This window comes from Oncorhynchus mykiss, chromosome 13 (genome assembly GCF_013265735.2).
Source record: "Oncorhynchus mykiss isolate Arlee chromosome 13, USDA_OmykA_1.1, whole genome shotgun sequence".
NCBI classification, from domain to species: Eukaryota; Metazoa; Chordata; class Actinopteri; order Salmoniformes; family Salmonidae; genus Oncorhynchus; species Oncorhynchus mykiss.
The window spans coordinates 39,124,282-39,412,639 of record NC_048577.1 but is presented as its reverse complement, the minus strand read 5'-3'; the positions used below and the strand labels follow the sequence as shown (position 1 = coordinate 39,412,639).

The following is a 288,358-nucleotide window of genomic DNA, read 5'->3' as shown; positions in this document are numbered from 1 at the left end:
AGTCTTAGTCTTGTCCTTCATTGCTATAAAGGTTTTATAAATAAGGTCCGATATGTGTATTTTCATGAAGTGGGCAAAACAAATTAATTAGAAATCTGACAGTTTAAAGAATAGCAGTAGGCAGTGACCTTAAAATAGCTAATGTTCAGCTCTTCTATTGATTCCAGGTTATCTGCACGGAATGTTTAATTGGCTTAACACATTCTATACACAGTCTTTGTTGTATCAAGTACTGAGAAATATACTTTTTACTAGTACCACTATACAGCTACAACTTTAGTAGATTTGCATATTTTGTATCTGTGGAGGAAGCATCATGTTGACAGCTGTTTGACAGTTTAATATGTTTGTCATTGTGTGCTGCTTTCTACTGTAACGGACACTATTTGTTTTCCCAGAGGAAGACTTCTAGTTCCAATATTCAAATCGTAGGTAGTGCAAACAACAAAGTTTAAATTCATATATTTATTATACTGTAGGTATAACTATGTATGAATTTTGACTATCAAGTGATTATCCATCTGGCGATTCTATTCAGTGTACAGGCAACCATCTTGACGACATTCAAAAGCTGATATTGCTTAGATTTTCTGGACTTGAAGCAGACAGAACTTGTAGGCTAATGTTTTTAGGCTAATTTGAGTTAACTACACAATCAAGTGTTTATTTAGGGAATAATTCAAAACAAGCAACTCTGGGGAGCTAGAGTTAAGAAGATTTTGGAGAGAGATTAAGATTATTTTGCTCATGGCAATGACACACACTTTATAACGGCAGCCAAAGGATCTGGACTTTGCAGAAGGGTCATACCAGCCAAAATACAAGTTAACATTGTCCCGCCTGCTCCCGCTCCCCCTCCCTGGCGCTCAAAGGTGCCAGGCTCCCCAGCATTACGCACTCCTGCCACCATCAGTACGCACACCTGCCTTCCCCCGTCACGTGCATCAGCGATTATTGGGACTCACCTGGACTCAATCACCTGTGTCATTACCTCCCCTATATCTGTTTGTTTTCAAGCTGTGTTCCCTGCTTCAGGATTAATGTTTGTTTGTCTTTGCATACCCGGTTCTGACGCTGTCTCTGTCCTGTTTGATGTCTGTTCCATGTTGAATGTTCTACTCCCAGTACAAGCTTCTCTTCTCCAGCGTCGGTCCTTACAAACATATGGAATTGTTTTAAGATGGTCATGCCATGGATCCTTTAGCTATTTGATTTAGAATTTTGAAATATTACCTTTGGTCATTACTGCTATTGCCCATAGAAAATAATGTTGTAGTGTCTGTCCTATATCTAGGAGATATAAGAAAGCTTAAGGTTTTTCTTAATTTTTTCCTTTTTTGTAGAATAATAGTGAAGACATCAAAACTCTGAAATAACACATGAATCATGTAGTAATCAAAGTGTTAAAAAAATCAAAATATATTTCATAATTGAGATTCTTCCGTATAGCCACCCTTTGCCTTGATGACTGCTTTGCACACTCAAAGCATTCTCTCAACCAGCTTCATGAGATAGTCATCTGGAATGCATTTCAATTAACAGGTGTGCCTTGTTAAAAGTTAATTGTGGAATTGTTTTCGTTCTTAATGCGTTTGAGCCAATCAGTTGTGTTGTGACAAGGCATGGGTGGTATACAGAATATATCTCTATTTGATAAAAGTCCATATTATGGCAAGAACAGCTATAATAAGCAAAGAGAAATGGCAGTTCATCATTACTTAAAACATGAAGGTCAGTCAATCGGGAACATTTCAAGAACCTGAACGTTTCTTAAAGTGCAGTCGCAAAAACCACCAAGCGCTATGATGGAACTGGCTCTCATGAGGACCGCTACAGAACTGTTTTGCAAGCACAGCCTAGAATATGTTCCAGGATTCATACAATGGCCTTGAGGAGTATATCACCTCAGTCATCAGCTTCATCAATAAGTGCATCGACAATGTTGTCCCCACAGTGACCGTACATACATATCCTAACCAGAAGCCATGAATTACAGTCAACATCCGCATCGAGCTAAGGGCAAGAGCTGCCGCTTTCAAGGAGAGGGACACTAATCAGGACGCCTACAAGAAATCCCGCTATGCCCTCAGACGAACCATCAAACAACCAAAGCATAAATTAAGGACTAAGATTGAATCCTACTACACCGGCTCTGATGCTCGTCGGATGTGGCAGGGCTTGAAAACCATTACGGACCACGAAGGGAAACCCAGACGCGAGCTGCCCAGTGATGCGAGCCTACCAGACGAGCTATGCCATTTATGCTCGCTTCGAGGTAAGCAACACTGAAGCATGCACCAGCTGTTCTGGATGACTGTGTGATAATGCTCTCGGTAGCCAATGTGATCAATACCTTTAAACAGGTCAACATTCACAAAGCCGCAGGGTCTGATGAATTACCAGGATATGTACTCAAAGCATGCGCAGACCAACTGGCAAGTGTCTTCACTGACATTTTCTCCCTGACTGAGTCTGTAATACCTACATGTTTCAAGCAGAACACCATATTCCCTGTGCCCAAGGAAGCGACGGTAACCTGCCTAAATGTTTACCGCCCCATAGCACTCACATTGGTAGCCATGAAGTGCTTTGAAAGGCTGGTCATGGCTCACATCAACAGCATCCTCCCGGATACCCTAGACTCACTCCAATTCGCATACCGCCCCAACAGATCCATAGATGACGCAATCTCAATCACACTCCACACTGCCTTTTACACACCTGGACAAAAGGAACACCTATGTGAGAATGCTGTTCATTGACTACAGCTCAGCATTCAACACCATAGTGCCCATGAAGCTCATCAATAAGCTAAGGACCCTGGGACTAAACGTCTCCCTCTGTAACTAGATCCTGGACTTTCTGACGGGCCGCCCCCAGGTGGTAAGGGTAGCTAACAACACTTCTGCCACGCTGATCCTCAACACTGGGGCCCCTCAGGGGCTTATTTTCCACCATAATTTGCAAATAAATTCATAAAAAATCCTACAATGTGATTATCTGGAGAAAAAAAATTCTCATTTTGTCTGTCATAATTGAAGTGTACCAATGATGACAATTACAGGCCTCTCATCTTTTTAAGTGGGAGAACTTGCCCAATTGGTGGCTGACTAAATACTTGTTTGCCCCACTGTACATAATAAGTGGTGTCAGAGGAAAGCCCATAAAATTGTCAGAGACTCCAGTCACCCAAGTCATGTTTTCTCTGCTACCGCATGGCAAGTGGTACCGGAGTGCCAAGTCTAGGACCAAAAGGCTCCTTAACAGCTTCTACCCCCAAACCATAAGTCTGTTGAACAATTAATCAAACATCCACCGGACTAGTACATTGACCCCCCCCCCCCCCCCCATTTGTTACGTACATTGCTGCTACTGGCTGTTTATTATCTATGCATTGTCAATTCACCCCTACCTACATGTTCAAATGACTGCTAACCTGTACCCCGACACTAGTACCCCCTGTATGTAGCCTTGTTACTGTAATTTTATTGTGTTACTTTTTATACTTTATTTTATTTGGTAAATATTTCCTTAACTCTTCTTGAACTGCACTGTTGGTTAAGGGCTTGTAAGTAAGCATTTCAATGTAAGGTCTACATTTGTTCTATTCGGCGCGTGTGACTAATAAAGTTTGATTTGATTTGACTGCCACAGGAAAGAAAGATCTAGAGTTACATCTGCTGCAGAGGATAAGTTCATTAGAGTTACCAGCCTCAGAAATTGCAGCCCAAATAAATTGCAGCCCAAATAAATGCTTATCAGAGTTCAAGTAACAGATACATCTCAACATCAACTGTTCAGAGGAGACTGCGTGAATCAGGCCTTCACGGTTGAATTGCTGCAAAGAAACCACTACTAAAGGACACCAATAATAATAAGAGACTTGCTTGGGCCAAGCAACACGACCAATGGACATTAGACCGGTAGAAACCTGTCCAAATTAGAGATTTTTGGTTCCAACCACTGTGTCTTTGTGAGTGAACATATGATCTCTGCGTGAGTGGTTCCCACTGTGAAACATGGAAGAGGAGGTGTGATGGTGCTTTGCTGGTGACACTGTCAGTGATTTACTTCAAATTCAAGGCACACTTAACCAGCAAGGCTACCACAGCATGCTGCAGCGATACACCATCCCATCTGGTTTGCGCTTAGTGGGACTATATTTGGTTTTTAAACAAGACAATGACCCAACACAACTCCAGGCTGTGTAAGGGCTATTTGACCAAGAAGGAGAGTAATGGAGTGCTGCATCAGATGACCTGGCCTCCACGATCACCCGACCTCAACCAAATTGAAATGGTTTGGGATTAGTTGGACCGCAGAATCAAGGAAAAGCAGCCAACAAGTGCTCAGCATATGTGGGATCTCCTTCACTGTTGGAAAAGCATTCCAGGTGAAGCTGGTTGAGAGAATGCCAAGAGTGTGCAAAGTTGTCATCAAGGCAAAGGGTGGCTAATTTGACTAATCAAAAATGTCAAATATATTTTGATTGTTTAACACTTTTTTGGTTACTACATAATTCCATGTGTTATTTCATAGTTTTGATGTCTTCACTAAGTATAAAATAATAAATAAAAAAATAAAAACCTGGAATGAGTAGGAATGAGTGTGTCCAAACTTTTGACTGCTACTGTTTTTTGATTTGTTTAACACTTTTTTGGTTGCTACATGATTCCAAACCCTTGAATGAGTAGGTGTGTCCAACCTTTTGACTGATACTGTATATATACACTACCATTCAAAAGTTTGGGGTCACTTAGAAATGTCATTGTTTTTTTAAGAAAAGCTCATTTTTTGTCCATTAAAATAACATCAAATTGATCCGAAATACAGTGTAAACATTGTTATTGTTGTAAATGACTATTGTACCTGCAAACTGCTTATTTTTTATGGAATATCTACATAGGCAAACAGGGGCCCATTATCAGCAACCATCACTCCTGTGTTCCAATGGCACGTTGTGTTAGCTAATTCAAGTTTATCATTTTAAAAGGGTAATTGATTATTAGAAAACCATTTTGTAATTATGTTAGCACAGCTGAAAACTGTTGATCTGATTAAAGAAGCAATACAATTGGCCTTCTTTAGACTAGTTGAGTATCTGGAGCATCAGCATTTGTGGGTTTGATTACAGGCTCAAAATGGCCAGAAACAAAGAACTTTGTTCTGAAACTCGTCAGTCTATTCTTGTTCAGAGAAATGAAAGCTATTCCATGCGAGAAATTGCCAAAACCTGAAATCTTGTACAACTCCGCAACTTCCTTCACAGAACAGCGCAAACTGTCTTTAACTAGAATAGAATGAGGAGTGGGAGGCCCCGGTGCACAACTGAGCAAGAAGACAAGTACATTAGAGTGTCTAGTTTGAGAAACAGACCCTTAAACAAGTCCTCAACTGGCAGCTTCATTAAATAGTACCCACAAAACACCAGTCTCAACATCAACAGTGAAGAGGCGACTCCGGGATGCTGGCCTTCTAGGCCAGAGTTCCTCTGTCGAATATCTGTGTTCTTTTGCCCATCTGAATCTTTTATTGGCCAGTCTGAGATATGGCTTTTTGTTTGCAACTCTGCCTAGAAGGCCATTATCCCGGAGTTAATGAGTTAATGTATACCTGTCAGAACTCATCTTCTTTCTAGCCTATCTACTCTGCTATTTTCCCACTACTGCTGCCAAGATTTGGCCAAACTATGGACTCAAACACGAAGCGCAGCAAATGTCTCATGGGGGGGATATTGTGTGTGCATACTGTTTAATTTACATATAGCTAGCTTAGCAAGAGCGATAAGGAGCCTGGTTGACTTGTGTTTGAGTCACACCCATATCTATCAGGCTTTTGATTGATGGGCCCTGGAGGAGAGAGAGACAAGAGAGGAGGGAGGAACAGGTTATTGGGAACATTGCTCTAGTACTGTTCTAATAATGGCTATTACATCCATACAGTTTGTCAAGCCCTTTCTCTTCAAGGTTATTGAAAATATATTGATTAGTCATAGATATTTTATTTATTTAACTAGGCAAGTCAGTTAAGAATAAATTCTTATTTTCAATGACGGCCTAGGAGTTAACTGCCTGTTCAGGGGCAGAATGACAGATTTGTACCTTGTCAGCTCTGGGGTTTGAACTTGCAACCTTCCAGGTTATTAGTCCAATGTTCTAACCACTAGGCTACCCTGCTGCAATGTTGTAGAACAATATACTGTTAAAGATGTACGTATGCCAGATTTCAGATGTCATCTACTGCATGTTTAAGTCTGTCTTGTTTTTCCTGTGAATTTCACTAGGAGGGAATTAGGATTCATAGCAATTTTCCATGGGATCACTGAGAAGGGGTGCCATACGTGAGGAAATGAGGAGGCTATAATTGTAGCTGATGCCAAGTGCTCTCCCGTGTACTCTTCAGGAGTATACTGTGAAAGCTTTTTAATAGGATACTTTACAGGAATCATTACATGTATTAATTGGTTAGTTAAAAGAACCAATTAGAAAGATAAGATAATTAAAACTAGCTGTGCTAATTTCCCCATAGATAATATAACTTTACATTTACACAATCTTGTTCAATTTCTATTTCTAATTACTTGAAAATAAGATCAGTATGCTTTTACTGCTATCATTTGTCAAACCATTCAGTCAAACCTGTTCAGTATGACTAGTCACTTGAAAAAGCCAAACTGAAGAATTTAGCAGAGATACAGGTACAATAGCACATTCCAGTATATATATCAAACCAACATACACTATTTTTTATGCATCCATGAGTGCATTTTAACCCAAGGAGAATATAAGATAGCAGGGCCCGGTTTCCCAAAAGCATCTTAAGGCTAAGTTCATAGGATACTATTGTGAACGATGAACTTAGCCTTAAGATGTTTTTGGGAAACCGGGCCCAGGATTCCATTTCTCAGCTAAGCTATATTCTTTACAGGTACATCTGTTTGGGTTTCAAACAAGTAGAAAAGCCCTAACGAACACAACAGAGATCCAATGCATAACCTCTTGTTTCTCTACTCTCATTGATGGTGGAGCGGACCGCTTGGGATAACGTAGCACTGAATTATTGACCACATATTTCAGGAAACAACTTCATATGAAATAATCTTCAGCATTATTCCGTAGACATCCATAAATAATAAACAGTATTGATTTGATACGTGCCAGAACCAAGAGGGGGACAAAGAGACTGTAGGCTACAATGCACATTTTCTAATCAAATTATGATACCGGGAATGTTATGAAATGCACAAGAATGAGGGGTTTGGAATAAGCACAAGAGAAAAGCTGAAACAAGTTGAGTACTTCAACCCCTCTGCTGCCCCTAGGTTGTATGTGCCGTAGCCTTAGCAGACGTCTTTGGAAAGGACCGATTAAAAGCTACGCAGACGTGATCTGCACCCGGACTAGACTAAGCAGTGCTCACCATACCACAATCTTGATGATTTGCATTTGTGGCCCAGCAACAAATGTCACACTTAGCATCGCTAATGTGTTTATGGTTACATACTGATGTTCTTTCTTACTGGCTCCTTGGTCATTTCTTTACAAGATTGAGGGCCACTGTTTCGGCGGTGGTGTTATCAAAAAAATATTTTTTTAGACATATCATACCTAACGTGCAGTGGACCTCTTTTTACACTACACATCCATAATACCACATTTAACGTTCATGAACCTCGCTCTGTGAATTTGTCTTCTTAATGCTAGAGTAGTATCCTCTACGGGATCAGTGTCCCCCCCAGGGGACGGTTGAGCTAATGTGCGCTAATGTGATTAGCATGAAATTGTAAGTAACAAGAACATTTCCCAGGACATAGACATGTATAACCTCTCTCAAGAACCATGAAACCAAAATGGGTAATAATTTGACAAATAGCACCCATTGTTTTCTCTACACTGTTGTACAATGGAATTCAATAAAGAGGTTCCCACACATACATGTTACCTTGACAGTAGGTGGTAAAAAAGATTGCCAGGTTGGTTTGCAAAGGAAAGGAAATGTGATAGGAAAATGAGGAGGTGTGCCTTCTGATTGATGACTACATGTTGACTGATTGGGGAAGGATGATTGCCACCTGTGAGGAGGGGAGAAGGAGAGAAAAGAAACACACACACAGAATACCTGTATCCGTAACAGTCACACTTGTATACATACTGCACATATGGTGCAGTATGTGGTGGAGAGAGGCTTCAGACAGTATGATAAAGGCCTACAATGACATTTCAGTAGATACAAGACCAGTGGAGACAATGTTAAACCCTGAGTCAAGTAGGTGTTTGTCATTGTGAAACCTTTGTTTTCAGTACATACCATGTCAATCATACGATATTAACGACAGGAATCTGTTTTAGAATGTCACTGTTTAATCATAGAACAAAAAAGTATTATGCTTCTCACACCCACACCTTTGGTATTAAAACCGTATTTTCAAATGTCATTCTCAGACACTTTACCGCTGGGGGTAACGGAGGTATGAGACCATTTGGAAGCGGATGCTGTTTTTGTTTGCCACTGTTGGAATCTGAACACTGAAATCTTTACAAACAGCACAGGAATTCAGTGCTTGGAGCAAAGTGAATGCCATCCAAGCAATGAGTGCACAATTTTCAACATACACTAGATTACAGGACATGTATTAATCTTGAGTGCCTCTATTTCGACAAACCACACCTGTCAAACTCAACACAAAACAGCAGTGGAAGCGTGTTACTGTATTGGCGAGTTTAGAATCTAATTTCATGTGCATTGTTGCAATACATGACTGTGGGAGTATTGTACAATAAATAAACAAAGAAACATTGTATTGTACGTTGTGGAAGGATACATTTACATTACCAGCCAACCAGCACATTTGGTTCCTTGGAAGTTGTGGTAAGGTTTCCCTTTGGTTCTGGGAATGAAGCCATACCTTGCCTGACTGGTAAAACATTTTTTTTTTAATTGTACTTTCTGAGAAACGGACGTGAAAATGTAGCCTGCTCTGGGAAAGTATATTTTTATTGATGTTCTGAGAACATTTATTCATTTATGCAGTAGGCTATTTGGAGGTTTTTGAATGACTTCCTCAATAAGAGTTTTAACACTACTTGCGTATTTTACGTTTATTATACTTTTGTGAACTCCAAGCACATATAGGACACATGGAAATTGGTTTCCTTAGGCATTAATCATGCAAACACATTTATTTTTTTTATTGTAACACAGAGATTTGAACCTGTAATCTTCAGTTCTCTGTCCATGGAATTAGTCCACTGCATCACCTGGATGGAGCTACAGAAACATGTCATGTTTTTTTACTCATACAATGCAGATGATTTTAGTCTATTCAAACAGACCCAATTTCAAAGGAAATACGCACTCATTAACATCAGCTGATGCCAATTAGTGGGCGCGGCCAACACACCTGAACACACTTACAAAGATAGAGTTTGTATATGTTGTAAATGTACAGTTGAAGTCAGACGTTTACATACACCTTAGCCAAATACATTTAAACTCAGTTCTTCACAATTCCTGACATTTAATCCTAGTAAAAATTCCCTGTCTTAGGTCAATTAGGATCACCACTTTATTTGAAGAATGTGAAATGTCAGAATAATAGTAGAGATAATGATTTATTTCAGCTTTTATTTCTTTCATCTCATTCCCAGTGGGTCAGAAGTTTACATACACTCAATTAGTATTTGGTAGCATTGCCTTTTAAATGTTTAACTTGGGTCAAATGTTTTGGGTAGCCTTCCACAAGTTTCCCACAATAAGTTGGGTGAATTTTGACCCATTCCTCCTGACAGAGCTGGTGTAACTGAGTCAGGTTTATAGGCCTCCTTGCTCACACATGCTTTTTCAGTTCTGCCCACAAATGTTCTATAGGATTGAGGTCAGGGCTTTGTGATGGCCACTCCAATACCTTGACTTTTTTGTCCTTAAGTCCTTTTGCCACAACTTTGGAAGTATGCTTGGGGTCATTGTCCATTTGGAAGACCCTGTGACCAAGCTTTAACTTCCGGAATGATTTCTTGAGATGTTGCTTCAATATATCCACAAAATGTTCCTACCTCATGATGCCATCTATTTTGTGAAGTGCACCAGTCCCTCCTGCAGCAAAGCACCCCCGCAACATGATGCTGCCACCCCGTGCTTCAAGGTTGGGATGGTGTTCTTCAGCTTGCAAGCATTCCCCTTTCTCCTCCAAACATAACGTTGGTCATTATGGCCAAACAGTTCTATTTTTGTTTCATCAGACTAGAGGACATTTCTCCAAAAGGTACGATCTTTGTCCCCATGTGCAGTATCCCCAAACCGTAGTCTGGCTTTTTCATGGCGGGTTTGGAGCAGTGGCTTATTCCTTGCTGAGCGGCCTTTCAGGTTATGTCGATATAGGACTCGTTTTACTGTGAATTGAAATACTTTTGTACCCGTTTCCTCCAGCATCTTCACAAGGTCATTTGCTGTTGTTCTGGGATTGATTTGCACCTTTCACACCAAAGTACGTTCATCTCTAGGAGACAGCTCCTTCCTGAGCGGTATGACGGCTGCGTGGTCCCATGGTGTTTATTCTTGCGTACTATTGTTTGTAAAGATGAACGTGGTACCTTCATGCGTTTGGGAATTGCTCCCGAGGATGAACCAGACTTGTGGAGGTCTCCAATTTTTGTCTGAGGTCTTGGCTGATTTATTTTGATTTTCTCATGATGTCAAGCAAAGAGGCACTGAGTTTGAAGGTAGGCCTTGAAATACATCCACAGGTACACCTCCAATTGACTCAAATTATGTCAATTAGCCTATCAGAAGCTTCTAAAGCCATGACATAATTTTCTGGAATTTTCCAAGCTGTTAAAGGCACAGTCATCTTAGTGTATGCAAACTTCTGACCCACTGGAATTGTGATACGGTGAATTATAAGTGAAATAATCTGTCTGTAAACAACTGTATGAAAAATGATTTGTGTCATGCACAAAGTAGATGTGCCAACTTGCCAAAACTTTAGTTTGTTAACAATACATTTGTGGTGTGGTTGAAAAACGAGTTTTAATGACTCCAACCTAAGTGTATGTAAACTTCTGACTTCAACTGTATATTTTAAGAATGTTTTTAAATAACATTCTTAAAACGTTCAATGAACACTACTGAAGTTTTCTTAACGTTATCGGAAAAATTTGAGAACCTGACTTTAAGTAGAACCATGAGGAAGCCTGTGTGAAAGTTATGCTGAAGTACTGAAATTCTCACAGAAGAACATTGTTTCTTAATGTTCTTGGAACAATTTGAGAACATGGCTTTAAAAAGAACCATGAGGAGACATGTAGGAAACTTTATGCTAAAGTACTAAAATATAAAAAAGAAATTGGGGGGTCAAGTTCCTTAATTGTGCTGTGAATGTTCCCAGAACGCTGTGGGAAAGTTGTATGCAAAATAACCATAGGACAACCATGCTCTCGCCAAGCTCTAAGAAGCATATGGTTCTCAGAACACTATGTGCTAGCTAGGGAGCCCATATTCCTTTATGTCAATGTGCATCATGGCCTCTATAGAAGAGAATAAAATAAAATGACAAGTGCTGGTAGCTTTAATCAATGGCTTGGGATACAAATACGGTTTAGCTTCCAGTCATTAGAGGTAGAAGAAGGAGGCGATTAATTTGTTTCCCCACAGTAAATGTTTCACCAATGGAATTAGGTGGAGGGTGCCAAACCAATAGCCAGAGCTGTTTGTCAGCGTTGGTGTGTACTCCGTGTGATATGGAGACATTACAGGAAAACAGCAGTCCATCAAAAATGTATCTTGTCAATCCCCTGTGTATTTTCATATCATGCCGAAACGGAGGCCTTCTTTGTATGCAGGTGTTGAATGGGATTAGGCCTGCGCAGGTATTCGTCTCCTCTCCAGCAGGGCTTGGGGAATGGAGAAGTGAAGCACTGAGTTGCCATGGTTTCCAGCTCATCTCTGCCTCTCTAACCAGCACTGCTCTATGGGACTTGTGCATCAGCACATCCTGAGCAAGAGACCTGAGGATATCGGAAAATATTTGTTGATACCATGAGGTGAAATGCTGTCGCAAAACATATTTTTTTAGCAGCGATCATGACAGATGCGGTCTTCAATGACAACATAACACTGATCATTCCTTCGTATAGGCCTTTCTTTTGAACTCTGAATTAGCAAACAGACACCCATCAAGACATCACCTGTTATCTGATGTGTTAAGAAGACAGGGTGAGGAGGTAAAAATAACAACATTCTCTCCTCTCTAGAGAGAGAGAGAGTCAATATATTTCAAATGCAATATTTTGGCTGTAAGTCAGCAAAGATTTGTGCATAATAATAGCATCAAATCAAATGAGAAGCTCTGGGAAATTACTACTCTCGTGATGCATAGTTTTATCCCTGTGCCAGTTCTTGGATTCACAAGAGCATCTTAATGTGAACATTAACATTTGAACCCTCTGGGTCATAAAACGATTCTGTGCAGTATGAAGTCATCAAGACATTCAACACTAGAGAGAACCCTGGCTAGGCTTACATTATTGCAGTTATCTCCAGAATGTTGTCTGAAAGGAGGTCAGAATGTAGGTGGTCAGAATACTGATAGATGGGCAGTTTGTCCATAATGAGAGGATGGTACCACAAAAAAAATGATGGATTTAGGGACCGTTTTAACAATGCAATAACTCCAAGCTTTGCTAAGTCTCACAATTTGCCTGTCATTTCCCTTGTGGTTTTTCGCAAATACACACCAGATGAGCCTTACCGTCTATCAACTCAATGAAGGGAGGAACACAAATGCATAACATTAATATGCTTTATCTTGTCATCCTTTTGAAAAGGAAGATCATTAAGTTTGATCATACACACGTGAACAGCATGCATGTCAGAAGGTGAGTGTAGCTGGTGCATGAAGTCAGACGCAGGAAAGCAGAATGAGTGAGCAACGTACTTTCCTCAACAAGGCACAAGGTAACAATTACACTTGACCAAAACGGTAAAGATAACGCACGGGTGAACACAGCACCCGTCAAAAAAACCAGCCATCAAAATAAACCTAACTGAACATGAAATAATCCCACACAACACCATGTAGGAAACAGAGGGTTTAAATACAGGAACAAATAATTGTGAAATGGAAAACAGGTGTGTGGAAACAAAGACAAAAGCAAAGGAAAAAGAGAAGTGGATTGGCGATGGCTAGTAGACCGGCGACGCCGACCGCCGAGTGCCGCCCAAACAAGGAGGCACCGACTACGGCGGAAGTCGTAACAATGCATCAACTCTTCAGCTTTGAGCAATTAACAGATTATCATATTCAAAATTGCTGTGGTTTTACAAAAAAACGGCCTAGTTTTTGGCTAACATTATCAGAACTCTAATAGAGGCAGCATTGACCTAACAATGTTCCTCTCATTTCCTCTCACAGTTGATTTCTAATTTGCTGAATGTAAATTGATTCAGAGAAAATGACTTACCATTCTACTATGATTTCCTGTGAGAAAATATAGCATTTTACATTTTTTGACCAAATGTTTATTGGTTTTGTTATTTTTGTTGGCGGGGGGGGGGGGGGGGGATACATGCAGAGTTTAAGTAATAATAAATACAATTTAACAGGAAAAGAAAACAAAAAAGAAGTGGGCCTCCACCCCACTCCCACCCTCACTTCCCTTTTCCCAACCCCACCCAGACCTAAATAAAGAGGATCTTGACTTAAGAGGAGCTCTGTTGATAGTCTCCAGAGGAGCTACAGGAAACATGTCTTAAACTGTGAGTAGAATTGCTTTCCCGTGTCCTCAGTAGCCCTTGTGTTCACTGTTGAGTACACAAAGACGGGACAGATTTTGCTCCTAAACAAAAGCAAACCATCTTTAAAAAGAAAGTATATCGCCTTTATGTTTTTCCTTAACATTGGCTGATTTGTCTTGTCATATCTCAGATATGAAGACACTTGGTTTTCCCATGACTCACTTCTGACTTGAGATTAGACAAGGATTGTGCAAATTCCTCCCAAAGATTTTCTCCATATCTAACAATCTTCTGGCAACATTCCCAGAATTAATGCACTTTTATTTTGTTGATGCGTTTATCAATGTCATACCAACCCTGCATTTGCAATAAGATGAGTAACCCATCAGTAAAGATATATTTGAGATTGTCATCTATTCATTGCAGAGTTCATTCATTTCCACCATCATTCATTTCCACCAAGTGTTCTGTTTTGGACTCCTTGAACAGTGCGTGACACCATACAGACCAAAATAGTGCCACATAAAGTAATAAGACACACAGGAGACATGCCTCCGTCCACTTCGGAGCCTCTGTATCACATGGAGGGGAAGGACATGAAACCTCTAGCTGATGGAGAGACCACAGTTGGGTTGAGGAGCCAGGCTAAGTGTTTGTGTCCCTGCCATAGCCGAGACGGCAGGGGGAGGCACAAAAGCTTTCTATTTGTTAGTATGGTCTCAAGATGGTTTACAGGGAAGCACATCCCACCAGTAATGGAATGAATAAAATGATTTATTTAGTACGTGCTTCCAGGATATTTGATATGCTTGGCTACGTTTAGCCCATAGCCTCATCATAATGAAACAGCAAGCAGTCAGACTTGCAGCAGAGGCATTTCACTGGAAGAGGAGAGAAACTCTGCGCCCCAGGCTCTGTGAAATGATGCTCCTCGTCCACAGTCACTCCCTCATTTCTCTTCTTGTCAATACCCTTCTGAACGCTTGGTCGGATCTTTGTCTGTTCTCGTTCCTCTGTACAGACAAGGCAATGGCAATGATAAATTAGATTTAGGTATATATTGGATATTTGGGTATAAATGCATTTGTGTGTCTCCCCTCCACAACGGTATTCATAGTTTTGGGAAATGCGCAGCGTCTGACTGTCATAAGAATATATTGCATTGTTATTGTTGCCCTGGTGACTTGTTGTGGATACACCTGTAAACCATAGAATGGAATTGTCAAAGCTTGACCTTCTGTCGCCTAACATTATTTTGTATTCACTGATGCAGTGCAGATTATTGTTGAGATGTGTAGATGTTTCAACAAGATAAAAGAAGCTCTAGGGCTGTTTTTCAGATATGCCTTGGCAATTCTCCAGGCTTATTCTTCCCTTGTAAAACATGAATAAATTGGGTCTGTTAGCTGAAACTAATCTATAAGGCATAATTATGGCAATGTTTTAATTAACTGTAATTACTAGCACTGTGTCTAGTTATTTCTCCTAGTACTAACAGAACTGGACAAGGTCGCTGTTCAATTAAGGATGGAAATGCTCATCTAAACAATTAAGGATGAAAATAAGGACGCATTCCCCTTGAGCAATAGTGAACTTTCTCTGGGTTCATACTGTTTCTTTCTAACAAGAGTCCCCAAATGCATGTGATGAGGGGGTTTTGTAACATCTAGTAGGAACACATCAATTGCAACGTTTCTACCATTATCAAGCTTTCCTTTATCGGCCTTGATCTCAAGACAGTGGGAGGGGCCATATTTGAAGTGGCTCTCTGTTAGTTGTGTTTTTTCCACGGTAATGTAGGAACAAATAACCATTTTTGTGCCATTTTAATCTTTCAAGTTTAGTTAAATATTTCTCTGCCACTATAAAAAGTTGTAGTGAAGATGAAATGTGCTTTCCCTTGGTTTCAGTTATATATTATACATGAAGAAAAATATCTGTATCTGAGAGCAAACTAAGAAATAATACATGCTTTGATCAAATATTTGTTTTCTGCCCTGATGTTTTTGCAATAATATGTTGTATTCTCTTTAATTTTAATGTTGTGTTCTCTTTGCACATTACCCACTGGGCACAGACGTCAATTCAACGTCTATTCGGTACAACCTAATTTCATTGAAATTACCTGGAAACAACATTGATTCAACCAGTGTGTGTGCCCAGTGGGTGGCTGCAGTGATTAGGTTGATACATACTGTACTTTAGTTTAGATTTTTTTGCTTTAAAACGGCAACATTTTCTCTCCAACCCATGGCAAAATATAGAATTTCAGGAAATAAGCTTTAAACCTGCCAAATGTTCTCTCAGACAACAAGAGGAGTCTGAAGTGTGTGTGTGTGTGTGTGTGTGTGTGTGTGTGTGTGTGAGGGGGGGGGGGGTCACATGGGTCACGAGGTGGGGGTTTGTTACTACGCCAATAAATGAGAATATCCATCCGGACCTTTGCCTCCTAGGACATTTGTGTGACTGGACATTCTCAAATTGTATTTGAGTACCACCTGCTGTAAACAGTAGGCCCACTTGAGTGAATGGACTTACGAACAGCCACTGTTAATTCGTCAATATCAGATTTTCTCCAGTGACAGCTTGGTAGCTGGGTAGTGGGACATAATAGAGCTGTGTGTACCTCACAGACTGCCACTTCCATTTCACAGGGTTCACAGAATACATTTTCAAAGTCGTTGCTTTTATTTACTCCATACAGTGGTTGCAAAGGTGGTCAGTAGGTCAGTTGCCCTGTATATTATTTAGTCAGTTAAGAACAAATTCTTATTTTCAATGACGGCCTAGGAACAGTGGGTTAACTGCCTTGTTCAGGGGCAGAACGACAGATTTTTACCTTGTCAGCCCGGGGATTGCGATCTTGCAACCTTCCGAATACTAGTAAAATGCTCCAACCACTAGGCTACCTGCCGTATACATGTATGCCTTTGTGAATCAAGACCTTTCTTGAGTTGGGCTCTGGGATGGTGCTACTGTTGAGAATGTGAGCCTATGGTTGTGTGGGGGGAAAGGGTTGAGTGCGTATGAGTTTGTGGGTGTATGTGCATATCCCACAACTGTTGCGAAGGAGTAAAAGATGTTAGGGACAATAGAGGATGATTCACAACAACTGTTTGCTAATATAATAATTGCTTGTTATAATGTAATTTTGGTAATGGCGTGACTGGTGAGAGGTAAAATCCTATGCATAAATTGCCTACATTACTACAAATATTAATAGCTAATTATAGAAAATAAGAAAGAGGATTTTTAAAATATATATTTTTTTTGATGGCTATATATAACACAAATCGAGGCAAGGGCAATGGAAATGCATTTGGCAGTTGATCTATTTCTGTTCTGTAAATGGCACTGTGTGCTCTTTTCGAAGGATGGATCCCAGTCTTTTCAGTGCTATGGGATACAGGGGGTCGGGGGTGGTCTGCCGGGCATTTGGGATGACAAACCAACTCGGGAGGAGGAGGGATTTTAGAGGGTGGAATAGTGTGGACCAATTGGAGATTTACTTAGTAGCAATGCAAATATCATGGTACAGCTATATAGACACTCGATCATCATGTTACTTTTTAATGGTACGTTTACAAACAGATATTTTGATAAATAGAATTGAATGTTGTGTCTCATTATAGTAAGTGGTGAAATAAGTATAGCCAGTTAGAATTGTAATGGCCTCTCAGATAATAAGAAAAGATGATCAGTATTTACCTGGCTAAAAGAGAATGAATATAATATATATTGTTTACAGGAAACTCATTCAACAATTTTAGATTAAGTTTTGTGGAAAAAGGACTGGGGGACAAAATATATTTATCCCATGGGCAAAAAAATTTAAAAGGGGTGATGGTTTTAATTAACAGTAATTTTGATCCAAATGTGCAAATTGTCCAAACAGGTCATCAAGGTAGATGGATTATTTAAAAAATGTTATGGACAATAAACTGATATGGCTAATTAACCTATATGGTCCAAATGATGATGATCCAAGCTTCTTTGAAAATATATATAATCATTTATCTACTCTACAAGCAACACTAGACTCTATTTTTATGGTGGAAGATTTTAATACGGTCTTAAATACCTCTATGGACCGGAAAGGAAATCACACTACAAACTATCACCCTCGGGCACTTAAGGAAATCATGAATGTCATGCATATATTGGAATTAGTGGATATATGGAGACTTAGATACCCTGACCTAGTGAGATATACAGTGGGGAGAACAAGTATTTGATACACTGCCGATTTTGCAGGTTTTCATACTTACAAAGCATGTAGAGGTCTGTAATTTGTATCATAGGTACACTTCAACTGTGAGAGACGGAATCTAAAACAAAAATCCAGAAAATCACAGTGTATGATTTTTAAGTAATTAATTTGCATTTTATTGCATGACATAAGTATTTGATACATCAGAAAAGCAGAACTTAATATTTGGTACAGAAACCTTTGTTTGTAATTACAGAGATCATACGTTTCGTGTAGTTCTTGCACACACTGCAGCAGGGATTTTGGCTCACTCCTCCATACAGACCTTCTCCAGATCCTTCAGGTTTCGGGGCTGTCGCTGGGCAATACAGACCTTCAGCTCCCTCCAAAGATTTTCTATTGGGTTCAGGTCTGGAGACTGGCTAGGCCACTCCAGGACCTTGAGATGCTTCTTACGGAGCCACTTCTTAGTTGCCCTGGCTGTGTGTTTCGTGTCGTTGTCATGCTGGAAGACCCAGCCACGACCCATCTTCAATGCTCTTACTGAGGGAAGGAGGTTGTTGGCCAAGATCTCGCAATACATGGCCCCATCCATCCTCCCCTCAATACGGTGCAGTCGTCCTGTCCCCTTTGCAGAAAAGCATCCCCAAAGAATTATGTTTCGACCTCCATGCTTCACGGTTGGGATGGTGTTCTTGGGGTTGTACTCATCCTTCTTCTTCCTCCAAACACGGCGAGTGGAGTTTAGACCAAAAAGCTCTATTTTTGTCTCATCAGACCACATGATATTCTCCCATTCCTCCTCTGGAACATCCAGATGATCATTGGCAAACTTCAGACGGGCCTGTACATGCGCTGGCTTGAGCAGGGGGACCTTGCGTGTGCTGCAGGATTTTAATCCATGACGGTGTAGTGTGTTACTAATGGTTTTCTTTGAGACTGTGGTCCCAGCTCTCTTCAGGTCATTGACCAGGTCCTGCCGTGTAGTTCTGGGCTGATCCCTCACCTTCCTCATGATCATTGATGCCCCACGAGGTGAGATCTTGCATGGAGCCCCAGACCGAGGATGATTGACCGTATTGTCCTGTAGCCCATCCCAGCCTTGTGCAGGTCTACACCTTTATCCCTGATGTCCTTACACAGCTCTCTGGTCTTGGCCATTGTGGAGAGGTTGGAGTCTGTTTGATTGAGTGTGTGGACAGGTGTCTTTTATACAGGTAATGAGTTCAAACAGGTGCCGTTAATACAGGTAATGAGTGGAGAACAGGAGGGCTTCTTAAAGAAAAACTAACAGGTCTGTGAGAGCCGGACTCCAATTGGGGGAAGGGTGGTAGAGTTTTCAGGAAATAATAAAGGTATATTCTTTAAAAAGTATGTGTATATATGTTGTGGCAAAGAAGGGGGTTGAGTGATAAATGCCAGATATGTGAGAGCAGAACTAATAAACGGGCTCTACCCGATCACTAAAATGGCCACGCCGATCAGAACTACAGATCACAAAATGGCCGACCACCAAAACTACAAGTCCCAGAAGCAAGGGGAACCCTCAGAAGGTGGAGCTGACACAAAGATAAAGGGTCAAGAAAAACCAGGAAGAGAGAGAGAGAGGACTGGAATGATCTATGAACAATAGAGAAAGAGACAATAGAGATTGGCTGGATTTACCGTGTATGAGCTGGACTGTTTTGGACTCACCTGTTGGCATTTGGACCTGGACCTACCGAGAACCCGATTCGTGTACCGAACCCTGCTATCGTTGACCTTGCCTACGGCCTGGGTGGACCAGGACGGAGAAACAAACACACATGTACTGACTGTCCTGTTCGAAAGAACTCTCATTCTGGGGTGATTTGGTGACAGTTTCTCACTTAATTTGTGACAAACGCTCCTAACCTTGAAGAGGTTTGCCACAATGTGTATATGTATGCATACGTGGACTGTTCCCTGGACTCCACGTGTAGGGATTTTTACAATGCATAACAAGGCTATTGAACTTGACATTGGTGTCTGTCTTTATTAGTTTATCCAACATATCATACTGAAACATGGTGTCAGAAGTGGCTCGCAAAACACACGTTTGTTATTTTTGTAGCTAAGTACAGTATAGGCGCAGTTACGTTCCATATACGAACACACGCCGTTTCCTACTCACAACGCTGATCAACTTGTTGTTAGCTGGCTAGCTAGCATCCCTACCTACTTCGATGACTGAAGGCAAAGAAATCTCCTATTCCATTGCTATGGCAGCGAACATTCCGCCACCAAATCCCATGGTTCTCACAGGGGACTGGGGGGACAACTTCAGGGATGAATTCGAGGACTATGCGCTGGTGACCGGGCTACATGAGAAACCCAACGAGGTACAAGCGGCAACTCTGAGGAGTTTAATGGGCAGCGAATGCAGGCATATCTACCGGCATTATCTCACCCTCACAGCACGACAACAGTGTGATGCAAAGGCTATATTGGATGCATTGGAGAATTACTTCAGAACCCTCCAGAAGCGTCATTTACGAGCGGTTCGTTTTCGGAAGCTGCAAACAGGAAGAGGGTAAGTCAGTACACAACTTTGTAACCCGTTTGAGAGAAAAATCTGCCGCTTGTGAATACGGGGGATTGAAAGATGAATTGATTTGTGACAAAATAGTACTCGGAATTGCAGATGAGGATACGCGCCGGTGTCTACTGAGAGAGAAAGAGGCGTAACATTAGTAACTGCCATCGAAATGTGCCGCACTGTTGAAGTCACTGACATGAGAATGAGAGCAATGGAAATCGAAACCCCACGCTCCGACGTTGATACTGTTCACGCTGTTGCTAGGCAGACATTCAGACAAAACCAATCAAGGCAGAGTAATTCACCACGAACGGTGAACACAGAGAGCCCCGTAGCATGTAAATACTGTGGGAATACACACACACGTGGCAAAGAGCACTGCCCTGCCTACGGATAACCATGCAGAGCTTGTGGAACTAATAATCACTTTGAAAAAGTGTGTCTCAAAAGCAAAAGAAGGGTGAGTGCAAGATTCACTGTGTTGATGATGTCACTCAATGTTCAGAGCTGAGTGAAAGTGAAATTTACATGCATGAATCCATTGGGCCTGTACACTCAAGAGGGAAGAAATGGTTTGTGACACTACGATTACACAACAAGCAACAACGTCAACTGGATTCTGGTGCTACATGCAACGTAATGAGCTACAAAGACAACAAAAAAATCTGGCACCTGACACACATCTATTGCCCAGCGACACTAGACTAAAGCTGTACTCAGGAGAAATAATGAGCTCCATGGGCACATAGAATGTGTTATTCGGGGACGCAAACACAAGCTGGAGTTTGAGATTGTGAAAACCAGTTAACATCCTCTCCTCTCAGGCTCTACATGCGAACGCCTGTGACTGATGCAGTTCACTGTACCAAATGACCTGCACATTGTGGATCATGTCCAGCATGGACCCCTGTCCAAAGAACAACTACTCAGCAGATATGACGATGTATTCAACATGCCCGTTGAATCCGTGCCTGGGGAGGTACACTTTGAAGTGGATGAGAGCATCACTCCAGTCCAGTGTGCTCCTCGCAATGTGCCCATTGCAATGAAAGTGGCTGTGAAGGCCCAGCTGGACAAGTATGAGGCCGATGGCCAAATGACATCTGTGACTGAACCAACTGACTGGATCAGCAATATGGTCATAGTGAAAAAAACAGAGAAGCTGAGGGTCTGCATCGACCCAAAGCATCTGAACCAAGCACTGAAACGATCCCACTACATCATGCCGACACTAGAGGATGTCCTCTATAAGCGTCCCAAGGCCAGGATTTTCCCCTTGGTGGATGCCCGAGATGCATTCCTTCAATGTATGCTGGACGAAGAAAGCAGCTTCATGACTACCTTCTGGACCCCCTGGGGTCGGAAACGCTGGCTCAAGCTCCCGTTTGGTGTCTCAGTGGTGCCTGAGGTATACCAACGCAAGCAGCACAAGTTACTGGCTGGGCTCAAGGGCATTGAACCCATCGCCGATGATGTCCTGATTGTAGGCTGTGGTGACACAGACGAAGAAGCAGAACGCGATCAGTTACGCCCATCAGTTAAGCTTCGTCTTGGCCTAAAGAAGCTGCAGTTCAAGTTGAAAGACGTCCACTTCCAAGGCCACATTCTCTTGGCAAAAGGCCTGAAGCCGGACCCAGACAAGGTCTGAGCGATCCTCGACATGCCAAACCCGTCTGATGCAGAAGGAGTACAGCGTCTCATCGGTTTTGCAAACTATCTTGCAAAGTTCATGCCACACCTATGAGTAGTCTGTGAGCCTCTGTGCCGGTTGCTGGACAAAGACACACCATGGCACTGGCTACCCAAGCACGAGGCCGCAGTGCAGGAGATGAAATCTCTGGCTTCATCCATGCCATACGTGGTCACAAAGCCTGTCACAATCCAGAGCGACTCTAGCCAAAGTAGACTTGGATGCTGCCTTATGCAGGAAGGCCAGCCCATTGCATTTGCCTTGAGAGCGCTCACCCCCACCGAACAAAACTATGCACAAATTGAGAAAGAGTGCCTCAGCATCGTCTTCTCTTGCCAGCGATTCCATCACTACTTATGGTCGAGAGCTGGTCACCGCTGAAACTGACCAAATCAAATGTATTTATATAGACCTTCGTACATCAGCTGATATCTCAAAGTGCTGTACAGAAACCCAGCCTGAAACCCCAAACAGCAAGCAATGCAGGTGTTGAAGCACATTGGAAAAACTCCCTTGAAAGGTCATTGTTAGGGCATTGGCTAGGACCACAAACCACTCATTGCCATATTCAGTAAACCTCTCCTCAATGCGCCCAAGAGGCTTCAAAGCATGCTCCTGACTCTGCAAAACTACAGCCCGAAGGTCATTTACAAGCCAGGATCAGACATGTACATCAGCGACACACTGAGCAGGGCAACAGCACAATGTACAGGCAGAGGCACTCTCTATCAGCGGCAGGCCATCTGTTCACTACAACAGGAACAACCAGATGTTCAACAAATCAATCAGGCAGACTCCTTAAACGTCACAGATCACCGCCTAGCCCAGATCAGGCATCACACTGACAAGGACGAACACCTACAGTCACTGAAGTCCATGGCTCTCGCAGGTTGGCCATACCTGAAAGAGGAGACACCTTTCACAGTGAGAGAATACTGGACCTTTCGAGATGAAATTGGCGTGCAAAATTATGTCTTGTTCAGAGGTCAGAAGGTCATTATTCCCAAATTACTACGTCCAGAGATGCTTACCCGCATACACTCCAGTCACGTTGGAGGTGACGCATGCTACTGCCAGGCTCGTGAAACATTATACTGGCCAAACATGCAAGCAGAAATTAAAGACTTTGTCAGCATCTGTACCACATGCAATGAGTACGCTCATGAACAGCAAAAGGAAACCATGATGTCACGAACTACCCACAAGGGCCTGGCAAATCATCAGCATGGCTTAGTCCTTTTGTCTGTGGCTGAATATCTTCTCATCGTTGAACACTACTCTGATTTTTGGGAAATTGAACTGCTCCCTGACTTGTCTGCAGAGTCAGTCATAAAGCGCTGCAAGGCGCAGTTTGCAAGGCAAGGTCAGCCTGACAAGGTAATCACAGACAATGGCCCACAATTCACTGCACAGTTCAAGCGTTTCGCCTCAGAATGGGAGTTTGACCACGTGACCTCCTCTCCAAGACATCCAAAAGCAAATGGCAAGGTAGAATCAGCTGTCAAGATTGCAAAAAACCTGTTAAGCCGGGCCTTGCACGACAGCAACGACCCATGGAAAGCAATCTTACAGTGGAGGAACACACCCACCGAAAACATGGACAGCAGCCCAGCACAACACCTTCTGTCCAGACATCTGAAGACTACAATCCCCGTAGCTAACAAGCTACTTGAGCCCTGCGTCATGGTTGGCGTCACAGACAAACTGCGTCACAGAAAGCAGCTCGCTAAGTGCTTCTACAACCAGACTGCTCAAGACCTACCAGAGCTGGAGGTGGGTGAAACGATAAGGATGAAACCGCTGCCGGGAGACCGCACAGGACTTGAGGCTGGGCACATGCCTACAGAGAGTTGCACCACGTTCTTACCTGGTGGATGTTGGTGGCTCCCTCTATCGTCGCAATCGGGTAGATCTGCGCGTAGCAGAGCAGACAAACCAGAACATGCCATACACTCACCTAGATGAGCTGGATCACAGTCCAGACCTAAGGATAAGGGACACAGAATTGAGACATGAGCCAACTGAAGGTGAGGCTTCTACCCCACCAAGCTCTCCAGCCCTTGGCCCTAATCCTACCCCTTTCAGAGCCAATAATTACTCATGGGTGGGTCAGCTGTGCAAGCCACCGGACAGGCTTACTCTGTGAGCAAGAGACTGTTAACTTGTCGTCTGTTAATAAAAAATACAAAAGGGAAGATGACAACTGAAGAAAAAAAGAAAATGTCATGCTTTTTCAATTGTTATGACTTGACTGTTAAGAATTTAATGTTATGTTTGCACTTTCTACTGAAAAGGATGATGTTACGGAGTCTAGTTGATAGGTATTCGCCTACCCGGACTGTTCCCCGGACTCCACGTGTAGGGATTTGTACAATGCATAACAAGGCTATTGAACTTGACATTGGTGTCTGGCTTTATTCCTTTATCCAACATATCATACTGAAACAGGGTAGACCAAGGCGCACCCTGACCTAACCAAAATAAAGAATAAACAGGGGTCTCTAAGGTCAGGGCAGACAATTACATTGATGGAAGCAACAATCTTTCCGCAATATTAAGCTGATCCACCTCTTAAAATAAATAAAATAAATATTTAAAAAATAAAAAGCATTAAAAAATGCTCTTTATTAAAGCGGCAAAATACAAATTGTACATATTTTAAAAATATCATATGCAGTGGTTTTCAATGCAGATATGCTAATCAGGGGTGTGAGTTACAGTACACTAGTATTATTGGCTCAACATGTTAGTATGATCAGTACCTAGGAAACATACTGGAGTAGGTAATAGCTGTTCTTGGTGGGAGTGCAAAGCTTGTGATTCCTCTGTTCATTAGGAAAGAAAAACAGGATATACATCAACTTGACACCAAACAGAAGTCTTGCTTTCTGGCATAATGAATCACACTCTGGCATAGTTTCACATTTAATGAGAAATCTAAAATTGGTAACAGCTGATCATGAACATGTCTTAAATATACATTCTGCATAAGGGTATCATGAATGTCACATTTGTATAAACTTTTTCAACAGCTGATAAATAAAATCTTTACCTTGTTTTGTAAGTATTGTAATTGTAAGTATTGTAAATAATGTGGGAAATATTGGCGTTGCAGTACAAGAGGAGGTGGGGGCACAGGATTGTGAATGAATGGTAAGATTGTCACGGCCGTCTTCCTGGAAGGAATAAGTGGACCAAAGTGCAGCGTGGTAAGCGTACATTTCTCTTTATTTCAAATGTCACCAACAAAACAAGAAACAAAAATCAACCTTGAAGCTTACAGGGCTAAGTGCCACTAACAAAGTTAACTACCCACACTGAAAGGAGGGAAAAAGGGCTACCTAAGAATGATTCCCAATCAGAGACAACGATAGACAGCTGTCCCTGATTGAGAACCATACCCGGCCAAAACATAGAAATAAAGAAACATAGAAAACAAAACATAGAATGCCCACCCTACCTCACACCCTGACCTAACCAAATAGAGAAATAAAACGTCTCTCTAAGATCAGGGCGTGACAAGAATATGAATAGTACAATTGGTCAGATAGAGTGCTACCTCCAGAAGAGGTAGCAGTAGTTACCAGGTGGAACAACTTGTTAAAAAACTTAAATACTATATAGAAAACTATAACTTCAGCAATGACAGACAGTGATTGTCCAGGTTATGAAAAAGGCTATTAACCCTCCTGCTGTGTTCCGGTTGAATTGGACCGATTTACAAGTTTTCTCTCTAAAATGTAGTTCATGTAATCTGATTGTTATAAGGTTCCATGACTTTGTCCACACAGGTCATCTGGACACACAAAATACATTTAGATGATTTTCATGAAATTTTGGGTGTTTTATTTAACTTTTGTGCAGCTGTGGTGTTCCCGGGCAAAAATGACTGGTCATTAGAAATGAATGGGTGAGACTACAATTAATGTAATAAATTGAGTTCAGGCACATACCCATTCATCAGATGGACACACTTCCTCTCCCAGACCCCCACATGCATGTGTGTTTGAGCACACAAACATACATACATACATACATACATACATACACACACACACACACACACACACACACACACACACACACACACACACACACACACACACACACACACACACACACACACACACACACACACACACACACACACACACACACACACACCTACACATGCACCTCACTTCCCTTCTTGGCTTCCATGGTAACCCCCACGGGAACCTTTCCCCAATATAATTTTTACCCCACAAGAACCACACCTGTTGGCATTCTCACAAACAATCGCAACATTGTTTCAATAATATCTATAACTTTTTCTCGTAGCTCTGGTACATAAAGTTGTTTTAAGGCCTTGCTCACAATTAATTCTGTGGCAGCACAATGACCAAACTATATACTGTATGTGAGGCTCTTGATCATATATTTGATCATGACACTGGTGAGGAGGAGAGTCCTTCTTAAACTTTGACACAAAGTAGTCTGTGATAAATAGTACAATGTGTTTCATCTGAGTATTTGTTATTGTCAAAATAATCCATACATTATGCTTGTTTTACTCAAAAATGAGTTGTATGAGCTCAGGTCAATGATGCCTACGTCAATGATGCCTACAGGCCATAAATAGCAAATAGAAGTTCAAAACTTGTAATGTTCACAAGAACTTGAGATTGATAGAAAGATCTGACACAACATTAGGAGATAAAAATATGTATTATTATGGATTTATAATCAGCTATAATGGGGCGGTCATTTTGGACCGGGACCACAGAATTAATTACCATGAAACGAGCACAACAGGATGGTTAAGAGTGGCTGTACTCAGAGGCCGAAATTATTCACAAATTAAGAAATGTAAATATTTATACTGGTTACAATATCAAGTTTCAGTTGATAACTCTATATTAACCTTTCCAACAGGAGACCAGATATACTGTAACTGATACTATATGTCACGTTCTGACATTAGTTCCTTTGTTATGTCTTTGTTTTAGTTTGGTCAGGGTGTGAGTTGGGGTGGGTAGTCTGTTCTTTTTTCTATGTTGTGGTTTTGTGTTTGGCCTGGTATGGTTCTCAATCAGAGGCAGGTGTCGTTCGTTGTCTCTGATTGAGAATCATACTTAGGTAGCCTTTTCCCACCTGTGTTTTGTGGGTGATTATTTCCTGTTTAGTGTTTTTTCCATTCACCTTACGGGACTGTTCGTTTTGTCGTTTATTGTTTTGTTCAGTGTTCAGTTATTTTATAAAAAATATGAACACTTACTACGCTGCGCTTTGGTCCTCACCTTCTTCCACCTCAGATGATCGTTACACTATAATTGTATTTTGTTCAACATATATATATATATATATATATATATATATATATATATATATAAATGTGTGTGTGTGTGTGTGTGTGTGTGTGTGTGTGTGTGTGTGTATATATATATATATAATCATAGCAGGTCTTTGACATAATACGTGTAGGGAAAATGTATCTAAATGACTTACAATTAAGAGCCCTAACAAGACAATATCCTGGGGATTAGCTATTGATTTGTTGCAAAACGTAATTAGTACACACTTGTCAGGCATTTCAGGGATGAGAAAATACAGTATGACAGATCCCACTGAATGTCAGTGAGTTCTGTCTAATTCTTTTGGGCTACTCAAATACCAATATATATATTTTTTTAAATAAAGAATAGCAATGACAAGTTGGTGAAACGAGGGACTCAAACGATGGTCTCAAAGTCATGATGCTTCAGGCGTAAATGGCAAACTCACTCAGACAGTACTATGTATCTCGAGAGGTTTCCCTAGGAGCAACCTGCTGAAATACTGTCTGTTACATTCGGAAAAGGGGGCAGTAGTCATTGCAGTTAAAGGCCTAAGATTGACTGCTGAGTCATACGGCCAAATAAGAAACCTGTTTTGGCAAGTAGCATACACACAATCTTATGGTCTTTGTCTAGCAGCTCTAGGTGTAGTTAGTGCAGGGGCAGGGCACCTACAAAGATTCAACATACACCCCCTTTCAACAAATTGTATAGATGTCTCTCTCTTAGGTCAAATAAACCATTAATATTGTAGTTACAGGACAGGTGTCTTATAAGAAAGGATCCCTATCAAATGAGATGTTAAAGAAAATGTCCTGGTGCATTGTGATCATTAATAATCCCATTCCACATAGGAGGTATCTGAGCCCATGAAGAAAGCCCACTCTTTGTATTATTAGCTGTATAAATCATTGCTGCTGCCAAGCGTGCGAAGCAACCAGCCATGTAAGAGTTTTCTAATGCAAAAGTAGTGGACCTGTTTCTGAATTTACTATGCGTACTATCCAGGCTCTAGGATACTATGCTAAAATGGGTTGAGAGTTAGAATAAAAAGATTGTAATATGAAATAATCCATCTGAACACCAAAACAACGGCTGTCAAACTTCCGCGTTTCTGTCAAATATTTTACTTCACGGTTGAGAGACGCAGTGCTTATGCTTGGCCACATGGATGGAGCAATTTAGCCAGGGAAATTCAAGTTGCTTGTGTGCCAATGGGGGAGCCTCTGGTGCAAATACTGTATATCCCAATATCACTGTACAGAACTAGGAGACACTGCTTTAGCCTTCAAAAGGTGCCGTAGAAATGCAGTCATGATTGTGTTTCAGCGGAGGAAAGGAGGATTTTGTGTTGCATTAAAAAAATCTAAACAGTTCTTTGTGCAAAGCAGAAAACGTTTTAATAAAGACATTTATTAGGCCCCAACATGACAAATCCAACCACTCAAATTTAGCAAAAAAATGACAAGGAAAGAATAGGCACAATCCAAAATTAACAGAGACAAGACAGCAGCATTGAGAACAGACCGCAGAGAAGTGAGGCCATGGGCTGCCCCTCCCTCCAGATATGCCAATGACAGCCTCCACGTCTCCAAGACTCAGTGAGAGGGAACAAAAATATCTTGGATGGCGACTACAATAAGGGGACGGAGGGGGTAGATACTGGGCACAAAAAGAGGTTGAGCCACCCTGGAGCTTTCAGCACTGCACGGAGAGCAACAGACCATGTGCATGAAACTTGGAGAAAACAGAGCATTTGGCAGGAAACGTTACCCTGGGAGCATTGCTGGACTCAAAATACCTTGGAGGAAAATCTGGTGGAAAGAAAACGGTGGGGAATTTTCAGGCATGCTGACGTAAGAGAATCTGAAATCAGCATCATTACTGGTGCATCTACCACATACCAATGTAATGACATCGGTTTCACCATCCAGGCTGTGCACCTTTTAGACCAACAGGTTGAACACAACATCTATTCACAATCTGTTCACAGCTCTCGAAATGAGAGCGTCTCCTCCCCCAACAGTGGGTATCAGTGACCGAGTGGGACAAGCAAATTACGGTATATCACTTATGTCATATATGAATTATTATATTGCTGTATTAGAATTGTTATTTATTAGGAATGAAGCCAGCTAGCTTGCCACATAACTGTCCCTTTAGAACTAGTGGTGGAAAAGGTATCCAATTATCGTACTGAAGCACCTTAATTTGCAAATGACACATATAAAAGTGAAAGTCACCCAGTAAAATACTGCAGCGCCAGCTGTGCCACCAGAGATTCTGGGTTCGCGCCCAGGCTCTGTCGTAACCGGCCGCGACCGGGAGGTCCGTGGGGCGACGCACAATTGGCCTAGCTTCGTCCGGGTTAGGGAGGGTTTGGCCGGTAGGGATATACTTGTCTCATCGCGCACCAGCGACTCCTGTGGCGGGCTGGGCGCAGTGCGCGCTAACCAAGGTTGCCAGGTGCACGGTGTTTCCTCTGACACATTGGTGTGGCTGGCTTCCGGGTTGGATGCGCGCTGTGTTAAGAAGCAGTGTGGCTTGGTTGGGTTGTGTATCGGAGGACGCATGACTGTCAACCATCATCTCTCCCGAGGCTGTACGAGAGTTGTAGCGATGAGACAAGATAGTAGCTACTAAAAAAACAATTGGATACCACGAAATTGGGGAGAAAAAGGGGTATAATTCCCCCCAAAAAAGTACATGTTATTGCTCAAATATACTTATATACTTTTACTTTTGATAGATATCATTTAAAATTCCTCATCCTAAGCAAACCAGACGGCACCATTTTCTTGTTTTTTATTTACGGATAGCCAGAGGCATGCTCAAACACTCAGAAATAATTTATGAATGAAGCATGTGTTTAGTGAGTACGCCAGATTAGAGGCAGTAGGGATGACCAGGGATGTTCTCTTGATAAGTTAGACCATTTTCTCGTGCTAGGCATTCAAAATGTAACAAGTACTTTTGGGTGTCAGGAAAATGTATGGAGTAAAATTTAAATAATTTTCTTTAGGAATCTAGTGAAGTAAAAGTTGTCAATAGTAAAGCAAAGTACAGATACTCCAAAAAGTAGTACCTTCAAGTATTTTTACTTAAGTACTTTACACCACTGTTTAGAACGATATGCCTCCCATAGATTTTCTTCTGGTGCCATGCCTGCCCTCAGTCCTCAAAACAGTTTTGGGATGGCACTGTGGCCGGGACGGCAGGTAGCCTAGCGGTTAAGAGCAATGGGCCAGTAACCGAAAAAATCTTCTGATCTGCCCTTGAGCAAGGCAGTTAAACAACAACTGATCCCCGGGCTCCGATGATGTTGATTAAGGCAGCCCCCCGCACCCCTCTGATTCAGAGGGGTTGGGTTAAATGTGGAAAGACACATTTTGGTTGAATGCATTCAGTTGTGCAACTGACTAGGTATCCACTTTGCACTTGAATTTCACCATAAATGGATAGTTTGGGATTTTGTCAATGAAGCCCTTTACAGTATCTACTTCCCCAGAAGTCAGATAAACTTGTAGATACCATTTGTATGTCTCTGTGTCTAATATGAAGAAAGGTATGCACAAGTCCATCTGCCTCTGGGGAAGTGGATTTAATTGCCAAAACAGAAAACACAGGGAAATATTAATTAGAATGTACCAGATATTATGTATATTAATGAATATGCCTGACTGAAGTAGTTTTTAATGAGTCACCTTCCTAACCTGGTGGAGGAATGCATTCAGAAAGAAAACATTTCTAATGCACAAACACAAACCAAGACGAACAGAGCAAGAGAGAAATTGTAATTGTTCATGCATGACACTTGACTTCTGCTGCTCTATCAAAGCCATCATCTGCTATATGCGTTTAGTTTTGTCATTTTGAAACTGTGGTTGCCTTACTTTCATATTGGTGTTTTGTCAATTGATGTCAGAGAAGACCGCTTGTCTGAAAATAAGTTATGCAAATGAGAGAAGACCACACATTGATACAGGGGCACTACAGTTGAAGCAATAAAGCCTCAGTGACAAATAGATGGATCAATTTCTACCGGCTTGTTGTGCTCGGCTGACATTCAGTAGCAGGAGGCCTTGATGGAAGGGAGAATTAGAGTAAATTATCACGCACTGACTCTTGTTTCTCCCCTAAAGATGGTAATCTACTGTAAATCAATAGGCCCCATACCATCTGCATGCCTGCCCGCTGACACGGCTTAATTACCAGCCAGTCTGTGCCTTAAATCACACCAAGGAGATCAAATAAATAACGACCAGTTGAAGTGCCGCTATCCAAGTGCTTCCATCAAAATCGGCAAGCGCAAATAAACTGCACATTTATGGAAATGCAACAGTCTCAGGAGGAACGTCCTGCGTTTTGGGTGACAAATTGAAAAAGGGGGAATACCCAGGAACCTTCTGCCTCACTGCTAAGTGCGACAGTTAATATCTACAGAGTCCTGGGTCGCTTAACTCTAACTGAAATGCCGGCCACTTTTCTTTTCCCACCTACCTCTGTTTTTTAGTTTCATTTGGAGTACATTGATGGTAGCAATTATGACAGAACTTTATTTGCTATTCCTTTGCAGGCTGGTAGCTTACAGTCCTCAGGCAAGGAAAGGGATCGGTATGAAAGGGGGGAATATATGCTCTGTTACATAGATGCCTGAATATCATAGTCCTGGCTGTGAACAAGTCTAAATGGAGAGACAACAACCTGATGAGTAGATTTCCGCTTCTTCTTCCTCTTCCTCCTCCTCCTCCTACATAGTCTGGTGTGTATTTGTGGTGATTAGACTGCATTTACTGCAAAACTCCAAGATCACATTTGCTGCTCTTGAGAACCAGTTGACAACATGATTTAGCTTAGTTGGTGCAATGGATCTTGAGCTTGAAGTTTGTCAACTGGGCTGCAAACTCAATTTGCAGAACTACATTGATTCCCCCCCCCCCCCCCCCCCCCTCCTTTCACACATTGCAAAATGATTTGTGAGGACTTCCATCCCTTTTAAAAGTGGGTCAGATATTGTTCTTCAAGTTGCTGCAGCAGGTTTCTGCAGCTGACAGGTTTATTGTGTCATTGTGGTATTTTACGCTAAACTCTCCTGTGCTGGTTTGTGCAATATATGTTCTGCCGAGGTAGGTACTGCTCCTGTAATAAAACATTGTTTCGCCTTTCTTTCAGACTGCCAGTTGCAAACATGACACACTGCAGCTGGCTCTGAATTGGCCTCAGCAATCCACATGGTTTACTAAACACTACTAAACCAGTAGGGTCAAGAAATACATACAATGGTGTAAAGTAAAATACTTTAAAGTTCTACTTGAGTAGTTTTGGTGGGTATCTGTACTTGACTTTACACTTTATATTTTTGACAATGTTTACTTTAACTCCACTACATTTTCCCTGACACCAAAAAGCGCACATTTACATTTCAAATGCTTAGGCATGACAGAATTATTGTCCAATTCACGCACCTATTAATATAACACGTTGTCATCCGTACTGCCTCTGATCTGGCAGACTCGCAAACACAAATACTGCATTTGTAAATGATGTCTGAGTGTTGGAGTGTGCCCGTCAGTCAAAAAAAAAGAAGGAAAAAGAAAAAGGAGTGCCCTCTGGTTTGCTTAATATAAGGAATTTGATGTATAACATTTACTTTTTACTTTTACTCAAGTATGACAATCAAGTACTTTTACCAGCACTGTACTTAAGTACATTTAAAACTAGAGACTTTTAGACTTTTACTCAAGTAGTATTTTATTCTGTGACTTTTACTTGAGTAGTTTTCTGTTAAGATATCTTCGCTTTTACTCAAGTATGACAATGTAATACTGTTTGCACTACTGTACTTAAGTACATTTAAAACGAAATACTTTTAGACTTCTACTCAAGTAGTATTTTATTGGGTGACCTCTGCTTTTACATTAGTCATTTTCTATTAATATCTTCAACGTCATTTATCAACCCATTGTGAAGTGAAATCTACATGGAAAACCCATAGTCATTTACCAGTACTGTTTTCATCTCATTTCAACCAATGTTGTAAACATTGAAATTAGGGTAAAACTTAAATTAAATGACAACCTGACTAACAGGTTCTTACATGTATTTAATTTCAACATACAATTAACATCCCATGATGCTTAGGGCCATGCATCAAAATGCCCAGTTGCCCATTCATTTGGTTACCAGGCCTAAGGAAGAGATTGCAGGGACATTGAAAGAGGGGTCTCATAGCAGTGTATGGTGGGTGGGTGGTTGTGTGTGTGTGTGTGTGTGTATGTGAGCTATCATGTCAACACATTTAGTCATTGATCAGCTTCCATCAGTGTTGGGGATTAGTGAACTACATGTAGGCCAACTTGTATTTAACTATATTTTGCAATAGCTTGGTGGGAGTTGAACTCAATTCAAATCTAGGTTGTGTTTTCAGTAGTTAATGACGTTTATGCCATGTAGCAGCTAACTACTGGAACTGCACACTACTTCTTTGCAAATTGAAAAGAATTTGGGTGAAGTAGGCAATCTTTTTTTGTCATCAGACCTGTCTATTTCTTACATGAAACATTGTTTTTGTTTTTAATAGACAAAATTGTACATTCTGTTAACATATGACCCCAACGTTTTTGCCATTTGTAGATTTTACATGTGATAATTTTTCACGAAGTAAAACAATTCGAATTTCTACTTCTAAAAATTCACCTTTCCAGAAACAAGTCTCTCACTCTTGCCGCTTGCTATAGACCTCCTTCTGCCCCCAGCTGTGCTCTCGATACCATATGTGAATTGATTGTCCCCCATCTATCTTCTGAGCTCGTGCTACTAGGTGACCTAAACGGGGACATGCTTAACACCCCGGCCATCCTACAATCCAAGCTTGATGCCCTCAATCTCACACAAATGATCAATGAACCTACCAGGTACAACTCCAAATCCGTAAACACGGGCACCCTCATAGATGTCATCCTAACTAACTCGCCCTCCAAATACACCTCTGCTGTTTTCAATCAAGATCTCAGCGATCACTGCCTCATTGCCTGCATCCATAATGGGTCTGCGACCAAATGACCTCCACTCATCACTGTCAAACGCTCCCTAAAACACTTCTGGGAGCAGGCTTTTCTAATTGACCTGGCTGGGGTATCCTGGAATGACATTGACCTCATCCCGTCAGTAGATGATGCCTGGCTATTATTTAAAAGTGCCTTCCTCACCATCTTAAATAAACATGCCCCATTCAAACATTTTAGAACTAGGAATAGATATAGTCCTTGGTTCACTCCAAACCTGTCTGCCCTTGACCAGCACAAAAACATCCTGTGGCGTTCTGCATTTGCATCGAATAGCCCCCTTGATATGCAACGTTTCAGGGAAGTTAGGAACAAATATACACAGGCAGTTAGGAAAGCTAAGGCTAGCTTTTTCAAACATAAATTTGCATCCTGTAGTACTAACTCAAAAAAGTTCTGGGACACTTTAAAGTCCATGGAGAATAAGAGCACCTCCTCCCAGCTGCCCACTGCTCTGAGGCTGGGAAACACTGTCACCACTGATAAATCCACTCTAATTGAGAATTTCAATAAGCATTTCTCTAAGGCTGGCCATGCTTGCCACCCCTACCCCGGTCAACTGCCCGGCACCCTCCACAGCAACTCGCCAAAGCCCCCACCATTTCTCCTTTATCCAAATCCAGATAGCTGATGTTCTGAAAGAGCTGCAAAATCTGGACTCCTACAAATCAGCCTGGCTAGACAATCCGGACCCTCTCTTTCTAAAATTTACCTGCCGAAATTGTTGCAACCCCTATTACTAGCCTGTTTTACCTCTCTTTCGTATCGTCCGAGATTCCCAAAGATCTCCTGACCCCTCCTGTCTCAGCCTCCAGTATTTATGCTGCAGTAGTTTATGTGTCGGGGGGCTAGGGTCAGTTTGTTATATCTGGAGTACTTCTCCTGTCCTATCCGGTGCCCTGTGTGAATTTATGTATGCCCTCTCTAATTCTCTCTTTCTCTCTTTCTTTCTCCCTCTCGGAGGACCTGAGCCCTAGGACCTGAGCCCTCAGGACTACCTGACATGATGACTCCTTGCTGTCCTCAGTCCACCTGGCCGTGCTGCTGCTCCAGTTTCAACTGTTCTGCCTGTGATTATTATTATTTGACCATGCTGGTCATTTATGAACATTTGAACATATTGGCCATGTTTTGTTATAATCTCCACCCGGCACAGCCAGAAGAGGACTGGCCACCCCACATAGCCTGGTTCCTCTCTAGGTTTCTTCCTAGGTTTTGGCCTTTCTAGGGAGTTTTTCCTATCCACCGTGCTTCTACACCTGCATTGCTTGCTGTTTGGGGTTTTAGGCTGGGTTTCTGTACAGCACTTTGAGATATCAGCTGATGTACGAAGGGCTATATAAATACATTTGATTTGATTTTGATTTGATTGGAAAGCTGCCGCGGTCATCCCCCTCTTCAAAAGTGGTAACAGTCTACCCAAACTGCTACAGACCTATATCTATCCTACTCTGTCTTTCTAAGGTCTTCGAATGCCAAGTTAACAAAAAGATTACCGACCATTTTGAATCCCACCGTACCTTCTCCGCTATGCAATCTGGTTTCAGAGCTGGTCATGGGTGCACCTCAGCCACGCTCAAGGTCCTAAACGACATCATAACCGCCATCGATGAGAGACATTACTGTGCAGCCATATTCATCGACCTGGCTAAGGCTTTCGACTCTGTCAATCACCACATTCTTATTGGCAGACTCGACAGCCTTGGTTTCTCAAATGATTGCCTCACCTAGTTTACCAACTACTTCTCTGATAGAGTTCAGTGTGTCAAATCGGAGGGCCTGTTGTCCGGACCTCTGGCAGTCTCTATGGGGGTTCACTCCTCGGGCCAACTCTCTCCTCTGTATACATCAAGGATGTTGCTTTTGCTGCTGGTGATTCTCTGGTACACCTCTACGCAAACGACACCATTCTTTGTATAGTTCTGGCCCCTCTTTGGACACTGTTAACTTACCTCCAGACGAGCTTCAATGCCATACAACTCTCCTTCCCTGGCCTCCAACTGCTCTTAAATGCAAGTTTAAAAAAATGCATGCTATTCAACCGATCACTGCCCGCACCTGCTCGCCCATCCAGCATCACTACTCTGGACGGTTCTGACTTAGAATACGTGAACAACTACAAATACCTAGGTGTCTGGTTAGACTGTAAACTTTCCTTCCAGACTCACATTAAGCATCTCCAATCCAAAATTAAATCTAGAATTGGCTTCCTATATCACTCATGCTGCCAAACATACCCTCGTAAAACTGACCATCCTTCCGATACTCGACTTCGGTGATGTCATCTATAAAATAGCCTCCAACACTCTACTCAACAAACTGGATGCAGTCTATCACAGTGCCATCCATTTTGTCACCAAAGCCCCATACACTACCCACCATTGCGACCTGTACGCTCTCGTTGGTTGGCCCTCGCTTCATACTCGTCGCCAAACCCACTGGCTACAGGTTATCTACAAGTCTCTGCTAGGTAAATCCCCACCTTATCAAAACTCACTGGTCACCATAGCAGCACCCACTCGTAGCACACGCTCCAGCAGGTACAGTGCCTTGCGAAAGTATTCGGCCCCCTTGAACTTTGCGACCTTTTGCCACATTTCAGGCTTCAAACATAAAGATATAAAACTGTATTTTTTTGTGGAGAATCAACAACAAGTGGGACACAATCATGAAGTGGAACGACATTTATTGGATATTTCAAACTTTTTTAACATATCAAAAACTGAAAAATTGGGCGTGCAAAGTTATTCAGCCCCCTTAAGTTAATACTTTGTAGCGCCACCTTTTGCTGCGATTACAGCTGTAAGTCGCTTGGAGTATGTCTCTATCAGTTTTGCACATCGAGAGACTGACATTTTTTCCCATTCCTCCTTGCAAAACAGCTCAAGCTCAGTGAGGTTGGATGGAGAGCATTTGTGAACAGCAGTTTTCAGTTCTTTCCACAGATTCTAGATTGGATTCAGGTCTGGACTTTGACTTGGCCATTCTAACACCTGGATATGTTTATTTTTGAACCATTCCATTGTAGATTTTGCTTTATGTTTTGGATCATTGTCTTGTTGGAAGACAAATCTCCGTCCCAGTCTCAGGTCTTTTGCAGACTCCATCAGGTTTTCTTCCAGAATGGTCCTGTATTTGGCTCCATCCATCTTCCCATCAATTTTAACCATCTTCCCTGTCCCTGCTGAAGAAAAGCAGGCCCAAACCATGATGCTGCCACCACCATGTTTGACAGTGGGGATGGTGTGTTCAGCTGTGTTGCTTTTACGCCAAACATAACGTTTTGCATTGTTGCCAAAAAGTTCAATTTTGGTTTCATCTGACCAGAGCACCTTCTTCCACATGTTTGGTGTATCTCCCAGGTGGCTTGTGGCAAACTTTAAACGACACTTTTTATGGATATCTTTAAGAAATGGCTTTCTTCTTGCCACTCTTCCATAAAGGCCAGATTTGTGCAATATACGACTGATTGTTGTCCTATGGACAGAGTCTCCCACCTCAGCTGTAGATCTCTGCACTTCATCCAGAGTGATCATGGGCCTCTTGGCTGCATCTCTGATCAGTCTTCTCCTTGTATGAGCTGAAAGTTTTGAGGGACGGCCAGGTCTTGGTAGATTTGCAGTGGTCTGATACTCCTTCCATTTCAATATTATCGCTTGCACAGTGCTCCTTGGGATGTTTAAAGCTTGTGAAATCTTTTTGTATCCAAATCCGGCTTTAAACTTCTTCACAACAGTATCTCGGACCTGCCTGGTGTGTTCCTTGTTCTTCATGATGCTCTCTGCGCTTTTAACGGACCTCTGAGACTATCACAGTGCAGGTGCATTTATACGGAGACTTGATTACACACAGGTGGATTGTATTTATCATCATTAGTCATTTAGGTCAACATTGGATCATTCAGAGATCCTCACTGAACTTCTGGAGAGAGTTTGCTGCACTGAAAGTAAAGGGGCTGAATAATTTTGCACGCCCAATTTTTCAGTTTTTGATTTGTTAAAAAAGTTTGAAATATCCAATAAATGTCGTTCCACTTCATGATTGTGTCCCACTTGTTGTTGATTCTTCACAAAAAAATACAGTTTTATATCTTTATGTTTGAAGCCTGAAATGTGGCAAAAGGTCGCAAAGTTCAAGGGGGCCGAATACTTTCGCAAGGCACTGTATATCTCACTGGTCACCCCCAAAGCCAATTCCTCCTTTGGTCGTCTTTCCTTCCAGTTCTCTGCTGCCCATGACTGGAACAAACTGCAAAAATCTCTGAAGCTGGAGACTCATATCTCCCTGTCAGAGCAGCTCACAGATCACTGCACCTGTACATAGCCCATCTGTAAACAGTCCATCTATCTACCTACCTCATCCCCATACAGTATTTATTTATTTATCTTGCTCCTTTGCACCCCAGTATCTCTATTTGCACATTCATCTTCTGCACATCCTACCATTCCAGTGTTTAATTGCTATATTGTAATTACTTCACCACCATGGCCTATTTATTGTCTTAACTCCCTTATCTTACCTCATTTGCACTCACTGTATATATACTTTTTGTTTTCTTTTGTTCTACTGTATTATTGACTATGTTTTGTTTATTCCATGTGTAACTCTGTGTTGTTGTATGTGTTGAAATGCTATGCTTTAACTTGGACAGGTCGCAGTGGCAAATGAGAACTTGTTCTCAACTAGCCTACCGGGTTAAATAAAGGTGAAATAAATTAAAAATTAAGAAAAATTGCGTAGACTACCTAAACAACAGTGCATTACCCCTCATACCAGTAGGAGTCACTGTTCAGCCAGGAATCGTTGGACTGTGGCTTCACATTTTATTTCAATATACCTCTTTATTTAGGTTGTTGGCATGACGTTGAAACTATGACATTGATTCAAACATTCCATTTTACTGTCAGCATTGAAACGAGGTCAAATAAAATATGTCTATTCAAACATACGAAATTCGTCATTATTCAACCACCAATATACTGTATATTGAATTTAGGATGAAAAGCTTTTAACGTTTGTTAGTATAATTTCTTTATACAATTTCAATGTATACATAGTTCTGGTGATTATGTTGAAATTCAACTGATGTAACAATCTTTTAGTCAGGTTAAGTCAATGTATTTCAGTTGTTAAGTTTTACCCTAATTTCAATGTGAACAATGCTGGTTGATATTAGATGAAAACAGTATTGGTCGATTACTTTTTGAATATCAAAATGGGTTTTCAACATCGATTCCATGTCACAATAGGTTGACAAACGACGTTGAAACAACATTGATTCAACCATTGTGTGCCCAGTGGGATGTTACTCTAAGTATCATTAAGAATAAATTCTCAAAACATCTGGGCTGGGAAAATTATTTCTGGAACCCAAAGTGACAGAATAAACATGTTGAGGTGCTCATCCATCTTCCTCATGAAGACAGAAGACGCGAACAGCTGTTTCCTCTCAGGAAGCCTGAGTAACAAGCCACAGACCTCAGTGTGTTGGGTAGAAAAGAGACACAAAGGTTTTCTGTAGACTCTAAGTCTCTAATCACGTTGCCACAGGGCCCAGCAATCAACTAGTCCGGGACAAATGGCCATGACCGTGGAGAGGTGCAATTACACATGATGTCACGTAATTTTTACATCGTTGACCGTAATTGAATGTTTCTGCAGTGCTTCTGTGACTCCCTATGCTTCCCTATGACTGCTCTCATGAGCCAAGCCACACAATGCACATTAGAGGGCCACACAGTGAAACAGTGCTATGTTGGCTGTTATCCAGTGGTAACAAAATAAAGTGGAGAGCAGAAGCACCCTTTCATCTACCCTGTGGGCCATTAAAAGCGCCCTAGGAAATGCCTCTGCCGTGCCCTCATTTATCCATTAATCCCCTGTAATTAATGATCTTTCATTTACCTTGGTTAGAAGAAATCAATACCACAGGTTTCACTTAATTTGACAAATGTTCTTTCTCTTAACCCCTTGGTGACTTATAGGATTTGTGAGAGTTTGAGTGTGTGCTTTTTTTTAAAGTGTTCCATGCTTAATGACTTAGGCCATCAATGTAACAGGCCACAAATTCCCCAAATCTACCTTTTTTTTTGTTGCCGTGGATCATTTTTTTGCGCAAGACCTAAACTGCTGACACCTCCTATTGTGTACTCCCTCAAAAGAGAGGGCAGTATGGGTAGCATCAGCATACCGCACTATGCCACTGTGTGAGGCACTCTGCCATTTGCTAACACCTGCCGTTTGCCAAGTCCTGGCTGCTGCCTCAAAGTTCCTTATTGCACTGGATGAACACATTTTACCTTCAGAACTTTGAGAGGACTGTCACGGTGAGAGTAACTGAAGTGGAGGCAGTCTTCCTAAAGCTAATTGGTCATCCATATCATGTTTTCCAAATTATGACATTCATGGAAGAGAATATTTAACACATGAAACATTGAATAATTAGTTATGATGTATTATGCCATGTTAAACATACATAACACATAAAGAATTAAACAGCACTAAAGATACTCTTACGTATACCGCTCATTGGTGAATTAAAGACAGAATCCAGCCATATCCAATAAGAAGTGAAAAGTATTGTTTCTGATAGTTGGTATATTCCTGACAGGGGAAGGGGAGAGGTTGTAAAGTATTGTTTCTGATAGTTGGTATATTCCTGACAGTGGAAGGGGAGAGGTTGTAAAGTATCGTTTCTGATAGTTGGTATATTCCTGACAGGGGAAGGGGAGAGGTTGTAAAGTATCGTTTATGATAGTTTGTATATTCCTGACAGGGGAAGGGGAGAGGTTGTCTCTTGGCCTCCTCTGCTACATTGTTTTCAACCAGGAAGATGGACTCTGATCTTTTGAGCTCTTTCCTAGCATTTACATGCTTTTTCTCAAAGCTCAAAAAGTCAGTCCCAAAGGTTTCAATTAGAAACATCTGAAGCATTGTAGTGTATTCACTTTAATAGTAGAGACTGATCTCCTGAGTGTTGTGGAAGGGTATTGCTAGAAGTGTTGTTCTGCCTCTAACTAATTGGTGTCCTTTCAGCTTTAGCCAAAAAGAGCACAGAGGAAAAGGAAGAATCCTCTCATTGTGGGTTGGAATTGTTAGCCAAGTGTGGAATTTAAATTTATATTTTGTCAGTTCAGGATACAAGCCTCTAATATTCCACAAACGATGGAAATAGTGTCACATACTTAACTCTGGGAAGGGAGCAGGGCTTTTGAAGAGCTCTCTGACCTCTTCTGACTTCATTATTTCTCTGTGTATGTAGACAGGAGAGACTGCTAAGCCATGCATAGATCCCTTGGGAGTTTGTTGAAGTTTTGTAACCAAGGAAAGGAAAGCATTTCTAAAAGTTGCCACAATGAGATGAAAAGGGCCGTTTTCCTATGTTTCAAGGAAACTATTGGTGTATAACATAACCTCAGAGGGCCTGGACACATCAATATTTATTTTACCTTTATTTAACCAGGCAAGTCAGTTAAGAACAAATTCTTATTATCAATGACAGCCTAGGAACAGTGGGTTAACTGCCTTGTTCAGGGGCAGAACGATATATTTTTACCTTGTCAGCTCAGGGATTCAATCTTGCAACAATTCCGTTATTAGTCCAACGCTCTAACCACTAGGCTACCTGCCGCCCAATCATCTATCCCACTCCAGAGAACCTCTACTGTCAACAAGACAATACTACAGAGATGTGCTGTAAGTGTATCCCCAACTGATCTACAACTACAGTGACGTTTCTCAGACTGCACAGCACAGGCAGTCCAGGTGAATAGCAATGTGGGGAAAACTTTTCCCATTTCACCTCTCACATTCAAGTTCAGTCAAGCATATGACAATTTTAATTTATCATCATCATAGCTCCAGTGCCAAAAAATGGAATGCTTTAAGAATGGGCCCGACAATCAGGAAATGTTTGGCAAAAATATAAAATGACAGACTATTTCATACAGATTAATACAATATTATATAACAGTATGTCTTCATGTTCAATTTTGTTTAAAGAGTGCCTTCAGAAAGTATTCACACCCCTTTACTTTTTTTGGGATTTTAACTGACATTGTTTGTCAACGATCTACACAAAATACTCTGTATGTCAAAGTGGAAGAAAAATTATAACATTTGTAAAATAAAGTAATGAATAATAAAACACTAATATATCTTGATTAGATAACTATTCAACCCCCTGAGTCAACACATACAGTATTAGAATCCCCTTTGGCAGCGATTACAGCTGTGACCCTTTCCGGGTGAGACTCCAAGAACTTTGCAAACCTGGATTGTGCAATATTTGCCCATTATTATTTTCTAAATTCTTCAAGTTCTGTCAAATTGGTTGTTGATCATTGTTAGACAACCATTTGTAGGTCTTGCCATAGATTTTCAAGCAGATTTAAGCCAAAACTGAAACTCAGCCACTCAAGAACATTCACTGTCTTGGTATGCAACTCCAATGTAGATTTGGCCTTGTGTGTTGTGTATTGTCCTGCTGAAAGGTGGATTCATCTCCCAGTGTCTGGTGGAAAGCAGACAGAACCAGGTTTTCCTCTAGGATTTTGCCTTTGCTTAGCTCTTTTTTGTCCTTGAAAACTCCCCAGTCTTTAACGATTACAAGCATACCCATAACATGATGCTTCTACCACTATGCTTTGCTTGACAATATGGAGAGTGGTACTCAGTAATGTGTTGTACTTGATTTGCTCCAAAAATAACACCTTGAATTCAGGACAAACTGTTAATTGCTTTGCCACATTTTTTGCAGAATTACTTTAGTGCATTGTTGCAAACAGGATGCATGTTTTGGAATATTTTTATTCTGTACAGGCTTCCTTCTTTTCACTCTGTCAATTAAATCAAATCAAATGTTATTTGTCACATACACATGGTTAGCAGATGTTAATGCGAGTGTAGCAAAATGCTTGTGCTTCTAGTTACAACAATGCAGTAATATCCAACGAGTAATCTAACCTAACAATTTCACAACAATTACCTTATACACGAGTGTAAAGGAATGAATAAGAATATGTACATAAAAAAATATATGAATTAATGATGGCATAGAACGGCATAGGCAAGATGCAGTGGATGATATACAGTGGGTACAGTATATACAGTGGGGCAAAAAACTACTTAGTCAGCCACCAATTGTGCAAGTTCTCCCACTTAAAAAGATGAGAGAGGCCTGTAATTAGGTACACTTCAACTATGACAGACAAAATGAGAAACAAAATCCAGAAAATCACATTGTAGGATTTTTTATGAATTTATTTGCAAATGTACATATGAGATGAGTAATGTAGGGTATGTAAACATTATATGAAGTGGCATTGTTTAAAGTGGCTAGTGATACATTACATCAAGATGGCAAGATGCAGTAGATGGTATAGAGTACAGTATATACATATGAGATGAGTAATGTAAGGTATGTAAACATGTAAAAGTGGCATTGTTTAAAGTGGCTAGTGATACATTACATCAAGATGGCAAGATGCAGTAGATGGTATAGAGTACAGTATAAACATATGAGATGAGTAATGTAGGGTACGTAAGCATTATATGAAGTGGCATTGTTTAAAGTGGCTAGTGCTACATTTATTACATACATTTTTCCAGTGACTGGAGTTGAGTCAGTATGTTGGCAGCAGCCATTCAATGTTAGTGATTGCTGTTTAACAGTCAGATGGCCTCGAGATAGAAGCTGTTTTTCAGTCTCTCTGTCCCTGCTTTGATTAGGTTAGTATTGTGGAGAAACTACAATGTTGTTAATCCATCCTCAGTTTTCTCCTATCACAACCATTAAACCTGGTAAGACGAGATGTTCCTCTCAGGGAACGCCCCCCCCCCCCCCCCCGTTCAGCTGGAAGGGTGGCGCATGGAATGCAAAAATATTTTTAGAAATACTTAACCTCCACACATTAACAAGTCCAATAGCTCAAATGAAAGATAAACACCTTGTTCATCTACCCAGCGAGTCAGATTTCTCAAATGTTTTATGGCGAAAGCATAGCACATATTTATGTCAAACCACCACAAAGACACAGATATGCTTTAGAGTGTTTTCTATCCAATAATAATTATTATATGCATATATTAGCAATTTTTTTCAGTTTACAATGGGCACGCAATTCATCCAAAGGGGGCAGTATTATGCCTAGTCTTAACAGGTTTTAAACTCTGTAAATGTCACAATTGGCCACATGGTGAAATCCCTGAGAGGTTTCCTTCCTCTCCAGCAACTGAGTTAGGAAGGACGCCTGTATCTTTGTAGTGATACGGTGTATTGATACACCACCCAAAGTGTAATTAATAACTTCACCATGCTCAAAGGGAAAGTCAATGTCTGCTTTATTATCCCTGGTCTTTGTGGCTGAATCTGTTTTTGAAATTCACTGCTTGACTGAGGGACCTTACAGATAATTGTATGTGTGGGGTACAGGGATGAGGTAGTCATTAAAAAATCATGTTAAACACTATTATTGAACACAGAGTCCATGCAACTTATTATGTGACTTGTTAAGCAAAATATTTACTCCTGAACTTATTTAGGCTTGCCATAACAAAGGGGTTGAATACTTACTGACTCAAGACATTTCAGTTTTTCATTTTTAATTAATTTGTAAAAATTTAGAAAAACATAATTCCGCTTTGACATTATGGGGTGTATTATAGTGTGTAGGCCAGTGAGAAAAAAAATCTAAACGTTGATTACATTTTAAATTCAGGCTGTAAAACAACAAAATGTTGAAAAAGTTAAGGGGTGTGAATACTTTCTGAAGGCACAAATGTTACCGAAAGACAAGTAATTGCTTTTCTTGTGCTGACAGTATTCATTTATCTTAGTAATTAAACGGATGATCATTTAAGTGGATCATACTGAAATTATTTTAGTTATACAGTTGCTTTAATCATTTCACGCGTTGCAATGTAATGACTTCCATGGCCAAAATGTCAATGTAAATATTGAACTGACTACACTATTGAACTTGAAGTTACCCACCAAAATGAGCGTGCTGTTTTGTGAGTCTGGTTCAACCATAAAGGACAGGGTCATGTTGAGGAGCATCCACAGCTGCATGATGTAAGGTATTAACACCCAGTATGGTGGAATAGGAATATGTTTATTTAAAAGAAGTACTTCACAATGGGGAAATCAGTAAACCTCTCACAAGAGATCCTCTGTTAAATAGGGGGATCAGCTTGCTGTGGACTTCAGTTGATGGGGACAGCATTGGTTTGAAATTGCTATATGCAGCACATGATAGAAGCTATTAGACTGGTAAATAGGGCTCACACTAACGTTCAATCAGAAATCCCCCCATGGAAGTCTATTCAACCTCCATCCCCCTCTCAGCATCTGCCTTCAATCAATATATGTGGAGCAATACATATAATGGAACTGGAACTGTTATAGGCGCATCTACACAGCAGAAATGATGGATTCCATTCAAAGGCTTGCTAATTACAGGAATTTACAGCATTCCTCATGAAACATCAGTGGCAAAATAGAGAATGGAGCGACAGTGCCAGAGACTTCCCATGGAGCAATAAAACCACATGGGCAGAACTGAAGACTGACGATAAAAAATGAATCGGTGGGAGGGACTTCACATGTTTTCTGCTATCCTATTGACATATTATTTCATGGATCGCAGCATACAAACTGTGGCTCGCTTACTCAGAGCCTGGAATTACTGGAACTTCCCATTCTTTAATATGTTCTCTTGATTAGTATGAGGCTGAGGCTGTTCAAGGTTTTCGTCAGGAAGTGGGGGTATGGGAATGCTCCAGTCTGACTTACTGCAATTGCCAAAAGTAGGCAGGCAGAGAGGGAGAGGCACATAATCTAAGTCATTATCAGACATAAATGGACAGAATGTGCAACCATCTCAAACGAACAAAGTGATTTCACAGATCGCTGATGCCCTTTTTTGAAGATGGCAAATGAATGGCTACACTATATATGTTTTCCTCCTCGGCTGTGTAAGTTCTCCTGAGTGCAGTTGTAGAGGAGTGCAATTACCTCCAATCATGGTGTTGGAATCGTTGTGTGCCCTGAAAAAAGAGTGATAGTAAGCTGGATGGAGAAATGTATTTGCGTCAGCTGACGTTGAGGGATATTGGTCAGGAAATGAATTAAATCAATAGTAATGTGTCATTAATTAAACTAGTCAATGCAAATGTGGTCATTGGTCTTGAATTGGATGAATGTTCATACTATCTGTGTATTCCAATGAAGAGAGAAATCTTTCACAACAAAATACTGCTCAAACAAATTGGAATATGTTAATTTTGTATTCTCTTCAATTTGACAGTACTTTGTAAGAGAGAAATCTTGCACAACAAAATGCCAGACCCATCATCGCCTGGTCGCTGACCTGCTTGTCTAATTCAGGCCTGGTTTATTCAGCCAACTAAATGAGAATCAACACAAGTCTGCATTATATTGATACATGATATATATGGGACATAGTTTCTCAATCTCCTCTCTCACACTTCCCAATACAATGGCAAGTTCTTATCCATATGATTATGTAATTACATATATGCATGCCAATAACTGCAAATCTAATTTACCTCTATATCACATCGAATCTGATTAACGAGATTAGAATATGAAATTAGCAGAGAGCGGCACCCCAGGGAAATTAAATCGTAACTGAATTTGGTAAAAGTACTGATGTGTCAACTTATTTTTGAAGTAACAAAAAGTTTTCCTGATCATCACTAAACAGGGTCAGTGGATGGCATCTTGACCTTGCATGTTTTAATATGCATACTTCAAATGATGTTTGCTATGGCAACTGATGTTTGACAGTCAGTTACCATAGCTTCATTCAATTGATAAATGTTTATACTTTGTAAAAAAATATATATATATTTGCAGTTGCTCTGTTTATTCTAAGATCTGAACCGATATTTAGAGCCTAATTTGTCTTAGATCTTGAATGCGCCTCACTGCCTTTCTGTCAAACTGTCAGATACGTTGAACTCTTCGCTGGATCAAGTGGACTTCAGCTTCATCTGTTGCCGTAATGATGGATGAAAAGTTGAAACGTCACAATGATGTCATTTTGGGTTTACCGAATAAGAAAATCTAACTTTATATGGCTATTCTATTGTAATTCAACTCAATGAAAATACATAATAACCCATGCCGAGTTCATATCCATGTGGTTAAAAGGTAATGAAGACTTAACAAAGGCAATGGAAAACATTTCAGATTTGAATGAAATGGACAAGGTGATAAGAGTTGGTATTATTAAGGGGAAAATGGTCTCTCCCTTTACAAAGAATCTTCTGTGTATTTTGGCAGAATGCTGATTCATTCTGTAAAATACCTTGTTGTGAAGAGATCAGACTCCAAGGTTGAAAAACAACTCTTTAATCATCTTTCTTCACTTCCTTTGAGAAACAAAACAAAGATGTGATCTTCTTAATCGGCAGAGACCCCAGAGTCCAGTGAATATGGTGACCTTTGTATGACAACTAGATACACCTCTACTCACTAGACAGCGGTAAATAGACTACTTCCTGTTGTTGAATCACAATAAAGACAAAGAATTGTCACATTGCCTCAAATAACTTCTTAGAAGTAAGAAAATGGTCTCTTTGTCTTGTGACAGGTGGTGTCACTCCTATGCCGCACTAGTCCTTAGACTGGTGGGATCATACTATCTGAGTAACACAACGCATACAACACCCTTGGATTGCCTAGTCAACCTCGTGAGAAGACTTTAGAGACTATGCTGTACATGAGACATGAGCATATTTCATCCTCGTTTATCAAATTAACGTTGTCACATCGACTGAGAGGGCAAATTTGATATGCATTTCCAACGGAAGAAGTTAGAAATGTATGCAAATGTTTTTGAGCAAATTATGAAACACTTTTAACTCTTTCATACAAGGGTGACACATTATTAAATTAAAGACATCAAACACTTTCCTTTAGTTGTTTTTCCACAACATGTGAAGTCCTCCTTCTCGGGTTTAGTGTATTTCTCAGATCCCCAATTTCTACACCCTTTACTGGAAATGATTGGATTAGCCTTACACATTTCATGATCAGCATGCTCAAATTCCACCACAATTATTCATGTTGAACAGACAGGGGGGAAACTTAAGCCACCATGTCACAGTCATCGAAGACGCCCATATCACCCCATTCACGGCAGTTACAGCTACAGAGCTGGGGGTCCTTCTAAGCTCCACACGAACGGAAGACAAAAAAGTTTTAGCTGTCATGACAATTAGAAGGAGACTGAGCTGAGTTGGGCTTTAGTTAATAGCTAACGGTAATTACGTTTGCATTATTCTCTTCCGACACCAATATGGCTTCCTCTGTCCTCTGTCATTGCAGATAGGGTGTATAGTACTCTGGCTGCCAGAGATGCACGGGAGCTGACCCTTTTCTTCCTGGGATATGTTGAGGAACAATGTGTCAGAGAGGAGGGTCTGAATGAAATTATGATTTAGAAGCAGGCAATGAAGGACGATGATGAGGAAAAAACGTCTACTTCAAATTCTAAGAAATGTCCAAGTTTAAGGTGGTGAAGAATATGTTCACATCCTCCACTTGTGACATGCCAAACTATGTTGCAACGCAGGGCAGGTTAGAGTGATGTGTGGTGAACAAATTAGTTTCCTATTGTCATGTACCTTCAATCAAATTCCGTATGATGTGTGTATATCATTTTGTGCATGTGTGTGTGTGTTTTGTTTAAACCGTTGTGTACGTAATTCAAACTTTTTAATTTATATTGACGGCCTAACAAAATTCCTTGTGATGTGTGTTTTGTCATATATATATATATATATATATATATATATATATATATATATATATGACAAAACACACATCACAACAAGAGAGACAACACAACACTACATAAAGAGAGACCTAAGACAACAACATAGCAAGGCAGCAACACATGACAACAACATGGTAGCAACACATGTCAGCAGCACAATCTGGTAGCAGCACAAAACATGGTACAAACATTATTGGGCACAGACAACCGCACAAAGGGCAAGAAGGTGGAGACAACAATATATCACGCAAGGCAGCCACAACTGTCAGTAAGAGTGTCCATGATTGAGTCTTTGAATGAAGAGATTGAGATAAAACTGTCCAGTTTGAGTGTTTGTTGCAGTGAACTGAAAAGACAAGCGACCCAGAGACGCGTGTGCTTTGTGGACCTTTAACAGAATGTGACTGGCAGTATGGTACAATAGGGGAAATAAAAGCTTTGATGTGCACCTGTCACGCCCTGGCCTTAGTTATCTTTGTTTTCTTTATTTTTTTGGTTAGGTCAGGGTGTGACATGGGGGATTTATGTGTTTTGTCTTGTCTAGGGGTTTGTATGTTTATGGGGCTGTTTCCTGTCTAGGTAAATTGTATGTCTATGGTTGCCTAGATTGGTTCTCAATTAGAGGCAGCTGTCTATCATTGTCTCTGATTGGGAACCATATTTAGGCAGCCATATTCTTTGGGTATTTTGTGGGTGATTGTTTCCTGTGTCCGTGTTTGTGCCACACAGGACTGTTTCGGTTAGTTCACGGTTATAGTTTTTTGTATTTGTGTTCATGTTGAGTTTTTGGTATTAAAACCATGGACACCTACCACGCTGCGTATTGGTCCGATCCTTGTTTCACCTCTTCAGAGGAAGAGGAGGAAATCTGCCGTGACAGCACTGTTAATGTTCCAACCTACAAATAACATAGAACATATTGGAATATGTGAAACTACAGCAGTTTGGTATTCTGCTTCATATGTTTTCCAAATAAGTATATAAAATTGCAACGAAAACTTGGCGAGGACATGGCAATCACAAACTCACATGGCATTATCAATTGTAATTTGCTATTTTCATCATGTTCCACTCTCTTTGCTTTTCCTGGTAATGTTGCTATGACTGTTCTCTCCCATCCCGAATCACTTAAAACAAAAGCAGTGCATCGTGTTCTCAAGGACAATGGGTTTCTGAGAAGCAGCACTTGTCTGCGGGCTTCATTACATCAGGCATCTCCAAGGTCTCTCCCCCCCCCCCCCCCCCCCCCCCCCCCCCCAAGCAGCTGCTTACAGAGGTTGGAAAGAGTACTCCGTGCTCTTACATTCTGAAGACACACAGGGACTCAGGCTGGAGAGGCTTACCAATCACTGGGAGACGACAGCCTCAGGTAGAGCAGAGCAGAGCTGTGCAGCTGAAGAGCAGTGAGACGCAGTGCCCAGAACATACTAATGCAATGCTCTGCTATGTCTGCCTCTCCATTAGACACAAAGGTAGAATGCCAATATCATTTGACAGCAGTATGTGAGATTTATGATGCATTCATTATGTTTGTAAAAATGACCTTTTCCACTCATGAACATTAATGCGATGGGATTATTGGTAATACCTGTAACATTCATATACGGTATATCTTTCTGGTAATTTATGTACATTCTAGGTGTAGTCAGGGAATATATGCCGTTGTGTTAAAATGATTTACATACTGCTGAGTGAGTGACAGCTTTTTATATTGCACATTTTGAATACATGTGTATCTATTGAATGCACGGACAGTTGTGTACTGTCATTTGGATTTGCTTAGTGACCCTCGTCATAACTCCGGTGTTAATCACAGACTAATGTGAAGCTTTGAAGTCCCCCAGATGGTGTTCTGTGTCATTATTCATGTTGACTGTTAGGGCTCCGTGACCTGTAGCTAATGCGCCAACCTGGGCTGGCCTGAATGTCAATAATAATAAACATGTGGGCATCATTGCTTTTGAAACTTCAAAGGGTGTCACGGTTTCAGAACACAAAGCTGACTGACAACCCCAACCCAAAATAATGAACTTTAATTTATCTGCCTCTCACTTTAATATAATCATGACACCAAAGGTACAAGCATGGTATATGTTTTGCTTTACAACAACATCGATAATATCTGCCTGGAATAAATTCATATTAAAACGTGAAGCATCAATGTTATTGTTCCTTTGTCCTTGTGAAACGAGGGTAGCATAAACAACAGACTGTTCCGGGGAGGTTTAAGTCACGGTGGTTCTGTTACGGGTTTTATACTGCAGTAATTAGAAAGTGCTCTGATGCACTTTGGGGACTCTCCTGAGTCCAACCCTCCTAATGCACTCTGGGTAGGCCCTGCAGCTGTAAAGAGAAGACACCATTGGGTCAAGGACCATACTTGAAGACATAAATCCAGCTGCAGCCTCCCTAGGAAAATTCTTCCAATTTAAAAGGGACATTTTTCATTGCTTCTGACTGTGGTTTATCTGCCGTTCACATGCTGTTGCTATTGTTTTGAATAGTTTCTCAGCTCCAGTCCGAGGCATAATAGCTTTCCCCTAGCAATTGTGACACTGGCAAGCCCTGCTTATAGAGGTCTGACACATAATAAATTCCACTTTCACTGACACACATTGACTAGGGAAAATCAACCCCTCATTGGTGGAAACTCTAAACAGCACACAAATACACACTCAACCACGCACACATACCCACACACACACAGTAAAGTGAAGGTGACAGTGAACCCCAGTCCCTTAATCTCTGCCCAGCTAGCGCATAACGTTCTGAGAACCATATGTTTCTTAGAGCTTGCTGAGAGTCTGGTTGTCCTATGGTTATTTGCATATAACCATCCCACAACTTTCTGGGAATGGTACAGGATAGTTGCTTGGCTTTGGAACTTTCTCAGCACATTTAAGGAAATGTTTTTTCTTCATATTTCATTACTTTAATAAAACATTTCCTAAAAGTTCAAACATGGTTAAATTTCATTTGCATTTTGATGATGTTCTAGGAAGGTTTTATAACTGGTTTGACATTGGGAATGTTCTCAAATAGTTAATAGAGGATAAAAAAAAAAAAACATTATTCTGTGGGAATTTCAGGACTTTAGCGTAACATTTCCAAAAGGTTCCCTCACGGTTCTATTTAAAGTCATGTTCAACAGTGAAGAGGCGACTCCTTGATGTTGGCCTTTTAGGCAGAGTTGCAAAGACAAATAAAATAATACAAATGTAGTTCTTTTTGGGGCATTTAGTGTAACTTGTTTTTTTACTTGTTGTGTATGCAATGTTGCTGCTACCTCATATGACCGAAAATAACTTCTGGACATCAGAACAGCGATGACTCACCGCGGACTGGAAGAAACTTTTCCCTTTAACGAGTCCAACGAGAAGGATTTTCTGCTTTCACTGGAACAGACCCAGATCCACGCTTCGCCTTTTGCAAGTAAACTCCCTCTGCCTTTCATTCTTCTTGCTAACGTGCAATCATTGGACAATAAAATGGAGGACCTATGATTAAGATTATCCTACCAACATTAAAAACTGTAACATCTTATGTTTTACCGAGGCGTGGCTGAACGAAGATAAGGACAATATAGAGCTAGCGGGATTTTCCATGCACCGGCAGAACAGAGACGCTGCCTCAGGTAAGACGAGGGGTGGGGGGTATGTGTCTTTTTTGTCAATTATAGCTGGTGCGCGATGTCTAATATTAAAGAAGTCTCAAGGTATTGCTCACCTGAGGTAGAGTACCTTATAATAAGCTTTAGACCGCATCTACCAAGAGAGTTATCATCTGTATTATTCATTGCAGTCTATTTAGCACCACAAAACGAAGCTGGCACTAAGGCCACTATCAACCAACTCTATAAGGCCATAAGCAAAGAAGAAAATGCTCAGCCAGAAGTGGCGCTCCTAGTGGCCGGGGACTTTAATGTATACATCTCTGTGTGATGTATGCATCTCTGTGTGTGGAGTAAAGGTGGTCTTGTATTTATTTTCCCCTGGCCGGGATTTAAATCAGTTTTACTAAATCTTTACCAGCATGTCACATGTGCAACCAGGGGAAAAGAAATACAAGACCACCTTTACTCCACACACAGAGATGCATACAAAGCTCTCCCCTGACCTCCATTTGGCAAATCTGACCATTATTCCATTCTCCTGATTCCTGCTTACAAGCAAAAACTAAAGCAGGAAGTACCAGTGACTCGCTCAATACGGAAGTGGTCAGATGACGTGGATGCTACACTACAGTACTGTTTTGCTAGCACAGACTGGAATATGTTCCGGAATTCATCCAATGGCATTGAGGAATACACCACCTCAGTCATCGACTTCATCAATAAGTGCATTGATGACGTCATCCCCACAGTGACTGTACGTACAGTTGAAGTCGGAAGTTTACATACCTTAGGCAAATAAAATGTAACTCCATTTTTCACAATTCTAGCCTTCCACAAGCTTCCCACAATAAGTTGGGTGAATTTTGGCCCATTCCTCCTGACAGAGCTGGTGTAACTGAGTTAGGTTTGTGGGCCTCCTTGCTCGCACACGCTTTTTCAGTTCTGCCCACAAATGTTCTATGGGATTGAGGTCGGGGCTTTGTGATGGCAAATCCAATTCTTTGACTTTGTTGTCCTTAAGCCATTTTTCCACAATTTTGGAAGTATGCTTGGGGTCAATGTCCATTTAGAATTTTCCTTCTCGTGATGCCATCTATTTTGTGAAGAGCACCAGACCCTCCTGCAGCAAAGCAGCCCCGCAACATGATGCTGCAACCCCTGTGCTTCACAGTTGGAATGGTGTTCTTCGGCTTGCAACCCTCCCCCCTTTTCCTCCGAACATAACGATGGACATTATGGCCAAACAGTTCTATTTTTGTTTCATTAGACCAGAGGACATTTCTCCAAATAGTACGATATTTGTCCCCATGTGCAGTTGCAAACCGTAGTCTGGCATTTTTTATAGCAGGTTTGGAGCAGTGGCTTCTTCCTTGCTGAGCGGCCTTTTACGTTATGTCGATATAGGACTAATTTTACTGTGGATATAGCTACTTTTGTACCAGTTTCCTCCAGCATCTTCACAAGTTCCTTTGCTGTTGTTCTGGGATTGATTTGCACTTTTCGGACCAAAGTACGTTCATCTCTAGGAGACGGTGTTTATGGTGTTTATACTTGCGTACTATTGTTTGTACAGATGAACGTGGTACCTTCAGGCATTTGGAAATTGTTCCCAAGGATGAACCAGACTTGTGGAGGTCTACATTCCTTTTTTTGAGGTCTTGGCTGATTTCTTTTGATTTTCCCATGATGTCAAGCAAAGAGGCACTGAGTTTGAAGGTAGGCCTTGAAATACATCCACAGGTACACCTCCAATTGACTCAAATTATGTCAATTAGCCTATCATAAGCTTCTAAAGCCATGACATCATTTTCTGGAATGTTCCAAGCTGTTTAAAGGCACAGTCAACTTAGTGTATGTAAACTTCTGATCCCCTGGATTTGTGATGCAGTGAATTATAAGTGAAATAATCTGTCTGTAAACAATTGTTGGAAAAATTACTTGTGTCATGCACAAAGTAGATGTCCTAACCGACTTGCCAAAACTATAGTTGTTAACAAGAAATTTGTGAGGTGGTTGAAAAACAAGTTTTAATGACTCCAACCTAAGTGTACGTAAACTTCCGACTTTAACTGTATATAATAGGTGGTGTCAGAGGAAAGCCCATAAAATTGTCAGAGACTCCAGTCACCCAAGTTATAGACTGTTTTCTCTGCTACCGCACAGCAAGCGGTACCGGAGCACCAAGTCTAGGACCAAAAGGCTCCTCAACAGCTTCTACCCCCAAACCATAAGACTGCTGAGCAATTCATAAAATCCCCACCGGACAATTTACATTGAACCCCCCCATCCCTTTTATACACTCGCAGTTTGTTTGTTACCTATGCATTGTCACTTTGCCCCCACCTTCATGTACAGATTACCTCAACTAGCCTGTACCCCTGCACACTGACTCGGTACCGGTGCCCCCTGAATATAGCCTCGTTATTCTTATTCTTATTGTGTTACTTTTATTAGTACTTTTTATTTTAGTCTACTTGGTAAATATTTTCTTCTTCTTGAACTGCACTGTTGGTTAAGGGCTTGTAAGTAAGCATTTCACAGTAAAGTCTACACTTGTTGTATTCGGCGCATGTGACAAAAACATTTTGATTTGCTTTGATTTGATAGGAGAGCATCCTGGAGTCGCCTCTTTACTGTTGACTTTGAGACTGGTGTTTTGCGAAGCTACCAGTTGAGGACTTATGAGATATCTGTTTCTCAAACTAGACACTCTAATGTTCCTCTTGCTCAGTTATGCTCCGGGGCCTCCCAATGCTATTTCTATTCTGGTTAGGGCCAGTTTGCTGTGTTCTGTGAAGGGAGTAAAACACAGCGTTGTACAAGATCTTCAGTTTCTTGGCAATTTCTCGTATGGAATAGCCTTCATTTCTCAGAACAAGAATAGACTGACGAGTTCCAGAAAAAAGTTATTTCTTTCTGGCCATTTTGAGCCTCAACTAGTCTAAACAATGCCAGTTTTATTGCTTATTTAATCAGAACCACAGTTTTCAGCTGTGCTGACATAATTGCAAAAGGGTTTTCTAATGATCAATTAGCCTTTTAAAATGATAAACCTGGACTAGCAAACACAACGTGCCATTGGAACACAGGAGTGATGGTTGCTGATAACGGGCCTCTGTACGCCTATGTAGATATTGCATTAAAATCGACAGTGTCCAGGTACAATAGTCATTTACAACATTAACAATGTCTACACTGTATTTCTGATCAATTTGATGTTATTTTAATGGGCAAAAAATGTGCTTTTCTTTCAAAAACAAGGACATTTCTAAGTGACCCTAAACTTTTGAACGGTAGTGTATGTGGTCTACAGTATCTGTGTTTGGAGTTTAAAAAAAAGAAAAAGAAATAAATAATCTAGCAGTGTTATTAAAGGCCTTTATGAAACATTCAGTGAAAGTGTTATGGAAGTTATTCAAAAACCTCCAAATAAGCTTTCATTTTTGCTCTCAAAGCATTAATAAAACCTCCCGAGTAAAATGTTCTCAGACCTCCCTTAGAACCTAAAAATAAACGTTTCCAGAACTGTCTAAAGTTGTGCATCTGTTTTTACCGGGCAGGAAACGTATGGCTTCGTTCCCACAAGCCACGTGAAACCAAAAACATGCGTTCCCACAACTTCCAAGGAACCAAATGTGCTCGCTGGGTGCTTACCCTTGACGGTGGGGAACATTTTGTTAACACTAATGAAACGGTGATCTGGAGGGTCACGTTGGGTGAACCAATCACCTCCACTCCGCTGCAATGTGTCACCTTTTATAAGGGAACGTCATAACTTATTGTGCTGCGTCAGCCATTGTCTTATGATGACTGGAAATGGTTATATCTTGGCCAAAGCCGATGAGTAGTACCGTTTCCCTTTTCAGAAGTTATCTGGGGGAAAGGTTAAATATCCAATTTCATTTAGTTGGTTATTCTGGCAGAAGGTGATTTTGCTGAGTGAAATTCATCTGGACATAAAACTGTGTGTGCTGCAGAAAATATGGTTGTTTCAGTTGAACAAAGAATTTAGGGCAGCGATATTCATGTTCTCTAAAACACGGAATGAACTCCGGGACATTTTTGATGATGGGCTAGCTACTGTTAGCCTTTCACTGCTATAAGATAAAGAATGATGCTGATGCACTAGTAAATTGTTTTGAAACATTTACATCATGACACAGTATTCATGACCCTTTTGTTGAATGGGGGTATTGTTGTATTTTAGAGAAAAGATTATGTTTGCACAGCTGGGTGAAACAGGCTCTATGATTTGAAAAGTGATTGATATCAGTGAATGTACACTACATACATACTGATAAATCTGGGCACTGGCAGGGTGGCCTAGTGGTTGGGCGTTGGGCTAGTAACCGAAAGGTTGCAAGTTTGAATCCCCGAGCTGACAAGGTTCAAATTTGTCATTCTGCCCCTGAAAAAGGCCGTTAACCCACTGTTCCTAGGCCGTCATTGAAAATAAGAATTTCCTCTTAACTGACTTGGGTAAAATAAAACTGTTCTCAGATGAGCTAGATTATGAAACACAAACACTCGTCTCTTCATCCTCATCTCTTCACGACTGCCACTTCCTTTGTGTATCATAATTGATGACAGCTCAGCCCACTATGGATCAGGGAATTTCATTAATATCACAAAGGAGTCAATCTGCCGACTCCACTTCTCCACTGTTGTCTCCAGATATCTCTGCCAATAGTCATGGCTTAAGACTACAATGGTCTGCTCCCACTCTCCTCCCCCTCTACAGCTAAGATTCAAATCTGTCTATGTGTCCTTTCTTTTTACAGCCATTGTCATTCATGATACATGTGAGGGATGAATATTTCAGCACATTACATTAATGTGATTGCTCTTTGACTGATCTGAGGATAAATTATAATATTGAACCACACAAAATAAGGAATCGTCGACTCCTGTCAAGGAAGACTGTAACTTCCAATTCCCACATTACTTTGAATAGTTTTGCAAAAAGTAGACAACGAATTAGAGGCCATCTCACATCCTTACTATGTACTGCTCTAATAAAAATGTTATATTTCCTCCATTACTCTCCCGAATTGGTTTAAGAAACAGGCATTACTGCATAATGAATTTCAACAAGAATACAACAATATATCACTCATAACAATCTAGCCAATAGCTTGGCATAAAACCCAAACTCTCACAGCCCTCTAAGGAGACTAAGGTGTTTATCCTAGTCTCAGGCTTGGTAATTCTCCAGGACATTGGGGGAGGGTTTTTCTCTATGGAGTGCACTAGATAAGTAGCCTTGCCATAGGTTCTTGTCATGGGGGTAAGTGTGAGTGATGACCAGTGAAGCACACCTCTTTGGTACATCTCCTTCACCCCTGCCACTGTCCGTAATGCTGCTTAGTGCTGCCTGGCACAGAGAGCTGGTGCCCTACTTGTTTGTTTTTTTTGCACACAGTGCCACATTGTCTTGGTGGCACATAGCCATTCATAGCAGTCTCTACATTTGCTCAGTAGTTGCATGTCTGTAATCAATATTGTCGCGCTGTACCATTGCATCACAGCTCCTCAGTAGCTCTGGAGGTCCTATTACGAGATATGGGAAATATCTAAATAATTACTGGCTATGTCATCTGATCCAATTAAATGGATTTGATGAGGCGCTGTCCTCCCGCTGTCATTGATGGCGGGATATAGGGCATAGATTTCTGTTCATTCATTGCTCATGGTAATTCTGGGTGAATATTATGATGGCCTTGTCTTTGAGGTAGTAAAGTCTGGGTGAATAGCACTTACCCCAAATTGCAGTGAAGTCCCTTCAGAGAGACAAATAACAATCAAAGACCTTAAATACAGATGGATTCTTTTCACAACATGAGCACACCTCTTTTCAGCTGTGCACTTCAAACGAGACCCACAACACTAATCCCTCCCTCTGAGGACGTGACTCCTCCAACAAAGCATGTCTAATTTGGAGAAGATAAAGGAAGTAAAGGGGTTTAAATGAGCCAGAAAATGTCATGCATCTGCCCTAGCCTCTTTGATGGGAGTCCATCCACTTTGATTTTAATGTGAGGATGTATGTGGCTGTTTATGTATGCTGCTTTCTAGTTGAGAGAGCATGGCCCTGCTCTATTACATGGGTTAAGACTCCTGTAGAGATCACCTGAAACCTGTTTCGGACTCCCCCCCTCTCCTCTTTCTCTCTCACACGTCGCCGCTCTACTGATGGCCTGAGTGCCTGTCAAGCATGTGACAGTAAAATCAAATATATAAGACTAATGCAAATCACACAGGCTTAGAAATGGCTGATGTAGGTTATGACTCATTATGCTCTTAGGACATCTCCTGCTTTAAGACTTTACTCTAGATTATAAAGACCAGACCAACAGTTTGGACTATATTTCTCTTAGCTATTAGATTAAATGTGCAATAGAATTTCGGGGGAAATCTTTCAACATAGCGTAATAATGTGACAGCTATTCAAAAGTGAGTTCAGTGAGTTCTATGGTCAGTAAAACCAGGATATTAAATATTATAACATGTCAGCACAATATGGTCGTAATTTAACCTTACTGGGCTTTTCATAAAAAGACTGATGTAATTGTAGCAAAGCAAAAATGCAATTCTACAGTTTACTTGAAATCGTGTCAAGTTAGATGTTTCACACACACTGTCCTCCTGAGTCTAGATGATAGATGGTATTGCCATATACTGTAAATCCTATTTGCGGAATGATTAACACCTTCTCCCCTGCATTTGTTGTCTACGAGAAAAGGCTATCAACACCATCACAAACCATTGACCAATAAGTCCACATTACAAAAGCATATCTGAAAGTCATGTGAGGCAATCAGTACCACTAATACACAGGTACATTTAAATGCTAGGTGCTCACTGTAAATCACAATAAAACTAGGAGGTGAGAGAGCACAGAGATGGTGTCAGCGCAAATATCTCTGAATAAGAGAAGCAGACAATCTTCTGGAAGTGTTGGCAAGTGAAGATGTCAACGTGCGACCAACCAGGTACAGCAGGGAGCATGTGGTGCCGGAGCAGAGGTTGGAGCCTCCTCAGACAACAGGTCTGACGCCACACTGTTCGCTAATGGATCTGGGGGAAAAGGAGGACATCTTGCATGGGGTTATGACTCCAAACACATAAACAGCCCTGGAAGCCCCAGCAGTTCCAGGTTGAGGGAACAGATTGCTCCAATTACAGTAAGCCTCACGCACTACAGTCCCCCCTGACGCATGCGTCGGTGTGCTTGGAGTGGGCTCCGGGAAGCTGCACGCTGCTGCGGAGCACTGGGGCCAAACACGCATCCTTATACCAATCAGTATTCAGCTTGAACGAAGGAGAGACATCTCCATTTCGCCCCCTCCGCTTCCGTTTCAAATTCTGTTCAGAAACCTGGTATCTATAGTCGCCAATTCAGGTGAATGGCACCCACTCTCTGAATTTATAAAAAACAATGTATTCTCCAACAGCATTCCTGAGCACATCAATCTGAGAGAGATGCTTTCCCAACCACCACCTTCACAGGCAATGCAGGTTTCAGATGAATCCCATGACAAAGCAACCCCATATCGGATCCGAGTCCTAGTGTCTGCCTGATCCTTTAATTGGCAGCATCAAGTAATGCACAACATGTTAGGAACTAGCAGCATTGGGAATCGCATGCATTAATTGTGGGCCGCAGTTGAACAATCGATTAATTGATCAAGGCCTTTACAAAGGTAGATAATTCATGGCGGCAACACCAGGAGGGGGGAGCCTTGTCATTGATGATTCATGTGTCTCTTGGAGGAGAGCCGGTCTCCGTCGACTCTTTTGTTCAGCGGGCCTGGTGTGAAGGGTTGTATCATCAGCACCTCCGCCCAACTCCTCACTTCTCCCTCTAAATCAGAATTAAAAAGGTGAGCCCAGTGTTAACAGGTTGCCACAAATGATACAGTGTATATGTCTGTATGCTCCCCTGGATGGAGGTTGGCTGCACTCCCTGTACACCACCACGACACAGGGAAGATGTATGGCTGTGCTTTAATGAAAGGAACCTACACCACAGAGGAAATGTCTCTATCGCACAGGTAGTGCAGTAATCATGCCCTTGTGTACGTGGTAGCGAATGAAAAGTTTGACAACATTGTGAGGCCTGAGGAGGTTGTGGAGGATAGGGAGGAGAGGCTGAGGGAGACTGCTATTGCTGCTGCCTGGTGCTGTGAGCTACAGCAACCAACTCCACCGGTAGCACTGTCGCAATGGGACTACTGAACGGGAACATTTGGCTCCAGGGAACTCTTTATTAGTCGTATTAGAATAAGGTGAGGAAGACTGTGAGTTATGGTTAAGACTGTGTTACGTAAAGGTTGAGCAGTTGAACAGTCCTATTACGTGTCATAAACTGTGTAAGTAACAGCAGTAATGGTAATGATTAGTAGTAGTTTTTACTGGTAGGCTTGGAGATGGAGTCTTTATCTTTCAATTTTGTCCAACATTAATTATTTTAACTCTAGTAGTCTCAGTGCCTACTCCGTCCTTTTCACAGCCATTCGAAGAGTGACTTTGCCTTTGATAAGATGATCTGACATGTTGGAGACAGAATGGAAACTTCTTTCTTGTTGAGGTGTGCTGTCACAGTGGTTTAAAGACAGTGGTCTGTGGCACATACTGAGATGGGCCCTGCAGATTGTTCAGATAGGGAACTGTTCAAGTCATGCACTGTAAATCAAAGTGTTTTTCCCCCCTCTTGCCTGTGTCCGGAAGAAAATACATTGACTGCATTGAAAAATAGCTTGACGGGTACGACTTGAATTGTTTGTGTAATTTCACACAGGCTCCTTTCTGCCAGCGGCGACCCGCCCATTCGGGCATTGGGTGAGGCGCCTGACTTGTGATTGTTTAAAAAAATCAAAATCAAAATATTATATAATTCATGGATTATGTTTTAAATGCTCATAAAAGTGCAGGACATGTGTACATTTTCCTGTTTCAAGAATATATTGTTCCAAACATGCTGATCAGTGACTGCCATGGAAGCATAGGCCATGTGAACAATGCTTGGATTGTTTAACCAGCCATTTTCTATGAGTGGTAAATGCAGCATAAAATGTAACAGTACAAAGTAAATGGACAGTCCTGGGGCACTCACATGTGCGTCTGGTCCAAATGTCTGGGTCTGTTTTAGTTTCCCTCCCCCAATGAGTCTCTCGATCACATCAGACGGCTAACTTCCACGTGAGACTAGATCTGCTCTATCAGGTACAAATGGCGCTAAAGCAAATAGCTAATTGTAATGAACTTGTAAATACACAATCATAACAGTCATGGAAGCCTGGCACCTGATAAACTGGACGGCTATCTCCAACAAGAGTCTAAGGACAGAGGGAGACAGTAGCTAGAACATTCTCGTCACGGATCTGGTAGGACAAAAAGCATGGCCATATTCTTCACACCCATGTTGTTCATCAGGTTCTACTGGTGACAGGGTGACATCAAATCAAATCAAATGTTATTTGTCACATACACGTGTTTAGCAGATATTATTGCTGGTGTACCTAAATGCATGTGTTTCTAGCTACAACAGTGCAGTATTATCTAACACGTAATGTCGAACAATTTCACAACAATACACACAATACACACAAATATAGTAAAGTAAAGTTCAAGTAAAGTAATGGAATTAATAATATAGAAATATTTGGGTGAGCAGTGTCAGAGCAGCATAGACTGATACAGCAGAATATGATAGAATACAGTATATACATATGAGATGAGTAATGCAAAATATGTAAACATTATTAAAGTGACACGCGTTCCATTATTAAAGTGGCCAGTGATTTCATGTCTATGTATATAGGGCAGTAGCCTCTAATGTGCTAGTGATGGCTGTTTAACAGTCTGATGGCCTTGAGATAGAAGCTGTTTTTCAGTCTCTCGGTCCCAGCTTTGATGCACCTGTACTGACCTCTTCTTCTGGATGATAGCGGGGTGAACAGGCAGTGGCTCGGGTGGTTGTTGTCCTTGATTATCTTTTTTGCCTTCCTGTGACATCGGATGCTGTATATGTCCTGGAGGGCAGGTTGTTTGCCCCGGTGATGCGTTGGGCAGACCGCACCACCCTCTGGAGTGCCCTGCAGTTGCGGGCTCTCCAGATGCTTCTATTTGTCTGTGCTGGTGAAGTTGCAGTACCAGGCGGTGATACAGCCCGACAGGATGCCCTCAATTGTGCATCTGTAAAAGTTTGTGAGGGTTTTAGGTGGCAAGACAAATTTATTCAGCCTCCTGAGGTTGAAGAGGCGTTGTAGCTCATTCTTGACCACACTGTCTGTGTGAGTGGACCATTTCAGTTTGACAGTGATGTGTACACCGAGGAACTTGAAGCTTTCCACCTTCTCCACTGCTGTCCCTTCTATGTGGATAGGGGTGTTTCCTTTGCTGTTTCCTAAAGTCCATGATCAGCTCATTTGTTTTGTTGGGTGAGAGCTATTTTACTGGCACCACAATCCCAGGGCCCTCACCTCCTCCCTGTAGGTTGTCTCGTCATTGTTGGTAATCAGGCCTACTACTGTTGTATCGTCTGCTTAATGATGAGATTGGAGGGTACTATGGTGTTGAATGCTGAGCTATAGTCAATGAACAACATTCTTACATAGGTGTTCCTCTTGTCCAGATGGGATAGGGAAGTGTGCAGTGTGATGGCGATTGCATCGTCTGTGGATCTATTTGGGTGGTAAGCAAATTGAAGTGGGTCTAGGGTGTCAGGTAAGGTAGAGGTGATATGATCCTTGACTAGTATTTGATTGTGAGGTATTCTAGGTCAGGTGAACAAAATAACTTGAGGACCTGTATGTTATCACAATCCCACCATGAGTAATTAATCATAAAACATATACCCCCACCCTTCTTCTTCCCGGAGAGATATTTATTCCTGTCTGAGCAATGAACTGAGAACCCAACTGACTGAACGGACTCATATATGTATGACTCATATATATATATCCTATGTACGTATATCCTGAGAGAGCCATGTTTCCGTGAAACAGAGTATGTTACAATCCATGATGTCTCTCTGGAAGGAAATCCTCGCCCTGAGCTCATCAACTTTATTATCCAGAAACTGAACATTGGCGAGTAATGTACTCGGAAGCGGTGGGTGGTGTGGGCGCCTCCTGAGTCGGACTAGAAGTCCATTCCGAGTACCTCTCCTCCTCCAGTTGTGTTTTGGGTCAGGCTCTGGAATCAGTTCACTTGCCCTGGGGGATACGAACAAAGGTAAAAAAAAAATAGATACACTTAGGATACAAGTAAGGTTTAATGAATGACATTAATGCTGTTCTGTAATCAGTACAGTGTTACATAATAACTCCTAATGCTTTATAGAACCATTTGTGTGAGAATGAAGCTGTTTCCATTGGTGAACCAGTTACATCACCAATGTCAAAATACAATCTCAACTAAATGTTTCAATGGACAGACAGCCTTGCCGTGTGACTGCCCGAGGCTACTCTCCACTAAAGTAGACAGAAGAAAATAATTAAATGGTTTGGGCTTTGATTTCAGAGGAAGTGTAAGAAGCTTTTGGGCAACTGCAGTTCTTCAGCCAGTTCAATTATGTGTCTTCACCATCATTTATGACTCTGCCTCTTTTTCCAGAGACGGTCTAAAATGTGCACAATATTTGTTGCATAATTAGCCATGTAGGCTAATATGACAAAGCATGTTCTTTCGTCTCCACTTTTTTAAATAATGGACTGGTTGTTTATATGGACTGGTGAAACATATGGTCTTGCAGATAGATCTAGGAGGGAACATCCAATGTTTTGTCGTTTTTGGTAAAAGGTAGGGGGAAGGAAAGCAAAAGCAGGAAGTTCTTAGTCTGACTGATTCATTATTACTGTCCAAATGCCATTTTTTCATAACAGGAAATGATCATAATCTACAATATGGAAGACGCGATTTAAAACCATTTTCATAACACCTTCAGTTTCCAAGGATACCACAGAGGCAGCTCTATTATTTAGAGTCCTGTGGGGACACCATTTGTGTTACAGAGGAAAATCCACACATGATGTAAGAGAATTTGTGCATTTTTACATTTTGGTCTTTACTTTAAAAACATAATTTGCTTTGTCATTTGTTTGTATCGTGTTAAGATGGAGTCGTCCAGAACGCAATATTCAGAGAACAAGTGAAACCAGGGGATAATCAAAGGATCCTTATGCAAACATCTGACTGTAATGTGAAGATCAAAGGTCTCATGAAGTCAGAGGGCCTGAGCAAAATATTTTATGTTCAATGCCATCTCATGGGCACTCACCGATCAAGGAAGTATGGGGGAGAGAGATTAAAGAAATTTGAAATAAATGACTACTCTGTTTTGTCCAATGCACGTTAAAGCACCTCTCTCTGCCAAAGAAAAATAACGAAAGGGGCTTTTTATGAAAATTAGTTAAATAATGATCTAGTGGCATGACAGGTGTATGGAAATTATTTATTGTAATGGAAATAAAATGGATGCAAATTATGTTCTTAAAGTCAGGAAGCGTCACTGTCCAACAGGCTTAAGTGAGCAGAGTGGCAATGAGGGGGAGGCTCATTGCTAAGCGAGGATAGAGTAGAAATCATCAAGCTACTCCTTAGATCTCCTAAATCAATAGCAAGCGATGGCATACACTTGTCAGGGTTCTGCACAGCCTTGAACGATGAAAGTGCAGCACCTACAGTATCGCACACGGTTCCAACTGAAAGCTAGACTCTCTTCTGCCACTATGTATCCTCCTCTTTCCCCTCTGAAATGACCTGGCAGTTGGTGGTGGCAGAAACAGAGGCAGGTCACAGGTGCCAGAGAAATTATCAATCTCCTACTCCCATAGAAAACAAGTGTGAACGTTTACCCTCCCACGAGTGCAGAGAGGACTGTGCGTATGCATCCACCCAGGGCATTAGATTGTACTGGTACTGGAGCGAAGAATAGACTCCTCTACACAAGCAAAGGTGACTGCTGACCTAGTTTGAGACTAAGTCTCAAGGTCACACTTCCTCCCACACTTCCTGAAGGTTTTGTTTGTTCACAAGCTGCCCAAAGCCATTCTTATACTCAGGTGAACACAAGGAAGTGTGTTTTTCTATACACTCTAGGATCATTCTATATAGATAACAGCAACACCTACAGACTACTTTCGTTTCTGTTGTGGTAGTCATCTTGAGTAGAATGTACTGCAGTCAAAAGAAACTCTCAGAATTGAAAAGGGAGCTTCTATTTGTCTGTGCGGATATCTTATCACCTCAAATAATCAGTTAAATTCTGAATGGACCCCAGGACAATTATCTTCCCGACCTCGTATTCAACATTGAATAAATCCGCTTATCAATGTGAACATTCACTTTGTGTTGCTTTCAAAATAGCTGTTTCCAGCCGCTCAGAGTCCTTAAGGGAACCAACATCAGTATCCTTTTGATGCCAAATACGGTCACAACAATGCGCTGGGAACTTATATAAAGAGCATGTTTTCTCCATATAGCATGTGACATAGTTAATCAACACAAAGAGCGATCTAAACATGATTTTAAAAACTTTCTTTGGTTTTTGCTTACTAGTGCGCTTAGCAGTAATAATACAGTAGAAACACATGGGTTGACAAGCAGTTTGCTGCCACACTACTGCCCTCTACTGGAAAATAAGCGTTTTACAGTGTGAAATACCATTTGGAAATGGTGGGAAATTACTTGAAAGTATTTGTTTTTAAAAAATGCTGGTACTGAGAATTTTGAGATAAAACCTTGAGGTTCCTTTGAAACATACTGACAGAATAACACTCCAGATTTAATGCACAGTGTGCCTTATTCCATCTCGTGTATGGGGTATTCTACATCCACATGATCAACCATATAAATGCTTTATCATCCCAACACACCAGGGAGGGAATCTGAACACGTGTCAACATAATCCATCACACAGGAGGTCTCTACCATTCTGAGGTCTATAAAACAAGAGGCTCCTCATTTGAATGAAAGCGTCTCCACGAACGGGAGTCAATTTGTATCCCTGGTTGAGTGCACATTCCATAATCGAATCATTACCTCATTAATTAAGATGTAATAAAGGATATCTAATTGTAACTGCTACCCACAGTCCATTATTCTGATATATGATGAGAGAGAGACCATCTCATCAATGTCATCAACTTTATTCAAATTTTTACTGTCGGCTGGATCTAGGTCTCGATTTCATTGTCCTTTGGTTTCGGTTTTAGGGTTTTGGTTGTCTCTTTCCAGAGGAACGATGGCTTAAGAGTGCACTGGTGACCCACTTTGCATTTACAAAAACAGAACTAAATACATCTGTGGATTCCACATTACAAAATGTTTTCGTTTGCACACTTATGTCACATTCTCTTTTTTTCTCTCTGTCTAAAAACCAAAGAAAATCAGAATGCTAGATGGTGCCCACTCTTCATATATACTATGCCTATTATATGAGTAACATCAAAGCCAGCTTAAACTTTCCCTACCACTCACCACTAACTGTCCCTTGTGGATATGTCCTGCTGTTAGAATGAGTAGGTGAATCCTGCCACTACTTCCATTTCCGTCCCTTCAGGCCTCGCTTGCCAATTGCCAGGAGGGACATGCCCACTTTTCCCCCACACAGACAGCTGTCTAAAAACATTCATCATATCCAGTAAGACAAGTAGCCACAAAACATCATGTTCTATCTCTCTGTACGACCTTGTTAGAAAGAGAAATACATTTCTCTTTGGCAGAAATATTGAATACACTAAATAATCCTATTGACAAGGACTAACCTGCAATACCGCCCCATTGGCTTTCGTGTCATTGGCTCATTGGCTTTTTGCATCTCTAACAACGTCAGCGACATACAGATGCCACCTATACTTGATCATTCAAACCACTGATTCAGGCTGTAGAGAGACATGGGACTATTGCCCCCTCTGTCTACCCTGAAACAGCTGTTTTAGCTCTAATTAAAGGGAAGTAGCAGGTGTCACCTGAGCCCCTACTGTGGGGCCACACCTGGTTGCATTAATTTGATCCAAAGTGGTTTAGACGGACTGCCTGCACTGTGGCGTCTCACATTAGGCCACGGGAACTGAGCACCTGCCTGGATTGAGCTGAGCAACAGCACTACAGCTCTGCTCTACAGTGTAGAGGCATGCCAAACTGGCGGAAGTGTGTCTTTTCAATGACCTCAGGGACGGTTCAGTCATTTCTGCCACCGCAGCTGAGAAGTGGCAGCATCTGTAAATTAACAAGCTTTTGATGCGGACCTGTGGTCACTTTGAGATAAGGGCTGGCTGTACCCAAGATAATTGCCTTGTGTTCGGAAAGCGCCTGAGGCTGAAATACCTGCTTGTTGTAGGCCTTCTTATGATTTCACAGGACATTTAACTTTATACCTCTCATTTGTTACATCTTCAAGGCATTTACAAATGTCCATTAAGAGTATCCATGAAGCGTAGGAGGAACCCTTAACCTCAAACGGCTTGATGCATGCATAAATTGTCTTTGTGATGCTCAGAGATACTGCAGTGGTCAGTAGTTATATTGACATGGCAGCTAGGGAGTAGAACACAGTCCCCTGGGGAGTTGCTTCACTGAGCCAATTCATGTTTGTACTGCATGTGCAATTACACGAGCCTTAAAGAAATATAAACTACAAACTAGCCCACAGTTTTCAATTTTGCCAGGATCAGACTTATCAATGCTATATTGTATTGTCTCTTTGACAACCCAATCTGCGACGTACAATTTGACATTTACATCATCCATGTATGCTCCCATGTCAGTTTGATTGGCTGCTGCCTGAGGTAACACTGTGCTTTCTGTTGTACCCGTTTATTTTTAGCAAAACAATACATTAATTTCATGAGTCAACAGGCTAAGACTGGCAGCTTGTTTAGAGCTAAACAGTGTTTAATTGGATTCTGATCCACGGCAACACCACCGCAGGGTTATTTCATTCCATTATTTTTTTTCAGAGAACCAGGAGTGTAATGGGGGGGGGGGGGGGGGTGATTTCATCCCTGCGATGGGGCCTTGGTGGTTTAGTGTTGCAGGCCCCTGGGAATGTTCTGTTGACAGTCACGCTCCACGCTGCCCTGATGCCCTGGCTGGCTGGGGTCCTGGCATCCCTCATAATGTCACCAGCAGCGCTTATGCTGCTAATGCTGCTGCTGCTGCAATGGAGAGACAAGCCTAGTGTTGCAGGGATTAACCCACAGTGAGTCCAGCAATTGTCCGTAATACTTTCCGGCTCTATGGTGGCAGCTAACACGCTAAAGGGACTGTTGATTACAAAGTCAATGTATGGGATTTGAAATCGAGTGCTATAGTGCTAGTAGCAAGATCACTTAGTTGACTGTAATCTTGAGGATTATGATGATAATAATCTATGACAAGATTATGTAAATGTAATTACAGTTTAGCTTTTCTGGGGGGTCTTTTTCTACCCCAAGTTGTTTTCCACAGCTGGTAGAGAGACACTAGAGGTAACTAACTATAAATGATGGTTTTAATCTACTACGGAGTGTACTAACTGCCACTAAAAGTTGGAGCAATATTCTGTACCAACCCAAGTTAGTCCAAGAGAGCCAATTGTCAATCCCACCAATAGATTCAAAGGAAAATCATCACAACAAAAGGACACCCTGAAACACATTGCCACTTTCATTTACCATCAGAGTTAGTGATATTGGTCAGGGTTCAAACTAATATTGCATTAGAGATCGGAGGTTGTTTATCAAAATGTGTTGATCCAGAATAGATAAGCAGTGTGTGTTGTTGTGTGACACCAGCTAGTGAGTCCCTGGGCATAACAGACATGTTGAGATCTCTCAGCCCTCTCTCTACTGCATGAACCAGGAGAAGGTCACAGACCCCTGCCGATTAGGGCCTGGCAAAACGGCCAGCGGGTGATGTCAGAGTTGACAGCCCAGGGAGATATAGCATTGCTGGGCCTCTGGCATTCACTGCACCCCCCCCCCCCCCCCCCCCCCCCCCCCACACACACACACACACACACACATACAGTACACACCCCTCACCCCCACAGAGTGATACACATCTGAATAATACATTGTTCTCTCCTGCAGCGACACCCACACCTCGGACAGACCCAGAGATAAACAAACATGGTATCTACATCACAGTGTGAGCCATGTCTCTCCCACAGCACCTCATGCAAGAATACACACACACACTCTCACTGCATGCCCAGCTGAGGCCAAGTGTATGTTTCCTCATCATGTTCTAATGATGTAGTGCTACCCCAGCACATTATCAGCCTGAAAACATCATGGCACATTTTTGCAAAAAAGTCAAATGTCACCGTAGCTGATGTTTTTCTCAATAAATTGCAGTCAATTGGAAAAAATGAGAGTCAGAGGGTTGGCGTTTATCTCAATACATTGGGTTCAATGGGAAAAGATGAGTGTCACCAATTGAATCGTATGTCAATAAATTGCAGTCAATGGGAAAAGATGAGTGTCACAGTGTTGACGCTTATGTCAATAAGAAAAGATGAGTGTCACAAGGTTGATGCTTATGTCAATACATTGCAGTCAATGGGAAAAGATGATTGTCACAGTGTTGATGACTAATTTAATACATTGCATTCAATGGGGAAAGATTAGTATCACAATATGGAGAAATGTATCACAGAGATGACACCCTCCTCTCTCTTTTTCTCCCTCCCTCCCTCCCTCCCTCCCTCCCTCCCTCCCTCCCTCCCTCCCTCCCTCCCCTCCATCCCTTCTTCACAGAAACTAAGAGCCTTGTTATGAATTCTTCAATGAATTCTGAAGAGGATATTGGTCCCCCAAAAATGTATTGACTTGAAACTGTCTGTCTGCCTGTATGCCTGCCTAACTGTCTGCCTGTCTGTGTCTGCCTGTATGTCTGTCTGTTTACAGGACGTGACTTAATTGGGGGTCATAAGGGTGGTTTCGGAGAGTAAAAAAGGTTTAATCTTCCAACATTTTACATATTTGTGACCGGGGGACTGTCATGCTCCGGCATATAACATTTTAAGTCAATCGACCCCAAAGCATTAAAAAAAAAGCAGTTATAGAAACTAAGAGCCTGTCTGTCTGTGTCTGTTTGTCTGTCTGTGTCTGCCTGTCCATCTGTCGCCTTGTCTGTGGGAGAGAGGAGGGAGAGGGAGGGAGAGAGAGAGATGAGAAGAGAAGAGAAGAGAAGGGGGAGGGGCAGGGAAAGAAGGAGGGACAGAAAATGGAGGGGGAGGAGAGAAATAAAAGGGGGAGAGTGAGAAGGGAAGGGAAGGAGAGAGAGAGGTTGTAGGGGGAGGGAAAGAAAGAGGGAGAGAGAATGCGAGAGAAATGGGATTGTAAGGAGAGAGAGGGGACAGACAGAGGGGGAGGGTGAAGGGGGGGAGAGAGAGAGGAGGGAGGGAAGAGAGTCAACAGACAGACAGAGGTGGGAGAGGGGAGGAAGAAGAGAAGAGCGGTAGGGAGGGAAATAAGGAGGGAGAGAGAATGAAGGGGGAGAGGATGAGAGAAAATGGGGAGAATGAGGTAGGGAGAGACAGAGAGACAGAGAGGGTGAGAGAGGGTGGATGGGGATAAAGAGGCGGTAGAGAGAGAGAGAGAGATGAGATAAACAAGAAAAGCGTCAATCCTGTGACACTCATCTTTTCCCATTGACTGCAATGTACTGAGAAAAACGTCTACCCTGTGGCACTCATCTTTTCCATTGACTGCAATGTACTGAGAAAAACGTCCCCTACTGTGACAAATTACCTTTTGAAAAAAAACTTGCCAGTAGGACATTTTCCTATGATATCATGTTGGCTACCCAGCAGCTGATAGCAGCTGATATCTGAGATCAGACTTTCACATCTTTGGAAATAAAAGGTGGGAAATGTGGAAGGGTATGGGAAATATGCTATCCTTGATTTGTTGAGAATAGAATGTAGTCTATAACTCAGAAGAAGTCATTATTTTATGGAATCATTTTCAAACAAACCTGTGGTGCATTGGAATGCCCCCACAAAATCCTGGAGAGTGGGGAAACGCAGAGAGCAAAAAGCATTTATGGGGTACTAAAATCTTGCTTCCACTCCAGTAGGTGAACAATGGAGTGAGCTCCCAGAATTCAGGCTGTTTACATAGCGAGCTAGTGAATAGGAATGCGTGAAACATTTTACAGTCCCTTGTGATTCTTAGAAGAACTGGCTGCCTTGTTTTCCATCTGCTTTACATACGGGAACAGCTCCACGGTTTGCTCTGAGATGATTTGAATTTCATGGGGTGTCTGACAGGTAACAATAGCGCTGTGTCTATAGATTATTTTGAGGTCTGTGACAGGAGATTTCCTCTTGTGTTTGTTCAGGTTTCCCCAAAACCATATTATAATGGGATCTGAGAACTCAAATATCCTCGGATCGGATCAAAGAGACATGCCTATAATTATTTTGTAGCTTTTTTTCATTAGCCAAACGAACACAAACAAAGATACCAATCAAATATCAATCTGACTCATCTACTGTACACTACATGACCAAATGTATGTGGACCTCTGCTTGTCGAACATCTCATTCCAAAATCAGACATTAATAGGGAGTTGGTTACCCCTTTGCTGCTATAACAGCCTCCACTCTTCATGGAAGGAAGGATTTCCACTAGAATTAGTGAGGTCGGACACTGATGTTGGGCGATTAGGCCTGGCTCGCATTTGGCATTCCAATTCATCCCAAAGGTGTTTGATGGGGTTGAGTTCAGGGCGCTGTGCAGGCCAGTCAAGTTCTTCCACACCAATCTCTGTATGGATCTGACTTTGTGCACGGGGTCATTGTCATGCTGAAACAGGAAAGCGCCTTCCCCAAACTGCACAGAATTGCCTAGAATGTCATTGTATGCAATAGCGTTAAGATTTATCTTCACTGGAACTAAGGGGCCTAGCCCGAACCATGAAAAACAGCCCCAGACCATTATTCCTCCTCCACCAAACTTTATAGTTGGCACTATGCATTCGGGCAGGTAGTGTTCTCCTGGCATCTCCGCCAAACCCAGATTCGTCCGTCAGACTGCCAGATGGTGAGGCTTGATTCATCACTCCAGAGAATGCATTTCCACTGCTTCAGAGTCGAGCTTTACACCACTGCAGCCGACGCTTGGCATTGCGCATGGTGATCTTAGGCTTGTGTGCGGCTGCTCGGCCATGGAAACCCATTTCATGAAGGTCCTGACGAACAGTTATTGTTTTGATGTTGCTTCCAGAGGCAGTTTGGAACTCGGTTGTGAGTGTTGCAACCGAGGACAGACGATTTCTACTCGCTACGCGCCTCAGCACTCGGTGGTCCTGTTCTGTGAACTTGTGTGGTCTACCACCTCGCGCTCGAGCCATTGTCGCTCTTAGACGTTTCCACTTCACAATAACAGCACTTACAGTTGACCCGGGGTAGCTCTAGCAGAGCAGAAATTTGACGGCCTGACTTGTTGGAAACGTGGCATCCTATGACGGCACCACATTGAAGGTCACTGAGCTCTTCAGTGAGGCCATTCTACTGCCAATGTTTGTCTATGGAGATTGCATGGCTGTGTGCTCGATTTTATAAACCTGTCAGCAACGGGTGTGGCTGAAATAGCCAAATTCACTCATTTGAAGGGGTGTCCACATACTTTTATATATATAGTGTATATTTACGTTTATGTTGGAGCACCTGCTGGGATGATTCCCCCCATTTGGTATAATACCTTGTGTTGTTCTCTTCCATGAATTATTTTATACATATTATAATAACCAGAGCATGAAAGAAATCATGTCTGAAGAAAATTGATGCAAAAATATGCATTGCCATTGCATCCAAATAGATATTGTTGTATTTATCTTCAGCCTATGTTTAGCAAGCAATTGTAATGAAAGAGTGACAGAGGGAAGCGAAAACAAATTGTTCAGCGTTTCACGTACTAATGACTTCACCGTCAATTCCCATGGGTGAGACTTTCATCCAGCATGTCAAACCAACGAGACGATTCTGTGGATGAAATCACGCTGTGCAACACACACCCTGAAGCACAAGCTTTCCCTTTCAAAGACACACAGCGGCATGGAGAAGGACTTTTAACACACAGGTTGAAGGTGTTCTGTATCTCTACAATTCTGCCTACAGCTACAGGCCCCATAGAGTTGCCAGGATAGAGCTTACAGCTACAGGCCCCATAGAGTTGCCAGGATAGAGCTGTATGTTCTGTTTGTCAGTGTGTCCAAAATCCTTGATGGAGTGTCTTGTCCTTTCAATATTGTTAACATGTTTATCATTATGATTGACTCAATCGCTGTGCTTTTGAAACGACAGGACTTTGGCACATATATAGATCAAGGTCATCTCAGCAGGTGTGTTGAAGTTCAACTTGAGGATACAGGGGGGGTGGGGGATGGGTCTCTCTGACACACATCCTTTCAGCACTGTGCGTCACAACATTAGAGCTTTTACTCTATTAATGATCTATTATCTATTAATATTCGATTGTTTGATTTTCTTGTCATCTGGTGCCCTTTCCACCATAATGAGACCCCCCTCTCATTTAGCATGTTTATTCAATAGAGCTACGAAACTATCCTCCTGGCCTCCTCACACACACACACACAATCCTTCACAGATCATCTAACTGCATTCCCATCGCCAGTCTCAGGCAGCTGGCCCATTTCCATCTAATAGTCAGACTAATCGCCAAGGGAGGAATTACCACTAAATTAAGGACTAAACAAATGTTCTAATTTATAGAAGGCTGTAAATGGATGAGCCAAGCTGAGGCTATCCTCCCTATTGTGTTGTCAATATTTGTTGAATTTTGCGCTGCTCCATACCACTTAAATGAGACTTTATGGGCATTGATCGAGGGAGTCTGATGAAATAGCATATTCTGAGGAAATACACTGTGCTTAAAGTCATCCTCCGTTTTAATTTTCACCTCATTTAATACCTGATTTACTTAACAAAAGGTTGTCCAAGTATGACATAACACAGCTGGGGGGGGTCACTTTTTTTCTCTATTGCTCCTTTATTGTTCCTTAAGGAAGGGGTAAGGCCGATGACATCACATCAGACTTTTAAACCAATTCTTTGAATGCCCTACTCCCAGGCGTTTGCAGTTCTGTCTAAAAAGCATTGTTTTTCTCATTGTTTTTACCCTCTATGTGTGTACTTTACTGTATACTTGGGATATCGCTTTTCAACAGAAAATCGCTGGCGAACATCTTTAAGCATGGGTCTGTTGACTCAGTCTCTGATGTTAATTGGAAAATAATAGCAGTGGGTTAGAGGGGAATTGATCTAATCTGCATCATATTTTTCTGTGTTGTCTTATCATGTACTTTGTACTTGAAGCATTTATGCACATCATTAGATCAAAACAATATTGTGTATTTGTCTCACACTTCCCTTGTGAATAGAGTATGACATCAACATTTATCTAATCTGCAGATCATTAGCCATCACAAACAAATGAAGACATGAACCACACAAAGTTCTATTCATTTTACTTTTGGAAATTGTATAGCAATTTCCAGGTGCAGTAAAGTAAAGCATGTATTAAATAAAGACTGACAATGGTTCTATTTTGGTAGCAGGTCATATAACCTGGGCACAGGAGGTTGGTGGCACCTTAATTGAAGAGGACAGGGTCGTGGTAATGGCTGGAGCGGAAAAGGTGGAATGGTATCAAATACATGGTTTCCTTGTGTTTGATGCCATTTCATTCGCTCCATTCCAGCCATTATTATAAGCCGTCCTCCCTTCAGCAGCCTCCTGTGGACTTGGGCAATGCCATGACTGGCGTTTCCCCTAAACCAGTCATGTTGGGCTCTTCATTTCCTAAACAGTCTGGTAAAGCCAGACAATGTATAATCAATTATCTAACAAAAGTGTTTACGGTGTTAAACTATTTTCAATTTGCTTCAGTCCACTGAGTGTGCTACAGTTTGTGCAGGCTATCCAGCCAAATCAAACCTGGCTGCAACAGTCCAAATAAAATCGATGCGACATTGATAGATTGATCTTGTGAGGCTACAGCTCTGGGAGGTCGTGAGCAGATGTGACTGGGTAAGAGAGCCATGGGTTGGCTGGGTTTACACAGTGTGGGTGTACAGTGACAAGATGTCACCAACAGGACATTTCTTTCATGAAGTTCAGTTTTTGTAAAGGGCAAACCTTCAATTTGTCACTGTCATCCTCACTTTTATTTGCAAACTATGACACATGAAATTAAGGATTATTAATATACAATTATATTACTATTGCATGGAATTAAATGGCATGTAAAATAATGCAAAACGGATTCAATTTAAAATCCCAAATGAAATCCCATTCGCGGATGCTCCTCGTCTTTAGGAATGACTTGGTCAAAAAAGCAACCAAATAACTAGGGCTTTACAATGATAGCAAAATTGAGAGAGAGTTTGGGATTAAGTGTGTTAAAATCTTCCTAGAAGTAATGGGTTGAAGGAGGGACATGTCAGAATGCTTCATTTCGGCACTTTAGCAAGCCTTTATTTATAGAAAAAAAATGTAATATAACACATGCATTGAAAATTATATATTGGTGCACAATTTCTACCTAAAATATCAAAGGGACACAAAAGGCACTCTTTCTGTGAAATGACCGTACTTACTTTTTAAAAACGTCATAATTTTTGTTCCTATGTAGAATATAAGGCTTCCCACAAGAGCCTTGTCTGCCTTTTTTGGGGATGCTATTCCATGACATGCCACAGTCCTTCATCTCCTTCTCCACAGTTCATTGTCAGGTATCCTTTGCTTCCGAATAAAAATATGATTTCAACCTGTGTCAAATCAAATCAAATGTATTTATGAAGCCCTTCTTACATCAGCTGATATATCAAAGTGCTGTACAGAAACCCAGCCTAAAACCCCAAACAGCAAGCAATGCAGGTGTAGAAGCACGGTGGCAAGGAAAAGCTCCCTAGAAAGGCCAAAACCTAGGAAGAAACCTAGAGAGGAACCAGGCTATGAGGGGTGGGCAGTCCTCTTCTGGCTGTGCCGGGTGGAGATTATAACAGAACATGGCCAAGATGTTTAAATGTTCATAAATGACCAGCATGGTCAAATAATAGTAATCACAGTGAACAGGTCAGGGTTCCATAGCCGCAGGCAGAACAGTTGAAACTGGAGCAGCAGCACGGCCAGTTGGACTGGGGACAACAAGGAGTCATCATGCCAGGTAGTCCTGAGGCATGGTCCTAGGGCTCAGGTCCTCCGAGAGAGAGAAAGAAAGAAAGAGAGAAAGAAAGAATTAGAGAGAGCATACTTAAATTTACACAGGACACTGGATAAGACAGGAGAAATACTCCAGATATAACAGACTGACCCTAGCCCCTGACACAAACTACTGCAGCATAAATACTGGAGGCTGAGACAGGAGGGGTCAGGAGACATGTGTCATATATTGCATATAGTCATCAATGAAATTGCCTAAATATTCAGAGTTTTAATACTCATTAAATACTCAGAGATGCTGATGTTGTTGGATGGGGTGACAAGATAAAAATCAAGATGCCTTCTGACCTGTCACTAGTCCTGCTGCTGCCAGACAGTGCTATTATTCCTTACGTCTTTTGGCATTTGCCTATGGCCACTCTCCACTGGGCGTAAACACTAATGTTTCTGGGTTTAAGCGATTAGTCATGTACAGGTCAGCTGTTTGTTCACCCACAAATGCTAATAACCCCCCTGCAACTGCCTGACTATGTGTGATAAAGTTAAAATCTGAAGCCCGCACCAGACCCAAACCCGCAAATATAAAAAATGCTCTGTAGCTTACAGCCAGAGATTTTAGAAAGATTTTTTGACAAGAGGGTGTGTGGGGTAAACAGGGGTGTAAAGTACTTTAAAGTACTACTTACTTCGTTTTTTGCAGTATCTGTACTTTACTTCGCTATTTACTATTTTACTTTACTTTTACTTTACCCTATTCCTAAAGAAAATAATGTACTTTTTACTCCATACTTTTTCCCTGACACCTAAAAGTTCTTGTAACATTTTGATAGGAAAATGGTCCAATTCACACACTTATCAAGAGAACATCCCTGGTCATCCCTACTGCCTCTGATCCGACGGACAACCGAAACACAAATGCTCCATTTGTAAATTAATGTATGAGTGTTGGAGTGTGCCCCTGGCTATTCGTAAAAAAATGTATATATATATATACAAATTGTGCCATCTGGTTTGCATAATATAAGGAATTTTAAATTATTAATACTTTTACTTTTACTTTTGATACTTAAATATATTATTGCAATTCCATTTACTTTTGATACGTAAGTATATTTAAAACCAAACACTTTTAGACTTTTACTCTAGTATTTTATTTTCTGTTAAGGTATCTTTACTTTTACTCAAGTATGACATTTGACTACTTTTTCCACAAAATGTTGGACATTCAAGGATTTTTCTTTATTTTTACTATTTTCTACATTGTAGAATAATAGTGAAGACATCAAACTTATGAAATAACACATATGGAATCATGTAGTAACCAAAAAACACAACACAACTGATTGGCTCAAATGCATTAAAAAGGAAAGAAATTCCACAAATTAATGTTTAATTAATGTTTAACCTGTTAATTGAAATGCATTCCAGGTGACTACCTCATGAGGCTGGTTGAGAGAATGCCAAGAGTGTGCAAAGCAGTCATTAAGGCAAAGGGTGGCTACTTTGAAGAATCTCAAATAAAATATATATTTTGATTTAACACTTTTTTGGTTACTACATATGTGTTATTTCATAGTTTTGATGGCTTCACTATTATTCTTCAATGTAGAAAATAGTACAAAATTAAGAAAAACCCTTGAAGGAGAATCCCTTGAATGTGTCCAAACTTTTGACTGCTACTGTATTTTTATTAACTAATTTACACTGAACAAACATATATGTATACATAGGAGTATGTTTTTTTTTAAAGAAAGTTCTATCCAAAGGCACTATTTGCAATGGCTTATATTTATTCATTTGTGTTGGTGACATGTTTCATGAGCTGAAATAAAAGATCCTAGAAATTGTCCATATGTACAAAAAGCTTTTGTGCACAAATGTGTTTACTTCCCTGTAGTGAGCAATTCTCCTTTGCCAATATAATCCATCCACCTGACAGCTGTGACATATCAAGAAGCTGATGAAACATTACACAGGTGCACTTTGTGCTGGGGACAGTAAAATGCTACTCTAAAATGTGTAGTTTTGTCACACAACACAATGCCACAGATGTCTCAAGTTTTGAGGGAGCATGCAATTGGCATGCTGACCACAGGAATGTCCACCAGAGCTGTTGCCAGAGAATGTAATGTTAATTTCTCTACCATAAAACACTTCCAATGTCATATTAGATACGTTGTTTTAGAAAATTTGGCAGTACATCCAATTGTCCTCTCAACCGCAGACCACAACATTTTGGTAGGCTATTTGTTAATGAACTTGTCTATAATTAGATGCAGCTTCTCTTCTGTCATTACTTGTTGCCCGCCCTAGAAGACTAAATAAACCCTTGCTCATCAGGTACTACGTTAGATACCATGCCTAATCCACATCGATAGAATGAATCGGTGGGCATATAACACGAACATCTAGCAACCCAAAGGTTTCGAGTTCAAATCTCATCAACGCAAACATCTAGCAACCCAATGGTTTCAAATTCCAATCTCATCACAGACAACGTTAGCTAATTAGCAACTTTGCAAGTACTTACTACTTTTTAGCTACTTTGCAAATGTGTAACATATAATACGATTTGTAATTCTTAAGAGGATAACATATCATACGAAATGGATGATGGACATCCACAAATAATACATACAATTCGAAACATAACATGTCATACTAATTGGAGTGTGTCAGATTTACGTACAGAATGGCACAAAATAATCTGAGACAAGGTTGCATCTGACTGTTGAATTTGTATAGTGCCTCACAATCATCACACATATCATTGTTCTGGCACGCCCGTCTCTTTATTTTAAATTCTCCATTTTGTAGTTTTCCTCTTATTGAATTAAACTCCGTAAAGGAGAGAAAAAATTTAAGCCCTAGATATGAATTGCACAAGAACAGTACAGTTATGGATTTTTTTTATGCATTGTTTTCTCTTTATTCAACCCGCACGTGCATCACCACCAGGGATACAGTCAAATATATTTAAGCAATAAGGTTGTATATGGTAAATATACCACGACTAAGGGCTGTTTTTAGGCACGTTCTTAGCCGTGGTATATTGGCCGTATACCACAAAACCCAGAGGTGCCTTATTATATATACTGGTTTCCAACGTAATTAGAGCAGTAAAAATAAATGTTCTGTCATACCCATGGTATGCTGTCTGATATACCACAGTTGTCAGCCAATCAGCATTCAGGGCTCGAACCACTCAGTTTATAATTATAACTAACCATTGTTTTATCGTGATGGGAGAATCTGGGGTAAGTTACAGTACAGTATTTTCAACCTAAATTTCGTTTCTCCTTAAAAACGAATGTGGGGACAGGCGTCTTTTAGGTATTTTTTAAACCTGCTAAATTAGGTTGGCAAATGGCAAATACATAAAGACTAATAGCGCCATTTGCCGGGTGCAGAGCTAATATGTCACTAGTCAGCACAGCTGGAGAATACAAATTGTCCACTCTTCAGACCGGAGCTGGCAGGATTTTGCTTAATAACGTTGTTGTTTTTTACGAAAAATGTGCTACATGTGCAAAATAATGTGATATTACTGTTTGCAGGATCGAACCCTATCATCACGTCGACAAGGAACATAAATAATGTATTCGTTTTCTACACGGAGCTCTTTTATTGCAACACCAACGTCTACACATGTCAACAACGGTAACTAAAAGTGTTTTGTGCAATATCCAAATTACTAGACCGTTTACATTTCTTTGTCCACATTTTACAATCTCATTCTCGGGGTATTAAAGAGGACATGTGCCCAGTGATGATACGTTTGCTTGGGGAAGAGCCAAACAGTATTTCATTAGATATCTGATCCATTGTAACAATATTTGGGGATAGGGCTTTTTTTCTTGCTCTTACCGGACCGGTGCAGGGGTCTCGCTCCGTGAAAATCTCTGTCTCTTCAAATTTAATTCAGTGACATCATGTCATACTTGAGGAAGGATATGGAAAATTGTGGTTTTAATAGAAGTCTTGTGTATTCTTGATTATAGTTAACAGGTAGCAAAGGTTTTGCAGGTAGGCAGCCCCCAGCTAGCTAAGTTGTAACATTAGTGGTTTTCAGACCAGATTGATTGTGCACTGTACCTTTTGATTGGGTCTAACAGTTCTCTCTTCCACAGCACGAGTCTATGGCAGAACTGTGGTCAGCTATCTCTGCTGCTTTGCCTGTGACGGAAGCAGAATTTCCACTTGACTTCAGTGAAAAAGTTGAGCCTTCTGTGGTGGATGTGCTGAAACGTTGCAGGCAGCAGCTGTACACCAGGAGCGGTCGATGGAGGCAAAACGCTCAGATCATCTTGGACTTTTCCTGGGAGAAGCTCAACACAGGAACATGGCGTGATGTGGACAAGGAGTGGAGGTGTTTGTATTCATATGGCTGCCTGTTCAAAGTAGCTGCCCTATGCCGTGATGATGCCTCACCAGCTACAGTGCAGGAGGCCATACGGACATGTGACTTGGGCCTGCTCATGGGGGCAGCCATCATGGACAATATTTTACAAACCATTGTAAGGATCCTGCAAAATGAAATCGGGAAGAGGCACTCCAATGAGGAGGATCCTAGTGAAGGAGTTAGTGCTAAGGTTGATTTCATATCTTATACTGTGTATGTTGTGGCCTCTTGCTTTCTAACCAGTCTGAGCCTGTGTCATATCCCTTTTTGTTTTTTCTCATAATTTTCTTAAAGGCTAGTAGGCTATTTTAGTTTGCTTTGCATATTGCTTATTCTCCAAGTCAAACTGTGTGTTAGTTTATGCTATGTTTAAATTCTTCTCAACAGAAAATGAAGGTTGACTGTGTGTCAGTGCCTGTGGTCAAGCAGGCTCTGGCAGTACCAAGGATACACTGTCCATCATTGGAGAGCTTCAAGAAAGACTACTTGGATCCCCAAAAGTCAGTCATATTAGAGGGTATCATAGATCACTGGCCAGCCTTCAAAAACCACCCTTGGAGGTACCTTTTTCTATATTTTGTCCTTCTCTAGTCCCTTTCCCTTACCTTCTCATAGTCCCCTAGACACCTCTGTTGATTTTGTTTTCTCCCTTTGCAAAGCATAAAATACCTGCAAACTGTTGCTGGTTGTCGGACTGTACCTGTTGAAGTAGGCTCAAGATATACCGATGAGGAATGGTCACAGACACTCCTTACGGTCAATGAATTCATCAATCGCTATATTGTTGTGAAAGTAAGTACTTCCTCGTGAAAAATATTGCCCCAAGAATAAGCCAAGGATAGACTCTTTTCACTCAATGCCTAATCCTGCTCTCTCTCACTCACATTAGGACGCATCAAGTTTGGGATATCTTGCTCAGCACCAGCTATTTGATCAGGTTGGTTATTGCCCTGTCCTGTTTTTTACATAACACATTTGGGTGAGGATGTCAGTGTTGATTATATACTTAACTAAAATATAAACACATGTAAATTGATGGTTTCATGACCTGAAATAAAATATCCCAGAAATGTTTCTCTCAAATGTTGTGCAGCAATTTGTTTACATCCCTCTTAGTGAGCATTCCTCCTTTGCCAAGATAATCCATTGACCTGACAGGTGTGGCATATCAAGAAACTGATTAAACAGCATGATCAATACAGGTGTACCTTGTGCTGGGGACAAAGGATCACTGTAAAATGTGCCGTTTTGTCACACAACACAATGCCACAGGTGTCTCAAGTTCTGGGGGAACGTGCAATTGGCATTGCTCTCCGGTGGGTGGGCCTATGCCCACCCATGGCTGCACCCCTGCCCAGTCATGTGAAATCCATAGATTAGGGCCTAATTAATTAATTTATTTCAATTTACTTATTTCCTATGTGATCTGTAACTTAGTGAAATTGTTGCATGTTGCAGTTATATTTTTGTTCACTATAAAACTAAAATACAACAAATGTACATTTCACTGGAAATGTAGGATACAGGCTTCTGTAATCCTTGCCTCCATTTTTGTATTGTACAAAATACATTTAAAGCATACAAGTTTCAGTTACAAAAACAGTTTTGTTCAATGTACTCTTCTCCAAGGTCCCCGAGCTGAAAGACGACATCCGTATCCCTGACTACTGTTGTCTTGGTGAGGGAGATGAAGATGACATCACAATCAATGCTTGGTTTGGGCCAGGAGGTACAGTGTCCCCCCTTCATCAGGATCCTCAACAGAACTTCCTGGCTCAGGTGAGTCCAACACATCCAGCGAGTAGGATCAGACTCACAGCAATTTGGACCCTGCCAGGGATGTGATCCTGTATTTTTGCCAATCATAATTTGGTGACATGGTTTCCCTATTGTGTAACAGGTGGTTGGGAGAAAGTACATTCGTCTGTATTCCCCTGAGGACACCGAGAAACTCTACCCTCACCAATTGCAGCTCCTACACAACACTAGTCAGGTTAAAATTACATTTAATCTCTTCATGCACCAGATCTATGATCTTAAAAACAATCTAGCATATAAGTGTTCTTTCTAAACTGTTAGTGCTGCATACTTTGAATGGGAGAAATTAGTAAAGTGTTTGCCATTTAAACACAAAGCTTTCTTTAATGCAGGTGGAGGTGGAGAGCCCAGACGTGGTGCGATTCCCAGAGTTTGTGAAGGCTCCCTACCTAGAGTGTGTGTTGCAACCTGGGGAGGTCTTGTTCATCCCAGTCAAGCACTGGCATTACGTGCGTTCTTTGGAGCTCAGCTTTTCTGTGAGCTTCTGGTGGTCATGACCCATGAGGGATCCAGATTCAGGTTGTTTTTAGTCCGAATCTTAGTTATTGCAGTGGTCTTGTAAAATGCAAGTCCTGTGCTCACGCATGTTGTGACTTAAGTCTGAATGTTATTTTCGTAAACAATCATTAACATGTCTGTCCTTTCATTGCTTCAGCACTGAGCCTCGCCCACCAAATGGCTTTAAAAACACCTGATTCTATAAACAAATTCATGGTTAATGGTAATTCAAAAAGGAATAAGGTTTGAAACAAGTCTCAATTTACATAGTTCGCAACTTAAAGGCAATTCATATTGAAGAATTATGGGAAATCTGCTCAACTCAATTAACTTAAGTAGAGGAAACTAGCCTATCACATAATTAAAAGTATCCCACCTCATATCCATGACAAAGGAAAGCCAGTTGTATTCAATCTGTCAACACTTGAATGTGATTATGGCACATATTGAATGCCAAGCTACCTGCATGATCGGCTCTTGCTTCCACTCATTACTACATTACATGAAGGAGCAGTTGATGTATGCTCATTTCCTACTGCATATAAAATATGGAGTTGTTACCCATTTAATTTGATAGGGTATGCGTTTTGAAATTAGCATATTTAATTGTTCCCGCAGATACTCAGATTAGGTAATTTCCATAATTTATTCAAATAAGGCAGTACTATTTTAATTTAACAACCTAATGAACCACAGGCACAAATGATGTAAACACAGATTTCCATTTAAACTGCCTGAAAGAATGATTGTTGTTGCCACACTTTCCAGAATTGCTCCCCTAGAAAGTAACTTAATAAAATTAAGATAATCAAGTTAAGAGGAGTTCACGGGAGACCATTGACAATTCAATGAAAGATGTTCTCCTGAAAGTATCTAACATTTGATATACAATTATAAAAACGTTTTCAACTTTCAAACTTAACTAAATTGATTTGTACATTTGAATGAAGGCAAAACATTGTACTGAAAGTTCTGACAGCTATACATGCATCCGTGAGGTTATGACCTCCTGGTCCTCCGGGTCTGAGCTGTAGACCGAGGAGTGGGGGCCGTATTCTCTTTGGCTGCTGACTGTGTCTCGCTCTGAGAGGACGGAGATCTATACACATCTATAGGGAAGAGAAGGGGAAATTAAATCATATGAATGACTAGATAAGGTAGGTAAATATGTTTATTCTTTGTCTGAGTCGAAACAGATGAAAGTGATATGTATACACAGACCTTTATACAAACTATTATAGACTATCGTGGTACAACTTGTTGCAATTCTTTGATCAGTGTAACATTATTACCTGGGATCTCATGTGGCCAGAAGTCCTCACAGGCAGGGCATCGTGGATCAGTCCTTCCTTTGAAGTATCTGGCGACACAAGGGGTGTGGATTTTGATGCCACATGTAGGATTTTCACACATCTGGCACTGAGAGGTAAAAAAGACCAGATTATTACAAAAATGATGCATGAAACCAAATGCTTTGCCTAGAAAGCCAGGCTATATCAGTGGTGTCAACATATTGAGTAGCAACTACACCATTCATGAGAAGCATATCCAACGCAACATTAAACATTCATATCTACCTTTGAACAGAGAGCAGAGGATTGAGAAAAGTAGGTTTGGGAATCTTTGACAAAAATCAGATGTTCCACCAATTTGGATTTGACACGGGGTCCAATTTAGCTAGCAGGAGGAATACATTAGATGCAACTTATTTACTGTAATTTAAATTTAAGTTGTATCACTTTACCTGCAAGGCCACATTGTGACAGATGTGGCAGACCTTGACCTGGTCTTGATACAACATCCGAATATATTGCTCCATCTCCATTATACATCGAGTGGAGAGAGAGTAGTCACCATTTTTCTGAAGAAAAGATAAAACACAGATTGCAAGTCAATCAGTGGCACAAGAACGTGAGTGCCCACAAGAAGCAATAACTGCATGGGTCTTCAGAGACGGCACCTCATTCAGCCACTTATCCTGAACAAGCCTGTTCAGTACATGTTCCGTTTCTCTTTTCTTTAGCTTCTTTGTCTGGAGGCTGTCGGCACAGTTAAGAATGTCTGTGGAAGAGGCGGTTCCATTGTCAGAGTCCACAATCAGGTCCATCTAAAAAAAATTATAAGAACATGCCAGTTATTACAGAAATGTTATTTAAGTCTTGTCAGTCATTAGCATTTACTAAAAACAGCCTACTCACTGTTTTTCGGAATAATTCCAACTCGTTGTCTGCATAATCAGTTGACATCCTGGTCACATCAGTTTCAGCCATGTTCACCTGGACGGGAGAAGATGTCAACAGGAAAAATAAGAGCAGTTCATGATGGTTGTAGTAGTAAAACTTTGAATTAATTGTATTAGTGTCACTGACCAAAGCATGGTACTGAAGACCATCCTCCTCAGACATCCCTTTTCTGATCTGCATGAACATGGGCTGTAGCTGGGCATTGATAACGTCAATGAATTCATCAAGTTTATCATGAGCATAGTGTGCTGTATAAAAAGGGGTACATGTGAGTGAGTGGCCCTCAACAAAAACAGACCTAGATTAAGCCTATTCCTGGACTTAAAGGCACTTTCAATAGAGAATCTCTATTGTGTCTAGAAAACTGGACCTTTGAGTTTAAGGTTTTACCATGCTGACACAAAATAAACAGTAGAGGACTCGGGGCAAAATAGTATGCAGCTATGCTGTTCTTACCACCGTGTGTCTCACAGCAATGTCGGTGGAGAGCCCTTGCCTTGGCACCATCAATGATCCCATTGACCATCATGGTTTGCAGGAACCTTTTATGGCTTTCTCCCAGTGGTCGAGCCATGGTGCAAGGAAAGCCCTAGAAAACATTCAACAACTATTTTGAATAAGCAGCATTTGAGTGTGTGAGATTCCATTGGACCTCACACGATGTGGTTGACCAAGAATTGCTAGTGCCTGGGCACACACATCGACAAGGTTAGGAGAATTAGCGTAGCAGGTTAGGAGACGGAGGTTGATGTTAGGAAAAGATCTGCTATGAAAATCACTGTATCAACGTGGGCTGAAAAGATATGTATATAAAGACAAAATACTGGTCTGTTTCTTTACCGTTTTTCACACTGTGTATTCATATACTGTATTCTTCACATTGCTCATTCTACTATTTTTATTTAACTAGGCAAGTCGGTTAAGAACAAATTCCTAAATTCCAAAACCCTAACGACGCTTGGCCAATTGCGTGCCACCCTATAGGACTCCCAATCACGGCCGGTTGTGATACAGCCTGAAATCGAACCAAGGTCTGTAGTGACGCCACTAGCACTGAGATGCAGTGCCTTAGACTGCTGTGCCACTCGGGAGCCCCATAATATACTGTATCTACCACTGTACATTGCATTTTGTTAGCAACACTTTATTTAGACACTGGATTCTCGACATAGGTCACTGTAATATGTCTAATGCTGTATATTACACATTATTTGGAAATATATTTTTGGTGTGCCCTCAAAGTATTCAGACCCCTTGACTTTCAAATGTTATTTGTCACATGTGCCGAATACAACAGGTGTAGACCTTACAGTTAAATGCTTACTTACAAGCCATTAACCAACAATGCAGTTTTAAGAAAATAAGTGTTAAGAGTCTTCTTGGGTATGACGCTACAAGCTTGGCACACCTGTATTTCTGGAGTTATTCCCATTCTTCTCTGCAGATCCTTTCAAGCTCCGTCAGGTTGGATGGGGAGTGTTGCTGCACAGCTATTTTCAGGTCTCTCCAGAGATGTTTGATCGGGTTCAAGTCCGGGCTCTGGCTGGGCCACTTAAGGACATTCAGAAACTTGTCCCGAAGCCACTTCTGCATTGTCTTGGCTGTGTGCTTAGGGTTGTTGTCCTGTTGGAAGGTGAACCTTTGCACCAGGCTGAGGTCCTGAGCGCTCTGGAGTAGGTTTTCATTAAGGATCTCTCTGTACTTTGCTCCGTTCATCTTTGCCTCGATCCTGACTAGTCTCCCAGTCCCTGCCGCTGAAAAACATCCCAACAGCATGATGCTGCCACCACGCTTCCTCCAGGTTTCCTCCAGACTTGAAGCCTGGAATTCAGGCCAAAGAGTTCTCTTGGTTTAATCAGCCCAGAGAATCTTGTTTCTCATGGTCTGAGTGTCTTTTGGTGCCTTTTTGCAAACTCCAAGCAGGCTGTCATGTGCCTTTTACTGAGGAGTGGCTTCTGTCTGGCCAATCTACCATAACGGCCGGATCGGTGGAGTGCTGCAGAGATGGTTGTCCTTCTGGAAGGTTCTCCCATCTCCACAGAGAAACTCTAGAGCTCGGGTTCTTGGTCACCCCCCTGAAGTTGTGGAAACATGTCAAGGGTGCTTCACCCACCACCTGCCAACCCCTTTTTTACGCTACTGCTACTCTGTTCATCATATATGCATAGTCATTTTAACCATATCTACATGTACATACTACCTCAATCAGCCTGACTAACCAGTGTCTGTATGTAGCTTCGCTACTGTATATAGTCTGTCTTTTTACTGTTTTATTTATTTACTTACCTATTGTTCACCTAACACCTTTTTTGCACTATTGGTTAGAGCCTGTAAGTAAGCATTTCTGTAAGGTCTACACTTGTTGTATTCGGCGCACTTGACAAATTAACGTTGATTTGATGATCAATGGAAACAGGATGCACAAACTCTAATTTCGAGTCTCACAGCAAAGGGTCTAAATACTTGTGTAAATAAGGTATCTGTTTAATTGTAATACATTTGCAAAACTTTCTAAAAAACTGTTTTTACTTTGTCATTGTGAAGTATTGTGTGTAGATTACTGAGGATTTGTATTTATTTAACCCATTGTATAATAAGCCTGCAACGTAACAAAATGTGGAAAAAGTCAAGGGGTGTGAATACTTTCCCTTGGCACTGTATGCAGATTGCATATTGATTACAATGACCATGTTACATGCACACCTAATCTCCCATATAAACATCATATCCTGTTTACAATAAACCCAAAAAACGTATATTGCAGTTATGGCAAACCGATAACATGCCTGTGATATGCTTATGTTAGACGGGACACTGTGGCATGTAAACATCTTATCCCGTTTACTGTAGATTGTTGAGCAGGCTCAGTTTTACATATAATGGGTGCTGTTATGTGTTGTGTTTTTATCTGATTGTTAAATAAATCACCTCAAAAAGTACGCTACCTGTGCAGTTCGATCCGCCATAATAATTCATTTTAAGCTGATACATTGAAATACTGTCTACCTGCATAAGTGTCGAAGATATCACATTACCCATGCATTGCTATTTTCTCAAGAGATTAAATAAATAATTTGTCCACTCCTGTTCGAGACTAAATGAACATTTGTTGTACCATTAAGAAGTGCATACTTCTGCCTGAGTTATAATATATTAATATATAGTACATGTTAGAGGTTAAAGGCATACAGTCAGTGTCCATATCAGTTACTATTCCATTTCATCCTTAAGAATTTAAAGGAGCAATATATTGAGCGGGATATCAGGTGTAACGTTATGTAAACAACTTATCCTGAATAATACTAGGATATGAGCTACTATCCGGAATAATGATAAACGTGGTTATATAGGGGTTGTTAGCAAACTGTCTGGAGATGTTCTGACAGTATTTCTTGTTTTTTATTATGTGTAGTTGTTTGACATTTTTGCTTCACTGTTAGTAACACAAGCATATCGCTGCATCCACCATAACTGCTACTGTGTACGGCAACGCGACCAATAAACTTTGATTTGGCTAGTCAGTTAACATTATTAACCAACGAAAGCTAACCAGCAGTAACAACAGGTCAGCAAATGTTCCGGACAAAATAGACCAGCACCAGCATATATCAAAAAACAAATAGATAAAAACTTTAAAACAACAGCACCTCCACTCACCAGGCAAGTCAGTCCTTGCTCTATTTTGTTTCTTCTACTTCTGTCAAAAGTTAGCTAGCTAGCTTTGTTTACGCGGGTTGAACGTGAGACTTGAAAGGGCCTACCTCTTCCCTTGCAGTTACGTTAACGGTGTTTCTGGAAAACCACCTTGAAGCCAAGGTGCTACCGCCCCCAAGCGGACTGGTAGACCAAACTTAGTACATTAGCTCTGGTTTAGATTGGAAACTCAGTGGCTCAGTGTTCCATGTCTTTATCTGCAACCGAACTTCCCGGCAATAGATCAAGTTGCAAAAATATTGCAATATTATTAAGATGTCATTGTTGGAATTCGAAAGTTGTAATCAACCATAAAACAAAAACAAAGCGTGGGTGCGTGCGTTATGGTCATAGGAGGAGGGGGGGGACGATCAAAAGATCTTCCCATGAAAGGTGTGTCCTGTTGGAACTGTAATTTCCAGTAAGCAATTCGCAACCGCAGCTATTTCTATTTGTGTAAAGTGACAAATGATTGTTATCACTATATATCGTATGAAGACTATATACTGATTTATAGATTCATTGTTTTTTGTTTGTTCTTTTGAAGGAATGAGTACGTCCTCAAAACTATAATATATCATCATTGTGTGGGTGAGTGACTTTCTATTTGCTATATCTCTGTGTAATCAAGGGAATCCAGTGGGAAAGTTAGGTCTATTAACAAAAGCAACTTTTGACCCACAAAAACCGTATTACTATAAAAAATAACGTATAACGATTTTTTTTTAAACAACGTATTACTGTATTAATAATCACTTCTTCACATTTAGGCTAACATGTAGCCTATTTTAATGTGCAGGAATTTAAACACTAACAGGAAAAAACAATTATTTCTGATTTCAGATTGAATTATACTGTGTGGTTTACTCTCAAGTATTCAGCAACAATGTTTATGTTGCTTATTATAGTCACAACGCTTGGGACTTTGATAGCTGATGATGGTAAGCAGTCTTTTTAACATAGCCTATAAACATGTAAGTAGATTTAACCACGGTATTTTTGCCTGATCATGATTAATATTTGACAAGCTTTTTGTTTGTTAATTACTTGTAGCAATGAGTGACGGAAATCTTCAATGCTTCAACGACTATGACGAAACTATGGTTTGTCATTTTATAACTGACAAGTCTAAGTGTGCTGAATACAGCATGACGTTGAAACAAAATAGGTAACTTTATTATTGTTTAAGTTTTTCTATTGTCGATGTTAATCTCACCAAGAAGTCATATTTCATTTCAAAACTGCATAATTATTCAACTTATTTCCCAGAGGCAAAAATGATTGTACTTTCAAGGAAAAGGAGAGGTCCAATGATGTTTCCAAATGTGGATGCTCTATTGATCCAATGCCCCTTATTTCTGGGGAGGAGTTTAATGCAACACTTTGGAATTCTGGGAAGCGCCTAAATTCCGAAGTCTTCAGTATCAATTACACCAGTGAGTTGCATCTACATATGCAGATTGCTATTTGAAAATTAATTACTGTTATAATGAATATTGCATGAAATTAAACAATGCTTTAATTGATTGATATGTCAAACCATCCCTATCGTTGCCCTGTACAGTAAAACCCAAAACCCCCACCATCCAATATGTGAAACCAACAAAAAATGGGAATTTCCATATCAAATGGAAGACAAACTACCCTGATAAGAAAGAGTTTTCTAAGAACTTGATTGCCGAATTGAGCTACAGAAAGAAAGGAGAAACAGATGAGGTAAAGGAGGGGGATATAATAAATCCCTCATATTACTTCATTCCCCTGTTTGCTATCACATCACCAAGACAACTTTCCCTCTGGCCCTTTCCTTTGTTCCTACAGGTGTCCAAAAATGAATCAACAACTTCCTATGAATTACTTGGCAGAGACTTGGAGCCAAACACCATTTATGCTCTGAAGGTCAGAACCTATACTGACTGGAGCGGCCGTTTCAGTGACTGGAGTGAAGAGTTGGAATTCACTAACCGTAAGTGATTAAATTAGATTTATCATCCATGGGTTTTCAAACCTTAATTCCACTTTCACCTTGTAGCTCATTGTATATTCTTCTCTGCTCCACAGCTGCATCATCTCGGAAAGTGCTCCAGATTGTCATTGTTTTCAGCTGCATTGCTGTTATCATCATCACAAGTGCTTTGTTTTGGTGCAGTGTTAGGCAAGTTGTCCTGACATGTCTGTAGGTGACAGTATGTCTGTTTCCACAAACATATTTTATTTATTTATTTTTATCTCACCTTTATTTAACCAGGTAGGAAAGTTGAGAACAAGTTCTCATTTACAATTGCGACCTGGCCAAGATAAAGCAAAGCAGTTCGACACATACAACAACACAGAGTTACACATTAAGTAAAACAAACATACAGTCAATAATACAGTAGAAAAATAAGTCTATATACAATGTGAGCAAATGAGGTGAGATAAGGGAGGTAAAGACAAAAAAAAAGGCCATGGTGGCAAAGTAAATACAATATAGCAAGTAAAACACTGGAATGTTAGATTTGCGGTGGAAGAATGTACAAAGTAGAAATATAAATAATGGGGTGCAAAGGAGCAAAATAAATAAATACAGTAGGGGAAGAGGTAGTTGTTTGGGCTAAATTATAGATGGGCTATGTACAGGTGCAGAAATCTGTGAGCTGCTCTGACAGCTGGTGCTTAAAGCTAGTGAGGGAGATAAGTGTTTCCAGTTTCAGAGATTTCTGTAGTTCGTTCCAGTCATTGGCAGCAGAGAACTGGAAGGAGAGGCGGCCAAAGGAGGAATTGGTTTTGGGGGTGACCAGAGAGATATACCTCCTGGAGCGTGTGCTACAGGTGGGTGCTGCTATGGTGACCAGCGAGCTGAGATAAGGGGGACTTTACCTAGCAGGGTCTTGTAGATGACCTGGAGCCAGTGGGTTTGGCGACGAGTATGAAGCAAGGGCCAGCCAACGAGAGCGTACAGGTCGCAGTGGTGGGTAGTATATGGGGCTTTGGTGACAAAATGGATGGCACTGTGATAGACTGCATCCAACTTATTGAGTAGGGTATTGGAGGCTATTTTGTAAATGACATTGCCTAAAGTCGAGGATCGGTAGGATGGTCAGATTTACGAGGGTATGTTTGGCAGCATGAGTGAAGGATGCTTTGTTGCGAAATAGGAAGCCAATTCTAGATTTAACTTTGGATTGGAGATGTTTGATGTGAGTCTGGAAGGAGAGTTTACAGTCTAACCAGACACCTAGGTATTTGTAGTTGTCCACATATTCTAAGTCAGAACCGTCCAGAGTAGTGATGCTGGACTGGCGGGCAGGTGCAGGCAGGGATCGGTTGAAAAGCATGCATTTAGTTTTACTTGTATTTAAGAGCAGTTGGAAGCCACGGAAGGAGAGTTGTATGGCATTGAAGCTCGTCTGGAGGGTTGTTAACACAGTGTCCAAAGAAGGGCCAGAAGTATACAGAATGGTGTCGTCTGCGTAGAGGTGGATCAGAGACTCACCAGCAGCAAGAGCGACATCATTGATGTATACAGAGAAGAGAGTCGGCCCAAGAATTGAACCCTGTGGCACCCCCATAGAGACTACCAGAGGCCCGGACAACAGGCCCTCCGATTTGACACACCGAACTCTATCAGAGAAGTAGTTGGTGAACCAGGCGAGGCAATCATTTGAGAAACCAAGGCTATCGAGTCTGCCGATGAGGATGTGGTGATTGACAGAGTCGAAAGCCTTGGCCAGGTCAATGAATACGGCTGCACAGTATTGGTGGTTAAGATATTGTTTAGGACCTTTAGCGTGGCTGAGGTGCACCCATGACCAGCTCTGAAACCAGATTGCATAGCGGAGAAGGTGCGGTGGGATTCGAAATGGTCGGTAATCTGTTTGTTGGCGTGGCTTTCGAAGACCTTAGAAAGGCAGGGTAGGATAAATATAGGTCTGTAGCAGTTTGGGTCAAGAGTGTCCCCCCCCCCCTTTGAAGAAGGGGATGATCGCAGCTGCTTTCCAATCTTTGGGAATCTCAGACGACACGAAAGAGAGGTTGAACAGGCTAGTAATAGGGGTTGCAACAATTTCGGCAGATAGTTTTAGTAAGAAAGGGTCCAGATTGTCTAGCCCGGCTAATTTGTAGGGGTCCAGATTTTGCAGCTCTTTCAGAACAACAGCTGACTGGATTTGGGAGAAGGAGAAATGGGGAAGGCTTGGGCGAGTTGCTGTGGGGGGTGCAGTGCTGTTGACCGGGGTAGGGGTAGCCAGGTGGAAAGCATGGCCAGCCGTAGAAAAATGCTTATTGAAATTCTCAATTATAGTGGATTTATCGGTGGTGACAGAGTTTCCTATCCTCAGTGCAGTGGGCAGCTGGGAGGAGGTGTTCTTATTCTCCATGGACTTTACAGTGTCCCAGAACTTTTTTGAGTTTGTGTTGCAGGAAGCAAATTTCTGCTTGAAAAAGCTAGCCTTGGCTTTTCTAACTGCCTGTGTATATTGGTTTCTAACATATCACTGGGGCTTTTCGATGCAAATGCAGAACGCCATAGGATGTTTTTGTGTTGGTTAAGGGCAGTCAGGTCTGGAGAGAACCAAGGGCGCTATCTGTTCCTGGTTCTAAATTTCTTGAATGGGGCATGCTTATTTAAGATGGTGGGAAGGCATTTAAAAAAAATAACCAGGCATCCTCTACTGACGGGATGAGGTCAATATCCTTCCAGGATACCCGGGCCAGGTCGATTAGAAAGGCCTGCTCACTGAAGTGTTTCAGGGAGCGTTTGACAGTGATGCGTGGAGGTCGTTTGACCGCTGACCCATTATTATTATGATATGTTATCATACAGCTTCATATTGGCCCTATAGGCTTTCAAATCCTCCTATTTTCCCCCTCTGCAGACTCAAAACCAAGTTGTGGGATAATATTCCTCAATGTTCAAACCCAGACCTTTTGTATATGGTTCCAGCAGTACCTAAGGTGAGGCTCTATCTCTAATTATAAACTGGGTGGTTTGAGCTCCGCATTGCGTCGTGCATAAGAACAGCCCTTTGCCATGGTATATTGGCCATTTACCACACATCCTCAGGCCTTATTGCTGCAATATTCCATGTTTAAATAAACTGTAAACCTTCATTACTTTCCTACTGTAATTGCTTCCATTTGTGTATTTGCATTGAGTGATCTTTGTTCTCCACCACAGGTATTGTCTCCTCCCAAAATACTTTTATCCTCCATCTATGTTGATTCTTCAAAAATGGACACCGAAGAAAAAACATGGTGAGCAAATTGATGCAATATAAACATAGAAAAATTAAAAGGTGTCTTCGGTTTCAGTCTTATTCGCATGGACAGTCAAGTCCTTGCAATGAAAATACTCTTTAATTCACTGTAACTTTCCCGCTGGTCTTTTCCCTACAGGACAAACCCCGCGACAGTAGATGGGAGCAGTGGAAGAGGCCGTGGCTCAGAGCTTGACTCATCGTCTTCCCTGGGTCATGCCCACACATGTTCCACGAGCCCGGAGCCTAGTAATGTGCAGATCATTAGCCATCTTCAAGAGGCCCTGAGCAAAGTCTTTCCCAGCCTTGTTCCTTTGGATGGGAATCCTCAGTCATTGCTCTTAGCCCCTCCTATGACAGATGATGGTACAGAAATGAACTGCCCTGAGTCAAATCGAGACATTGGTGTGTGTTCATCTGACTACAATCCTCTTCATTTCATGAGTGAGTCTGGAGGCTCTTGTTACAACAATAATACCTACTCCCCCTCAGTGCCCATCAACTCCCTTCAAGAGTTAACACCAAGCAAGACGTCCTCATTTCCTCTGCTCTTTTGTAACTCCTCCTACTATTTTGGTGAGGCTGAAGGGTTGAGAAATGGCCATCCACAGCTGTTTCTTGGTACTGGTCAACAAGACCTTAACTTGTCCACTAACTGTGAACCCCTCTTGCAAACCGACAATTCATTTCACCCGTGTGATGGCGCCAGTGATGATTCAGAGACTACCACGTCATCAGAGGACACCAGTCTGATCTACGGTTCTAACGTGTCCGATGTTATCAGTGTCGTTGCTGGATATCAGAGCTTCAGTGAGGCGGTTGGTAAGGACAGTGAGAGAGGAACTGATGCCTTCATAGATGTGACACTGCCACTTAAGGGTTTCCAGGATGTGGACAGAGAGCCTCTGATTTACGATGTGGATCCATGTTACCACAGCCTGCCTGACCCTGGATGCAGCCTCCCCCCGAGTGATGGCAATTATCAGGCTTTACAGAGCCTGGGACAAAATTGCCCAGATCAGTGGGTTTCAGACAAACTGCTGAACAAGTGTTTGGAGACTGAGATCCATCAAAGCTCCATGGGGAACATGCCTCTAAATGTCATACCCAACTCACAGGGAGGACAATGTCAGATACCTGGAAGTCCCTTTTTTACTGCTTTCTGTTCAGACCAAGCAATGCAAATAGACAATGACAGCTCTTATCATTGTGTGTGATTGGCCGGTAGATACGGTAGACACTTTTGCAGTTCACAATTTATTTTATTTTGGGGACTTAAGCTCATATATATATATATATATATATATATATATATATATGTTTTTCTATTTTATACAAACTGTTTGAATACCTTTCTGCCATGAAAATGCTGTAGTCTCAAGTTCAGAAATGTTCCACTTTTTGGATGTACTGCTTCTGTAAATAAACATTTGTGTGTGGGAAACTGCAACAGTTAATTGTTGAAGAGATACAACATGACTTGTCTTTGCCTCATCTGTCTGAAACATGTTGTTCATCATCTGGGATGGAAAAAAATAAGGATGTGTACTTCAGTTGAAATACTGAGCAATAACATCTAGATTACACATCAAGGTCGTCAAACTAGTCTCCAGCCTCTAAAAGTTACTTCTCTTCTAATGGCTTCCCAAAATAGTCAAATAGTCAGACAGTTTCATTGCATCTGATGCTTGATAGACAAAATAGTGTTAACAGTACAACCCTCAAGCATGAGGTTGAATTTCTGAAGAAAAAAGTGGTAGGCCTAGTTCCTTATTGCATTGTTTCTTGAAACAAGTACATTGCAGCTTCCATGGAAATACACACCCACAAAGTAGAGCCAGCCCCTGATGTCATAGATGTGTTGCGAATCAGCTTAAACAAAAAATTGGCTTTGTTTAGGGTTATTTTCTGAGGATGAAGTTCATGTTTTGTAGTGTTTATTGTAGAAAACAAACACTTTTTTCCCTTCAAAGCTCTTTGCTTAACTGGCGAAGCTTGAATAAAGACTACCTGACTAGTGACACACATAGCGATGGTTTATCATGCAGAAAATTGTGAGGCGTTTGCCAGTTTAACCATCAATAATATTATACGGTTGCAATGACTGAGGCATTCAGCATAATTTCTTTCACAGTATTGTGGTGGTTTTGTGACAGGATGTTTTTGAACGAAGGCCAACATAGAAGTGTGGAGACACAGGAGGGGATTGTGTAAGGCCATTTTCAGAGCCACAGGTCTGCTATGCCAACTTGTCATATATTGAACAAGTATGCAGGAATGCATGGTGCCATTCACAGCTATGTCATACTTCAAATGCTTTGGACAGGCAATGCAAGTGATGGAATTTACTTTTCACAGGCCTCCTTGCTAAATTGAATTTTGTTGAGGACAAAAATGCAGCTCAAAGGTCGTCTTGAAAACGTGAATTTATTGAGTTATTCTGTCATGGGCACCACTTTCTGTCATGGCCATTTAATAGCTCAAATACCTACAGTTGAAGTCAGAAGTTTACATACACCTTAGCCAAATACACTTAAACACAGTTTTTCACAATTCCTGACATTTAATCAGAGTAAAAATTCCCTGTCGTAGGTCAGTTAGGATCACCGCTTTATTTTAAGAATGTGAAATGTCAGAATAATAGCAGAGAGAATGATTTATTTTAGCTGTTATTTATTTCATCACATTCCCAGTGGGTCAGAAGTTTACATACAATCAATTAGTACTTGGTAGTATTGCCTTTAAATTGTTTAACTTGGGTCAAACGTTCCGGGTAGCCTTCCATAAGCTTCCCACAATAAGTTGGGTGAATTCTGGCCCATTTCTCCTGACAGAGCTGGTCTAACTGAGTCAGATTTTTTGGCCTCCTTGCTCACACACGCTTTTTCAGTTCTGCTCAAAATAATTCTATAGGATTGAGGTCAGGGCCTTGTGATTTCCACTCCAATACCTTGACTTTGTTGTCCTTAAGTAGAGGTCGACCGATTAATCGGAATGTCTGATTAATTAGGGCCGATTTCATGTTTTCATAACAATCGGAAATCGGTATTTTTGGGCGCGGATTTCCGATTAATATTTTTTAGACCTTTTATTTAACTAGGCAAGTCAGTTAAGAACACATTCTTATTTTCAATGACTGCCTAGGAACTGTGGGTTAACTGCCTTGTTCAGGGGCAGAACGACAGATTTTCACCTTGTCAGCTCAGGGGTCCAATCTTGCAACCGCACAGTCCAACGCTCTAACCATTGCACTCCACGAGTAGCCTGCCTGTTACGCGAATGCAGTAGAAGTCAGGGTAAATTGCTAGCTAGCATGAAACTTATCTTATAAAAAAACAATCAATCATAATCACTAGTTATAACTACTAATCCAGTTTAGCAGGCAATATTAACCAGGTGAAATTGTGTAATTTCTCTTGCGTTGATTGCACGCAGAGTCAGGGCTGCCTGGCTCATTTGCCAGAATTTTACGTAATTATGACATACATTGAAGGTTGTGCAATGTAATAAGAATATTTAGACTTAGGGGTGCCACCTGTTAGATAAAATACCGAACGGTTCCGTATTTAACTTAAATAATAAATGTTTTGTTTTTCGAAATGATAGTTTCCGGATTCGATCATATTAATGACCAAAGGCTCGTATTTTTGTGTGTTATTATGTTATAATTAAGTCTGATTTGATAGAGCAGTCTGACTGAGCAGCAGCAGGCCCGTAATAATTAATTCAAACAGCACTTTCATGCGTTTTACCAGCAGCTCTTCGCAAGCACAGCTCTGTTTATGACTTCAAGCCTATCAGCCTAATGGCTGGTGTAACCAATGTGAAATGGCTAGCTAGTTAGCTGGGTGTGCGCTAATACTGTTTCAAACGTCACTCGCTTTTAGATTTGGAGTAGTTATTCCCCTTGTAACAGTATAGCTTCCGTCCCTCTCCTCGCCCCCTACCTGGGCTCGAACCAGGAACACATCGACAACAGCCACCCTCGAAGCATCGTTACCCATGCAGAGCAAGGGGAACAACTACTCCAAGTCTCAGAACGAGTGACGTTTGAAACGCTATTAGCGCTCACCCCGCTATCTAGCTAGCCTCTTCACATCGGTTACACCAGCCTAATCTCGGGAGTTGATAGGCTTGAAGTTTTGCAAAGAGCTGCTGGCAAAACGCGGCAAAAATAATAATACACATAAATACGAGCCTTTGGTCATTAATATGGTCTAATCCGGAAACTATAATTTCAAAAACAAAACGTTTATTCTTTCAGTGAAATACGGAACCGTTCCGTATTTTATCTAACGGGTGGCATCCCTAAGTCTAAATATTGCTGTTATATTGTACAACCTTCAATGTTATGTCATAATTACTTAAAATTCTGGCATATTAGTTCGTAACGAGCCAGGCGGCCCAAACTGCTGCATATACCGACTCTGTTGTGACACAATTTACCTAGTTAAAATAAATTCATGTTAGCAGGCAATATTAACTAAATATGCAGGTTTAAAAATATATACTTGTGTATTGATTTTAAAAGAAAGGCATTGATGTTTATGGTTAGGTACACATTGGAGCAACAACAGTCCTTTTTCGCGAATGCGCACCGCATCGATTATATGCAACGCAGGACACGCGAGATAAACTAGTAATATCATCAACCATGTGTAGTTAACTAGTGATTATGATTTATTGTTTTTTATAAGATAAGTTTAATGCTAGCTAGCAACTTACCTTGGCTGCTTACTGCATTCGCGTAACAGGCAGGCTCCTCATGGAGTGCAATGTAGTTAGAGCGTTAGACTAGTTAACTGTAAGATTGAATCCCCGAGCTGACAAGGTAAAAATCTGTCTTCTGCCCCTGAACAAGCCAGTTAACCCCACCATTCCTAGGCCGTCATTGAAAATAAGAATGTGTTCTTAACTGACTTTCCTAGTTAAATAAAAGGTCTAAAAAATAATAATCGGAAATCCACGCCCAAAAATACTGTGTTTATATTTGCGTGCTATTGTTTGTACAGATGAATATGGTACCTTCAGGCATTTGGAAATTGCTCCCAAGGATGAACCAGACTTGTGGTCTTGGCTGATTTCACTATGATGTCAAGCAAAGAGGCACTGAGTTTGAAGGTAGACCCTTGAAATACATCCACAGGTACACCTCCAATTGACTCAAATTATGTCAATTAGCCTATCAAAAGATTCTAAAGCCATGACATAATTTTCTGGAATTTTCCAAGCTGTTTAAGGGGACAGTCAACTTAGTGTATGTAAACTTATTTGACCCACTGGAATTGTGATACAGTGAATTGAAAGTGAAATAATCTGTTTGTAAACAATTGTTGGAAAAAATACTTGTGTCATGCACAAAGTAGATGTCCTAACTGGCTTGTCAAAACTATAGTTTGTTAATTAACAAGACATTTTTGGAGTGGTTGAAAAATGAGTTTTAATGACTCCAACCTAAGTGTATGTAAACTTCCGACTTCAACTGTATATATTTCTGTGTTGCAGGTATGTTAAGCTTCGGTCCAGTTAGTTTTAGAAATACCAGGTGAACACTTGTAGATTCCAATAGGTAATGTACATTTCAGGACTTATACCACACATTCTTCTTTATGTTTGTATGCAAAGGATCAAGTTGCACAATTGACTAGAAAATAGCACAAAGGAAGAACACTTTAGGATTCTGATTATAATGCAATCAATACTCAATTACCTGTGAAGTACTGTGGGACCTCTGGTGCCCTCACTGGTCCCGCGCTTCTCTAAGGCTCCTCATCCACCTCTTTGATTTATGGGCCCTGCTCTTGAACCTTGCTTGGAAAACAAATGAACTGTAGTGATGTCACATCTTCCTGCCAGTGATCAACATTAAAATGTCCTTTTTAGAGGGAGAAAATATACATCACTTTTATGGAGTACTAACAATTAAATCACTTTTATCCGGTTCTTTTTTAGCTTTCTAGCTAAATTGTTGCAAGTATAATAAAAAGTTTTACAAAGAAGCATTTTAAGGTGAGCATTTGTAATGGAAAATATTTTAGGCTGAAAGTCTGCATCACCTTTAGCAATATGTACCCAGTGGTGTAAAGTACTTAAGTAAAAAATACTTTAAAGTACTACTTAAGTAGTTTGAGGTATTTGTAGTTTACTTTACTATTTATATTTTTGTCAACTTTTACTCCACTACATTCTTAAAGAAAATAATGTACAATATATACTCCATACATTTTCCCTGACGTGGTCTAATTCACTCACTTAGAGAAAATCCCTGGTCATCCCCCCTGGTCATCCCTGGTCATCTGATCTGGCGGACTCAATAAACACAAATGCTTTGTTTGTAAATTATGTCTGAGTGTTGGAGTGTGCCCCTGGCTATCCGTAAATTTAAAAAGCAAGAAAATTGTGCCGTCTGATTTGCTTAATATAAGGAATTTGAAATGGTTTATACTTTTACTTTTATGTTTGATACCTAAATATATTTTAGAAATGACATTTACTTTTGATACTTAAGTATATTTAAAACCAAAAAGCTTTTTTACTTTTACTCGAGTAGGATTTTACTTTCACTTGAGTAAAAGTAAAGATTCCTTCATATAAAATGACTCAAGTATGACAATTAGGTACTTTTTCCACCACTGTATGTACCACACCTTTGCTATGACGTACAGGACCAGAAAGGACTTGCAATAGAAAACAGCACACGCAACCTATTGCCATGGTAGGAAAAAAACGAGAAGTGCATTATCATGAGGATGCAAATGTCTCTGCTTGGACTGAGTTACCATATCCGTTTCCTGCATCTAAGAAAAGTAGAACCGCAACAGTATAGGTGCTACCTGACAGTCTTTAGAAAGGAATAGTTGAAATAGGAGTTGAATTAGAGTACTTTTTATTGTATGATCAACATTACGGTTTCCTTCATTCTAATCTAAATAGGGGCCTACAGTGGTATTTTAGCACCACCTGAGCATAATGTGTATTGCATGTCGTTGTCTCACACAATAACCTCTGATATTGAATGTGCAATCTAGAACTTCAATTCCCAGTAAAACATCTAGTGTTGCACTTGCCCAGTGACGTCTACCAACACTTTGGAAGACACAAACTGAAGAAGAGGTACATTGTCAGCGCACTAGTTGGCTTAAATTAAAATAAATAAATATTAGGTATAAGTAACCTATTTGCAATATGAGTTCCTGTCCTCTGTGGCAACGAGAAGGTACAAACACAATCAGATTATTTTAAATTTACAATAGACATTCGCTTTATTTATAACAGATACAAACCACCAAATCATTAACAGGAACTTAAGTATGCATGACAGACAACATATGGAATTGTAGAGCCAGTGACACATCAAATCATTGATTGGGTTAAGATTAACCGTCACTCCAAAGCTAGCGGACTCATTGTCTACGCCCCCCTCTAAACCCCGCCCTTCACAGAAAAAATATGCCAAAACTCGAATTGAAAAGACTGGCAGTGAAAGCAAAGAAACAGACATCGAAAGCAAAGATACGAGTAACGTAACCACAAGGTAGTAAATGCAGGCAAGAGCGTAGGAAAAATGTATTCAATAGGATTGGTTTCTGGGAAAGTTTAACCGGAAACTATTTTTGCATTCGTATTCAAATATGTTTTTTAATAATTTGTCATAGAGTTGTGCTCTCGCTTTAAAGCATTCTCTACTTTATTTTTCATGTTCATTATTTATTTCCTTTTGAATTCAATACATATGGCGTAAAATTGACCCTATAGTTGTGTGATGTTTTCATCTGATTGTCAAACAAATCACTTCAAAAAGTACACTACCCGCACAGTTCGATCCACCATAATTCCATAATAATTCATTTAGCTGACACATTGAAATACTGTCTGCTTGCATAACAGTGTCAGAGATATCCCATTACAAATGCATTGCTATTTTCTCAAGAGATGCTTCAAGAAAGAAATAATTTGTCCACTCCTGTTCCCGAGACAAAATGAACATTTGTTGTACCATTAAGAAATGCATAATTCTGCCCGAGTTATATTATATTAAGCTATAGTAGATGTTAGAGGTTAAAGGCCTACAATCAGTGTCCATATCAGTTACTATTCCATTTAATCCTTAAGAATTTAAAGTAGGAATATTCATGGTTACATGGATACTCTTAAGCAGGATATCAAAGGTGCATGTAAAGAGCTTATCCAGAATAATACTGGGATATGAGCTACTATCCGGAATACTGATAAACGTGGTTATATAGGGGTTGTTAGTAGGCATGCATGATATATCAGTGAACATATAGGAATCGGACGATATTAGCTAAAAATGGCAACTTCGGTATCGGCCCGATGTCTAGCTCAACGCTGATGTAAAAAAAACGATGTCAAAGCTGACGTGCATACCTATATAAATGTAGGTACATGACGTAATGACGCCATGTAAAATTTTGCGCTACACGTGCAACAAAGCATTCCTAACCTAGCCCACAATGCCTCCTGTGTGGATCGAGCAGTCAACAAGTCGAGCAGTCATTTGAAAGAGTAAGAACATTTCCGCAAGACAACTCAAAGGCGAAATCCATTATCTGACGTGGGTGATGTTGGCTTTCGCCAACTGGTCGAGCACCAGTACACACTACCAAGTGCACTAATTTTGCAGATTTTGCCCTAACGGAGTTACACAGTAATGGCGTCACTGCTATTAGCTTCACAACATACATACTATGGAACGCCCTTTGGGTCTTTGCGTGTCAAAAAAGGCACAGTAGCACTGTCAAAGCTGTGCAAAAACACCAGCCTCATCTCGGGAGTTGATAGACTTGAAGTCATAAACAGCGCAGTGCTTGACGCACAACGAAGAGCTGCTGGCAAAACACACGAAAGTGCTGTTTGAATGAATGTTTACGCGCCCGCTTCTGCCTACCACCGCTCAGTCAGATACTTGTATGCTCAGTCAGATTATATGCAACGCAGGACACGCTAGATAATATCTAGTATCTAGTAATATCATCAACCATATGTAGTTAACTAGTGATTATGATTGATTGTTTTTTATAAGATAAGTTTAATGCTAGCTAGCAACTTACCTTGGCTTACTGCATTCGGGTAACAGGCAGTCTCCTTGTGGAGTGCAACAAGAGAGAGGCAGGTGGTTATTGCGTTGGACTAGTTAACTGTATGGTTGCAAGATTGGATCCCCCGAGCTGACAAGATGAAAATCTGCCGTTCTGCTCCTGAACATGCAGTTAACCCACCGTTCCTAGGCCGTCATTGAAAATAAGAATGTGTTCTTAACTGACTTACCTGGTTAAATAAAAGGTATAAAAAAAAATATATATATATATAATAATAAATATAAAGAATTGGCAAATCGGCGCCCAAAAATACTGATTCCGATTGTTATGAAAACTTGTTCAAAAAAATTAAGGACGTTGCCTTTATAATATTTATGAATATTATCCTGCCAACCACTATATGAAGAAGTTTAAAGAAAACATCAACTCAAATTGTTCCTTTTGTAATGACCACCCAGAAACAGTGTTGCATCTTTTTTGGCATTGTATTCATGTAAGAAAACTGTGGCAAGACATCAGTAGATTTATAATTGAACACGTTTATGAAGATCTTACACTATTGTGGAGAGATGTACTGCTTGGATTCTTAACCTACGATAGAAATAAGCGTAACAATTTTATATAATTAATTTCATTATTATTTTGGCCAAATTTCATTTTCACAAATGTACATTTACAAACGAAACACCACATTGTCTTACCTTACAAAATAAATTGTATTTTAGTGGAGTATTTTAAGACAATTAAATACTCCACTAAAAAAAATCTGCTAGAATAATAAGTGTATGCATGTCCCTTACACAGAACCCAAACCCGCTGCGCGCGTCGACATTGTGCATACATTTATTTTGTCCCCCTACACAAAATGCGATCACGACACGCAGGTTAAAATATCAAAACAAGCTCTGAACCAATGACATTAATTTGAGGACAGGTCAAAAAGCATTTATAGCAATTTAGCTAGTTAGCTTGCTAGTTAATTTGTCCTATTTAGCTAGCTTGCTGTTGCTAGCTAATTTGTCCTGGGACATAAACATTAGGTTGTTATTTTACCTGAAATGCACAAAGTCCTCTACTCCGACAATTAATACACACATAAAATGGTCAACCGAATCATTTCTAGTCATCTCTCCTCCTTCCAGGCATTTTCATCTTTGAACTTATATGGTGAAGGGCATTTAAACTTCCACAGTATTACCACGACAACCTGCAACACAGTTCGTCTTTCAATCACCCACGTGGGTATAACCAATGCAGAGATGGCACGTGGGTATCTGCTTCTATAAACAGGAGATGGGAGAGGCAGGACTTGCAGCTTTGATCTGCCTCTGAAATAGAAAGGAGTTCTATTTTTAGCATTGCAGACCTACACGAGCAGTGTGGGTGCAATAATTGAATAACATAGATTCCTAATTGTATTTTATGACGCGAGCAGTGTAGTCAGGGTATTATGGTCCTTGTGTAGTGTGATATTGTACTTTGTATATTAGTTATATATACTTGTGTTCCCACATGTACTTCCTATATTGATTTGTTGTTAAAAAATAAAATAAAAAATGTTTGCAAACAGAAAAAATATATAAAATATGCTTCTGTGTAAGGCAACGCGACCAATAAACAATTTAAACCATTAAACTAACCTTAGCCAACGAAAGCTAACCAGCAGTGGCAACAGCAAATGTTCCGGACAAAATAGACCAGCGTATAGCAAAAACAAATATAGATATATTTTTAAACTTCAAACAACAGCAACCTCACTCACCTGGCAAATCATTCGTTGCTATGTTTTGTTCATACTGGTTCCTTCTCCTTCTGTCAAAAGTTAGCTAGCTAGCTTTGTTTACGCGGGTTGAACGTGAGACTTGAAAGGGCCTACCTCTTCCCTTGCAGTTACGTTAACGGTGTTTCTGGAAAACCACCTTGAAGCCAAGGTGCTACCGCCCCCAAGCGGACTGGTAGACCAAACTTAGTACATTAGCGCTGGTTTAGATTGGAAACTCAATGGCTCAGTGTTCCATGTCTTTATCTGCAACCGAACTTCCCGGCAATAGATCAAGTTGCAAAAATATTGCAATATTATTAAGATGTCATTGTTGGAATTCGAAAGTTGTAATCAACCATAAAACAAAAACAAAGCTTGCGTGCGTGCGTTATGGTCATAGGAGGAGGGGGGACGACCAAAAGATCTTCCCATGAAAGGTGTGTCCTGTTGGAACTGTAATTTCCAGTAAGCAATTCGCAACCGCAGCTATTTCTATTTGTGTAAAGTGACAAATGATTGTTATCACTATATATCGTATGAAGACTATATACTGATTTATAGATTCATTGTTTTTTGTTTGTTCTTTTAAGGAATGAGTACGTCCTCAAAACTATAATATATGATCATTGTGTGGGTGAGTGACTTTCTATTTGCTATATCTCTGTGTAATCAAGGGAATCCAGTGGGAAAGGTAGGTCTATTAACAAAAGCAACTTTTGACCCACAAAAACCGTATTATTATAAAAAATAACGTATAACGATTTTTTTTTAAACAACGTATTACTGTATTAATAATCACTTCTTCACATTTAGGCTAACATGTAGCTATTTTAATGTGCAGGAATTTAAACACTAACAGGAAAAAACAATTCTTTCTGATTTCAGATTGAATTATACTGTGTGGTTTACTCTCAAGTATTCAGCAACAATGTTTATATTGCTTATTATAGTCACAACGCTTGGGACTTTGATAGCTGATGATGGTAAGCAGTCTTTTTAACATAGCCTATAAACATGTAAGTAGATTTAACCACGGTATTTTTGCCTGATCATGATTAATATTTGACAAGCTTTTTGTTTGTTAATTACTTGTAGCAATGAGTGACGGAAATATTCAATGCTTCAACGACTATGACGAAACTATGGTTTGTCATTTTATAACTGACAAGTCTAAGTGTGCTGAATACAGCATGACGTTGAAACAATTGAACGCACAAAATAGGTAAGTTTATTATTGTTTAAGTTTTTCTATTGTCGATGTTAATCTCACCAAGAAGTCATATTTCATTTCAAAACTGCATAATTATTCAACTTATTTCCCAGAGGCAAAAATGATTGTACTTTCAAGGAAAAGGAGAGGTCCAATGATGTTTCCAAATGTGGATGCTCTATTGATCCAATGCCCCTTATTTCTGGGGAGGAGTTTAATGCAACACTTTGGAATTCTGGGAAGCGCCTAAATTCCGAAGTCTTCAGTATCAATTACACCAGTGAGTTGCATCTACATATGCAGATTGCTATTTGAAAATTAATTACTGTTATAATGAATATTGCATGAAACTAAACCATGCTTTAATTGATTGATATGTCAAACCATCCCTATCGTTGCCCTGTACAGTAAAACCCAAAACCCCCACCATCCAAGATGTGAAACCAACAGAAAATGGGAATTTCCTGGTCAAATGGAAGACAAACTACACTGATAAGGAAGAGTTTTCTAAGAACTTGATTGCCGAATTGAGCTACAGAAAGAAAGGAGAAACAGATGAGGTAAAGGAGGGGGATATAATAAATCCCTCATATTACTTCATTCCCCTGTTTGCTATCACATCACCAAGACAACTTTCCCTCTGGCCCTTTCCTTTGTTCCTACAGGTGTCCAAAAATGAATCAACAACTTCCTATGAATTACTTGGCAGAGACTTGGAGCCAAACACCATTTATGCTCTGAAGGTCAGAACCTATACTGACTGGAGCGGCCGTTTCAGTGACTGGAGTGAAGAGTTGGAATTCACTAACCGTAAGTGATTAAATTAGATTTATCATCCATGGGTTTTCAAACCTTAATTCCACTTTCACCTTGTAGCTCATTGTATATTCTTCTCTGCTCCACAGCTGCATCATCTCGGAAAGTGCTCCAGATTGTCATTGTTTTCAGCTGCATTGCTGTTATCATCATCACAAGTGCTTTGTTTTGGTGCAGTGTTAGGCAAGTTGTCCTGACATGTCTGTAGGTGACAGTATGTCTGTTTCCACAAACATATTTTATTTATTTATTTTTATCTCACCTTTATTTAACCAGGTAGGAAAGTTGAGAACAAGTTCTCATTTACAATTGCGACCTGGCCAAGATAAAGCAAAGCAGTTCGACACATACAACAACACAGAGTTACACATTAAGTAAAACAAACATACAGTCAATAATACAGTAGAAAAATAAGTCTATATACAATGTGAGCAAATGAGGTGAGATAAGGGAGGTAAAGACAAAAAAAAAGGCCATGGTGGCAAAGTAAATACAATATAGCAAGTAAAACACTGGAATGTTAGATTTGCGGTGGAAGAATGTACAAAGTAGAAATATAAATAATGGGGTGCAAAGGAGCAAAATAAATAAATACAGTAGGGGAAGAGGTAGTTGTTTGGGCTAAATTATAGATGGGCTATGTACAGGTGCAGAAATCTGTGAGCTGCTCTGACAGCTGGTGCTTAAAGCTAGTGAGGGAGATAAGTGTTTCCAGTTTCAGAGATTTCTGTAGTTCGTTCCAGTCATTGGCAGCAGAGAACTGGAAGGAGAGGCGGCCAAAGGAGGAATTGGTTTTGGGGGTGACCAGAGAGATATACCTCCTGGAGCGTGTGCTACAGGTGGGTGCTGCTATGGTGACCAGCGAGCTGAGATAAGGGGGACTTTACCTAGCAGGGTCTTGTAGATGACCTGGAGCCAGTGGGTTTGGCGACGAGTATGAAGCAAGGGCCAGCCAACGAGAGCGTACAGGTCGCAGTGGTGGGTAGTATATGGGGCTTTGGTGACAAAATGGATGGCACTGTGATAGACTGCATCCAACTTATTGAGTAGGGTATTGGAGGCTATTTTGTAAATGACATTGCCTAAAGTCGAGGATCGGTAGGATGGTCAGATTTACGAGGGTATGTTTGGCAGCATGAGTGAAGGATGCTTTGTTGCGAAATAGGAAGCCAATTCTAGATTTAACTTTGGATTGGAGATGTTTGATGTGAGTCTGGAAGGAGAGTTTACAGTCTAACCAGACACCTAGGTATTTGTAGTTGTCCACATATTCTAAGTCAGAACCGTCCAGAGTAGTGATGCTGGACTGGCGGGCAGGTGCAGGCAGGGATCGGTTGAAAAGCATGCATTTAGTTTTACTTGTATTTAAGAGCAGTTGGAAGCCACGGAAGGAGAGTTGTATGGCATTGAAGCTCGTCTGGAGGGTTGTTAACACAGTGTCCAAAGAAGGGCCAGAAGTATACAGAATGGTGTCGTCTGCGTAGAGGTGGATCAGAGACTCACCAGCAGCAAGAGCGACATCATTGATGTATACAGAGAAGAGAGTCGGCCCAAGAATTGAACCCTGTGGCACCCCCATAGAGACTACCAGAGGCCCGGACAACAGGCCCTCCGATTTGACACACCGAACTCTATCAGAGAAGTAGTTGGTGAACCAGGCGAGGCAATCATTTGAGAAACCAAGGCTATCGAGTCTGCCGATGAGGATGTGGTGATTGACAGAGTCGAAAGCCTTGGCCAGGTCAATGAATACGGCTGCACAGTATTGGTGGTTAAGATATTGTTTAGGACCTTTAGCGTGGCTGAGGTGCACCCATGACCAGCTCTGAAACCAGATTGCATAGCGGAGAAGGTGCGGTGGGATTCGAAATGGTCGGTAATCTGTTTGTTGGCGTGGCTTTCGAAGACCTTAGAAAGGCAGGGTAGGATAAATATAGGTCTGTAGCAGTTTGGGTCAAGAGTGTCCCCCCCCCCCTTTGAAGAAGGGGATGATCGCAGCTGCTTTCCAATCTTTGGGAATCTCAGACGACACGAAAGAGAGGTTGAACAGGCTAGTAATAGGGGTTGCAACAATTTCGGCAGATAGTTTTAGTAAGAAAGGGTCCAGATTGTCTAGCCCGGCTAATTTGTAGGGGTCCAGATTTTGCAGCTCTTTCAGAACAACAGCTGACTGGATTTGGGAGAAGGAGAAATGGGGAAGGCTTGGGCGAGTTGCTGTGGGGGGTGCAGTGCTGTTGACCGGGGTAGGGGTAGCCAGGTGGAAAGCATGGCCAGCCGTAGAAAAATGCTTATTGAAATTCTCAATTATAGTGGATTTATCAGTGGTGACAGAGTTTCCTATCCTCAGTGCAGTGGGCAGCTGGGAGGAGGTGTTCTTATTCTCCATGGACTTTACAGTGTCCCAGAACTTTTTTGAGTTTGTGTTGCAGGAAGCAAATTTCTGCTTGAAAAAGCTAGCCTTGGCTTTTCTAACTGCCTGTGTATATTGGTTTCTAACATATCACTGGGGCTTTTCGATGCAAATGCAGAACGCCATAGGATGTTTTTGTGTTGGTTAAGGGCAGTCAGGTCTGGAGAGAACCAAGGGCGCTATCTGTTCCTGGTTCTAAATTTCTTGAATGGGGCATGCTTATTTAAGATGGTGGGAAGGCATTTAAAAAAAATAACCAGGCATCCTCTACTGACGGGATGAGGTCAATATCCTTCCAGGATACCCGGGCCAGGTCGATTAGAAAGGCCTGCTCACTGAAGTGTTTCAGGGAGCGTTTGACAGTGATGCGTGGAGGTCGTTTGACCGCTGACCCATTATTATTATGATATGTTATCATACAGCTTCATATTGGCCCTATAGGCTTTCAAATCCTCCTATTTTCCCCCTCTGCAGACTCAAAACCAAGTTGTGGGATAATATTCCTCAATGTTCAAACCCAGACCTTTTGTATATGGTTCCAGCAGTACCTAAGGTGAGGCTCTATCTCTAATTATAAACTGGGTGGTTTGAGCTCCGCATTGCGTCGTGCATAAGAACAGCCCTTTGCCATGGTATATTGGCCATTTACCACACATCCTCAGGCCTTATTGCTGCAATATTCCATGTTTAAATAAACTGTAAACCTTCATTACTTTCCTACTGTAATTGCTTCCATTTGTGTATTTGCATTGAGTGATCTTTGTTCTCCACCACAGGTATTGTCTCCTCCCAAAATACTTTTATCCTCCATCTATGTTGATTCTTCAAAAATGGACACCGAAGAAAAAACATGGTGAGCAAATTGATGCAATATAAACATAGAAAAATTAAAAGGTGTCTTCGGTTTCAGTCTTATTCGCATGGACAGTCAAGTCCTTGCAATGAAAATACTCTTTAATTCACTGTAACTTTCCCGCTGGTCTTTTCCCTACAGGACAAACCCCGCGACAGTAGATGGGAGCAGTGGAAGAGGCCGTGGCTCAGAGCTTGACTCATCGTCTTCCCTGGGTCATGCCCACACATGTTCCATGAGCCCAGAGCCTAGTAATGTGCAGATCATTAGCCATCTTCAAGAGGCCCTGAGCAAAGTCTTTCCCAGCCTTGTTCCTTTGGATGGGAATCCTCAGTCATTGCTCTTAGCCCCTCCTATGATAGATGATGGTACAGAAATGAACTGCCCTGAGTCAAATCGAGACATTGGTGTGTGTTCATCTGACTACAATCCTCTTCATTTCATGAGTGAGTCTGGAGGCTCTTGTTACAACAATAATACCTACTCCCCCTCAGTGCCCATCAACTCCCTTCAAGAGTTAACACCAAGCAAGACGTCCTCATTTCCTACGCGGCCTCTGCTCTTTTGTAACTCCTCCTACTATTCTGGTGAGGCTGAAGGGTTGAGAAATGGCCATCCACAGCTGTTTCTTGGTACTGGTCAACAAGACCTTAATTTGTCCACTAACTGTGAACCCCTCTTGCAAACCGACAATTCATTTCACCCGTGTGATGGCGCCAGTGATGATTCAGAGACTACCACGTCATCAGAGGACACCAGTCTGATCTACGGTTCTAACGTGTCCGATGTTATCAGTGTCGTTGCTGGATATCAGAGCTTCAGTGAGGCGGTTGGTAAGGACAGTGAGAGAGGAACTGATGCCTTCATAGATGTGACACTGCCACTTAAGGGTTTCCAGGATGTGGACAGAGAGCCTCTGATTTACGATGTGGATCCATGTTACCACAGCCTGCCTGACGCTGGATGCAGCCTCCCCCCGAGTGATGGCAATTATCAGGCTTTACAGAGCCTGGGACAAAATTGCCCAGATCAGTGGGTTTCAGACAAACTGCTGAACAAGTGTCTGGAGACTGAGATCCCTCAAAGCTCCATGGGGAACATGCCTCTAAATGTCATACCCAACTCACAGGGAGGACAATGTCGGATACCTGGAAGTCCCTTTCTTACTGTTTCTGTTCAGACCAAGCAATGCAAATAGACAATGACAGCTCTTATCATGGTGTGTAGACGGTAGACACTTTTGCACTTCACAATTTATTTTATTTTGGGGACTTGAGCTCATATATATATATGTTTTTTCTATATTATACAAACAGTTTGAATACCATTCTGCCATGAAAATTCTGTAGTCTCAAGTCCAGAAATGTTCCACATTTTGGATGTACTGCTTCTGTAAATAAACATTTGTGTGTGGGAAACTGCAACAGTTAATTGTTGAAGCGATACAACATGTCTTGTCTTTGCCTCATCTGTCTGAAACATGTTGTTCATCATCTGGGATGGAAAAAAATAAGGATGTGTACTTCAGTTGAAATACTGAGCAATAACATCTAGATTACACATCAAGGTTGTCAAACTAGTCTCCAGCCTCTAAAAGTTACTTCTCTTCTAATGGCTTCCAAAAATAGTCAAATAGTCAGACAGTTTCATTGCATCTGATGCTTGATAGACAAAATAGTGTTAACAGTACAACCCTCAAGCATGAGGTTGAATTTCTGAAGAAAAAAGTGGTAGGCCTAGTTCCTTATTGCGTTGTTTCTTGAAACAAGTACATTGCAGCTTCCATGGAAATACACACCCACAAAGTAGAGCCAGCCTCTGATGTCATAGATGTGTTGCGAATCAGGTTAAACAAAACAAAAAAATTCTGAGGATGAAGTTCATGTTTTGTAGTGTTTATTGTAGGAAACATAAACACTTTTTTCCCTTCAAAGCTCTTTGCTTAACTGGCGAAGCTTGAATAAAAACTACCTGACTAGTGACACACATAGCGATGGTTTATCATGCAGAAAATTGTGAGGCGTTTGCCAGTTTAACCATCAATAATATTATACGGTTGGAATGACTGAGGCATTCAGCATAATTTATTTCACAGTATTGTGGCGGTTTTGTGACAGGATGTTTTTGAACAAAGGCCAAGATAGAAGTGTGGAGACATCGGAGAGGATTGTGTAAGGCCATTTTCACAGAGCCACAGGGCTGCTATGCCAACTTGTCATATATTGAGCAAGCATACAGGAATGCATGGTGGCATTCACAGCTATGTCATACTTCAAATGCTTTGGACAGGCAATGCAAGTGATGGAAATTACTTTTCACAGGCTTCATTGCAAAATTGAATTTTGTTGAGGATAAAAAGGCAGCTCAAAGGTTTTCTTGAAAATGTGTCATGTGCACCACTTTCTGTCAATAGCTCAAATACCTATGTACTTCTCTGTGTTGCAGGTACGTTAAGCTTCGGTCCAGTTAGTTTTAGAAATACCAGGTGAACACTTGTAGATTCCAATAGATAATGTACATTTCAGGACTTATACCACACATTCTTCTTTATGTTTGTATGCAAAGTATCAAGTTGCACAATTGACTAGAAAATAGCACAAAGGAAGAACACTTTAGGATTCTGATTATAATGCAATCAATACTCAATTACCTGTGAAGTACTGTGGGACCTCTGGTGCCCTCACTGGTCCCGCGCTTCTCTAAGGCTCCTCATCCACCTCTTTGATTTATGGGCCCTGCTCTTGAACCTTGCTTGGAAAACAAATGAACTGTAGTGATGTCACATCTTCCTGCCAGTGATCAACATTAAAATGTCCTTTTTAGAGGGAGAAAATATACATCACTTTTATGGAGTACTAACAATTAAATCTATTTTATCTGGTTCTTTTTAGCTTTCTAGCTAAATTGTTGCAAGTGTAATAAAAAGTTTGACAAAGAAGCATTTTAAGGTGAGCATTTGTAATGAAAATATTTTAGGCTGAAAGTCTGCATCACCTTTAGCAATATGTACAGTAAAGTACTTAAGTAAAAATACTTTAAAGTACTACTTAAGTAGTTTTTTGAGGTATCTGTAGATTAATTTACTATTTATATTTTTGTCTTTTACTTTTACTCCACTACAATCCTAAAGAAAATCACGTACTTTCTACTCCATACATTTTCCCTGACACCCAAAAGTACTCAATACATTTTGAATGCTTAGCAGGACAGGAAAATGGTCTAATTCACACACATAAAGAGAAAATCCCTGGTCATCTCTACTGCATCTGACCTGGTGGACTCACTAAACACAAATGCTTTGTTTGTAAATTATGTCTGAGTGTTGGAGTGTGCCCCTGGTTAACTGTAAATTTAAAAAGCAAGAAAATTGTGCCGTCTGGTTTGCTTCATATAAGGAATTTGAAATGGTTTATACTTTTACTTTTGATACCTAAATATATTTTAGCAATTACATTTACTTTGATACATTTACTTCTGGTGACTTTCACTTGAGTTTTTTTATATGAAGGAATCTTTACTTTTACTCAAGTATAACAATTAGGTACTTTTTCCACCACTGTATGTACCACACCTTTACTATGACGTACAGGACCAGAAAGGACTTGCAATAGAAAACAGCACACGCAACCTATTGCCATGGTAGGAAAAAAACGAGAAGTGCATTATCATGAGGATGCAAATGTCTCTGCTTGGACTGAGTTACCATATCCGTTTCCTGCATCTAAGAAAAGGAGAACCGCAACAGTATAGGTGCTACCTGACAGTCTTTAGAAAGGAATAGTTGAAATAGGAGTTGAATTAGAGTACTTTTTATTGTATGATCAACATTACGGTTTCCTTCATTCTAATCTAAATAGGGGCCTACAGTGGTATTTTAGCACCATCTCCTGAGCATAATGTGTATTGCATGTCGTTGTCTCACACAATAACCTCTGATATTGAATGTGCAATCTAGAACTTCAATTCCCAGTAAAACATCTAGTGTTGCACTTGCCCAGTGACGTCTACCAACACTTTGGAAGACACAAACTGAAGAAGAGGTACAAGTAAGCGCACTAGTTGGCTTAAATTGAAAAAATCGAATTGTGTTTGTCCCTTCTCGTTACCACAGAGGACAGGAACTCATTGCAAATAGGTTACTTATACCTAATATACACTGCTCAAAAAAATAAAGGGAACACTTAAACAACACAATGTAACTCCAAGTCAATCACACTTCTGTGAAATCAAACTGTCCACTTAGGAAGCAACACTGATTGACAATAAATTTCACATGCTGTTGTGCAAATGGAATAGACAACAGGTGGAAATTATAGGCAATTAGCAAGACACCCCCAATAAAGGAGTGGTTCTGCAGGTGGGGACCACAGACCACTTCTCAGTTCCTACGCTTCCTGGCAGATGTTTTGGTCACTTTTGAATGCTGGTGGTGCTTTCACTCTAGTGGTAGCATGAGACGGAGTCTAACCACCCACACAAGTGGCTCAGGTAGTGCAGCTCATCCAGGATGGCACATCAATACGAGCTGTGGCAAGAAGGTTTGCTGTGTCTGTCAGCGTAGTGTCCAGAGCATGGAGGCGCTACCAGGAGACAGGCCAGTACATCAGGAGACGTGGAGGAGGCCGTAGGAGGGCAACAACCCAGCAGCAGGACCGCTACCTCCGCCTTTGTGCAAGGAGGAGCAGGAGGCCTCTAGCAAAATGACCTCTAGCAGGCCACAAATGTGCATGTGTCTGCTCAAACGGTCAGAAACAGACTCCATGAGGGTGGTATGAGGGCCCGACGTCCACAGGTGGGGGTTGTGCTTACAGCCCAACACCGTGCAGGACGTTTGGCATTTGCCAGAGAACACCAAGATTGGCAAATTCGCCACTGGCGCCCTGTGCTCTTCACAGATGAAAGCAGGTTCACACTGAGCACATGTGACAGACGTGACAGTCTGGAGACGCCGTGGAGAACGTTCTGCTGCCTGCAACATCCTCCAGCATGACCGGTTTGGCGGTGGGTCAGTCATGGTGTGGGGTGGCATTTCTTTGGGGGGCCGTACAGCCCTCCATGTGCTCGCCAGAGGTAGCCTGACTGCCATTAGGTACCGAGATGAGATCCTCAGACCCTTTGTGAGACCATATGCTGGTGCAGTTGGCCCTGGGTTCCTCCTAATGCAAGACAATGCTAGACCTCATGTGGCTGGAGTGTGTCAGCAGTTCCTGCAAGAGGAAGGCATTGCCTCCCGGGTGGCGCAGTGGTTAAGGGCGCTGTACTGCAGCGCCAGCTGTGCCATCAGAGTCCCTGGGTTTACAATAGACATTTGCTTTATTTATAACAAATACAAATCACCAAAACATGAACAGGCACTTAGTATGCATGACTGACAACATATTGATATGTAAAATATAAAAAATGGAAGTAAAAGGATACCATAAATGTTAATGTATATGGATGTATTTTTTAACTACTCTGCTACATGCTATGGGCACTGAAAATAAGTTGTACAGTAATTGTATTATTATAAGGAAATATTGGGTTTTTTTAAATCACTGGATAGCTCCTGTAAGCTTTGGCATGGTGGATGTGGAGAATTGTCATAGATTAGGTTTGAACAATTGTGTCTGTCTAGACACATTTCCACACAGCATTACATTTGCAGGTATACATCAATATCTTTTCCCCATACATAGCTAGCATTGTCACTAATAACATATTTTCTCAAACTGTAAGATCATTTAATAAGCCTCAATATGAACATTTCTTCTGTTTCGTATGCCCCTTAAATTCTAACAAACATCTAAAAACAATTCCATCAAGTTACAAAATGTATGACGTATTATAACACTACCACAGAATTGAATTTTAAACAATGACACTATCTTAAATAACAACCCTGAGAGCAATGCATAAAGACAGCCAATACATCAGGTGAGTGGTTACGTCTTATATTACACACACACAATCCGATTGGAAAAGTAAAAAAATGACATTTAATCATGATATAATTAGTGTGTTGTGCAAGATAAGTTATAGCTAAGACATTGAAGGTGTAAAGTATCTTTCCTGTTAAAAAACCTAGAAATGTAAGTCTGACATACATGACTGTGTCAGTATTGAAATGACAGATCCTAATACTCTTGTTGTAGGTCTACAGAGAAGTTCTGTATTCTTTCCACCATGAAGAAGCAGAGTGTTCCAGTGAAGCCCAGGGTGACCATAATGAGCAGTTGCCATGTCAACAGCAAGTAGCCACTGTAGAAGAAGGCAACTGCTGCAAAAATGGACTGGCAAAGGAAAGAAGAAAACAAAAACTTGTTGAAAGTAATACAAAGAGTTGACTTTGTGTTACTACTCTGTCACAGTAATGTATGAATTGTATCTTAGATTGTGAGTTCTTACAGAATTCTAATGTAATAAACTAATGCATGTTTGTGTGGCTAAATAGACCGACACAAGAAGGCCTTCAATCGTCCTTCCCTCTAGTTATTCTTACAGTATAACCACACAAGGGATACACTACGGGTCAAAAGTTTTAGAAACCCTACTCATTCAAGGGTTTATCTTTATTTTTACTGTTTTATATATTGTAGAATAATAGTGAAGACATCAAAACTATGAAAGAACACATATGGAATATTGTAGTTACCAAAAAAATGTTAAACAAATCTAAATATATTTTATATATGAGATTGTTCAAATAGCCACCCTTTTCCTTGATGACAGCTTTGCACATTCTTGGCATTCTCTCAACCAGCTCACATGGAATAGTTTTCCAACAGTCTTGAAGGAGTTCCCACATATGCTGAGAGCTTGTTGGCTGCTTTTCCTTCACTCTGCGGGTTGACTCATCCCAAACCATCTCAATTGGATTGAGGTCAGGGGACTGTGGAGGTCAGGTCATCTGATGTAGCACTCCATCACTGTCCTTTTTGGTAGACTAGCACTTACACAGCCTGGAGATGTGTTGGGTCATTGTCCTGTTGAAAAACCAATGACAGTCCCACTAAGCCCAAACCAGATGGGATGGCGTACCGCTGCAGAATGCTGTGGTAGACATGCTGGTTAAGTGTACCTTGAACTCTAAATAAATCACAGACAGTGTCACCAGCAAAGCAGCGCCCACACTATAACACTTCCTCATCCATACTTTACGATGGGAAATACACATGCGGAGATCATCCGTTCACCCACTCCGCGTCTCACAAAAACACGCCTGTTGGAACCAAAAATCTCCAATTTGGACTCCAGACCAAAGGACACATTCCCACTGGTCTAATGTCCATTGCTAATGTTTCTTGGCCCAATCAAGTATCTTCTTCTTATTGGTGTCCATTAGTAGTGGTTTCTTTGCAGCAATTCGACCATGAAGGCCTGATTCACACAGTCTCCTCTGAACTGTTGATGTTGAGGTGTCTGTTACTTGAACTCTGTGAAGAATTGATTTGGGCTGCCATTTCTGAGGCTGGTAACTCTAATGAAATGATCCTCTGCAAAAGAGGTAACTCTGGGTCTTCCGTTCCTGTGGCGGTCCTCATGAGAGCCAGTTTCATCATAGCACTTGATGGTTTTTGCAACTGCAGTTTAAGCAACTTTCAAAGTACTTGAAATGTTCCATATTGACTGAACTTCATGTCTTAAAATAATGATGGACAGTCATTTCTATTTTGAGCTGTTCTTGCCATAATATGGACTTGGTCTTTTTTATATTTTATTTCTTTAATTTTTATTTCACCTTTATTTCACCAGGTTGAGAACAAGTTCTCAGAACAAGTTCTCCTTTACCAAATAGGGCTATCTTCTGTATACCCCCTTACCTTGTCACAACACAATTGATTGGCTCAAACACATTAAGGAAAGAAATTCCACAAATAACTTTTAAGAAGGCAAACCTGTTAATTGAAATGCATTCCAGGTGACTACCTCATGAAGCTGGTTGAGAGAATGCCAAGTGTGTGCAAAACTGTCATTGCAAAGGGTGGCTATTTGAAGAATCTCAAATATGAAATATATATTTTGATTTGTTTCACACTTTTTTGGTTACTACATGATTCCATTTGTGTTATTTCATAGTTTTGATGTCTTCACTATTATTCTACAATGTGGAAAATAGTAAAAATAAAGAAAAACCCTTGAATGAGTAGTTGTTCTAAAACTTTTGACCGGTAGTGTACATCAGCCTACGTATACCTAAACATCCATAAGTTATTAATTAACTATATTGCAACGAACTACACCCAGCTCACCACAGAATCAGTTGCTGGTACATATGTTTTAGTAAACGATCAGCTGTATCAAACTCTCTCGGGGGTTACCTGGATGAATTTGAAGATGGCAAAAGCAGGCGCGCTTTGCTCAGCATAAACACGCCCCAAGATGCTGTACAGTTGAGTATTGAAACAGCTGTCACCGAGTCCAAGCAGGAAACTACACAGCAATGCGATGGAGATACTAGGAAACAGATAGGAGACACTCAACTGTGAGGGGGGGACAACAAGTCGTTTTCAACTGACATGATTTCTGATTAATATTAAAACAATATACAGCCCTGCTTTTATTTTTTTATTTTTTTTAAATATTAAAACAATACCTTGGTGTCAGATATGGCTTGTTCAGTGTGCTAGTTTTTAAAACCACAGGGGCATCATCTGGGATGTTGAGGTAGATCAAGTAGAAAGCGACAAAATGGACAACCATCCCCAGGAAGACCACAGATGTCCGTCTGAAGCTGTTATTCTTACATACTAGTCCAAAGACGCCTCCACCTGACAAATCACATCAGATTACTGTCAAACTAGTTCCTTGTTAGATTGTAACACCAACATAAGAGTGATGGGTAAACGTTACACTGGGCAACACAAACCTACCAACTATCTCTCCAATCCCCACCACGATTCCGGAGATCCCAATCAAGCCTTTAGCTGCCACTCCAAACTCTGTTGTTGCCCCGATACATGTCCCATACACACCACTGTAGAAAGATAGCTCCAGACCTACGATGACACCATACTGGTAAAAACACTATTCCTCTGAGGGAAATGTCTGGACTTTTGGTTGTGCAGTACAATCTACTTACCACTGTATGCCATGCAACAGCTCAGGAGCAATATGGTTTTGGTTTTGAGCAGTTGCAGGATTGTCTCTGAAGAGAAGGAGACACACAAGGAATTACGTTGGATGACTAACAGGATAGTAAACGGTGAAACAACATAAACGAGGTAACAGAGGTGTCCTTTAACCCAAAGAAATTGTTTAGTGATTGATTGTATAATAACAAATGTGCCTGTGAAGCTACATTAACTTACTGAATTCTGACTTTGCATCTTGTACTGCAGAGTTAGCTCTTTGCTTATACCTGCCAAACATTAAGATGGAAAATGATCAAATTAGCAAGACAAATACACTATTTATTTTCAATACTGTGATATTCAAATTCATAGCAGAATGAATAACCACCATTTAAAACAGAGACACCAACGCAGTGCCACGGATTCCCATTTGAATAAGGGTACAGTGAGAGAGTACTGTCAATTAATTAGGAAACTAACATCGTGCGAGATGAGAGCAAAGGCTGGCCTTCCTCCTCATTGAGCATCTCCTCCTCAGTTGGAAAAGTCTTTCTCAGAGCCAGGAAGCTGAGTGTTCCCAGCACTGAGGTAACCAGAAGACCTATAAAGATAGTCTTTCTGCTCCTATCTGAGAGGGACATCAAGAACAAAGGAAACAGTGTCAAACAGAGAACACACACCATTACTAAGTAGGGCAACAATATTGGAAGGACATATGAGTCATATCCTAAATGAAAACAAAAATGCAATTGCAAGTTTTCTTTAATGTTAGCTCTATTTTCTCTATATTTACCCATTGGATGAGCTTCACATGCACATACCTGATATTTCTATCCTTCCATTCCAATCAAAATAAATGTAAAGATTGCCAAATAACATGCTGAAAAATAAAACAATGTGTTACAATTACACATTCTGGCCACCAAATAATGGAAATAACTGCCATTAGTATATAGCCTACCATTAATATATGCCATTAATATACCTGCACTGTAAAAGGGCCCAAAACATCCCTGTGTTCCTATTAATGGTGGAAGCATCAGAGTTCTCCACAAGGAAGTGTCCTTGGGCTGTCCAAAGCACTGATGAATGGGATACAAAGAGTGAGTGAGAGAGGCTGATTAGGAACTGCAGATGTAATGAATAGAGATGGTTGCTATTTGATGACATTTGAATAGATCAAAATGCATTATCGGGGAACAATTCAGGGAAAATGTCTCCATTTTATTTAGAACAAACTAACATTATCAAACAATTTGTTTCATCTGCCCTAAGAATTCTCATTTAGCTCTCCCATTTGTAAAATATTTGCTTTGCTTGCAATCAGAGATAATGAACATAACCCAAGCATTTCCCTTTTATGTAAATCATTAACAAGCTCCATTTCAGACTTTATAACCATGGTAACCTTTGTCCAATGCTCAACAACTGACAAGACAGACTCGATACTCTTTACCATGCATACAGGACATATGCTCCTTCTTGATTTGATCTTCCGTACCCATATTGATAACTGTTTATAATACTGTGTAATTACTATGGCATTTGATCTACTTACAAATCATTATTCCAACAGCAAAAAATGGGTTAACTCAGTTTACAAATTTGTTAGGAATGAATAGCATGCGTAAGAGAATAGCAGACTCCAGAGGCATGTAGAGAATTTTGGATTGGATTAGGCATATGCACAGAGGTGAAACATACACTACGTGACCAAAAGTATGTGGACACCTTCTCGTTGAACATTTCATTACAAAATCATGGGCATTAATACAAAGTTGGTCCTTCCTTTGCTAGTATAACAGCCTCCACTCATCTGGGAAGGCTTTCCACTAGATGTTGAGACATTGCTGCGGGGACTTACTTCCATTCAGCCACAAGAGCATTAGTGAGGTTGGGCACGATTAGGCCTGGCTAACAGTCAGCATTCCAATTCCTTCCAAAGGTGTTTGTTGCGGTTGAGGTCAGGGCTCTGTGCAGGCCAGTCAAGTTCTTCCACACCGATCTCAACAAACCATTTCTGTATGGACCTCGCTTTGTGCACAGGGGCATTGTCATGCTGAATTAGGAAAGTACCTTCCCCAAACTGTTGCCACAAAGTTGGAAGCACAAAATTGTCTAGAATGCCATTGTATGATGTAGCGTTACAATTTCTCTTCAAGTAAATGGTCTAGCCAGAACCATGAAAAACAGCCCCAGACCATTATTACTCCTCCACCAAACTTTGCACTATGCATTCGGGCAGGTAGTTCTCCCGGCATCCGCCAAACCCAGATTCGTCCGAAAGACTGTTATATGGTGATGCGTGATTAATCACTCCAGAGAACTATTTTCCACTGCTCCAGAATCCAATGGCAGCGAGCTTTACAACACTCCAGTCGACACTTGGCATTGCACATGGTGATCTTAGGCTTGTGTGCAGCTGCTTGGCCATGGAAACCCATTTCATGAAGCTCCTGAAAGAACAGTTATTTTGCTGATGTTGCTACCAGAGTTTGGAACTCTGTAGTGAGTGTTGCAAGCAAGGATGATTTTTACGCACTACATGCTTCAGCACTCGGCAGTCCCATTCTGTGAACTTGTGTGCCCTCCCACTTCGCGCCTGAGCCATTGTTTCTCCTAGACGTTTTCACTTCACAATAACAGCAAATACAGGGCAGAAATTTGAAGAACTAACTTGTTGGAAAGGTGGCATCCTTTGACGGTGCCACGTTGAAAGTCACTGAGCTCTTTAGTAATGTGATTCTATTGACAATGTTTGTCTATGGAGACTGCATGGCTGTGTGCTCGATTTTATACACTTTTCAGCAACGGTTGTGGCTGAAATAGACAGCCCCAGATCTACTCATTTGAAGGGGTTTCCACATACAAGTACTTTGTATATATAGTGTCTATGACTGTATACCAAACTGTCATGTAAATCAGGAGAGTTCAATGTAAAAACATATTTGTACCAATATGTAATAATGTGAATGATTCTGGAGTCGGGGAATGTTAACCAGATACCAGAGGGAACAAAGGAGAGATCCCATGAAACCGGACTTACTGGCTGCTCCTATGCCGATTAGTACTGAGGTGAAGTAAAAGGACCATGTTGATGGGGTGATGAATACAGCTACGTAACCACTATGGAAAAGAATGGAACCATAACAAACAACAGCACATGACCTTGTTATAACTACTTCAGACAGAAATATCAATCAACTACTCATCTGCAAATAGAAAATGAATGGGGGGGGAATTCCTTTAGAATTCTTGATACTCACCTGTAAAGAATTCCACTGAAAAACATTGTAAACTGTGGTCCAATTATTGCAACAACAGTTGGAGCTAACAAATTTGAAAACGAAAAAATTCCATAGATGATTCCAAGGCTGTTGTACAAGGACAGAAAGAAAACAGTACAGTAGGAAAAAGTTTAGTGTCTGGTATAAGGGTCAATGATTCTGAAAGACGCACCTTATCTCCCCCACTCTTTTCGCTGGGATAATGTGGTTTTCAAATATTTAGCCTATGGTAACACCATCCAACTCACCTGTGATAACCACTTCCAGTGAAGGTATCATTGTCCAGGCTTTTAACTATGGTTTGCTATAAAAGATAAATATTAATGTGAGCATATGAACATAGAAAATATGTTCTCAAATATTGCTGCCACTACTACCAATGTGCCGTGTGGACATTGACCTTTACATGTATTCATTTGAGTAATTCCTTTGGCATGACAATCTATTGACTGATAAAGAAATTGGAAACACAAGATGCTCCTGACCCAGGACTCCTCCAACAATGCACCACTGACAAGGCTGCTAAGGACATCATGTGAGCTGGAAGATGCACAGGAAAATAAACTGATGCAATTTATCATGGGGTAAAAGTCCTTAAACTTGAGAGTCAAAGGCAATGGACTTGAAAAAAGCAAAGCATAACTGCAAAATGACAACAATTCAAATTAAATTTGATTGGCCGCATTCCCATATTTAGCAGATGTTATTGCGGGTGTAGCGAAATGCTTGCGTTCCTAGCTCCAGCAGTGCAGTAATATCTAACAATTCACAACAATGCACACAGATCTAAAAGTAAAATAATGGAATTAAGAAATATATCAATATTGATGTACCATGAATGATAAACAATTATGACATGTCTAATGTAACCCGTTTTAAGATATCAAACAGCTACCAACTTTAGATAGCAGTTATCAATTATATCAATTATATATCTTAATACATTGTCTCACGTTAAATGGACTATTTAGCAAACAAAACAACTGATCAGTCAATATATTACAAACATGTCAAATGACAACAGATATTATATTTCTGATAAATTAAAAGTATGTGGCCCACATGACATGTAATTTGAAGGGGAGAGCTGTCAATTTCAGATAAATTAGCTAGCTCGGAAGTTGCTAGTATCTGAAATATTATTGAGTAGGCGTGAATTTTCTCCAGTTATATTGACTCTAGCAAACAAAACAAATTACCAGTCAAAATAGTTTGCCTGGGTAACGACTTCAGCTAAGGTCACACAAGTGAAAGTGTGTTCTTTGACTTACTTCAATGTTTCCACAGGTGGTGAAAGCAGTGAAAATTAACAGAAATCCTAGTCCCAGAATGACAACGTTGTAAATCCTGAGGTCTGCCATGATTATATTATTCTTGCACCACCTCTTGGTAGATGTCCCAGGTCGCTACACAGCACTCAGTGCAATGAGATAAGATTATTCCAACAGTTACACTTCTTGCGTCGACCAGACATTTCTAAGATAGCTAAGCAAATACAAAAAGCATAGGATATAGCTAGAGACCCCCACGCCTTTGATGGACAAGCACTTTTCGGCTACTCTTCTTCAAAAGTCCATACGGTAACTTTTCTTCCGCACGCTCTCTCTGTCAATAAGTTATCAGCACGAGCCAATTCAGCATAACCCTACCATTAGCACATTTGGTAGGTTGTTGTAGTTAGTAGGCTATGTATCTAATAGCTAGCTAGCGAAGTTTCTCGTGATCGCATACAATACGACCAAGCTTCATGTCGTTGTTGTGAGGGGGGGACAAATTACTTTCATTAGAAACCAAGCATACAGTTGAGATTTATCAAACGCTTTACAGTCAATGGAAGCCCCGTAGGACCAACACACGTCAGCGCGTCCGTTTCCCAGCAGTCTCACTTCATATTGTACACAATCATCATGGCGACCCAGGATGGTAGGTATTGAAAAAAATATAATGTTATGCTTTCCCACATATCTATGCGGTGCAATTTAGCAATTTTAAATTCATTAATTTAGGCATTTAATTGTATTTCTGGCGTTGGTCAAAATTCAACATGTCAATGTGATTTAAAAGCATATTTTCTTCATAATCCAATGTTCGCCCTGTTATCCTGGTCACTGGCTAGCTGCTAGCCAACCATATTTAGCTAGCTAACGTTAGCTCTTTCGATTTTGTTACATAGCCAAATAACTAGAGCTACTGTTACATAAGTTGTAATTTGATTCCAGAAACCTAGGGGAAATGTAATAATTGTAGCCAACACTATGTTATTTTGTAGCTATCAACATTAGCTATATTAGGCATTTATAAGCTAGCAAGTTATATTAAATAGCTAGCAAACTCTTATCTGACTGCAAATGTAGCTTGGATGTGTCAGCTAACTTAGCTAGCATGACTAGGTAGCTAGCAAGTTAGCGCTATTTGCAAATAAGCTACAGTAGCTCGCTAACAGCCACGTGAGATGTCAGATTTAGCTAACGTGGCTAAACGACCCACAGAATACCAAATAGGTCAACCAGCCAGTTGCTTGCAGCTGCTTTGTCATAACAAACGAACTGCATGAAGCCATACTTGGTAGTTATTATTTGGCTGAGGATACTTAATGTAACAAACTATTCCCAGACATTGAGTTTTGACATACTCTATGGCTTTGACAAAGCTGTGTCTGGCTGAGAATTCTTGTGGAGCTGAGAATTCTCAGCTAAGCTATGCCTTTCATAATCCTTTCATAGGAAGTGAAGAAGTCGTAATGGAAACTGAAGCCACGTTGAAAGAGCCACAACCACTGTGTGAAATTGTTGGCAAAGGGAATGCTGAAGTATTGGAAACTGTGTCTCGGACAGATAATGCCGGGGAAAGCTCTTCAACTCAGGACCCTACTGTCAGCAATGGAGATGACAGTGATGAAGGAAAGGAGATGGTGGATGTAAAGATTATTTGGAACAAGAATAAGTATGATCTCAAAATTCCTTTAGATGGCACTGGAGCCAAACTGAAAGAGCGAATCCATTCACTCACTGGTAAGTAGTTGTTTAGGCTTGCGTACTAACTACTTGGATATGTATAGCAGTCACAGAGTTTTTTTGTGGTTTTTTTTAAAGGGGTGAATCAGCTAAATATTGCGGAAAGAATATTGGTTCCATCAATGTAATTGTCTGCATCATTTCCAATCCCCCATATATTTTTGGGGTAAATATATATATCCATACACACATGCATACATATATACATACACATACCTATATAGACATGCATACTTTTTTAAAGAATATACCTTTATTATTATTCCCCGCAAACCCTACCACCGATCCCCCAATTTGAGTAAACTAATAAACACTTCGGCTTTTACCTTCAATTTATACATCTTAATACACATTTTACATTCACAGTCTATTTTACAATAATTATTTTTTGTTTGTTTTTAGTCCTTCCTCTATTTCTGATGTCCATCCAGTTTGATTTCTATTTGTAACTGTGCTATTTCACAAACGTTCTGAGCATATATACATTTTACAGACCCCGTATGTTCTTCATGTATTATCTTGCTATTAGTCCCACCCTTCAGCTCCATTCAACCTCTCCCATGTATCTCTCAACATCATCCATTTTGGATTTCTATTTACCATATATTTTTCAACTGTGCTGTGATGCTTCACAAACGACTTGAACCTTTCTATTCTCATAGCTTCTACAGATTGTAAATTAAAAATAAACATTTTTGCTAAAATAATTATTATATTATTGATTGATTGACTATGGCTTTTCAAATCACCCAGTATTGCTGTCTGCAGCGTTAGTTCTAGGCAAATGTTGTAATTCTTCAGCCATTCCTGGACATGTGACCAAAAACGAGCTACATATGGACAATACCAAAATAAATGATCTAATGACTCTGCCTCCTCATAGCAGAATCTGCAGAGCTGGGAAGATTGTATCCCCCATATATATATATATAACATTATGTTAGTTGCAAGAAGTCCTTAAATTAAATTGGTGTTTGTTTTTATTTATTTATATATTAACAATTTATGTTCTTTAATACAGGGCTGACATACAAGTTCCTTACTTTTTTCCCCTTCTACTTGCTTCTTCCATTTTTGTGGTAATGCTGCAATTAATTGGTTGTAATTTTGGGTAGACCAGACATTTCCATATGTCTGTGTTAGCTGCATGTGTGAAATAACTCCACCAGTCCTATTTATGATATCATCCACAAAAATTATACTTTTTTTTTTTTTACATTTCTTCGAAAAATACATTTTTTTTAATCAATAAGTATATTTGAATTTAACCACAATATTTGTTGTATTATTTGTTCTATCTTTTCAGGTGGATTAAACTGAAATTGCATCCAACTTTCTAAGGCTTGTTTAAAAAATAAAGATATTTTGGAGATTATTTCCCTTTCAAACAATCGAAAGTGGGCCGGTGTAATCTGAATAAAGGGAAAAAGGCCCTTCTTGAACACAGGATGAGACATTCGTACCAATTTACTAGAGAACCAGTTTGGATTTAAGTATAACTTTTGTATGACAGATGCCTTTAGTGAGAGGTCCAATGCTTTAATATTTAATAATTTCTGCCCTCCGAATTCATATTCGTTATATAAATAGGCCCTTTTAATTTTATCTGGCTTGTCGTTCCAAATAAAATTGAATATTTTATGTTCATATAATTTAAAAAGCAGGTCACTAGGTGTAGGCAAAACCATAAGCAAATAGGTAAACTGTGATATGACTAAAGAGTTAATCAGGGTGATTTTTCCACAAATAGACAGGTATTTTCCTCTCCATGGTAGCAAGATCTTATCTATTTTTGCTAACTTTCTATAAAGATTTATTGGAGTAAGATCAGTTCTTTCTTTTGGGATTTGTATACCGAGTATGTCCACATCTCCATCAGACCATTTTATTGGTAAACTACATGGTAATGTAAAATTTGCAATTTTTTAGTGATCCAATACGTAATACTAGAATTATCATAATTTGGTTTTAATCCAGAGAGAATAGCAAAAGTATCTAGATCCTCTAAGAGGCCGTGGAGAGACTCTAATTGTGGTTTTAAAAGAAAACATGAATCATCAGCGTACAATGACACCTTAGTTTTTAAGCCACAGATTTCTAATCCCTTAATATTATTATTTGGTCTAATCTTAACAGCTAACATTTCGATGGCAATAATAAATAGATATGCCGACAGTGGACAACCTTGTTTTACTCATCTAGACAGTCACAGTGTTGATTAATGTCTCTCAACCACCCTTTCTTTTTCTCTCTCTCTATGTTTAATAGGTCTTCCACCTGCTATGCAGAAAGTGATGTACAAAGGCCTGCTACCAGAAGATAAGACGCTACGTGAAATTAAAGTTACAAATGGTGCAAAAATAATGGTGGTTGGATCTACAATAAACGATGTACTAGCTGTAAATACTCCAAAAGAGGTTATTCAGCAGGAAGTTAAAGCTGAAGAAAACAAAAAGGAACCTTTGTGTCGGCAAAAAGTAGGACTTTTCAACGTCTTTTGAGTTCCATATTTGTAAATTAACAACTTTTTTTGCCCAAGGTATAGTCACAGGTTATGATATTTTGTATTCAACTGTGAACCTAAAATAATAATCTATTGAATTTCAGCAACACAGAAAGGTGTTGGACAAAGGCAAACCAGAGGACATAATGCCATCTGTTAAAGGAACAAAGGTGAGTATTTTCAACAAACCCCAAATGATGGTTGGGAAAGTATGCTTTTAATGGTTGTTTTACACTGAGTATACCAAGCATTAGGAACACCTTCCTAATATTGTTGCAGCCCCTGTCCCTTTGCCCCCAGAACAGCCTCAATTCCTTGGGGAATGGACTCTCAAGGTGTCCACAGGGATGCTGGCCCATGCTGACTCCAATGATTCCCACAGTTGTGTCAAGTTGGCTGGATGTCCTTTGGGTAGTGGAATATTCTTGATACACACGGGAAACTGAGTGTGAAAAAGCCAGCAGCGTAGCAGTTCTTTACACAAACCGGTGCTCCTGGCACCTACTACCATACCCCATTCAAAGGCACTTCAATCTTTTGTCTTGCCTGTTCACCCCCTGAATGGCACACATACACTATCCATTTCTCAATTGTCTCAAGGCATAAAAATCCTTCTTTAACCTGTCCTCCCTTTCATCTACACTGAATTTAAGTGGATTTAACAAGTGACATCATTAAGGGATCTTAGCTTTCACCTGGATTCACCAGGTAATTCTGTCATGGAAAAAGCAGGTGTTCCTAATGTTTTGTATACTCAGTGTATATTGCCCTGTTTATGAATTTTTCTCACAGATATTTCCACTGGAACACTATCACGTTCAGGAGCTTGGAGATGGTTGTGAATTACTTCCTTGTTCTTCCACTAATGACCAGCAAGTGATCTCTCATTTGTTACACAGGAACGCTTACCAACAGTGCCTTTAGCCGGAATGTACAACAAATCTGGTGGAAAAGTTCGTCTCACCTTCAAACTGGAACAAGATCAACTGTGGATTGGAACTAAAGGTGAGATGACCCCCTGGTTTGGTTGGATTGTGTATAAGGAAAAAGTGTTATGGCACTCACCCTTATCTGTGTATATTCTCTCCTACAGAGAGAACAGAGAAAATCCCAATGGGCTCCATCAAACATGTGGTGACTGAACCCATTGAAGGCCATGAGGATTATCACATGATGGTAACACGTTTCCTTACTACAAACTGCACAAGCCAGAATGACAGTTGATGTAATGTATGTTTTTTTTTCCATAAACACATACATTATTTTGTCAAAAGTAGATATCTTACTGTAATTTATTGTGCAATTAATTTTCTGTCATTCACTTTCCTAGGCGTTTCAGTTGGGTCCAACAGAAGCCTCTCAGTATTGGGTCTACTGGGTGCCAATTCAGTTTGTTGATGCAATCAAAGACACAGTCCTTGGAAAGTGGCAGTATTTCTAATGTGCCTCTATTATTGACATTGAAGAACTGTGATCTAGAACAGGAACATATGAAAATGGGGATCTGGAGACAACAAGGAGTCCTAAGGAACTTAACATTGAAGCATATTAGAGAAGCAAACTGAAGGATGCCTAAGGACTAACCATATTATTTGGGGTTTCAAGTGCACTATGAGGCAGCATCATATTCCTCAGCCCAGTTCACCATTCATTTTTATGCGCAAACCCAAGGGAAAACAATAAAACTAAATGTACAGAGATTGCTGATGCATTTCTCAGTTATTCTTAAAGTAATAAAATATATTTAAGAAAAAAACAAAAAAGCTGCACTAGTATGGTAGCCTATGTTTATTTATTCTATGGATCAACACAAGCAAACTTACCAAAGTTGAATACGGTTTATAATGGTCTCAATATATTGGTTTACCTGTAGTCATGATAAATGTTCATGTTAATAGAAATTATTGAAACATCTAATGGAATTTATGAAGATTCTCCCAGAAGAAATATATCACTATAAAACTTAAAGTAGTAAGCAACTTACTCATGTAAGTTTTGCTATTTACAATCATCATTTATAGCTGAGGGGGATTTCTGTTTATTATTTAAGAAGGGTGCTGTGGTGTGGAATAGTCTCACAGATGATTTAGAACATGTTTCTATTCAGCATCAGACCAGACATTGAGCATTACTGCAATCCAGTGTCATGCTATCATGAGACCTCTGTCACATGCAAAGGGAACAAGTGTAATCACATGGTTTAGATCAGGGATGGGCAACTGACGGGGGCCACAAAAAAATCTGAACTCATGAGGGGCCGCAGTTGCTCGTGAGTCCCCCCCATCACCACATTAGCAGCCTCCCTCTTGACAGCGGATATGTGATTTTGCTTTAGAGTTTATTTAGTACAAATCTACACATTTTACAACGGGGTATAGAGAAAGTTTTGCTGTTTTAAAGCAAGTTTGCTGCAATTCTACACATTTTGTCATGTTTCAGAGAGAAGATCTTGCAATTATATAACACATTTGTATATGATTCTACACATTTTGCCCTGGGGTAAAGAGGAAAACTTGCTGTTTTACAGCTAATTTCCTGTAATTTGACATATTTTGCCATAGGGTGGACAGAGGTAAATGTTTTTAAAATTATATCTGAGTAAGACTGACTAACAAAATCAATGGGGGACTTCCGGACGGTAAATCGACCATGATTACCAAGTTTAGATACTGTAGCTGGCCACTAGACTAATTTAACAATCTAAAAATGTTTAACTGAAATGGGCTATGGGAGTGACTATCAGTGACTGACATAACAAGCGAAAAACTGCTAATGCTCAACCAAATTTTTAAATTGCACTTTGTGTATTCTACTATTCTAGCTTGCAACAATAACTGAGACACCCACTGAATAAAAAATACATTTGATCTGAGGGCCCATCCCTGGTTTAGATGCACTATGCTGTTCCTACAGGAGAGGGCCACAATGTCACACTTTTACATTTCTTGTTCATAGCAATATCATCTGCCGTGGGTATAATTTCTCAGAAATGCAAAGGCCTTAATGTATTTATATACAGATATGAACTAGTAACTGCAACGTTCATATACATTGCTTTATTTAATTTAAAGTATGTAATAAGTATTCAAACACTGAAAGGCATACAAAGTCCAAGTTTGCTTTGCATTTGCCAATGTCCATACACATTTCCAAAGCCTAAAAATGTTTAGTTTTTTTTATCTGCAAAAAATGTTCAAACACTTTAAAAGCAAATAACTGAAATAAGTTGTTTGGGACTGGCATTGTAGTGATATTAACTGGTTATACGTTTGCCAGTAATAAGGTTATCAACTGAGCAGATATTGAACTAAATGTCAATTAAACATCCAGCTTATAAAAACATATCAGTGTTGTCTGGCATTAAAAAATATATATATATTGCAACCATCTCTTGGAGTTGTCAGAGAACCGTCAATTTAAACATTGACCTTGACATGCTTACAATTATGATGCTTATAATGATAATATTATAATGGTTACAGTTGTTATAATAATACTTCAATTTCCAGTCTATGAATATAAAGTAATTTTTATCGACATGGCTAGAGAAAGACCTGACCCTTTAACCCAGGTGGCTCCAAGTTTCCAGTAAAGATCATCACCCTTTGGTATACTAATTTTAGCGACATTTTGCTGGCCTCTCAATTGGTTATTATTCATCCTTGGTTGTATCTCCTCAGACCTTATTAATGTAAAAATGCGGTGGTCAACAAATGCAGTCCAGTAGTCTTACACATTTTCATAATAATGGTTAAATCTGATTACGCAAACAGCCCTCTCTTGTCAGTATATTTGTGACATCGTATGCCCAGGTTTAATGGCTCTTTCAAACTACCAAACATTGTAATGTAGAATCTCTGAAACATGGTCAATGATGTTTTGTTATATTAGCTATACAGTAGTGAATAAATTATACTGAAAAAATATATAAACGCAACATGCAACAATTTCAAAGATTTTACTGAGTTACAGGTCATATATTGAAATAAATTCATAGATTTCACATGACTGGAGAATACAGATATGCATCTGTTGGATACCTTAAAGACATGACTATGGGCCTCAGGATCTCGTCACAGTATCTCTGTGCATTCAAATTGCAATCAATAGAATGCAATTTTGTTTGTTGTCTGTAGCTTATGCCTGCCCATACCATAACCCCACAATCACCATGGGGCACTCTGTTCCCAACGTTGACATCCGCAAACCGCTCGCCAACATGACACCATACACGTTTTCTGCGGTTCTGAGGCCGGTTGGATGTATTGCTAAATTCTCTAAAACAATGTCTTATGGTAGAGAAATGAACATACAATTATCTGGCAACAGCTCTGGTGGACATTTCTGCAGTGAGCATGCCAATTGCACCCTCCCTCAAGACGTGTGGCATTGTGCTGTGTGACAAAACTGCACATTTTACAGTGGGTTTTTAATGGCCCCAGCACAAGGTGCACTTATGTAATGATCCTGCTGTTTAAACTGCTTATTGATATGCCACACCTGTCAGGTGGATTGATTATCTTGTCAACAGAGAAATGCTTACTAACAGGGATGTAAACAAATAAGTGCACACAATTTGAGATAAATATTTCTGAGATCTTTTATTTCGCCCATGAAACATGGGACCAACACTTTACATGTTGCGCTTATATTTTTGTTCAGTGTAGTTAAAGAAAATGGCCCCAAACCACTACAGGCAGCAGTGTTAGCAGCACTTATACGACAGTCAATGGTCGCCTAACTAGTGTGTACCATAATCCATTATCAACAGTCTCCCTCATATAAAGTTCCAGAGCTGAAACAAAAGGTAGATATTGTGTTAGATGAGTGTTGGACATCGTTCTTTTTACAGGCCAAAGAGTACCATCCAATATGCCACGTACAAACCTCATATGTTGCCTAAGTGAGAGACTGTACCAGGTTTTTGTAAATGTGTTATGAGGAAAAAGCTAAAACAATTTTGAGCATGTTGATTTTCCTCAGGTAAACCAATATTTATTTTTTTTACAAAGGAAATGTACTTCTGTTCATGTGATTCATTTATGGTTACTACTTAAAGTATGTTGATTGAGCTGATTGAAATGTAAAGGAATAAAAACGATAATTGTTTACATTTATGATGATGTTTTGTAATTCTTAGTATAAAAATGGTCTAAGTGGGATGCCATAGGCTAGGGACATTTCTTATGCCATGTCCTCTAGAGATCGTGCACACTGAAAGGTGATCTAATCAGTAGTTCAAAAAGTTTATTGTGAGACGTTCACCACAAAGATACGCTTGTTCAGGTTCATTTGAGACAGTAGAGCAGTGGACTTTTAACAGGTAACGTCCAGACATAAAATATTAAAAAGTTTAACATTAGATGCAACGTCTTTTATAACAGGTGTTTTTGTTTGTCATTGGTTTCCACCCTAAAGAAGAATGTTGTAACAGGATGAGGTCGGGTCAGGAAGTGACCTCATGAAACCTTTCAATCTTGTTACCTGACAGGACACACCCTTGTTTAATTTTCTTAACCAAAAATCATGAAGATTTGGTTTGATGATATGATCGACTACTGTAGCTCTACATCTGGCTTGACCAGTTTGAAAGGCACTACTGTATCCCAAATGGAATGCTCAAGTGTTTATTTTACATCACTCTTATCAGACCACATACTTCTCACATGATAAATGGAAACCAGCCAGCCCAATGTCTGTTTTGTATATAACTATGTTTTCATTGAAAATGTGTTTGTCTTTTTAAACACGCTTGCATGGTTGTGGTTCATTCAGATTTGTACTTAATCATCACATTCACTAGTCTCATTACAATTAGTAAATGTTTTTTTTGTGTGTTTAATTATCGTTTCTAAGGAGACAGTGATGCGTAACAACAATTTTTTTTTTTGCATAACCTTAACTATCAGTGAGACAGTCTTGCATTTCTCATGAAGATTGTTATGAGATTATCACAATGTCCTAGACCTACACCAAGTAGCATGACCTCTCCTCCTAGATGCACATTTTCTGATAGCTTCATCAGAGACACGTTACCTAACCGACTTTTTGTCTAAGGATGTAATCCTTCTGAACCCACAAACATACTACAGTAGCCTATTGTATTTTGTGAATGTTTGTGAATGTTGTTTTGGAACTGCCACCTTGACAGAATACAATTTTACTAATGTCTAGGTCCCTAAACTGATGTGTTGCGCATAACTTGAAATTCCAACAGTTAAAAACATTGGAAGATGTTTGAAGCACGACATTGTGTAACCAAAGTGGTGACATTAATGACTATCTAGCCTAAATCGTTTTGCGATAAACAGATTACTGTAAAATAGTGTAATCTTTCATCCCAATAAGGGTCTTAGTGCATATGTCCTATTCATGCTCCATGGGTCCTAAATCATGTTCTCTGGTACTGTAACTTGAGTTTTAGTGTCACATTCTTGTGTGACGTTCACAACCTGCATGGTGTTGTTCATAGTTTTATAAAGTACAAGAACTTGGTAATCTGTAATCGCTTACTTAACAACCCTCATACAAATAGCGTCTTGCAATGCATTGTTTTCTCTCACCAAGGAGAATGCATTGTTTGATTGTGTTTCCTGATCCAGTTTGTTCAATTTTATACCTATAATTGTCATTCACAATCACATTGTTTTCATTTCAAGTACCTACTGGAACTTAGTGTACTGTACACATTACCTACACATTACTTTGGATTGACATAGTTTTCTATTTACTTATAAGTTCCCAGTATATTTGTCACAGAATGCCCCTTGAAACCGCCCAAGTTAACCTACTGAACCACCTTTGGCAAAAGAAGGCAAAGAAGATTAGCGGGAAAATGACATGTCAATAATGAGCAGTAAAGCAGTGTCAATTCAAAGTGATGTTGGCTCTGTATTTATTATGTAGAGTAGAAGCTGAAGACGAACACTCAACAAATGTTAATGAGGTAAATATTAACAGATCATCAACTTAGAAAAATGTTAAAAAAGTAACACAATCTATAATATTCCTAGATGTTCTGTCTATTACATAACTGAGCCACTGTTTTGGCACAGAGTGGCTTCGGCAGTGTCATAAAGGTTCAGTCATACAATTAAATAAAAACTAGGCTTCATAGAGTGCACATTTCTTTATTTTTGCCCTTGTGTTTGTTTCATATAAATATACCCTAGCCTAGAGAGAAAAGAGATGCTGTGTTGTTGGATCAATATTTACATAATTGTATTTACATATTACAAATTCATTATCATTTTATTGTAGTATACTGTATTCACAGAGTGTACAAAACATTAGGAACACCTTCCTAATATTAAGTTGCACCCCCGTTTGCCCTCAGAATAGCCTCAATTTGTCGGGGCATGGACTCTACAAGGTGTTGAAAGTATTCCACAGGGATGCTGGCCCATTTTGACTCCAATGCTTCCCACAGTTGTGTCAAGTTTGCTGGATGTCCTTTTGGTGGTGGACCATTCTTGAAACACACCAGAAACTGTTGAGCATGAAAAACCCAGCAGTGTTGCAGTTCTTGACACACTCAAACCGGTGCCTGGCACCTACTACCATACCCCATTCAAAGACACTTAAATATTGTGTCTTGCCCATTCGCCTTCTGAATGGCACACATACACAATCTCAATTGTCTCAAGGCTTAAAAATACTTCCTTAACATGTCTCTTCCCCTTCATCTACACTGATTGAAATGTATTTAACAAGTGACATCAATAAGGGATCATAGGTTTCACCTGGATTCACCTGGTCAGTCTATGTCATGGAAAAAGCAGGTGTTCCTAATGTTTTGTACACTCAGTGTACATGTATGCAAAAACATGTACTGGAAGAATTACTTTTTGAATCCTTTTGTCAGTTTATTTATTCAGATTTTTATAACTTTATGTTGGTATAGCTTGTTTGTCAACTTTGGTTGTCCTTAAATCCAAGTGAAATCTCATCTTAATCTGTATTTTATGTTGGGTTGCTTGTTGTTCACACCCTTCCCCACCCTTTTTGAGAAATGTTCCCTGTGGGTGTCTCATATGTCACCACTTGTCCATTCTCGCTCAGTGGTACCTCACATCGTCAGCCAGTTAGGTCAGGTGAGCCCTTCATTGTCCTTTTACTATTGTGAATATGATCAAATGTTTATTAAAAACTTAAAGGATTCAGTTTTCACTTTGCAAATGATGAATAGATGGATGAACATAGGGATTTATTCTTGAAAGAGATTAGTTTTGCCAAATTATTGTATGTAATTTATTTTGACAGATTTTACATACCTATGATAGTGTTTCATATTAGCTGTAACTGATAGTCAAAGGCTTTTCCCCTCGATATGATTTATTAGAATACATGCCTGGGGATAGATGGAGTTACCCTGTCTTTACAGTGAACTCTTATTACTGTCATCTTTATATAGGAATACTTACAATCATTTTTGGTCTCAGGAAATTGTCTTTGAATTATTAAATAACTTTTAGACAAAGTTTTGGTTACTTTTTGTAACACAAATATATACATATATATATATATACACAAATATATACACACTATACACACTAGATGCCCTTGAAAACAGATGACTGTTTTAGAGGCTGCATGGGTGGCATTGTACCGTTATCACAACAGGTGACCAAACTATCGCTAAAGTGGGTGGAAATGGACAAAAAGACAATGAGAATAGAAATAGCTAACAAGCCATCTTTTCAGTGACTTGCACAAATCAAGAGATTCTCATGTAAAATCTATGTCAATATTCAGCATCGGTACAACAATTTAACACGAATAGGATCTCTGTCAGGTGTCCGTTTTGTTACGGCTTTTTGAGTCTCTCTGCCCCTCTGTCATTGGTTGTGGTATAGTATGGGAAGAAACACGGTGGATTAGGTGTGAATCTGTTGTGATTTCATTGTGACTGTTGTTTGACATAAAGGTAGTTCTTGGATGAACCAATGACTTGTGGTGGCAAAATGAGACACCATGGGTATTGTCTTGCCCTCACCTTAGCTGTCCTGGGATCAGGTGGGTAAACGTCCTTCTCCTCCATTGTTGACGTTGTTCTTAATTGATCTTAAACATGCATAGGAGACCTTTTCTGACACCCTTAACATCCAAATAAATGGCTGGCACTCAACATTACACTTAAAACAGAGCCATGTTGCCTACTGTTTCATGCTTTCACTTGAATGCTCTGTTTATTTCAGGTTTCTTCGCCGTTGGGTCAGCCCAGGTAACATACATTATTTTTCGAGACACAGTAACAGGATCTTCAAGATCTTAAAAATACACTAGCTCTTGTTCCTAAAAAATAAAACCGGTTTTGCTAAGAGCCTCTCAATTGATGAATGGTGGGATCAGCTGTCGAGAACATGCTTATTGTGGTGTACTTAGTCATCGAAAACCAGTTTGATTGTGACATTTTGATTAAATCCATGTGATAATGTCAATGTGTTTCAAGCCATGCTAATGTCACAATGCCTTTCTTTTTTTTTACTCAAGTGCATTACATTGTGCGATGGGGGAAATAGGTAAGTTAAATCAAATTGGGTGTGTTTCTTGTTTCATTGCCACTGTGGTCATGTAACACTGATTAGACAGGGGGCTAAGAGATTGATTTAACTTGCTATCTATGTAATCACTAGCACCCATGGAAACTCCACCGGTGGAATGTGTAACAGGACTGAGGGTTCGTGTGCTCCCGTGAGTTTCCCCCCTAAATGTTACACTTCAATATAAATCCCCAAATTTCAATGAAAATTGCTAAACAAGAGATTCATATTTGCATCTCTGTATCTATATATTTTGTAGTTTTCAAATGCTACATTTGACAGCTTCCTAAGCTGTGCTGGGCTGAGGAGGATTAACGACACCCAGGAGCACATTAACAGGCTCAAAGAAGTTATGGACGTGGCCTTTCAATTCTACTCAGACTCCTTCATGGTACAGTACAACAAGAGAGAGACATTTGATCAACAGTTTCAGGGGGAATTGACAAAATACCTTGAATGTGTTATGAAAGCATGAAGTGAACTTTGTGCTTTATGCTGACATCACTGTTATTTTCCATACAGAGTTTGAGCAGGGATCTGCAGCCCATCCTGGAGCTGATCAAGGGGCTCAGCTTCAATGCCTCAAAGCCCAGGTTCCACGACGTCAACTTCACCAGAGTGTGGTTCCAGCTCAAGCTCAGGCCACGCCTGGCCTCTGTCACCGAAAGCCTCCTCGCCTGTCTCAGCACCAGCGACCTCACCTGCCAGACCTACCAGGCTCTGTGAGTTTCCCATTTTCCCAGTGATTTTTCTGTTGTGTTTCCGATACTAACCACCATTATGGAGGACAGTGATTTGTTGTTGTTTTGATCATTTTTTAGTGTGAATGAATTGGATATGAATATCCTGAGTATGGACCCTCAACGCCAAAGGACAGTCTACACGTCCTTCATGCGCAGGTTTCTAGAGAGAAATGATACAGCAGGTAGGCTATTTATTTCATTATGAATGGATATTGTCACTCAATATATTGGAATTGTTGACATTTTGATGAATGTGGTCATCTGTAGGATGTGATTGAGAGTTCTGTTTGTGTTCTGAAAAAGGATGCCTCGTCCATGGGAACAGCAGTGAGCAGTGGCTGATGCGGAACTTTGGATCCTTCTCTACCTTGGTTGACTATGAAGACTTCCTTGCACTGAACATTCATTTCAGTGGTGTAAGTGTTTAACTCTATGCGGGCTCTTAATAAAGCAGGGACTCTAATGTCGGGAAGAAACAAGATGCCATTAAAATGTTATAGGATGCCACGGGAAGTTCATGACCAATCAAGACCAATGTTCTCTCTCCCACAGCTATCAGTCCTGTCACTGCTGAGCCCGGAACAGAAGGCACAGTTGATTCTTCACCCCGGAAATGGAGACCTGGACACTATCAGCCTGGTCTTCCAGAGTCTGCTTGGGCCTCTAATAAACAATGCTCACCTGAATCAGTCGATGTACAATGCAACACTGAGGTCCAACATGACTGCTGGCAATGCCACAGGACCACATGAACTTGACAGAGTGCGTTATGTGTTTTTTTATTTTATTTTTTTTACTTGGATCCCCATTAGCTTTAGCAGAAGCATCAGCTACCCTCCCTGGGGTCCACAAAAAAAACACAAAACATGACAAGTAACAAAACACTGATAGACAAGGACAGTCACACAAATTTCAAATACAAGGATATAGAAGCAATACTACTAAAAATGTGTATATATTTAATGTGTGTGTTAGTGAGTCTGTGTGCGTGCGTGTGTTTATCGGTCTCTTTTCTGGGGTGGCAGGTAGCCTAGCGGTTAAGTGGGACTAATTAAACAATCTGTCGATGTGCCTTTGAGCAAGGCACTTAACCCTAATTGCTCTGGATAAGAGCGTCTGCTAAATGTTCATGTCAAACAAGGCTATTTCTTTTGCTGTCATCAACTCCATGTACAGTATGAGCCAACTAATGATTACAAATCTGTGGTTGCAGACTCTAAATGACTTCCTGTCATTCCTGAGGCCCTTGGGTAGTTTCATCAAGACTTTGGTGGGCAGCATTCAAGTGGTATGTGTTGTCTTTTACAATCTCACAAGTATGAACAAATTATTTCCTTTTCCTTTTCCAATCTGAAACTATGTACTATGTACTGTCTCCCCACAGAGGAATGTGAGCTCTGAGAGACAGCATGTTCTGGCCCAGGCAGTAGTGAACTGGATCCTGGCAGAGCTGGCTGGACACATCTCCCCCAACTTCACACTGACAAATGAGACCGTCCCCAGCCAGACTCCCTCTCTCAGCAACTTCAACATCACCAGCCTTAAGGACTGGTTCCAGCATGTGGTCCTCCCTGCCCTGAACCGCTTCCAGCTCAACAACCAGACTCAGATCCCACACAACCTTACTGCTGTCTTCAACCAAGTCTTGTGAGTTTAATAAATGTTTTACGTTATTAGCCTTGTGGACTTCGTAGACTTTGTCTAGTTCACATATTCCCAACCTGGGGTACACATACCCCCAGGGGTACTCACAATGCCGTCGGGGGTACGCCAAATAAAAATGTGATTCACCTTTAAAAAATATATACTGTATATATTTTCCAACGGGGCTATACATTTGGGTGAGTTTTTTTCTCTCGCCTGAGTAGCCTCGTTTCACTGCCGAAAATAAAATATTTTTTAAAATTAAATTAGTGTTCAGCAAAATAGCAACACAATGATTAATACAGGTAGCCTAGTCAAATAATTAACATCCAGTCACATTAACCGTTACTCTCTTGCGGGAATTCCATTAACGGTCCATATGTAGCCAAACGTAGCTGATGTTCATGTTGGTATCTGTACTGATAGCGCAAAAGCCATGACAGGGAGACATAGAGGAGTGGTAACGCGCGTGCAAGCAGTTGCTCCCTACATTACTTGGGTACACTGCAGCATCCACCGAGAGGCTCTCGCTGCCAAGGGAACGCCTGACAGCTTGAAAGACGTTTTGGACACTACAGTGAAAATGGTTAACTTTGTTAAAGCAAGGCCCGTGAACTCTCGTGTATTTTCTGCACTATGCAATGATATGGGCAGCGACCATGTAAGACTTTTACAACATACAGAAGTGCGCTGGTTATCAAGGGGCAAAGTTTTGACACTTTTTTTTAAAATTGAGAGACGAGCTTAAAGTTTTCTTTACTGACCACCGTTTTCATTTGTCTGACCGCTTGCATGATGACGAGTTTCTCACGCGACTGGCCTATTTGGGTGATGTTTTTTCTCCTCTGAATGATCTGAATCTAGGATTACAGGGACTCTCTCTCCTCAACTATTTTCAATGTGTGGGACAGAATTGAAGCTATGATTAAGAAGTTGTCTGCATTAACAAGGACAACACACAGGTCTTTCCATCATTGTATGATTTTTATTGTGCAAATGAACTCAAGCTTACGGACAATGTCAAATGTGATATAGTGAAGCACCCGAGTGAGTTGGGTGCGCAATTACGCAGGCACTTTCCCAAAACAGATGACACAAACAACTATATTCGTTATCCCTTTCATGCCCTGCCTTAAGTCCACTTACCGACATCTGAACAAGAGAGCCTCATCGAAATTTCAACAAGTGGTTCTGTGAAAATTTATTTTAATCAGAAGGCAATACCAGATTTCTGGAGTATCCTGCCTTGGCAAATCGCGCTGTTAATACACTGATGCCCTTTGCAACCATGTACCTACGTGAGAGTGGATTCTCGGCCCTCACTAGCATGAAAACTAAATACATATAATTATTTAATACTGAGACTCTCTCCAATACAACCCAACATTTCAGAGTTATGTGCATCTTTTCAAGCACACCCTTCTCATTAACCTGTGGTGAGTTATTCACAATTGTCGATAAACTAATAAGGTTTTATATGTAAGATGGTTAAATAAAGAGCAAAATGATTGATTATAATTATATTATTATTTGTGCCCTGGTCCTATAAGAGCTCTTTGTCACTTCCCATGAGCCGGGTTGTGACAAAACTCAAACTCATTCTTATGTTTAATAAATGTATTGTATAGTTTGTGTGTGGCAGGCTTACAATGACGGCAAAAAACAACATTTGAGAGTGCACTGACCCTGGTGCTAGAGGGGGTACGCAGCTAGAGGTTGAATGTTTGAAGGGGTACGGGACTATGAAATGTTTGGGAACCACTGGTCTAGTTGATTCCGATCATTTGAATGTGATAATTTGTAATATTTTGAACTAAATGTTATGCCTCTATATTATTTTTCAGCTCATTAAATCCTCCAATGGGTTCTAACTCTTCCATGTATTCAATGGTTGGTCCCATGGATGTCTGTCACATTGGCAACAATGATGACATGTGCTCGGTGAGTTTTATTTGCCACTATGTTCACCTTGGTTAAGTCCTCATGATCTCTTATTCAGTATGGGATCACTATCTAGAGAAGGCTTTGTGGTTCATAGCCAAAGTATTTCAAAAATCTAGATTGTTCCGACAAAATAATTTCAACCAAATACACTGACGTCAAGTAGGCCACTCCTAGTTGATAAGCATCAGTTTTCCTAATGCTACGATTATGGGTGTTTGTTCTTTCATTGTTGCTTGTTATCTTAAAGGTAGACTCAGCGATATGACGTAGGTGAACAAATTAAACAGCATAGACTCTTCAAAAAAAGGTGCTATCTAGAACCTAATAGGGTTCTGCTGTGGTCCCCATAGGAGAACCCTTTGAAGAACCATTTTTGGTTCCAGGTAGAAAGCTTTTAGTTCAATGTAGAACCCTTTTGGGTTCAATGTAGAACCCTTTCTACAGAACCCAAAATACTTCTACCTGGAACCAAAAATATCTATCCTATGGGGAGAGCCAAAGAACCCATTTGGAACCCTTTTTTCTAAGAGTGTAATAGGTCCATTTGAAGAGCAAAGCTAAACCCCCCACATGTTTTGGTCCCGTACCTATGGGGCTCTAACAGCGTGACACTGTGTGTGACTGTGTGGGAGCGAAGTCTTGCATCTCTCTCATCATCTGCAGAGCTGCTCGTGGCAACATCATTTTGCTGAGTCTACCTTTAACTTAAAAAATGTTCTTGCACTGGGGACTTCCAATTCCAAAATCCTTTTAAATTGTATTGACTTTATGATGACATGTCTTCTTCTGTCAACAGTTGTCCCATGCAGCAGAAAACCTGGCTGTGGTCCTGAGATGTGTGCCCCATTCTAACCTGAGCCTCACTGGAGAAAATCTGAAACTATTGGTCACAGAGCTATCCAAGATACTGACAGGACCACACACAATGATGGTAAGAATACTTTATGTTCAATCATCAGAGATTCAATTAAAGTCAAGACAAATGTCATGTTACTGTGACATTTGACACATTGTGAAATCCTTCCCTTTTAGAATGACAGTTCGGGTAGGCCCTACCTCACAGACTTGTTTGGCCAACTTCCGACAGATGGCTTCAGTGCTGAGAACCTTGGTGATGAGAACTTCATCCGCTTCTGGTTCCTGATCAGACTGCGGCCCCTCCTACCTTCAGTGTCAGCGGAGTACCTATCCTGCCTCAGCACTAGAGACTTCAGCTGTCAAGCCTACCAAGCCCTGTACGAACAACACAAAGACAACCACAAATACATTTTTCAGTTCATAGACACATTTGTTTCATAAATGTCTTCAATATCAATGTTAAATATCCTATTGAAATACCAAAAGTGTGAATTCTGAGATCCTGATTTTCTCATTACTTACAGTGTCATGGGGCTGAGTGATCACATCGCATCAATGGATGAGATGAGACAGAAACTGGTCTACACACGCTTCATTCACCCATTCCTCTCACAACACCGATATTCAGGTATTTATCTTGATATGGCGATTTGTTTAATGTAGGACTGATTTTGTATGTCTTTTTTTCAAATAGTGCATTGAACTGAGTGAACAAGCTAATACGACACATTGCACACGTTTCTTTCAGATATGATGGGATGCCCTTCAAATGGGAGCTTGGATTCAATTAAGAGACATTTTGGGAGATTTTCCATTTTCGCACCGCTACAGCACTTCTTTGATGTGCAAAGAAACTTTTCTGCAGTAAGCATTTACATGAACATCCTGCCAAATCAGAGCATTTCTAGAACTGGACGTCTTTAAGGGATCAGGAGCATGCTACGTGATCAGGTCTTTGTAGCACAATATTCATCAGTATTACAATGATGTGTGTGTGTCTCCTCTCTCTATCAGCTGGAGGCCCTGCCAGCTCTCTCTCCAAAGCAGTTAGCAGAACTGGTGCTGATGCCCCACACTCCAACTCCACAGAGAGATGACATCATCAACAGAGTCTTTGACCACCTCCACAACGACACCAGACTCCGAGACTTCCTCCATGAGCTGCAGATGCTAATAAGAGGGGTACTGTCGCTACTTTAAGCACACTTTATATGATATATTTGTTTGGGCATATTTACGTTTTACTAAACTCCTTCTGATTTTTTTTTCTTCTCACAGGCTAGCCTTGAGTGTGAGTCTTTCACAAGCATGTAAGTACCAGGAATGTTTGTGGGGGAAAAAATAACACCCCCAATGTCCAAGTTTGTCTGTTAGCAGAGTTAATTACATCTGTTTTTATTGCTCATCCAAAGATTCAACAGGCTGGACAGGGCTGCTACATCGGCCCCATCTGATTTGGGACCAGTCATCAGAGACACACAGGACTCCGTAATGGATGCTGCTCCTCCGGGTGAGTCAGAATTTAGATATGATCATGTGACTATGAGCTGTGACTCAATGGAGTATTTTTCCATGTCCTGACATCTATTGTTGGTGTTGTCTTTACATCAGGTTGCAACGTCGTTCCATTTAAGTTTGGGGTGAGAAATGTCAACAATGTCATTATATTATCATTACGTTTCAATGAAATCATTTGTATTCTTCAACAATATATGTACTATGGTCCAAATGAAATATACATAATTGAATTGTATGAGATTGACATTATTCCTGTTCTTTCCACCAGTGCTCTATGACCCCCCCAGTCAACGGTGAGGCAGTGTTTTGAACACCATATCAGATTTTGTTTGATTAACTTGTAACTCAGAACGTTGATAGTAATTCATATTAATCTCCTATTGCAGAGAGCCACATCTGTGCTGGAGTGAATACGTGAGTGCTCCCACTTACCCTGTAGAATAGCCATAACAAATTTAAAGACACAGTTTATTCATGCAAGTCTTGTTTCCCTTCTCACAGAACTAATCTGGAAAACAGCTTTGCTGGCACGAATATGACCCTTATGCTCTGCAACTTTACCATCCAACATTATGCTTGCCTACCTCAGGTTTGACACTCATCTACGTTGTGTGTATTCATGAAACCCACATTCTACATGCAACATGCTTGATTTGATTGATTACATTTTTGAGGTGGTGATTGAATTGATTTCCAAAAATGAATGTCCTATTGTATGTGTTTCTTTGTGCCCTCTCAGCGTACCCAGCTAAAACCAGAGCAACTCTCTGAGATCCTGCAATGCAAACTGTCAGGCAACCTGACCTATCCCCAAAAAATGTGGAAATTATTCTTCACCAAATATTCTGCAATTCTTGATGAGGCTCTTCACCGGTTTTCAAACATGGTAAAAATGTTTAATGTTTAATGTTTAAGTTAATGTTTTTTTTTTAATGTTTAAATGTTTAAGTTTAATGTTTAAGTTTAAAAACTCTGATGTGTTTCGGCTGCATGGCCTTTGTCAGGGAGTTCAAAGATATGATAATACTTTTGAACAGCTCCTTTTAAAACATATTTTTTAAGAGTTTCTTGAATGTGTACTTTGTAGGTAAATGTCTTTAACCAAGAAAACATCTTCTGATTGTCTTTATGTTCAGTCTTACCAGCCCAGCGGCCCATCCATCTCTCTGGTGCTAGATGTATTTGGGGAGGTAGTTATTGACCAGTTTAGTCAACATGACCTGAGAAGCCCAAACCACACCCGCAAGTGGTTTCTGACGAATCTTCGACCCTTCCTCCCGCAAGCCTCCAGAGAGTTCCTGTCCTGTCTTAGCACCAAGAACTTCACTTGTGGGACCTACCAGATTTTGTATGTGAAAACATACATTTTATTTCAGTGTGGTTGACTATTTGCCCTCTCTTGATCTAGTACTTCAATGTGGTGTCTTTGCCTTCGCAGAGTGGAAGCTCTAGGTCGTCAACCAGCTAACCCTAACCCAGCTAACTCAGCTATGGACAGACAAAGACAGCTTTTGATCTACACTGATTTCATTGAGCCCTTCTTGAGGCGCAATGACACTGAAGGTACATTTAAATAATTCTGTAACATCAATGATCCCTGAAAATGTCATTTTACTAAGCACGGTGAAGACAAAGGAATTGTAATCAGTTAGGATAGAAAGACTGATATTTTTCTCCAACCTTTGAAAATATTTGTTATTGTTTCAGACCCCAACTGTGTCAACAACTCAAAGAACAGCACTGACTGGCTTAAAAAGTACTTTGGGCCGTTTGTTGGTTTTGCGCCCCTAGAAGAACTCAAACGACTGCATGGAAACTTCTCAGTGGTTGGTACTAGTTCATGATCTTGACCTTTTGAACTTACGGATTCATCCAAGAGTCATTTGTAACCAGTTTGAATCCATGTTTTTATTCCACTGTGTAGATGGATGTCCTGCCTATGCTGAGCCCCAGGCAGCTGGGGGAGGTGGCCTCCACCCCTGGTCAGCTCAGAAACCCTGGAGATGTCCACATGATACTGATTCATGTGCTTCCCAGAGATCTGGGCGCGTTCTTTGACATTGTTTCTCCAGCTGTTGAGGTATGGATGAGTGATGGTCAATTCTTATACCACTGTCTTATTCCCTATCTACCTTTGCTTAGTACAATCCCCTCATTTGCTTCTGTCTTCAGGGTCTTCACCTTCCGGTGGATGTGCGTCAGGTGCTCCTCCAGCAGGTGTTTGACAATGCCAACCTATCAGATCCCTCCATCAAAGACCCTGAGGTGCTGGTGTGGTTGGGCCAGAGACTCCGCCCACTTTTACCCAACCTGACAGAGAAGCATGTGGCCCCCCTCTTCAACATCGTCAGACACAGAGGCTGCAACATCAGCCAAGAAACGTAAGATCAGCACAGTGTGTTATAGAAACACAAATAATTTCCAATAATGTGATGCATGTTTGCAACTGACCTTCGTGTACAGTACATTACTGCTCTTAGTTGTGCTTGACAATGCATATCAATGGGTGGTTTCTGTCACCTACAGAGTGGCGTTGCTGAACTCTATCCTACCATCGCTGTCCAACGGCACACAGGCTGCTGTCCAGCATCAAATAATCATGTCTCTCAGAGGTATTCACCTAGTCATCATCTCCAGTGGTGTTAAGTACATTAAGTAAAAATACTTGAAAGTACTACTTAGGTCGTTTTTGGGGGTAACTGTACTTGACTTTTACTTCATTATATTTCTAAATAACTTTTTTTGTTGTACTTTTTTTTATGTCATCATATCATGCAAAACTCATCATGTTTGCCTGCTTGAACGGCAATAGCTCAGATGCACACGGAAACATGAAATGACCCCAGGAATCAATAAACAAAGTTCAAGAGATGCACAAAAATGATCTAACATTTAAAATGGGTGAATCTTTCCAGACAGCTGGGTGATACAACAACATATTACAATCGTAGCAAGTACATCTTTCCTCAACAAAGTGCGAGTTACCAGTAACAGTACTAGTATCTCACTTTACTTCTCATGATCCTTCTCTATAATTCTAAATACATGATCATATAGAAGAATGGGTTTTATATACTATGGTCTGAGGGCTGCAGTTTGGGGCTTAGTGCTGGACCAAATGAGGAACGAGTTAATTTACAGTATCTCATTGTTTGCAGAATCAACTCCACTACGTTGCTATAGGAACAACAGCTTCTTCATGTTCCTGAGACAATCCTTCCTCAACTTTACATTCCCAAAGTTGACCAACTTCCTCTCCCTTATTCCACCACAGCGGGAATCTGAGGTACAGTACATTGAACTTGTTTCAGCTGCACTTCAACTTTTGGAAAGTGTGTACTGGCCTAGAGTCACTGTGTATTCTATGCTATCTGTGTTTCCAGCTGCTCAACACCATACGTCCCTCAGAGCTCGGCACCTTCCTCAGGAAGCCAGAGGTGGTGGACAACAAGACTAAGCTCTGCACAATCTTCCGAAACTACAAAAAAACTCCTGAGTTCTTGGAAACCGTAAGGACACACTGCTGATTGTGGTCACCATTTTCAAGCACTCACTGAGTATCCCTTTCTTAGGATTTACTGAAAGAAAAAAACTCTTAAATGGTGCGTTCTCTCAGTCCTTTGACTTTGATCATTATCTGTCTGTAGGAGAATGTTCCGGATGATGTGAAGCGTCCAGTCCTGCCCTGCGTCTGGCCTTTAGCTCTGGCCACTGATGACAAGGCTGAGGTTGACCGCTGGTTTGACAACAGACTGAGGAACTACCTGAAGTTCCTCAACAGAGCCCTGCTCCAGTCCTCTGACACACTCAACGCCTCCTGCTTACCCTTCAGGAGACTGTAAGCTACCACACTGGAAATACCTTACATTTGCTGATGCTATTACACGGAAATATCGACATCATTGAACGTGAATAAAAGGAAGAAAAGTGTGATGACTGTCTGCTGTGGTTTTCACAGTGTGTCTCTACTGGGATCCAATCTCACTTTCAATGGCTCAGCCATAACTCATGATGATGCGTACAGCACCATAAAGACCTACCTCAACACGGGAAGTGAGTGTTTTAGTACTTACTACTGATTACTCCAGTTTACATTGTGCATATATTTATTATTGCACTTTACACTTTGCATGAATGGACATTTTCAACACTTTGCATGAATGGACATTTTCAACACTTTGCATGAATGGACATTTTCAACACTTTGCATGAATGGACATTTTCAACACATTGCATGAATGGACATTTTCAACATAAGGTCTGTTACCAAAGAATATGCATAAATTCTGCTTCATGGCAGATATTCCTCAAGGATGTATGACTTTTCTTAAAGCAGCATAAATGATTTCTCACATCAAGTACATTAAACACATATTTATTGATTTCTGACTTGTAGGTTCAGCAGCACCCAAGTGTTATAGTCCCACTGACCCAAATCTCAACTCCACCGCCTGGTTCCTTAACTACATTGGTGTGTTCATCACTTTTGTGACCGTTGAAGACTTCGACACGTTTGGCTCAGACTCGATTGTAAGCCCATGCACCTGTCTGTTTTGATGAAGGGGCATCATATGTTACCCAAAATATATAACCAATGGTTTATCTTATTGTTTGTTTTTTACAGCTACAACTATTTGCCGTGAACCCTGTCAACATTAAGTTGTTCAATTTCGCTGGAGCTCCTCAAAATCTGACGAAACGCTTTACTGAGCTTATCTTCCTGCAGAACTCCAACTTCCTCCCACTGCAGTGAGTTTTGAACAGTAGCCACTACAATCATTGGTTTTATGTTACTAACTTACTTTATTTCTTGCATTTATGTCAAGGGTATGTTAACAGACAACAGTCTACATTGAATCTGAATGACGCTATGGGGAAATTGGGCATGACATTCTAATCCAAGATAGTGTTACTCAGTGTTTTATTTCATATTTTTGTTTTATTCCCACATCTTTAGGCTTCCACCACACTTACAATGTTTTGTCCCAGCCTCAGCTTACTCTAAACTCAATGAGTCAGAGAGTGTGGTTGTCCTGGGCAACCTGAACCAATCCTGTACTAACGTGGACTCAGAGGTGAGCGCCATCAGGATCTATCTCCATTTTTGTTACACCTTAACCTTAGACCTGTGTTTTGAACACATGGAAATTAAATGTTACAGAATGAGTCATTATTTCCATGTGATCACAATCCATTGATTGGTTAAATGATACTGTTACCTAATCTTCACTGATGTCATTTCCTTCCAGATTTCTTCCGCACTGGCATCGAATATCCAAATTGTCAATCCGGGATCAATCACGGCCTTGGGCCCGCAGGTCACAAGTCTGACCACTGGACAGATCACTAAAGCCCCGCCCAGTGTGATTTTACAATCGCTGAGTACTCTGAGCAGTGTTTCTGGATGGAACTTGGGACAGTCCTTGTTCATCATACAGATTCTCATCACCCAAAACTTCCAGGTGATTTACTTCTTAATAGGTTTATTGCTGGTGGCCTATTGGTTGTGAGCATCATTCACAACCATGATTCATGCTTTAAACCATTCCATCCTCTCTACTTCCAATGTAGAGGATATTTCATAATTTAATGTTCTCTTTCTTCAGATAAGCAACAGCGACAGTTTAATAAACCTGGGCTCTTTAGTGGGAGGTCTTCCTACCCAAACACTCATCGCAATACCTGCGCAGCAGGTTCTAACAACATCCGCCAACCCCAAATTTGTTACCAACATGCTGACTGCTCCAACAATTGTGCAACAGATCTATGTTAATAAGGTTTGTACAGCAGCTAACAGCAGCTAGACTAACTGATGTGAAGTAGGCGTTATATTTCTACATGCCTCATTTAAATGTGTTGTGAAAAAATCAAGGGTAATCAATCATAATAACAGCAGTAATTTTGAAATGTTGACATGTTTTTGTATTACTTATTCAGATCATCACAGTCGACATGAAACCAACGGAGCTGATAGTCAATGTCCCAGATGAAATGGCAACCGAAATTCCCAGGAATCTACTGAATTTCCCAACAACTGGAAATCAAACACTCACTGCTCTGAACATCAACAAGAAAAAATGGAAACCTCAGCAGGTAACTGAGGGGTTTGTAATATTCAAAAGCTGTGTAGACCTTCAATATTTACACAATTATACAGTGGTGAACATGTGTATTATACGTCTATACATGTTTCTGCACCTCTGTTTCTCTCTGTTTCATTTATAGGCTGTGCTGTTCTTTGATACAGTAGCAAATGGATTGGATGAGCCTGATGAGTAAGTGTAACAGTGTTTAGAGAATGTTGGTCCTGGCCAATAGCTGAGCAGAAATCATACATGTATCATTTTCACATGGGGATACAGTTTTATTATGTACTTGAACAAAAATGGGTTATTATGACATTTATAGTTCATGTACTATCTCTAATGAATGTACTGCATTGATTTCTTTGTAGCCTTTCTGAGTATGTGCTTCAAGGATTCACTTGCTCTCGTGTCCAGACTTTCAACAAAATAAAAACTCAACGTCTCATCAGAGCTTGCAGACGTAGGGCCGGTCGAAGAAAGGTGGTTCTCAAGGAGACACAGGTGAATATTAAAAATACAACTTTTTCTACATAAACTTAAGGGCCCTACTCAATCAAAACCGGTAGCCAGGCCTCCAGATTACATTGTTAATGTGCCTGTATGAATTATGTTTTTATGTTTATGTTTTTATTTATTTTTCATGGCTACATGAATCCAAGCATTTATTCTCTCAGCACAAGAATGACAATAGTTACTGGAAACCTAGTAACATTGAATATGTTTCTCTGTTTTCAAGGAGCTTATTTTACAGACATATGAGGAAGTAACATTTTGTTTTACAGCTAACTTGCATGTGGAACAACATCAAAGGTGAAAGTCCTCAAGATTTTGTCAACTATCCATCAGATATGTTGCTGTATTACAGGTAAGTTGGTCATGTCACTGACATTGTAACATACATTGTAAATGACGGTAACTAATGTTAGATGAACTATTTACTGTTATTTTTTTACGCTGACATAACCAAAGGAAAATGCCATATAAATTAACCATAAATACAATGTAAACTGTGTGTATCTTTCTCCAGCTACACCAACATACAACAGACCAACTGCAGATCCTACTTCATGGAAACAGGACGAGCAGACTTCTCCGTCCTGTCCAGCACGTTGGATGGAAGAAAGGTTGATCTACTGAACAATGCCAAAAAGTGCCTGGTGAGTTATGTATTCAAGACGAAAGACACACGTTTCCGTCTGAGTGTTTAAAAGCAGTGATTATGACGAGTTTTGATTTATTCCAGAACATCAAAGGGACACAGCTCAGTCGAGATAATCTCGAGGTCCTGGGCAACATGGCATGTACTCTGGATGAGAACTACATTCAGAGCTCTGACTCTTACATCCTGGAGAAACTGAAGAACTGCAATGACTTCTCCGATCAGCAGATTAAAGCTATGGAGACGGTTATCTGCAGTGGCAACACCACCTATGGGTATGTCACATTGCTGACATCGGAGCTGTGCTGATTTGTATTCGTGTAGAATACACAAAAAAAATGAAAAGTCAATGCATTTTTGTCTATTGATTTTTTCTTAATCAGTCTGTATGTATTCTTATCTGTTCAGAAACCCAAGCACATGGACTGAAAAAACTCTAGAGCAGCTTGACATTCTTCCACTGTACTTAACAGAGAACTTCTGGAAACACATCAGCATGGTATACTATACATGACAATTGCGTAGCACTTTGACTATACGTTGTATTCAAATCAAATTGTATTTGTCACAAGCGCCAAATACAAAAATCAAATCAATCACATTTATTTATAAAGCCCTTCTTACATCAGTTGATGTCACAAAGTGCTGTACAGAAACCCAGCGTAAAACCCCAAACAGCAAGCAATGCAGGTGTAGAAGCAGGGTGGCTAGGAAAAACTCCTTAGAATACAATAGGTGTAGAAGCATGGTGGCTAGGAAAAACTCCCTAGAATACAATAGGTGTAGACCTTACCGTGAAATGCTTACTTACAAGCCCTTAACCAATAATGCAGTTTTAAGAAAATAGAGTTAAGAAAATGTTTATTAAATAACTAAAGAAAAAAAGAAAAGAAAAGTAACACAAAAGAACAATAATTAATATACATGGGGTACAAGTACCGAGTCAATGTGCGGGGGTACAGATAAGTCGAGGTAATTTGTGCATGTAGATATATGTAGATGTAGGGTAAAGTGACTATGAATAGATAGTAAACAGCGAGTAGCAGCAGTGTAGTCAGGGTGGCCATTTGATTAATTGTTCAGCTTTCTTATGGCTTGGGGGTAGAAGCTGGTAAGGAGCCTTTTGGACCTAGACTTGGCTCTCCGTTACCGCTTGCCGTGCAGTAGCAGAGAGAACAGTCTATAACTTGGGTGACTGGAGTCTTTGACACTTTTTTGGGCCTTCGTCTGACACCACCTAGTATATAGACCCTGGATGGCAGGAAGCTCCCCTATCTTTTAAATGACATAATTTGAGTGACATCATTTGAGATTGTTACCCATCAAAATTTGAAAAGCTCTCATTTACCTTATATGCGTCTCTTATTTCTTAATGTGTTCTCTTTTGACTGAAACAGCGGAATAAAAGCACGTTCCTGAAGAAATTCATGAAAAGACTGCGTGCAAACAAGACAATGAAGAGGAAACTGAAGAAGCTGTTCAAAGAATGCACCATGTCTTCGAGATCCAAACGAAGCACTGGTAGGTTTAAATAATACCAGGTCAATATAGCTGTTCTATGCTTTTAATAGTGGAGGCTCCTTTATGACATGAATGATCACATTTCTTTTCAATACTTGTCTATTTAGTAAATGCATGTCCAGACTCCCTTGGCAACATTACTCAAGTGACCATAAGTAATGACGCATTCCCCTTTGGGTATGACACCACCACGTTCAACCACTGTCTGAGTGCCCAAGTAGTAATGGACAATCTGGCCAGCCTGACTGAGAAGGTAGATGATGATGACATGCAAAAGGTCATTTTGGAGAAGCTACACCAGGTATAAAACTTTACTGACACAAAACAGGAAATCACAACAGATTTCAAACTCACAGGTTGCCTAGAGCTGGTCATTCAGTAACAGCTCTTTATGGTGTGGTCTTGTCCACTAGGCGTACCCCAAAGGTCTCTCAGACCAGCAGGTTCAGGTGCTTGGGTCGGTGTCTCGCGTGGCTTCCATGGAGCAGATTAACAAGTGGAACATCACTACAGTGGACACGCTAGCAGCACTGATGGACAATGGCAATGGAGAATGGGACTCCGCCAAAGTAGGGATGTTTAACTTTACATCAACAATGTCTTTAAATGGTGTTTTTTTTAAAAACATGATAAACATTTTGGTTCTAAAAGGTGTGCATTTAAATGTATCTTTCATCTTCCTTTTTCCATTTCAGGCCAAAGTTATTTTCACCAAGTTCTTAAGTGCTGGCAATTCGCTTGGTGCCTCTGCACTGAATTCAATTGGAGGGCCTAACCTGTGCGCACTGGACCTCAGTGTGTTGCAAGGCATCAGAAATGACAGTCTCCGGTAAGATCATCTACAGATCTTGCTGTGTGAGAGAGTGACCTTGTGGTCGAGTCATGCAAGTCACTCCACTTCACATGCATCTTTGTTGTGCTCTTGCAGTGGTTGACTTCAACACAGTATCCAGGCCTAAACGCTCCGTAATTGATGTTTGAACATTTTCATATGCTTTTTTTGTTCGCGTGTTCATAGTTAGTGTTTTTCTTGTGCCTTCTGAACACAACAGAGATGCAGATGCTCTGGAAATCACTAGCTGTTCCTCAGCGCATAAGAAGGCCTTCTTTGCAGTAGCTGAGACCGCCTTTCCTATCAACTTCGCCCAAACCCGCGCCACTGCAGATCAGCTAACAGCCTACCAGCTCATTCAGACATACCTGGGTAAGGGTTCCATTTTCTGCATACATACAGAAAAACAATGGTTTCTTGGATATCCTGTAATAAATGTGATTTAATAGATTTAGTTCACTCGGGCTGTGACATTAGAGAACACTTGTGCCACCCCAGTCCTCATTCTCACCATGTTTGTTGCCCTTTTTTAGGAGGTGCCAATATCACCTACATACGGAGTCTGTCTAGGGTGAATATTAGCATGGACATCAACACTTTTATTGGTTTGGATTCAGCTGTCGTCCAGGTATGTGCTCATTCCCGTAACCATACCATTCATCAATGACCTGTGATGGCAGTGACTCATATTCATTGTCATCTATCATTTTTTCTGTAATTCTCTGCCTCTAAATAGGCTCTTAGTGTGAGTGAAGTGTCTGGACTCCTCGGCTCCAACCTAAATGACCTGAAAACCTTTGAGAATAACACTGTAGTGCAGAAGTGGGTCTCAAAGCAGTTACAGTCTGAGCTTGACAAGCTGGGTATCAGTCTGACCGGAGGAAGGGTGGATTCAAACACCACCCCCATGACAACAAATACTGCCACCACCATCCCCAATACAACTTCCGGTAAGGTGTCAAATGTTGCAGTAATGGTTAGCATGCTTCGCCAGTGCTAAATCCATTTAAAAATGTGATTCCATTAGAATGTGTACAAATAATTTGGTTGCAAGGAGGGAAATTAGTTATCTGTAATGTACCGTAAACATAATTATATTTATAATGTATAGGAATGTGTTTGGGAACAGACAGTAACAGTAATGGCAGGAGACATGCAGATCTTCACCTTGTTTTTCTGTTCTCTCTCTCCTTATCTTTTAGGCCAGAGCAGAGGCACATATCCAGCTCCTCTGCTTTTCCTGTTTGGCCTCTTGTTCATTGTAGTGCAAATGTAGATTCTAACATTGCAATAGAAGCATTATAATTTAGGCCAGGTTACAAAATCATATCATGTTATAATATCACATCTATTTTTGTCATCTATTTTTAAAGAAGACATTAAAGCTGACATTATATTTGACAGCCAAATGAGTGCAGTATGCAATAAATATGCCATATAATATAGTGTTTTATCAACTACATTGCTCCAATTGTATTTTGTATTGGTTAATCATTAATATTAATATATCTACTGTAGGCTTTTTTATCAACTACTTAATTGTTTTATTTTTATATATATATATATGATTTTTGTTTATTTCATTTTGTATGTTGGGAATGGGAAAGAAATACACATTAATATGAGGGTGTTCTGGTTTTTATTTTTTATTTCACCTTTATTTAACCAGGTAGGCCAGTTGAAAACAAGTTCTCATTTACAACTGCGACCTGGCCAAGATAAAGCAAAGCAGTGCGACACAAACAACAACACAGTGTTACACATGGAATAAACAAACATACAGTCAATAACACCGTAGAAAAAGTCTATATACAGTGTGTGCAAATGGCGTAAGGAGGTAAGGCAATAAATAGGCCACAGTAGCGAAGTGTGTTTTTACTAAGGGCCACTTTAACCTGCCAGAAATGTTCTCAAAGAATGTGACTTTTCAATTAAAATGAAAAGGTGTCCAATTAGATTTTCTAGTTTTATATTTGCTCGTCAATGTCATTATTATTTACAGACCATGGTTTTACAATAGTTCACAATAGTGATAGGCCTAAGAAACTGAATGGGTCAATCAGGATCAAAGAATTCAAATGCATTTGACAAAACGTGTATTCCCTATGCCCATCATCAGCAAGGGAAAATACCAGAGAAAAAGAGACCCAACTCGGCGGAAAAATCTTTCTCCCTGCAGCTGGTGGCGTTTTTTCGTTGTTTCGCCCACCATGCAAGGAGTTTTGGTAGAAAATAAATACATTAAAATAAATAAATGATGAGATGATCGAATTGGTTCATCAACAAAAAATAATGGCTTATTTTCTACGTGAGGTTTATTTGGTCGAATATAACTTTCTAAAATTGTTACAAGTGTACTGATATAAGTAGGACACGTGACATCCCGGCAACTTTGAGAAAAGACACTTTATATAGGAGTTATCTTGAGATGGCTATGCATATTCATTGTATTAGGCTAGTAGCAGTCTCTCCAATGAATACAGGCGGTTTACATCAACAATCCTCATGGAAATGTATCCACCAATCCAAAGAAAGGATAGGCCGGAGCTAGACAGCCCTCGGTGCCGCTTGTGAAAAACGACTCCCATTGTCATGTATTAAGCAATAATGCACGAGGAGGTGTGGCATATGGCCAATATACCAAGGCTAAGGGCTGTTCTCAGTACGATGCAACGCGGAGTGCCTGGACACAGCCCTTAGCCGTGGTATATTGGCCATATATCACAAACCCCTGAGGAGCCTTATTGTTATTATAAACTGGTTACCAACGTAATTAGAGCAGTACAACTACATGTTTTGTCATACCAGTGGTATACAGTCTGATATACCATGGCTTTCAGCCAATCATAATTCAGGGCTCAAACCACCCAGTTTATAATCTTTGATAATACCCACTGTTAGCACGACGTGTGCTTTTATTTTGAAATGTTAAAATATTTTATTGTATTTTTATTACTAACGACAAATCGATATAAAAAGTACATGTCGGAACACAAGTCTATATATAAACAATAAACAAAAGACAAACGTTGAAATCAACATCCGGATATTGGTCACAATTACGTCAAAGGTCACACGAAATAAAAACAATTTATAACGAATTCGTTTGAAAGTGTTCACTCGCAGATGGCATGGACCCCGGACAAATTTCAGTAGAAAGTAAGAAAAGTCCTCCTATCAAAGTTCCTTCCAGCCAACTCCGAGAGGGAAAAGATAAACAATTGAATGGCAAGCTCGAATTTAATATAAAAAGACTGGGACAATGGAAAAACACTGCACTTGTAGTCTCTGTGGTTTGGATGCAAGGCACAATAATGGAAGTTCGGTTGGATCACACGGTGCTTCTTTTGGACGAGACAGGGACATTCGTTGTCAATGGCGTCAACGACATTCCTAAGGGCAACCTATGCCTACTTCAGGGTGATTCACTTTAATTTTCCTTCTAGCTGCAGCTAAAATATGTACATTTAACAAAACCCTTGATTTGTTACCCCGATTTTACACATGTAATGGTGATGATCCAGGCCCTCTCTCCAGAACCTGTCCTGCGCGCGGTAAAGATGGCAGACCTCTCTGAACGCGCTGCGGTTCACAGAAGAATGTGGAAGTTCCGAGGTGGAAGGCCTTCAGCAAACGCTCACGTAGAAAGAAGCATAATTAGTATGTTGCTATCAATGCCTGTTTGTTTTCATTCATTATTTTTAGCTAAATGTAAATACAGCTACTGGTTTTGAGCAGTTTCTGGCCTGCCTGATATTTCATTGCCAAAGGTAATGGATCATAGCATAGAAGTACGTGCCCAACACAGTTTATGATAGAAAGTGCATTATATGCATATATTATAGCCTAAGGTTTATGATAGGCTATAATTAAGCAATACGGCATAAGGGGGTGTGGTATATGGCCAATATACCATGGCTAAGGGCTGTTCTGTCATTCCGGTGGTATACTGTCAGCCAATCAGCATTCAGGGCTCGAACAACCCAGTTTATAATATATGCATATAATACACTAAACATGTCAGAAGTGCTGGAAGAGGGGGTATGATGGGGGGGGGGGGGGGGGGGGAGCTAGTCCAGGCAAGAAAGCACAAACTCAAACAAAATACAAATCATTTACTTTAAAGAATGAACAATGATCACATTTGGTGGTAAAATGATCTAATTTATTTGTGCTTATGTCATGCATACACATTGAAAAAGTGCCATTAAGTGAATTCTACAGACGCACACAATTGTACGTGATGAATGAAAATAAACAAATAGGGCCTACACAATCAATGACAACCTTGTGAATCCATGGACTTGGGAATGCTCAAAGGTGCCTGAATTCCACAGCATAATTTACAGCAAAACCACTCCTTCATTCAAACTAAATGCATTTAGGCCTAAGACAACAAGTGGATCTACTTAGGGCAGTTTGTACGATGAGCTTGCTTACTTACCAGTAATCATCACAATAAGACTGTATTAAAAGGTAGTCTTAACAGGTAGTCATATTGCAGTTTGATTACATATAGATCCTATGAAAATGTACAATCACAATATCGACCAGTCTTACCTCTAACCCCACCAACATTGTGTGCACATTACTATTCAAACTGACATATATACAATTATATAATAAAATCCATTTGAAAGTGCAATATTGACAAGTTATCTAGTGGACAAAGCTCTTAATAAAGGTAATACATTTATATAGATCACTCAACTCTTCTCTTCAAAGACAGTTCCATTGCATTTTCTTGAAATGGTTCCCCTCTAATCAGGGACTGATTTTGCAATTCATTATCAGGTAGAACAGAACCAGCAGGCTCGGACCTCATAGAGTAAAGAGTTGAGTACCCCTGATATAGACTACATGATGACCATCATCAAAATATGCATGTTTAACATGATTGTTTAGCCTCTGACAGTATTTGTAATTAGACAATTCAAGATAGAGACAGGCTGCAAGGTTGCATGCTCAATAGAGACTACTCTTTTCAAAAGACATAATCAAAGCCGTTTGTGTTCTCCAAGGACGTTGTTGCAGTTCGGACATCGATGTGTCACATCCTTCAAACCATCCACACAAAAAGGGAGCAGGCAACAGCCATAGATGCAACTACAAAAAACAAAAGATCAGATAATGCATTATGCAGTCCATACAAAATGGGACTTTTCAGGACTATGAACAACAATACACTGCAAGCACTGCAGGTGGACTCTTGATAAATTAATCTTACCCGAAAATGAACAGGCCAGCACATGTTAACCAGGCCATTGTTCCAGAGGTGTGCTCCAGCCGAGTGATCACCATCTGGGCACATGCAGGGCAATGAGTCTGCACTGGAAGATCCCCAAACACCACACCTGGCTGGACGTAAATGGTCTGAACTGACACTGAAGAACAAAGAATGTTAAAACACCAAACAGGAAATTAAAAGCTAACGTTCATTACGTAGCCTTTTAGGGATTAGCTAGGTCCCTTGCACAGGACACTGTTAATCCATCTTGACCTATCAGATTCCCAAACTATTATGTTAAGAGTGCAAAGCAAACCAATAGTCTAAAATAGGGAATAGGCTACTTGAGATGGTTTGAAACCAAAAGAATGCATTCTGGATGGACCAGTTTGAGCTGTCTCAAGCCAAGTGTGTCAAGAGAGTTCGACCTATGAGGGAACAGCATAGTGAAAAGTGAAAACAATGTGATGAAGATTTTAATTACCTATTGGACTGGTAGTACTGTGAGCCGTTGGTTGATATATTTGATTATACGGCTGTGTTGGGTATGGATACTGTGCAGATTTGGTGTAGGCAGGAGGAAGCGCCGTCCCCTGGTACTGAGGACCCACTGATTCTTCATAGGAAGGTGGCTGAGGGAGCCCCACAAATCCACCTGTCTCCATTGGTGGTGCACTTGCCATGTCTTTCTTATTAATCATCATCAACAACAAAAAAATCATCATTTACATTTATATTGCAATGACTGGAGGTCTATAGATTAATCATTTCTTAGCATATTTTGTAAATAAAATCAGATAGCTAGGTCTACATGGCTTTAGTCACAGCTGTAACAGGCTGTAAGGTTAGCTAATAATACCTTAATCGTATTACATGGCTCTTTTAAAACCAACGTTATACAACAGATATACAAGTCATGGAACATGATAACATCTCTAACCCTTGTGCTCTGCTGAAAAAAAAGTGCATCCATTGTGGTATGGGTCAGATTGCCCCGCACAGTTTAAACACACTCTAGACGGTCAAAGAATCAAGTAAAAACAGCTCAAGGTCTTGTCAGACCTTTCAGAAAGAAGAAAAACAATAACATTTGATTTCAAAACTTCTATATTTAGAGCTATTTTGTTAAACATATTTCCTTTCTCTAAAACAAGCATTTTCTGTTTGGAGCTCATTTTTGAGTGTCTGTGTCAGAGATCTGCTGCACTCGCGCTGAGAATAAGCTTGGGAAAGCTCATTTTCACCCCAAAATAATTATAGAAGTGCCACCAGAACCAGTCAAAACAAAATACACAGAAGACACTTGTTTATTTTGGACCTGTGCAAATATCTATACACATGGAAGCCTCCGGGTCAAAATGACCCACAACATCATGTTTGTATACAAAATCTACTCAAGACATTCCACAACACACCAGTGTCCACATTTTGAAGTTAGGTTCATGACCCTAAATGAGGAAACGTAATTTAATAGAGAAAAAGAGGTTAACTAGTATTTTAGAGAACTCAAAAGTGGAAATGGGTCAAATTGAACTGCAACATAATAGGAGGGTTAATGAAATTAACTACTATGTTAGTCAGGTAACGTTAGTTGGATTAAGGGTACAGTTAAAGTTAGTCATGTAACGTTAACTCAAGACTCCAGTCAGGCTAGTCTAGATTATAGCTAGCTAATCTAGCTAGTACGGTAGGAAACTCATTTAGCTAGCTAATTTAGCTACAATACTAAACAAACTTGTCAGGACAAGACCGAACTTCGAAAGCTAGTCAGTGGCACCTGTGAAACACTATTACGTTAGGCCCACGGGCCCATGTTACTGCAAATAATCAACTAGCTTGCTAGCTAGGCAAATAACAGTAGCTACAACTCGGTTATCTAACTAAATGACCATTAGTCAAGACGGAGACAGAGGCGTCGTCGATGGCTGTCTAAAAACCTAACGGCTTGCAAGCTAACGTTAATCCTGATATTTACAGGAGCTCAAGGCTTCAGTGTACTGTAGTTACATACTTTTTAGAAGACAAACACTTAAACTAACTAGCTTTTCCTTACCTAGCGACAGTAAAGTTGGCTGATTAACCTGCTTCTTTGACGTCCAAACAAAATGCTACTTTACAGTAGCTCGAGCCAATTTCCAGGAACAAGCAGCCTGTATGTATCACGTGATATTTTGGAGTCTGGAGGGGTCTACCAGTATTTGCATGACACCACCACATAACATTGAACTATGACTGATATGAGACCGAGAAGGTAACACATTAGCAAATCTATGAGCTCCTATAACTATTTAACCGTTCAAAATTATGTCCATAGACAAACATGAAGTGATATATATATATATTTTAAATGTACATGTTGTCAGTGAAGATAATCTAGCTACTACTGTTGCTTTAAAATAGAGATTGACAGCACAAATAACATTTGTTTCGATATATTCTGCATCACATGGTCTCATTTCCTGCACTGATACAGGGGCCTTGAAGTTCGGTTTTTGCGTGGGTGGCTACTAGTGTATTTAATGCACTGCATGAGCAAATTTTACGAATGAAATCGGTTCAATTAGGAGCCATGGATCTTATGTATTGATACAGGCAGGGCTGTTGCTGCATAGCACATTGATGAAGATACGCGATCGCGTCGTCTGTTTCAATGGAATGGTAAGGTGTCTCATCTAGTGCGTCTTGATTCTCGTTAGGACCCGATGTATCATGCATGTACATACATAAATGCGTATTAATGTGCAATGATTCGGCGTGCACAGTTAAAACATATGCGTTAGCATTGATGGCATAAAGGCGTTCCGTTCATAGTTCATTATTGCATACGCTATTATGCAGAATATAGCGTATAGATAATATATGATTACCAACTTAATTTTTAATCAATACATTATTTTCAAGCCTTTTGCTTATTTGGGGGATTTGGAGGTTAGATTCTGTGTTGAGTCCTATTACATAGGCCTATGGTTGAGTCAGCAGATGTCTGCCGAACATTTATTGTAAACAGATTCAGATGTGCAGATACAAGCACTGACAACAGGGTTTATTTAGTTATTTTTTGTTAGTTAAATATTCAACATTATTTGCTTTTTGTGACCCCCAGGTCTCCCAAGCAGAACCGTAAGACACCAAAATCAGCAAGGGATCATACCACGCAGTCCTTGTCAAGTCCCCTGTTCTATGACAATGCTCTGAGTCACCTTCCTGTTGCAACATGTACATCACAGACCACAGCCCCACTACTGGGGTGGTGACAATCATAGTGATCCTCATTGCTGTTGCTGCCCTCGGTGTTCTCATCTGCGGATGTTGGTGCTACCTGCTCCTGCAGCGGATTGGCCAGTCTGAAGATGAGGAGAGTATTGTAGGAGAGGGCGAGACCAAGGAGCCCTTCCTGATGGTACCGTACTCCACCAGGGGCCCCCACGTCGAGCACAAAACCAAGCTCACCCACAACGGCACTGAGAATCACACTTAACTGAGTCATTAAGAAACCGTGGTCATCACCTAATATTAACCAAGAGGATCTCCTCATTCACATTTCATCATCTTTCATCACGCCATTGAAGGATGATAAACGGACTGCAGCTCAATGTCAATGTCTTAGGAAATGTGATATTTTTGTTTCTCATTCCATTGTGTGGATCTCAGTCAGGATGTGAGGTTGTGAATAGTTCATTGTTATGTTTCTTAAGTGTACATATTTTGAACACAAAAATGTACATCTAATTGATATTGATAGTTTTTGTTAACTCAGCAATCCACTACTGAATTTTGACGATAGACATGAGACAGCGCTCTGACGAAATGAGTGGGCCAAACCTTCTTCAGAGCTTGTTGGAAGAATGTATGGTAAATTGATGACAAAACAATTTACTTAATATCAAGTTGCTCAAATTATTTGAAATTAATTGACATGGGCTACTTGAGTGACAGTCAGTGAGTGACATATAAGAAGAGGGAAACTGCTGATGCACAACCAAGTTCGAAATTGCACCTTGTGTATTCTACTATTCCAACTCTCAACAGTAAGTTGACCCCAACTGTTCCTAAAAAAAATTATAGATTATTATATATTTTTATAATGTTGGCAAGGTCCGTACCTCGGTGTCCTCATATGTAGCTACAATACAGTAGCTGCTACAACTGACATGGGTTGAGAAGTCCTACCAAGAAGCTACCAAGAGCCAATTACATATTTTCTATATTCAGTTGCAACATAGGAAATCCTGATGGAAAGATTCTATGGTACCTGAGCAGGTTGATATTTGATGAAACAATGTTATAAAGTATTATGAAATGTAAATAACATTATGAAGACTATTGTTCTCTTTGTCATTTGATGTACCATTGTATCATTTCCAAATAAACTTTAAATGTTATATCGGTCCATAGGCCTTATGATTACTTTTAGATTAAATCCTAACAGGTGTATGTATAGTTGATAGTTATTCTTATGGCTTTTTATAAGATGGCAAAATATCAAACTAATGTGACAATTTTGAGATTTTTATATGATTACACAAATGGTAGTAGTATTGGTTCCAATAAGTTTGCTTTCAAACTTGAGATGACTGTTACCATACTGTACTTCTGTCTTGTGAGTTCAGCAGCTTGTGAAATACAGTATACATTTAAAAGTACTACTAAAAGTATGACCACCTGTATAAGTAATATGCATTATGCATAGACTTAATTGGAAGGCTCAATGCCTACAGTGTCATACCGGTGCAGAGAGATGATTCACCATCTCCCACATAGCCTGAAGGCAGTTAGAGTTAGGACCTACCCAAAACATAGGGTACATTCCTCAGGCCAGGCATTGTTGACATGCCAGATCTTACAACTCCAGAATAGGTATTTTACATTTCAGCTAACGATATCATATGTTATAGCAATCTGCCAGTCGATGACACAGTCGATGAAGTGGCACGAAACCATTGGTTGACGCATGCAACGTCTGAGCAGGAGAACGCAACCTGCTACAGTGCCTATAGAAAGTTTACACCCCATTGAACTTTTTTCAAAGGTTGATTTAATTGTAATTGGTCATTAACCTACATAAAATAATCCCTAACTAATGTCAGTGAAAATAAAATTCTACACATTTTTACAAAATTAAATAACTGAAATATAGTAATTGCATAAGTATTCACCCCCTTTGTTTAGGCAAGCCTAAATGAGTTCAAAGTAAAATGTGGCTTAACAAATCACATAACTTATATTGACCCACATTACAGGGTTTGACAGGATTTTTGAATGACTAACCCTTCCTCTGTCCCCGATACAAACATCTGTAATGTCCCTCAGGCAAGTATTGAATTTCAAGCACAAAGACCAGGGAGCCTTTCAAAAGACACATAAAGAAGGCCAGTGATTGGTAGATGGATAACAATAACAAATCAGACATTGAATATATATATTTAAGCACGGTCAAGTTAATAATTATACTGTGGATGATGTACTAAACCACCCAGACACATCAAAGATGCAGTTGTCCTTCTGAACTGAGCTGCAGGACAGGAAGGGTGTCACCATGAGGCCATTAGTGATTTTAAAACAACTACAGCAAACTGTTCTCAGACTAGACGTAACATAGTAAATGTAAATCTGGGACACTCCAATTAGTATAATATGTTATGTTTGGCATAGTTACATAATATAGGTTACTTTAAGGCGAACACGAAAGGATTGTGGTTGTGTACCACAAACGTCTAGCAACGAAAAGGTTGCGTGTCCGAATCTCGTCACGGACAATTTGAAGTAATTAGAATATTTGCAACTACTTACTACTTTTGAGCTACTTTGCAATTACTTAGCATGATATCTAACCCTTCCCCTAACCTTAACTATTTTATCTAACCTTAACCCTTTAACCTTACCTTAACCCTAAATCCTAGCTAATGTTAGCCATCTAGCTAAGAGGTGTTTATAAAATGTATTGACTAAGGGGGGTGAATATTTACAGTGCATTTGAAAAGTATTCAGACCCCTTATTCTAAAATTGAATAAAACCTTATTTACTTAAGTATTCAGATACTTTGCTATGAAACTTGAAATTGAGCTCAGGTGCATCCTGTTTCTATTGATCATCCTTGAGATGTTTCTATTGGAGTCTACCTGTGCTAAATTCAATTGATTGGACATGATTTGGAAAGGCACACACCTGTCTATATAAGGTCCCACAGTTGAAAGTGCATGTCAGAGATTTTCTGTCTGTATTGAATAGTTTATCATCTGGTAAATCTAACAGGAGTGACCTACTATTGGAGGTATTAATGTTATTATGGAGAATTGAGAGAATGGGTCTATTAGTAAGATTCTGCTGGGTCCCGGCACATTCCCATTCAAGTGTGGAAGGGGATGGAATTGTAGACCAGTTAGCTAAAAGAGCTTAGAAATTAGATATAATTGATATTAATGTGCCACTGGGTAGAGGTGAGGTAAAATGTAAGATCAGAGCCATTTTGATAGATGTGTGTCAGAAGAGATGGGTCTCTGAGCACAAGGGCCAGCATTTATATGCAATCCAAAAAAAGGTTGTTGGACCAAGGTTCAAAGGTCAGATTAGGACGGAAGGTGGTGTTTGCTCGATTGCACTTAGGACATTGAACTCGTCATTACATCTGGTTGGCAAGCATATGAATGGTTTGTGTCTGGAGTGTATGGTCGATGAAACAGTGGCGCATGTGTTGTTATATTGTCGTAAGTATGTTGAAGAGAGGGAAAGATTGAAGTGTAGGGTCATTGAGGTTGAACGGGGTTGGAGGGAATTTTGGGGATAGGGGAGGGTCTATTAGAAGTTAGTAGGGCTCTTTTTTATTTTCTCAAAGTAGTGAGTTAAATCAAATCGAATGTTATTTGTCACATGCGCCGAATACAACTTACAGTGAAATGCTTACTTACAAGCCCTTAACCAACAATACCGTTTTTAGAAAATACCCCCCAAAAAGTAAGCGATAAGAATAACAAATGATTATAGAGCAGCAGTAAATAACAATAGCAGTGCTATATATAGGTGGTACCGGTACAGAGTCAATGTGCGGGGGCACCGGTTAGTTGAGGTAATTGAGGTAATATGTACATGTAGGTAGAGCTATTAAAGTGACAGTGAAGAGGCGACTCTGGGATGCTGGCCTTCTAGGCAGAGTGTGCAAAGAAAAAGCCATATCTCAGACTGGCCAATTAAAATAAAATATTAAGATGGGCAAAAGAACACAGACACTGGACAGAGGAGCTCTGCCTAGAAGGCCAGCATCCCGGAGTCTCCTCTTCACTGTTGACGTTGAGACTGGTGTTTTGCAGGTACTATTTAATGAAGCTGCCAGTTGAGGACTTGTGAGGCGTTTATTTCTCAAACTAGACACTTTAATGTAATTGTCCTTGTTTCAATATGCTTTGTGTTGTAGTCACGACAGACAAAGATACAGTGCCTTGCGAAAGTATTCGGCCCCCTTGAACTTTGCGACCTTTTGCCACATTTCAGGCTTCAAACATAAAGATATAAAACTGTATTTTTTTGTGAAGAATCAACAACAAGTGGGACACAATCATGAAGTGGAACGACATTTATTGGATATTTCAAACTTTTTTAACAAATCAAAAACTGAAAAATTGGGCGTGCAAAATTATTCAGCCCCCTTAAGTTAATACTTTGTAGCGCCACCTTTTGCTGCGATTACAGCTGTAAGTCGCTTGGGGTATGTCTCTATCAGTTTTGCACATCGAGAGACTGACATTTTTTCCCATTCCTCCTTGCAAAACAGCTCGAGCTCAGTGAGGTTGGATGGAGAGCATTTGTGAACAGCAGTTTTCAGTTCTTTCCACAGATTCTCGATTGGATTCAGGTCTGGACTTTGACTTGGCCATTCTAATACCTGAATATGTTTATTTTTGAACCATTCCATTGTAGATTTTGCTTTATGTTTTGGATCATTGTCATGTTGGAAGACAAATCTCCGTCCCAGTCTCAGTTCTTTTACAGACTCCATCAGGTTTTCTTCCAGAATGGTCCTGTATTTGGCTCCATCCATCTTCCCATCAATTTTAACCATCTTCCCTGTCCCTGCTGAAGAAAAGCAGGCCCAAACCATGATGCTGCCACCACCATGTTTGACAGTGGGGATGGTGTGTTCAGCTGTGTTGCTTTTACGCCAAACATAACGTTTTGCATTGTTGCCAAAAAGTTCAATTTTGGTTTCATCTGACCAGAGCACCTTCTTCCACATGTTTGGTGTGTCTCCCAGGTGGCTTGTGGCAAACTTTAAACGACACTTTTTATGGATATCTTTAAGAAATGGCTTTCTTCTTGCCACTCTTCCATAAAGGCCAGATTTGTGCAATATACGACTGATTGTTGTCCTATGGACAGAGTCTCCCACCTCAGCTGTAGATCTCTGCACTTCATCCAGAGTGATCATGGGCCTCTTGGCTGCATCTCTGATCAGTCTTCTCCTTGTATGAGCTGAAAGTTTAGAGGGACGGCCAGGTCTTGGTAGATTTGCAGTGGTCTGATACTCCTTCCATTTCAATATTATCGCTTGCACAGTGCTCCTTGGGATGTTTAAAGCTTGGGAAATATTTTTGTATCCAAATCCGGCTTTAAACTTCTTCACAACAGTATCTCGGACCTGCCTGGTGTGTTCCTTGTTCTTCATGATGCTCTCTGCGCTTTTAACGGACCTCTGAGACTATCACAGTGCAGGTGCATTTATACGGAGACTTGATTACACACAGGTGGATTGTATTTATCATCATTAGTCATTTAGGTCAACATTGGATCATTCAGAGATCCTCACTGAACTTCTGGAGAGAGTTTGCTGCACTGAAAGTAAAGGGGCTGAATAATTTTGCACGCCCAATTTTTCAGTTTTTGATTTGTTAAAAAAGTTTGAAATATCCAATAAATGTCGTTCCACTTCATGATTGTGTCCCACTTGTTGTTGATTCTTCACAAAAAAATACAGTTTTATATCTTTATGTTTGAAGCCTGAAATGTGGCAAAAGGTCGCAAAGTTCAAGGGGGCCGAATACTTTCGCAAGGCACTGTATATAGTTAAGCAAACTTTACTAGGCATATTGTCAACCCGCACATGAATAAAGTAAGTAACATCTGATTTCCGTTTCCTGTGTAACATCAATATTGCTACATGTTCTCTTTTTTTTATTATGATTTTTTTTTACAAAAGGCAGACTCCACCTAACTTTGGCTTGTAGTCTGTCTGAAATAAACTGGAAGGTGAACTGAATGTTTGTTTACTGTCTCTGACTGTCCATTAATTCTTATTATTTTTTACCTTCACACAAAGTCTTTCAGGTGTATAGGTCTTTGGATGGCCCTACCAGACCTTGTGTGGGGAGTGTTGATTACATCAGGAGGTGCATGACCTGAGATGTTTTGGATCTTCTTGTTGAGGTCCAGCATCCACCTCTAGGTTGTGTTCAGCACCCTGCTGGGCGTCAGCTGGTGCTCTGTTTACTGGCTCTGTGCCAGGCTCCTCAACAGTGGGGACATCCTCCTCTATTTCTCTGATCTTCCTCAGGTGTCGCCTGTTCCTCCTGAAGACTTGTCCCTGTTCTGTCTTCACCTCGTAGGACCTTTGCTCCACAGGTCTGACTACTGTGGCCCTCTGCCACCACTGTTTCTGTCCTGTGAGTGGCTGAGCTCTCACGCTCTCATCTCATTGCAGCTCTGTGAGATCCTTAGCAGAGGTGTCATAGTACTTTGCCTGTTTCTGCTGTCTTTCTTTGAACTTCTCCAGCTGACAGTTTTCCATCCCCGGTCTCAGAAGATTTTCACTCATTATAAGTAGTGTCTTTGTACGTCTTCCTATGAGCACCATTTCAGGGCTGCTGTCTGTTCCTTGTGAAGGGTATTTCTGTGATCCAGCAGGGCCAGATATGGGTCAGCACCTGCTCTCTTTACTTTTGCCATCCGTCTTTTGGCTGTTTTCACTGCCGATTCCACCTTCCCATTACTTTGCGGGTATCCTGGAGACAATGTTTTGTGTGTAAAGTCCCAAGCCTTGCTGAAACTTCAGAACTCGTCTGAAGAGTACTGGGGACTATTGTATGTGTAAAGGATGTCAGGTATCCCATAGCGTGCAAAGTGTGTCTTCAGTTTTCGAATGACCGTTTTCGACTGTGTTCTCCAAATGGTCCACTTCCCAGAAGTTGGAGAGATAATCAACTCTGACAATGTAGTCTCTGTCGTTGAACTGGAACAGGTCAGTACCTATTTTTTTCCCAGGGATGCTTTGGTGCTTCGTGTGGCCTCAACGTTTCTTTCTGCTGCTTCGTACCCCATGCAGTTCAGGTGCCACACTGTGCCATGTATGCTCTCAGCTGTGCATTCATGCCTGGCCAGTAGACACACTCGCAAGCTCTTCTCAGACATCCCTCTGTTCCTATGCGTGAGGAATGGATTCTCTGCATTATCTCAGACCTGAGGGCAGTAGGCACAACGACTCGCTCACCTCTGAAGATAACTCAATTTTGCACACTCAGCTCATTTCTGTTGTGAAAATACATGGCTACTTCCAAGGGTGCATGTCCTTTCTCTTCAGGCCACTCCTGCAGGATCACATTTTTCAGTGTCTGGAGCTCCCGTTCCAGCTCAGTGGCTCTCTGGATGTAATTTAGTCTCTCGCTTGACACAGGGACGTAGTGTTTCATATTGATTGATTCCACTTCGACATCCACAGGGCCTCTGTTGTCTTGTTCTGTGAGGTATGCCTTGCTCAGGGTGTCGGCCAGCACCACACGTTTTCCAAGAAGAGTGACCTCGTAGTTTTGGAGTCTCATGAGCATGCGCTGTAGTCTTTTTGGTGCGCTGAGGAGAGGCTTTGTCATGATGCTCTCTAGAGGCTTGTAATCTGACTGCACTTCCACAGTTTGTCCATATGTGAATTGGTGGAACCTCTCCGTGCCAAACACCACTGCAAGCAGCTCCTTCTCTATCTGTGCATACCCTTTTCCAGTCTCTGTCGGGGCTCTGCTGGCATATGCTATTGGTTGTCCTCCCTGCATCAGGGCTGCTCCTAATCCACTTTTTGAAGCATCACACTGTAGTACGAGCTGCTCTGTGGGGTTGTAGTATTTCAGCACAGGGGTCTGTGCAATGGTATCCCTGATTTTATTGAAAGCCTGTTCATGTCTCTCTGACCACTCCCACAGTGAGTCCTTGTGTGCTAGCTGACGCAGTGGCTCGCAGAGCTCCGTGGCGTGGCTGCAGAACTTGGCTAGGTAATTTACCATGCCTAGGAAGCACTGCACCCACTGCACATCTGTAGGCCTAGGCATCTGATTGATGGCTGTCACTTTTCCTGGGTCCACTTTCAACTCCTCTGATGTTAGCAGGTGGCCAATGTAGGGCACTTCCTTCAGCCTGAGCTGCAGCTTCTCCGGATTCAGCTTGATATTGAGCTTCCTGCATCTGTCCAGGAGCATTCTCAGGTTTTTGTCATGGTCCAGAGTCTCCGCTTCATCGTTGTCTCCTTCTCCCACAATCAGGATGTCATCTGCAATGATTTTGACTCAAGGAAGACCTTCCATTGCCTGGTTGAACTTCCTCTGAAAGATCTCTGGGGCTGGACTGATTCCAATTGGCAGGCGCAGCCATCTGTAGCGTCACATGGGAGTAGAGAACACGGTGAGATAGCTGGATTCCTCCTCCAGTTCCACATGCAAAAATTTTTTTTTTACATCGCAAACAGAGAACACGCGTGCTCTGTTCGGATCTGGCAGCACGTCTTCAATTACTGGGAAGTGGGTAATGGCTTCTCATTAGCGCCTTGTTGAGAGGTTTCGGATCAATACACACTCTTAGTTTTCCAGACGGTTTCTTCACTACGATCAGGCTGCTAATCCAATCTGTGCTTTTTTTCAACTGCTTTTATCATCCTTCTTTTCTCTAGACCACTGAGCTCCTCTTTGATTGGTTTATATAGTGCTACTGGCACTCTTCTCTTTGGCAGCTGGACGGGCTCCACTCGCTCATCCACTTCCAGCTTCATTTTGCCGGGTAAGCATCCATCTCCCTGGAATACATCAGAGAACTCCTGTTTAATTTGCTATTGAGTCCAGGATCCTGTTTTCTCAATGGCCAGGATGTTGTGATGCTGCACAGTAATCAACTCCATTGCCTGGATAGCCTTACTGCCTAGAATGGGCCTGTGCACATTCTTGTTGACTACGATGAACTCAACTCGGTAGGTTTTCTTATTGTGTGGCGTCAGAGTACTCTTGTTATACATCACCAATACCTGACTGCAGGACTCTAGGTGACTGGCTTTTGTGAGGTTTGCAGGGATAACATTACAACTAGCACCACAATCTAACTGACTTTTTCTTGACCAGCATGGTTGCAAAGAGAGCTGCATTGGGGTCTGTGGTTTTTTCTCTTGCACCACATTGATGCTCTCTGACTTTGGCCCTAGTGTGATGCAGAGAACATCCTCACCGCTCTCTGAGTCAGCTGACACATTTTCCATTGCCAGGTCTCTGTTTCTCTTGCTGGTCCCTACCCCTTTGCAAACTGTAGAGAAGTGATTGTTTTTCCACAGGATTGACATTTTTGTCCATATTCAGGGCATATTTCCTTTTTTCTCTTATGTGTCCGTCCACAGTATCTGCATTGTATAATGCTCTGTCCCTCTGTAGGGTCTCCTCTCCCTCTCGGTCTTTCTTTTTGTGTTACTGCATGCACTGCTACAGGGCCCTGCACATTTATGACTTTAGCTCTCTCTCTGGACAGTTCTGCAGCTCTTCCAATATGTATGCATTTCTCTAAACTTAGATTAGTCTCTCTGAGTAAGCGCTCTCTTAAGTCACAGTTATGAAAACGTAGGAAATTAAAGAGGCCTTTCTACTGACTCTGAAAAATTTAAAAAGAAAGATGCCCAGCTCATCTGCGTGAATGTGCCTTAGGCATTCTGCAAGGAGGCATGAGGACTGCAGATGTGAACAGGGCAATAAATTGCAATGTCCGTACTGTGATACGTCTAAGACAGCGCTACAGGGAGACAGGATGGACAGCTGATCGTCCTCGTAGTGGCAGACCACGTGTAACAACACCTGCACAGGATCGGTACATCCTAACATCACACCAGCGGGACAGGTACAGGATGCAACAACAACTGCCCGAGTTACACCAGGAACGCACAATCTCTCCATCAGTGCTCAGACTGTCCGCAATAGACTGAGAGAGGCTGGACTGAGGGCTTGTAGGCCTGTTGTAAGGCAGGTCCTCACCAGACATCACCGGAAACAACATCGCCTATGGGCACAAACCCACTGTCGCTGGACCAGACAGGACTGGCAAAAAGTGCTCTTCACTGAGGAGTCGCGGTTTTGTCTCACCAGGGGTGATGGTCGGATTCACATTTATCATCAAAGGAATAAGCGCTACACCGAGGCCTGTACTCTGGAGCGGGATCGATTTGGAGGTGGAGGGTCCGTCATGGTCTGGGGCGGTCATCGGGAACTTGCAGCTTGTTGTCATTGCAGGCAATCTCAACGCTGTGCATTACAGGGATGACATCCTCCTCCCTCATGTGGTACCCTTCCTGCAAGCTCATCCTGACGTGACCCTCCAGCATGATAATGCCACCAGCCATACTGCTCGTTCTGTGCGTGATTTCCTGCAAGACGGGAATGTCAGTGTCCTGCCATGGCCAGCGAAGAGCCCGGATCTCAATCCCATTGAGCACGTCTGGGACCTGTTGGATCGGAGGGTGAGGGCTGGGGCCATTCCCCCCAGAAATGTCCGGGAACTTGCAGGTGCCTTGGTGGAAGAGTGGAGAGTAACATCTCACAGCAAGAACTGGCGAATCTGGTGCAGTCCATGAGGAGGAGATACACTGCAGTACTTCATGCAGCTGGTGGCCACACCAGATACTGACTGTTACTTTTGATTTTGACCCCCCCTTTGTTCAGGGACACATTATTCAATTTCTCTTAATCACGTCTGTGAAACTTGTTCAGTTTATGTCTCAGTTGTTGAATCTTGTTATGTTCAAACAAATATTTTCACATGATAAGTTGCTGAAAATAAGCACAGTTGACAGTGAGAGGATGTTTCTTTTTTTTGCTGAGTGTATATCCTACCAGATGAGCTAAATAACTTATATGCTCACTTCGAGGCAAGTAACACTGAAACATGCATCCATCCATAATGACCGTCGTTATGTTTGGAGGAAAAAGGGGGAGGCCTGCAAGCTGAAGAACACCATCCCAACCATGAAGCACGAGGGTGAGAGCATCTTGTTGTGGGGGTGCTTTGCTGCAAGAGGGAATGGTGCACTTCACAAAATAGATGGCATCATGAGGTAGGAAAATTACGTGGAAATATTGAAGCAACATATCAAGACATCAGTCAGGAAGTTAAAGCTTGGTCGCAAATGGGGCTTCCAAATGGACAATGACCCCAAGCATACTTCCAAAGTTCTGGCAAAATGGCTTAAGGACAACAAAGTCAAGGTATTGGAGTGGCCATCACAAGGCCCTGACCTCAATCCTATTGAAAATTTGTGGGCATTATTGAAAAAGCGTGTGAGCAAGGAGGCCTACAAACCTGACACAGTTACACCAGCTCTGTCAGGAGGAATGGGACAAAATTCACCCAACTTATTGTGGGAAGCTTGTGGAAGGCTACCTAAAATGTTTAACAACCCAAGTTAAACAATTTAAAGGTAATGCTACCAAATAGTAATTGAGTGTATGTAAACTTCTGACAAACTGGGAATGTGATGAAAGAAATAAAAGCTGAAATAAATCATTCTCTCTACTATTATTCTGACATTTCACATTCTTCAAATAAAGTGGTGATTCTAACTGACCTAGACAGGACATTTTTTACTAGGATTAAAACTGAGTTTAAATGTATTTGGCTAAAATGTATGTAAACTTCCGACTTCAACTGAATGGGAGAATGCTATTCATATTCATTCATTGACTACAGCTCAGCGTTCAACACCATAGTGACCTCAAAGCTCATCACTAAGCTAAGGACTCTGGGACAAAACACCTCTCTCTGCAACAGGATCCTAGACTTCCTGACGGGCTTCCCTCAGGTGGTAAGGGTAGGTAACAACACATCCACCACGCTGATCCTCAACACAGGGGCCCATCAGGGGTGCGTGCTCAGTCCCCTCCTATACTCCCTGTTTACTCATGACTGCATGGCAAGGCCCGACTCCAACACCATCATTAAGTTTGTTGATGACACAACAGTGGTAGGCCTGATCACCAAAAACGATGAGACAGCCTTTAGGGAGGAGGTCAGAGACCTGACTGTGTGGTGCAAGGACATCAACCTCTCCCTCAATGTAATCAAGACAAAGGAGATGATTGTGGAGTACAGGAAAAGGAGGACCGAGCACGTCCCCATTCTCATCGACAGGGCTGTAGTGGAGCCCATCAAGACAGTCGTGAAGAGGGCACAACAAAACCTATTCCCCCTCAGGAGACTGAAAAGATTTGGCATGGGTCCTCAGAACCTCAAAAGGTTGTAGAGCTGCACCATCGAGAGCATCCTGACGGGTTGCATCACTGCCTGGTATGGCAACTGCTCAGCCTCCGACCGCAAGGCACTACAAAGGGTAGTGCGTATGGCCCAGTACATCACTGGGGCCAAGCTTCCTGCCATCCAGGGCCTCTATACCAGGCGGCGTCAGAGGAAGGTCAAAGACTCCAGCCACCCTAGTCATAGACTGTTCTCTCTGCTTCTGCACGGCAAGCGGTACCGGAGCGCCAAGTCTAGGTCCAAGAGGCTTCTAAAAATGTATACCCCCAAGCCATAAGACTTCTGAACAGCTACACTGCTGCTACCTTCAATTATTATCTATGCATAGCCACTTTAATAACCCTACCTGCATGTACATAATTACCTCAATTACCTTGACACCGTTGCCCCCGCACATTGACGCTGAACCGGTACAGCCCCGCTATTGTTATTTACTGCTGCTCTTTAATCATTTGTTTTTCTATTCTTATCTCTTACTTTTTTTTAGGTATCTTCTTAAAACTGCATTGTTGGTTAAGGGCTTGTAAGTAAGCATTTCACCTGTCGTATGTGACAAATACAATTTGATTTAATGATCAATTAGCCTTTTAAACTGATAAACTTGGATTAGCTAACACAACGTGCCATTGGAACACAGGAGTGATGGCTGCTGATAATGGGCCGCCTCATCTATGTAGATATTCCATTAAAAATCAGCTACAATAGTCACTTACAACATTAACAATGTCTACGCTGTATTTCTGATCAATTTAATGTTATTTTAAATGGACACATTTTTTTTTTGCTTTTCTTTCAAAAATGCTAAGACATTTCTAAGTGACCCTAAACTTTTGAACGGTAGTGTATGTTTGTTTTTTTATTTTTCATTCATCTGTAAATGTTATAATTTGTCTTCCACATTATTTTATGTAGAGAATAGGCAAAAAAACAAATCCATTTTCAACCCACTTTGTAATACAATACATTTGAAGAAATCCAAGGAGGGTGTAGAGACTTTCTATAGGCCCTGTATATCACATGGGTCACATTCCCCTGCTCAGATATGGCATGCATCAACCAATGGTGTTGTCTGACAGATTGCTGCAACATACACTACATGACCAAAAGTATGTGCACACCTGCTCGTCAAACATCTCATTCCAAAATCATGGGCATTAATATGGAGTTGGTCCCCCCATTAGCTGCTATAACAGCCTCTTCTCTTCTGTGGAGGCTTTCCACTAGATGTTGGAACATTGCTGGCGGGGACTTGCTTCCATTCAGGTTAGGCCTGGCTCGCAGTCGGCGTTCACGATTCATTCCAAAGGTGTTTGATGGGGTTGAGGTCAGGGCTCTGTTCAGGTCAGTCAAGTTCTTTCACACCTATCTCGACAAACCATGGACCTCGCTTTGTGCACGGGGCAATGTCATGCTGAAACAGGGAAGCAGCCACAGACAATTATTCCTCCTTCACCAAGATTAGTTGGCACTATGTAGTCGGGCAGTTAGTGTTCTCCTGGGATCCACCAAGCCCAGATTTGTCAGTCGGACTCTTAGGTGGTGAAGAGTGATTCATCACTCCAGAGAACGCATGTCCACTGCTCCAGAGTCCAATGGCGGCGAGCTTTACACCACTCCAACCGACGCTTGGCATTGTGCATAGTGATCTTAGGCTTGTGTGCGGCTGCTCGGCCATGGAAACCCATTTCATGAAGCTCCCGGCGAACAGTTCCGGTGCTGACGTTGCTTTTTGGAACTTGGTAATGAGCGTTGCAGGCCAGGATAGATTATTTTTTACATGCTATGTGCTTCAGCACTCGTTGATCCCATTCTGTGAGCTTGTGTGGCCTACCACTTTGGGGCTGAGCTGTTGTTGCTCCTAGATGTTTCCACTTCACAATAACAGCACTTACAGTTGACCGGGGCAGCTCTAGCAGGGCAGAAATTTGACTAACTGACTTGCTGGAAACGTGGCAGCCTATAACAGTGCCACGTTGACAGTCACAGAGCTCTTTAGTAAGGCCATTCTACTGCCAATGTTTACCTATGTAGATTACATGGCTGTGTGCTCGATTTTACACACCTGTCAGCAACGGGTGTGGCTGAAATAGTCAAATACACTCATTTGAAGGCGTGTCCAAACTTTTGTGTATATATATAGTGTGTGGTTAGCTGACACATAAAATACCTTCCAGGAATTGTAAGATCTGGCATGCATCTGCAATGTAGTCAGGCAGGAACTCAACTATTCGTCATCCCACAAAACATGCTATTCTTCATACCACATGCAACCACATGAAACTTTGTGAATGTTCTTCCATTTTAGACTTCATGACAACTAAGCACATTGCATAGAATGTCAACCTACATGTTTTAGGCTGCTACATTAATTAATGAACAAGTACAAAATCAATTCTTGCAACAAGAAATCAAGATTTTATTTTGGTTGGTCAGCATCTTCCAAAACCAACAGGCATAAATGCAACAAATTATGGAAATAATGAAAAAGACCTACATGAACATAATTTGTGAATGGACGCAGAATTCCATTTCAAACATTCCAATCTTCAGACGTATGAATCGTATAAAACAAAAAGGAGACGTCATAAGAACCTTTCTTAAAAACTCCTACAAAACAAGCCTTTTAAGTCACCTTTTGACCTAAGAGCTAGTCTGATAGTGTCTACCCATGCTTTGGCTTCTCTGAACAGGTCATCAATCCATTTCATGACAAGCAATCTTTGTGACGCGTCAATGATTGCTACGTTTACGTAAAAGGCAATGGTGCATCTCTTTATCTGTGATAAAAGGAACACAGCTCTGATCATTTGGAACACATGGCCAACTTTGTACTTTCCATTAAAATCAAGCTGTGATCTGCATCTCTCCTCTTAATGGTAGACTAGAGCCTCCCAAAGGCTAACCTGAACCTGTACCTCTTTTACTTAACACTGCAAAATATATTGCATCCCAACATAATCATGGTCATCAAATCATTACTTTATGTCTTTAAGCAGAAAACTATATTTGCCAAAGTCATTGTCATTTGGGGCTATAAGATGGTCTTTTCTTGCTTTGGCCAGTTTCATCAAAAGGAACTCCCTGCGCTCCGTCCATTCCTTTAGTTCCTCGTTTCCATGAGCCAGTTTACACAACTCCTCCTCTGTGCAAGTGCCTTTAAGGTATCTGTGGAAATGGGTGCAGTACCAGAAATGTCAGTCACCAATAACACCATTTCCAGTAACCAAATTAGGCACCAGTGACCTAAATAAACGTTGAACAAGCATAGAAACCTTACCTCTCGCAAACTCTAAAGGTGCCAGTGGGGAAGCGATACTGCCAGCAGTTCTGATCGTCCTCAGAGTTAAACACTTTCTCTCTGTGTTTTTCTGAGGTGATGTGCTGCTGCCACTGCCGGTCACTGTTGCAGTTCTTACCACAAAGCCAACAGTGGTTGCCAGCCTAGCATAACAGATATCATCAAGATGATATTAGCATGTTGATGGTTTGTGGTCACTTACAGCATGTTGACGGTCATATAACCATCTGGCCGTGGTTAAAACAGAGATTGCTTACCACCTCCTCAGCATAGTCTGTGGGCATGTGGATCTGCTTCCCGTTCTCCTTGATGGCGCTGTTGGAGGCCTCCTCGCTCCAGCCAGGCTTCTGAGACTGCAGCCAGTGCTCATACAGCTGCTCCATGTCAGGAACTAAATGGACACACACAGTTTAGTATCTGATTAAGTTTGTATTACTCATCATAATACATTTATTGTACATCACACAGGCATGAACTGCTGTACAAATACTACAGTCCATCTGTAACATGAACTCACTGTTGTTCTCTTTCATGTATGTCCACAGGTCCCTTTCCTCTGTGCTGTGTGCAAATGTGCAGTTTCCGATGTACTGGCACTTTTTGCCAGTAGACACGTGCATACAAATCTGTAAGGGAAACACACACACACAAATCATAAGCACTTTACACGAGGACAAAACATGATCCTCTCTGGGAGACTCCCATACGAGTCAGCTGAGTATGTGGTCAGACCAGTTGCTCTGGGAGCATTTGCAACCCTCCTAGTCCTACCTCAAACTGAGACGGGATGGGCTTCTTTGTTGGGAGAGGGCGGATCGTTGTCCACTTCTTGCGTTCGATGGAACTCACCAGCACCACTCGTTTGTCTTTTGACCACCTGCAACACAGGTCAGATGAAATTCACTATGCTGACCAGGCTATATTATTCAAATTGTCCTGAAATGGTTTCAGGGGAGAGAACTACTCACGAATGCCTGGCTTTGGCAGTGCAGTACTTCTTGTTCTTGTCTGCCTCACTAACTTGGCCGTTTCTCCAACACTGCCCACACACAAACTGCATCTTCAGATTTGGGGGTCCAAACCTCTTCAGTGGTGTGGTGAATTGCTGGAAGGACACAAAATAAATGGTTTGTGTCAGGTCATGTGGAAAATCTGCAGTCAAATGAACATTAGAAATACATTTAGGAAATAAAGCATGTTCTGAATATAGTGTTGTGTACAATGACTGTTTACCAGGGATCCTTGGGAGCCTGCCTCCATGTTCCAAAACCTATTGGCCTCATGGACTATATTTTCAGGAGTGATGCCTATCATAAACAGATTGCAAAGAGTTTTAAGAGGGATGTTCACTTAGAAAACCCACAAAAGTTACAAGAAGGTCCTTAAAAAGAGAAGAAACTCTTTCTGGCTGTATGTAATAACACAAAAAAAATGTTCTGGGCTAATAATGTAAGAAATAACACACACAAAAACAAAATACTGAAAAGTTGCTTAGGAGCTAGAAGCAGAGCTGCCGTGTCCATGAGCTACGGCTGTGAGATACTGCTGTGAGCTACGGCACCATCTTACAACTGGGAAAAGTCATCTTGATGAATTACCAATAACATTCTTTGATTAGATGCTATTTGAAGGCACCTTTAATAGGTGGTAAGGGCTTACCTAGCTGGTGCTGCATCATCCACACCTTCAGCTCGATCAGGCTGTGGGCATAGAAGCACTCGTCTTCCCGCACGCAGCCGTAGCGCACCTCATGCCGACAGATGTCCATCTGGTTCTGCGGACTGTACGGACGGATTTTGGAGTAGCGCACAGTGTTCTCCCTCAGAATGTGGACCAGGCACCTGAAAAGCACAACAACTCATATCATGTTCACAACCCCACTGTGCAGAGCATAGAATCATGTTACAATATACACTAGTGGGCTTAACGCAACAAAAAAACTGTAGTTGCCAAAACTCAAAAAACACACCTACATTCTTCACAAAATTAAGATTCAGAGAAAAAGTCTGTTTGAATTCACATGCAGTTATGCCACAAAACTATACACAATGTTTAGTCGAATGTGTGTTTCCAAAATGAACATTCTTACAGTATAATAAAGTGTTTCATTACAAAAGGAACCAGAGCGGTCAGCCACAAACCATCACTTACAAAGTAGACCGCAGCTTAATTCACTTAAAAACCTCTGCATCTCTCAGCATGTGTAAACAAGTGAAATGGCTTACTTCTGATCTTCAAAGGCATGTTTTGTCACAGGGTGAGAGCAAAGAGATGGGTTGTCCTTATTGGTTTTGCTGATTATTCTGGGTTTGTGATCAAAACACACCTGGAGATCAGACCAGATACATTAGAGGGATGAAGAACTCTTACAGGACACTACACACAGTACAGGTTTTAATAAAGGGCACAGCTCCCACTCATAAAACTGACGCTGAAGGTTATACCAGAGGCAGTAATGTGACAGTCAACGTTAGTGTTGTATTAGGGTTATTCCACGGTAACAGAATGACCGCAAAAACAACAAACCGGAATTCTGTTACCAAACTTTGTATCTGCACTGGTCTTCAAGTAAGTGGAAATTGATAAAAAGTTGTTCTAGTGCATAGATTTGTATGGTTTAACTTGCCAATAATTGTTTTTTTGTTTTTGTTTTTTGTTTTTGTTTTGTTTACTTTTAAAACAGAAAAAAAATCGTAGTCTCAGCATCATTGTTACCGTGGAATTCTATTGCTCGTGAGAAGAATGAGGACACAAGATGTGGTTAAAGTCAGGTTATATCAGCGGAACCTCAAGTCAAGCATTCTCTCTATAACACAGTGGTGCTCCACTCCAGTCAGATGTCCTCAGTCCTGCTGGTTTTCATTTCTCCCTGACACTTAATATCATTTTGATTGTCTAGAGTCCACACACTATTATTCTGGGCTGATTAAAAGGCAAAACCAAGCATCCACTGCAGCACTCAAGAACCAGAGTTGTGCACCCTTGCTGCTCTAGCACAACAATGGCAATGCAATAAGACAGACGTATCAATGAAGACACCCCATTACAGAAGGAACATATCACTTTTTTCCCCCCTCCCATTAAAACGCCCAACTTACCCCGCAGAGGAACATGAATATCCCGTGATGCTCCTGTAGGATCTTCGGGACAGTCAGATTGATCTTACTGGTGGGCCCAAATGGATCAAAGAGAAAGTCTCTGCAGATGAAGCCTTTGCGCTCCAGGGACCAAACATCAATCTCCTCTTGGCAGTAGGCAAATGTGCAGTGACCAGGGTACCTGCACCCCTCTCCAATGGCAACATCTACAAGATCATCGTTTTAGTTAATAATCCTCATAGGCAGCTGAACACCGTCACAGACGGACCATGAAGCACATTGGAGTAGTAGTATTGGAGTAGTAGTAGTATTATTATAGTAATAGTATTTTCAAGGCTTACCTTTGCAGATGTAGTATGGCCCAACATACTGGGATTTTGTCGGTCTGGGTCTGATCAGCTTCCATGACTTGTCTTGTTGATTTTTTATCCTTCCAAGTAATATGTCCTTCTTGCATTTGTGCTCTTCGGTATAGAGTGTGAAATCCAACACTCCAAGTCCTAGTGATAGGATATCAACATGAGCTTTCACAAACAATAATTATCATGTCCCATACATCAACCCAGTTTCATACTCTTAGATGTCGCACAATAAGCAAAATAGATTGATTCATATACAGTGAACAAAAATATAAAACGCAACATGTAAAGTGTTGGTCCCATGTTTCATGAGCTGAAATAAACCTCTGCCCAGTCATGTGAAATCCATAGATTAGGGCCTAAATCATTTATTTATTTTTGAAGCTGCTCCAGTTTCAACTGTTCTGCCTTATTATTATTCGACCATGCTGATCATTTATGAACATTTGAACATCTTGGCCATGTTCTGTTATAATCTCCACCCGGCACAGCCAGAAGAGGACTGGCCATCCCACATATGCTCTCTCTAATTCTCTCTTTCTTTCTCTCTCTCGGAGGACCTGAGCCCTAGGACCATGCCCCAGGAATACCTGACATGATGACTCCTTGCTGTCCCCAGTCCACCTGACTGTGCTGCTGCTCCAGTTTCAACTATTCTGCCTTATTATTATTCGACCATGCTGGTCATTTATGAACATTTGAACATCTTGACCATGTTTTGTTATAATCTCCACCCGGCACAGCCAGAAGAGGACTGGCCACCCCACATAGCCTGGTTCCTCTCTAGGTTTCTTCCTAGGTTTTGGCCTTTCTAGGGAGTTTTTCCTAGCCACCGTGCTTCTTCACCTGCATTGCTTGCTGTTTGGGGTTTTAGGCTGGGTTTCTGTACAGCACTTTGAGATATCAGCTGATGTACGAAGGGCTATATAAAATAAATTTGATTTTGATTTGATTTTGATTTGATTTCCATTGACTGGTTTCCTTGAATGAACTGTAACTCAGTAAAATCTTTGAAATTGTTGCATGTTACGTTTATATTACATAAAGCATGTTCTTACCAGTTTTGACATAGCAGTTTGAGCATGCCTGTTTGAATTCATGAGTATCAGCCAGGGGATTTTTGGCCAGATCCACAATTGCAGGGAGGGGGGTTACATCTGGCATCCCCAGGGCCATTCCCATTGGCTTATCATGGTCAGTCAACTGGAGGGGAAACAAATGTCAATATCAATTTCAACAAACGACACAAACGGCAAGGTACTGTTGTGAAAATATCAGTGGGACATGAAGACTAGACAAGCTAGACTCACCTGCATGAATGGATGCTGACTATATCCTAGATTTCGGGGGGAGAGAAAAATAAAAATCAGAGACAACATTGACAAAAAGTTTATGAAAAGTAAATAACGAAAAAATCTAATTTCAGTTGATTGGTTTGTCAAAATCCAAATTTGTTAGCCATTGAGATTCCACTATCCAATAAGAAGTTACTTACATTTTAGTCTTTTAGCACACTTACAGGAGCAATTATGGTTAAGTGCCTTGCTCAAGGGCATATGGACAGATTTTTCACCTAGTCATCTCGGGATCCGAACCAGCTTACTGGTTACTGGCTCTCAAGAGCTAGGCTACGTGCCGCCCCAAATATAAGATATAAGGATAGTAACAAATGTTCAACACATTCGAGAGGTATTACCGTTAAACTGGCTGTATGCAACTCCTTGCATACCTGTCTGAGGTTCTGACATGGAGAGACTATCCAGTGAGTCCAATGGAGAGGAGACCCCGAAGGTGTCCAGACCTAAAGAGTACCCGCTGGCTTGTGGCTTGTGGTAGGGAGGAGGCAGAGTCACTGTGCACTGTGATGTCACATGCATAAAGGGGTTCATGTGAGATGGCATAAGGAAAGGACTAGACATGGAATTTGAAGGGGCACTGGTTGGAAAAGGGATTGGGCCCTTCATGGTGGGGATGATCTAGAGGAGAGAGAACAATACACTCTAAATTAGATATTGCTTTAACATGATAGTGAAAAGGCCAAATTTAAAACAAAAACAGATAAAGAACTATAATTTAATGTGCAAAAAAAAAATAACCCAAAAAACAACATTTTTCCTACATTAGCAGCAATCTCCCATGAACCTACCATGGGAGATTCTGTGGGCCCGGGGCCAGCTTGGTCCAGCAGATCATCCAGGTCATCTCCAATAATTTCCGCATCGAAGTCCGGGCGAGACTTTTGCATTGGCAAATGGTAAGACTGGGTAGGGCTGGCTCTGGCACCATTGACCAACGTAGGCATAGGCATGGAAATGGGAATAGGCAGGGGCACCAGAACATGAATGGGTTCTGGGGTGTGAACCTCAACAGGCGAGACCGAAGGGATGATGCTGACAGGGGGGGACTCAGCTTCTATTCTCTCATTCCGAGGGGGGTGCACCTTCATGGCGGCCAATGGGTCTAGGTTCGGGGGGGCTGGGTCTGGACCATCAGTTTCCTGAGGGGGCTGATTCACTTCTACAACACAGATGGGAATTTGGAAAGTGCAAACATATTAGAGTATTTCTGTCTGTGATAAAGCCCTTTTGTGGGTAAAAGATTCACTCATTGGCTGGGTCTGGCTCCCCAGTGGGTGGGCCTAGTGGGCATATGCCCTCCCAGACCCATCCATGGCCACACCCCTGGCCAGTCATGTGAAATCCATAGATTAGGGCCATAGATTGAAATTGTTGTACGATGCGTTTATATTTTTGTTCAGTATATATTGTTACAGTTGTTGGTTACCTAGCTAGGACATTTTCACCATATCAGCATATACATGACAGTCAAAACAAGACATGGTATCAATAACAATATACAGCGAGTTGAAGCGAGCTTACTACAATTCCACACATGGCAGCTTCTTGTCATTGTTACTAGCCATCTGACCGTTCAGAATCATAACAACGCACCCCTTCCAGCCACGACAATGCACCTGCATCATTTACGTGATGTCAGCCAACCCATCTATTGGTCTATCAACTAATTTAGCAAGGCAGTCCAAAATTCCATCCCACCAAAACAGCCTGAAATTTCAGGCAGCCTTTTCAAACAGCTCTTACACTAAAAGGGCATTATAATTTTCACAAATAATTTTACAGTATTATTCCAACCTCATGGTAGAAATATACACCGAGTAAACCAAACATTTGGAAAACCTTCCTAATATGGAGTTGCGCACCTCCCCTTTTGTCTTTAGAACAGCCTCAAATCGTCAGGGCATGGACTCTAAAAGGTGTCGAAAGCATTCCACAGGGATGCTGGCCCATGTTGACTCCAAGGCGTCCCACAGTTGTGTCAAGTTGGCCGAATGTCCTTTGGGTGGTGGACCATTCTTGATACACACGGGAAACTATTGAGCGTGAAAGATCGAGCAGCGTTGCAGTTCTTCACACAAACCGGTGAGCCTGGCACCTACTACCATACCCTGTTCAAAGGGACTTAAATATTTTGTCTTTTCCATTCACCCTCTGAATGCACACATTCACAATCCATGTCTCAATCATCTCAAGGCTTAAAAACAGTGGCGGCTGCTGAGGGGAGGACGGCTCATAACGGCTGGAAAGGCGCTAATGGAATGGGATCAAACACATATCAAACATGGTTTCTACCATTCCACTCAGTGTATACAAAACACAAGTAAATTACTCAAACTAAATCACAGAATGTCTTACCAATTTCTATATCTTCCACAGATGTAGATCCATGAGACTGAAACAAATAAAAATAATTATCTTAACACCTTTACTTGCTGGTACACCACGTTCACTTGGTGCAAGTAATCTGTCTTGTGTGGGAATTCCCACAAAGACATGGAACTCCCTTTACCTTGTCATTGGATGCACCTGAATAGCTTGATCCAGGTAAAACATTTAAGGCAGGCTGTTGAAAGAAATGTCTCAAGGTTAGATACTAAGCCACATACTGAAGTAGCCCATGTGCCATTATTCATACTCCACACAGTACACCCTCACCTTACTCCTGACATAGGCTTTACGGATTTTCAATCCCAACATTTTGGCCAGGTCCTGAGTCAATCGTATGACATTGGGATCCTGAAAGAAACGATCACATATTGACAATAAGGATTATGAACTTCGAACTATAAAAGGAACAATCTACAACAAAAAAATGTATGTGGTGTATTTTCTCTGCGGTCTCACCTGAGGCACTGCAAGGGAGCACTTCGCTACAGCCTCATAGGCCTCTTTATGCCTGCCCAGCTCTTTCAAGGCTCTGGCTTTCCTATAAAGAGCTCTATGGTTTCCCTCATTCAATTGAAGAGCTTTCTCACAGTCTACTAGTGCTTCATCATGCAGACCCTGAAATAAAATTCCCAAATTATACCACTTTTTGAACAGAGAATAAATAATACTTCATTCATAAATGTAAGACAAAACACACCACTTTCTTAAATCTGACTTACCGGTACTATGTTCAAGTAAGCAGCAGCTCGATTGGCATACAGCTTTTCCAACGTTCCAGTAGGTACACTGATGTCTTCCGAATCTGCATATTCTGCTATGCTCAAGGCCTCAGTGTACATTTCTATAGACCGCATCCATTCCCCTTCATTGAACACGTCATTTCCTTCACCAAACAGATTCTTCACAAGGTCCTGAATGAACACCTGAAAAAACAAATTCAACTTCTAAATACCAAAATAAGAGGTGCATTCTGAGCTTCATATGTCATTAATGTAGGTGCTGCCATTTGGGTTGATTGCATAATCACCTCATATCGTTCCTGAGTCCCAGGATAGGGCAGAGTTGACCTAGAAACAAACAAGTTCAAACTTAGAGCTCCTTCCGTTGACACTGAAAACATTCAAGTGTTACACCATTCAAGGACATCATAGAGTAATCTTTTCCAAAATAATACAATTTCAATATTACTCACATTGAGGCACAAGATCCAGAAATAGCTCAACAACATCTGACTTGTTGTACAGTTCCAGGCAGTTACCACTATGCAAACACTTAGTCTGTCTCCTTCAAAAACGTATTGTTATTCTCTTCCCCCAAGACCAGCCCTTGGTGGCTGACAACAGCTCTGTAGCCTGATTTCCCTATGCACTCAACCAATCAGCATTCCCTAGGTACACTGACTTGGACTGGGGAGTCCTGATCATACTCACTGGATGAACTGCAGCCCATTCTCAATATCCTGCCAGCGACTGCTTCGGTCCTGACACAGGGTTGACATGTTCACCTGTTTCTTTAGGTCCTGGTCTCTGTCAACACAATATGTCATTTTAAAAGTTAGTTAGCTTGCTACTTAACATGTATAGGCCTACTCGAGGGTATAATTGTATCATTGTCAAAACCGTTTTTTGTCGTAGGCCTTGCATACAGTAAGAATACGTCCAAACATACGTTCATTAAGTTACTCACTCATTAACTACTCAAATAAAGACGAGACAATTCACATCGTGAATTTGTATAACGTTAAACAGGTGAAAATTACTTTTCAGGCTTCATGTGCTCCTGACTCAACAAAGCATGCGAAAGCCTCGAAAACCCCATAGCTTTAAAATTCGTCATGCCTTGAACTTCCTGTATGTCGTCTTCACGAGCTAGTTAGTTCAAAGTAATCGGTCAATATTTCGAGAAGATAAAAACCTAACTAGCTAAAGTGAGTCTGCTTACGACTGACAACGAGTCTGGCTATACAAATCTACAGTACAGTAGTTGGGAGAGTTGATCCTGGACGAACGTTATAAAGTTTACATTATCACAAGTTAGCCCCATAACGTCAGAGGAAATGTTCGATACCCACTGACATATGTAGCTAGCTAGTTAGCCTACCTAGGTTGAGGTATTTGTTCGACCTAGACGCTATCTTAACTAAATTAGACTAACCGATCTGGCACGAGAAAAATATTGATATTCTAAACACAAACAGTATGCAATGTGATTGCTAGATAGCCATGGCTATAGAGTTTGCAGTTACATGCTTGTCAAAGATAACGTTCACTAGTAGAGTACCTGTACATTTTTCTACAGTAACGTTAGTTAGCTTCCTAGCAAGCTAGTTATCAATATGTCGGGCGGGAGATGCAAGAGAGCTAGCTACAGTACACGACTGTTAGCGGTGTAGCCAGCAGCTAGATAGCAAACTAGCTAGTTAGCCATCTTACAAATAATGACATTTAAAATATGCTCACCCTTAAGAAATGTGTATATGTCAAAAATAAAAAAGTCCACACCTAAATGAGTACAGCTTAAGATGTATGACTTGTTCCCTGGCCAGCATCAGTGATTTCTTGAGTGTTGGGGACACGAATCATGCATGATGTGGCCTGATCTCTGGCCTGACGTTTTTCATGTTTGCTAGATTCCATACTTATTCGAGGAAACAGGGCCCCCTGTTGACCACAAACTGTGTTCTGACTTTTTACTTTAGTAAACTATGAAATTACAGTGCTATCTATGTACATGATGAGATCTTGAAATGTCAACAAATAAATATAATTCATATTCATTATTAACGTAAATATAGCATTATATACAACCTTTTGACACAGTTGACTTGCTGGGTCTTTATGATCATGTTTTCTGTGAGGAATTGCATGCAATAAGGCTGTTGACATGATAAAACAATGACCACAGACATTAATTTATTGATCAATTAGACCTACTTCTAGTATTCTACATGGCATTAGTCCTGAACTGAAGTCCTTGGTCTTCCAGAATCTGAACAAAAGTCATTTAACAATTGGCTTGAAGTAATACTAAATTATGGACTCTGGGGTGATTCTAACAGAGAGGGAACTCTAACCACGTTCAGATAAGTGTTCAAGGATTAGTTTACAGCAGATTATTCCGAGAGGAGGAGGGAATGATGCTCAGGAGATTATTCAAACCAGACTCTAAAAAAAACTCTCCACTGCACTGAAAGCCTATGTCCACCAGTGTAAATAAGCAGCAGTGCATGCAGACTCCCTCTTGCACACCATGCCTGCGCTTTATCGGATACTTCTACTGTTCTCTGGTAAATTGCTGCTTGAATTTCTTTACCTTTTTAACACATTTTGCAGGGAATGATTAAGAGGGATTGAGAGGGAGTGAAGTCATGTTAAAGGACAATGTTATGAGTGCCTTCAGAGATCTAACATGAAAGGAACTTAGATCTGTTATAGTCTGATGATTCAACTCCTTAATTTCACACAACAATACAACTGTATTATCTTGAAATGGTTGAATCTTTTATTTCAATAATCTTGTGATCTTGTGATCTTTATATAGAGCACATTTTATGGTTAAATTTGTACTTTAATACATGTTTAACGATTTAACAAATCAGTACCAATGTCAATTGCCATGTCTTGTATGTTGACAACCAATATGCACATTACAAATTAATATTAATTTGATCTGGGAAAAGATGTTAAAGAACTAGACCAGAGTATAAGAGTGTAAAGGGAATTTCCAGCTGAACAAAAAGGAGAGCAGTGCCATAAAACGTGTGAAGTTGTTTTGTATTGTATTAATTTCATAAGCTATGGTTGTCTAAAAATATCAGTGTCAGAGAAATTATAGTCAATCATAAACACATTTGGTTTAATACAAGTTGCAAAAAGGAGACACCCCAGCATAGAAGCATAGACAACTTTGAACCTTGGGCCTTCTCTGCAAAGATACTTATATATTAATCAGACCGTATCAAATGTTCTCTAAACATCAGCCTGAGGCTTGTACGAAGTCAAACAAAAGACAGTGACTTTGCCAGCTGCTACAGAATCACGGTGCTCCAAATGTCATTGTGACCTCAGTCCTTGTACCTTCAGTAGCTCTGGCGTCAATCACTATCAAACGATATGAGAACAATCCATAACATTCAGTGACAAGTCTAGTGACCATCAACCCGTACACAAATGAGTGTCACAAATAGAACACTAGAAATCATGTGTCTGACAGAAAGGGAAAACATAAACATTTGCTAAGCATTGTGTTAATTACTCTTAACTGAATATGAACTTCATTCGTCTTAAATATTCCCCATTACAAAGAGCCTCTTTCTTGGAAAATGTGAGGGACTTGCAATTGCAATATTAGGTTGTCACTTCATAAATAGACTTGCAATAATACAGCATGTCCATCCATACACTTTGAACACTTAGACATTCAGAATCATTTTCATATGAGAGACTAATCACAGAGCTACACTTCTCAATTTTCACTTGATGACAGGACATATGTCTAAAGAGATAGTATGAAGCAAATGGCACATACTAAGCAAGGCTGCTACATCCATACAAGTATAAGCAAGTGCACATTTTGAACAAGATGTGTGCACACGTGATTGGTGTACCTGTGTTGCGCTGAGATTCATGTTCTTCTTCTGTTGTTGTTGTTGTTGCAGTGGTAATAGCCTCTATGTCACTGCAGAGGCCTCCACGAACTAAGAGAGGGCTACTGGAGCTGGCAGGAGTCATCAAGTGCAGCACAGGCAGATCAGCCCTGGCTTATATGATGTATGGTTGCTACTGTGGACTGGGGGGTCAGGGCTGGCCCAGGGATAAAGCAGACTGGTGAGGCAGTAGGACAGAGGCGCGATGAGATGTTCTAGCATGTAAAAGTCTGGCATGTTCTGTGAAGCTGATGATGTATTACTGAGCTATATAGTTGTAATGATGTGTTATAAACATGTTATAAACATATATATTTTTTGGGGGGGAGTGCCATTTCATAACAAACTCAGATCATTTAGAGTACCACTGAATGAAAACCCCCTCAATCAACTGTTCAGTCTGGTAGGCCACAATAACATCCTGCATTATGCGATGCAGTTCAAACTGCAAAGTGTATCATTTGAGGTTTTCTTTTGAGGTTTTGCCCTCTTGTCAATTGGATATTTGGAAATAGACATGCACAACCAGCACTCCCACACTCAAAATCCTAACCATAACTTCCTTCTGTCCACTAATCACAGACATGAATGCCCACAACACCGTTAAACTACAGAACCTCCAGCCTCCAGATCTCTCATATGCCTGCCTACTAACAATAGTTGAGCCCATCCTCTTTCATTTCCCTTTGTGTTAAATAGAGCTGATGTTGGTCCAAGCTACAATAATATGGAAAAACGCCCAGTCTCTGCCTTTTCAGTTAATAGTTTCTCAAACATTATTTATACAATAATAGTTTTAATTGGGTATTTTTTAAACTAGAAAAAGGGACTGTTTTACTTATGTAGTGCATCACCGAGACAGCAAATAGTTCTTATAATGCTCTGTTTTAAGTGTTACAGTAGTGTATTTTGTCCTTCGTTAAGGTGCTGTCACAAACATGACTGCTGCTACGGAGATGCAGAAATTGCTGGTTGCCACACCAAGACAAGAAAGTATCAATGGACATGTGAAGACAGGACTGCAGAATGTGGTATGCCATCTCAGTTTTATGCACATGAATGAGACATAATGATTAAATCAAGCTGAGTAAGCCTATCCCTCCCCTTACAGAGGTGTGGTCGTTTAGAGAAAGAAAATACTGCATGCTATGACTTTGTCGTTTTTGTATAGTTTTGCTGTTGAAAATGAATGGGTCTTTTCAGTGCATGGAAAAATAACAGATGTGTCATCAACAAACATCTGAGTAGTTTACAAACACTGCAGACATTATAGGGGACAGGAGGGCTAGGAGGGAATGGGCACGAAAGGAATCATTTCTCACCCACGTTTTCAGGTATTTTAAGCTCTCACCATAATTGCTAATCGCAAAAGCACATAGGACAAGCCACACAGTTCAGGATGTTTACGGTGTTTATTTGAGCATCAGACATTTTCTAACATTTCTAAACCTCAGAGTGTTTCCTTCACATCCTCCACAGACCACTCCTTTCACATCAGCTGTCATTTAAGGAAACTACTCACCCGCTTAACCCTCTTTTCATTCCAGATGATCTCAAGGACAAATGTGAGAAGATTCTCTGCAAATGTGACAGGGAGGCAGCCAAATGCTTGAGAAAGGCACCTTTCATACGGAAATATGCTATGTGGCCAGACTTTCTCTGTGGGTGTACACTGCCAACATGTAATATCTACTGATTCAATAAATGTACACTTGTTGATTTTTACATCTGCTGTGTGTCTATTTATGTTAATAGAATATCATATGTATCTCCTTCACAACATTATAATGACATGTAACTGCAGTAATACTTCAGGGCATTTTGTATGGATATCTCCTTTTTTTCCATTTATATGAAAAGGAGAAACACTATTACAGTGTGACTATGTCATTAGATAAACAAACTGTGTGATGAGGCTCTCCAAATTGAGCATAATGACCAGAAATTACATGCACAGGTAACAAACTAGTGTACAAAACAGAGAGAGCTCAGTAGTGGTTACATAACATCCCAGGGTTTATTCTTAGGGGGTGAAATGTTGCAGCCAAGGTGAGATCAGGTAGCCTAAGTACTTACAATAGTGTACTTATACCCGGGTGTGTTGTGCCTTACCTTATACTCCCTGAGGCTCTGCCGAGGTCTCTTTTCCACTGCTGTAATCCTCTCTAACTAACCCAGCATGATATATCACCTCTTAAAAGGATTCTAAAAGCATCCTGAAGTTTTCACCGGATTTACGTTTTCAACTTAATGTTTACTTTGCTGGAGCTCAGTAGCCGTAAATTATAATATACAGCACGTGACCAACAGATGGCAATGTTGAATGTTTACTGCAAAGCTAAGATGCATGTTCATGTTACAGTTTACAGTAAAGATGCAAACACGTTCATACACTATTAGTAGCATACTGTATACTTACATCTAGCCTAATGAATTCTATCTAAGGCAGACCTGGGTGCAAATACTATTTAGGGTATTTCAATTTGTCACGCCCTGACCTTAGTATTCTTTGTTTTCTTTATTATTTTGGTTAGGTCAGGGTGTGACGAGGGTGATATATGTGTTGTCGCTGTCTAGGGTTTTTGTATGTTTATGGGGATGTTTCAGTCTAGGTGTTTTTATATCGATGGTTGCCTATTTTGGTTCTCAATCAACGATGTTTATCATTGTCTCTGATTGGGGACCATATTTAGGTAGCCATATTCCTTGGGTTATTGTCTATGTGTAGTTGCCTGTGTCAGCAATCGGTTTATATAGCGTCACGTTTTTGTCTATGTGTAGTTGCCTGTGTCAGCAATCGGTTTATATAGCGTCACGTTTGTTTTGTAAGTTTGTTTAGTGTTTCTTCGTTTAATTAAAGAGTATGTATTCGTATCACGCTGCGCCTTGGTCTCCTTATGACGAACGTGACACAATTACTTACAAAAACACTTGAAGTGAGTATTTTGATATTTTTTATTTGAAAATACAAGTAATTGAATATTGCAATGTACTTGGAAATACACTTTAAAAGTACTGGCATGTACTTAAATGCTTAAATACACAGAAGTGTGTTTTCGAATACAAATATTAAAATACACTTTGCATTTGTCCATTTGGTCCTAGGGGTATTTGAAGTAACTGAGAATGGCTATTAATATAATTATTAAAGAATACTTAAAATTAAAGGAGTTGATTTGGTGAAATCGTTTGAAAATACACAGATATGCATGTATTGAACCCAGGTCTGCTCTGAGGTAGATACATTTCTTGTCTACGTTTGTGACATATGACCAGCATAGGGAAGGTCAAATGAGGCAACTGAAGTCTGTCTTATACTGTTTTTGGGCATGTTTGTCCTGCACCGCTGCATCAGAAATTGCATTCCTAACTTCAAAAGATTGAGCTGTTTAGAATGTTTTGGTATTTCTGTTTTTGGGCATGGCTCTTTGAAAGGATTAATGACAACAATAGCCTTAAAGAGAGACATTTCATTAGAAACCCAAACTCCTGTAATAAGCTGGATATATCATACAGATGCTATGACTATAAGTAGTCTGTATAGAAGTCCTGCTTTAGTCTAATCTACAGCGGTATGTGTTCGTATTCTGGGAATGTTGGGCATTCTCCTTCGGCAGTGCAGATGCAGCTCTACAGATGCTCATGAAAGGAATCTGGCTCCCCCTATGGGCACAGGAAACACAGGCTGCTAGAAGAAGGCCCTCCTCCTTCAATACAGTCATTGGTATGATGCTTTTTCCCACCTCACTCTCACATGGACCAACAGTGAGTTCCTTACAGAGATGGCCTCAGTTTCCAGACCTGAGTTTGAGGACATATAAGGTTAGGAAGTAAATCTGTTTGTGTGTTAGTGGTGTGGTGGTGGAAGATCTTCCCCCAGCTGAATGGTTTCCTTGTTTCATAATCTGCTGTAGGTAGTGTCAGCGAGTACTCAGCACCAGTAGGTGGTGTCATACACATAGTTAACTAGACCTGAAGGGAGAAGGAACAAGACAACACAGATGTTTATTGTATCTGAATCATATTTCAATTCAATTGATAAGAAATAAAGTTGTACTTTAGTTTGGCTGAACATTGTGTCTACTGTTGTACCTCATGCAATGCCCAAATGAATTAAAATAGTTTTCCAATAAGTCTGAGCAGTAGGGTCAAGAGATAATTATGTCTGACTCCTATTTTGAACCCCAACTATATTGCACATAAATTCATTCCCACTTATATGACCCGATGATCTCTGTTGCTATATACTGTATTACACTACTGACCAGTAAACTCAGAAGAACAACGGTCTTCATCATGAGAACTAATGTAAACAACCATATTAGTGTAATCTGATTACTTCAGTAAGTGCATCCACTTTTCACAGAGCACAGTGAAGTAGCTAAGCCTGTGTCCCATTTTCGAGCTCACGCGGGACACTCCCCATACGAGAAAAAAAAGGAAAATGTAAAATATATTTTTTTAGCTACATTTTGGGGTATATGTGAAATATTTGAAATTGGCCCCCAAATATTTTATAACTTTTAAATACATTCCGTAATATATGTTGTAATGTATGTAAACATTTGCATCAATGTTTAATGTATTTCAAAATACATTCTGAAACACATTAAAGAGTATTTATTGATGTACTTGGTAAGTATATATTTTTTTTTGGGGGGGGGGGGGGAAATGTTTTGTAAAATATATTCCAACATGTATTTAAATGTATTTGTATACATTAAATTAAAATGTATGGCAAATATTTTTTAAAAATGGCCATATCATATAGTAATGAAATGGTGAGTGTCTTAACAATTAACATTTATTAGGCTCTTTAGTATCACATGCACTTTTGTCAGTGTCATTAAGACTGTAGAACTAGCACTGTACAAGCTTAACCATTCTTCTTCTTTGGTATTATGGCGGTCAGCAAACAAATGTTACAGGTGCATGCCGCCACCAACTGTATTGGCTCTAAATAAGCCTAATATTCTGTAGTACAAATTCATTACACATGGTGAAGAAATTGCCCTACCAACTAACCCTACAACCATTAATGTATGTATATATTCCACTACTTTGGCCCCATCTGATCCTACACCAGGCCAACAGCCTATGAGGACATGACACCATCATTCAGCTTTCTGATGTAAAATCTTGTACCCCCAAGTATTTCTCTACAGCTGCAACCACAACATCTATCTTCTGTGATTTCCGTTTCATTCCTAAGGTACAGGTGACAACCATGGCCATGAACGCCAAGAAAACAACCTTACTGAATGAAGCATGTTATTCCTATCACTCGTTATTGATCTCTGCCATATTCACAGGGATCTTCTTAGGATCCCTCACACTGGACCCATCTTCATCTACTACTCTCTTCACTGCTTCAGCATATGACACCTTATGCTCTACTCGGATCCTGGCAACCTAAACCTGCCTTTCTCTCACCTGACACATCTGAGACAAAGCAATGTGTACCCCTACAGTTTACACACACAACTTTTCCCGACGACACTAAGCATTCCTCCTGCACACTTCTCACGTCTAGGAATCTCCCTCATACTCACAGCTGCCACATGAAGATAACTTGACTTTATCTGGTCAAAACTCTGCATCAAAACTCAGTATTTACAGAGAGTGTCTTCTCTGTTTCACCACGCTCTCCACCGGGTCTGCATCGCACGAAACGGCAGGTGTCACAGACACCAGGAATCTTCAACTCCAGTTATCACGCCTTTCAACGGCGCCCTGCAATGGAGAGGAAAGCAAGTCTCAGTTCTTGTCCTTCTGGACGGCAGAAACGCAAAAACAAATCCACATGATTCCACTTCGAGTCACTTTCACCGACCCAACATTCTCCAACCTCTTCTCCACTCAACCCGAAAAAAAACAAATTATCCTCATCGGACGAGGCTCAAACTCCGCGGTCTTCCCGACACCTGCCACCGCAGTCAATTAATCCTCAGTCTCGTCATGTTCAATTTCATTGTCCAGCACTCTATTTACTCTTAATATGTTCCACTTTATTCCTTTTTTCCCTACCCACTTCAATGGGTTCCCAAGTCCGACAACCATTCAGGTGTATCATCTTGCGAGTCCCGGGCAGACCAACCTGCACAGAACACAATTTAACACATTAACTGGCATGACAACCCGTCTCATGGGAGACTACACTCCCAACAAGCCACGCCTCCAAGTCTTCTAATAGGCTGTCGCCAATTATTTTACTTGACACATACCAAAAGCACTAAGGAGCATTTAAATTACTACATAAATGACTACACACGATACATTATCGGTCATGTAGTGACAGTGTGTGACAAAAACTTAACGAGAGCATTGCAACCAACGTCCAACTTAAAGTGTTCAATTGTCCCTCCCTGTTGCACAAAACAAGCTTCCATTCCCCCTGTCATGGCAGATGTAACTAGTAATTACCAATAATTTATAGATACACTAGATGACTAGTAGGGGGCGCTGTGTTGAAGCCACCGTGTCTCCATCTTGGCAATCCCCCAATGTTGTAAAAAATATTGACGAGTGCATTGCAACAAACTTCCAACTGGCAGAATTTAACATGTACTGGGTCGCTCCACGAAATTAGTGCCTTTTTTTTAATACATTTGAAATGTTAAGTTGAAATGATGCAGCAATATTGCATTTTAAAAGGCTGTTATATGAAATTAATTGCCCTTTAATATAGGTCACATTCAAATCAGATGTTCAACATGAAGACTTGCTAAAGTGCAAATACTGTGACTTCGAGTAACATTTTAACCCACTAACCCCAGAAAATACATCAAAATGACATAATACGGAACATTGATAGACAAGAACAGCTCAAGGACAGAACTACATTATGTATGGTGAAACTAGTTATTTTTTAAAATATTTTTGCATTTAATTGGACCTCCCTGTTGCACAAAACAAGCTTCCATTCCCTTGTTACGACGGGGATTCGTGGCTGATTTAACTAGTAATTACCAATCATTTATATTCCGTGCCTTCAGAAAGTATTCACACCCCTTTACTTTTTCCACATTTTGTTGTGTTACAGCCTTAATTTAAAATCGATTAAATGTAGATTTTTTTTGTCATTGGCCAACACATAGTACTCCATAATGTGGAATTATGTTTTCGAAATGTTTACAAATGCCTTTGTTATGGCAAGCCTCAATAAGTTCAGGAGGGAAAATGTGCTCAACAAGTCATGTACTAAGTTGCATGGACTCACTCTGTGTACAATAAGAGTCTTTAATATGAATGTTTAATGACTACCTCATCCCTGTACCCCACACATACAATAATCTGTAAGATCCCTCAGTCGAGCAGTTAACGTTTAATGGCTGTGATAGGAGAAAACTGAGGATGGATCAACAGCATTGCAGTTACTCCACAATACTAAGCTAATTGATAGGAGTGAAAAGAAGGAAGCCTGTACAACAAACAAAAAAATACCCCAAAACATGCATCCTGTTTGCAACAAGGAACTAAAGTAATACTGCAAAACTAACTTTGTGTCCCAAATACAGTGTTATGGTTTGGTCAAATCCAATACAACACATTACTGAGGACCACTCTCCATATTCTCAAGCATAGTGGAGACTGCATCATGTTCAAATCAAATTTATTTATATAGCCCTTCCTACATCAGCTGATATCTCAAAGTGCTGTACAGAAACCCAGCCTAAAACCCCAAACAGCAAGCAATGCAGGTGTAGAAGCACGGTGACTGGGTGGCCAGTCCTCTTCTGACTGTGCCGGGTGGAAATTATAACAGAACATGACCAAGATGTTCAAATGTTCTTAAATGACCAGCATGGTCAAATAATAATCATCACAGTAGTTGTCGAGGGTGCAGCAAGTCAGCACCTCAGGAGTAAATGTCAGTTGGCTTTTCATAGCCGATCATTAAGAGTATCTCTACCGCTCCTGCTGTCTCTAGAGAGTTGAAAACAGCAGGTCTGGGACAGGTAGCACATCCGGTGAACAGGTCAGGGTTCCATAGCCGCAGGCAGAACAGTTGAAACTGGAGCAGCAGTACGGCCAGGTGGACTGGGGACAACAAGGAGTCAACATGCCAGGTAGTCCTGAGGCATAGTCCTAGGGTTCAGGTCCTCCGAGAGAGAATTAGAGAGAGCATACTTAAATTCACACAGGACACCGGAGAAGACAGAAGAAGTACTCCAGATGATATAACAAACGGACCCTAGCCCCCAGATACATAAACTACTGCAGCATAAATACTGGAGGCTGAGACAGGAGGGGTCAGGAGACACTTTGGCACCATCCAATGATACCCCCGGACAGGGCCAAACAGAAAGGATATAACCCCACCCACTTTGCCAAAGCACAGCCCCCACACCACTAGATGTATATCTTCAACCACCAACTTACCATCCTGAGACAAGGCAGAGTATAGCCCACAAAGATCTCCGCCACGGCACAACCCAAGGGGGGGCGTCAACCCAGACAGGAAAATCACGTCAGTGACTCAACCCACTCAAGTGACGCACCCCTCCTAGGGACAGCATGGAATAACACCAGTAAGCCAATGACTCAGCCACTGTAATAGGGTCAGAGGCAGAGAATCCCAGTGGAGAGAGGGGAACCGGCCAGGCAGAGACAGCAAGGGCGGTTCGTTGCTCCAGAGCCTTTCCGTTCACCTTCACATTCCTGGGCCAGACTACACTCAATCACATGTCCCACTGAAGAGATGAGTCTTCAGTAAAGACTTAAGGTCGAGACAGAGTCTGCGTCTCTCACATAGGTAGGCAGACCATTCCATTTTATGGGTTGAGACCGAGTCTGTGTCTCTCACATGGGTAGGCTGACCATACCCATGTTATGGGTATGCTTGTAATTGTTAAGGACTGAGGAGTTTTTCAGGATAACAAAAATTAGCTGAATGGAGCTAAGCACTGGCAAAATCCTAGAGGAAAACCTGCTTCACCTTCCAGCAGGACAATAAACTAAAACACAAGGCCAAATATACACTGGAGTTGCTTACCAAGACAGTGAATGTTCTGAGTTACAGGATTGACTTAAATCTGCTTAAAAATATATGGCAAGACCTGCAAATGGTTGTTTAGCAATGCTCAACAACCAATTTGACAGATTGTGAAGTATTTTGACAACAATAACGGGCAAATGTTGCACAATTCTGGTGTGGAAAGCTCTTAGAGACTTACCCAGAAAGACTCACAGCTGCATTCACTGCCAAAGGTGATTCTAACATGTGTTAGGGGGTTGAATACTTATCTAATCAAGATATTAGTATTTTATTTTTAATTAAAAAAATGTAACGTTAGAGTATTTTGTGTAGATCAGTGACACAAAATGCCAATTAAAAACATATTTATCCCTCTTTGTTACACAACAAAATGTGGAGAAAGTCGAGGGGTGTGAATACTTTCTGAAGGCACTGCATACACTAGGTGACTGACAGGGGGAGCTGTGTTGAAGCCACTGTGTCTCAATCTTGCAACTTCCCCACTGTAGAAAATATTTTAGAAACTATAGAAATGCATTTATCAATGTCTACATTCGGGTTTGCCGACTGTATTATATTATAGACAACTTGATGCATAGTTTTACAGTGTACTATGTGAGCTAAACATAAAAATACAAAATACATAACATTTTCCCTAAGTATAAATTATAGATGTTACTGTCCCCACGACAACAAAAATACATGTTATTGTCCTTAAAACGTTTAATCGAAATACTGTAGAATTACATTAATTAATATGGAGGAGTGCTCCGACGAGCCAATATGTACGACTGGTGGCTTCAAAGCCCCTCAATGGCCAATACATGGCATCAACAATCCAGAGTTTGTGTACATCATTGGTAATTACCAGTTGAAGGGCTGTACAAGTGGATTTTTCCCAGATGTGTTAAATTCCCACTTGGCTACGAACGCACCAAAACACCGCTAACCATCCACTGTAGAGCTGTATAATATAACTCATTGGCGGCACAACACATACACAACACATTTTGACATATTGTGGCGCGTTGTACAATGTATTTTTGTTTTGTTTTAGTTAATGATTTAAACAACTCAATTTTTGTAATTATTTAATTACGCTGAAGAGAGGAACTTACAATATATTTTTGGGGGAGAGATATTAAAATATGTTTTTTATGAAGTTGAACATGTGCTTTGTATTAAATCATTTTAATTCAGTGAAATCCCCACATTTTTTACTCACCATCACAATTTAAATGATATCACTGCCAAAGTTTTGGCTTGGTGGCCCAAAAAATTAGGAACCACTTTGGCCATCCTTAAGACTAGATGTCATAGCCATGCATTTCTGGAATATTGTCAGGCATTACATGCATTTGAGCAAAGATGCAAATGTATCTATGTGTATTTGAAATACGTACATTTTGCATGACATTAAATATATTAAAATGTATTCGTTTCCTGGGTATGGGTCCTCATGTAAAGCCCCTTGCAGCCTGCAGACAGTGTGGCGAATTGGCCTGAAATGGGAGTGGATGCTTCTGCACAGTGGCCAGATAGAGCTGGGGACTGGGAGAAACAAGTATCTAGGGCATGACCCAAACAACACTCACTCAATTGTGTCCAGCCCTTCACTGGGTAATGAGCGATGAAGTTATGGAAGTCATATGCTGTGGTCGTCACATGGCAAGGCAGGAGGAGAGAGGGTGCTTTTAATTCCTAATTTTCATGTTGGCCTTACTTACTGACTTTATTGTCCCCATGGGGAAATTTTGTTGCAGTGTCATGTACACATTTAAAGTGGCATTTAAATACAAAACAAAATTGACAATACAACTTTCATAACAGTTACGCACCAATAAAAATAATAATAGTAAAGAAATAAGAAATAAAACATGAAATAAAAAATAGGAAAAGACTAGCCTGCTGGCCTTACGGAGTCAATGGGAACAGTCGCACAAGCTATTTAGGAGGGATATCACACCTGGCACAAATTATTCTCATTCTGTTTTTCCCTGCTGAGGGGTGCCCTATACCTGTGCCCAGAGGGGAGTAATTCAAAGTCCAGGTACAGGGGCCTGTTAACTTCCTTTTAGAAGCTCCTCACTTTAATTTGACTAAGAGGACATAATCTGGTGCATCATTTAACTCTATCCTTTTGCTTTGCAACCCAAATGTTGAGTTTACTGCTACAATTTCTCCATTCCATTATACAATATGTATATTCATATTACTGTCATGGCCGTTGAAAGAGGACCAAGGCGCAGCGTGGTTAGTGTACATTATTTTTATTAGGAAAAAGACACCGAACAAAACAATAAACACTACCAAACAAACCGTGAAGCTAAAGGCTATGTGCCATAAACAAAGTCACCTTCCCACAAAGACAGGTGGGGAAAAAGGGCTATCTAAGTATGGTTCTCAATCAGAGACAACGATAGACAGCTGTACCTGATTGAGAACCCTGCCCGGCCAAAACATTGAAATACAAATAATAGAACAGAATACCCACCCCAAATCACACCCTGACTAAACCAAATAGAGACATAAAAAGGATCTAAGGTCAGGGCGTGACAATTACATACAATACGTCAAATAACATTATTAGCTATAAAATCTATCTTACCTGTAATTCAAGGTGGCACTGGTTCGTAAGACATTTTAACAAGACAAGAGCAAGTATGAGGAACCACAGTAGTTAAAATCTACTAGATTTTCTAAGAGTGGGCTGCTGCCTTGTGGGCCTCCTGTTCTACCATTTCCCACCTCACAGGCCAAGCCAAGAAAAGAGCCTCTGACTGCCAAGGAGTTCATTTCTTGGAGCAGAGCAGCCCTTTGTGGGAAATGTGGTGTTGCATCACAACACCTATTGTCACATGACCAAAGACAGGCTGAACTGGAAAACATTTCTCATGTGCTTCAATGTTTTGAATATTACTGTAGCTGTTTGGCAGGCTCTGCTATTTCTCATAAAAGTGAACACAACAATGTTTCACTGTCTTGAAAAGCTGTTTACATCTGACATTTTTTCAAACGAAAGCTTACCTTGACTTGGAAGAGTTCCAGTGTTGGATAGCCAGCTAGCTAACATAGCATCCCTCTCTGTCAATGTACCCAGAGGAAGACGGAAACTCGATATCCTCAGGCTACACCATGGTGCTGCCCTACAGAGTGCTGTTGAGGCTACTGTAGACCTTCATTGCAAAACAGTGTGTTTTAATCAATTATTTGGTGACATGAATATATTTAGTATAGGTTTATCTAAAAACAATAACTTTTTTTAATGTTTAACTATTTTTATTTTTAAGGATGGTCCTCCCCTTCCTCCTTTGAGGAGACTCCACTCATGTAGACATGATGAGGAGCAGCTGTGATCATTAATGCTACCATCACCCAACAAACCTACCACTCAGGTCCACTCAGCCTGCTGAGTCACCATGTTGACCATCATTCACATGGCAACTTACACCTGTAATCAACCGATGACTGGAGTGTGTGTAATCTGATTATGAAATTAGAGGGATCTGTCTCCTCTCTGTCATGACTTGGAGAGGAAGAAGCTCTCTTGTAGATACCCATACAATGATTATGAAAATCATTCAGTAAACTGTATTTCTAATCACCAGCGTGCCAAACCGAATGAGGGATACGAAGGACTTTTATCTTCACTTCTTTTCTGAGAAAAGACAAAGGGGAATGTGTGATGATTCACAAGGAAATGTCCTGACTTGCAGCAGAAGAAGGTGAAAACGCTTTACAGCAACTGAGGGTTTTGCTATGTGCAGTGAAACATGTATTAACCTGTCTTGTGGGATATGACTTTAGCTAAATAGGAGCGAAATGTAAGTTCTTTTGATTAATTGAGGTTGGGTTAGAAGAGTATTTCTCATTAAAATACAGAGGGATGGAGCCATGCAATTCAGCTCAGTATAACCTGTATGTGGATACAGGGGCGTCATGCACCCATTAATTTAGAGGGTTCACAAAGTACGTGATGATGGAGGGGGAGGGCATTGGGACCCTATCTAGCTGGCTAGCTAAAGCAGAGCTATAGCTAAACTCAGCAAAAACAGAAACATCGCTTTTTCAGGACCCTGTCCTTCAAAGATAATTCGTAAAAATCCAAATAACGTCACAGATCTTCATTGTAAAGGGTTTAAACACTGTTTCGCATGCTTGTTCAATGAACCATAAACAATTAATGAACATGCAGCTGTGGAACGGTCGTTAAGACAGCTTACAGACGGTAGGCAATTAAGGTCACAGTTATGAAAACTGAGGACACTAAAGAGGCCTTTCTACTGACTCTGAAAAACACCAAAAGAAAGATGCCCAGGGTCCCTGTCACCTGCGTAAACGTGCCTTAGGCATTCTGCAAGGAGACATGAGGACTGCAGAAGTGGCCAGGGCGCCTAAGACAGCGCTACAGGGAGACAGGACGGACAGCTGATCATTCTCGCAGTGGCAGACCACGCGTAACAACACCTGCACAGGATCGGTACATTCGAACATCACACCTGGTACAGGATGGCAACAACAACAGGATGGCAACAACAACTGCCGAGTTACACCAGGAATACACAATCACTCCATCAGTGCTCAAACTGTCCGCAATAGGCTGAGAGAGGCTGGACTGAGGGCTTGTAGGCCTGTTGTAAGGCAGGTCCTCACCAGACATCACCGGCAACAACGTCGCCTATTGGCACAAACCCACCGTCGCCGGACCAGACAGGGCTGGCAAAAAGTGCTCTTCACTGACGAGTCGCGGTTTCCTCTCACCAGGGGTGATGGTCAGATTCACATTTATCGTCGAAGGAATGAGCGTTACACCGAGGCCTGTACTCTGTAGCGGGATCAATTTGGAGGTGGAGGGTCCGTCATGGTCTGGGGTGGTGTGTCACAGCATCATCGGACTTGGCTTGTTGTCATCAGCCCAGATCTCAATCCCATTGAGCACGTCTTGGACCTGTTGGATCGGAGGGTGAGAGCTAGGGCCATTCCCCCAGAAATGTTCGGGAACTTGCAGGTGCCTTGGTGGAAGAGTGGGGTAGCATCTCACAGCAAGAACTGGCTAATCTGGTGCAGTCCATGAGGAGGAGATGCACTGCAGTACTTAATGCAGCTGGTGGCCACACCAGATGCTGACTGTTACTTTTGATTTTGACAGGGACACAGTATTCCATTTCTGTTAGTCACATGTCTGTGGAACTTGTTCAGTTTATGTCTCAGTTGTTGAATCTTATGTTCATAGAAATATTTACATATTACGTTTGCTGTAAATAAATGCAGTTGACAGTGAGAGGACATTTCTTTTTTTGCTGAGTTTAGTATTACAGAGAAACAACAAAACATTTTTGTCTCATGTATTCATCAAGAAGGAATCAATAGGCTACAAACTTGTTCAAATTAATTTACAAACATACCTCCTGCAAGTTCTGCTCATCACCAGCAGCTAAAATCGAATCAAATGCTGTGTGTCAATCAACATTCTCTCTCCTCCTTCACTGGCGATACTGTCTGCACACACTAGAGTATCTAACGTCCTGCCTAGCATATCTTTGCTCATGATGCACCTTGGAAGGAATCACTTACTTGGGAGGATGTAGGAGTACTCTTTGCCTGGTCCAATCAGTGTGCCCGCTCTGCAAAATACCGATGACAGGTCTTTTTAGAAATAATTCATGCATAATAATAAAATGTTTAGTAATTATTTGAACAAAAACAGGAAAAATATGAGGTCCCCTTGTGGCACCTATGGCCATGACACCTCTAAGTGGATATAGCATCCTTTTTTATCATGTGTTCACCATGAGAATGTATTTTGGCTCTATTTTATTGCACTTTTAATTAGAGACACTATAGATGCAAACATAGACGGCCCAAACAGATTCTGCCAAACGAGAGGCCATGCAACAAAGTTGTTTGTCTAAACATTTTCTCTGTTCTGTCCCCGTTCTCTACTTGTCTCATAATAGACATTCATTCATTTGGTTTGGCTGCAAAAGGCCTGCATGTGCCTCTGGTTAGAGGCTGTGCTGCACTGCATTAATCAGCAGAGGAGGCGTGGTTCAGCTCAGCCCGACCTATCTCCCCATCCCTCTTCCTTGACCCCATGACTCATGAAAATTAGGAGCATGGTTCTGTGTGGACTAGCAATGATCTTCTCTCAGTCAGGCAATACTAAAACAAAGAATGCAGACGACTAGGTCGCCACGCAATTATCCCATAACAGAAAAAGAGGGAGCGAGAGAAAAAAACACTTGGCTATGGTTCATGAAATGTCCCACTGGGCACAGATATCAATTCAAATCAAATCAAATTGTATTTGTCACACACATATTTAGCAGATGTTATTGTGGGTGTAATGAAATGCATGTGTTTCTAGAACCAACAGTGCAGTAATATCTAACAATTCACAACAATACACACAAATCTAAAGTAAAAGAATGGAGTTAAGAAATGTATAAATATTAGGATGAGCAATGTCTGAGTGGCATTGACTAAAATACAGTAGAATAGAATACTGTATATACATATGAAATGAGTAAAGCAGCATGTAAACATTATTAAAGTGACTAGTATTCCATTATTAAAGTGACCATGTCTATGTATTTAGGGCAGCAGCCTCTAAGATGCAAGGTTGCATAATTGGGTGGTATCCGGCTAGTGATAGATATTTAACAGTCTGATGGCCTTGCGATAGAAGTTGTTTTTCAGTCTCTAAGTCCCAGCTTTGATGCACCTGTACTGACCTTGCCTTCTGGATGTTAGCGGGGTGAACAGGCCGTGGCTCGGGTGTCCATGCTCAGCCTCCTCCTGTACTCCCTGTTCACCCATGACTGCGTGGCCATGCACACCTCCAACTCAATCATCAAGTTTGCAGACGACACAACAGTAGTGGGCTTGATTACCAACAACGACGAGACAGCCTACAGGGAGGAGGTGAGGGCACTCGGAGTGTGGTGTCAGGAAAACAAGCTCTCACTCAACATCAACAAAACAAAGGAGATGATCGTGGACTTCAGGAAACAGCAGAGGGAGCACCCCCCTATCCACATCGAAGGGACAGCAGTGGAGAAGGTGGAAAGTTAAGTTTCTCGGCGTACACATCAATGACAAACTGAAATGGTCCACCCACACAGACAGTGTCGTGAAGAAGGCGCAACAGCGCCTCTTCAACCTCAGGAGGCTGAAGAAACTTGGCTTGTCACCTATAACCCCAACAAACTTTTACAGACGCACAATCGAGAGTATCCTGTCGGGCTGTATCACCGCCTGGTATGGCAACTGCACCGCCTTCAACCGCAAGGCTCTCCAGAGGGTGGTGCGGTTTGCACAACGCATCACCTGGGGCAAACTACCTGCCCTCCATGACACCTACAGCCCCTGATGTCACAGGAAGGCCAAAAGGACAACAACCACCCGAGCCACTGCCCGTTCATGCTTCTACCATCCAGATGGAGAGGTCAGTAGAGGTGCGTCAAAACTGGGACCGAGAGACTGAAAAACAGCTTCTATCTCAAGGCCATCAGACTACTAAACAGCCATCACTAACTCAGAGAGGCTGCTGCCTACATTGAGACCAATCACTGGCCACTTTAATAAATGGCTCGCCAGTCATTTTAAACAATGCACCTTTAAATAATGCCTCTTTAAAAATGTTTACATATCTTACATTACTCATATATGTATATACTGTATTTTATAACATCTATTGCACTTTGCCTGTGCCGCTCATCCATATATTTGTATGTACATATTCTCATTCTCCCCTTTAGATGTGTAAGGTAGTTGTTGGGGAATTGTGAGATTACTTGTTAGATATTATTGCATTGTCAGAACTAGAAGCACAAGCATTTCGCTACACTCGCATTAACATCTGCTAACCGTGGGTATGTGACAAATAACATTTGATTTGATGATTTGATTTGATATGTTTGGCCTTCCTGTGACATTGGGTGCTGAAGGTGTCCTGGAGGGCAGGCAGTGTACCCCCTGTAATGCGTTGGGCAGACCACACCCCCTCTGGAGAGCCCTGCAGTTGCGGGCAGTGCAGCGGTGATACAGCCCAACAGGATGCTCTCAATTGTGCATCTGTAAAAGTTTGTGAGGGTCTTGGGAGCCAAAATTGATTTCTTCAGCCTCCTGAGGTTGAAGAGACGCTGTTGCGCCTTCTTCACCACACTGTCTGTGTGGCTGATGTGTACACAGAGGAATTGGCCTGCTGAGGAGTGACGGACTCCATCCTAGCTGGAGGGGTGCTCTCATCTTATCTACCAACATAGACAGGGCTCTAACTCCTCTAGCTCCACAATGAAAGAGGGTACAGGCCAGGCAGCAGGCTGTTAGCCAGCCTGCCAGCTTAGTGGAGTCTGCCACTAGCACAGTCAGTGTAGTCAGCTCAGCTCTCCCCATTGAGACCGTGTCTGTGCCTCGACCTAGGTTGGGCAAAACTAAACATGGCGGTGTTCGCCTTAGCAATCTCACTAGGATAAAGACCTCCTCCATTCCTGCCATTATTGAACGAGATTGTGATACCTCACATCTCAAAATAGGGCTACTTAATGTTGGATCCCTTACTTCAAAGGCAGTTAGTCAATGAACTAATCACTGATCATAATCTTGATGTGATTGGCCTGACTGAAACATGGCTTAAGCCTGGTGAATTTACTGTGTTAAATGAGGCCTCACCTCCTGGTTACACTAGTGACCCCCATGCATCCAGCAAAGGCAGAGGTGTTGCTAACATTTACGATAGCAAATTTCAATTTACAAAAACAAAAATGACGTTTTAGTCTTTTGAGCTTCTAGTCATGAAATCTATGCAGCCTGCTCAATCACTTTTTATAGCTACTGTTTACAGGCCTCCTGGGCCATATACAGCGTTCCTCATTGAGTTCCCTGAATTCCTATCGGACCTTGTAGTCATAGCAGATAATATTCACATTTTTGGTGACTTTAACATTCACATGGAAAAGTCCACAGACTCACTCCAAAAGGCTTTCGGAGCCATCATCGACTCAGTGGGTTTTGTCCAATATGTCTCTGGACCTACTCACTGTCACAGTCATACTCTGGACCTAGTTTTATCCCATGGAATAAATGTTCTTAATGTTTTTCCTCATAATCCTGGACTATCGGACCACCATTTTATTAGGTTTGCAATTGCAACAAATAATCTGCTCAGAGCCCAACCATGGAGCATCAAAAGCCGTGCTGTAAATTCACAGACAACACAAAGATTCCTTGATGCCCTTCCAGACTCACTCTGCCTACCCAAGGACGTCAGAGGACAAAAATCAGTTAACCACCTAACTCAATTTAACCTTGCGCAATACCCTAGATGCAGTTGCACCCCTAAATACTAAAAACATTTCTCATAAGAAACTAGCTCCCTGGTATACAGAAAATACCTGAGCTCTGAAGCAAGCTTCCATAAAATTGGAACGGAAATGGCGCCACACCAAACTGGAAGTCTTCCGACTAGCTTGGAAAGACAGTAAAGTGCAGTATCGAAGAGCCCTGCTCAGCACTGCTGCTCGATCATCCTATTTTTCCAACTTAATTGAGGAAAATAAGAACAATCCGAAATGTATTTTCGATACTGTCGCAAAGCTAACTAAAAAGCAGCATTCCCCAAGTGAGGATGGCTTTCACTTCAGCAGTAATAAATTAATGAACTTCTTGAGGAAAATATCATGATTATTAGAAAGCAAATTACGGACTCCTCTTTAAATCTGCGTATTCCTTCAAAGCTCAGTTGTCCTGAGTCTGCACAACTCTGCCAGGACCTAGGATCAAGAGAGACACAAGTGTTTTAGTACTATATCTCTTGACACAATGATGAAAATAATCATGGCCTCTAAACCTTCAAGCTGCATACTGGACCCTATTCCAACTAAACTACTGAAAGAGCTGCTTCCTGTGCTTGGCCCTCCTATGTTGAACATAATAAACGTCTCTCTATCCACCGGATGTGTACCAAACTCACTAAAAGTGGCAGTAATAAAGCCTCTCTTGAAAAAGCCAAACCTTGACTCAGAAAATATAAAAAACTATTGGCCTATATTGAATCTTCCATTCCTCTCAAAAATTTTAGAAAAGGCTGTTGCGCAGCAACTTCCTGAAGACCAACAATGTATACAAAATGCTTCAGTCTGGTTTTAGACCCCATCATAGCACTGAGACTGCACTTGTGAAGGTGGTAAATTACCTTTTAATGGCATCAGACCGAGGCGCTGCATCTGTCCTCGTGCTCCTAGACCTTAGTGCTGCTTTTGATACCATCGATCACCACATTCTTTTGGAGAGATTGGAAACCCAAATTGGTCTATACAGACAAGTTCTGGCCTGGTTTAGATCTTATCTGTCGGAAAGATATCAGTTTGTCTCTGTGAATGGTTTGTCCTCTGACAAATCAACTGTATATTTCGGTGTTCCTCAAGGTTCCGTTTTAGGACCACTATTGTTTTCACTATATATTTTACCTCTTGGGGATGTCATTCGAAGACATAATGTTAACTTTCACTGCTATGCGGATGACACACAACTGTACATTTCAATGAAACATGGTGAAGCCCCAAAATTGCCCTCGCTAGAAGTCTGTGTTTCAGACATAAGGAAGTGGATGGCTGCAAACGTTCTACTTTTAAACTCGTACAAAACAGAGATGCTTGTTCTAGGTCCCAAGAAACAAAGATATTCTGTTGAATCTGACAATTAATCTTAATGGTTGTACAGTCGTCTCAAATAAAACTTTGAAGGACCTCGGCTTTACTCTGGACCCTGATCTCTTTTTTGACGAACATAATAAGACTGTTTCAAGGACAGCTTTTTTCCATCTACGTAACATTGCAATGCTCTATTTTCCGGCTACCTGGATAAAACACTAAATAAACTTCAGTTAGTGCTAAATACGGCTGCTAGAATCCTGACTAGAATCCAAGAATTTGATCATATTACTCCAGTGCTAGCATCCCTACACTGGCTTCCTGTTAAGACAAGGGCTGACTTCAAGGTTTTACTGCTAACCTACAAAGCATTACATGGGCTTGCTCCTACCTATCTCTCTGATTTGGTCCTGCCGTACATACCTACACAGGCCTCCTAATAGTCCCTAGAATTTCTTAGCAAACAGCTGGAGGCAGGGATTTCTCCTATAGAGCTCAATTTTTATGGAATGGTCTGCCTACTCATGTGAGAGACGCAGACTCGGTCTCAACCTTTAAGTCTTTACTGAAGACTCATCTCTTCAGTGGATCATATGATTGAGTGTAGTCTGGCCCAGGAGTGTGAAGGTGAACGGAAAGGTTCTGGAGCAACGCACCGCCCTTGCTGTCTCTGCCTGGCCGGTTCCCCTCTTTCCACTGGGATTCTCTGCCTCTAACCCTATTACAGGGGCTGAGTCACTGGCTTACTGGTGCTCTTTCATGCCGTCCCTGGGAGGGGTGCGTCACTTGAGTGGGTTGAGTCACTGATGTGATCTTCCTGTCTGGGTTGGCGCCTCCCCTTGTGCCGTGGCGGAGATCTTTGTGGGCTATATTCGGCCTTGTCTCAGGATGGTAAGTTGGTGGTTGAAGATATCCCTCTAGTGGTGTGGGGGCTGGGTGGGGTTATATCCTTCCTGTTTGGCCCTGCCCGGGGGTATCATCGGATGGGGCCACAGTGTCTCCTGACCCCTCCTGTCTCGACCTCCAGTATTTATGCTGCAGTAGTTTGTGTCGGGGGGCTAGGGTCAGTTTGTTATATCTGGAGTACTTCTCCTGTCTTATCCGGTGTCCTTGGTAAATTTAAGTATGCTCTCTCTTTCTCTCTTTCTTTCTCTCTCTCGGAGGACCTGAGCCCTAGGACCATGCCTCAGGACTACCTGGCATGAGGACTCCTTGCTGTCCCCAGTCCACCTGGCCATGCTACTGCTCCAGTTTTAACTATTCAGCACCCGAGGTGCTGACTTGCTGCACCCTCGACAACTACTGTGATTATTATTATTTGACCATGCTGGTCATTTATGAACATTTGAACATCTTGGCCATGTTCTGTTATAATCTCCACCCGGCACAGCCAGAAGAGGACTGGCCACCCCTCATAGCCTGGTTCCTCTCTAAGTTTCTTCCTAGGTTTTGGCCTTTCTAGGGAGTTTTTCCTAGCCACCGTGCTTCTACACCTGCATTGCTTGCTGTTTGGGGTTTTAGGCTGGGTTTCTGTACAGCACTTTGAGATATCAGCTGATGTACGAAGGGCTATATAAATACATTTGATTTGATTTGAATTTGAAGCTTTCAATTGAACGTCTGTGCCACGTTGATTCAGAGTAATTTCATTGAAATGATGTGGAAACAACGTTGATTCAACCAGTGTGTGCCCCGCCCAGTGGAGTAGGTCTTGCACGATATTCTGTGTAAGTTGTGCCAGTCAGCATTTTAAATCCTATTTGATCTTTTCAACTGGGAGGAGAGAACGCACTCCATATGGTTTTATATTCAACTTACAGTAACATTTCCCTTAGACAAATGGCCTCTCAAAGGTAAGAAACATGATAATTTGCAATGGTGGATTGAACAAAGGGAGTTTGTTTGTCACCATTTGATGTAAGAAAAAAGTCAAAGAAGCACCATTGTGCCGAGTTAGGGCTAGACGACAAAGCATAGATCCTGGTGAAAATGGAGCATGTCTGTCATGTGAATAGTCGTCATTTTTCAGAACGCTGTCAATACATCATCCTTGAAACACTATTAAGGGGTGGGTTGACATTCTGCCAGAGGCCCGAAGCATAGAGACCTATTACCTGCCTCTTTTCCACAATGTTCAGACTACGGTGGACTCATAATAGCTGGCAGTGCAGCTTGTCATTGACCCACAACCACATGGCCACAACCCAAAGTCATAACCCAACCAGCCAAAATATCTCTGAGTGATTTCTTAACCACTGAATCAACAGGAGGATCTTATTTTGCCTGTGTTTTTACCTGCCTATTTAAAGACAATAACAACACTACCTGCATTTATTTTCTGGCAGCTTTGCCTAATGTAGTTTTATCTTTAGGTACAGTACATGTCTATTGTGGTTGTTAATTAAGCTGGTACTCCTGGGTCTGCATGCTAGAGAGCACTGGGCCAGAATGCAGTCAGCAGGGCCTGATACTGATTAATTTGGGGGCTTCTCTCCAAGGCCTGGCAGTCATATGAGGAAGCTGAGCTCTACTGCACAGAGCTGGTCTCCAGGGGTGCCTGTCAAGGATTCTGGATTTAACAAGAATCATAGATTCAGTTCATGTAAATCCTACTTATTGCTCAGTGAGGAAAATGTGCTGTGCTGTGAATTGGAACTTTTAAACCGCCCCCAGTTTTGTTTGGGAATTGTACATGCACGTAGATTTTTAATAACCTTGTCCAATTGTGTGGTTTGTCCATATGCACTTGTGTGGCAGTGAAATAAAGCATGACAGTGAAATAAAGCAGTCCACATCCCCATATGTCTAGTAATTGGTCCACTTTTGATGTGTTCACATCAGTCACAGGACAACGTTCAAGTATGGTTTATAGATGTGATTACTACAATGAATGTTGTCCAAATATGCTCAATGTTAAACACATTTTGCCTTCACAAAGCAGTCTTAGAAAACGAGACATGTGAGATGAGTCATTTGATCCGCACCCCCTAAAGGCATATTCAGTGTTGGAAAGTACTTAAGTAAAGTCGTTTTTTGGGTATCTGTACTTCACTTTACTATTTATATTTTTGACAACTTTTACACAGCCTTCACTACATTCCTGAAGAAAATTATGTACTTCTTACTCCATACAGTTTCCCTGACACCCAGAAGTACTCGTTACATTTTGAATGTTTAGCAGGACAGAAAATGGTCCAATTCGCAGACTTATCAAGAGAACATCCCAGGTCATCCCTACTGACTCTGATCTGGCGGACTCACTAAACACAAATGTTTTGTTTGTAAATTATGTCTAAGTATTGGAGTGTGACCCTGGCTATCCGTAAATAAAAAATAAAAAAATTGTGCTGTCTGGTTTGCTTAATATAAGTAATTTTCTATAATTCGTACTTTTACTTTTGATTCTTAAGTGTATTTGAAAACCAAATACTTGTAGACTTTTACTCAAGTATAATTTTACTTGGTGACTTTCACTTTTACTTGAGTCATTTTATATTAAGGTATCTTTACTTTTACTCAAGTATGAGAATTTAGTACTTTTTCCAACACTGGACATTTTATAATTTTTTGTGATTCAAATGGGACCTCGGCACAGTAGTTACACAAATGTATATTGTTACAAACCCAATAACTAGCCTACTGAAGCTACTTGTTAGATATTACTGCATGGTTGGAACTAGAAGCATAAGCATTTCACTACACTCGCATTACCATCTGCTAACCATGTGTATGTGACCAATAACATTTGATTTGACTAATATTGATTCACTTGCTTTATCTATGGGTTCTAGGCGTAGTTACATGGTCTGTAACCTGAATCAATGTGTGCATTTATGTGAGAAATCAGCGTTTGATGACAGTGTTGGATGCACTTGTGCCCAGGAGACAGCTACTTACCGAGTTCAGAGCCAGCGCCATCTTGACATATTGGACGGCCATATATGAATTTTGTTTAAGTGAGAGCGACAACTTGGTCATATTTGGCTGGACAAATTTCTATTGTCATTATTACATTGTCATACCAAGAGAGCACAGCCTACATTCATTAATCTTAGTGTGTTAATCATGTTTGGTGTCTGATTCGAGCATAAGAATCAAGAGAATCGTCTAAATTCCTTCCCATTTAGCTTCAAATGCATCACGATGTCCTCTGTTCGCCATTTCTACTGAAGCTCTAAATATAACTGCTGAGGCAGAAAGGGTAAATGTATCCCCATCGCTGTGTGAGGGTGGCTTGTCATGTGAGATTTTTCAATATACTTTACCCTGCAGAGTTCCCCTGCAAGGTCTCTGTGTGTCCCTCTCTGTCTAAGTAGTCCTGCTTCAAAATGGGACTTCAACAGTGCGTGCAGCTCAGTGTGAATGTCAAAGGAATCTGACATCAGCAACTGTAGAGCACTCAATATGGCCATATCCACAATAGGATTAGATGTGGGTGGGAGTCTTGGCTGTAAGGGTTTCATACCGTGCCTTATTGCTTCACACATGTCTTGATTTTTTGGGACAAGGAAATATATATTTTTCCTCACTAACATTGTTATAAAGCATTTCCAAATGGAACAATTCCAAACTTTTTTATCATCAGACACTTAACATTGTAACAAGTGTTGGTATGACATTCTTTTTATGCTGTATTTAGGGTCAGGATTACTGTAATTACTGTAATTACAATACTTGTTGTATTACTTACATGTAAGATCAGCATCTGATGTATGCTGAAAGACTGAAACTAAATGTGTCATCCCATCTTGTGGTCCTGTTCAAATATTATGTGCATTGACAAGAAAAGGCACATTTCATCTTGCTATGCCACCTGGTATTTTGTTTAAAAGCTGTGTGTGTGTGTGTGTGTGTGTGTGTGCGTGCGTGCGTGCGTGCGTGTGTGTGTGTGTGTGTGCTCTTGGCCTGCTGACTCTCACACCCTCAGCTTGTTGTATCTGGCAGGCTGTCAGTGTGGAGACCTGCGAGCAGAGATGATTAAACAGTAAACTGGGGTTGTGTGTCCTTCTCACTCTGTTCTGCCTTGTCTGAAGACCACTAAATAACACTAGGAAGACTCATGTGCATGAGTGTAGTGAAAGAATACATGCCACCATCTTCTATTCACTCATACATACATATCCATTCACCCCATGATGAGTAGAGGGAAGGTTCTTGACGACAGACACATACACTGAGTGTACAAAACATTAAGAACACCCTCTGAATGGCACACATACACAACCATGTCTCAATTGTCTCAAGGCTTAAAAATCTGTCTTTAACCTGTCTCCTCCACTTCATCTACACTGATTGACGTGGCATCAATAAGGTATCATAGCTTTCACTTAGATTCACCTGGTCAGTCTATGTCATGGAAAGAGCTGGCATTCTTAATGTTTTGTATACTCAGTGTAGTAGAGTACTATACGTTGATGTAGATGAAGCCTCTATAGAGGAAGGTTATACAATTAGAAACACAACAGTCTAAGGACTGCAAGGACCAGGAAATATTGGTCACATCTGGAATCTTAAAGGTGGTTGTGACAATCCAAACCATTTTGTTGGTCATTGTGAATGTACTTTGCTAATTCAACAAAAAATGATGTTCTCCAGTGCATTCCTCTCCTCTGACGTCAACCCAAAAGCAAGAGGCTTTTGGGGATTCATTTTTGCAAAGTTTACTAGTTTATCACAGAATCTAATCAACATAGTTTTGGTTTATGCACAACAATGCGTCAGAAAACATTCTACGTCGTTCGGATTTGAGGGATCATTTAATAGAGATTACTCAAAGGATTACATCCATTGGGAAAAGTCAGACACCCTTATGCTATTATCTCATAATATTGAACATCAAATGTCTCAGATGAATATCTTGCAGGCCCTTTCAAAGATATCTCTATTAGAGGTCTACCGATTAATCGGAATGGCCGATTAATTAGGGCCGATTTCAAGTTTTCATAACAATCGGAAATCTGTATTTTTGGGCGCTGATTTTGTAGATGTAAAAATTAAAAATTCTACCTTTTAACTAGGCAAGTCAGTTAAGAACACATTCTTATTTTCAATGGCGGCCTAGGAACGGTGGGTTAACTGCCTTGTTCAGGGGCAGAACAACAGATTTTCACCTTGTCAGCTCGGGGGATCCAATCTTGCGACATTACACTTAACAAGTCCAACGCAATAACCACCTGCCTCTCGTTGCACTCCACAAGGAGACTGCCTGTTACGCGAATGCAGTAGAAGCCAAGGTAAATTGCTAGCTAGCATTAAACTTATCTTATAAAAAACAATCAATCAATCATAATCACTAGTTATAACAACACATGGTTGATGATATTACTAGTTTATCTAGCGAGTCCTGCGTTGCATATAATCGATGCAACGCTGGGGGATGATTTAACAAAAGCACATTTGTGAAAAAAGCACAATCGTTGGACGACTGTACCTAACCATAAACATCCATGCCTTTCTTAAAATCAATACACAGAAGTATATATTTTTAAACCTGCATATTTAGCTAAAAGAAATCCAGGTTAGCAGGCAATATTAACCAGGTGAAATTGTGTCACTTCTCTTGCGTTCATTGCACGCAGAGTAAGGGTATATGCAACAGTTTGGGCAGCCTGGCTCATTGCGAACTAATTTGCCAGAATTTTACGTAATTATGATATAACATTGAAAGTTGTGCAATGTAACAAGAATATTTAGACTTAGGGATGCCATCCGTTAGATAAAATACAGAACGATTCCGTATTTCACTGAAATAATAAACGTTTTGTTTTCGAAATTATAGTTTCCGGATTCGACCATATTAATGACCAAAGGCTCGTATTTCTGTGTGTTATTATGTTATAATTAAGTCCATGATTTGATAGAGCAGTCTGACTGAGCGATGGTAGGTAGCAGCAGGCTCGTAAGCATTCATTCAAACAGCACTTTCGTGCGTTTTGCCAGCAGCTCTTTGCAAGCACAGCGCTGTTTATGACTTCAAGCCTACCAGCCTAATGGCTGGTGTAACCGATGTGAAATGGCTAGCTAGTTATAGCGTTTCAAACGTCACTCGCTCTGAGACTTGGAGTAGTTGTTCCCCTTGCTCTGCATGGGTAACGCTGCTTCGAGTGTGGCTGTTGTCAATGTGTTCCTGGTTCGAGCCCAGGTAGGGGCGAGGAGAGGGACGGAAGCTATACTGTTACACTGGCAATACTATAGTGCCTATAAGAACATCCAATAGTCAAAGGTATATGAAATACAAATGGTATAGAGAGAAATAGTCATATAAATACTATATTAACTACAACCTAAAACCTCTTACCTTGGAATATTGAAGTCTTATGTTAAAAGGAACCACCAACTTTCATATGTTCTCATGTTCTGAGCAAGGAACTCAAACTTGAGCTTTTTTACATGGCACATATTGCACTTTTACCTCTCCAACACTTTGTTTTTGCATTATTTAAACCAAATTGAACATGTTTCATTATTTATTTGAGGCTAAATTGATTTGTATTGATGTATTATATTAAGTTAAAATAAGTGTTCATTCAGTATTGTTGTAATTGTTATTATTACAAATCAATTTTAAAAAATCGTCCGATTAATCGGTATCTGTTTTTTTTGGTCATCCAATAATCGGTATCGGTGTAGAAAAATCATAATCGGCCGACCTCTAATCTCAACTATGACAGTCATTTACTTCATAATCTACTTCCTGAGGCACCAGGCACCACATGATGCAGAAATGATACCAACAATTAGAGTTTCTACTGTCATTATTAATCAATCTATTAATAAATAGTCTATTAATAGTTTATCTGTTGTTTTCTCGTCTCGTCATTCACAGTTTAATATTTTAAATACTCATACTGCAATATTCATATTTCAATATTATTACCATAGGCATTCACTGTGATGTTTTATTTAAAATCAATAAAGGCACAGATCCTTTCTGCCATGTCATTTAGACTGGAACGTTCCGTTGAAGGTATAGGGTGTCAATAATGACTTCCCCAGCTGTAACTGCCTCCCTCACGATAAGCAAAGACAAACCTGTCTGGAAAGCCAGCAAATGCTCTGTGATTCAACACAGCCTGACCATATTCTTCACACACAGCGCCTTCACAGCAAGGGAAGGTGTTTACGACTCCACCATCACATCTCACGATGCAGATTATTACAGTTTTGATTCAATATGTCCATGGCTAAGATATGTTTACAATGATATAGATGTGTTTATGCGCTGATATTTTGAGAGATTATTTAGATGGGCTTAGTTGAAGAGGGTTCACCTCCACTGATATTCTTCTATGAATGCATATACAACAATGAAATCCAAAATACTTTTGTTTCATGACCCATTCTGTCAAGATCATTCTGATTCCGTCATCAATTACAAGGTAAAGGTGAAGAGAGCTAAATATCTATTCTGCTCACTCACAGTATATCCCACATAGAAGGAAGTGCTCTCCTGATAGCAGTAGCTACAGGCTTGTGGACATACAGAGAGCTTGATGTGTGTGAATGACCACTAATCAACCGTTTTATGTCTTAGCCCGCTTGCTGTGCAGCATATTTCATGAAGATGAGCAGAATTGCAAATGGCCTACTGAAAGTGTTCTTTTAATCAAAATTCCTTTGGTCTTCACCTGTTCACCCTCATCTAATTTGCAAAAAATGTTGGTAATCAATTAGTTGATCATGAATCCACAGCTGCTGTGACTGCACTAACACTGTAAAAAAATATTCAGGGGCTTAGTAAATACTATCCCCAAAAATATATGATTTTCACATACAAATTCAGGTTTCGGGTTTTACTTCAATATTTGTAATACCTTACTTCATTTGTATGTTTTCAAAAAGCATTACATTTGAAAATGTCAATTCAATTTAATATACAGTGTATAATTTACTATATTTTCATAATATTTACTCTCAGCTTAATAAAAAAAAATGTTCCAACAACTTGCCATGTGGCCTCATTTTTAGAGGATTGTGGGTAATTCTAAATTGTTTGACTTTATGATACTTTTACACAACTTTATATGCATGTTTCTGTATCAGTATTAAGCAGCTTGTTGTGCTATGAGTTATAATGGATAATGATGAACTGATATGAAAAGCATCGGGCAAATTGACGTTCAACGATGAGATTCCCACCATCAACAAGGTTACACAACCCTTAATGCTAGAGGCACATGCAGCATCTTACAATGGCCACAGTTCAACCTCCACTGACTGCTAGTGGAATGCACACTGTGTTCAGCAATGGGTTAAAATGGCAAATAATCAAAGACATAAAAAACATATTTGACATGATCACTGAAAGTAACTGATCCAAAAGATGAAGTAATTCTAAATGTTTTGGAATTGTATATTATACATAGTGATACCTCATGTTAGCCTCCAATACCCTACTCAACAAATTGGATGCAGTCTATCACAGTGCAATCCGTTTTGTCACCAAAGCCCCATATACTACCCACCATTGCGACCTGTACGCTCTCGTTGGCTGGCCCTCGCTTCATACTCGTCGCCAAACCCACTGGCTCCATGTCATCTACAAGACCCTGCTAGGTAAAGTCCCCCCTTATCTCAGCTCGCTGGTCACCATTGCATCTCCCACCTGTAGCACACGCTCCAGCAGGTATATCTCTCTAGTCACCCCCAAAACCAATTCTTTCTTTGGCCGCCTCTCCTTCCAGTTCTCTGCTGCCAATGACTGGAACGAACTACAAAAATCTCTGAAACTGGAAACACTTACCTCCCTCACTAGCTTTAAGCACCAACTGTCAGAGCAGCTCACAGATTACTGCACCTGTACATAGCCCACCTATAATTTAGCCCAAACAACTACCTCTTTCCCTACTGTATTTTATTTATTTATTTATTTTGCTCCTTTGCACCCCATTATTTTTATTTCTACTTTGCACATTCTCCCATTGCACATCTACCATTCCAGTGTTTTACTTGCTATATTGTATTTACTTTGCCACCATGGCCTTTTTGCCTTTACCTCCCTTATCTCACCTCATTTGCCCACATCGTATATAGACTTGTTTATACTGTATTATTGACTGTATGTTTGTTTTACTCCATGTGTAACTCTGTGTCGTTGTATGTGTCGAACTGCTTTGCTTTATCTTGGCCAGGTCGCAATTGTAAATGAGAACTGGTTCTCAACTTGCCTACCTGGTTAAATTAAGGTGAAAAAAAAAATAAAAAATAAAAATAAAAAATAAAAATGTTGGAAATACTCAAAAAGCTGAGGCAAACAGTTCATTTTTAAAAAGTAGAACCAGCACATTATTTATTTTTTTACAGTGTATAGTAAGTAATTCAGTGATCCCAGTCAGCTGGAATTTAGCAGGAAAGTAATACACACACAGGGGTTGTAAGCGGACCTTGGTGCAAAGCAACTTAATTGTGCACTCAAGGCCATCTGTGAGAAGCACAAATTGTAGGCATGACATTATGTGAACTCCCTACCAAAGGGCTTGTTCAAGCCAAGGAGATACATTGGCAATGTTAACACAAACAAATATTGAGCAGTGGCTTGTGTTTGTGTCACATGCTCTGAGCACTGAAAGAGTGTGTTCTGGCCTTTGCCTCAGGACTAGGATGGAACAATCTGGGCTTTGAAAGAAGACACGGCTCCTTTCTTTACAGGGAAATTCTAAGAAGTCCCCTGCGTTAATATTTTGAGGAATTTGAATGCCTCCTTACATGTTGTAACTGACGCAAACCTCTCACAATTGATATAAAGCCAATAACCATACTGAATTATGATTTATGCAATGCAATCATTATTTATTCATCATTAGAAGTGAGATAACAATCTATAAAATTATAAATTGTCTTCTACCTACAGTACATGTAATACTATATACAAACATTACACCGAGGACCTATTTGCATATATGACCAATAAACAAAATACAGGTATAACCTTTTCTTTATCCTTAGACATGAAATTAACAATTTGACAGAGATGTATACTACCGTTCAAAAGTTTAGGGTCACTTAGAAATTTCATTGATTTTGAAAGAAAAGCAAATTTTTTGTCCATTAAAATAACATCAAATTGATCAGAAATACAGTGTAGACATTGTTAATGTTGTAAATTACAATTGTAGCTGGAAAAGGCTGATTTTTAATGGAATTTCTACATAGGCGTACAGAGGCCCATTATCAGCAACCCACGTTTATAATTTTAAAAGGCTAATTGATCATTAGAAAACCATTTTGCAATTATGTTAGCACAGCTGAAAACTGTTGTTCTGTTTAAAGAAGCAATAAAACAGGCCTTCTTTAGACTAGTTGAGCATCTGGAGCATCAGCATTTGGGGGTTTGATTAGAGCCTCAAAATGGCCAGAAACAAATAACTTTCTTCTCAAACTCATCGGTCTATTCTTGTTCTAAGAAATTATGCCTACTCCATGCGAGAAATTGTCAAGAAACTGAAGATCTCATACAACGCTGTGTACTACTCCCTTCACAGAACAGCGCAAACTGGCTCTAACCAGAATAGAAAGCCCCGGTGCACAACTGCACAACTGAGCAAGAGGACAAGTACATTAGAGCGTCTAGTTTGAGAAACAGAAGCCTCACAAGTCCTCAAACTGGCAGCTTAATTAAATAGTACCCGCAAAACACCAGTCTCAACATCAACAGTGAAGAGGTAACTCCGGGATGCTGGCCTTCTAGGCAGAGTTCCTCTGTCCAGTGTCTGTGTTCTTTTACCCATCTTAATGTTTTAATTTTTATTGGCCAGTCTGAGATATGGCTTTTTCTTTGCAACTCTGCCTAGAAGGCCAGCATCCCAGAGTTGCTTTTCTTTCAAAATCAAGAACATTTCTAAGTGACCCCAAACTTTTTGAACGGTGGTCTACATTAGTTCATGTTTCAACTCTATTTGTCCCAGAAGGCAATTGGTTTTGAAACAAGGAGCACATAAGACGTAGAAACATAAAATAAAACACATATGAATCACAAAGATACTGAATGCAAAGGTAGTACATACAATGCTAGTGCCTTAGTCATGGGTGGGCAGCCATTAATATAAATATAGCAATATTAATGATCAACATTAGCACCACTAATAGTACAAAGTAAAACCTAGATAGAAGTTAAGTATCACCTTATCAAATACATCAAGTCAACATCATCATCATCAAAAAATATGCTGAACTGAAACTAAACATAAAAAATTATGATTACATTATCATCATCTTCAACATCATCATCATCACCATCAACATCAGCCCATGTAATGGAATCCAATACAATAAAGCTAGTTAGGACATTAATCCAAGGGCACTGTGAAATGTATAGAGGGGAAAGAGTTGGGTTAGTTTAATCTGATATATATTTTAGTTTAATCTGATATGTATTTTGGTTTAATCTGATATATATATATATGAGTTTAATCTGATATGTATTTTGGTTTAATCTGATATATATATATATGAGTTTAATCTGATATGTATTTTGGTTTAATCTGATATATATATATATGAGTTTAATCTGATATGTATTTTGGTTTAATCTGATATATATATATATGAGTTTAATCTGATATGTATTTTGGTTTAATCTGATATGTGTTTTAGTTTAATCTGATATGTATTTTGGTTTAATCTGATATATATATATATATGAGTTTAATCTGATATGTATTTTGGTTTAATCTGATATATATATATATATGAGTTTAATCTGATATGTATTTTAGTTTAATCTGATATGTGTTTTAGTTTAATCTGATATGTATTTTATACACCCCCATAAGCACAGCGATAGGAGATCAGTGCAAGAGCAATAAGGATTTTTAGGGGCATTATGATGGTGAAACTGAAACACAAGTGCCCCCAAAAGCCCCTCATTCTCCCTGCGGCGTTACATTTGAACTTCACTGGGCACCACCGCCTGTCACTAGTTTGTCTATTTATTCTGTCCCAACATAACCAGAGTATCACACAAACACACATAAAGTTGGGCTAATTGGTTAAGATGAGAGGGTGAGTTCCAGAAGCGGGACTTTGCGGGCCAGTTGGATTCTAATCAAACTCATCTCGCCCACAAGATCCCGTGACTGAGACCACACGGAGGCCACCTGACATTCTCATACACATTACAATTACTTATGGATACAATATTACATCATCCTCAGCTTTTATCCTCAACTCATTTTCAAAGAGTGCAGTTTGTGTGTAAGCTATTGCATAACTGATATTGGGTTATGGTCTAGGTAGGGGTTTTGTCTGGCTATAAAATAGATAACACACTTCCACCCACTGTTATTGAGAATGTGTCAGTGTCAGCCTGCTATAATAATTAGTTAATCTAGCTACATCCTACATGACCTACAATAAGGCTGGTTTCATAAGAACAACGGCTTTACAGTAGCCTGTGTATTTTATACAAATGATGTGATTACTGATTATGCAATCCTCATGATTTGAATCACTGTGCAATCCTTGAACATATCCTTTCATAAACTACACACTTGATTAGCATCAAGCTGACATTTCCTTGTACAACAACTGGATTATAACGTGCACATTAATATCATATTGCTGCAATATGTCCCTCTGTATAGAATGTAAAACAACATGTTTTAATATACAGCTCTTGTGTGCATTTAGTGAATTCACTGGGCGTTAGTTGAGTCCCAGACATTGTCTGGTGATCCCTAGAGAGTTCAGGTACTCTCAGACACAATCTGTCTGCTACTCTGAGAGACCACCCCGTAAAAAAAACCCAGCACATTTAATACGACAACTAATCATGCATACCTAATATCAAAACAATAGCATTATCTAAATATTCACAGACAAGTTTAGCGTTCATTGCGCTATTCAAAATGATCAATAACATAGGCCTCTAATTATTAGATAATCGGAGTGACAGCAATAAGAATCCCCCTCACACCTGCTGGCCCTCCCAGCCCTAGTAGACAGACGACATGACAGCCGCTCCGAACTCTCAAGCAAAACATTTTCCGTGTATCATGGATATAACGTCGCTTTAAACTTACCATGATAATATCAGACCAGTCAGCAGGATAGGAAGGAACGACTGTCTGATTTTATGTGTTGTTGTTTCTTTAAGTATCCGTGCTCCTAGTGGTGAGCTCAGCAGTGTCTGGCGGATTTGACTCAATGCATTCAAATAAAATCTCGATACATTGCCTCTAACATTGCTTCATGGTCACGCCACGAGGTAAGAGAGGCCGTGAAGGGGGTGATGCAGTCTCAAAAACAGACAACAGCAATATGGCATTTATCCAAATAAATTTGTTTTTGTTGTTAATTATAGGCTGTTGAAATTCAGAGAATCATTCTAGGGGGGGTCGTATCAGAGTCAGACATGACGTTGTCCTGCGTTGTTTTCTGCAGCTATTGGGGGGAAAGTTTGGCATATGCTAGGCCTACTGTAAATGGAAGTAGGAGTTTTATTTTCCTAGAAGTATTATACAAATATTGAAACTGGGAAATGGATTCATCGAAATCCATGGAGCGTCACACTGTTTTGTGCGTTTATGGTGCCCAGAACAGGGTTCCGCGCGCGCCAAAAGGAATTCACAATAAGACTTGGTGAAAGGGTTTGAAAATGCAGATGAAATGGGATGTAAGAAAAACAAAACATTGCGTTCTTTTGTAAAATTCTTACAAAAGTCCCCATGTCTCTTTTAAAATATGAATATATTGCGCAATTTAGCACACTAATTTAGTCAGTTGTTGCCTATATGTCACGTTTCACTCTAAGGTAGCTACAATGTTATGTACTCATTCATTGTAAAGGAAAGATTGTATGGGCGCATTAAAAACATTAGTGTTTGCTGCCCCCTATTGATGCTAAAGTAGTCCCACACAATGTTTCAAAAGTCAGGTATTCAGTCGAAGTGAAAATCAACACAAATATGACTGTTGTTGTGGCTGATTACGCTTACTATTATAAATTATATTTCTAGTACGGAAATGGTACATCGATTTTTGATTTAGTAGAAATGCTATTGATAATCTCGTAAAAGGCACGGACGGGGTTCGAACCCGCGATCTTCGGTTTACGAGACCGACGCCTTACCACTTGGCCACCGCGCCTGCGCTGGTGAGCGCATGAAAGAGTGTTCCATATCTCATGTAGACAAAGTAGTATGTGTTACATAGCTATTACCCTGAAATTTTTGTTTTTTTATGGCTTATGCCGTGTACATGTATTTAAATTGGAAATAGGTGATGTTTTGTTTAAGACAGAAGTAACACCATTTCAGTTGAAAGGGAGTAGTTAGTAGGGACCCCACCAATGCATGTAAAATATAATGTATTTTAGTATAGGCCTATTTAAATGAACTGTCACTTTGGAAGTGACATTTGGTGCGAGTAATAAAAAAAAGAATGAGAAAAATTAAATGTTTTGCATGAACCACAGGGGGAGGCTATTACACTGCACTGTCTTTCAAAACTTCACAAGACTAGCTAGTACACACACGCACACACACAATTTATGCAATATACAGAACAATTAAAATTATTATTCAAACAGCTTTTTACATTTAAATGACCCTTCAAAAATGTGAGGTTTTCATTGTTGCAGACATGGGACACATTTGTCACAACATTTTAAGAACGACCAAGCTAGTAATGTTAAATGAATGTAATTGCGAATGGCCAACCATTTATATATTTTTTAGGTGCAGTGAAATATGTTGTTTTACAAGGTCAGCCATAGTATTACGGCGCCCTTGAATGTCTTGTTCAAGGGCACATTGACAGATGTTTCACCTCGTCGGCTCAGGTATTCAAACCAGCGACCTTCCGGGTTACTGGCCCAACGTTAACACGTCTGTAATTTTCGTCCATCCAAACTGTGCTCAAAATTCTTATTGAGGCCTAAACAGGAATGCAGAAACGACAAGACGCCTGAGCAGAAATGCAATATAATCTGTGAAAAAAAAATGTTTTGTTAACGGGATCTGTGGGGGGAAAAATGATTTGTTAACGACAGTGTGTGTTCTATGCTGTTTCCGATGTGTTCTTAGAGGCACCGATGGTTTGGTCAGCAGAGTTACACCAGTTGTACTGGGTCCCTTATTCTTCTCTGTCGGTGGTTTCTTTGACAGTGGGAGTGGGCTTCAGTCCTACAGCCTGGAGGGAGGAATAAACAAACACCTTTGGGAGAGAGGAGAGAGAAAGAAAGAAAGAGGGAGAGAAAGGAGACAGACTGCTAGTGATGGGGGAGGGGAGAGAAGAGAAGGAGAGTCATGAGACAGGAAATGTAAGCGTGAGATGTATCCTTTTTTTCAGACTGTTAATTGCGGAACACTGGGAACAGAAGGACTAACATTCAAATTTAATTGCCCTTTCTAGGGGGGGAATGTTACATTGTTACTGAGGGTGTATGGTTATAGAAGTACAAATCTGTATTTTATAATACTGCAGATATATTTATGTGTTATTTCTGAGTCTACTGGGAAAATGCACCCGAGAAAAGGAAACTGGAGTTGAACTGCTCTACGGTATTGATATGGATAGTCAGTACATTTGTATTGCCTCTACATTTTGTGATACAATATGCATGAGTCTGGTGGAGCTCTCACTATCTTCTTCTTCCCCAAAACCTCAGAGAGAAATGCTTGCCTTGGGGCTTTCATTTGATCAGATATCCTAGGGGTTGTTTCAAAGGCTTTCCAAAATGAACAAGACTCATTACCATTGGGAATGAGTCAGTGTTGAAAACCAACAGATGTTGTGGATGAAACCTTGACCTGCTTATCCCTAATCATCAGTACCCAGAGACGAACAAAAGCTTGCTCTGTTTTATGTTAAACTATTCTTGAGGTTTGCTGGTGCTAACAATGTCTTTATTAAACTAGTGTTACCTTTTATGCTTCGTAAGTATAGCAAGCGACTATACTGAGCCATATTTAAAACAAAACATTTTAAAGTTTAAATAAAAAAATGTAAATCTAAAAGCACTCAATGGAAAAGATGAGTTGTGTTTAGTTTGTCTTTGCTTGCTACATCACGGCACAGGCATGGCCAACATAAATTGAACAGCCATCACAGCTAATGAAGTCCCAAATAGTTGTAATTGTTTCGGAAGTAACATGAGCAGAGTGATTTGAGAAAGACAATGGAAATGCAATATGTCATGATGCAATGTTCGGGACACAAATGGTTTGAATGAGCTCTGCTCCTGCCGTAGTGTCTTTGACATACAGAATGTGTCAGTCAAGATTAGTTGTGGAGGGTGTCTATTGTTTTTTTCCGTGCTCGTTGTTTTGTTTGTGACTGAATTGTAGGTTGAGATTTAAAAGTGACTGCAGCTGCTGGCTGCTACTTTGTCCTCTGTTGATCATTGGTGGAATTTCATTGTGTGCGGTTTATCTCAGGGTTCCATGTTCTGTAGTCTGGGGATGCTGATAGGTGCAGGGCTGCCCAGTTAGTGAAATGAGGTGAAAACAACACCAATAGTAGGAGATTATTTGTTGGTTCACAAGAATTATGAAATCCATAAATACAGGGTATACAGTGAAGCGTGGAAAGTTATGGAATTTGTGGATTACAATATTCATCAACCACAACCCAAAGCATTTCTATGAGGCCTAAATGATGATCCTTGAGCTAAAAAAAAACATTGTTAAAACAATTAAAATGGGTAACAAATCTGTAGCTCACTAAGCAAATTTGGTATAAGAAAGTCACTAGGATGGATATTACTGTATTCAGAAGTGACTACCCACAGACGTCAATACATTTGCATCATTCTTATCCAGACTGACTGCACACATTTTTGTACTGGTCCCCTATGGGAATCAAACCCACAACCCACACCTTACAAGAGCTGTGCCCTACCAACTGAGCCACACAGGGCCCTCAGTCAACATCTATTCCACGTTGGTTCAACGTAATTTCATTGAAATGACACGGAAACAACGTTGATTCAACCAGTGTGTGCCCAGTAGCTAGAATCAACAAACACAGCAACACACAAGTTGGGTTATTCTTACTTTTCTGCTCTGCCAGGCCCGTATTATAAATGCCAAGCACATATACCTGCCTATAACATCCATAATATATCACACTCTCCAGTAGCCAGAGCTCAAGGTTCTGTCCAGAGCTCAGTTGGTACAGAAAATGAGGCTCTGGCCTTGGACATCCTGATCCACACATGAGGACATTCATCCTAGAAGTCATTACCAGCCATATCCATTGTCCATTGCACTTCTGTTGATAGGATTTTGTTCAGTGACTTTAACTAGGCTTTACTGCACATTATGGATGAAGAACAAAGGCCGCAGAACATCTAGGCTTTATAGTAAAGAACAGGTATCTGAGGCATGGAGAATGAAGGGGAACATTTGAAATGAGACTGAAACAATGGTGTCTGCTCCCGTGTTTGAATCTTTGTGAAAAGAACTTGTATCCCTGAAACTAAAATAGTATGGAGTTTGTAATGTCATACAGCATTGATTTTGTGCTCAGAACAACTCCCGCAAATCCGTAAACAGAATCGTAAATCAATTCAGTTGTAAACCCTGAGAGCTATTTCTTAGCCTGAAATTACATCATTATGAGGCATTTCTATTCATGTGGTGAAACACCAAGAAACTCACTCTCTCCCGCCGAGAATAAGACAACTATTTAATGTAGCTATCCTTTTAATAATGCATTGCTCCTTGTTATAGACACACTGGCCAAACTTCTCTTTTATAAGCACCGCTTGTTTTTCTGTTCATGAGTGGAAATATGGGAGTGAGTGTGTCCATGAAAAGACAGTCGGCTTCAAATGAGAAATCCACCACTATGGAATATTACCTGATACACGCACAGAGTATAATATAAAACACTTGTGTGGCCAGACGTCTTAGCACTTGTAGTTTATTTTGTCCAAACGGAGGTCTTTGAGTGTTTGTCTCTGTGGTCAGACAATGTCGATGTCTTCATTTGCGTACGTGGCGGGGTAATGTTTGCTTTGTATTGTTGCCGTAGTGGATCTGTTTGACGAGTCTCTCTGATGTAGTGAGGACGTCATAGTCAGAGAATGTGCAGGGAATGCTGGAAGGTGGCAATACGAACAAAATCGAACACAATATAGAGAGGACAATATGTTCCTAACACACCCATGCACACACAGACTATTTTGTAAAAATGTGCATCTACTATAATGGTCACTTCCACCAAATGAAAGGTTTGTAGACTGTACTTTGGCCCTAGATTTTTTTTTCTTCTCTAATCCATCTGTTCGGGTAAAAATACAAAAAAAATGTCAGGCGAAACTTTCGATCAATTTTCCTCTCTGTAGGTCTGTGTTCCCCTGGGGGAGCGTCAGAGAGAATCTGCAGGATAAGAAAAAAATAAGACAAAATCCTTGTGTCCATGACAACTTACAACTCATCTTCGATGAAGAGCGAGGTAAATAAAATCTTTCTCCCCAAGCCAGGACTTGACTGCTCCAACATTTCACCACTCCCGAACATTAATCCTGGCTCTCCTTGATACCACTGGACAGCTGTTTGTCCAGAGTTACATGTCTTTGAGTGTTGTAGCTTCTCTTGTTTCTATTACAGATGCTGGCGAATGTGCCCGAAGGAGCGAAAAGAGAACCACTGAAATCAAGCGAAAATCTGAAAGTAAAATTTGTGTTACTGTGGCGCAATCAAGGCAAATGCAAGTGGCAGGCGACACCATGGATGTTCGTTGGGGTAGTGTGAATGGAAAATCGGTCATTGTGGGAAGGGTTTGCTAAATCTGACCCTGGCTGCTACAAGACAAGCAAGTGTGAAATTCATATGAAAGGTAAGCAGCTGATAACGCTATACAACAAAGGCAATAATCATCTCTCCCCCTTTTCCCCAATGTTCTTTTCACTACTCTCATCTGCTTATACCTCTTCTCAGTGGCTGTTGTGTGTTTTGTGGCATTTCGCAATCTTCACTATCCATTAAACACATGTTAGCTTTGATCTAAAAATAACCAAACTTCAGGTTTTTATAACAAAGCACAGCTATTTCCACCACTCTCCATGGCTAGAGAGTTTATTTTTTAACCAGACTGGATTGCGGAAGAGGACTCCGTTCAGCTTTGTTTGTTCAAAGCCACTTTCATTTTTGTAATTGTCACCCCTAAGTCTCGTCACAAACTGTGATCATATCCGCTAATAGTAAGTGGGCTATTTCTAATGTTTACCCAGCAATTAGGAGCAAGTCACTCATGCCTGCGGGGTCTGTTGCTATAGTTACAATAGGATTCTGCAGACTATCATCTGGTCCTCGCATCCTCCAATGGGGTTGCAGTGAAGAAGCTGCAACATGAAGTAAAGATGCACATCTTTCAGCTATCCACTAGTAAGAAACAGAAACAGGTTCATGAGTATAAGAAAGTAATCTAGAGTGGCAAGCAGGCGACTGCGCCCAGTCATGGCGGACCAGAGAAATCAGAACCGACGACACACTCAGCAGGAGAGCCAGGTGAGAGCATCGACCATTTTGAGTCTTAACTGGTTATTGCACGAAAAAAAGTACTTTACGGAACAAACAAAAAACTGCGACAGTAAACAAGATTAGCCTTAAAATCGAGTCTCCGACCATAAAAGGGGGAAAAGAGTCATGTGAGTGGGGTGTCAGAATGGATGAAGAGCATCGTCGGGATGAAAGCAACAAAAACGTAGTCAAAGGCCTCTCAGAATTGTTTTGGTTTCAAATGGCGCGATCATAGAACTCCAGCTGAGCCCTTGTTTACTTACGATATGTTTTTTTGCTCTCGATTTTTGTACATCGGAAGAACGGAAGAACAACAAAGTCGGATTGGTTGGATCAAGTGTTTGTGTCTCTAATACCTTTGTTATCCGTAAAATATGTGACTGAGACAGTACGGGTGACAACAAATTGGCCGAGATCAATCAAAGTCCTCTAAATCTCATTACTCGGAACATCTGACAGAAAGATGTATTCAATAGACTCTATTGAGGAGCTTTGAATTTGGCCTTCCACACATCAAAGGCATCAGTGCTGAGATTAATTTTTGTTTGGAATCGCTATTCTTTGGGAGAAAAACTAGAAATGTGGTCAGTGAATGTGGGGCGAGGTTAAGGAGAGCGGCCAATGCTGCTTGTTTTGAGCTGCCCCCCTACCAGGCGGCACATGAGCCTGTCGATATGGCAGTTTGATGTCAGTCAGAAAAGAAGAACCCCCACAACAATCGCAGAGGGGGCCGGGACGGAGAGACAAGAACAGAGTAAGAGAGGGGAGAAAGGAAAGAACCATCGACAGATGAACTCAGTTGTGATTAAAGATGGCGGCTCTGCATACCGCAGACTGCGCAGCGCGGGACGTGATCCACAGCAAGACAATCGGAGCCGTCTGCATTTCAGCAGAACAAAAACAAGCATCGCGTAACAAGGTAAATTCAAATGCTGTCTGCACAGCGTTGAACCTTTGAGAGCGACGGCTGCTTTTGCATTGTTTATCGATCCATTTCTTTGTCATTTCGAAACCGTTTCCGTTTTTTTCTTTCCCAGATGATCTCGCTACTGTCACGGGCCTCCTTGTTTGCCAAGGCAGAGCACATCAATTGTTTTGACTGCTTGAAGTGCATCCCAAGCCCAAAATACTGGGCATAATGACAAGCTTTCATGCCTAATTTCATGTGCATTTGTCCAACCCAACAGATCTTCTATGATCAGAGGACTTTCGCCATTGGGTGCATGGCCACCGCTGCATGTCTCTTCAGGGTTCCTTCCATTCCATAACAAACAAAAAGCAGCCTGAATATGTAGTTATATTATATGCATGTTTCGAAGAGTAGAAACTATAAGTAGTAATATAAACTCAAGGCGGCAAATCGTTTAATCCTATGTGCCTAATCCACTCTTGGGTTTGTTAGTCACGATATATTCAGCAATGACAAAGAACATCAGCAGGACTCCAGAATACATTTTCAGAACAGTCTTTGGGGGTATTGCTCTTTTAAGACGTTCAAGCACTAAAAAGAGCAGCATATCAACACACCAAAGAGACACTCTTTCTTTTAAGTCCCTTCTATTCAAGCAACTGAATTATTCTTAACCAAAGCTTGACCAAAGCTTGCACTGTGGTTCACAGTATCCTCAGCTGAAGAAAAAAAACAACCTCAGCTGCTGAAAACATTTGTGCGTGTTTCATTTCATTGAGTCTTGTTCCATCCTTTTTTTAAATGAGAACCTTGAGACATACATATATATTTTTTAGCGCTTTTGTTCTTATGCCAACTTCATTTTTTGTGAGTGACTTGAAAACTACTGGTTTTGAAACATGATACCGCCTTGTGTGTGTACAAAGAAATAGAGCGTTCATTTTAATGTATAGATGGGCTATTGTCAAGTGAAGAGGCCTCTCCAGAGATAAGCCTATTTCAAGCAAGGCCTACAAAGGGAGTGAAAATCCACATTGGCAGCTGGAACAAAAGGACATAGAAAATAAGAACTGGGGATGTATTAAGTTGTTAAGATTATTCTATGAAAGGAAGCTTGCATCATTCCATTAGATGATTGCCGATTTTTGTTGTTGTTGATTGCCATCATCTTTTATCTTTCATCTTTCATCTTTTGTCACGAAGGAGAGGAAACACAAAACATTCTGATGAAGGTGATTTTTAGATCTTCGTCATTCGTTTTCATTGTCTGTATTTTAACCTCAAAACCCGATCCTTTATCTTGGTTATCCTGATTCAGTCCGATGATAATGCAAACAAATTAATAACATCAAGTGACAAATGTGAAATTAAGGATTTATTCATGTTTATTAAGAAAAAATGACTGTGTATCCATTGTATGTATGCTTCGTCCATCCGTCGCTGCATCTTAAAACTGTTCCTAGTGCAGCTAGAATGGTGGCAATTACTATTTTACAGTAGTATTGAGTCGATGCCTATTTCAAAAGATCTCTCTACAGCCAACAGTGGTTCTCCAGTGCAGTGTGAAAGGAAGTCAAAGGAACATCTGCAGGTCGCATTCTGTTCCCTCTCAATCTCAACCGGCCGTTATGGCTGTCATTGCCTGTTTATTGAAAGCTTGAGCCGCATATTATTCAGTCACAGCCACTGAAATAGTCGGAACAGAACTTGAGCATTTTGAATGGGTACATGAATTAGTGACATACAGTTGAGAGATCAGAATGTCATTTGTCTTCGTTCCTGCTGATTAGGATGTAGGAGTGATTGTCCAGCATGTCCTCAAAGGAAGTAAGAAACTCTGAAATAAAAAGCAATGAATCAAGCAAAGTAGGCATAAGTGTAAAGTACATGTGCACAGTATCGTCGTAAAAGCCATACACAAAATAGGAGTTTATGTGTCTGGACTTTTGGGAAAGTGGTATATAGCATGTTGGGTTGGCAAGCATCATGTAAGTTCAGATCCTATTCTCAGTACTATCCACGTTTCTACAGCAGTGAATAATGTGTGACATGCTGAAGTCATTTAGAGAAATAACTGCAGTCAGTAAATTATCCCAAAAAGGAGTGAAGTTGCAAAAGAAAGGCATGCCCATTGTTGCTTCATTACATTTAATGAGCTGTTATTCTGGGATGTGACCTTTAACATAGTCACTGTCAAACTTGCACATTGGTCGTTTTTCCCCTCACCAAGGAGACTTTACTGTCTTTAAGCAAACACAGCTCTCAGATGTGCAAATTAGATAAAATGGGCAGGACCGTGGGAGAGCCCTGAGATTTATTTTGGATTTACAGGAAATGTGTCTGGAAAATGAGAAGCTAAGCAATCTTAAGGGGAGGAGGTGAGGAGGAGGAGACAAAATTGAAATACCACTTGCTATGCAGAAAGCTCATTTAATTTCATCACAGTCTAAGACAGTGCATGAATTCCCTGCGTGGCCCAGGCTCCATTCTTGTGTGATATAACTCACTGGAGGGATCCATGTAGAAGCATTTTCATCTGCTGTAGGTGAGCAGATGGCTGGGTCACAGACAATGGAGAACGTGAAAGACACCTAGAGGCCTGGTTTAGGTTACCTTATCATCTTCGGCAGCTGTGGATTGCAGCACAGGAAATCAAGTGCGCCATTGCCCATAGGTGGCAAATGTTTAAGCTGCTGTTAATTCAGGTATGAACATTTTGACTCCTGGTTGATGAGACATAAATAAAGATGGAGTATTCCATTGTGTGTGCCTGTTCGTTCTATTCACATGTAACAATGGATCTTAGTTCAGTGAATATCTGACAATGGGCTCAATTCAATCAAGCTCACATTGCAGTAGCATGAACATGCTTTTCCACATTAGCCCCCCCCCCCCCCCCCCCCCCCCCCCCCCCCATACAGGTAAATGTTTACAATTTTCAAAACAAGACTTGTAGTCTTTGGTGGAGAAAGAAACGATGCAATTCAATGTCCGGTCTGATTGAGTCCCAAGTTTTACTTGGATTTTTCCGCTAATGCTAAAAGGCCTCATGTTAAATTATAACTCAATTCATAACACGTACTATGTTGACGGTAAAGCAGTAGGATGATTAATTGTCCATGAATATTCTCTTGCAATAAAGCAGTATGGTATTTTGCATGCACAGCACAGCAACTTTGTAAACCTTGTACTTTCCACACCGCATGCATACAATATGTTGATAGTGTACCAACAGATAATACATATTACTTGGACCGTTACAATGGATTGAAGGAATCATCCATGCGTATAATATAAACATTGCATTATTGTACCCAAGGGTTTGTATCCTGATAATTCAGAGAGGAAGACAAATTAAAGCATAGCTGAAACCAAGACATATTCCTCCGTATTGCATCACTTTGCATTGTTTCATGTGCACAGAAAAATCGTCAACATTTGAGGCATCATTGAACAAAGGGATACACAAGGAAATCGTTCTTATGAACAGTACATGTCCCTGTTTTAGGAGCTAACTACCACCATGATGTATTGATGTCAGGTTAATGTGTAACGTAGAGGGTTTGATAGGGTTGGGATTACCACCCTGAACATTGTATCTGATGTCCTGACCTCCTTACTCATGCTATGCTCTATCTCTGCTACATGCAATGATAGGATATTTGACCATCTAACTGTTTGTTGATCTTAAAGTGATTATATTACAAGCACCAAAAGGATATACTTATGAGAATAATGTGTAATATTGTTATGTGAAGTTATGTGAATACTTATAAAGGAAGTGACATCATTGGTTACAAGTGGAGATAGTTGGATGGCATGGTGTCAATAAGAAAGAGAGAGCAAGTGCTTGGTTAATGAATGTTTTTTTTGGTTAGATAATAATACACTGCAGTGGATGACATCATTGTACACGATGGGATCTATTTTGACAAACTAACCTCTAACATAAATCTAAGCGCACTCAAGTTGTGGGTGTGTCAGAAATATTTTTGATATTTTGACAATGGGAATTATGGGCGCATGTTGTAGGTGTTATGATGGCTTGACCACTCACTGGCCAATGAAAAACTGCTCCAAAGCCTTTTGTGGTTGCTTTAAGTTGTGTATTTACGGTGTTTGGTGTTCTGTTGTCATAAACTCCGGCGGGAGAAAATGGATGTTCGTCCTATCCGTGAAAGATAGCGCTACTAGTTTATTAAATAGCATAGAGTATAAATAACATACAGTAGTAACCCTATAATAGTTTAGTTATAACACATGTTTATGAATCCAATTTTTCATATGCCTTTTTAAAAAGTTAATATCCTTCAACGTGGGAATGTTGCATTCAAATTTCGGTAGCCTATAGCCCAAATTGCATTGCATATCCGAACAAGAGACATTGCCTACCAAATGTTATAATAAGATTAGCCTACCTTCGCAGTGATATGGCCTGTATGGTGACTTTGCCATGTGAAGAATTTTACAGGTAAACAAACAAACAGTCAAATATTAGCCTCCCTATAGGCAGCGGGGTGGGTTGCCTCCCACAATGTAACCACCTAGGGTCGGGGTTACCAGACTATGCAAATATTAATACAATAGCGGATTCAGCAACACTGACAACATTCAGAAATCCTGCGATTTGACATCAGCAGAGGACAGTGGAAGATTCATTTTTCAACAAAATTATAAACGAGAAACAAGCAGACTTTTTAACTACTTGATGTTTCTAAATAGGCTTCCTACAGATAACTTGATGTTTCTAAATAGGCTTACTGACATCTTTCATTCAATGGGCATCGCACGTGTCTAAAGTTTTTTTTACAGGAGCTGGACATAAATATTATCGAAAAACTGCTCCCAAAAGTGATATTTTAATATACCATTGGCGATATGCTATTCTATTGATTAGGATACCGGGTGCAGGCTAAATCCATGCCATAGACAACAGCCCTACTGCTAAGACCAGCTTTTGGTCTGTCTCTAATATCACCTCAGTGTAAGCGAGCTGATATAAAACAGGTAAATTACCGACCCTGGCGCAATGCTTTGAAAAGAGCAGAGTGCCTGCTTTAAGAGGTTGAAATGGCAAAATATTGTGCATTTGAGAATTGCGCTGGGTTAACTGCAGCCGAAAATAGAGCCCTACACCATTACGAGGCTGTCATCGTGACATGTGCCGTGTCACGTACCATTCTGTTCCTTAGCTGCGTTTATGGTCAGGGATGCCCTTGAAAGCTAGTTAATACCACTTGAGACAGATAGACTGTGACATGGTGTCATGATTTTAAAGGTCAAGGAGAGACCTTTAAACTCCCTAGGTACAGTGGGGAGAACAAGTATTGCATACACTGCCGATTTTGCAGGTTTTCCCTACTTACAAAGCATGTAGAGGTCTGACATTTTTATCATAGGTACACTTCAACTGTGAGAGACGGAATCTAAAACAAAAATCCAGAAAATAACATTGTATGATTTTTAAGTAATTCATTTTATTGCACGACATAAGTATTTGATACATCAGAAAACCAGAACTTAATATTTGGTACAGAAACCTTTGTTTGCAATTACAGAGATCATATGTTTCCTGTAGTTCTTGACCAGGTTTGCACACACTGCAGCAGGGATTTTGGCCCACTCCTCCATACGTCTCCAGATCCTTCAGGTTTCGGGGCTGTTGCTGGGCAATATGGACTTTCAGCTCCCTCCAAAGATTTTCGATTGGGTTCAGGTCTGGAGACTGGCTAGGACATTCCAGGACCTTGAGATGCTTCTTACGGAGCCACTCCTTAGTTGCCCTGGCTGTGTGTTTTGGGTCGCTGTCATGCTGGAAGACCCAGCCATTCAATGCTTTTACTAAGGGAAGGAGGTTGTTGGCCAAGATCTCGCGATACATGGCCCCATCCATCCTCCCCTCAATACGGTGCAGTCGTCCTGTCCCCTTTGCAGAAAAGCATCCCCAAAGAATTATGTTTCCACCTCCATGCTTCATGGTTGGGATGGTGTTCTTGGGGTTGTACTCATCCTTCTTCTTCCTCCAAACACGGCGAGTGTTGTTGCCTTTATCATTGGGTTTACTTGATAGCTACCTACACAAATAGCTAGCTAGAACAAAGTGTTAATAAGATATTCATTTAAAAAGATTAAAAGCAATACAAATAAGTTCTCCAGTAGCCATCTACTGAGGGAGCTAAGAGCTGTGTTGTCAGTCATTTCCCAGCAACTTCAGTAAAAAGGCAGATCCCCAGGAGGACTTAGCTTTTTGGTCTAATCAGACCACATGACCTTCTCCCATTCCTCCTCTGGATCATCCAGATGGTCATTGGCAAACTTCAGACGGTCCTGGTCCTTGACGGTCCTTGGGGCGGCAGGGTAGCCTAGTGGTTAGAGCGTTGGACTAGGAACCCGAAGGTTGCGAGTTCAAACCCCCGAGCTGACAAGGTACAAATCTGTCGTTCTGCCCCTGAACAGGCAGTTAACCCACTGTTCCCAGGCCGTCATTGAAAATAAGAATTTGTTCTTAACTGACTTGCCTGGTTAAATAAAGGTAAAATAAAAAATAAAAAAAAAAAAACATGCGCTGGCTTGAGCAAGGGGACCTTGCGTGCACTGCAGGATTTTAATCCATGACGGCATAGTGTGTTACTAATGGTTTCCTTTGAGACTGTGGTCCCAGCTTTCTTCAGGTCATTGACCAGGTCCTGCCGTGTAGTTCTGGGCTGATCCCTCACCTTCCTCATGATCATTGATGCCCCACTAGGTGAGATCTTGCATGGAGCCCCAGACCGAGGGTGATTGACCGTCATCTTGAACTTCTTCCATTTTCTAATAATTGCGCCAACAGTTGTTGCCTTCTCACCAAGCTGTTTGCCTATTGTCCTGTAGCCCATCTCAGCCTTGTGCAGGTCTACATTTCTTTCCTGATGTCCTTACACAGCTCCCTGGTCTTGGCCATTGTGGAGAGGTTGGAGTCTGTTTGATTGAGTGTGTGGACAGGTGTCTTTTATACAGGTAACGAGTTCAAACAGGTGCAGTTAATACAGGTAATGAGTGGAGAACAGGAGGGCTTCTTAAAGAAAAACTAACAGGTCTGTGAGAGCTGGAATTCTTACTGGTTGGTAGGTGATCAAATACTTATGTCATGCAATAAAATGTAAATTAATTACTTAAAAAAAATGTTTTGATTCCGTCTCTCACAGTTGAAGTGTACCTATGATAAACATTACAGACCTCTACATGCTTTGTAAGTAGGAAAACCTGCAAAATCGGCAGTGTATCAAATACTTGTTCTCCCCACTGTACATGGTAATGGTGGTACGTAAAAATCTCTTGCCACACCAAACTTGATGTGTACCCCATCTTTATTTTTGTTACTGCACTGTGCTTTCCCTTGCATATCAACTGTATATTCCAACCAAACCTTGTAAGGCAGATGACAAGATTTGCCATACCTGCAAAGCAAATGTGATTTCGTATAACACAATGGTTTGTTGGACCTTCACTGTACCCTTGCTGCTGAGGAATTGGCATTGGTCAGGAAAAGTTAGACTGATGCCGGTTATACTTGTGATTACAAACTCAGTGGAGTTTTCCTTATTCAAACTTTTTCTGAGGGCAGCTCTGCCTTGAGGGCGGGACAGAAGACAGCCCTTACTGTCAATAACACACCCACCCCTCACTAGCTTGTCAGCTGCCTTGTAGAGGGGGCAGGTACTAGCAGCCTGCACCTGTCATGTCATTTGTCAATCAGTCCCAAGGCCAATCAACAGGTAGCTGATTGGCATCTACAGCTGCTAGTCGCAATCCCTACACATCATAGTAGAGGAAAACTGCCAAACACAGCTGTCAAATGATTCTAAAAGTTTGCTCTATGGGGGGAACATGATATCCATACGTTTTGTGCCGACATTGATATAATGTAAAATGAACGTGGCCACAAGCCAAATAAAATTCATGTAAGGGTTAACGATTATTTGAAGGCAGCTTCAATGGCTTTATGTAATACTTTATGCAAGACTGAGCAGAATTGCAAAGGTAGTTCCTGCAATCTGTGTAAATCGTATCCATTCACTTGGCACTACGCCCAAACTTCTCCGTTTTTTTATCTTGCTGGTGAGCTGGTGTTGAGCTGAATTGGTATTCCCTGGAATCCCGGAGGCCTGGGGTTTGTTCGCCGTGGGGGGCCCAGCGATCAAAGCCAGGGCCCAGGAAGGCCAGGGAGAGGGCTGTATATGCAGCTGCTGGTGGCATCTGATGGGAGATCTGCTCTGCCGTTTCCATTCAATTGGGGAACACTGCTACAGACCTTGTGTTATTATTCACCAGGTAATGTTGAAATAGCTCCTTATCTGGATGACAGTGCTACATAGCTGAGAAATATTGAAATTAACACAGACTTGAGTTTTTAAAAAAAGGGTAGGGGGCTTCTGCACAGCAGTACGTCTCCTTCAAGGTGCTGTGTCTGGCAGGTTGTAGATATTATTTTGAGATGCTGGTTTATTCTCTAAATAATGGCATAAATTCATGTGATGTTTATGCATTTCTTCAATTTCTATTTGAGTGAGGTGTCAAAACTTTAAAAAATAAAAGCACAAGTAACATTTTACTTGGCATTTCACATCCTCAGAGCATTGTTGACAAATTGAAAATATTTTATATTTGGTGATAATGCAACCAAATGTTTTCTTGTTCCTCTGTTTCAGAACCGAATGGATAAAAAATACATCCTGGAATGGCAAGATTCCCCATGGGCAGGCACCTTCATTTTGCTAGTATTGAGAGAGATGTTGTCTTTACTGGCACCTGATTTATCCAATGAGATTGCAATGGGAGCCTCAGCAAATGGGTGTCAAATTGGAGGAGAGAAATCCGTTAAACAATGGAGTAACGTTTTACTGAAGGTAAGGCATGTTGCTTTACATAATTAAGACATATATTTTCTTATTTTATTACAGAACTTGTGGCATTTTTCAATATCGAGCCTGTTCATCATGTCTTCAGTCTCATGGGCCTGCAGCCTAAGACTTGAGCTCTTATTTATAATGAGACACAGATGTCAGGCAGATACAGCATGTCTGTGAGCAGTGCTGCATGTCCTCCTCTCTATAGAATAGCCCATGGTTTAGGTGTGGTCTTTCAGATGGTTTTCTTCACCGAGAGAATAGAGCATTCTATTACTAGCACACCACTCTGCTGCTGTTTCTGTATCTCTTCTGAACATATTTCTTGGAAATGTTACACACACCGCACACTGCTTGCTGTGCAGTCATGTGTAGACACTCCATGTCGACACTCCATGTAATAACTGCTTATACCATGGCAACGTTTGAATACTTGTTTCTGATTGGCTTGCAGGGCATTCCAGAGTGTGCATTATTTCCCTATGGCGCGCGGTAGAATTTTGAAAACAAAAGTGAATTGAAAACATGAATGGCATTGTTGAATTTGATTTTCATAATGGAAAGCTAGGACCGATGGTTTGGTTAGCTAAACTAAGAATACTGTTTGGTTACCATCTAGTAGACTTGCTAGCTACTTGCGTGGATGCTAAACACATTTCTAGCAGCAAATGAACACGTCTAGCGGCAAATGTCTTAAATTACAGCCATGGTATAGAAGGGACAATCAACTCATTGCTCTATGCGTTCTCTGGAAAATAATGCAACTCCGTGGAAGGTCAGTTCCACTCCGCCAGTGTGTCGTTCATTCGTTTCCATAGAGTGCATAGCCTCCTATCCCTTACATAATGAATACATGTACATGTGTCATAGAGGAGGTGTGATTAGCGCAGGGGCACTGCACTCCAAGTCACTCTATGTTGACAGACAATTCCTCTAGTCAGACATTCTGTGTCATTTGAGACCTCTGGCATGCTGTGTGCCCTTGTGGCTACAACGGTTGAATAATAGTGCACTTGAGTGAAACTGCAACTGCTTTAATGTCTCACAGACGGGACAAACAAAATAGAAATGAAACGTTTCATGTGTGTGTGTGTATAGTACCCGTTGGGGTGAGCGTACATCCTCTAAAAGTGGACTTCTAAATATTGGCATGTTGGAGAAATAAAGATAAAAAGAAGTGTTATGGATGTTAAATGAAATGGACACACTTTTTGGGGAGACTGATGCTACGCATCCTGAGTGGCACAGCGGTCTAAGGCACTGCATCGCAGTGCTAGCTGTGTCACTACAGATCCTGGCTCGATCCCAGGCTGTGTCGCAGCTGGCTGCGACTAGGAGACCCAAGAGGTGGCTCACAATTGGCCCAGCATTGTCCAGGTTAGGCCGGCTTGTCCTTGTCCCATCGCACCCAGCGACTCCTGTGGCGGGCCGGGCCCAATGCACGCTGACACGGTCACCAGCTGTACGGTGTGGCTGGCTTCCGGGTTAAGCGAGCATTGTGTGAAGAAGCAGTGCGGCAATTGGATATCACAAAAAGGGGTACAAATATAACAAAAATAATAATAAAAAAAAAACATAACTAGAGGCAGCCTGAATAGAATACAAGGCCAGGCACCACTTTTATTTAATTTTTTTAATCTTTAAACATATACAGCTTTCCTTCAGTGTTAGTTATGTAGATGAGATGTTAATGAAGCAATACAGACCCGTTGAATGTCGACACAAATATAAGATGTTTTTGTATTAAAAAAAACAAAAACAAATATTGCAACAAAATATGCACATGAAACAATATTCCATTTGAAAAAGACAAAAAAATTGTTGATACACTCTTCTCATCTTTCTATCTAAAAAAAAAAAACAGCACTGCATTGTATGAGAAATCAGAATTTATTATCCAAGACAATCTTATCTAGAACACGTCATTTTCAAGATATCAACAATCACTTCAGGGCAAGTCTGAAGAACACTTCTCAGAACAAGCAGACAAAATGTGGTGGATTCACAAGCTTCTGAAGCTAAGGCTGTGAACATCAATATCTATCACATCCACAACCGTTATGGATGTTAAGGATATCATTGCGCTGAAAAAGGTTACTCCTAATGAAATGTAAGAACCCAATTATAGACCATATGAAACCTTGTTGAAAGTTGGCTTTACAGAGGAAGTTTCAAGATGATCCAATGTATGGTGCATGTTTTACAACGACAAAAAATCCTGGATTGATGTTACATTGCCTGTCCCAGTCACCCCACTATCTTTATAAGATAGTAGAACATAAAATAAAATGTTGGTCTGTATTGCTTCATTAACATCTTCATAACTAACACGGAGGAACAGCTGTGAGTGGAAAAAAATAAGCTCTGTGAGCCCTTTCTGAAAAGCCTTTTTTGAGTCTTGGCAGCCTAATCTGTAATGGTCCAAATTCAGGCAATTTCCTTCATAAACTGGTCAAATAAAGCTTGAACTCCAACATATAGAATAATTATCAACGTGGTTTCATTTGGAAATGACTAACTTTATTTGTACACGTTCAGGTTGACCTTCCCATAGAATCACCCTTATCTTATTTGTCTTGCACAGTGGTGTATTTTGAGGCACACCATTGTTCCATAAAATCTACATTTCAAAGACTCAAAAGAATATAACAAGAATTGAACCTTCATACAACTTATTTCTCAGAGTCTTTCGTATTTGTCCATCTTACTTTTTTTTTTAACAATAAAAAATGAATTGACCTGATAAGAAGAGTCAAAGAAAAAAAAAAAAAGAGGTCACGAAATTCTCAGAAGAAGATGGCTCCAGGCCAATCATATAAAGTAGATCATTTACAGTACATGACCCACACCTTACTGTTACATTTTTTTTGCCATTGGAGGTGAAAGAGTTTATGAACAAGAAAAGATCACTTGAGAAATACCAGCAAATAGCTTGAGCAAGGTCAAAGCACGTTTGTATTTTGTAAGTGCACACAAAATTCAGCCCGATGAGAAATTATTATTATTATTTTTTTCAAAATAATTATTTTTGGTTGACAAATGTGTCATTAATTGAATAGAAATGACAGTTGAAGTTGGACGTTTACATACACTTCGGTTGGAGTCATTGTTTTTCAACCACTCCACAAATTTCTTGTTAACAAACTATAGTTTTGGCAAGTCGGTTAGGTTAGGTTTGTGTATGACACAAATAATTTTTCCAACAATTGTTTACAGACAGATTATTTCACTTATAATTCACTGTCTCACAATTCCAGCGGGTCAGAAGTTTACATACACTAAGTTGACTGCCTTTAAACAGCTTGGAAAATTCAGAAGATAAAATAAAGTGGTGATCCTAACTGATCTAAGACAGGGAATTTTTACTAGGATTAAATGTCAGGAATTGTTAAAAACTGAGTTTAAATATATTTGGCTAATGTGAATGTAAACTTCCGACTTCAACTGTACACCTTAGCCAAATATATTTAAACACAGTTTTTCACAATTCCTGACATTTAATCAGAGTAAAAATTCCCTTTCTTAGGTCAGTTAGGATCACCACTTTATTTTAAGAATGTGAAATGTCAGAATAATAGTAGAGAATTATTTATTTCAGCTTTTATTTCTCTTATCACATTCCCAGTGGGTCAGAAGTTTACATACACAATTAGTATTTGGTAGCATTGCCTTTAAATTGTTTAACTTGGGTCAAATGTTTCAGGTAGCTTTCCACAAGCGTCACACAATAAGTTGGGTGAATTTTGGCCCATTCCTCCTGACAGAGCTGGTGTAACTGAGTCAGGTGTGTAGGCCTCCTTGCTCGCACACACTTTTTCAGTTCTGCCCACACATATTCTATAAGATTGAGGTCAGGGCTTTGTGATGGCCACTCCAATACCTTGATTGTGTTGTCTTTAAGCCATTTTGCCACAACTTTGGAAGTATGCTTGGGGTCATTGTCCATTTATAAGATCCATTTGTGACCAAGCTTTAACTTCCTGACTGATGTCTTGAGATGTTGCTTCAATATATCCACATAATTTTCCTACCTCATGATGCCATCTATTTTGTGAAGTGCACCAGTCCCTCCTGCAGCAAAGCACCCCCACAACATGATGCTTCCACCCCCGTACTTCACGGTTTGGATGGTGTTCTTTGACTTGCAAGCCTCCCCCTTTTTCCTCCAAACATAACGATGGTCATTATGGCCATAGTTCTATTTTTGTTTCATCAGACAAGAGGACATTTTTCCAAAAAGTACGATCTTTGTCCCCCATGTGCAATTGCAAACTGTAGTCTGACTTTTTTATGGCGGTTTTGGAGCAGTGGCTTCTTCCTTGCTGAGCGGCCTTTCAGGTTATATCAACATAGGACTCGTTTTACTGTGGATACAGATACTTTTGTACCTGTTTACCTCCAGCATCTTCAAAAGGTCCTTTGCTGTTGTTCTGGGATTGATTTGCACTTTTCACACCAAAGTACGTTCATCTCTAGGAAACAGAACGCGTCTCCTTCCTGAGCGTTATGACGGCTGCATAGTCCCATGGTGTTTATACTTGTGTACTATTTTTTGCACAGATGAGTGTAGAACCTTTTGGCGTTTGGAAAATGCTCCCAAGGGGTGAGCCAGACTTGTGGAGGTCTACAATTAATTTTTTGGGCTGATTTATTTTGATTTTCCCATGATGTCAAGCAAAGAGACACTGAGTTTGAAGGTTGGCCTTGAAATACATCCACAGACACACCTCCAATTGACTCAAATGATGTCAATTAGCCTATCAGAAGCTTCTAAAGCCATGACATCCTTTTCTGGAATTTTCCAAGTTATTTAAAGGCACAGTCAATTTAGACTTCTGACCCACTGGAATTGTGATACAGTGAATTATAAGTGAAATAATCTGTCTGTAAACAAATGTTGGAAAAATTACTTATGTCATGCACATTTCCCACCACGTGGGCCAGCCCACTACCAATTGGAGTTCTAGCCAATGAGCTCTAGCCCCTTGCATTTGAGTGACAGCTAGGAAGAGTCCTGCCCAGCATTACCCAATGAGATTGCAGGGCATGCCCAACGGCTCTGTGGACACAGGAGAGAGAGAGAGCAATTACTTGGTGCACATATCTGCACATATGTGACGTAGTACGCAATTTTCGGGGACCACTTTTGGCTCCTGAGTGATACTTTCAGAACTACTGGCTAACAAGTATACAAAAGTACACAGAGAATCTCCTTAATAAAATGTGTCTTGAAGCACATACAGTCATATCTAACCTCAACCAGGTTACAACAACACTGGGTGTAACTAAGTATACCTCAAGATGTTGTTTACTCTGATCATTTTACACAACACCAGGACCTCCAAATCTTGAAGGGCTGCACATATGCCAGATTTGTGTTGGCTCATTCTGTTGCAGTGCAGGTGTCAAATCCCCCCTAAAATATAATGTAGTTGAAAAATATGTACAGTCATTCTCTGTACTTTTTGAACGATCTAATCTAATCAAACCATCAAGACCAGTAATGGCTTTCTGCATTCCAATGGCCTTTGATCTCAGTACAGTAAAGCCTTGAGATTACAGACCTGATTGTTTGCAGGAATGTGCAGCTAGTTTGCAGGTCTAGATCAACACACCGCGTGTGATACACAGTCAAAACACACATTGCCCTTGCAAATATACATTCCAGTAAAAATACACGTTAATTCTTACTCCCTTGTGCATTTCTTAAAGGGGGCTAAAGATTCGAATAGCAAGTTGAAAGGCACCTGCATTAACTTTTGTCTAAGCATTTCTATCCTTTGGTTCAGGTGGAGGAATACAATCACGGGCATACCTTTGATCTTTATCTCTTTACAAGCTGTGAGAATGGAGCTGGAAGAGTTAAAGAGTGCCATCATACCACCCTGCATTTCTCTTTGGTAAACTCTGACAGAGCTGATAGAATTAAATGATAAGATACAATAATTCATTGGCTGTTGTAATGTAGTGGACATATGGTGATAATAGACCTCTCTCTGGCTCTTCTTGTGTGACATTCAAAGTAGATAAGCTGCACTCCACGTTCATATTCCCCGTGTGTTGATATTGATGTTTCACGGACATTTTCAAAGTGAACTAACCACAGTACAGTGGCAGCAGGCAAACACAATAACTCCATTCTTCATTATTCTGTACCAGCCGTATACATAAAATAACAGGGGCAAAGGACAACCACATTAAATTATTACTTGCCTTTTTGAATCTATATTCTCAAAACAGTTCCTTGGCAACAGCTCTTGTGAAAATATTGTAAATAGCATTCGTATAGAGACAGGTGGTCGACAGTCTCTTATTGCCACATCATCTGCTTTTACATGCGCCATTGTTCCTCTCCTCACAAATGTTATGTTTATCTCTGTAAGAATATCGCTTATACATACCCCCCCCCCCCTGATACGAGCGTTTTCATTTGACCCTTTTCTGCCAAATGATTTCCAAATAACGGTATAGATGTAGCATTATCATTCTAGGCTTTTGATTTGTTTAGATGGTTTGATCAGGTTGTCTTTATTATCATCAACACGTGTGATAAAATATATTGTCGTCTGGGTAGAGAAAGCCTAGCTACAATGTAGAATATTTGAAGAGAATGCACATCATCCCTCTCCCTCCAGTTCAGGTCCCCCCCAGTTCAGGTCCCCCCCCCCCCCCCTTCTTCCACACCGCGGCAGTATGTTTTTTGAACGCTCGTGGCGCTGTACATCTTCTGAACCACCACACAGACAGGAGTGAGAGACAGTCATGGAGAGGTGGAGAGCGGACTGTTTTCTTTGTTATTTTTAAACTCTTCCCATTCGCATCTATGACACGATTCACAGTGAGCTGTACAAGCAAAGATTCCCGATGCACTCGAAAACGGCAAGTAGGTTTTCACAGGTGAAGTACAGAGTACTTTTTTTCAGCTCATGGTTTGGGATTGCGGTAGCCGGAGATGATATGTGCCATCGCTTTGCTGTGTGTGTGGGCTAGTCAATTCCGAGATCGAGTGTTCTATCTCTGCTGCGTCTTTTATCGATTCTGAATGGTGGTGGGGTGTTGGTCGTGAACAACTCTGAACATTCATTACCTAAGATACTTCCATTTTAGTAGGCAAATAGTGTTGCAAAGTTGTGTACTAGTCGGTCGGCTGCGGAAGGGCCTGGCTGTGTGCACGGAGTTTGTTTCTGCCTCCCCTCCCCCATCCGTTTCTGCTGCTGTGCTGCTCATACTCAGAGGCCAAGACATGAATGCAATGAATGTGGTGATCACTTCAAAGCATTAGGGATGGTAGGGAATGGGTGTAGTAATACAGATTACACTCTTTGGAAATGTACGTGCATATTACGAAACTGAAGACCGCAACACAGTATTTGTGAATGTGCACATGGTAATGCTTGCACGGTCTACGTGTTCACAGTTGGAATCATATCACAGCCTGTTCTTGATAATGTGATCTTGCTATTTTGGTAAATGTGCTACTACGTAGGCTACATTGTGGTTTAATAGAATTTCAGCATCAATATTGTTACTTTTATTTTGTTCCAGTATAACGTCAGCTTCCTAACGTGTTTGTTACGTTGTTGCTGGAAGGCTATGTTGCTAAGTTAATTGATTCCAACAGTGTTGTTTTGGTATTGTACACAGTGGAAGTTGAGAATGGAAAAACGAATCCCACAACGAATTCACACCTAAGCTTTTCCCCCTGAATTTTAAATTGAGCCGTTTAATTGATGCAGTGAAGAGGGGAACTTAGATTTAGGGTTTGATTTTGACATGACCAATTGCGTATAATGTTTGCACAAATCATTCTGAGCAGTTGGCTGAACTAATGCCCAGTAGTCAAAGCAGTTGCCATTAGCTAACGTCCACACCTACTGTGTCTATAACGATCAAATTCTTATTTTACAATGAGACCTCTCAGGTAGCAGGCGCAGCACGTATAACACACAAATAGGTGAAACAATATCATAGATACAACAGTCAAAAGTACACACAATGCCCAGTCAGCAAGAGATTGAGTAATATGCAGCATTTAATTAAGAGGCACTGGGAAAACACATGCCGTTATCAGTTAAAATCTCAGACAGTTTGTTTTTAAAAGTACCAGTTGGCTCAAAATAGCATAGCTTTAGCGTTTTTTTTGTAGCATGGTCCAGTCTCTAGCAGCAGGTAATTGAACAGCATTTTCACCAAAGATACTGAGTGTCTTGGGGATTGCCAGGTTGATGTAATTGCTGGATCTCAGGTTGTTGGTGGTGTGGAGTCTTAGTATAGTGAGCTGAGATAAAGGGAGGTCTTGCCGAGGAGGGATTTGTATATGAATGTGAGCCAGTGTGTTTTATGTCATACATGTAGTTAATGAATGACTTATAAGTCACAGTGATGGGTTTGGAATGGGGCACTAGTGACAAAGCTTATGGCAAAGTGGTAAAGTACGTCCAGTTTATTGAGGGTGGACTTTGGGGCCATATTGTAGATGACATCACCACTATCCAGGATGGGAGTATTGTCATTTGGACCATGGTGCGTTTAACACTGTGTGTGAATTGAGATTTGTTCTGGTAGAGAAAGCCGAGTCTGGACTTGACCTTTGCTTGAAGATTATTGATTTGTGTGTGGAACGATAGTGCCAGATACCCAGGTATTTGTATGAGCTGACATTCTAGGTCAGTTGGTGTCTAGATAGATGAGGACATTCTAAAGATATTGAGAATCTTGAAATGTAACATTTAAAGAGAAGTACTACTCCTGCTACTAGAATTGAGCGTATCACATTTTTGTGTAGATTCATCATCTCTGTCAAGGTGAAAAGGAGAGATTGAGTATAGTTAGTGTTTCCTTGCACTGTGATGTGTAAAATACCCTGTCTGTCCACTCCATAGTTCCCGGACAGCCACAGGGGAGGGCCACTTCCTCCAGGTCTCAGCAGGGACTGAAAATATTTGACTCAAGGTCGTCCTCTGATATGATCAGTCGGAGTGCCTGCCTGGCTGCATTCACCACACACAGCAGCCGTGGTCACAGTCATGGCAGATTGGGCTCTGCCTGCACCCCGCAGTTCCTCTTTTAACCTCCAGAATGCTCTGCCCTTGTCGCTCTATTTCATGCTCAGGGTCGGCTCCTGTAGTACACTGCTCGGATCTGTGTCTGTCATCAGTGGCCTCAAGTGGAGTTTTTGTTCTCTGTGTCCTTTACATGACACATGTCAAACGTGCACGTTTATTTTCAATAGTGAAGAGGGGTCGATGTGCACATCTGTCTCTACTTACAGGAAAAAACAACAAAATAAGAACCTGACAGTTTTAAAGAATGGAAGGAAGAGGCACCCTACTACTGGGTGTCCATAACCCTTTTCCGTTCAGTTATTTTCAGCCAACCATTCCAAGTCAGAAATACATTCAATAGGATTGTGATGAAGCAGTTAGGCTATATCTGAAATGGTGTTCTTAATTTTCGCTACCGCTGTATTTTATAGAATAGATTTCATTCACACTAACATATAGCCTAGCTGCAGTTCAGAAACCCAACAATAAAAATATATTCTAGAATCTTCTGATGTTAAGGTATTGCTGTAGGGAGTCATTAATGGAACGTGCTAATCTGTGTGAACACATGACACACAGATCACTTTTTTTCGTGAGTATCGATTTCTTCAATGCCCTTTGCTTTAGGGGATATTGAATTTTATTTCTTAGTAGTCAAAATATTTTTTCAACCTTTTAAATGGGTGCTATCGATGTGAGCAATGAAATAATTTATGGCATCTCTGTTTTGGCAGGATTTCTTTTTGAAATATTAGACTTGTGTGAATTCTATGCTTAGACATAGATATTCAGTCTGCTTTTATTTTCTCAGTATTGAATGGATTTCCAATTTGTCTCAAACGTTTGTTCTTTTTTACTAAGTTGTCAAAATGAGATAATAAACGTCTTGAGTCATTGCCTGTGAATACGTTTAAACGTGTGTTTAAAGCTTCCACTCATTATTTTTGTATTTTTCTTACAGGAGAAATTCTTTCACGGTGGCATAAGTAGAGGGGTGGATCTGATCGTTCTGCACTGTGGGCTGTACTGGGACGGGGTGTATGGACGCTGTGAACATGAGCGTGGGCGACAAGTTGGGGGGTTACCTGGTGGATCTGGGGGGCAGCTTCACTGAGGATGCCCCCAGACCCCCGGTCCCTGGGGAGGAAGGAGAGCTGGTGTCCAGCGATGGACGGCCCTACAGCCACGGCTTCTATTCTTTCAAGAGCCTCAAGAACGAGGCCTCCACGGCCACGCCAAGACGACCTGACCTGGACCTGGGCTATGAGCCGGAGGGCAGTGCCTCCCCCACGCCGCCCTACCTTAAGTGGGCAGAGTCCCTGCACTCTCTCCTGGACGACCAGGATGGTATCCACCTGTTCAGGACGTTCCTCAAGCAGGAGGAATGTGCCGACATGTTGGACTTCTGGTTCGCCTGCACTGGCTTCCGGAAGCTCGAGGCCAACGAGGGCCAGGGCGAGGAGAAGAAGCTGAAACTGGCGAAAGCCATTTATAAAAAGTACATCCTGGACAACAATGGAATAGTCTCGAGACAGATCAAACCGGCCACCAAGAGCTTCATCAAGGACTGTGTGATGAGGCTGCACATTGACCCGGCCATGTTTGACCAGGCTCAGACTGAGATTCAAACTATGATGGAGGAGAACACCTACCCGCTGTTCCTCAAGTCAGATATCTATCTGGAATACACCAGGACTGGGGGGGAGAGCCCTAAGCTCTACAGCGACCAGAGCTCTGTCTCTGGGGGTGGGAAGGTTTTACCAGGGTATTTGCCCACGCTGAACGAGGACGAGGAGTGGAGATGTGACCACGAGTTGGAGGAGCAGCAGGAGAGTGATCCCACTCCCAGCAACCGGCTCACTCAGAAGCTGCTTCAGGAGACAGCTTCCCAACGCGTCACCAGCACCAAGAGATTCCAGGACAGTCACGAGTACAGGTAAATCCTCTCTCTCTCCAGTCTCTATAACTATCTAGCTTCTCTGTGCAAGTGCTGAATTAGAAATAAACTTGTCCTCCCCCCCTCTGTCCGAGTGCTGCCTGAAGTTGGAGATGAAAAGTGTCTCTGAGTTTAGCACAGCGGACAGCTTAAGGTGAGAGGAATGCAGTGCAGGCAGAGGCCTTTAAGTACCTGTGATGGCGAGGCAGGGGTCGGAGGGAGAGCATTTGCTGGTTGTTAGAAGGTGGAGGCAGACGCTCTTTGTGTTCCCCACGCAGGTGTCCCGTGAATGGCCGGCTTTTCTAGTGGAAGAAAGGTTCTCTCAGAGAAAAGCTCAACGTGATTTCTCTTTTGACTGTGGAAAATGGAGAAGTCTGGTTTAACTGCAGCCGAAAGTCAAAGGAAGCAGTCCCGATATTTCTCTTCTGGATGACTAAAATAGGATTGTAAAAGTACGGTCTTGTTTATCTGTCTTCCATTCTTTAATCAATAGTAATATGATGCTTATGTTACATTTGACAGAAACCTTTGTGTCACAGCCTTGTGTCATTTCATTTGCGCAGAATGGGATTGTGCGATGTGACTGACTACTTAAAACTCTAATCCTCGTCCTGTTGGAACAGAAACAGCGCCTCTGGGCTTTTTAGCCCACTATGCAAAGGATTAGGCCTCTAAATGTTCCTGCCAAAGTCTGCGAATTAAATATCAATATTTTTTTTAAAAGACATATTCACACATCTCTGAATTTGTTCCATATTGGTCACTAAGCAAAGCTGCTATCATCACCAGTTGTGAGAAGGATACGCGGAGGGATTTTGCAGATTTATTTAGCCTTGCTCTGAAATATGTAAGAACACAGCATTTTTACTTTTCAGATGGGCTTACGGATATTCACTGTTGGCATTGTCTGGTGCAGAGATTGAAGATTGCAGAATTCTATCCCTAGAAGTTGACCCACTTTTCTATCAACAGTCTTCAACAAACCAGAAGATGCAGTAGCACTCTGTGCAGAGAATGTGTTGAAGAGTTGTGGTTGCAGGGCTGAAAGACTTGAAATCCGTCTTCAATTAGCCTGACTAAAAAAGTAACGTTTCCAAGTCTTTGTTTTAGTTTAGGACTAGTGTTGTGATTTTGGAAATAGGTCTACTCAGAAATAGCACATTGTTTAGACTATTGGCCTATGCTAAGGAATATTGTTTTGTCTGACTTCAGTCTATTTGGATGCTCCGAACAGTGTTTTTAGTATAGTTATAGTGTATAGGCCTTTATGTTGCCTTTTCTCATTTCCAGCTGGCCTATAAATGTGACAAAATGAAAGACTAGGATATTTTAAAACCACAAACACTCCCCACTCCACCCTACTTCTGATTGTGTATTCTATGGCCCCTGGATATGATTTGCTTTAATTAGTGAGAGCAGTGCATTTTTTGAGGTTGTTTTCAAATGACTATTTCATTAGGTCTAGTATTTGGCGGAAATTACAAAAAATATTACCCTCCATTTTTAAATAGCCTTTTAGCATCACCCTTCGGGGTTTTGTGCAACTAAATTTTGCAGCAGTCAGATGTCTTTTAATGTGTGAAGACCAGAAGCCAGGGAATTAAAAGGGAGCAGCTCGGTAGTGAAGATGAATATGGAGAAAAACACGTTTTTTTCACAGTTGTGTAGTAATGCACAAAAAGACGTTGCGGGATATTTGTGCGTTGTTCTCAGACAAGCAGGTGATGGCCTCAGCCAGTCACTGTTCTTGTAGAGACAAAGCTCTCTGAATATGTGTACGTGCTATGATGAGCATGAATACACATTTTATATGAACCTGTTCATTCTGAAAGACTCATTTCAACCTGTCTGTCAACTCATTCAATTCACCCCTGACTCATTTTCCACCGGGAACCTTTCTCCTGGTGCCCCTTCTCTCTCCAGGTCTCCCTCGGAAAGTAGTTTAGATGGTTTACCTCAATGACAATTTCTGGTATGAACAGGTTAGATATATATAACCTCAATTTTTATATAACCATGTCATCTTCAGAGTAATTGTAGAGAGAATGTAATGAGTAACTTAGCTGTTAGCAGGTCTGATTCCTTCACCTACAGTCAGAAGTTTACGTACACCTTAGCCAAATACATTTAAACTCAGTTTTTCACAATTCCTGACATTTAATCCTAGTAAAAAAATCCCTGTCTTAGGTTAGTTAGGATCACCACTTTATTTTAAGAATGTGAAATGTCAGAATAATAGTAGTGATTATTTTCAGCTTTTATTTTTTTCATCACATTCCCAGTGGGTCAGAAGTTTACATACACTCAATTAGTATTTGGTAGCATTGCCTTTTAAATGTTTTAACTTAGGTCAAACATTTCGGGTAGTCTTCCACAAGCTTCCCACAATAAGTTGGGTGAATTTTGGCCCATTCTTCCTGACAGAGCTGGTGTAACTGAGTCCGGTTTGTAGGACTCCTTGCTCTCACACACTTTTTCAGTTCTACCCACAAATGTTCTATAGGATTGAGGTCAGGGCTTTGTGATGGGCACTCCAATACCTTGACTTTGTTGTCTTTAAGCCATTTTCCACAACTTTGGAAGTATGCTTGGGGTCATTGCCCATTTGGAAGACCCATTTGCGACCAAGCTTTAACTTCCTGACTGATGTCTTGAGATATTGCTTCAATATATCCACATACATTTTTTTTGTGAAGTGCACCACAACATGATGCTGCCACCCCCGTGCTTCACGGGTGAGATGGTATTCTTCAGCTTGCAAGCCTCCCCCTTTTTCCTCCAAACATGACAATGGTCATTATGGCCAAACTGTTCTGTTTTTGTTTCATTAGACCAGAGGACATTTCTCCAAAAAGTACGATCTTTGTCCCCATGTGCAGTTGCAAACCGTGGCTTTTTGATGGCGGTTTTGGAGCAGTGGCTTCTTCCCTGCTGAGCAGCCTTTGAAGTTATGTCGATATAGGACTCGTTTTACTGTGGATATAGATACTTTTGTACCTGTTTCCTCCAGCTTCTTCACAAGGTCCTTTGCTGTTGTTCTGGGATTGATTTGCACTTTTCGCACCAAAGTACGTTCATCTCTAGGAGACGGAACGTGTCGTCTTCCTGAGCGGTATGACGGCTGCGTTGTCCTATGGTGTTTATACTTGTGTACTATTGTTTGTACAGATTAACATGGTACCTTCAGGCATTTGGAAATTGCTCCCAAGGATGAGCCAGACTTATGGAGATCTACAAAAAAAAAATTATTGCCTGATTTTTTAAATTTATTTTCCCATGATGTCAAGCAAAGAGGCACTGAGTTTGAAGGATTGCCTTGAAATACATCCACAGGTACACCTCCTATGGACTCAAATAATGGCAATTAGCCTCAATTAGCCTATCAGAAGGTTCTAAAGCCATGACATAATGTTCTGGAAATTTCCAAGCTGTTTAAAGGCACAGTCAACTTAGTGTATGTAAACTTCTGACCCACTGGAATTGTGATACAATGAATTATAAGTGAAATAATCTGTCTGTAAACACATTGTTGGAAAAATGACTTGTCATGCTCAAAGTAGATGTCCTAACCTACTTGCCAAAACCTATAGTTTGTTAACAAGAAATTTGTGGAGTGGTTGAAAAACGAGGTTTAATGACTCAAACCTACGTGTATGTAAACTTCCGACTTCAACTGTATGTTGCTGTGTATGGGCAGGGCTTTGATAAACCAATCAGTGGTGATCCAGGGGTGGCTGCACTCCAATGTAAAGGGGAGTGATAAAGGACCAGTAATTATTCTCTCGGTCCAAAGAAATGCCCAGGTCATTGGAACAACAAAAGGCCCTACATCTAATGATTTGGCATTGAGCTTCGATCACTGTGCACCAGGAGGACAATTTAATTAAGTTTTTCAGGACAAGGGTATTCAAAGGTACGGATTATGTTTTGATGGGCTTTCTGAGCGGTATGAGTAATGTTTTGGCCAGTGCTGCTGTTGCACTCGGGTATTTCCTCATGTTCATCGAAAGCCATCTGGCCTACTCGTCGGTCGTAAGAAACGTGATGAAATGTCATCCATTTACAGCTGTGCACCCACACTGTCATAGCTAAACAGCAGAAAAAAATCAACCATGATGAAACCAGTGTTAGTTTGAAAGCATCTCTCACCTCCGTCTCTTTGCTCTCTCTCTGTGATTCTGTGAGCATTGACATCATGGCTGCTGCTTCAATCATGAGAAGATTCTAGATCATGGGCTTGAGTGCTGCCTGGGAATAATCATCAGAGGCTGCAGTAATCCGAGAGCTGCTCGGCTCATAAACAGATGCCTCACTACCAGTCAGTAGGATGGATGGTTCAGGTTCTGGTAGGAGGCTGCCATTTTCCACGTGGTGCCCTGAAGAGAGAACACAGCCAGGTTTTAGAATTGGAAGCCCTGGTTTCTAGGAGGAAGCAGGCTTCCAGGTCAAGGGGAAACCCTGGTAGAAAGGAGGCTTCCTGCTTGGCGCTCGCTCCCGTGCCGTGCACACTCCTTAAAACACTGTGGCCTCCTGCAGCTGCCCCTTTCAGTTGCATTTCCTCTCGTAACGCTCCTTCTTGTAAATGAATCCCACTCATTTGAAACCGTGGCCATATAACGTTGTCGTTATCCACAACCACGTTGCACCGCAGCCACAAAATGTACATTTCTATGCATTGACGGCTCGTATTGGTTGGACTTGTTTTTGTTTGATAAATGTAGCATGAGGGATGCCGTCATGGTGTGGGTTTTGTCCCTCAAAGCAGTTTTTTTTTAGAGCATCCGGAGCAAAGAAGTGTTCTCCTCAGAGCCTCTGTTTTGAGAAGTGAATCGATTTTTACTACTCAACTTTTTATTTAATTTTTTTTATATTGAGTCATTTTTGACTTCAATGGAAACTCACTTTTTTTTTGCAAAATTGCTGACTATTCCAAATGAAGTACTCATCTGAGCTCTTTCCCTTCTTTTCTTAGTTGTTCACGTTATGACATTTCATGTTTTGTTAGATTTGGCTTGTAAGCTGAAAGCAAATGTCATGCATGTTCGCCATGGGTAATTCAGTAGACTTCCTTTGAAGGGCAGATTATGTAATGGTTTACTGCTGACTGTGTTTATGGACGGAAAATGCAAAAAGGCCATAAGCATCATTTAATGACTAGAGTGCTTTAGTATTAAACTGTAATCTCTTTTCCAGTGATAAAAGCTGATAGGACTTATGGTTGATGGACAGGACTCTGTTCAGAAAGTATGACTGTACACCTGTTCTTAACGAAGATTAGACCTGTATTTTATTTTCATGTTATGTTGAATAGGAAGTGAGGCACGTTTCTGTCTTGTTTTTTTTCCTCTGGGGGAAATTTGCCTCCGGGATTGTCGAGGAATAGTCTCTTACTTTTATTGCTCTTTGCCGAATAGTTGAACACCGCCTTGATATGATCCTGTCTGAATGTGACGGCAGTACCACTAGCCTCGGCCCTGTCATTTATAGCCAATAACCATGTTTCAACCATGTATGTGAGTAAAGTCATACAGTATAAAAAAATCAAATAACAGCTGTGATGGAAACAGGAAGTTTCAGTACAATTTTCTAGACGCTGACAGATAAGCTGTTAGTTTGACATGGTGGGATCTTTTTGTTTCTGTAAAATGTTATTATGTGAGAAATGGTGGTGGAAATGCCTTTATGCGCAAATATGTAATAGCCGTCATATCGAAGTAAACTTGGAGTCACTCGATCACATGGTGTGTGTGTGTGTGTGTGTGTGTGTGTGTGTGTGTGTGTGTGTGTGTGTGGTCCTCCCACTACGACTCAGGAAACAACACACTTTATTAGGCTACAGTGGAAATAAGTTACGATGAACTTCTCAAGGCATGGTGATCTTGATGCTCCTTTCCAATAAATGTTGAGGGTCTTATTCTGGTGACTTTGATTGATCGATGCTTGACTGCCGTTTTGACAAAATAAAATAAAAAATTCTCTGTGATATCATCATGTAGACTAGCCTACCGCAGAGCCTACTCGATCTGTGTCTGTGCACTGTTGGCTAAAGCATCAAGACCAGACTAGTCACATTTAGCTACTTAACGCAAAACGTTTTTGTGGCAAAACTGTCGGTAGAGATGAAAATGCGATGGGAAACACGGTAAACATTCACATTTTATTCGGTAAGCTGAAAATATATATTTTTTTGTGTGCACTACGTCATCATGCGCTGATTTAAAAAAAAAAAAAAATATATATATATATATATCCGTGACAATTCAGCTTGGTGGAAACACCACTGGTGGGAAAATGCGTGTGTTCACTTTGTGGATTTAGGAATATTCGCATGGAAATCTAGTTTATATCGTCATTTTATTCGATAGATTGGCAGTCTACTTATGACACACATGCCATCTTCCGTTACGACTGCCATTGCTTTTCAAAGAGAACCAATTGTAATGTGTCATCTCTAGACATATTAGAATCTCATCCCTTTACTTACATGATGTAGAACGAAAAGACATTCTTCAACCACTCTCCATTCTTCTCTTAATCCAAACTGACTTACCACTTTGCAAAATATTTTATTTCTCTTTGTTTGGCTAGAATATGGGCTGACTGATAGCCAGTCAGAAGTAGCCTGGGTTTGGTCTCTGGTAAGACTGAGAGCTTCAGACTTCCCAGGGAGGGAACACGCTCGGACCACTTTAGGGATCTTTTTCAGTTTAAAGATGAAGAGAACAGAGGCCTACCCAGATCTATAATGCATGTGAAGGGAGCAGTTGAGGGAGGATGAGTCAACGATGGAGGCTGTGGTGATGCGATGCTTCCAATAAGAATTAAATCAGCATCTCTACTGTACCTACCCTTAGAAACCCCCTGAAGGATATTCATTATGTCAATGTGGGTGGTTTGGTGTGAAAGGCGTGTATTACTACAGAGATACTACAGTAGTCTTATTTGGAAATGTTCCTTTTGTTTTACATCTTAATGACATTTACATTGTCACTCAGTTCTTATTGGCTCTTATCCAGAATAACTAGCAACGTCCTTCCCTTTTAATGCTATGATAATACAGTGCAATAATCTTCGTAAAATGTACTTGCGTGTGTCTCGTGAACCTGACTCTATTGTTTAACAGTGCTAATACACTCTGACATCATTGATTGTGTTATATCATGTGCTATGTATTGTTAATGACTTTGCCTTAATGCTATCTCTCTGAATGTTGGCGTTTCTTCCAGACGCGTGCCGTGGCGGGAGCCTGTCAACCCGTACTATGTCAACTCGGGCTACGCCATGGCCCCTGCCACCAGCGCCAACGACAGCGAGCAGCAGAGCATGTCCAGTGCCAGCGACGTAGACACACTTTCCCTGACCGACAGCAGTGTGTACGTACTCGCACAGCCTCCGCATCACCTCCCACACACACACACACACACACACACACACACACACACACACACACACACACACACACACACACACACACACAATCGGTCAAACTGTAATAGTACATACCAGAAGTAAGGGCAGAATGCCTTCGAGAATGAAGGTTAGCTTCCCTGTTCCTTGCTATTCAGCATGAGGACCGTCACAAACAATTTTATGACATGTGAGTGTGTGGGTATAGAAAACAATAGTGAGAGTGTGTTATTTTCAATTTCACCCATGCCCAGTATATCTGAGCTCTACCTGGGTCGTATTCATTAGGGCACACAGTAGCAAAACGTTTTGCCACAGAAAACAGAAACAGGTTTCTCATTGAACAAGTTCAGGTAGTCCCTCTTTTTGAGTATGTTTTCTTCCGTTTGGTGCCGAATGAATAGGGCCCTAGTCTGACTGTAGTGCCTCCTGCTGCACACAGACTGGTGCCATTTCCCCCTGTCTGTCTGTCTGTCACTGAGAGCAGCAACACATCTCTCTCTGCTCCTCTCCTCAGAGAACAGCCGCCTGTTCATTACCCACACGAATGATCGCTGCTAAATGTCATTACTTATGCTAATTATAGAGCTATAAACTGGGAGGTACGACAGGGCCAAAGTATATCATTTGAAGGCAGGGACCTGTTACCCTTTTTTAAATCAAGTTTCCCGGAATTCTGAGGAAATGGTGGAGAATTGACGGTAAAAGGTTGAGTAGATTTTGACAGGCGCTCATAATTGTGTAAAAGGAGTCGGTCCACAATGAATAAAAAATCAAATGTTATTGCCTACGTCTTATATGACATACCTGACAACGGTTTGTTTCAGGATGGGTAAATGTATACGCAGCACCTTTGGAGGATCCCATGTTGGACACCAGCTGTTATTTAGCTCAGTAATCCTCTTTCTTCCGCCTTAGCGGGAAGCAGCAGGTTTCCTTTAGAGTAAATCGAGCTAGGATGTGTTGGCAGAGGGAAGCCAGAGAAGACCGGAACGGTGCTGTAAGTTCAGAGATGGCACGGGGGAACGCATGTTTAAAGAAACATCAAAGGCTGCTCAGCAGGACAAAAACATGTGTCTGAAGCAGGTTAGATTAGAGGCCATTATCAGCTGTTTGTTCCACAGCTCCTGGCACAGACGAGGCAAACCCAGCAGGGCCACTGAGACTTGGGATAAAACAGTTCTTCGTGTTGGTGTCAGCGACCACACCAGCTTCAAAGTAACCTATGAGTTTTCTAGTTTTGAATATGTGTGTAAAATTGTCCTTTTTTGTTTTTGTTCCAGAGATGGGGTACCACCATACAAATATCGCAAACAGCATCGACGAGAGATGCACGAAAGTGCCAAAGCAAATGGCCGTGTGCCACTACCTCATATTCCTGTAAGTTAACCTTGGTTTAGCTGCACACACACACACACCCCTACACAAACAAGTACGCACACATACCTGCAAGAACCCCACTCGCTCATCAAAGACTGCTGACATGGCTGTAACCTGGTATTCTAGAACCATCAGTCTCTCTCAAATGTTCCCATCTCTCCACCTTCCTGCATTTGTAAGATGCCTGACTGCATCTCTCTCTGGGCCCGTGTAGGCTGTGTGAATAGCTCATAGTGAGGCTTGTGCTTTCTAAACTGTGCCTGGTGCTGTCCCCCCGCCATCAGCTGTCTGTCTGTGTTGAAGCCCATCAGACAGCAGTGTTTCTCCTCTGTGGCAGTCCCGCCTCCCTGCATGCCTCTGCAGCTCCCTACAAGAGCACTCCCATCCTAATTGGGCCTCGGAGTCAAGAGTCCTGTTTAACAAGACTCTCTCCCTCACATTAGGATGCATGTATGCTTTTGTGTAGAATATATATATATTTTTTTCATCGACTTCTGTTTTTCGGTACACAGAATACAGAATAATAAAGAAACAAACTATGCATAGCAGAATAATGTCTGTCTTGTCCTTGATTGTTCCATTTTTGTGTAATGGATTAGTCCCGGACACATACTGCAGTGGTAATGGAGAGACGAACAGTGCATTTGGAAAGTATTCAGACATTCTACGTGTTGTTACGTTACAGGCATGTTCTAAAATGGATTAAATAAAAAAAATGATCCTCATCAATCTACATAATAATGACATTTTTGCAAATGTATTAAAAATCAAAACCGGGAAATACTTTTATTTTACATAAGTATTCAGGCCCTTTGCTATGGGATTTGAACTTGAGCTCAGGTGCATCCTGTTTCCGTTGATCATCCTTGAGATGATTCTACAACTTGATTGGAGTCTACCTGTGGTAAATTCTATTGCTTTGACATGATTTGGAAAGGCACACACCTGTCTATATAAGGTCCCACAGTTGAAAGTGTCAGAGTAAAAAATGAGGTCGAAGGAATTGTCCGTAAAGCTCCGAGACAGGAGAGTGTCGAGGCACAGATCTGGGGAAGGGTACTAAAATATGTTGGTAGAATAGAAGGTCCCCAAGAACACAGTGGCCTCCATCATTCTTAAATGGAAAATGTTTGGAACCACCAAGACTCTTCCGAGATCTGGCGACCTGTCCAAACTGAGCAATTGGGGGAGAAGAGACTTGGTCAGGGAGGTGACCAAGAACCCGATGGCCACTGACAGAGCTCCAGAGTTCCTCTGGAGATGGGAGAACCTTCCAGAAGGACAACCATCCCTGCAGCACTCCACTAATCAGGCCTTATGGTAGAGTGGCCAGACGGAAGCCACTCCTCAGTAAAAGGCATATGACGGCCTACTTGGAGTTTGCCAAAAGGTACCTAAAGGACCCTCAAACCTTGATAAACAAGATTCTCTGGACTGATGAAACCAAGATTGAACTCTTTGGCCTAAATGCCAAGCGTCACATCTGGAGGAAACCTGGCTCCATCCTTACTGTGAAGCATGGTGGTTGCAGCATCATGTGGGGATGTTTTTCAGCGGCAGGGACTGGGAAACTAGTCAGGAATGAGGGAAAGATGAACGGAGCAAAGTACAGAGAGATCCTTGATGAAAATCTGCTCCAGAGCGTTTAGGACCTCAGACTTGGACGAAGGTTCACCTTCCAACAGGACAATGACCCTAAGCACACAGCCAAGACCACGCCGGAGTGGCTTTGGGACAAGTCTCTGAATGTCCTTGAGTGGCCCAGCCAGAGCCTGGCTTGAACCCGATCGAACATCTGGAGAGACCTGAAAATAGCTGTGCAGCGACATTCCCCATCCAACCTGACAGAGCTTGAGAGGATATGCAGAGAAGAATGGGAGAAACTCCCCAAATACAGGTGTGTCAAGCTTGTAGCGTCATACCCAAGAAGACTCGAGGCTGTAATCCCTGTCAAAGGTGCTTCAACAAAGTACTGAGTAAAGGGTCTGAATACTTAAGTAACTGTGATGATTCAGTTTTTTAAATAAATAAGTAATAAAAATCTGAAAAACAGTTTTTGCTTTGTCATTATGGGGTATTGTGAGTAGATTGGTGAGAAAAATGTAATACATTTTATAACAACTCTAACGTATCAAAATGTGGAGAAAGTAAGGGGTCTGAATACTTTATGAATGCACTGCATACACTGAGTGTACAAAACATTAGAAACACCTACTCTTTCCATGACAGAATGACCAGATGAATCCCAGGTGAAAGCAATCAGCCCTTGTTGATGTCATTGTTAAACCCACTTCAATCAGTGTAGATGAAGGTGACTATAGATTAAGTGGATTGTGTATATGTGCCACTTCAGAGGGTGACTGGGCAAGACAAATATTGAATTGCCTTTGAACAGGGTACGGTCGTAGGTGCCAGGCGCACCAGTTTGGTTCAGGAACTGCAACCCTGCTGGGTTTTTCACGCGTACACAGTTTCCTCTGTGTATCAAGAATGGTCCTCCACCCAAAGGACATCCAGCCAACTTGACACAACTGTGGGAAGCATTGGGGTCAACATGGGCCAGCATCCCTGTGGAACTCTTCAACACCGTGTAGTCCATTGCCCTGATGAGTCGAGGCTGGTCTGAGGGCAAAAGGGGGTGCAACTCAATATTAGGACGGTAATTCCTAATGTTTTGTACACTCTGTGTACACTCATCACTAATAGAGGGTAATAGCCACAGTAGAGAAATAATTTCTACAGCCAGGTCTTCTAATGGCCATAAAGCTACTCTGGGCTGTTTGTGTGTAAAGTTTTGTCTGTGTTGGGTAATATGAATCCAACTGAAACCAAATTCAAAGAGAAAATAGCAGTCAGAGCTGGAGAAGTCTCCGGCTTTGTAATCAGCATGTGGACATATCCTGTGTGCTTCAGTCGGGCCCTGAGTAAAACGTCCCTCTACAATATTTAGGCTATACCCAGAATGTACTTTAATCTCTCACTGCTGGATTACTACAACAATGCACCTTACAGGCTTGAGTTGTGTTGGGAATACCAGCTAAGAGCTGCATATTCCCAGCATCTTCCTTTTGATAAAAGATGTACTTCACTCTGCTGCCTGTGATTAAACATGAAATGATGGGGATTATTTTGAATGGACAATCACCTTTTTGTGGTGTACCAGTGTACCAGTGGGCTTTCACTGTGTTTTTCCAGACGCGGCGTGTAGCTCAGACGCTGTTAACCTTTTATTTATCCAGGCAAGTTGGGCACGGCGTCACGCTGCGACGGGTCGACCTGGAGATTGATTTCGGTGTTTTCTTTTTTTTTTTAACAGGCTATTATAAAAGTCACTGACCAACAAAAGTTGTTTATGGCTGATATTTGACTAAACTATCTTATGCTTTTTCTCTACCTTTTGGAAGTACCCTATGTTGAATGCCTGCGGCTCACATCATACATTCTACGTAGCAGCCTATATCAGCCTATTCAAAGCCTTAAACCATGTCAAATCAGACCTTGTAGGTACCACATTAGCTGCTAAGCAGTAGTCTTCTTGACTTTGGTTTGAGGTTATTGTTTTGGCACGTTCATTTCCATTACAGGTCCCCTGTTTAGCGTTTCCCTGATATACTGTGGACGTGTTTGATAAGTCTTTCCTCCTGTTTTCATTTTCTCCCTTCTGTTCTATCAACAGAAGTGAACAGCATAGTGGCCACGGGTTTGACCTTTTTTTCAGGAGAAAACGGCAACAATGTTATCGGCGAATGGCTACCGGTACAATTTGAAATGAACTGGAAATTGTGTGTTTCCCCCTCTGTTAGCGCACCAACCGGATACCAAAGGACATTCACGTGGAGCCGGAGAAGTTTGCGGCGGATCTGATCAGCCGGCTGGAGGGAGTGCTGAGGGAGAGGGAGGCCCAGGAGAAACTGGAGGAGCGGCTGAAGAGAGTCCGACTGGTACGTTGTTGTCCACAGAAGTACTACCATGCTTGTCGGTGTGATCCCCTCTCCCTGGTGGGGCGCTATACTACTCTACACGCCCCCCCCCCCCCCATCATCCTCTTAACAACCTCTTACCATGTTCTCTACAGCTGTGTTGTCTGGCTGTCTATCAGAAGGTACACTGTAATATCTCTGTTGTTTGAAAGGACCGGGTTGATTCATTCAAAGGAAACCGACATTATTCCATTATGAATCATTGATAGAAGTGTGGCTCTGGCCTATCGGGGATCCATCCCACTGTATCCTGGATCCCTTTTGTCTCTGGCATCAGATGGAACACCTGTAGACAGCCTGAGCCGCTTTTGAGCCTTGCGCACTGTAATGACTTTGTTTGAAGTCAGTTGGAGCGTGAAGAAATGCCTGCGCTCACCGCAAATGGAATCTCTTTCGGTACACAGAGCCAGGTCTTAAATCTCAAGGCAGATATTTTATGTCGTTTGGCCCATATGTAAGAGGAGCCGCCATCATGGAACAGTAGGTTTCTCTTTATTAAGAGCTGGTGGCAGACAGGGGAGTGACAAATAGTGACTCTATTAACTGATATTCTTACCTAAATCAAAGATAAGCTAGTACCCCCCCCCCCCCCCCCCCCCCTTCCATTCCTCTCCACTACTCTCTTACCTGGTATTCATCCACAGACTTACACCCTGATCTCACTGAATGTGGCCTCAATCCAATGTTGATTGATGGAGAGGTCACATGCGGTCTAGGCATACTCCCTCAGTAGTGTCTGACAGGAACGGGTCAATAGAGCAGGATAGCCTGTCATATTGCTGTTGACTGATGAAATAATTAGTCGTAAATTATACAGAACCTTTAGGATCAATGCATTGTTGCCACTGAGAGAGAAATAACCTAATAGGCGTTTTTCACTTTACTTTTCAACGCTCTGAATATTGGCCCACCTAATGTATAATTTACATGTTCAATAGCAGCAGTACGTTCCTCTTCCCTGAGGTGAGAGTGAGTGAGAGAGACTCAGTACATTCATTAGTAGATGCCTTTTAGCAGGATGGGCTCAGCAGGTCTGGATCTGGCCTCATTTTGGCACGAACAGGGTAACTGAGAGTGCAGAGCAATGGCCTGCACAGCTGCTCTGAGCCAGAGACCGAGAGCCAGGCCAGTATCTGCTCGCGCCAGTCAGACCCTCATCAAAAAGTCCTTAGCTCCCGCCCAGGATTCCTCTACCTGGAGTGAGCATCAAAGCCTCCAACACATAAATTGCCCACTGTTATTTGCCAATGATTCCCATGTTGAAATGCCATCAAAGGTGTGTGGGAAGGGTGAGGCGGTGAGGAGCCAATGGGGGCTGATGTGTTTTAGTTAGGGGAGTGGAAGACCGAGTCCACAAATCCTTAGCAATTCAGTTAGTTGCAGAGACGGAGACAGACCTGGTGAAATGGATGTAGGTGCCATACAGTTAGTTACTATGGCTGTGCGTGCCATACAGTTAGTTACTATGGCTGTGCGTGCCATACAGTTAGTTACTATGGCTGTATGTGCCATACAGTTAGTTACTATGGCTGTGCGTGCCATACAGTTAGTTACTATGGCTGTGCGTGCCATACAGTTAGTTACTATGGCTGTACGCGCCATACAGTTAGTTACTATGGCTGTACGCGCCATACAGTTAGTTACTATGGCTGTACGCATCATACAGTTTGTTACTATGGCTGTACGCATCATACAGTTAGTTACTATGGCTGTATGCATCATACAGTTTGTTACTATGGCTGTACGCATCATACAGTTTGTTACTATGGCTGTACGCATCATACAGTTTGTTACTATGGCTGTACGCATCATACAGTTAGTTACTATGGCTGTACGCATCATACAGTTAGTTACTATGGCTGTACGCATCATACAGTTAGTTACTATGGCTGTACGCATCATACAGTTTGTTACTATGGCTGTACGCATCATACAGTTTGTTACTATGGCTGTACGCATCATACAGTTTGTTACTATGGCTGTACGCATCATACAGTTAGTTACTATGGCTGTACGCATCATACCGTTTGTTACTATGGCTGTACGCATCATACAGTTTGTTACTATGGCTGTACGCATCATACAGTTTGTTACTATGGCTGTACGCATCATACAGTTTGTTACTATGGCTGTACGCATCATACAGTTTGTTACTATGGCTGTACGCATCATACAGTTTGTTACTATGGCTGTACGCATCATACAGTTAGTTACTATGGCTGTACGCATCATACAGTTAGTTACTATGGCTGTACGCATCATACAGTTAGTTACTATGGCTGTACGCATCATACAGTTTGTTACTATGGCTGTACGCATCATACAGTTTGTTACTATGGCTGTACGCATCATACAGTTAGTTACTATGGCTGTACGCATCATACAGTTAGTTACTATGGCTGTACGCATCATACAGTTAGTTACTATGGCTGTACGCATCATACAGTTTGTTACTATGGCTGTACGCATCATACAGTTTGTTACTATGGCTGTACGCATCATACAGTTAGTTACTATGGCTGTACGCATCATACAGTTAGTTACTATGGCTGTACGCATCATACAGTTAGTTACTATGGCTGTACGCATCATACAGTTTGTTACTATGGCTGTACGCATCATACAGTTTGTTACTATGGCTGTACGCATCATACAGTTTGTTACTATGGCTGTACGCATCATACAGTTAGTTACTATGGCTGTACGCATCATACCGTTTGTTACTATGGCTGTACGCATCATACAGTTTGTTACTATGGCTGTACGCATCATACAGTTTGTTACTATGGCTGTACGCATCATACAGTTTGTTACTATGGCTGTACGCATCATACAGTTAGTTACTATGGCTGTACGCATCATACCGTTTGTTACTATGGCTGTACGCATCATACAGTTTGTTACTATGGCTGTACGCATCATACAGTTTGTTACTATGGCTGTACGCATCATACAGTTTGTTACTATGGCTGTACGCATCATACAGTTAGTTACTATGGCTGTACGCATCATACCGTTTGTTACTATGGCTGTACGCATCATACAGTTTGTTACTATGGCTGTACGCATCATACAGTTTGTTACTATGGCTGTACGCATCATACCGTTTGTTACTATGGCTGTACGCATCATACAGTTAGTTACTATGGCTGTACGCATCATACAGTTAGTTACTATGGCTGTACGCATCATACCGTTTGTTACTATGGCTGTACGCATCATACAGTTTGTTACTATGGCTGTACGCATCATACAGTTTGTTACTATGGCTGTACGCATCATACAGTTAGTTACTATGGCTGTACGCATCATACCGTTTGTTACTATGGCTGTACGCATCATACCGTTTGTTACTATGGCTGTACGCATCATACAGTTAGTTACTATGGCTGTACGCATCATACCGTTTGTTACTATGGCTGTACGCATCATACAGTTAGTTACTATGGCTGTACGCATCATACCGTTTGTTACTATGGCTGTACGCATCATACAGTTAGTTACTATGGCTGTACGCATCATACAGTTAGTTACTATGGCTGTACGCATCATACCGTTTGTTACTATGGCTGTACGCATCATACAGTTTGTTACTATGGCTGTACGCATCATACAGTTTGTTACTATGGCTGTACGCATCATACCGTTTGTTACTATGGCTGTACGCATCATACAGTTTGTTACTATGGCTGTACGCATCATACAGTTAGTTACTATGGCTGTACGCATCATACCGTTTGTTACTATGGCTGTACGCATCATACAGTTTGTTACTATGGCTGTACGCATCATACAGTTTGTTACTATGGCTGTACGCATCATACAGTTTGTTACTATGGCTGTACGCATCATACAGTTTGTTACTATGGCTGTACGCATCATACAGTTTGTTACTATGGCTGTACGCATCATACCGTTTGTTACTATGGCTGTACGCATCATACAGTTAGTTACTATGGCTGTACGCATCATACCGTTTGTTACTATGGCTGTACGCATCATACAGTTAGTTACTATGGCTGTACGCATCATACCGTTTGTTACTATGGCTGTACGCATCATACAGTTTGTTACTATGGCTGTACGCATCATACAGTTAGTTACTATGGCTGTACGCATCATACCGTTTGTTACTATGGCTGTACGCATCATACAGTTAGTTACTATGGCTGTACGCATCATACAGTTAGTTACTATGGCTGTACGCATCATACCGTTTGTTACTATGGCTGTACGCATCATACAGTTAGTTACTATGGCTGTACGCATCATACAGTTAGTTACTATGGCTGTACGCATCATACCGTTTGTTACTATGGCTGACTGCGCCTTTGTCTAGGAACTAGTTCATAGCAATATAATAGCTTGAAATATATTGAGCTATTTAATTGTAGTAAAACCTCTCTATTGAGAGGTAAGATTATACTGGCAGACATGATGTAGAGCGAAATAGCTTTGCACCACAGAGGAAGAACATTGCCTCTGCAGCAGAGCCGTGATAATGCCATGGCACGTGTTAACACATGGGCTCGTGGAAGTGTGCCATCTGCTGGTGTGACTGATTGGAACAAATTGCCTTTTGAAATGACTTTAGCAGTTGTTCTTTCACAATGTGGTGAGTTGGGGCTCCATTTATTTTCTTGGGAAATGACCAGACACTGAAGCTCATACATGTGGGTTGTAATTGAGATATGTCTCAATGTACAGCACAAATTAATGTGTAGAATATATTTGTGTATTATATACTGACGTGATCTCTTGATATGTCAACTTGTAGTATTGCTGTTGAGTTGGGTAGTAACCATCTGCAGTATATTTAATGAGTTATTTTTCTTTCTGGAAGGAGGAAGAGGGTGAGGATGCAGACATCTCCACATCCACCTCGTTCTCCAGTCACAGACTGCCCCCTGGTGCCCACCCACAGCACTACAACAACCCCCGCTACTCTGACATCGGCTACAACGGCCTGGCGCTGCGTCCTGACGCCCACGAGGAGAACCCCGAGAGCATCCTGGACGACCACGTCCAGCGAGTCATGAAGACCCCCGGCTGCCAGTCCCCGGGCACCGGCCGCCACTCTCCCAAGTCCCGCTCACCCGACGGCTTCCCTGCAGGTGGCAAGGTGCCCGGATCTGGGATGCCACTGCCCACAGGCCCGGGCAAACACCCAGCTCGGCAGGGGCCCAAGGGGGAAGCTGCCAGCCAGCAATACCACCACAAACACGTGCACCACATCCACCACCCGGCCGGAGGGAAGCCCAAAGAGCAGGTGGAGGCTGACACAGCCACGAGGGTCAATGGTAACTTCCACTGGGGGATGGAGCAGCACAACTATGGGTCCAAGTCTCGCAACTATGCTGACGGCATGGGCCCCAGCCCGATGGATCCTATGGGCTACAGGTACACACAGAAACACACAGCCCCTTCATGTCTTTTTGAATTATGTTTTTAGTTCTTCCATGACTCCGATGTTTTTTATTTTTGTATAAAAAAAAAATACACTTGCCATTAACGTCATTGTCATTTTTATCACGCAATTTCCGTAGTAGCAAAGGTAGCACGCTATCGAAGCGGCCGTTTAAGAAGGCTGAGGAGGTGCGGACCTTTGAGGTGCCCGTGCCTCCGGAGGACGTGGAGAGGAACCAGAAGATCCTCCAGTGGATGATGGAGGGAGAGGCGGTCCGTAACAAGAAGAGCCCCTACGGGTGAGTTCCGACTTTATGGGTCTTTCCCACGTAGGGAATCCGTAACGTACAACCACCGTGATGCAAGTCATTTGAATTAACACTGATCTGTATTATGGGTGTATGTGTACATTTGGGTCAAACAATGACAAGAATGTCTCCCAGGTGCACCACAGGGTCCAAGAAGACCCCGTCGAGCCACGAAGTGTCGCGGCCCAGCTCTGTGGAGCGTCCCGGGGCAGTGCATCCGTGGGTCAGCGCCCAGCTGCGGAACAATGTGCAGCCCTCACACCCCTTCATCCAGGACCCCACCATGCCCCCCAACCCGGCCCCCAATCCCCTCACCCAGCTGGAGGAGGCTAGGAGGAGACTGGAGGAGGAGAAGAAGAAGACGGGGACCTTACAGACCAAACAGAGGTGAGTCGGCGTTACCTAGGGAGGAAGGGAGATGTTTCTGTCACAGCCTGGTTCTTCATGTCATGTCTAGCCATCCGTTGTATTGTTGTAGTGATTGTGGCAGCCATGTGACTGAATCACCAAACTCATCCTTTTGATAATACAGGAAAAAAGGAATAATGTTATTGAAAAGTAATGTTTGTGCTGAAACAGCAAATGTTGGGGTGAGCTGAGGCATGACAGGGTCTCAGACCTCTAAAGAATGAAATATTCTTCCCTTTTTTTCCCCTTCACATTCCTCACTGATCAAACCCCATTTTGAGTAGCGTGATGCACTGACCAACCTGGTTTTACATTTTCATTGCGCATCTGTGCATGATCCCTGGTGTGTGTATCCTGGTTGGTGTGGCCCTGTGGCTGGTCCGTGTCTAACTCCCAGGGTTGTTGGGTCCTTCAGGTATGTGATGGAAGTGATCCAGCGGGGGCGCGCTGCCGCCAGGCCCGCCCTGTTCCCGCCGCTCGGCGTGGTGCCTGCCGTCTCTGACACGGAGCTGTCCGAGTACGTCCAGTCTGGTTTACCCCAGTAGCCCTTAACAGCCACCCCATTGGTCACAGCAGCACTCAAACCCCCCCTTCCCATTGGTCACAGCAGCACCCCACCTCACCACCTCCTTCCATGTCTATCACCAGCAGCATCCAGACCGGACTGCTCTGTATCTGCACAGCCAAGCAGAGGCCTGTCTGTATGACTAGACATAGAGATTAACAGAGGCGTATATGTTTGATTACTGATTACTAATCCTTGTATCCCCATAATCTAGTAGTAGTTTCCTGTACAATAACATATGTGTGTAGTTTTAGTTTTTTGTCAATTAGAAATTCATATTTGATCTGATTATTTGCTTACGTATGGGTGGGGATTAGAAAAGTCAGTCTCACCTCTTCAGCCATTTCTTAGTCAGACAGTAATCCATAGCTGCAGGGTGAGGGCTAAAACAGTGGATGACCGTGAGAATGATCATACCTTTGGCTTCACACTGGTGGGATGAGCGGGATTAGAATGACATTAAGTGGAGAGAGATGGGGAAGATAGAACTGGAAGACAGGGAGGTAGTAGGAGGCAGCAGCTAGGGAGAGGCGTGTACTGTAAGCTGCGTGGGGCGAGAACGCAGTGCTTTGATGTTCTCTGTGTGAAGCTGCTGTTTGTTTGATGTCCTGTGGCTTCTTCCTCCGATGGACAGTTTTTAGTGATGTAGGGGGACAGGATAGGCTGCAGTAAGGAGCAGATGAAAGCCGGGCTATCCTGGCATAGCCCCTGGGCCTCTACAACCCCATCCTATCACTGGGCCTCCACCACCTCACCCCACACCATCAAACCCAACAACAGGCCCAGGGGCATGCAGTTGGAACACTACTTACTGTAGTAGCCTGCTCCCTGCTGGTAGCATTTGGGCATAACACCTCTTCATCACAATCTCATTTAAACTTGTGAGCATTTCCTTGCTGGAACAACATTACCCCCAAGAACTCTGATTGATAAATGAATACTTTCCCTGGACAAGGTCCTTAGGGCAATATTACCTGTACCAGGAGTGCTCAATTTGATAGCATTTTAGAGGAAATCAATGCTGTAAAGTCACACATTGTGGCTCATGAAGTATTCCAATCATGAAACCGATTCTTTGAATTTGTTTGTCAAACAAATTTTTTGCATTTATTGGTTGTCTCCTTTTTGGCAGACCTCTGGAAATCAAACTAAGGCCCCCTGGTTGATTATGCTTCGCCCCCTAAACAGTCATTCACTGCATAGCAACTCTGGTGGCGCTCACAGACAAAACATTTCTACGTTGTAAAGAGGGAGGATGAGTGACTTGAAATCTTGTTTTCTTACATCAGATTCTGACTGAGGGGAAATTATACCTCTGGATGTCAGAATCCTCCCCCCCCCCAATCAAATGATCAAAGCTTGGAGTTCTGCTGAGGTCTTTGAAACATCTCATGCATCTCATGAAACATCTCAAGATGAAAGGAAAACTTGACTTGACAAATTGAATGAACCTCTTGCTTTGTTTGTTTGCAGACATAAAGTGACGAAGAAGCCCGCCTGTGAGAACATTACGGTGGCCTACTACTTCTGTGGGGAGCCCATCCCGTACAGGACGTCGGTCAAAGGTCGCATGGTCATGCTGGGCCAGTTCAAAGAGCTGCTGACTAAGAAAGGAAGCTACAGGTGAGGTCACTACTCTACCTGGTGAGGCACAGGGAACTAGATTTACAGCATGATGTTATGTAACATTTTAGTCTATTAAACTCTGAAGTCCTTGAAATTGAATATCACGTTTTTGTTGTGTTTGGTCATCTGGAAAAGGATTAACCACATTCCAAAGTCAATTTTTTTCATCTTATGTAAATTTGGTGCATAATAAATCAAGCTTTTTCAAAGAACTTGAACTAACAACCAACTGTTCTCTATCCAACCGACTCTAGGTATTTTTTCAAGAAGGTAAGCAATGACTTTGGGGTGGTGTTTGAAGAGGTACGCGAAGATGACGCCGTCCTGCCCATCTTTGAGGAGAAGATCATTGGGAAAGTGGAAAAGATTGATTGACATGGAGGTGGAGAGGAAGGAGACGTTCACAAAGTCGGCCTGCGATGGAGCGATCGACGGATGAGCTGTTCACTTGAGAGAGACAGAGAGAAAGTGTTTGACTAGAGGGAGGATTGGCAGGGGCAGAAAATGTACGGAGTAAGTCGCTACAGGAGGGAATGGATGAAGGGATGAGAGAATGAAGAGACGAGTGCATAGTGGTCACTGTGGTAGACCCTTATGACTCCAAGGCTTTCATATCTGCTCAGTGCCACTGCATTGTGCAGGCAGAGTAGGAAAGCATTGGACAAAACAAAAGAAAGCCGACATTCTCTCCTTCCGTGTCTTTCTGAGTGTAATGTAATGTAGCATTGTACAATTTTGACTAGAAGAGAAATGCTATGAATCTGCTTACTAAAGCAGCATATTATTTTTGATATGACGTATCAGAAGGTATCCTTTCTAATGTAAGCGTGTCATTTTTCTATGTGTTGGTACCAGATGTGTACAGATTGTCTGTCTGTTTTTAAAACATAACGATAAAGTTTTATATTATCTATTTAAATATTTGAAAAAGCGGTCGTTTTAATCCTATTAAAACAGTGGCGCTGTTCCAATTCGACGAGATCCAAGTGTTTTGACACAGGCTGTTTTTCAAGTATTGTAGGAACTACTACACAGCCCCATGTTCTACCAAGTGCTTTTAACAGGAACACTCAACCTTGCCAGTCCTCTAAAGTTAAGTGGCATTGAGTTGTCGTGCTGCACTTATCACTGTATTATGCGTTAGTGTCAATGGCGCAAAATGAAAAAGGAATGCCGCCTTGAGGTTGCCCTTAACTGATTCTGCCTTCATGTTTTGCGTTTTTTCAATTAGGAAGGGACATCTCCAGCAGTAGCTCGATCTGTGTCCAATGTACTGTACTGGTCTCTTAACTTTCCCCATGCACATTAAATATATTATTATTCCCATACCTGCAGACATCTGCCAACTTAAATTGATCCCCACTATGTTCAGTAACTTAGATTTGTGCTACATTTCGGTCTTAATTGTAGCAGATCTGGGCAGAAAATAACGTCTTTGATCAGTGATAATCGCAACCAGTTGTGTACATGCTACTGACAGTTCAGATCCAGATTCTATTTACAGCCTAGAGCTTTTGTTAGGCATTTAAGACCAGGGTCCATAGTAAAAGTCTCCTGAAGGTTCATACACGGGTGTCTGTGTAGAGAAAGGGTCTGTGGGCGGAAGTTTGTCACCAAGTAACTACCGCACTCAATAGAGTGTTGATCGTCTAATGTGTGTTCACATGCATTCAGAAAGGCTCCTGACCCCATGGTTTCACACTGGACAATGAAAGGACATAGTATATGCTTACCTAGTAAATATATCACAAACACAGCTGAATAATGACTTGTAGCCTTTCATAGCTCTATAGAGCTAAATTTGGTGCCTGGCAGAAATTGTCTCTAGAAATAACTTTAGTATGAAGTGATCTACTTTTTTTTGATGGGTCACAATATACCAAAGAGAACAGTAGAAGTTGATATGTTTGTCATCCCCTTTTCTCTTCTTTATTTACCCTCATTCACATGGGTACTCTTTGATTATTCTCCAAATCCCTGTGTTGAAGTGGAATTCTCTTGTACAATTTTCTAGGGCAGGGCTCTCCAACCCTGTTCCTGGAGAGCTACCCTCCATGTAGGTTTCCACTCCAACCCCAGCTGTAGCTAACCTGATTCAGCTCATCAAATCAGCAAATGACTACAATGGTTTGCGCTAGATTAGGGTCGGAGGGAACCTGCAGGACGGTAGCTGTCCAGGAACAGGGTTGGAGAGCCCTGTTCTATGGCGTTGTGCCGAGGGTCAGTGCAAGGTGGAATGCGCTAACCGTTGTGATTAGGATGGTAAGGACCTTTTTCATCAGAGTGCTGTATTGCTGGGTGTTGTTCTGTATCAACACCACGTATAAGAGGACGATCTCCTTTTCTGAGATGCTGTTTTTGTATTTATTTAGATGGATATTTTTAAAGAATCTGTATAAAGTTAACATGCGTAGTGGACAACCCTCTATTGCTCCTGTTTAAAGATTTGAATAACCGTACTTTATGTTTTTTTATAACGAGAGGCATTTACTCCATGATCTTTGACAATATTGGTACTCAGCCATCATCTGTCACACTACAATGTAGAATTTGGCTCTCTGTTATGATTATCATTAGATGTTCACTGTCTGTATGTATTACCAATGGAGGGCAGTGATTCTTACTGTGAAAGCCCCAAAGTGAACTTCCCCCCACTTATGGTCAATGAAATGTATATAACGACCATCACAGAGTGCCTTTTATTGCCATCCTCTCATGACATCCGCTGTGTGATTCTCAAGTGTTACCAAGACCTTGCTTTTATATTTTTATTTAGCGTCTTACAAACCATGTTCTGTTCAACTGTTTCCTATGTCACATCTCACTTTGGATAGAAACGTTTTGTGTAAATATGTAAAAAAACATTGTACATGTCATCAACCAGCAATTCACTTAGGAGATATTCAATACCCCGGACCTGTTTCTTTGTGCTGAGTTGTGCGGTTATCATTTAAAGGTACTTCAACAATGAATACATGTAATAAACCTGAACTCCTCCATTACTTGGTAGTCATTCAAATGTGTCAACTAACACTTTAACACTATAAACTAACAACACTTTATGAAATACTTAATATCCTATTAAACTATACTTCACTATATAATGTGTTACCCACAAAGTAGAGTTACAATAAATAAAACATCTGCAGTGTTTGACTGGCACAGCTTCAACTGAAGATGGCAGTCTTGATCCGCTGGCATTGTGAGCGTTGCTTGAAGTGGGCTGGTTCTCACCCGTACTGGTACCTGCACCTCAAGTGTTCTACTGCTTGACCACTGGGAACCTCTTATAGAATATTGGCTCTAGAATATGACACCTAAACCAGTACTGTAACCTATGGCAGTCCATGACCAGCAGAGTGAGAGAAGCATTTGCTCGTGTGAGGGAGTAGATTCTCAAACCTGGCTGAGATGACAGCTGTTTCAGACAAAGTCTTTGATAATGGTCCTGGAGGTGAGCTTTGGAGAGTGTGGCTGTTGTCTGAATAACGGTTCAGGCTTCCAGATGGAGGTGATTAATTGGAACATTGCTACAGAATCAAATCTTGAGAATCGGAATCAAACTCTTGATTGACTCTTGTTGTGGATTGTAATTAGAACAGCTTTGCTTTTTTGTTAATGAGTTTGAATCAAGTTTGAAGTATTTCAAGTCTAACTACGAAGGAAGATGTTGCAGTTCACTCTTGTCAGTTAACAATCCTTAACTGTCTATTGACACCCGTGAGTCAATCTAAGTAACAATTTTAAAAATCCCCATCAAAATCTGTAAAATTAAGCTTGAGGTAACAGTTTGCGTGGGCTGAATCTCAATCCACTAATTGTACTTGTCTGCCTTCCGCATCTGCGGTGGAATGTAGTTGAGCTACGGTTTGGCCTACAAACTATGACCCCCACAAGTGTCACGGGACTGGTCTGAAGATAACCCACACAAATGAATGGAAGTATGGAGGTAGATTTGTGTCCCAAAAATATGGGGTTAATTATGTGAGAAGAAAAAAAATCCGGAGCTTTCTTATATCTCCTAGATATAGGACAGACACTTCAAAACCTTATTCCTTATGATTACATTTTTTTACTGTCTTTTTTGACACATATGATTGTGCCATTCAATGCATTTCTATGGGCTATAGGATATATTTTGGGGGGATACCTAAAGGGGTCCTAAAATTCCAAATCAAATAGCTAAATGATCTATGGTATGACCATCTTAAAACAATTGCATATGTTAGCTTTGTACCCCAACGAGTTTTAGAGGTTAACCTGGCCCATTACTGGCTACGTCAGAAATAGCTGCGTATACAGACACAAGTCAGACGTAAGCGGTAACATTTAACGAATGACAGACTTGATTGATTCACTTTGATGTAGACTTACGAAGGGATAATGTTGTGATAAGAGTCAGATTCAAGTACTTGCAAAATGGGTTTGTATGTGAATAAATGTTATTAGGTTAAGATGGTTTGTGGAAATGCTGGACATTTGTATAAAGCGGACGCCACGTTACATTTAAAACAAGTGTTCTCAGAAATGACAGGGTTTTAAGATCAAAACTGATTAGTGCATTTTGTAGGACGTTCTCCATTAACCTCCAATGACACTCTTCAAGTCTCTCTGCCGTGTGGGTGATTATGCATCGAGCAATCTCCTTATAAAGAACTCTTCATATATCTGCACATTAGCTACTGTTACTGCTCAGAAATATCTTCCTTTGTCTTCCAATCCCTAGTTTGAGGCTTAGTCCCAGACAAGTGTTAAAAACACTGCTGCTAGCACACGGTTGGTTAATTGTGTTCTCGCTCACTTCTTTCCAATCCAATAGCAGTACCGTGAGGCCCCTGCTGTTTCATCCCAACAGGCCCCCAGCTCATATAGACTTGTAATTAATTCTGGAACACAATGTTGGGCTCTGTTTAGAGAAGCAAGCAGCTTAATTGAAAAAGTAAGATCATTAGTGTGTTCTCCAGCAGTGCCTAAAACTAGCCAGACCAAATCAAAAGAAATAGGCCTTCATTAGCGGTCGCCACTGCTCTAAGATATATATAAATATACTGTTGTTTTTGCAAAAACTTTGCTCTTCGCACCCTTTTGCAATGAACATCAATTCGAGGTTGTCTGTAATGATCAGACGCATGCTTTTCTTCTCACTTCTGATGGAGACTCTGTGTACTTCCCAAACCGGTTTGATCTCTCTCCACACCATCCCTGTTGATGACTCGCTTTGTATGATGCTGTTATGTCCTTTTCCAGCATCCTCGGTTCTTTAACATGCACTGGTGTAAGTCCACTGCTTTTTTTTCAGACCATAGTGTTCTTCATTGTCTTGACACATGCACACAAGCAGCAGGATGCACCTGCTTAAAGCTTGAACATGCACTGACATGCACTTCCTGTACCTAAAGAAAGGCCACACTGAAGCGCTGGCTAGGCTGGTGACGTCAGATACAGCTATATCAGTACGTCATTGTACATGCTGTGCTTAGTATGGAGACCTGCATTGGACTGTACATCAAAAGTCAGAAATGAATGTCAGCCTGTCAGGTCACTATTGTCCAATGTTCCAGGCTAGCGGAAGGTAAATGCCAGTCCACCCTCCTTTCATGCATAACCTTCCACACAATACCACACTGCCTCACGTACTTTACAGGGTCATAGACCTATAAATGGAACATATCCTTTGTGTGTAACACCCAAGTAGGCAATGTTCTGACGGAGAAACCTGTATTGACTGGGAGCAGTGTGTGAGAAACAGAGGGAGGAGGGAGGGATAATATATTTTAATTGCATGCAGTCCTTGTATTGCTGACTAATTTATACATGTTTTAGATTGCAGCACAGCAGTCAATAAATCCCACTGAACCTGAGTCTGAAATCCCCATGGTAACCAAATCTAAACACTCATATTTTATTTAATCCCGATACATCCTTCAGAAGTAAACGTCAATATGGCCTCCATCAAGATACCATGGTGAAGATATGCTCCCCTTGAATCAATTATTGCTTTCCGTTAGACTGTGCCAGGACTCCCATTCTACATTCAGACAGTTATACAGTCGCTGTTGCTGTGTGTGGGGGTGTATCCAGTGTTGAGAATCACTGGCGTCTAAAGCACACATAAAAAGCAGCTGGGCACATAACTCCCATCCAACAGAAACAGTATGCCTAATTAGACTCAGTCAATTCATCGTGCATGGCCGAGAGGAATGCACAGACAGCAGCACACACAGGATGTCCCTCGTGTAGAAAATGCACAATTACAGTACTTGTTGTTTATGACATATTCTGCTTAATGTCTGTGGGCAGCTAAATAGAACCATGCAAATTATGTAGGTAGGATAATCATCATATAGGTGTCAGTAAAACTGTCAACTGTCTACGAACTGAGTTCCATGTACCATGGATATGACAAAAGAAAAGTGGGCAAAGGAATGAAGTAATGTCAGGCAGGTTCTGTGCGGGTGTGAAAAACAGCGTTGATGAAACCACAATGTAAACAGGCAGACCGTGAGCCCACTTCCATGTGGTCAAACCAGTCAATAACACAATGGATGTGTCAAACTAATTGCAACATGCATCTTTTCTAACTAGGCCAGAGTAACAGTAGGTTCAGTTGAGCTATTTTCTGCTGTATATTTTCCCACTGCATGGGGTTGTGTTAATTGTTGTGAAAAACGTCTTCATGTGACTCAGCTCAGCCCCTTCATTTCCTCCCCATTTACGAGACTTGTAACATGGATTGTTGTATTTGTGTTTATTGTGGATTCCTGGGGTCCAGCAACATTAAGGCAGTTATATACAATAACAAATATTACATGACACTACATGTCATAACACTTTTCACAATACATTAAGTGTGTGCCCTCAGGCACTGGTTCAGGTGCGACAAAACTAGGGCCTGTAGGACCTGCCTTGATGAAAATTAATCCTAAATCAAATAGTATGAACATGTTAAGATTTTGTTGTATGTTCATTCGACCAGGTGCATTTATTAATAAGTGTTTTGAGGTGTGCGTATGACAGCTTCCTGTTTTTGAAGATGACTTGCTCTCAAGTCAATTTCAGAACACTCTCAGTTCAGGATACTCTGTTCAAATTGCAGCACTCCAGCATATCACACATTTCTCACAGCTTGAGAAATGTCAAATCAATTAAAAACACCACTGGTGTCCTGGATACATCATGAGGGTAGGGGGCAGCATTTGGAATTTTGGATGGAATTTCTACTCAGGCCCAGAAGATAGGATATGCATATGAATAGATCTGGATAGAAAATACCCTAAAGTTTCCAAAACGGTTAAAATAATGTCTGTGAGTATGACATAACTGATTTGGCAGGCCGAAAACCTGAGAAAAATCCATTCAGGAAGTAGGATTTTTTTGTTTGTTGTAGTTGTCTATCCAATGCCATTACAGTATCCATTGACTTAGGACTCAAATTGCAGTTCCTATGCCTTCCACTAGATGTCAACAGTCTTTAGAAATTGTTTCAGGCTTGTATTCTGAAAAATGAGGGAGTAAGAGCAGTCTGAATGAGTGGACCCTGCCGTGTCACAGAGCTTTTTCATGCGCGCGGCCGAGGGAGTGCCTTTCTTGTTTACCTTTTATATTGAAGACGTTATTGTCCGGTTGAAATATTATCGATTATTTAGGCTAAAAACAACCTAAGGATTGAATATAAACATTGTTTGCCATGTTTCTAAAAACTTTATGGATGCCATTTGGATTTTTTGTCTGCCTGTTGTGACTGCGTTTGAGCCAGTGGATTACTAAAGAAAACGCGCAAACAAAACAGAGGTTTTCAGATATAAAGAGAGACTTTATTGAAAAAAGGAACATTTATTGAATAAATGAATGTCTTCTGAGTGCAACCATATGAAGATCATTAAAGGTAAGTGATTAATTTGATCTCTATTTTTGCCTTGTGTAACTCTTCTACTTGGCTGGTTACTGTTTGTAATGATTTGTCTGCTGGGCTATGTTCTCAAATAATTGTAAGGTATGCTTTCGCCGTAAAGCATTTTTTAAATCTGACACCGTGGTTGGATTCACAAGAAGTTAATCTTTAAACCTATGTAAAATAGTTGTATCTTTTCTGAATATTTATAAGGAGTATTTCTGTATTTGAATTTGGCGCTCTGCAATCTCACTGGATGTTGGCCAGGTGGGACGCTAGCGTCCCACATACCCTAGAGAGGTTTTAATAAAAAAGCAATTTGTGGAAGGTCTGTGACAGTGTTTCCCAACCCTGGTCATCGAGTACCCCCAACTGTATACCGTTTTGTTGTAGCCCTTGGAAACACTGGTCTATGAAATCAGGTCCCTTGTAATATCGGGGATCGGATCGAAGTTGAGTCAGATATTCTCAGGGATCCATCGATTCTTAGAGAGGTCATGTAAAACATTTATAATTGTGTTATAAACCAACATATCACATCAACAGGGCTTAATTCACTGAAAGTCATTAGTAATGGAAGTGATGGCTGTGACTGACATTTCACCTCCACTATGTTTTTCATTCAGTGATGGCCATCACTTTGTTTCAGACTCTTTGGTTTTCTGATCACTCCTGCAGTCATAGCTGCTGCTGTATCAGTCTTAGCTGCTGCAGGCTATTGAAGCGATACAGAATCAAGACTACTCCTTTGCTTTCATCCAGACTACAGCATCTAAACCACAGGTGTGTTTGAGTGCTCTTCAAGGGTTGTGAGTGCTAAGAATTTTGCCCTCTTTGTTCCACATTATCTTTCGCACTGATGTTGCCATATTTGGATGTTTAGGGGTAATGTTTGTAATCTGATGAAGTGTCACATCCGGCCTCTTACACCTTTTGCTTTGTTTCATTTTTTGCTGTTCTTTTTTTAGTGCGCATGGTATCCCTTTTCAATCTAATCATCTTCCTAAACCACTGTAGAATATTGATTGAGCTGTTATCACTCTCTCTATCGCCCTCGCTCTCACTCCCTCTCTGCTCTCCCTCTCTCTCTCCTTCTCTTTCTCTCTCTCTCTCTCTTTCTCACTCTTGCTCCGCTCCCTCTCCCTCTGCCTCTCTCACTTCAATCCCTCAGCACTTGAGCTACAGTATTCCAATGCTCTCCATGCTTCATTTCCACTCCATCTCAGCCCTCACCACACTTTTCTGCTTCAGAATACTGAACTTCAAGAGCCATCTTCTTTTACCCCATCTATCTCCTCTCATTTTCATTTCTTCCTTGGCCTTGGGATATTCCCATGTGGCACACAGAATGGCTTCAACATTTTTTACTCTCAAAGCTCTGGTTTTCAGTCTTGCTCCTTAATGTGTAGCCAGTGTTTCTATAGATATAGAGATGCTTTCTGTTCTTATATCATAGTCTGTCTTGAATATACTTGTCATGGATCCCTCCGGGAACTTTCATCACGCACACCTGTCCCCTATTCACACTGATTAGTATTTGTATAAAAAGTGCCCTTTGTTCACCATGGTGCTATCGATTATCGTTACAATGTCCGTTGGTGCGTGTGAGTAGCTGTGCTGTGTTTTGGGCTTTCCTGCCCTTGTGGATTGCGTAGATGATTACGGGTCTCGTCCTTTGTGATAAACATTGTGCGCTTGTGTTATTCATTTGAGCTACTCCTCGCTCTTTTGTTTGGGTTTCAACCCTGTGTTTTGTTACATGTTTGTTTGGTCTTCGTCCCTGTCACGGAATTCTAGGAATGGTGGGTGTATAGGAATGGTGGGTGTAGAGTCAGGCGCAGAGAGCAATACTTCCAATGGATGCGTTTCTTTCGCTTGGTCTAGCCAACAATCAGGCAATGACCATAAATCAGGTATGTCTCCAAAAACCAGGAAATAACATACAACAAATTACCCAGGAGAAAAATAACTTCACCACTGACAGTAGGAATAAGGCCGCACAAAAGCAGGCGGGCACTGGAAGTTTAAATAGACCATTGATGAAGCAAAATAAGAAACAGGTGAAAACAATCAAGACAAAACCAACAGAAAAGAAAAAGGGATCGGTGGCAGCTAGTAGACCGGTGACAACGACCGGCGCCCGAACAGGAAGAGGAGCCACCTTCAGTGGAAGTCCCCATGCCTTTTGAATTATTTTATTTATCCGTTATTTTACCAGGTAAGTTGACTGAGAACACGTTCTCATTTGCAGCAACGACCTGGGGATAGTTACAGGGGAGAGGGATGAATGAGCCAGTTGTAAACTGGGGATTATTAGGTGACCATGATGGTTTGATGGTCGGATTGGGAATTTAGCCAGGACCCCTACTCTTACAATAAGTGCCATGGGATCTTTAATGACCTCAGAGAGTCAGGACACCCATTTAACGTCCCATCCGAAAGACCGCACCTTACACAGGGCAGTGTCCCCAATCACTGCCCTGGTGCATTGGGATATTTTTTTAGACCAGAGGAAAGAGTGCTTCCTACTGGCCCTCCAACACCACTTCCAGCAGCAGCATCTGGTCTACCATCCAGGAACTGACTAGGACCAACCCTGCTTAGCTTCAGAAGCAAGCCAGCAGTGGTATGCAGGGTGGTATGCTGTTGGCCTTTACATGGCATAATTTGGGCTGAATAAAAAACCCTATATGCATTCCTGCGCCTGTCTCCTGAATCATTGTTACCAACGTGACAGAATAATCGACCATTGAGGGAGACAGCGGGAATGGCCCGTCCAACGATGCTGCAACTGGTCCGTCCGGGGCCGCCGCAACTTTGGCAGCTGCAACTGGGTCGTCTGACGTCACCACATCGAGTCCGTCCGACGACGCTACTTCAGCAGCTACAACTGGCCCGTCCGATGCCGCCACAACCGGACCGTCCGACGCCACTGCTACTGGTCTGTCCAACGACAACGGAACTTCAGCAGCTGCATCATGTCCTGATCAACCCGCACTGCGTTCCTGTGATCAGCCTTGAGGCCGGTGTCATTGCACTTCTGGTTGGGGGTGTGTGTGGGGTGGGGTGGGGGGGGGGGGGGGGGTGTACTGTCACAGATCCCCCCGGAACTTTCATCACGCACACCTGTCCCCTATTCCCACTGATTAATATTTGTATATATGTGCAACTTTGGTTTCCATGGTCTTGTCGATTATTTTACAATGTCCGTTGGTGCATGTGAGTAGCTGTGCTGTGTGTTTTGGGCTTTCGTGCCCTTGTGGATTGCGCAGATGATTACGGGTCTGTGTGTTAATCATCGTGTGCGTGTGTTATTTATTCAAGGTACTCCTTGCTCTTTTGTTTGGGTTTCAACCCTGTGTTTTTGTTACGTGTTTGTTTGAGACCAAACAATACTCTAGAAATCATATGGAGGTCAATTATACTACACAGCCTTTATATGCTGTATACTGCATGTGGTCTTCATATGTAAATAGCGGCGTTATCGTAAAGCATACTAATGCATACTTTTCAGATTTTATTTTGTGTGGATCCCCATTGAGGCCTTTCCTCGCGTTCATCAGAAATGTATAGAAATGGCTTCCAGCCTGTTGTCTGCAGAATGCATTCATTCATTTTGCATGTGTGTGTGTGTGTGCGTGTGTGTGCGTGTGTGTGTGCGTGCGCGCGCGTGTGTGTGTATTTTCCTCACCATGCCGCTGCCTTTGATTTTCACAGTGTTAGAGATCCAGACAGAAAGCAATCAAGGGCTTTGGGATGTCACAGCCATGTCTAGGCGAAAAATGTACAGTAAAAAATGTAGTAAAGTGGAGAATTGGGAAAAGTGAACATTGTCCAAAATTCTGCTTGTCTAAAACATTGATACTCCAGCCGTAAACTGCATTCATCTGGGTTTCTTTGCAAATGTTGAGGTTTACGTCTATATAAAATGTAACATCTGCTCAAAATTCTAATCTGTGACTAGATTTTTATCAGCCCATTCGTTGTCCTCAGTATACAGTAGTCCTACGCTGGTATCTTGCTCAGAGGTGAAAGGGAAAGACCACATGCAGCATAAAAAATGCATAATCATTGATTTGTGGACCTGTAAGTAACTCGTACTCCCTGTGAAGACTGCAGCCTTCACCATATAAAATAGAGAAAATACAGCTACTAACGCAACTCTTTTCAATTCTCTTTAAACAAGAATACGTTTCAATGCTCATCAAACAGCGATGGCAGGATCATGCCGAGAAGAATCCAAAGCCTTTTACAACGGAGAGCTCTGTCAATATTGTACCTACTGTTGTTATTTTTTAAGTGATTTTTGAAGAATGTTTTTTAAAAATCTTTGGGGGTTAACTGATAACCTTGAGCTACAATATCTGGTGTTAACCCATGGATTTACAGGATTGACTATGGCAAGTCTGTTTACTTAGCTAGCTAACATTAGCTGGCTAATCTAAATTTCAATGATGCACCGGCTGTTTGTTCCACCTGCCCAGGTTTCTGGAAGGACTGTAAGGGGATGGCAGAGGCTCGCCTTGTAGGAGACTGTTGCTGATTACTGCTGACGTGTGGTGGTCTCTAAGGCGCTTATAGCTGACGAAGCATCACCCAGGTGGGTGCTACACTTTTCAGTGGTGAATCTGTTCCGACCGCGGAGGAGTAGTCGCTGTGAACTTCAGAGACAAAGGTGCCTGATGAATAGCTCCGGGCCTGCCTGTCTGAATAATCTTACTCCCTAGCTGGCCCATCGACACCAGCTTGACTCAAGCGTCTCCGGTACAGAACTGCATCATCATCCAGCTGTGGAAGACCAGCTCCCTGACATCTTTTTTTTGTGTGTGACTGAGAATCTGTACAAAAAGTGCTATTATTATTATAAAGATCCGATTAAATTACTAGAGGCGCTATGTTATAAACCCTCAAAGTTCCAGAATGGTATGAAAATGGCAGCCATTGCGGTCAGGCAGAAATCCAAACCAGTCTAATTGGAATGAATGGCAGTAGAGGCATAGGTGATGCATTCCTTCTCTTACTGATGCAGGGAAATAAAAGCAAGGCATGTGCAGATGTGTCATTTAAGCTAAACCTAGGGTATGGCAGGGGATGGGGTTTATAAAGTTCAAGCTCATTTACTGCATTTCTACACAATTCAAAACTCTAAAATGCATTTTGGAGAACAAAAAAAAAACAACCCAAATTTACTCCAGCCATTATCACCTTGGCTACTGTAACTTCCTTCACCTCAGTCGACAGGAGACTTAACATTCTACAAACCCGTCAAACAGCAATTCTCTGCTATGCGCACTAGCTCAGCTCCGGAATCAAAAAGTCTAGTTTCATGTCAAGTCAAACAGCAGTTATCTAGCCATCTAGAGACATCTTCCAGATCTGCACTGTTTTGAGAGAAAAGTTCACTCACTGCAGAGCTGTGTCAATGCGCTGTCCATAGGCCTAAAGCCAGCTAGCCGGCCAAACAACCTTCCCGTCCTGCTCTGAGTTATCCGCATGGTCCTTAAACCAGCCCACTATTACTGCTAAACTGCATTTGCCTTTTAATCGGGATTGGAATGATTTTAGTAGCCTATTTTAAATTGTTGGTGGTGAGCTAGGGTAAGGCGACTGCCATTACTCTGCCATACCGAAGTGACACCCCTGGGCATGCAATCAGAAATTGTGCAACAGAATTATTGTCAAGCCAAAATATTGTCATATCATTATACGTACATTTTACACCAGTTTTATACCAATGTTTGGTATAAATAGCCTGTAAAATATATGTAAACAGACCATAAATGTCTCAATGTTTGTTTTCTTGAAAAGCTGTGTGGTATACTATGATACAATATTGATACTGGTTGCATTTACAAGTGTTCTAAGTCCTGTCAACTAATTTCAGCAGTGTATAGCTGTGGATTGACTCCATTGTTTGTATGGAATGTAGGTCATTAGATTTTTTTGGGGGGGGGAATCATTCCACTTAAACCTTCTGGCTAGCTAGCAAATAAACATGAGTTGTTTTACATAGCATCTTATTACAGCACTGGCTGACCAATGGCTTCACAACTCCCTTACCAAAATGTCTGACCTTTTATATCATCATAAGGAGGTTCATGACCTAGTATTCTAATTCCTAATTCTAAACTAATTCCTCACGGTCCTTAGATTAACCTGTGCTTTTGACAATCTCAAACCATATATCCAACTCCCTGGCATTACCCTCTCTTGACCCAACAATTGATTTCCCTTTAATAGCTGATCTGTCCATGCCAACCTTGCCTATTAGTGTTTTCAATATTCTAGATATTTGATAGTCAAGAGGGACACAGCACCACTATCAGCAAGTAGGGGTTAAGTATACTGTATTTCCTTTAAGGGTCCGTAGGCACACTTGGCAGCATTTTAAGCCTAAGCACATTCTTCAAGCTCCGTCCTTCAGCCAGCCATGTAGTTCTTGTTGGATTGTTGTTGGATCTTTCCACAGTCCTTGTTTGATTTCACATTTTGGATTGAACAAGCACTCTTGCCCAGAGAAACCTTTTAATTTGTAAATGTTTCCTACCATTTATATGCCTGGTGCCTTTCTAATTAGGCCTACATCTGTTGCAGTAGGACAAGGCTTATTTTGCAGGGAGCGAGGAGGATAATAAATGTAATCCGTGGGTGAGTATTACATCCCCTATGCAGACACCAGCCCTGAGCTGGAATTACTAATGAACAGACACAACCAGAGTGGAAATATTAGGCCCTGTGTTGGAAACTGTTGGAACTCCTGCTCATATAACCATTACGCGCAGGACGCGCGGTGGTCGTAGACATAATTACAGTGACCTATTTCAAAAAACAACTTACAAACCTCTAATAATTTGATATCAATGAGACAGACACATGTAGTAGTCAAGAAAATCGAATGTATACATGTGTACAAAATGACCAAGTAGAGACCGCTATAAACTGTCATATACCAGATATAGGATATATCAAAAGCAGAGATGGAGCTTGCTAACTGCATGCTAAGTGTTGGAAATGATTAAGTCCCTTATTTTAGAGAATTAAAGTGTGTGTGTGTCCGTGCATGCGTGTGTGTGTGTCCGTGCATGCGTGTGTGTAGTCTGTTCTGCCTGACTTTCTTAGATCCATTTCAAGCAAAAGGGCTTTAAAAAGAACAGTCTATATCGTGCTAAGAAGTAACTGGGGTGAGTTTTTTTCAAAAGTCTATTTATGTTCCAAATTGTTATCAGAGTTAATTCTACCCTGAGTCATAGCAATTGGATGCTGAAGTCTCATAGATCATGTTCACTGCTGCCTGACACCCACAGGTTTCAGGAATGGAGGGGTTTAAACAGCATCAAGGCCATGACTAAAGCACTCCACTCCTCTAGACTTTCTGCTCTGCTATGATCATCTTCACAGGAAGTGTCTACACTGCAGATGGGTTCTGGGGGAAATGGAGGTTATGGTTTGTCCACTCACCTCTATGACTTTTCCTTGGATCATCAGTAATTACAACACATTACTACGTATTTCACGTCTTCTTTCAAGAGATAATCTAACAGCATATTCTCTATATACACTTAAGGTATGTTTGTAATCCACCCAGTTGGCCCACACTTTATCACCCAAGCTAAATAAAATCTGCAATGCTCATGAGAGAGGAGAGACTGTTACATAAGAACAGATTCAATTCAGTACAAGCCTGAAACCATACAAATGAAACTATTAATCACCAACCATTAAATTGTTCTTCAAGAAAAAAGTGTCTGA

The 288,358-nt window shown here is 41.0% G+C and overlaps 12 protein-coding genes, 2 long non-coding RNA genes and 1 other non-coding gene across 40 annotated transcripts; 9 read left to right on the top strand and 6 right to left on the bottom strand.

The window, feature by feature from the left end:
• Nucleotides 1-11,545: 11,545 nt before the first annotated feature.
• On the bottom strand, nt 11,546-13,046 carry LOC118938550. The gene is made up of 2 exons (XR_005035763.1): nt 12,518-13,046; nt 11,546-12,002 (listed from the first exon to the last, which is right to left on the bottom strand). It is a non-coding gene; the product is annotated as an uncharacterized LOC118938550 (long non-coding RNA).
• Nucleotides 13,047-80,673: 67,627 nt separating this feature from the next.
• On the top strand, nt 80,674-84,273 carry LOC110486318 (lysine-specific demethylase 8). 2 transcript variants are annotated; one of them, XM_036941031.1, is made up of 8 exons: nt 80,674-80,828; nt 81,299-81,760; nt 81,958-82,130; nt 82,230-82,362; nt 82,460-82,507; nt 83,200-83,349; nt 83,471-83,563; nt 83,721-84,273. In XM_036941031.1, exons 1-8 carry the CDS (start codon nt 80,817-80,819, stop codon nt 83,883-83,885), a joined length of 1,236 nt encoding a protein of 411 aa, XP_036796926.1. In that variant the 5' UTR covers nt 80,674-80,816; the 3' UTR covers nt 83,886-84,273. The 2 variants fall into 2 exon arrangements, with proteins under 2 accessions (XP_036796926.1, XP_021413499.2); XM_021557824.2 differs by having other exon boundaries at nt 80,778-81,194.
• Nucleotides 84,274-84,520: 247 nt separating this feature from the next.
• LOC110486319 (non-structural maintenance of chromosomes element 1 homolog) lies at nt 84,521-89,941 on the bottom strand. 6 transcript variants are annotated; one of them, XM_021557829.2, is made up of 8 exons: nt 89,787-89,940; nt 86,586-86,718; nt 86,256-86,377; nt 86,085-86,162; nt 85,847-85,993; nt 85,631-85,747; nt 85,179-85,305; nt 84,521-84,995 (listed from the first exon to the last, which is right to left on the bottom strand). In XM_021557829.2, exons 2-8 carry the CDS (start codon nt 86,701-86,703, stop codon nt 84,886-84,888), a joined length of 819 nt encoding a protein of 272 aa, XP_021413504.2. In that variant the 5' UTR covers nt 86,704-86,718; nt 89,787-89,940; the 3' UTR covers nt 84,521-84,885. The 6 variants fall into 6 exon arrangements, with proteins under 6 accessions (XP_021413504.2, XP_021413506.2, XP_021413505.2 ...); XM_021557831.2 differs by having other exon boundaries at nt 86,586-86,736; nt 89,787-89,901; XM_021557830.2 differs by having other exon boundaries at nt 89,777-89,886.
• Nucleotides 89,942-90,201: 260 nt separating this feature from the next.
• On the top strand, nt 90,202-97,318 carry LOC118936372. 3 transcript variants are annotated; one of them, XM_036941029.1, is made up of 10 exons: nt 90,202-90,413; nt 90,731-90,763; nt 90,876-90,990; nt 91,092-91,258; nt 91,387-91,538; nt 91,644-91,788; nt 91,884-91,977; nt 94,679-94,757; nt 94,981-95,057; nt 95,199-97,318. In XM_036941029.1, the coding sequence occupies exons 3-10, from the start codon at nt 90,878-90,880 to the stop codon at nt 96,274-96,276; spliced, it is 1,905 nt and encodes a 634-aa protein (XP_036796924.1). In that variant the 5' UTR covers nt 90,202-90,413; nt 90,731-90,763; nt 90,876-90,877; the 3' UTR covers nt 96,277-97,318. The 3 variants fall into 3 exon arrangements, with proteins under 3 accessions (XP_036796924.1, XP_021411818.2, XP_036796925.1); XM_021556143.2 differs by having other exon boundaries at nt 90,666-90,763; XM_036941030.1 differs by having other exon boundaries at nt 90,731-90,990.
• Nucleotides 97,319-106,241: 8,923 nt separating this feature from the next.
• Nucleotides 106,242-112,617, top strand: il21r (interleukin 21 receptor). Of its 2 annotated transcripts, NM_001124623.1 has the most exon segments (12): nt 106,373-106,514; nt 106,766-106,863; nt 106,976-107,102; nt 107,204-107,370; nt 107,499-107,650; nt 107,756-107,900; nt 107,996-108,089; nt 110,791-110,869; nt 111,093-111,169; nt 111,311-112,336; nt 112,339-112,392; nt 112,395-112,617. In NM_001124623.1, coding segments are annotated over 10 exon segments (1,976 nt in total). In that variant the 5' UTR covers nt 106,373-106,514; nt 106,766-106,808; the 3' UTR covers nt 112,395-112,617.
• A 3,833-nt stretch (nt 112,618-116,450) lies between these two features.
• On the bottom strand, nt 116,451-125,206 carry LOC110486316 (UNC93-like protein MFSD11). Its single transcript, XM_021557821.2, has 13 exons — nt 124,781-125,206; nt 123,758-123,813; nt 123,489-123,596; nt 123,269-123,348; nt 121,208-121,304; nt 121,044-121,102; nt 120,703-120,850; nt 120,460-120,509; nt 120,231-120,296; nt 120,022-120,147; nt 119,745-119,919; nt 119,470-119,605; nt 116,451-117,441 (listed from the first exon to the last, which is right to left on the bottom strand). Exons 1-13 carry the CDS (start codon nt 124,868-124,870, stop codon nt 117,286-117,288), a joined length of 1,347 nt encoding a protein of 448 aa, XP_021413496.2. The 5' UTR covers nt 124,871-125,206; the 3' UTR covers nt 116,451-117,285.
• Nucleotides 125,207-125,303: 97 nt separating this feature from the next.
• LOC110486317 (ubiquitin domain-containing protein UBFD1) lies at nt 125,304-130,697 on the top strand. Of its 2 annotated transcripts, none has more exons than XM_021557822.2 (7): nt 125,304-125,432; nt 126,233-126,520; nt 128,792-129,000; nt 129,131-129,196; nt 129,926-130,031; nt 130,120-130,202; nt 130,357-130,697. In XM_021557822.2, exons 1-7 carry the CDS (start codon nt 125,417-125,419, stop codon nt 130,465-130,467), a joined length of 879 nt encoding a protein of 292 aa, XP_021413497.1. In that variant the 5' UTR covers nt 125,304-125,416; the 3' UTR covers nt 130,468-130,697. The 2 variants fall into 2 exon arrangements, with proteins under 2 accessions (XP_021413497.1, XP_021413498.1); XM_021557823.2 differs by having other exon boundaries at nt 125,414-125,436.
• A 6,309-nt stretch (nt 130,698-137,006) lies between these two features.
• Nucleotides 137,007-156,821, top strand: LOC110486315. 4 transcript variants are annotated; one of them, XM_021557817.2, is made up of 55 exons: nt 137,007-137,119; nt 137,953-138,041; nt 138,224-138,249; nt 138,519-138,547; nt 138,662-138,719; nt 138,828-138,959; nt 139,091-139,290; nt 139,390-139,493; nt 139,615-139,727; nt 139,864-140,073; nt 140,525-140,599; nt 140,696-140,958; nt 142,800-142,896; nt 143,696-143,830; nt 143,932-144,134; nt 144,282-144,385; nt 144,506-144,621; nt 144,772-144,939; nt 145,036-145,067; nt 145,170-145,267; nt 145,369-145,397; nt 145,544-145,568; nt 145,662-145,689; nt 145,777-145,864; nt 146,015-146,161; nt 146,412-146,623; nt 146,714-146,838; nt 146,983-147,101; nt 147,200-147,355; nt 147,448-147,656; nt 147,802-147,887; nt 148,434-148,561; nt 148,659-148,784; nt 148,923-149,113; nt 149,234-149,328; nt 149,672-149,805; nt 149,900-150,024; nt 150,233-150,350; nt 150,525-150,737; nt 150,882-151,052; nt 151,213-151,368; nt 151,501-151,550; nt 151,730-151,862; nt 152,144-152,226; nt 152,389-152,518; nt 152,605-152,795; nt 152,929-153,019; nt 153,918-154,041; nt 154,149-154,342; nt 154,455-154,610; nt 154,737-154,870; nt 155,094-155,245; nt 155,407-155,501; nt 155,610-155,823; nt 156,076-156,821. In XM_021557817.2, exons 2-55 carry the CDS (start codon nt 137,972-137,974, stop codon nt 156,147-156,149), a joined length of 6,735 nt encoding a protein of 2,244 aa, XP_021413492.2. In that variant the 5' UTR covers nt 137,007-137,119; nt 137,953-137,971; the 3' UTR covers nt 156,150-156,821. The 4 variants fall into 4 exon arrangements, with proteins under 4 accessions (XP_021413492.2, XP_021413491.2, XP_021413494.2 ...); XM_021557816.2 differs by having other exon boundaries at nt 137,030-137,119; nt 137,957-138,041; XM_021557819.2 differs by having other exon boundaries at nt 137,078-137,114.
• Nucleotides 156,822-157,844: 1,023 nt separating this feature from the next.
• On the top strand, nt 157,845-158,610 carry LOC110486314. The gene is made up of 2 exons (XR_002468056.2): nt 157,845-158,293; nt 158,398-158,610. It is a non-coding gene; the product is annotated as an uncharacterized LOC110486314 (long non-coding RNA).
• Nucleotides 158,611-159,016: 406 nt separating this feature from the next.
• litaf (lipopolysaccharide-induced TNF factor) lies at nt 159,017-162,306 on the bottom strand. Of its 2 annotated transcripts, none has more exons than XM_021556161.2 (4): nt 162,154-162,306; nt 160,585-160,785; nt 160,101-160,257; nt 159,017-159,979 (listed from the first exon to the last, which is right to left on the bottom strand). In XM_021556161.2, the coding sequence occupies exons 2-4, from the start codon at nt 160,781-160,783 to the stop codon at nt 159,871-159,873; spliced, it is 465 nt and encodes a 154-aa protein (XP_021411836.1). In that variant the 5' UTR covers nt 160,784-160,785; nt 162,154-162,306; the 3' UTR covers nt 159,017-159,870.
• Nucleotides 162,307-162,344: 38 nt separating this feature from the next.
• On the top strand, nt 162,345-164,490 carry LOC110486313 (stannin). The gene is made up of 2 exons (XM_021557815.2): nt 162,345-162,758; nt 163,204-164,490. The coding sequence occupies exon 2, from the start codon at nt 163,315-163,317 to the stop codon at nt 163,576-163,578; it is 264 nt and encodes an 87-aa protein (XP_021413490.1). The 5' UTR covers nt 162,345-162,758; nt 163,204-163,314; the 3' UTR covers nt 163,579-164,490.
• A 13,525-nt stretch (nt 164,491-178,015) lies between these two features.
• Nucleotides 178,016-188,772, bottom strand: LOC110486312 (zinc finger CCCH domain-containing protein 7A). 5 transcript variants are annotated; one of them, XM_021557811.2, is made up of 23 exons: nt 188,626-188,772; nt 187,555-187,650; nt 187,152-187,191; nt 186,844-187,047; nt 186,581-186,739; nt 186,392-186,472; nt 186,246-186,299; nt 186,092-186,128; nt 184,525-184,895; nt 184,075-184,354; nt 183,689-183,714; nt 183,437-183,581; nt 182,361-182,519; nt 182,020-182,225; nt 181,147-181,247; nt 180,581-180,762; nt 180,155-180,228; nt 179,890-180,026; nt 179,693-179,798; nt 179,439-179,547; nt 179,179-179,312; nt 178,901-179,064; nt 178,016-178,788 (listed from the first exon to the last, which is right to left on the bottom strand). In XM_021557811.2, the coding sequence occupies exons 1-23, from the start codon at nt 188,670-188,672 to the stop codon at nt 178,599-178,601; spliced, it is 3,102 nt and encodes a 1,033-aa protein (XP_021413486.2). In that variant the 5' UTR covers nt 188,673-188,772; the 3' UTR covers nt 178,016-178,598. The 5 variants fall into 5 exon arrangements, with proteins under 5 accessions (XP_021413486.2, XP_021413488.2, XP_021413485.2 ...); XM_021557813.2 differs by having other exon boundaries at nt 188,584-188,752; XM_021557810.2 differs by lacking the exon at nt 188,626-188,772 and adding an exon at nt 187,884-187,903.
• Nucleotides 188,773-189,317: 545 nt separating this feature from the next.
• On the top strand, nt 189,318-192,561 carry LOC110486311 (phospholipase A2-like). Its single transcript, XM_021557808.2, has 4 exons — nt 189,318-189,410; nt 190,782-190,950; nt 191,694-191,800; nt 192,317-192,561. Exons 1-4 carry the CDS (start codon nt 189,374-189,376, stop codon nt 192,463-192,465), a joined length of 462 nt encoding a protein of 153 aa, XP_021413483.1. The 5' UTR covers nt 189,318-189,373; the 3' UTR covers nt 192,466-192,561.
• Nucleotides 192,562-225,410: 32,849 nt separating this feature from the next.
• trnat-cgu lies at nt 225,411-225,482 on the bottom strand. Its single transcript has one exon. It is a non-coding gene; the product is annotated as a tRNA-Thr (tRNA).
• Nucleotides 225,483-229,644: 4,162 nt separating this feature from the next.
• LOC110486310 (axin-1) lies at nt 229,645-275,720 on the top strand. 8 transcript variants are annotated; one of them, XM_036941022.1, is made up of 12 exons: nt 229,645-229,796; nt 229,952-230,180; nt 240,461-240,658; nt 250,664-251,638; nt 258,865-259,011; nt 260,329-260,425; nt 264,229-264,366; nt 269,249-269,805; nt 269,952-270,110; nt 270,255-270,506; nt 272,566-272,715; nt 272,973-275,720. In XM_036941022.1, exons 4-12 carry the CDS (start codon nt 250,743-250,745, stop codon nt 273,091-273,093), a joined length of 2,517 nt encoding a protein of 838 aa, XP_036796917.1. In that variant the 5' UTR covers nt 229,645-229,796; nt 229,952-230,180; nt 240,461-240,658; nt 250,664-250,742; the 3' UTR covers nt 273,094-275,720. The 8 variants fall into 8 exon arrangements, with proteins under 8 accessions (XP_036796917.1, XP_036796918.1, XP_036796919.1 ...); XM_036941023.1 differs by lacking the exons at nt 229,645-229,796; nt 229,952-230,180 and adding an exon at nt 230,722-230,851; XM_036941024.1 differs by lacking the exons at nt 229,645-229,796; nt 229,952-230,180 and adding an exon at nt 230,759-231,782.
• Nucleotides 275,721-288,358: the final 12,638 nt, after the last annotated feature.

What these genes read in the sequence shown, in the direction of transcription:
- LOC110486318 (XM_036941031.1), top strand. An exon ending in TTCAAAAACCACCCTTGGAG is followed by an intron (nt 82,131 to 82,229) that starts GTACCTTTTTCT and finishes CCCTTTGCAAAG; the next exon opens with CATAAAATACCTGCAAACTG. An exon ending in AGCACCAGCTATTTGATCAG is followed by an intron (nt 82,508 to 83,199) that starts GTTGGTTATTGC and finishes CTCTTCTCCAAG; the next exon opens with GTCCCCGAGCTGAAAGACGA.
- LOC110486319 (XM_021557825.2), bottom strand. Translation starts at nt 86,703, where the DNA reads ATGGCTCGACCACTGGGAGAAAGCCATAAAAGGTTCCTGCAAACCATG. An exon ending in AGGATAAGTGGCTGAATGAG is followed by an intron (nt 85,748 to 85,846) that starts GTGCCGTCTCTG and finishes TCTTTTCTTCAG; the next exon opens with AAAAATGGTGACTACTCTCT. An exon ending in CTGGCCACATGAGATCCCAG is followed by an intron (nt 84,996 to 85,178) that starts GTAATAATGTTA and finishes TCTTCCCTATAG; the next exon opens with ATGTGTATAGATCTCCGTCC.
- LOC118936372 (XM_021556143.2), top strand. Translation starts at nt 90,709, where the DNA reads ATGTTTATGTTGCTTATTATAGTCACAACGCTTGGGACTTTGATAGCT. An exon ending in ATGACGTTGAAACAAAATAG is followed by an intron (nt 90,991 to 91,091) that starts GTAACTTTATTA and finishes CTTATTTCCCAG; the next exon opens with AGGCAAAAATGATTGTACTT. An exon ending in TTGTTTTGGTGCAGTGTTAG is followed by an intron (nt 91,978 to 94,678) that starts GCAAGTTGTCCT and finishes CCCCCTCTGCAG; the next exon opens with ACTCAAAACCAAGTTGTGGG.
- il21r (XM_036939699.1), top strand. Translation starts at nt 106,809, where the DNA reads ATGTTTATATTGCTTATTATAGTCACAACGCTTGGGACTTTGATAGCT. An exon ending in AGAGTTGGAATTCACTAACC is followed by an intron (nt 107,901 to 107,995) that starts GTAAGTGATTAA and finishes TCTGCTCCACAG; the next exon opens with CTGCATCATCTCGGAAAGTG. An exon ending in TGGTTCCAGCAGTACCTAAG is followed by an intron (nt 110,870 to 111,092) that starts GTGAGGCTCTAT and finishes TCTCCACCACAG; the next exon opens with GTATTGTCTCCTCCCAAAAT.
- LOC110486316 (XM_021557821.2), bottom strand. Translation starts at nt 124,870, where the DNA reads ATGGCAGACCTCAGGATTTACAACGTTGTCATTCTGGGACTAGGATTT. An exon ending in ACTGGAAGTGGTTATCACAG is followed by an intron (nt 123,597 to 123,757) that starts GTGAGTTGGATG and finishes CTTGTACAACAG; the next exon opens with CCTTGGAATCATCTATGGAA. An exon ending in TGGAAGGATAGAAATATCAG is followed by an intron (nt 120,851 to 121,043) that starts GTATGTGCATGT and finishes TGTCCCTCTCAG; the next exon opens with ATAGGAGCAGAAAGACTATC.
- LOC110486317 (XM_021557822.2), top strand. An exon ending in CATCTGTTAAAGGAACAAAG is followed by an intron (nt 129,197 to 129,925) that starts GTGAGTATTTTC and finishes TTTGTTACACAG; the next exon opens with GAACGCTTACCAACAGTGCC. An exon ending in ATGAGGATTATCACATGATG is followed by an intron (nt 130,203 to 130,356) that starts GTAACACGTTTC and finishes TCACTTTCCTAG; the next exon opens with GCGTTTCAGTTGGGTCCAAC.
- LOC110486315 (XM_021557816.2), top strand. Translation starts at nt 137,060, where the DNA reads ATGTCACCACTTGTCCATTCTCGCTCAGTGGTACCTCACATCGTCAGC. An exon ending in GCTGTCTTCAACCAAGTCTT is followed by an intron (nt 140,959 to 142,799) that starts GTGAGTTTAATA and finishes ATTATTTTTCAG; the next exon opens with CTCATTAAATCCTCCAATGG. An exon ending in AATAATCATGTCTCTCAGAG is followed by an intron (nt 147,888 to 148,433) that starts GTATTCACCTAG and finishes CATTGTTTGCAG; the next exon opens with AATCAACTCCACTACGTTGC.
- litaf (XM_021556161.2), bottom strand. Translation starts at nt 160,783, where the DNA reads ATGGCAAGTGCACCACCAATGGAGACAGGTGGATTTGTGGGGCTCCCT. An exon ending in CAGTACTACCAGTCCAATAG is followed by an intron (nt 160,258 to 160,584) that starts GTAATTAAAATC and finishes TTTGTTCTTCAG; the next exon opens with TGTCAGTTCAGACCATTTAC. An exon ending in GCTGGCCTGTTCATTTTCGG is followed by an intron (nt 159,980 to 160,100) that starts GTAAGATTAATT and finishes TGTTTTTTGTAG; the next exon opens with TTGCATCTATGGCTGTTGCC.
- LOC110486313 (XM_021557815.2), top strand. Translation starts at nt 163,315, where the DNA reads ATGTACATCACAGACCACAGCCCCACTACTGGGGTGGTGACAATCATA.
- LOC110486312 (XM_021557811.2), bottom strand. Translation starts at nt 188,672, where the DNA reads ATGCTGGCCAGGGAACAAGTCATACATCTTAAGCTGTACTCATTTAG. An exon ending in GTCAGCATCCATTCATGCAG is followed by an intron (nt 183,582 to 183,688) that starts GTGAGTCTAGCT and finishes TTTCCCCTCCAG; the next exon opens with TTGACTGACCATGATAAGCC. An exon ending in TATTCATGTTCCTCTGCGGG is followed by an intron (nt 181,248 to 182,019) that starts GTAAGTTGGGCG and finishes TCTGATCTCCAG; the next exon opens with GTGTGTTTTGATCACAAACC.
- LOC110486311 (XM_021557808.2), top strand. Translation starts at nt 189,374, where the DNA reads ATGCCTGCGCTTTATCGGATACTTCTACTGTTCTCTG. An exon ending in CCCAGGGATAAAGCAGACTG is followed by an intron (nt 190,951 to 191,693) that starts GTGAGGCAGTAG and finishes TCCTTCGTTAAG; the next exon opens with GTGCTGTCACAAACATGACT. An exon ending in AGACAGGACTGCAGAATGTG is followed by an intron (nt 191,801 to 192,316) that starts GTATGCCATCTC and finishes TTTTCATTCCAG; the next exon opens with ATGATCTCAAGGACAAATGT.
- LOC110486310 (XM_036941026.1), top strand. Translation starts at nt 250,743, where the DNA reads ATGGACGCTGTGAACATGAGCGTGGGCGACAAGTTGGGGGGTTACCTG. An exon ending in TGCCACTACCTCATATTCCT is followed by an intron (nt 260,426 to 264,228) that starts GTAAGTTAACCT and finishes CCCCTCTGTTAG; the next exon opens with CGCACCAACCGGATACCAAA. An exon ending in ACCTTACAGACCAAACAGAG is followed by an intron (nt 270,507 to 270,942) that starts GTGAGTCGGCGT and finishes TGGGTCCTTCAG; the next exon opens with GTATGTGATGGAAGTGATCC.